A 248,986-nucleotide genomic window follows, 5' to 3' on the forward strand; every position below is an offset into this window, starting at 1 on the left:
CAATGTTCACATTAATTTTCTTCTGAGTCTTACAAAAGTACTTCTAAACCTGGAGGAACGTGCCTGTCATCAGAAATCCCCAGGAATGTCTCACCAAAGCCACCAGGACTTTATATCTTTACATGTCAAACTAACATGGAACTTGATAGCAAATGCGAGTGAAACAATTTGTCATTTTCCCAGCACAGTAACATAAGCCAGGTTTCTTCTGTCTCTGCGTTTTGGTCATTTAGGTTGCACAGCAATCCCTGCTAGCCCAAAGAAAGCTGATGGTGTCTTCTTGCCTAGTGTATATAGCAAGCAATGCCTTGCCAGTTCTCTGGGCTTTGAGATCAGATGGAAGAGGAAAAGTCCTGTTAAGTTATAAAAATAGTACTTTATTAGATACCGACTACTGACTAACCGTGATTCCATCAGGGCTGAACTACTCAAGTTTACTCAGCAGCTAAACAAATTTTAAGGCCTGAATCATCAGCAGTTCCCCCCATACCAGTACAGAGCTAAAGATCCCATTCAGCCTCAGTTGTGGGAGATGGCATACACAACTTTCCATGCCCTCCTTTTGGGACTTGTCTACAGTGTCTCTGGCATCTCCAAAAATGGGAGCCCTTAAGTGGCCATTCTCCATTGACTTCATTTCTGGCAGACAACTCTGAAACAGAACTGTCACAAAGAAAGAGTCCAGACTCTGTAAGCACAAGTGAGATGTTAAGTAAGAATGAGAAGCTAAGACAGCTAATATTTCTGTAGTGCCTCAATGATCTCTTTAACAAAAAAAAAAAAAAAAAAAAAAAGAGAGTAAAAAGAGAAAAAAGGACCCTTACTGGGTTTCACTGGAAGGATAAAAATGTCTCCCTATTATCATTTAAATTGTAATCCATATGGTTTGCTGGTCTTCTGAATTGTCCAAGCACACCAGTATAACTAATGCACAATGTACATGCAAACATTTCTCACCTACAGAACCAGGTTCCCAGATTTTGATTCTGTTTTCCCAAAGGCCTTACTGAGTCCTGAAAATATAATACAGGATTCACATCGTGATTCATTATGAATTTACCAGAACAAAACTGAATGGTGGAGAGAAGAAACCTTATCACTTTCCACTGATTATTTCTTTGTTGTATTTATAAATTTTAGGTACATGAGAAGAGACTTCTCAGAAGCGTTTAAGTACTGTGGAGTCTAACAAAGCCAGGAAAGTCTGGAGCTATCTATCTGAAGCTTTCAAGGAATACTGTCTACGTATGTACCTACCACATCTTCAATTAATTACTTGGTACTTCCTCATCCTATGACAGAAAAAGCCAGTGGAAGACTGACCTATGAGAAAATTAGATTTCCTAGTTTTTGTTACATGACGCCTGTGCAATAACAATAAATATATTTTAGATTTACAATAATATGTCTTTGCTACTTCTAAGCAATTAAAATTGTGCTTAAAATACATTCACATGCTACACTTTTTTTGTTGTTGTTTCCAACTTTTCACTTGCAGCCAATATAATAAATATAATTGCCGCTGTGATCCAGTATAATACTACTGTTTGTTTCTTCTCTGAAACTGCCTGGCCTTTACACGAACATAGCCACCAAAATGGAACAAAACAGACTGTTAGGCATTAACTCTAAGTTAAGTAGTAACATGATCTATTTAGTGGTACACTTATCAAGTCAGTTCTGTTGCTGTTTATTTAAATAGAAATTGAAATATTGGCTGCTCAATAAACCCCAGGCATTCTGTGCAGGAAATTGAAAGGATTCTAGACCCTCCTATAATGAGAGAACTTTGACAGGTCCTCCCAGAACAGTTTGCTGTTCTGAAGTAACATTTCTAATTAATAGTCAAGAAAAGAGATAGTGAAGCTGCAATACAAAAAATGCTGCCAGGATAGACACAGGGCAGATATACTGGTAAGTATCATTACCTGGATTTAACAGCATCCTTAGGCTCTGTGATTACAGGCTAAATGAAAGGATACTCTGTCCAAAATAGTAAAATACTCAAACGCATTCTAGATAGTACACATGGCTGACTAAAATTTTTTTCTAAAACAGTTATACCTGGCACTTTTTTAAATATGAAAGAAAGGAAAAAAAATCTACTTGTAATCAGTCTCACACTCTTGAGGGCATTAGAGCTATTGGCCACAAACGATGCAGTAGATACAGTAGCTAACCAGATCTTGTCATACACCTTTGTAACCACTTAAACAATTCTCTGCCACACCCAGCTGTATTACCCACATTCTTCTTTCTTTGTATATACTTCAAATGTTCGGATCTGAAACTATAGAGCTAAGGGATAATTATGTATTCCACAGTTCCCACCAGACAGTGAGATTTCCCAAGGGTAGTGCCACTATTGCCAGAATTTCACACATCTGGATAAAGGGATGGGCTTTTATTCTACACTGGCTGCCTCTGACTGTTCGGTCATAAAGATTCTCGTTTGCCAGTAAGCGTGTGGCAATGCAGGAAAACCAAAGAAGTCGAGCAATGCTATCCAAAAAGTAAAATCATTATGCCTGATCAAAGTTAACATACAGCTAGTTTTTGGTCAATTAGCATAATATAAATAGCAAGTTTTACTGCAATATAAACTTCAAAATTGATCCTACAAGCTTTTAGTCAACAGAGCAGCCTCAAAACAATCAAATGATCTGTTTGATCGTTGCCTGAGCAAGGACTTCAGAATTGCTCCTCTTATTTCTGGCTACATCCAGACAAAAAAAAAAAACATCTCAAAGAAAGAGGTATTATTCTGTATGCAATTTCTCTCATGACTGAAAGTAAGTATTACACATACAGACGATTATTTGACATATGCATTTTAAGGTCTAATTTGCACAGAAGTGTAACTTCTTGGCTTCTTACTAAAAAAAAAAATCCACTACATGTGGTACAGATGTTAGTAATCTCATTCTTAATCTCAATAAGCAAAATTATGCCGGTCCCTTGTTTATAACTAAACAGCATTATTCAACTTTTTACTAGCTTTTTTTGCTGGAAAAGTATTACTCTATTGTATACATTTTCATTTTTAATAGATGATTCACTTGCTTGATACTAAATGGAACAAATGCCTTAGTAATCAAAAATATGCAGACATGTTTCCAAAATTAATTTTGATATTTCCTGTCACTGAACTTGTCTCATCAGAGCATAATAGTAATTTCATAGCTGTAGCAACGCTGATTTCACCACACAAGAATCTACAGGAACATTTGAAGTCACACACATTCAAGAAATATTTTTGTCCAGAACAGTTACACAGTTAGTTTGCTTCAAATCCCTATCATCTTCCCTTTAAGCCAGCCAGAAGCTGGATTCAGAACTTCCAAAGAACACTAGCATAAATTGCAATCTATACATTTTTACAGTTTCTCTCTTACAAAAAGATGCAAGTCTCAGAAATCACTATTATGCTCCTGCATGGCACTCAAAGGTCTTTCTTACTATTTAAATTTTGTATCTTGATCCTTTTAAGTAATTAGACAATCAGTTAAAAAAAAAAAAAAAGGGCTATTACAATTATTGTTGAAGGCTTGATTTATACATGCACTGCAAGGTCTATACTGAACACTTATTTTATGAAAGTCCTTTTCCTTCTGTTCACACAACATTTTTCAGAAAATAATCAGTTGCACAAAAATGCTAACATATGGCAGCATTTTTGGAAGTGTTGTAGAAATTAAAGGCAATAAAAATTGCCTTGGACAAGAAAGGACAAATAGGCCAAACCAAACAATTATTCTTGCAGCTTTCTTTAACCACTAACTCCACTTTATATGCAGTTTCCGATCTCTCATATTAACTCTGATCATATATATTTAATTCCATTCTTAAAAATTTCAGTAGACAACTTCAGTGCTAACCTACAACTGCCCTGTCAGAAAATCTTTGATGTCACAGCATAATAGCTCCTGAAAGAACAGCACTAATACTTAATGTAACATGAAACCAGGGCCCTGCAGTGGGGCTGTCTGCTGTCAGGAACAAACAGTTTCATTGCTGTTCCCCAGAAGTGACAAGATTGAGAACTAACAGGGCAGCACCTCCTCAGTACTACAGGAGACCTGTGCACCAGAGCCCGTGGCAAATCCAATTTCATCACTTTAAATGTATCACCATTACTTAAAAACCAAATAAAAATGCCCAGCACTACAGTCATTGTTCATCTGAGATGTTCTTTTCATCTGTTGTAAATTCAAACGTTCTGACACAAAAACCAATTATTCCTATGTTGCAAATGACAAAACAGGAATCTGCATTTATGTGGAATTTCTTTAAATTTCACACTTGTAAATAACAATGCCCATGTTGCCTGATGCATCCAAAATTCTTTTCCAGAATTTATATTTTTCCTTGCTGTAACCTTTGGATCTCTTGTATTTTGAGTCGAAATTTTAAGATTTCAAGTATTACTAGATGGTCTTCAGCAGAAAACATGCATCTTTCCCGGTGCTAACACAGGTGATTATGGGCCCACGTTTTAACTTAATAACAGATTTTAACTAATGAAAAACATTGTGTCTGACAGAAAGCATTAGAAAGATCAGTTTCTAAAACCTTACGTGTCCCCTGTCCTGAATGGCACCGAATGTCACCTGCCGAGTGCCCCTTTCAGTGGAACTAAAGGCTCTCACAGGAAGTATAAGATCCTTATAGGATCTGACCCCATATGTCTCTGTTTTGTGCTCCATTTCTTGACCTCTTTCAAAACATTTTTAAGATGCATGTGTAACATTGCTTTAGGTCAAAATATATTATTATACATGAGGGCACTAAGCTCCCATAGAAATCAGCTCAATTGCTGGATTTATCTTCTCTCTTGGAAAGCTGACTGGTATTTTATAAACTAGCAATAGCTGTATTTTTAAAGTTTATAAAACCTGGCCTCTGGCTAACTTGTAAACATAGGATATATTATCCTTTTGTTTGTAAAGCTTAATCCTACAACTGTCAAGCTGAATAAACTTTTAGAATAATAGTAAAAATACAAAAAAAAAAGTCGTCATTAACAGAAAATTGAACTCTGATTGAGATAAAAACATCAGTGGCACAATTTTTATATATTTTGCAAGTACATATATAACTGTGACCATTTGTATCATTCCAAATTTCTCAAAAGCACTGTTGGGCCATCTAATTTTAAAAGTCATGAAGTGATAAATGCTTTTTAGAAGTATCTGTGCAACACCATTCTCTCTCAATGAATCTCTGGTAGTTGGCAAAAATAACCTGTAATGCTTTAATCATGTTGGACCTTACTGACACTGCACCAGAAATGTGATTCTTCTTGTGGATTCTTCTTGTGGATTCCAAGCATATATCCATACAACGGAATTAAAAACAACATGCTCATAGATTTGCAACTCGTAGTATTTGTTCCTAGAACATATTTGAATACAACACTCATGGCGTAAACACTGAGTTAGAGACAGCCCTTACCTTATAGCCTAAGTAGCTTACACAAGAGAGCAAAGAAGGGGACTGGGAGTAAAGGAACGTGTCTGTAATCAGTCCATGGCAGCATCACAACAACAGTTAGTGCCAAGTTTTCCTCTCTTCCAGTTCGGCGCCATGAGCAATCGCACCCACTGCTCCCTGAGGGGCTTATTTTGTTCCTCCTCTTATGAATTTCGCTGGAATTGCTCAAGAAGTCACCACTCTCCCTGTTAGAACCTACTGCCCCTCTGCTAAGATGCTGTATGGTTTGAGGTATGGTTTCTGCTAACTCCCTTTGCTACACAGTGACATTGGAAGCATTCACAGTCATTTACTGCACCTCCACTGAGAGGCAGGAAAGACCTAAATGTATGATTTCCTCTGTCCCTCCAGCTAAACGTGCAACAACATGCCTGTCTACATTCTAACCTATGCTAATATATATATACACACACACACACACACACACACATACTTTACCTCAGCTATTTTAAAGATGGAGCACAAAAAGAAAGACAAACAATCAAGATTTAAGATAGCACTTAACCATACCCCTATTCTGTCTTGATGGGAGCAAGCAAAAACTTTTACAGACACAATGAAATTCTCTTTCCTCAGTGACCTGAAAAAAAAAAAAAAAGTTTGTTCCTACTGTGGAAAAACTGCATCCATTACCCTTGCCTGAAACATCTAAGATTTTCCTGATTTTTTTTTAATTCCATTTGTTCGATTGGTGCTTTATAATGCTTGCTCATAAATGTAGAAAGAACAATAGCCACATATGTAGGTGAAATTTTAAAAGGATAATTGGGAATAAGTAGACCATAACAGAAAAAGATCCCCTGGCTTCTTTAATTCCAGCAACGTTAAGGTAGTGCCAAGATGATGCTTTGTAGCAGAATAGGTGGGGGGGGAAGAAGACAATTAGAATCATTACCCTACGTGGCCAAGGCATTTTGAGAGAAGACCAAATATCTGACAGAACTGCTTGGAGAACTCAGTTCCAATAAAGCCCACTGCTAATTATTGCCTGAAAAGTATTCTTTCAGAATGAGAAAAAAGCTGGTAGAAAGCAATGAGAACTTGGAAACAGAAAAAGTCATTATAAATAAAATATAACTTCAGCATTCGATGTACTAATTGTAGACAGGCATTATTAATTTCTGCAGATAAACAACATAGTTCTAAACAAAGGAAGAAATAAAATGTGGGTCAAAGACCAGTCTCTTGATCAAAAATCTTAGCAATTTCTATTAAACATAAGTTGATTATAAAGAACATATTTATTTAGCATCAGTAATTATGTAAAATGAGCCATTCCCTCTGGAGATTATCCATAGCCTTCTAGACAAAACAAGCCCCAGAAGTTTTTAATCCTGACCATGTTGAAGGCTGACCATTAAACAAAGGACCAGGTCAGTGAGGAAATTCATAAGCCAAAAAAATACATAAACCACTACTAGTGAATAAGGATTCAGTCCTCCAAAGTGCTAAGCATGTTGGCTCCAATCCAGAAATGTACTTAACTACATGCTGAATTTTAAGCACATACATAGTCTCATTCCCACTGAGATTATTCACGGGCTTTAAAGCTCAGCATGTGCTTATATAGTGTGTTGAACTGGGACCAGAGCACTTGGTATCTTGTGGACTTAAACTCTGAGTTTTATCAGCTGGACCTGAAACAACTCAAGCAAATGAATTTCCTACCTGTCTTAGTCAATAACTCCGAACCTTCTTTCCCAAGGTTCGAACCATTCAGAGATTACGAGCTCCAACTACCCTTCTTCCACAACCACAGGTATGAGAATGAGGGCTCACCATCCCTTCCAGTGTTCCACTGCAGCATTTTCTTTTGGTTTGGGGGACAGGGGATGTCAACAACAATAAAACATCCAAATGATTTTACCTTAGGCCTAAAAAAAGGACCAAAACTCATGAACCAAAGCCCATCAGCTTGTCCGGCTGAGAAAAAACATAATACTGAACACATGCTGCTGAATTTAATGGCAAGAATCATCACTGCCTCAATTATTGGGAATAAATGACAACTATTCAATTCATCATTGGCATTTATTTTAATACAAAAATTGTAATAAGCGGCAAAGTGCTTGTCACATATCTGATGTTATTCATATGTCTCCAGCACCAGAGAACTGGCAGCCCATGGCTGTCAGTGCCTTCTGGCATACAAGAGTCTCTTTCCCAGTGATTGCCTTTGCCACAGCTCTGGAATTCACTATGAGGGGACTGAGGCCCAAGAGTGACCTATGAAAACTGGCTTTGACACATAGCATGCTTTCAAACAAGCAAAACAGCAGAAGAGCAAAATGCAAATTAATTTCTCACATCAAACAAGTAATGACTAATGTTAAAACAGCATTTTATCTATGTGCAAACAGGGTTGGTTTTGTTCTGCCTTTTGTTTTTTAATTTCAGAACCATATTCATTTAAAAAAAAAAAGATACACCAAACATTTTAAACACAAGTAAAGGCATTTTATTAGAATACAAATTTTCAACCAGCTTAGTAAGATATTGACACATTAGTCAAGTGAGAATTTGCACAGAGAAACTTAAAGGAAATAGAATCACTTGCACCTTCAGGTCTGAAACAAGATTTGAAACAAGCTGTGGAAGAGTATTTAATGTAGTGGCCGCTGTACCTCATTTAGACATCTATATTACATTGTGGTGTAGAAACGAATAAAGTCATCAGACAGTCAACTGATATGATCTAGCAGTTCTACCTAGACTGAAGATTACTACAGGGAACCCTGGTATACGGCATTTACCAAGAAAAAAAGCTGCCATGCATCACAGCATATTTTTACTTATTTTTTCAAGAATTTTTTTCCATTTTCAAGATTTTTTTACATATTTTTTCAAGAATTCCAATCGAGCCACAATGACAGGTGATCCCACTAAACATGGATACTCTTAGGAGAGACATGGATGATCTATGGGTCCTTCCCTGGAAGTTTTAGTAGCTCAGTGCCCTTCATGATGAAGCTTCATAGTTCTTGTATTTATAGACCGGTTTCCTATTTGTTACCTCTCCAACATGGCTAGCTGGCCAGTCTGCATCTATTATTTAAACATGGTGCCGTGGGTCCAGCTGAGCCTACATGCACAGCTGGGAGACTGCAGGCCATGGACTAGATCTAAACAAATTGTCTGTCACAGGAAGTGCAAAAAATTCCCCTCACTGAAAATGGTATTATAGATGAAGGGACTGCACAATCTTCCAGAAAGCTAAGAAAATAGAAAAGCAATTTTCCCTTCAAATTAAAAATATATTCCCAGTTCTGGAGCTTACACATCCCAGTTATCAACAACTGTTCAGTCATTACTCACACTCTAAGCTCAACTAATACCCCATTTGATTGTGAGTGTCAGAAACAATGCTGTTCGTATATTCTCAGTTTCTTGGAAAGTGGAAGAGCATAGGTGAAGAAGAAAATGAAGTCATTAAAGATCCCTTGAAAGGCTGTATCCACTAATGCTCATCTGCTCCTAAATATCCTAGTTTTCCTATCTCTTTGCTTCTTACCTCATCCCCTTTCTTCCATTTTCCCCCTCTTCTTTCCTCTCATTCAAATATTTTCCCTCCCTTCCTATCCACAGAAACTGCCTACTTTGGGTTCCAAAGCACCTATTTCATTTCTGTTTTGCTTTTAGCTACTCTCAAACCTTCCTCGCAAACACGATCAAAAAGCTACCACTCTTCCACTCACAACTATTCTAAAAACAAAAAATACAATTTAATTTCAAATTCAACATTCAGACCACAACTCGGTATATAAGTGTACCAGATTACTAATTTATACTGATCATTTAGAATTTGTAAAGCCTTTCAAAAATATTTGCTATCAATCAGTTATTAGAAGGATCAGTAAAACACAAAAGTGCTCATTATCCACAGGCTTTTCATACATACAATATAATATTTATGTGTACATCCAAGACTGACTAAAACATACAAGAATGACCAAACTGATCCACTCGAACCTTCCCCAGAAGTCTACCTTTTCTCAGATAGCAAGGACATGTAACGCGTGTTTCAAAGTATTTGTTGTGAACAACTTTATGAGCTACAGAAAATGAATATGGGCTTAGTCTTTAGTAAGAACTAAGGAGGACTTCTTTGATAAATGCATGCTATCTTCTTTGAAAGACAGCATTACACCAGATATACAGAAGTTGTAATAATATAAATGTATTAATCTATCACCAAATACTGATTCTAGAAATTCTCTATGCACGCTCAACCGCAATAAGACCATTACAGTTACTATTCAGTTCAACACATTCACTCATCCCTCCCATCTTTGTCCTTTCATATCCCTTCCCCTCCTCTTCCTCTCCCTTTGCTTCTTCATCCCTTCTTTTTCTCCCATACACTCTCAAGAAGGCTCAGTTCAGCACAGTGTGACATCAAGCAGAGACCAGCAACAACTGCTGTTCCAGCCACAACAGTGAGTGGATTTAAAAAATAAAAATAAAAAAAAAAATCAAGGGACAGCTTTAAAGTTAGGGAGAGCTTTTTAAACTGAATATGTAACAACTCTACTGAGGATTTGGACTTTAGCTACACTCAATAGGGGTGCTTCATTACCTACTTGTGGGAATGCCACTTGTCTGTGATGAGGTCACAGCCTCCTGGTGATAACTTCCATATCTGCTGTTTAGCTCGGTCAGTTGAAAACAAACTAGCAGATGCCATGCTGATTTGCATCTAGTTGCTATTGATACTAAAGAGACAATATAAGAAAGACAGGAAGTATCATGTGGGAGCCATGCTTAAACAGTCTGATGGGAAACCAGTATTCACCTTTATCTAATCATCCCATACTGAAAAAATTAAATGGAAAGTCTTCCACAAAAGGAACACAGTAATCAAACACAATTTGGGGTTGGATTTTTCTCTTAATGTTTGTTATCCTAGTCATTTCTGTGTCACTTTCACAAAATAAAGTACATCAGAAGTAGAATCAGAAACAGTTTATGCCTTAACATTTGCACCTGAATTCAGTCTGTCCAAGGCAGGACTCCATAAATTAGAAATTCAGGAATTAAACCTAATCTGCAGGAATTACTCTTCAATTTTCTTTTTTACTTTTCAATTTTTCTTTCATCTACCTTCTCCCTCCTTTTTTTTTCCTCTTTCCCTGGGGAAAAAAAAAAAAAAAAACACTCTGTATAGTGCTCAAAAGAATCAGAGCCTTTCATTTTTAGGGCATCATCTTGACCTAGGGTCTGTAATTTGATCCCATTCCCATCAGCCTGTCCTGTTTTAATATCAACTGTTAGTGGACACACCCACTCACCCCATACAATACATGGCATTATTTCCACTAAAATCACTGATTAGAGTTTTTGTTACATTCTGAAAATAAACATTACAGATTTAATCATTATTGTTTAGAGGCAATGATGAAGATTAAAATAATATGGAGAGTTTTCACTGAGTAAGGAAAAAAAAAGAAAAAAAGAGGAATCGTGAGAAAAGGCTTTGTACACAAGCAAGGAAAGAAAAGACTTCTCCAGGCTTTCTCCAAAGGCTGAGGAAAGATCTCCAAAGCTGGAAAGACAGGCCCATGTAACTGCTTGAATACTCGCTCAGTAGACACTGTGCCTGGAAGTTGAGGGCGAGCACTGTGGGTGAGCATAGAGACGCCCCTGGGATGGCTTGGCCATGCCTGTAGGAGTTTGCATACAGAGGCAGCAAGGGATGAAAAGCCAGACAGACTGTTGCACCTAACAGGGGCTGCTTGAAACTTGCCATCCCCCAGGAGCATTTTGTATAAGGTGAAGATGTCCAAGGGCATTAAAAAGCACAAGCTAATCTACCCCCAAACTGTGTAAGCCATTCTTGAAGAATACAGGGAGTCTGTGATTTATTTACCTGCAGCAACAATATATAACTTGGAATTAGAAGGGCATCTGCTCTCCAAGTCCAAGGTACCCAGATACCAGAATAGCCAGCATTAGCTCAGACTTCTGCCTCGAGGCATCAAAGGGATTCCCCACTGAGTACTCGTGATCTAGGCAGATCCTCCAACATGGGACCGTTCCTTTCCTCTCAGGAGGGTATGCTGACAGTTTTGTAACTTGGGGTACTCTAAGAGCAATCAAAATACATAAAAAAACACCACTAAGAAAAGCACAAAAAAAAAATCTGTTGTCCTACTGTTCAGCAGAAAGGAGAAAGTTTTACCTTACTCCTTTTTCTAGAACATTAGGTGGCAATACATTTCTTTCCTGAAAAGAAACTTTTCACATTTCTTTTCACATTTTTCCATCTCATTACACATCTCTAAACCTACTCCTCGCAGCCTAGGTAGCCCTCATTCCATCCCAACACCAGTTAACTGCCTTACAGCCCATGAAATCACGATGAAAAGCTGATCATATCTAACTTGTTTTGAAATAAATGAAGAGAGTCCACTGTTACTTTCAGAAAGAAATATCAAAAGTACCATAATTTTGATATAGCATAAACAGGCAGCATAAATGGAACTAAAGCCTATGGAATCAGAAAAGCATGACAGAGCTTTCCTAGAATTCATCACTGACATTTTGGGCAAGCTATGAGAATAGATACAGATACCATAACAAAAATACTACTAAAAATATGTTGAAACATGCCTAAACATGGCTACTTGTGTACATTAAAAAACGTCATGTGCACACCTACCATGTACTTGCAGTAAAGGTTGAGTAAAGTACATTCTTAATGTGGTGACCTACGTGAGTCCCTCAGCAGTAGAAAAAAAAATAAAAGGAAGATAGTGTGCCCTCATCAAATCAGCTGTGATGGAAAGAAAAAAAGAAAATGCATTGCCACAGCCTCCACAGTTACGGGAAGTCAACAGTCAGAATGCCCACGCACTGCACATACTATAGCAGAAGTCCTGCTTGGAAAAGTAGATATGGAGAGACAGATGATCTAGTACATGGTTTACATGAGATGAATTCCTGTTAATGTCAGCTGAAAGCTGTAAGCAACATCATGTAGGTGAACCTGACTCCACCCTAACTGAAACCGAAACAAGTTACTTTCTACACTGAATTCAATGCAATGTCTTCAGATGCAACCCCTGCCTCCCAGCACAGTCACAGAATGATCTTTCGATTGAATTCAGGAGGAACTTGATCATGTCCTAAGGCGTGCACTCATGGCTGGAGTAAAACGGAACCCTTCAACTTAAGTAAATGGAGTTACACTGGCTTATGCCTGCTGAGAATGTCTCTGTGTGTCTAAAATATTCCTCTTAAATAACTCAAGATTCAAACACTGTGTGTATTAAATCCTTCAAAATGTTCACTCTAGTAACGATAAGCCAGTCAGGCACATGAAACCCTTCTTATCCAGAAAGCTCCCAAAACATGATTACCTAGTTCCACCTACTACTTCAGTAGCTGGATTTGGTACTTCTGAGGCAAAATGCAGCAATGTCCTTAGCACGCTACTCTACTGCATTTAGGAGAGGAAAAGAGGATTAACTGAGATGGTTAAAACTATAAGAAGAATGTAGATGGGCAAATACATCCTATCTTAGCTGGAATTAGGCCATGACATTGAGGTTAACCCCCCTACTTGTGCAAAAATACCATGGGTTTTTACTAACCACAAATGGTCAGGATCTCAGTTTAACAAGCCCATCCACAACAACAATACAGATGTAAAAAGCATGCGGAACATCATCTGAAAGTGTAGTATTATAGCTCAAAGTACTCACATATTCATACACCAAATGTAATCTAAAACTAGGCAAAATGAAGTGAGATTGCAAGATTACCTTAATGCAATACTTTCACAGTACAAACATCTGTTTAAATATGAAGACTTCCCAAAAGCTTCACCTCAATAGTTCTGGAGCATTAACAGATAGACGCTCTGTAGAACAAGTATCTATGAGTAATGAGGAAATTTGCAGCACTTACTGCCTCCTCCGCACTGGGACACTGACCAATACAGTTTATGAAGTAAACAATTCAACAGCAGCCCTTTCGGAACAGCTCTTCACCAGGACGATCTACTCTGGAATTAAAGTCACATTTACTCCAAAACAGAGTATCCAGATAGGGAGCACCCTGCAATATTTTGGCTGATTCCCCCCCACACTCCATCAGCAGGTCTTTGGAGGAATGTATTAATTCTCTTTATGTTGTGTAACAGTTAGTTGGAATTAGTAAATACATACCGTATCACTAAAAAGATTATGTTCCAGCACATGCATTTAATTTGCCATAAAGTATGGTATGTAGGAAATCATGCTATCTTCAATAAATCTGAAAGATATCATCATTTTTGTTTCCAATAAAAGATATTTCAAGCAAGTAGTAAAATTTCAGTGGTATATGGAAGGGGTCTTAGAGAAGCGCGCGCGCACAAAAAAAAAAAAAAGACGACTATAAACAAGCCATCATTCTGGTAAGAAGAAATACAAACAACCAGAATAAAAATAGTTGATGCACAAAAGCCATAATGAGGGGGTTGCTCAAAAAATAACTTCTACTTTGAATGGTTTGGATGAAATACAAATTATCCACAGAAAAGTGTGGACTGGCATAAATGTTTGTACAAAATTATAAGTATATTTCTAGAAGTATGCAAGAGACAACCGCCTGCATGCTGCACAAGGTCCCAACAACGCTCTGCGTAAGTGCTAGTGCACAGAGTCCAAACCACTGCATTTTAATTACTATGCAGCCTCAGATATATTGCCTTTGATATGGAAATGTTCTTGTTCTCTCATCTTCACATACGGTCTCATGCACAGAAATCTTTATCTGATTCATAAAAAATAAACTAGAATCCAATCTCAACACCTGACCTCAGTGCTTAGAAGTTTTTTACTAAGCATGGTGTCACTATAAAAAGAATGGATAATATTGGTGTAAAGTTAGATATTTCGAGCGATGATATGAAGGATTTACAGTTAGGAATCAAATCAATACTGCACGCACCTCTGAGGTTTTAGAGTTTCCTGTTGCCTCATGTCAGTCTACCAAAGACTGGAGAAACAATTGACTACACCTTTCTGTCTCACTCAAGAAAAAAGACGACAATATTTAAATGACATCCCGTCTTACCACCTATAGACAAGATGCAACTTGGGCATTCACTGTATGAAATAGGCCCTAAAATCTAATAAATCCCTAACATGCAACTTTCCAGCCTTTTTATTTTGTTTTAATTTGGACATAACATTTTTCTGTATATTTTAAAGGCAAGCAACGAGGTTCACATGGAAAGAAGCAAAATGTTTCCCAAGCTTTACTTTATCAAACAGGTAAAATAAACATATAAAGAATATTTAAAATACAAAAGCAGTACTTCTCCATATTTCATATTAATATGCTGTCTGCAAGAAGGTTGAAAATTTTTGCTTTGACAAATTCTACCAGTCGCTCAGAAAACATTAAATATTCAGACCTATTTAGATAATTCTCCTAGCTCTACAGAATTACATTCTCTTTTTATAAAGAATATGATCTGTGTAACCTCTGTATAGAAGATAATGACCCATCTGTAAATCATTTTGTTGCAAGTTATCTGTTTTTTATCACTTCTAGTACCTGTCTGTGCCTGATATGATACCCTTAAACACATTAACTTGATGGAATGTTTCACCCGACTTCAAAAAAAAAAAAATCAATTGATTGATATTTATTCTCCACTACAAATGAATGACTCCGATTAACCTAGTTTACCAATGCATCTAATTTTATATTACTCTTACCAATTCACAAAGCTCAAGAAATATTTGATTAAAATAATTTCCAAGCAATGATTTTCAAACTCATGCTACTGTTTTCTTTCTTCTTAATTTAAGGAGACAAAACAGTAAACATAAAACTGATATGAGGATTTTAAAATATACAAGAGGAGGAAAGAAATGTCTATGTACCGATTCTTGTTTCTTTAAGAGAAAATCCATTTTTCAGGTTCCTGTTGTACTAATTGAAAGAGAATTATTTAAAACTTCACTGAATACTTGAATATATGATGGGTATGTGCAGCAGTTTCACCAGTGCCAAAGAACTCCAGACTTTCTGAAAGACAGTAAACTAAAAATTGGCAGGAAATCTCTTACAATGATGTCACAAATATTTGTTGTTGCCACAGAATAATGTTTTAAAAGAACACCTATTTCTGTGCTGAATAGGCTTTGGGAACGTGTAATTATCCAGTTTTATCACTGTAGAAATCGGCCACTTTCCAGTAAATCCGTCTATCAGATCTCTCCCTTCTGCACAGGACTACATCAAAATAAATATACACGTATTTCACATAGACATCACACCAGCCTAGTACACAGACTTACTAGTGATAAGATTTTACCGTATTTTGTTGTTTTTAAAATATGGTATCACAGCTTGTAATGATACATCAACAAATACTGCTACAGAATTGTGCGTCTAAAAATTTTTGAATAGCTTATATAAAATAAAAGGAAATTCAGTTTCTATGTTTTGGTAAGAAGTCCCCTAAAGTTCCCATCCTTGCTGTTCTACCTAAGGGAAAAAAATGAAAAAAATTAAAAAAAAAATTTAAAAAGGCATATATAAAAAAATACACAGAAAGACAGTGAAAACAGACAAATAGAAATCAGCTTACTATGGTAAAAACGTGAAACATGCACCTTTGTGTTTTGCTGCTACTTGACGAATAAGCTATACGTGAACTACAGAACACATCATACAGCGGTACTTCTCTCGCAGGTTCATCCTGTAGAAATGTTTCAAAGCCCTGTCTCCTTGATTTACTATATTAACTGAAATGTTTTAAAAATATGTCGCTGTATCACTTCAGTTGACATAGCTTATATATACACAAACACCCCTATTTACATAACTTTTAAAACGTTAGTCATTACACACAACCTCTGCCAAACAAGCCCACTGATCTTTCAAGTCACACTATGGAAAGAAATATTCATCACCCCATTGTATGGGGTATGAAGAAAAGAGCATCACTGCTTCTCTTTCTTTAGTAATTTTTGTTTCATTAAATAAATAAATAAATAGACTGAAGCCTTTTAAGTATGATCCATACACTTTTAAGGGGGAAATCAAACCAAGTGTAAAAGATTAATGGATATGCTTCCTGAAGTGATATCTCCCAAGGTGATTACAGTGTTTAGCAGATATAAGGTCGTGACTAAAGAAACTTTTTAATGCCCACTGAGAACAAAATATTTGTTTTTGCTATCATCATGCAAAGCTCTGGCCTCTATTACCACGAGATATTTCAAGGCCTTTAAGAACAGCAGACATACACGGACACTTTCGACTAAAAATATGATCAAAGATGCAAAAACATGTCTGAAGGGATTTTTTCCCCACTGTGCAAAAGAAGTTCAGCTGGAAGTGACCACTAGCAATTGTTGGCCACGTATTAAAAACCACTGGCTAGGGAACAAGCACTGGCAGTGCCCACTTGGGAACAAAATCAACGTGCATGCGAGGCAACTAACTTTGGACATCAGTTATTATTTTCTACAGGTCAGGCACTGATGACCTAACGAAGGAAACAGACAGGCTCCACTTTGTTCCTCTTCCCGCTTTCATCAGCGTGTAAACGTTATGAAGGAAAAAATGAAGCGAAGCGTTACATAAGTTCAGCAGAGAACCAGTAAGGAGGAGGGGGAGGCAGCCGTCCATCTCGCTCCCCTCACGCTACGTGCAGTAGACATGCCACTAGTTTGCACCCTACGATACAGCAAGGAATGAAGCGAGCTTCGAGGCAGCCCAGCTAAGTCTCGCAGCAGTACCGAAGCGGAGTGGAACTGTAAGGAGGAGACAGAAAATAATGCGTTTAGCAGAGGATGCGAGGTTGCGGAGCAAAGGGCCTCTCGCGCTCCCATCGCGGAATGAATTAAAGTTCTGGGGGAGGAGGCCGGAGCGATCGGAGGGAGCGAAGCGAGAGGCATGACAGGAGCGAAGGGGCCAGGCGCAGCACAGCCGGGGGCAGCGCGGGGAGCCGCCAGCAGCCGCAGTCCGGCGGCCCTGGGAGGCGCGGGGTGCCGCGGGCCCCCTCTCCCCCCGCCCCGCGGGGCTCCGGGAGCCCCTGAGGCCGCCGCCACGGCCCCCCCCGGGAGGGCGCCGCCGGGGGCCGGGGCGCTGCGGCGGGGCAGCCGGGCCCCTCCCGCCGGCCGGGGCAGGGCCGAGTGCCCCCGGGGCCCGGCGGCGGCGGCCGGGGCTCCCCTTCCCCTTCCCCTTCCCTTTCCCTTCCCCTCCCCCCCGGCGGAGCGCGCCTGGGAGCGGGCTGCAGGCGAGGCTGCCCGGCTGCGCTTGGCGCGGCGGGACCGGGCGCTGTGTGTGCCTGCTTCGGTTTCCGTATATTCTTTGGCTTTTAATAGCTAGCCGAGGAAAAAAGAAAGCATTATTGTTTTCCTTCTTTCCTTCTCTCATTGCCTATTCTAAATTTGACTCCGAAGTTGAAGCGGTTGAATTGGCTAATTCTGAATACAGTCTATTGAGAGACCAGACACAGCAGTATATCCCTGTATAGCAATAGATACAATGTGCTGAATTGGCAGTCTAATTATAAATGTGGCATTTGGACCTCCTTTCAGACCCAGTGCCACCTTACCTTATGAGGGAACTTCAACTACAGCAACTGTTCAAAACAAAATGCCATTACAGGATCAGCTTCACCCAACACTGGAACCAGCCAGGGGATTGTTTTACAAACAGCCTTTCTCACTTAACACAAGAATGTATTATAAGGAAAAGTTATGGATAGTGCAGAGTCTGAAGAAAACGCGTATGTGGTTTGTGCCAGGTGTCGAGCTACTTCAAACTGCAGCATACTCCAAATGACCTCATGATTTTCCTTTAAATGTACTCACTATAAATAGATTATTTCTTAGTTTTACTAGAATGAGCAGCTAGGTACGCTCGCTGTTTATATTCCGAGTAGAGAGTGCATATAACACTGCGAGAACAGAAACACGCGAAATATCCTGGCTCAAAGCAAAATCTTGCAATGAGATTTTGCCAAAGAGCTCACGGTGTGCTGAAAAAGTTTTTAAAGTGTCTTTTCCAGGGAAATATTTGTATATAATGGCAGACTGCACGCACATATCTCACATTCATTCTTATTATTTACTTTATGGTATAATGGCTTAATTAAATGAGTGGGCACAAGCACGTCAATAAAACAAGTCAAGTCAAGTAGAAGTCTCAAAACAGGTTTCAAAATTACTCCATTACACGAATACAGAAAGGGAAATTCGTTAATTTTTGGACTTGGAATCTTATCTGAGGACTGGATGAAACTCTTCTGCCCTCACGATCAGCAGCAGTGCTGAAGATGGAAACACCGAAAGTGTTAAAATGAGGGAAAAAGAAAACAGCAGGAACAAAGTGCCGCTCATGTGCCGCAGGCTATTTAAATTAGCTTAATAAACATATACCTTATCTCCAAACAGCAGGCGAAGATATATTACTTTATCACAGAAAGTTTCGCCGTCTGTGTTTTTGGGAAACACCCCTAGGACAGAAGTAATCTGTCGTCCCCAGGCTCCCAAAACGCTGGCTTTCCCCGCAACCTCCCGACCCTCAGACACAACGCTAATTGTCTCCTCACGTTGCCACTTTCCCTCCTTCCCGTCATTAAAAAAAAAGAAAAAAAAAAAAAGAAAGAAGAAGAAGAAAAAAAAACGCGCTGCGAAACGGCCTGCCGAGAGCAAAGCCAGCAATCAAATCGATACGATCAGTGCCTCCGAGTGACCTCAAGGCCCTGCTCTGCGGCTGCACACAGCCCCTGCTGCAAAGCGGGTTAACTGCGCGCTGCTGGGGAGCACCGGGAGGCAGCGGAGCGGGAGCTGGGGGCAGAGGGGCAGCCGGTGCTGAGCGGCCGCCGGGAGGTACCTGCTCCCTGCTCGCATCGCGCCTCTGCCTTCCCCGGCCGGCTGCCGCCGCCGGTCCCCGCGTGCATGCATTACACGAGCGGTGCCCGCTCCTCCCGCGCCAGGGCGAGCCGCGGAGGCACACTCATTAGCTCCCACTGATGAGTCCTTTCAGGATCGTGAATGGAACAATTGTCAAAAACTGCGGGAAAAAACAACAAGCCCTGAGACTATTATATACAGACACAGCTTGTGTGCGCGCATGTGACATTTGCAGGCAACCCAGATCTGTTCGTAAACTCTGGAGCGTTATTCGAGATAAAACATTACATCGCTTATACGGTTAAAGAGGCTGCTTATCCCCGATCAAAAAACAAACAGCTTCGGAGGCAGGGAAAGCCAGGAAACGAGCAAGCTCTCCGCCAGACACACCTTGCCTTCCTCGGATCCTACAGCACTGTCTACAAACAGCTGCGCTGTGCTCTTGCAACTGTCACTGCTTCATTTTAAAAGAAGAAGAAGAGTAATAATAAGAAGTGAAATACTTCCTGAAAACTTACTTCGCATTTAGTTTAGGCACTAGTCTTTTTTTCAGCTCGCAAAGGAAGCCGTTTTGTCCAGGTTAGGTATTGTCTACTTATGGATCAGCCTCTGGCTAAGGGTTTATTTTAATTTATGGCTTATGCATTCTTTTAAGGTCGATTTGCATGACCTCCGGCAAAGAGCTACGGCAGCAAGAAATCCCAAGCCGAACCTTGCCACAAAACGGCACACATCGCCCCTTCTCCTGGTGTAAACAGAGCTCGCAGATGATGGACTGCTCCCCCCCCCTCCCCCGTGTATCACGAATTAGGGTGCGATATCAATTTTAAAGTTTTCCGTATAACTTTATCCAAGCCCCCTGCTTGGAGAGATAAGGCGCCGCCGCAGAAGTGCAGCTCCCCGGGACAGTGCCCCGCTGTGGCCGAACCCGGCATCGCCGCCGGTGGGTCCTGTAGCTTTGTAGGGTTCCCCGCTCCGCGCACAGCACTCATTTGTGGCCAACTTCAAAGCAGTCACCCACCTCGAACTTAACGGAGAATTTAAAAGCACCACTAAGCTCCTTTCGCCTTGCTCCAGCCCGCGTCTTTCGGGGTGAGCCGTGAAGAGAAGCCCACGCCAACACTTGGGAGCAGTGACAGCAGCGCTCTGCTCTCAAAGATTTATTTCGGATTTTATTTTTCCTCTCTCTCTCTTTCTCCCTCTCGTGTTAGTTCCTTACGTACAGTATCTTCCCAGCACCATGTGTTCGCCTGCCGTGGGTGATCTTAAAATACAGCGCTGATCTGTCACTACATTTTAAAATAAACTCTACTCGGGGAGGATGAGAAAGTGTTGTGATTTCGAGGCACTGAGGTCCCTTAATGTCTCTGAAACCTCGGGATTCAAACAGCCCCGGAAACTCGCCCGGGGACGAGACTATAACTACTTTTTCCTAAGGGGGAAAGAGAAAAGATAAAGGGAAAAAAAAAAAAAAACTCGTGGTACAAAAGTAAATAATCGTGCAGGGGGAGGCGGGGGGAAGGGGTGAATTCAGCAACGTTAAAAGCTAAACAACACATCTACCTCCGGACGCTGCTCCTTTACTCAATTGCAACTAACAACCCATTAAAGACAGCGCAGGGGGAACCGGATTCTCTCCTGCAAAGCGACATAAATCCAGCGAAAACCCATTAAACCACCACCGCCGCCACCAAGCAACGCAGCACTACACACCACAGCAAACAACAGGTATACAACACAATAGGGCTTTTTTTTCCTGGTTACCTCCTCGGGATCCAGTGTGGCACAAAGCACTGGGAGAGCCTCCTTTTTTTTTTGCAACGCGCTTCGGTAATTTTCATTTAAAAAAAAAAAAAAAAAGAGCAGGAGGTGAAAGGGGGGAGGGAAGGGGGAATAAATGGGTAGTAATTCGGTAAAATAAAAGAAAAGAAAAGAACTAGAGTCTGCTGGTGTTTCTCCGGGCCATGGATGTGCAGGATCCCGATCGTTAGAAGTTTGCGGATGGGTTGCCTGGAGATTTGGTTACAATCAGGTTCATTATTATTTTTTTTTTCCTCCTGAAACAAGTGAAGGCGATGGTTACTGCTGTCAATCTTGGCAATCAATGTGAGCGGCCATGTCGTAAGTATTCAAAGCATTTCCCGTCGTGCAACATCAGAAAGTGAGTGGCCAGGGCATTGATCTGAGGAAGGCAAAAGGAGGCAGGGCTCCCCCGCCCAGACAGCACAGGCAAGATGAGACAACACAGAGAGAGAGAGAGAGGGAGAGAGAGAGAGAGAGAGAGGGAAAGGCAGAGAGGGAGAGGGAGGCTCAGAGCGAGTGAGCGGGGAAAGCAACAACTGCAGAGAAAGTGAGCACAAAACAGAAAGTGAAATCACCCCAGGCTGCCAGCCGCATCCCCGAGAAGCTATCACCACTCACATTGCTATTAGACAAATGAAACCTAAAACCTCTCTCCTCTAATGACCACTGATTGCCCGGAGTGGTGAGGAAAGGTACCAGAAAGTTACCGGGCGGGGGGGCGAGGGCGGGGAGGGGGAGGGAGGCCGGGGGCCGGAAGAGGGGGAGGGCGGCCGGGGGGGGCCGGGAGAGCCGCTGCGGGGCCGGGGCTGCGCGGGGCGAGCGGCGCGGCACTCCCGGCGCGGCCCCCCCGGCGCCCCCCGCCCGGCGCGGCGCTGCCCGGGCAGGGAGGCGGGCACACGCCGCCGAGCCCCGGCCGGCTCCTGCTCCCGGAGGAGGAGAGGACGGACAGACGGACGGACAGAAAAAAAAAAAGGAGAAGGGGGCGGGGGGGAGCCGGTCCGCAGGACACGGGATGGGCCGGCGGGGACGCAGGAGGAAGGCACTCGAGGAGCGCTGACTGACAGCTGATAAGTGGGGCTCCGAGGAGCCTGCTCGGGGGGAAAAGCAGATGAAACAAAGTGTAAATGCCACCCGGGGTGGGAGCCTGGCTCCGGGAGCACGCGGGACAGGAGGAGGGAGAAGGCGCCCGGAGCCGCCGGCCCGCTCCGCGGGGGCGGCCCGGGGCAGGGGAAGCCGGGCACGGGCACGGGCACCCGCGCAGGGCGGGCTGGAGCCGCAGCTGCTCTCCTCGCGGCGGGGAGAGCTTTTAGCAGCGGCAACGCGCACATCTCGCTCCCTCTCCCTTATCAAAAGGCAACAGACAGGGACTTGAATGCCAATTTAGGAACTCACGCTCCCTTGGAAGTGCTAATTGGGGGGGGGGGGGGGGGGGCGGAATCCGGGAGAAAGAAGGGGAAAACTCTGAGGAGAGAATCAACCAAAGGCACAGAGTAATGCAAAACCCAGCAAGTCTCTCCCCTGTATTTTTACATGCCAAAGGTAAACATAAAAGGTCCTTTCAAACTGGCAGGGGCCCGCAGATCAGGTGGGCAAACAGCGCTGCAAAACCAGCGTCTCCCTCTTTTGATATTATTCACACCTAGGCTAAACTGTTGTTAAGATGGGAGTGCGGAAAGCAACCTCAAGCCCACAAAATGAGAGAGAGAGAGAGAAGTTGTTGATTCATCTCTGTATTTTTGGCACTTTCTCCCCATTTTCCAGAAGGCGCCTGGAACAGTTAGTAACAGAGAAACTTTTTAATTTTAAAATAGCTTCCTAACTTATAGAGGCCAAAAAGACGAGCAGAAAGCCTCATTTCGCTTTCCTCCTCTCTCAAGTAGAAATTTGCAGAATAGGTTAGAACCAGAGGTATACTCAGCCTTCCCACAAATGAACCTTGCTTTCTAAGGACGTGCTGAAAATCGAGCAGCAATGTGATGGCACAGAACTGATCTGCTCTGGCTCCATTTCATTTTGTTAACAAGCTGTAAAACTCAAAGCACGACGAGAGTCGGGCACACTGTAGCCTCTACCTTGCTACCCGAGGTACCATCGTCCCTCTCTAGTCCAGTCCAGGGAAAATAAGTTTTAAGTCAGAACCTCGTGGAATAACGGACCTAGTTCATAAAGTATTTGTGGCAATTCCACTACGATAACAGGAGCAATCGAGTCTTATTCGGCAAGCAACAAACACCTTGCAACAGAACTTGAAATTTATCTAGTAAGGCTTTACCGTCAAATTAGCTGGCTGAGGGCATAGCAGCTAATTTCCATGCATTCTTTCAATTTTAATGAAAGATTAAAAAAAAAATTGTAGTTCGGAGACGGGGTAAATTGTTAGACTGCAGCTGCTGGGTGTGTATTCACCTGCATTCAGCTAATTCAAACTATTCATCTTGCTGCAGTTATCTAAGGTATGGATTTAACAACAGGAAGCAGCTTCCCTTCCAGATATTGCTACGTCCTTTTTAATCTTTAATTGTAAGAATTCCTGCGATAGGTCAGTAACACTTTCCTTGTAATACATTTAGACCTGCTGCAAGTAAAGGAAACAACCTGAATTTACGCATAACTAGTGGCTTTGGCTCACAAAAAATGAGTTCTGCAAGAAAGCAGATGTAAGCAGAACACAAGGACGACCCGTCCTATCCGAGTTCACTACCCCACCAATTTATTGCTGGAAGTGTTTTTCTTTCAAGAAGAACAGAAGAAAAAAACACCTACATCCTCAAATGCAGCATCCTCCTTCGAACAACTTATAAAGTACAAGGCGGTAATGGGACAAGAGATAATTAAGGCATCAGAAAAAAATAACCGTCCACCTAGGTCCAAATCAGAGGAGCATCCCTCTGCACTCCGGAAAATCCCGTGCAGGGAATGACACTCAGCTGGGGCAGGACAGCGCAGGGATGCATCCGCATTCCCAAGCGGAGCGCGAGTAATACTCTCTAGCTTGTTGCTTCCCCTGTGTGATCAATTAAGTTCCATATGCAGCGCACACTGCCAGAGCGCTTCAACTTCTCCGCGGTATAAAAAGGATGACTCCGTGGGCATTGTATGCAAATATGCGTGTATGTGCGCTGCACAGGAATAATTGCGTTTCCCTCTTTGTTTGCATAAGTGAACATCCGCCGTGCAGATACGTACACACGTGCAGAGAAACAAGAAAACGCTTTTACTTCTAGCGTTGCCATGCGTTTAGAGACTAGACTGCATTTTAAGTTACTTCTCTAGCTTTTTCTTCATGAAGGGTAAAACAGCCACAGCAGCCAGCGCGGGCAGATGTTGGGGGCTGCTGGGCTGCTGTGGGTCCCCGCAGCGGGAAGGAATCGGAGCCTCTCAGCTCACGTCGGGGCACTTACCTGTTCGCAGCTGTCAGCGCATTTTGCGCCATCTCTCTCATTAAATACACAAAAGTAAAGCGATGTTCAACAAGCAAAGCAACCTGCCTGTGCGTTAAGTTTTACATACCCCGTCTTTAAACAGATGAACAAACCTACAACTCCTGTAGAGTTGGTGGAACAGTCTCTGAAGTTTTGATTCAAAGAGCAAGAAATTCCGCCTTAAAAGTCATTCACACAATTCTAAACTCCCCTCTCTCCCCAGTTAATGCCGGACAATTAACAGGAACGTTTCAAAATCCCCTTTCCTGACACTCTCCGACAATGAAGACTTTTCACAGGCATGTTAAAGATGTTCAGAGAAACTTGCAAAATAATCAACAGCATCTGAGAGAAAGCTAAAGGAAAAGAGTTAAAGCCTGATCATCCGATTGGGAGAAAGTTTTGCTAGACAAGATAAAAGCATATCACTGCACGTTTTTTCACAAGCAGCCCCATCAGCTGATGCGAGTTCCCCTAGAACCAGAACCTCTGGCGATCTCCTCAAAATTTAGGGGATGTTTGCATTTTGTAACGCCCAAAGCTAAAGATCTAACTGAAAACAAAAACCTCTGAATTCCTTAGAGCGTCATCTGCCAATACAGTGTATTGTCCTGGCAGAAACAGGATCAAGGAGACTTTAATTTCATTTGAAACTGTGCATCATCTTGACAGTAAAGCAAAAAGCCGCAGCAACAACCTCCCCACTCCACCCCCCATTCCAAAAAATTAAAAAAAAAAAAAAAAGAGAAAAATGGAAAAAACACATAAACTTTTACAAAGAAAATAAAAGCAAGTTTAATATGAAAACCCCTTCCTGTCTCGGAAAGTTCATTTTAAAGGTCCCCTCTGTAAATCTAAAGTGCAAACACCAGGCTAAGGTAGTGAGTGGCTGGAATTTGCATGCTGATAAGAGAAGGCTGTTGTACTTACAGTGACAGAGGGCAGGCTGCGGAAGAAAAGCTGTTTGTGTTAGCCTGAGAGTCACCCAGGGCTGCAATGAGAGGAGAAGAGAGGAGTGGGAGTGCCAAGCTGGATACACCTTCACCGCATCTCATCACATCTGCCAGCCTCTCTCTCCCTCTCTCTTTCATTTCCACATTCCCTTTGTTCCTGAAAAAAAAAAAAAATCTACACGTCACATCAGTCCCCAGATGCAGTCTACACCAAAGAAAAAAAAATGAATAATTCAATCAAACTGTGCATAGTCTCTAAGGCAATAAATCTATTGCACTTAAAGAAACGAAGGGTAATTACCGCTATAGAATTAGAATAAGGCCAGAGCGCGCAGGGATCCCAGGGTCTGTAAACTCCACGGTCAAATAAAGTTTCATTTATTTAATCCTTTGACAACCCCAATGTAAACTAAAGGGGAGGATCAGAACTTATTCCGGTTGGGTTTGAGAATGCTTGAAGTGAATGTTATAAAAGCACAGCGCCCGTGATCTGTAACAAACACAATGCAAGGAAGTAGAAGTGTTTCACCGCATCACCTCCAGGGTCCGTTCCCCCCTCCCTAATGAAGAGCAGACCACACTCCCACTTCCACCGGCTTCTGCTGCTCTCTGCAAGTGCAGCGGGAATCGCTGGCAGCCGGCAGCCGCCTTACCTGCTCCTAGATTGCCAATAAAGCCTGACAAAAACTCAGGCTAACCGGCAATTCTGTTCCACGCTCTGGCGGAGAGAAGCCACGGGGGATTTGCACCAGCGAGGATCGACTCGAAACGCTGCCCCCAACTTCGGGATTTGCGCTGGGCTGAGTTTGGGGACTGCCTGCCGGGGGGCGGGGGGAGCACGCTGGGGAGCGGATCCCAGCCGGGCAGGCGGCAGCGCTGCCGGAGCCCTGCCACAGAGCGGCCGGGCTGGGACGGCGGAGAGCCGCGCTCTTCCCTCTCCTACCTCTAACGCTGCGCTCCCGGCTCGGAGGTAAGATGACTCTACATTGGGTTTATTCTCGCCGGGTAACTCGGGTCCCAGGGGCATGCTTCGGGATTAATGAGGGCGGCGGCTCAGGGCTGCGTCTCCTCAGATCGTTACACTCAAATCAAGCTGGAGTTTAACGTCGGCATCTGCTGCTTTGCACTTTCAATCACATTCTTTGTAAACTTCTCCTGGGGGGCTAGGGGAGGAGAGAGAGAAGGGAAGAAAAACAGCCCCAGGTGAGACCGCGCCGGCAGGACGAGGCGGGCTCTCGCTCTACCTCAGCGCGGCTCCGCGGCGGCCGGGAAGATGCGAGCACCTTCCACCGACGCCGGGCAGCGCATCTCCCGTGCCTGAACCGCTTTAATAGGCAGGTTTGATTTATCCAAAACATTAACGGAACTGTTATTCTAATAAAGGTAAACTAGAACACACGCTTGCCTCTCCGCTCGCTCGGGCTTTGTTTATGTGCTTAAAACGCCACCGTGAGGCCAGCGCACATACAGCAGCGAGAGCAACCGGCTGCCAAGGAGCTCTCGGATTAGCACTTCGCGAAGCAAAACAAACAGCGGCAGCGCGAAAGGCAGCGCAGAACCCGCTGCCGGCGGGCGCGGGGCCGGGCGGCTCCGCGGGGGGAGCGCCGCCGGGCCCTGCAACGCGCGGGGCCGCGGGCGGGAGGAAGAGGGGCGGAATGCGAGGCTCGGAGCGGGGAACGCACAGGGAGAAGGAGAAGGCGTTCTCCCGACCCGGCCGCCCCGCGTCCCCCTCCGCTGCCACCCGCCACCCCCTGCTCCCGGCGCCGGGGAGCGCTGCGGGGCTTCGCCCGGGGCCGGGGCTTCGCCAGCTCTCCGGGTGCTCGCAGGTCAGAGCCTAAATTTATAATCTGCGTTTGATTCATTTTTTCAACAGAAGGGGAATTTAAAAAAAAAAAAGGGGGGGGGGGGGCTGCTGTGACCCACGGACAGCGCGTGCAGTGGCACCGCCTCCCGCCGTGGCAAGGCTCAGCGCAGGGGGGGTTTAGGCACGCTCTAGGCACACAGGAGCCATCGCAGAGGCTCAGCGGCAGGACACGATGGTGCCGTCCTCAGTGACAAGAAAAAGGCTGAGGGCCGGCAGGGAGCCTCCCGGGGCACTGCCAGCAGGGGGACGCTGCTGCCCCCCCAGTGCCGAAGAGCGCCCAGCGCGGCGGGGGGCCCTGCACCAGCCCAGCCACCGAACTCTTGGTCACAAGTTGCACTGGCAAACCAAGTTCTGCTATGAATCGTGAGAACACTAAGAAGTTTGAAAAAAAAAAAAAAAAAAGGCAGTTACATTCAGATGTGATTAGAAATGATAGTAGGACTGCATACCTGGTCCTGTGCAGGTATGGAGTAAAACAAGAGAAGCAGTGGTGCAAGTAACTGTGTGTGGAAGGTGCTTCTTCCACTGAAAAGCATTTGCTCTTCCCCGTCTGGGTATTTCAGCTAACAGCAGGATTTGTCTAGCTGTCACCTTGATAATTTTTCTACTGTCACGCCGGTATACCAGGATGACCACAAAACACTGTTATCATATAAAAAAGCACTTCAAGATGAACGATCACTTCAAAAGTATCTTTCAGAAGCACGTAAGGGCCACACAGATGACACGAGCAGCAAGCATGGCAGTCACACTAAGGCACCTCTTCCCCGAGCACGCACCTGGGGGGCGTCTGCTGGACCAGTGTCCCCAGCCTCAAGGCTCACGGGCTGTGCCTTGCGAAGGAGGAAGGACAGCCAGACAAATACTGGCACCCTCCATGCCCCCCACATTTGAGGAGTTGGGAGGGCACGCATGCTACAAGACCCCTTACAGCCCACGCTGCTCCTATTTTGTATTACAGCCCCGAGCAAATTGTAGGTCACAATACAATGTGCAGACTGCTGAATATTTTTCCCTAGAATCTCATTCACAGAAAAGCCTTGGCTCACCGTGATTATTGCAGTCCCTGCGGGCTACTGTAAGGGGTTATCAGCCGACCATGGGGCTTTTCTTCTCCTTACCACGTCCCATCCTGACAGTGCCTGCTGGAATTCAGCTGGAGAGGTATAGATTCTATAGTATAGCACTGTACCTATCAGTTTATTTTTGTTTGGTATATCAAAAAAAAATCCCAACAACAAAGCACAATTTTTAAATTTCCTGACCTAACTAACATGTTACAAACAAGATACTATGTAAAAAACAAAAAACCCCGAAGGCCAGAATAAATACACAAAGCTGTCTTTGACCTGGGGACTGGCCCACATGACAAACAAATACATTGCCACTAAGCCACATACATACGCTGCATGAACAGAAATAAAAGTACTCAGGGTAGGCCAATGATTTTGTATTTTATATCACTACTGCCGTGCACTTCTAAACTGCATCAGTTTTAAGATGTTCCTGTGATTTTGTGATAACCCAGCCTAAACTTGTAGGCCTGTGTCACTGTCAATTGTTTCACCCACAAGCCCAAATGCTGTGCCTGTAAAGTGCGTGCTTCTTGTCATGAGGATCAAGGTGACCATGCCAAAATGGATAAATGGTTTAGAAAATATCAAGAAAAAAGGTGAAAATGCCTACAAAGAAATTTGGGGGTACAAAGTTGTTTTGGATGGTCCCATTTTGCACGAAGCTTACGAAGCTGATGGCATACTGAATGGGCACTATGGCCGTCTCCTCTCTTTGATCACCCCTAAGAACACCTCACATTTTCTAACCAAAATAGGCAGTAGTAACTTCTTGCACTAAAGTTGACTAAGAAGCAAAGCACTGTATAAATCTTTCAAAACATGTTTAAATATAGCTTACTGAACTGGGACCACTGGGCAGAAACTGCTGAAACTATTCAGACTGTTAAAAACTAAAATGCGACATGATCTCAACATATGCGAACATTCAATTATATGATTTTTTTTTTCCAACATAATATCAAATTTAAGACTGAAGTAAAGTAAATGTGACTTGACTGCTTTGGAATCTTCCTAAGACAAATGACTGGAAGAGAAAGGTGTTTTATTTCCTATTTGAATCAATGATCAATAAGTCTTCTACACGAGAATCATGAATTTGGAATATAAAACACACTTTTTTAATACGTGTAAGTTAAACTGAATAAAATAACTATGTTTTTAGAGCAAAACTCACTATTTTTTAAGTCACTGCAGTCCGTAATTATGAAGTAACTTGAATAAGGCATCTTACATTGGTCCTAAATTTTTTACTCAAGTAAAACACTCATTGATTCCAATGTGAGTGTTGCCTGAGTAATAGAGTTCCCTGTCAAACTGTTAAAATCAGCTAACTTCTAAAAGCCTGCAGATTGATGGAATAGCATGATTATACTGAAGGTATGTATTTAATACGGAAAAAATAATTCAAGCTACCAGGCAAAAGCTTTTTAAAATTTACAATAAAATGAAGCGGTAATCTACGCAGATATTTTAAGGCGGTTTATAATTCTGTGCCTGGTCATACAGACTCTTATGCTTGTGATTTTATTTATGAAAGTGAATCAGTACTCTCATGTCACAAACATTTGAGGTTTAGCATCTAGGACAAAAGAAATAGGAATAAATGGGCTTTAAATAATCCACTAGCAAAACAAGGCTATTTGTAACTCAATTAAGGTGGATTACAGTGTAGGAGTTGTTTTGGAATGTCGTATTTAAGTTTGTGACTGATGATATACATTTTCTTTGTCTGATTGCATAAGCTCTTCATCAGCATTGCATATAGTACAGTTAGATTTTTTTTAAATGTTCTTATAAAAATTAGAACTCCTTTACAAAAACACCAACATCGAGCAAACGAAAAATGCCAAAATACACTTTGTTCTCTCTTTTTTTTAACGAAGTATTGAAATCTTAATTCTAACAAGAATACTAAGTAAATAAATGTTAACTCTGCTCAGTATTAGCATAGTTGAAATCGCAGTTTATAAATTTTTGAGAGCATCGACATCATGATATGGTTGTCATAGAAACTGCAACAATATGTCATTTCAATTATTTTTACATGCAGTGATGCTGAGGTCTGTGTAACATTTTTTTTAAGAAGTTATTGAAGTAAATATTGAAAAGCAGGAATAAAAATATGAATTATTATGAGGTAACAGTTCCCTTCAACTATTATTTAATTAAGAAAACAGGGAGAAATCTAAATATTGTTAAAACTGTAATTCAGCACATAGTTAAAAAACTAGTTAAGAAACTAGTTATGTAGACTAGTAGACTTTCACTTCAAAACCAGTGAAGTTAAAAGAGGAAAGACAGAAACATTCAAACTCTAATTGAAAATAGTATCATTTCCCAATGAAGCAGATTTGACAAAATACGTAAAAAAAAAAAAAAAAAAAAGATTTATTCCTCTAAGAAATATAAAATATTAAATAGTTTTAAACCATGAATGGTCCCTTTATGTGTGTAAGAAGCAAAAAGTCAAATGTTACAAATCCAGAACCAAATACAATAATAATAAAAAAAAGCTTTAAAGGTAGGAAATGTAACATGAGTAGATTTATTTTTCCTGTATAATGCAGCTACTGTGTGTTATGAATGCTACCTTAAGTAAATTATTGCCAGACACACTCAACTGACATTAATGACTTGATTATTAGAACAGAAAAGCTAACCAAAATAAAGGCAGTGGGTTTTTGTTGTTGTTGTTGTTTTGCTTTTTTAAAAATAATTGTGTTTTAGTGGTATAATTTTTTTTTTTTCTGTTACAGGACAGCATCAGCATATAGTCTTGTTTTTGTATTGCATATATATATGATACAATAATAATCCAATAGTTTATACATGAAAGAAAATACTGAGCAGATCCTAGTGAGAAAGAATGTAGGTTTTCAACACATTTTACACAGTAATCAATAATTACACAGTATATTTTGTTTAAACTTACGGAGTTGCTCCATAGAGTAGAATATGCAAGACCTTTCAAACTGAGACATGAAACAAGCTGTTTGTAAGTAAATGGAAACTACCAATATTGAAAACAAAACCAAAGAAAGGAAAAAAAGGAAAGCAAAAAAAAAAAATGCAGCAGCCTAAAGAAGCTATCTGAAGTGAGAAAGGAGAAGCATCTAGAGCTATCCTTTCTGATAGGATTAAGGAATGCTACAAAAGCATTTAAATCTCTAGTTTTCCCTGACAATTAACAATGAAAAGCAGATGTTTACAAAGCTATTTTACATGCTGGTTTATAAGATGCTAAAAGATGGTTTGTGGATGGTAAGAAGGAAGAGCTGGATAACTGCTTGTCTGGTGTATATTTAAAAGCATTTTCATTGGCTCAGTTATTGTTAATAATGAAAGAAACACTTTGTGCTGTATGGCTGTGACTATAGAAAACTGCCGTCATAAAGTCCTCAGCAAACTCTTAAGATGCAATTTACAAAGATAATAATAACACAGAATTATTTCACTTCTCTGAATGCTACACATTTGCATACCAGGACTGTGTACAATATACTCATAATGCACATTCATAACAACAAGGACTTCTTAACACTGCAACAGCACAAGATCTGTGCATTAAAAATCTACAGTTCCAAGTTTTTCTTTTTGGTGGCAAACCATTTGTCTGTATCAGCCAGATGCTCTGCATCTACACAGGATAAGCCCACATTCAATTCTACACCTTCACTGAATGTCATCATAGCAAGAAAATTATGAAACACTGGACGGTAGCAATAATACGAACCAGTTCACTCTGCTATTGAAATATGGCAAATTAACTTTTCACACAAATTAAAGAAGAAGTCTGGTCTACAACTGTGAGTCAGGAGATGTGGGTTCTATTCCTGGCTGTGCTACAAACCTACAGAGTGTTTTTGAACAAGTCACTTACACCAAGTCACTTGAGCAAAAAAAAAATTCAAAGAATGCATGCCTCAAGCTCGATTTAGACAGATCCCTATCTGCTTATATCGGATGCATGCAAATGTAGGCATATGTTTCTGAAAAGCCGGGGCCTATCCTTTCTGGACTTTTCATCTTCTTATCCTATTCCTTTGTTGGGAAATGTAATTCATAAAAGACTGCTCACATCAATTATATTTATGTGTAACGAGAGCACCATTAAAAGTCCCAGCCCTGCAAAGACTCACATGCACATTTCACTTCACACATTTGTGGTAGTCCAATTTACTCTAATAGAATTATTCACTGTGTATAATTCTAGGCATATAAACTTCTGCAGTATCAGGAACTAGGTTAATGAAATAGGTAACGTGTAAAAATACTCATACAAGTTAGTAATGAGGCTCAGACTTCACATCCTTGAAGTCCTACATCACATTCTATAGAAGGATTCTTTAGATATTGCTATTATCATGGCCTAATAGAAGCAAGAGGATGCACAGCCAACTTGACATTAAAAATGTTGGCTATCTTATCACATCTACCTTTTCAAAACAAACAAATACCTCCTTGTGCCATATAAAATAATTCAAAAAAAAACTTTAGTTCTAATCATAAGAGATACTCATAAATCACCTGTGTGTTACCACCATCCAAGCTGGTTTTGATTTTACCTCAGACACTGAATAAATTCAAATTCCTGTTAATGCTTATGTTCTTCCTACTATTTACTCTGTTAGGAATGAATATATTGCACTGAAGTACAAAAATATTTAATTCATATTAGTTGGCCAGATTTAATTTCTTTGATGGACTCTTAAACAACTCAGAATTCCCATCTATAGGCTACTTTCTTGGAGTAAAATTATGCTACATATATAATGATATGCAAAGTAGGTCAAGTTCCCAATTTGCAGATACAGCCATACTTAACTTCACCCAAATGGGGACTGCTTATGGTTTAAACTAAACATGAATATCAATGTTTACAGAATTGGGGCAGAAAGTAGCAAACAGTCTTCCTGATTTAGATGGATTTTTACACAAATTATAAATAACACAAATTATTTACACAGAAATCTAACAGCAAGGCATTATTGAAAATATTTTGTATACCTTTTAAAGAACACCATGGGGAAAATACTTTCTCAGCAGCAGTTATTGGTAGGGGAGATGGGGACAAAAGGAGGAAACTTCTCCCTCAGTCTGTAAGAGCCTGCACTAATGCCAAGTCCTGTAACAGGCAGCACAATGCATCGTGTAACTGCCTGTTTTTAGTACTGCCAGCTTCCTCAGCCCTGAGATACAGAAGGTATCGTCCCTTCTCCCTCCCCTGCTTCCCCCAGAAATTATACTCCTGGTTGCCTCCTTGACTTCTGGCCTGCCACAGCCCAGGGCAAGGGGGCCACGATTTGCCTCTGTCTCAGGATTTTGCCATTATTTTAATTTGATGGCATTTTAATAATATGGACTGGTTAGATTTCTCAGACATCTAAAATGTCTGTGACTAAGGCTTCTTCTTTTTTTTTTTTCTTTCCCCTTTCCTTTTTGGTTTTTAACATGTTTTTCAATTAGCGTTCTAGTTTATGCAATAGAAAGGCATGCCCAAGGTGAACATTTAGTTTGAAAAAAATAAATAGGAAATGTTCACAGTCTTCAGCAAAGGAGCTCATGCTCGTGGAAGTTGGATTTTTAAACAAAATTATGGTGAGCAAAAGGAGAGCACTTTACAATCAATATGGTCAGCACCACCACCCTCAAATCCCCAGCTCTTATGATCAGAAATTATAAAGTATTATTAGTGTGGTAATTTTCCATTTAAGCATTGAAACCCAGAGTGGATTGTAAAGATATTTTCAAGGGGTCACAGCTTCTGCTTTTGCTTTTCCTGTCCTTTCTAGATCTCACAGCTGCAAGGAAAAATTGTCATGTTATGGTTTTTAATGTACAAAACTAGGGAGAGTTCAGCATGGAATTAACAACGTATTAGACTTGAATGCACACATCTATTGTGGCCACAAATTATGAAAATTCTGTAATATATCCTGCATAATCGTTGTGTTTGGCACAGGTAGCAATTCCTAAAAAATGCAGACATGCTTTCTAAGGTTCTGCATCACATAAGGATTTGTTAAGGCCAATTCAATGAAAAAGTGAGATAGGAAAAGACTAAAATTGCTGCTTTAAATGTAGTATCCCATACTGAATATTTTTTTCAATTCTTGAATTTCAGATTCTGAAATGTTCGGTCCTCTCCTACAGTGCATTTGGCACACTTGTTTTCTAAGAGTGGGATTCAAACTTTTCAAAGTCTTTACATGAGGAACTTGTTTCTTTTTGCTCAAGAAATTAATGAAAGATAGGAATCCTTTGATTTAGAGAGAACTTTTATTTTGTGGAGAATATTAAGGGATTTTACTGTTGATATTTTCACATTAATATACATTATTTATCTCCACAGGGTGGCGAAAAAGAGAAAATTGCAAAGACTTACTGGGTGGCAGGAAGTGGGATTCACTATAATCAACAGCAGCAGGGGACTCTTTGAGGTTGTGTTGCAAGATATATTCAAGATTTTAGCAGAAAGAAAATAATTGCATTTAATATTGTGCTGGTGGGAAATAACATATGTTCAATCTTTTCCAGCTTTTATACTTACATTCAGATTTAGACTCTTGCCCTACTACTCCTTAAGATTTGAAGAGTTTTGGTGTTTTTTTGTTTGTTTTTGTTTTTTGTTTTTTACTACAGTTATGCAGAGCATGTTATATTATTAGCCAGGTAAAGCTTTATGCTACTTGCAAATTTGCTATTTGACTTCAAAAATTTACCAAAATTTCATGAACATACTGACTGGACAAAATAAACAGCCCTGTGTTCAATAACCAACTTATTTCTGACCTATAATGAAGTTTCCAGCATTATGTTCAGATTTTTGAATGAAAAATTCAGAAATAATGTGATTTCTCAGATGTTTGCTTAAAAAATCTTTCTGGGTTGAATCACTACACTTCATACAAATTCAGAGCTTCTTTAAAGTGGATGTAATTCTGTCTATATAAAGAGTAGCTGATAAGTTGATGAAATAATTTAAGTTTCTTAATACAAAAAAGCTGCTGGTCTTACAAAGGTTTTCTGCACTTAAGGGTGGAAAAAAATTGTGCATATGATAAACTAACATTGAGACTCAATTATAACTCGTATAACTTCAGGAAATTAAAAGTAGCTGTCTAGTCTAAGCTAATTGTGTAGAATTCCTTTATAATCAAATACATACATGCAGAGAGGTATCTCCATGACATGTTTCGGAATTGCCCTGCTTTGCCCATAAGAAACTGAAGTAGAAAAGGAAAAACTGGCCACTGGAGGATTTTGCCCCTTTCTCCTGAAGAAGGACTTCGAAACAATTAATTTAAGCTAAAGCTATCTTTTAGTGACTACAGCAGATGAGATGAATTCTATCTTGCAAGACTACTGCAGCCCTTGTCTAGTCTCACCATTTACGAAAATTTCAATGAAAATTGATTAAATCACTCCTTCTCTTAACCCTATTGTTTTCTGTATTTTCTGCATAAAAACACATCATAAACTTCTGGAATATGAGAGATGCCAGAGCTGGGCTGTACATTGACATAGACCTACAAGTGTCTGCAAAAAGACTTGAACTGGGAGCTGTGTGTTGAAGGAGAAGGTGGGGGGAACTATCTTCTGTTCAAGAAAAGCCTTCTTGAAAGTAATATCAAGGCTAAGCAGATTGGTGTCATTTGTAAAATGTAATCTCTGTATTTCACGAGCTGCAGTTCCACGGTTACTTCCGTGGCTTAATGGCTGGCATCAGAGAGATTACCTTCATTGCTCCAATCCCACTACCACATTAAGTCAGCTGAAGAAACAGAACTGGGCTAGGGGAGAGGGGCTGTTGTGATGAGGAAGCAGCTACACAAAAAATAGTGCTGGCACAATGGGAGACAGAGCTGAGTGTGTGGGTGCTGGTGCAGAGATCATACCACTGCTTTGAGCTTAAAGGAAGAGTGGAACCACAGCCTGAGGACGTGATCCTGTGGCCCATTAAACAGACAAACAGTCAGTTGACACAGTCCTGCCTCCCATCCTTTCTGTACCAACTAAGCATTTCTATTCTTTCCCTTGCATCAGCACTAACACCCACGCAAGTGTGCAGGAGCCAATTCAGGGAGGTGACTTGTCTGGAAGCTAACCCCACAGCAGTGAAGAAAAAAAGAAAAAAAAAGAGACCAAACAAAAAAACTTTTCAACCAGATCTGCTCCAAGGAGCAATTCACAAAATGATCACACTAGGGCTAGTGCCAGCACAATGGAGAAGGTAGAAACACAGAGCCAGAGGCAATAGAGGAGAGGACAAAGCAGCCCAAACTTAGATCAACTCCAGCTGTGATGGACCCGAAGCCAGAGCCAGCCTGACCACTTACAAGCTTCCTCTAAAACCTCTGCACTTTTTTTGAAAACACTGTGATAGAATGAGTAAGTATATGGAGTCTGAATCACCAAGATGCCAAAGAAAAACAAGAAATAAAATCAGGAAGCTTACTTATACACCGAATGAGACAAGAAACAAGAAAAAACACCATGGTCTTAAAGTTGTCTAGCATAGTTTCTGTAGAATGTAATAAGCAAGGACAAATCATTCCTGACTCAAGTACTGGAGCTATACAGACCACACTTTTGAGTGAGTTTCCACTTTCTAAGCCTTCATTGTGTAGTTTTCGGCTGACAGGAAGACATTAGCAGTGACTTCAGAAAGTATTACTTATAGTTTGCAGGACTCCGTAACACCATCATTATAGAACATACTATTCCACATACTGTTTTTTAGATAACTAAAATAAACAAATGTTTGCAATGCAGTCATCACTGAGATGAGAAGATAAGGCAGAGACAGCTTCAGAAAGACTGGAAAAACCTGAGACTGAGAAAACCAAGAGCCTGCATTTGGAAAATTAATGGTGCTCAAGACAGGACTTCTTTTCTCTATGCAGGCATCTTAACTCTGCCTTCCCACAAAAACAAAAATGTGAATCTTTTGTTATTTGAGGATGTACAGCCTTTCAGTACAAACAAATTTACCCTAACTTAAGTTTGCAAGGGCCACTATGTAAGATGTGATCAAGTGTTGGAAAAATGAATTTAAAAGAAGGGAGAAAAATCTTTATTTACGGGGAAGTAACAACAAACAGATTTCTAGTATTGCATTCACACTGTAAATAAAAAAGCAACATCTCCTATGGTGGCTACATTAGCAATACTAAGAAAAATATCAACATCTCTGTAAGAGATAAATTTTCTTAAAGCATGGGAAATTCCAAGTAGACAAAAGCTGAAGGGAAGCTATAAAGGATTGGCATGTTAATTCCTGAAAGAGAACAAGCTCTTTGAAAGTAACTTTGATTAGATCAGTAAGCCAGTTACATGGAGACTGGCTCAGACCATTGAAGTATTTCATTAGTTTATGTATGCAAGGTATGTAAATAAATAGGTATTAGTTAGTAGGTTTAGTTTTTCTATCTGCAGCCTGTACTAGTTGGAAGGAAGCTAAAACCTATCACCGATTTAGAGGGAAACACATGAAAAGATTAAAAAAAAAAAATGATATTGACCACTTGACTCGCCACAAAGGCCCAGAATGAAGGACTGTAATAGACACCAAAGTGATGCTTAGCATCGTGAAACCTCTGGTCCCAAGAATACATATCGACTAGCAGACAGGTCTCTACATCTAAGTAGGTTAAAGCTGCATTTACATATACATTTGTGCTCTCACTGTTGTAGTATTTTCCTGTACTGAATTACAAATGCTCTAGGTCCTCCCCTGAAAACTAAGGAATTAGTAACCCTGTATAAATTATATGACAGCATAAAAAGATGTCGGAAAGTTCATTACAAGGGTCAAGGTACATTAAAGGTTAACACAAAGATTTGAACGCAAGATCAGATAAAAATGCCTGCTTCTGGAGAATGGCAGTAGAATACCAAGGAAAGAGTATAAAGGATACTTCAAGGGGAAATGATGGAAAAGAGCTGTCAAATGAATTCAGAGGAGAGAAAAGGGATCAGAAGTAATTCACGTGCAATCAGTCTGTTTTCAGATTTGGAGAATTCTAGGATTACAGTTTTCTAGAAATGAAAGTTTCTCTGAAGCCTTTTCATATGTGACTTTCCTTGGACCTATGTACAGATGTTGAGGAGAGGAGAGGAAAGGAAGTAGCCTTATGAAGCTTTGATTACTGGCCTGTCCTGGAGGAGGCCATAAAAACAAGTTTAGTTGACTTAATCCGATTTTTATTTTTTTTATTTATTTTGGTTAGCAAGCAGAAAGCATCCTGGGAAGGGAAAATATATAGCCACCAGGAGAATAGGACAGCATCTCTGAATGTGGGAAAAGGAAACATGGGCTTTGATGATATGAATGCAAAACCACCTGCAATTCCCATGCCTTTCCAGTCTGTTTTCTTTATGCAGATTGGGTAGCAGTCCTCAAAACGGAGTTCTCATTTGTCAAGCAGATCAAGTCAGTTGAGCTTAAACTGCCTGTCAGAGCACAGCTTGAGGATTCAACCACACTTAGTGGCTAGACTTAATTAGATTCAGCATCTGAACATTTTTCCTAAAGGACTTTGTCACAGAGATAGGGCACTATTTTTTTTTTTTAAAAAAAAAAAAAGGCACAGTTTCATCTTAGTGGAAAGATAGTAAAAGATATGTATAAGAATATAAAAACCACCGAATGTCTTTCCTATCTACAGTATTTTAATGTACAAACTACATCTCTTGTCTAAGCCATCACAGAGTCCAGAGATTGCAGCTGATTGTACCTTTCCAGCCAGTGTGTCGGTATGCAGCTGTCTACCTTTGAGGAAGGCCTGGAACTTCTGCCTTCACATCGGATGCTTCAGGCAAGGTTTTGCAACTCCCCATCCTGTGTACCACAGGATTACCCACTCCAACATACCTCCTCACAGTCCTACCATCACACTGAATTACGGTATGCATGCAGAAAACATTGCAATAACACAATTAGGAAGTACCCACCCTAAATTACTAGATCTCATAAAGTATTCCAAAACCAAAACACATTTCCCACCTAACATTTTTAAACAATGTTACTACTGAGGGGAGATCACTGGTCTCCTTTCAGAATCTTGATATCGAAAGGCCTCTTTATCAAATGGCAGCCATTAGGAGAATTCATGGGTGAATCAGTGATCTTTTAAAGTCTGATGGATTGTCACTCACCTCCTCTAATACACTAAATATGATGTTTCTTGATTAGACATTTTGGTACACACACACAAAAAAGGCAAGCCTTAAAAAAATAATAAATAAATAAAAATTTAAAAAGTGAATTGAAGGTCTGCAAATGCTTATTAGTGCAGCAGGTATAAATTGCCTTATAAAAACTGTGAAGTAGATAATCAGTATGATAGATAATAGATAATAGATAGATAATCAGTATGCCAAGACATCAGATACCAAGGTTGTATTTAATTTTATTGTTTTTAAACAAACTGAAGCTATGTTCAACTCACTCTCAAAATTTAGATACTCCCATGGAAAGACATAAAAAGGCTAAATCCCTAGACAACAAAGAAAAACCAAAGTCCTCCATCCTAAACTGTCACCAGGATGTACAAATCAATTAATTACAATGCAAGAATATGAGCTAGGTTGCTTATTGGTAACGTAACGTGTAAACTTAAAACTATACCACACTGAAGGTTCACTTTTCAGGCATGCTGTCCTGTACTAGGCTTAAGTATCTTTAAGTATCTTAAGTGCTTTCAAGTATGTGTACGCAGCGTACATTTCTCAAGAATTATAAGTTTGAACATTTGAAGTTCAGATTTCTTAACTAAATTACTTGTAGTTACAGATTGCCTCTTGGTCTCTCACAATTTTAAAGTGATTTTAAAAATACAGTAGTTGCATATTTACATGTTAAAATGGAAATGGTTATGGTTCCAATCTGCTTCTCATAACATACAAAAATATCAGTTATGCATAATTCTGGTGGGCACTGCACTTTATTATATTAGCATTTACAAAAAAAAAAAAAAAGGCAATTTTTCTTGACCAGAGGTTTATGAACTAGTTGGAAAGTTGGTCTATAAATCAAGTAAAGCATTTCCCTATCAATGACTTTCTCTCTTGCTTCAAAGTATCTATTGCACAGAGACTACATTGAACTGGACTGCAAAAATAAGTTACACAATAATATTCACCTTACTTGTTGCAGTTTTAGTTTTCTTCAGTGTATTATCACATACTCCAAAATCAGTAATCAGTAACCTTATATTTGAAATTCCTTACCTATTTTTCACCAACAAAAACAAAGTATTTCAAAAACAATTGTTCCTTTAATAACATTGCAAATACTAGCTTCATTACAAATAAAATGAAATTAATTATATTGCTATCCAAGAACAATGTAAGTTTCAAACAACAAAACCACCAAAAATAAAAATGGACTTTGCCTCCATGTTAATTTCATTAGATATGTAAGACTGTTATCTCTGTTCAATTGCTCAATAGTTCAACATTGGCAACCCATCTGAACGTCCCCTACATAAAAAAATTAATTCATTTTTAACTGTATTACAAAATTACTGTAATTTTGAAATACTGAAACCCCCAACTGCATCCCATTATACCAGGCACTATTTATATAGACAGGAGATATACAGTAAAAGGTAGATTCTGTCCTGAACAGTGACAGAAAAGAGAAGAAAGAATGTAGCACATAAATAAAAATATAGATTGTAGAGTTGAAAGGAAGTAAGCAAGCATTTCCTACTCACACAGGAAGACCATGGCACAGCTAAATATTACAGCAGATCTCATGCTGCCTTCTAATACAGAAGAATTCCTTCCTTGGTATCTGCATACATATGGCTTTCCCTGCCTTTCAGCAGAACTTACGAATTATTAAAGCTCAGAGCAAGACAAACAAGATATTTAGGACCTCTATGCTCTTCTTCAAATTAAAATCTTAACATTAAAATTAACAAGCTAAACAGCAAGTTTCAAGCATCACCTGTCAAGACCACAATGTGAGCTTGTCCCTTACTTGCTGCTAACGGCTTCCTTTCACTCAAGGCACACGGAAGAATGCTTGAACTAACAAGTTTTCATCTAGTGAGTAAAGGAAGAAACTATCACCTGAATCTTTCCTTTGCCATCTTAGAATATAATCACACAAGTATGACTGGGGAAATTAATTGCTAGCATTATCCCCATCTCCTCATGACATTCCTAATTCTTAGTTCATCCATTCACCTAACAAGAAATACATAAGCTAGAATGTACATCATTCCATTACAGTATAATAATCACATGAGAGTATACATGCATTCACATTCTTAACCGTTCATATGTGTGTATGTATATATATTTATATGCATGGAGACACAGGAAGACCAGTACATTTACACTATACAGACAGACATATATATGTGTACTTCCGGATGAAATCAAAATATTTGAAAGAAGAAAATTTTGACCACACTCATTACCTGTCAATGAGCCATTTGTTCAGGCTTTTCTTAGGAAAATACACAGTCATGACCCTTACTATAGATATTAAAAAAAATAAAAAAATAAAAAAACTTGTTCAGCAAATTTGTAATGTAATCCAATAATATGAACTAAAAATGCCCCTTCTATCTGAAGGAATAGCACCTGCATAAGTAAAATCAATGCTCAGCATTCTAGCACCGAGGAGTGAAATCAGTGCCTGTTACAAAAAGAGTTGAGAGGGGCCAGACAGCTGGGTTCTTTATGGCCTTTCTGACACACCTCTTCCTATGCCAGGCTATGTGGTGTTCCTTCCTCTGCCATTTCTCTAATACTAATCCTCATCTCTATGACAGAAGCTACAAGTCCTGTGAAAGTCAAAGCAAAACCGTTAGTAGTACAGTATTCCCATAGGTCAAAACAAATGTGGGAATGAAAGCCCACCTCCATCTCAAGCACCATGCCTTAACATGACTTCAGGCAAAACTTCCCTTCTGGCCTCCGGAGTCTTTGACCAACACCTTTGTTCTGATTCCACCACGCATGGGTATCACCACTGCAGTCATCAAACTGCTGTTGAGGCCAGGTATTCACAAAATAACAGATTAAAATAATGGGAATACTGTTTAGCAGAGAATTTATTCTGTGGAGCTCTGTATAGTACTAGAGGCACCAATGCCCTAGAAGAATTCACAGTGCCATACTTGCTTTCCCAGACTGGAAATTCAGAACCACCTTTCAACCAAAGGTAAGATTTCATTTTCGATTTAACCTGTCCTTATTCTTAAGCTGTATTTCTGCAGGCATATTTATCCAGTGTTGCAATTTGTCTATCACCAAATTATTGCATGTTTTATTCTTTGTTTTATCCTGCAGAGATTTTGTTGGTTTTGTTGCCTAAAGCAACAAGCAGAACAACAAACAGTTCCAAGTAAGCTCCTCTTACACAGCTGTGGACATGCTAAAAATTTACCTCCTAAAGCCTGATCACAAGTGAAAGGTGCTTGAATTTTATCAGTCCTCAAAACGTTTTTATTTGTTCTGACATAAACTTGATGAAATTTGGATTAAAAAAAAAAAGCCTCATCACTGTAAAACAGAACTAAATGTCCTATTTCTCAGTAGCACTCAAGAAGAATACTCTGGATGTTCATTTAAATACAGAAAGCAAGCTTATGAAAAAAAGTGCATAGACTTGTCAAACAAAAGCAGATCTTCGGCTCTTCACTTTCACTTGTCCACAATTCTCCTGATTTATATTAACTAGATTGCTGCCATTGACAGTCTTTTTGCTACTGTATGTCACATGAATACAAATATAAAACTAATTTTAGGAATAATGTAAGCATCATGGTAGAAGTACCCCCCCACAGTTGTTTTTTTTTTTTTTCCCAATAAACAACAACATTTTCCTCATAAACATCAAGGAGGTAATTGATACTGATTATCTAATTCATTTTTAAAAGTCCAGCCCCCTCATTTCTCCACATTTAAAGAGAGCTGGGCATCAGTATGGAGCAACAGGTTGAAACACTTAAAATAACTGACAGGACAATGTGCAGACTCCAAAAAGCTTTCTTGTATGGGTATCTTCTAAATCTAATATTAAGCTTTTCCCTGAGTTTATAATGTGTGAGATACAGTCCAATGACTTGTTCATTACAGTCTTTTTCCCTCCCTTCTGTTTTCATGTTTGGGGGTTTGTTTTTTGTTTGTTTTTGTCTCTAGTACGCATTTGGGTCTATTGCCTTCCTTAAATCCCTGAATATGTAGTAAGAACTTATCTAATAAACGTTTTTCTAAATGTCCTAAGGTATGTTACATAACTCACAACTCCCCCTCAGATAAATAGCTGTTGCGCTGTTCAGCATCTTCACAGCAAAACAAGCTTGTTTAAACAGTTTAAGATGGAGAGATCAGCCTATATTGGTAGATCTAAATTACGACTGCTTAAGCAAAGTGCCCTCAAAGTGGTTTTCAGACTCACCAAGCAGAGATTACTGAAAGATATAACTACTTGTTTTTCCAAGACTACTTTTTTGGAAGAGTGGCTTTGCGTGCTATGAAATATTTTTCAAATCCCAACACCCAAAACTGCTATATTGTACCTTTAAAAGTAAATGTGTGCACTTTTCAACAATAATAAAGTAAGTAATACCCCATCACACACTGTAAGTACCATCTCCACTGTACCTATAGAGAAACAGAGTTATAGAATGAGGATTTAATTGAGCCCATTCACAAAGAATGTCTGTAGCATAACTGCAAGGAAAACCCTGACTTCTTGAATCCTTATGCCTTAACCACTCCACCAACATAAACACCGCACTGCTCCTTAATAATTATTTCCTAAGAAATAAGCATAGCATACTTGAAAACTGCAGCATAGATAAGACTGAAACAGCTGTTCAGCTGCTTATACTTACAGATACAAACAGTACACAGTGCATAATCCACCTGGAGTTTTCAGAAGGTTTTGATGTCAATGCTATTCAAACACATCTTCTAAAATGTTGAGTCTATAATCCCTCAGTATGTGACAGATAAAGGATTCCTTATTGATTTGAGGCCAGGATTTCAGCATAGTGTAACTCATGCAAACTTAAGGCTTTTTATGTTGTTTCTTTTCCTTTGTCTGGCTACTCCTTTTTCACTTTTAAACACGCAATCTGTGATCCATAAGACTTAAGAAAAAATCCAGAACTGTTTTCCTTGTAATTCAGTACACCCAGATAAAATCATGCTAGAAGGTTATTACTGATGTTTTGTTTGCTCTTCCTATACACACTATCTATTATATGTAATCCTTGGACGTTCTGAAAAATCATTGCTAAAATTAAAGACCTTTTGTTTGAACTTGAAGTTTTGGTGACTGAAAGGCATGTGCCATTAGAAGAAAAGACTAGCAAAAAAAAAACTGCAGAAGACTATGCCTCCTTACTCCTACCACTTTTTGCAAACAAGCCATTAAAAAAGTGTGCTATGGTAACATCAACAAATTGGTTCAGGTGCCTAAGATTAAGATTCACAGGGCTTTCCTGGGACATATCTTGCCCTCCTTAGCACTGCCAGAGTTGCATCATTATCTCATTAAGTTTATTTAAAAACTTTTCACCCTATTTGTGTGAGAGGCTGCAACTAACAGGCTGTTTTGTAAACCGTGCAAGTCTATTTGTGTTCATGCAATGCTTGAGATTTGTCTACATACAAACGTTATGCTTAACCACGCTGATTTAACTTAATCAGCTAAGGCCCTGTACTGTGATAAGACCTAAGACTGTTTTCTATGTGTGAAGTTCTTCGTGTTATGGAAGAAGGACGTGGCCCTTTCCTGCTATTGTAGCTGCATCCCCATCCAGGTTACACCTGCACAGCTATTTCAGTAAACCTAATATGTAGCCAAAGCACTTACACTTCTCTAGAACCTGTGTTTAGGACAAAACATAAACCTGAAAGAGCAGATGCTCCTCAGAGGTTTTAGTAAGAGATTTCCTTAGGAAGTAAGACACTATTATTTTTGATGTGTACCATTATAGTGCTGAAAGAAAGTTCCAGATATTCTAGTCTCTAGTGGAAGAGAAAATGGAATGAGTACCGGCAGAACCAGTTCCCTCAGTTTCTGTGTCATCCCAACGGCTGAGATGGTGTTTCCATTTACGTGGCAAACAATCACCAACTTTGAATGCTTTTAAGTAGCATTCAGGATGTATTTATATTTGTTGCCTAGGAAATGAAAGGCTGAAGATGCCAGGTTATCTAACAAATCCTAGTAAATATTTGAAATTTCATAAAGTGTTGAAAATGTCCCAGAATTTCTTTAAATTTAGGATGAGATTTCAGCATTTTGCAGAATATAATGCCTCTTCGTTTTTATAGTTCAGAGCCAGTGCTACCATGTAGCAATGTGAAATATTAAATAATTTGAAATTTTCTTAATGGAAATATCTGATAAGAAATTTTAATTGTTGATGGCATTACTGTTTTTATAAATGAGCAGGAACCTCCATTCTAGGGCACTAAGCATGAGGGGAGGGGGGGAACAACAAATATTTAGGTATTACAAGGCTCCTATAAAATGCAGTTTCATTAATAGAATTTCAACAGATGTGAACAGTTTTAATGAACAAATTGCTCTGTAAGCAATGGAAAGGTTCATAGAGGGGCTACCAGATCTACGCTCTATCACGCTCACATGGGTCCGACCACAATAATTTCCATTTTCTGCTTGTATCTCCTGTGACCTCTCCCTCCACTTTCCCCTGATCGCGGTAATACCAGGAGCTCTGGTTCCTTTCAGCCCTTCACCAGGGAATGCAGCTGGCTACTCAGCAGGGCAACACGCAACACGCAGTTCGGACAGAAACGATGACAAGCTGCCTGGTTGGCTGCAAGTCCTGCTGCATGCCTGCTTCAGTCTCACCAGTACAGAGGAACACTTTGGATCACTCTCTTTTCCTAGCTAGTCACCAATTTTTCTGAAGCTTGCAAAAACTTGGAAAGTTTAGGATTCTGCCCAACTGTCAAATTCTATTGAAATCAGCTAACATTTTCTGAAATACAGACTGGCATAGACATTGCAGATGTGTTCCTTCCAGAAACAAGGTGAAAATACACTCAGATAATGAATGTAAACATACAGAATTTTTCTGGAGGTAAGTGCTTGTCATGCTTTTCTGCTTCCAGATTCCTAAACTTTGTCCCTCTATGTCAGATTTGTACATAAGGTCTCATGTTACGTAGCCTCAACATTTGGTATTAGAATGCCATATCCACAGATTTGTTAAATTCCACCATCACCAATAGTGCTAAGCAATTTGCTACTTCAGTAGCATAAAAATGTTATCAGCTATATGGATATAATGACAGAAACACTTGAAATGCTATCAGACTGTAAAAGCAGCATGCTATGGAAGCCCAGAATATTGGGAAACAGGATATGGAATATCCTAGATGAGTTTTCAATTATGGATAGATAACATTGTTTATATATGGAAACTTTTAGGTACTATATTGTTTCCTCACAAAATGCCTGTAGATTCAGAGAGGCAAAAACACACAGAAGCGTAAGAGTTAGATATATATGTGAATGACATGGTGGATGCAAAAGGTTGTGTGCTGTTACTCATATTTTTGTTATTTGTACGTTATTTATAATGGATATCATATGAGCATTATACACCTTATATATGCATATTCATGTATGAATTGAAGCTCTTATGAAAATTAGCATAAGGTAACAAAAATGTAGAAACACTTACAGATAAGCATTTAGGCTTCTCACTCTAATTTCTGATGTCCACTGTAAAGCAAAAGCTGTCTGAAATGGTCAAACTTGTCTTCAACAAACATACGTTTTTTTACTAGGTATATAGATGTGATACACGGTCTAAGAACTTTCATGTCTCAAATCCCTTCTGAAATAACAATGGATTTATAACTCCTTCTCAATAACAGAAACAACTTCAAGACCAGAAAGGTTGCATGATATACCCTCATTCAGTATTGTTTAGATCCAAGAGCTCTCAAAGTTATTAGCATGGCATAAGGCTTTTGGAACTGCGGTATATTTACCATTGTTCATATTCAAAATCTCAATTTAAATATTTTGAAACTTTCTGAAGTTTTATTAAGGAACATTTATTGGTTATTAAATCACTTTCCACTCTGTTGCTCTACAGGACAACACTGCGTGCTCATTCATCCTCTTCAAGGCTTGGGTGGCCTAACAGAGTCTGTGGCTGGTCTCAAACTCCACTTGCTAGATATATTTACCTTACTTCTGCCATTTCATATGGAATTATTTGTCAGTTTCAGTGCCATTCCTTCCTCTGAGCCAGAGCTTTCATTTTGCTTAATTTTTATCTTTTAGTTTGATTTTGTCTCTTCAAGGGATAAAGAAAGGCAGGAACTAACTGCAAATGTAACTTCATGTGTCTCCCATCTCTTTGTGATAGCTCTCTAGGTAAGTAGGGGCAGTATTAAAAGTACAATGATACACTCCTTTGTATGCTAATCTTTCTCCAGATCCCACAAATAAGCACCAAAAAAAATTTTATAATACAGAATTTCAGCTTAGATGGTCACAAATTAACCAGAGAGGGCTATAGGTTAGTTTAAACAAATTACTCACATTTTCCATTTTTGCACTATACCATAAGAAATTAGATAGTTAATTTTAAATGCAAAACTTTGTACAGCGTGCAAATCATGTCTGTATGTCAAAGTAAAATAACAAACCTAATGAGGAATGTTAAAAAAGCAAGACCCATTAGTTTAAAGATACATGGAAGCAGCCAAAGATGACAAACATGCATAAAATTCAAAACATGATGGAAAAGGGAACAGGCACTGAACCACATAAATCAGTGTTTTGAATTCTATTTCTCTGTGGGTATAATTGTACCTTAGTTTCTTATAATGATTTATTGAGGTAAATAGTCTGTATGGTTTAACAGCTACAGCTTCAAAGTGTCAGGCACAGACTCTCCTTTATTCATGAGGCAGCTGAGTATTGGGATGTGAATTAGCTTCTGTATTCTGGGACTTGGCAAAGTTTGTTTTTAAGGTCCTTATAAAGGATTCATGTTGATGCAGCTATTCAAATGTGAAAAACACTGTGCTGTAATGGATGAAATAGAAAAGCTTTACAGTAATTCTGGAGAAAAAAAAAAAAAAGTAAAAACATTGAAATAAACCATTCAGAATTACCTTCGGCAAAAGAAAGGAATGCCCTAGAGTTAATTTTAATACATTATATCATTTTGGGGAACACAGGAAAAAATTATTGATGAAGTACAAAAGTGTGAGGGGATTCCATAATTTACTTTTAAGTTAAAATAAAAGATATTATGAAAAAGAAATGGTAGAAGTTTAAGCTGTGATATTCTCACTTAGGGTTGATTGCCAAACCACACTTTCTATTGCTCTCAGACCAGGATAAACCAACCATTAACTAATCAAAAGAATCAGCATCCATGAAAGCTATGATGGCATTTTAACAGTTCTTAATCTATTAATAAGAAAGAATAATTTGCAAGAGATATTCCCTCTTCTGTTTATATTCATAGGGCCATTCTTAGCAGAAATTATATGTAGGCTCCCATGGTGTAGAAACCCCATGAAAGCCATGAAAATTCACTAAGCTTCCTTACGTACAGTGCCAAGATATTCAGCAGGAACTTTGGTCCTTGCCAAGAAACACGTGTGCCTCAGATACAGAAGCTCTGCATGTACCGGTATTTCAACATTCCTGGAGAGAAATGTGACCCCTTGATGCATACACTGGTTTGCTGGCATGCTTGCATTCCTCCCCATCTGTCAGAGTGGCATTCTGCCTTCTCACAAGGTGGGATGCCAGTTTTGGAGCACAGGTGCCAACCAAATATAGGTTCAGGCTAATACTCTGCAAAATGCGGCAAATGACATTTCACCTGCAAGAAGATCGTCCTACCTCTGACCCATGCCAAATAGGATTGCATGCCTCATTAACAAAGGGGGTCATCTTCTGAAAATCATAGGCAGCACCAGAAATGCTGGTTCCCCCTGTAATATCTCCTAGCTGTGAGTCTTCAGCTTCTGAGGCTTAATTTATAGTACACCAGATTTTCCTAACATTGCGGACGTACAGCCCTTTTGAGAAAGCTGCAATAGACCATGGGCAGAGAGAAGTTGAATTCATCCCCCAAAACTCAATTCTGACAAATTCCAGGATTCTTAAAAAGGGAAGGTGAATTAACAGTGAGGGAAAAGCATAAGTAAAGACTTGTGTTATCTTTAAGGGGGTCTGCTGGCAACACAAAGAAAACTACCTTTATTATGACTGGCAAAAAACAAAAACAAAACAACAACACTTGTTATCAACCACCAAAGTACTCACATAATTTTAAAATTCTTAAGAGAGAATCAGATGTTTCTATAAGAAAATTTGACATAAAATACAAAAAAAATCCTAAATTAGCTTTTAGTTTGAGAAATTACATAGATGTGAAAGCACACTAATAATGAACAGCCATTGAATGAAAACTATTCAATATACAATGAAAATACTGGTTAATATTAAATGGTATCTCAATATCCTCAGAATAAAGTATGTTTCAAACCCCTTCTTTAATGAAAACATTCCACACTCTCTAATCTAAAAAGAAAAATTAAATATCCACTTGATCAATAAACAGAATAACCCAAAAATAGTATTGGTTTTGCTTTCAAATTAGCTTAGCTCACTTGATATATAAATGTACACAACAAAACCAAAGCACTGTCAGTCTAAAAAAAAATACCGCCATTCCGGAAACAACTCATTTTCCCTTCTTTGGCAATTTATTATGATTTCTGTAATTTATTTATCCCAGGATGCACCTGATATATTAGCAGCTTTAGGTGATTTTGTTAAACTGATTATCCACAAATGAGAGTCGTTATGCACAATTCTGCATTATTTAGACTATGCTGAGAATATGCCACTGCTATTCCCCAATGGCAAACTCAAAGCTATTAGTTCTCACTAGCACAAAATTATAATCCAATACATTGAATTCTATAATTTTAATTCAATACATTAAGATGCAGAGCCCTGCATCTGAGATAGAATAACCCCATGCAACAGGAGAGGCTGGGGGCCAAGTGGCTAGAAAGCCTATTTGCAAGAAAAAAAAACTAGAGGTTCCTGTGGACGACGAGCTCATCGTGAACCAGCAGTGCGCCCTGGCAGCAAGGAAGGCCAACAGCATCCTGGGCTGTTTTAACAGAAGCACTGCTGGCAGACTGAGGGACCTGATAACTCCCCTCTTTCTGGCACTTGTCAGACTGCATCGGGAGCAGCGTCTCCAGCTCTGGTCTCCCCAGTTCAAGAAAGATATTGAAAGAGTGGAGCACGTCAGTGGAAGCACCGAGGCAATCGGCAAGACATACAAGGAGGAGCTGAGATAGCTGGGTCTGCACTGCCTGGGGAACCGCGGATGAAAGGGAAAGCTTATTGCTGCCTGCAACTGCTGAATGAGAGAGACTAGGGAAGATGAAACACGGATCCTCACAGAGGTGCACCGTGAAATGACAAGAGGCAATGGGATGCAAGGGTAATTATGGGAAATTCCAATTCAATATAAAGAAAAAAAAATACCATGAGGGTGGTCAAACATTGGGCCAGGTTGCCAAGAAACAATGTGGCATCGCCATCCTTGGAGATACGCCAAACCTGGCAGGACGTGGCCCTAGGCAACCTGCTCAAATGGGACCTGCATTGGGCAGGAGGCAGGACAAGACGAGCCCTGGCCATCCCTTCCAGCCTACATGATTCTATGCTTCTGTGATACACATGGGTTTGTAAGATACACCTACCAGTTTTGGCAGTGCCATATACAGAGGTATTTCTTAGTACCACACTCGAGGCATTCACTAAGCTATTTAGGGACAGCATACAGCCTTACATTTGCTTTTTTCAGCCTTCCATTCAAACAAACAAAACATCAGTCTTCTGTACCAAACATACTTCTAGTAAATTAACAGCATTATATGGGGCATTTTTACAAAGCCTTCCCAAATGTTTTAGAACTAATGGATTATATAAAATAGGAAAAGGCACCTGGTATGCCCCCAGAGACATGGGGGCAACAACAAGGACGATGGCCTCAAGTCAGTAGAAAAGCGTATTTTTCTTCCTGGCACATTGTGCCTGTGTCCTGATGTAAAGCTGCTTTCTAGGCAGGATACCGTTACAGTCTCATACCAATCATAAACATCGTGACATAAAGAAGGACATAATCTTTCATGCCTAGGTTAATATAAGATTTATTATTTCAAACACTTAAAAATACCCTGATCCCTGGGCTACAAATTCCTACGCTCAAAGTCAAAATGTACATAAATTGCTGCAGTCCTGCACCTGCAACTTAATGTTGTTTATTATAAGAGAATACATTCCAAAATGTTAAAGTCAGCTGCAGTGTAAGGCAGAATGCACAGTAGATTCTTGGCAAAGTTGACAGATAGTTTATAGTTTATTAATACTGTGTATAGCTTGAAAAGTTCACTACATTAATTTTAAAGACCTGATGGAAGAAATAAGATGTTGGTGTTAAGCAGGTAAAAGAGGGTAATGAATTTCACTTTTATTTTTGTATTTATTACAGTCACTCAAAACCAACAGGCCGTGACTGATACCCAATTAATAATCCATGGGCCCAGTACACGAACAAAGTGAAAGAGCAATTATCTATTTGTATGTCTTTTCATACAGTGAAAATCTTACAGTAGCAAAACTCAGCACTGCCAAGGAGACAGGCTGTCTACATGTGAAGTAGCACAAGTCACCAAAATATGGACAAACTGGCTGCAATCAACCTGATTCAACTTACAGGCTCCTGTAAATAAGAGAGGTAGTGAATGATCACATATGTGGAACTAACACAATTGGGACACAAATTAATGAAAAGATTTTTGCAGGAGGAAAAAAAAAAATGTGATGCAGTGGCCACAGACAGTACTGTGGTAAAGCTCTGCCATGGAGAAGCAGATTATTGTCAATCTTCAAAGTTTATTTGGACGTTGGGTGCACATGAAAAGCCTGTGTGTTCCACTGAGCATGAAAGTCAAACAGAAGCATTTATTTTCAAAAAGGACTCTGCCTTGGGAGCTATGCAAATATATCAGGGTTTTAACACACCCCTTTTTTCAAACCTTTAGAATCTTTTCCAAGTCATTTTGGATTGAATTAAAATTATACATATAAAGATAGCTGGTGTTATTTCTTGTACCCTTCTACTGACTCGTCCACAAATGTTACTGACCCTAAGGAGGAGCAACTACTACAGTCATACAGGGCGAGGAAGGAGAGCATGCAGAGCCTGCAGAGCCACGGTTTCTCCCCTACCAATTACATTTCTTTGTAGTTTCTCTTTGCCCATACAGTAAAAGATTCAAAGGTATTAGGAACAGGAATAATTATATGAAAAGACAAATTCTGTATGCAGACAACTTTCAACTGACTTCAGAGACTTTGGCTTTCACAGTGCTACATGACTCAAAAAAGTACAATGTGGATTTTGTTCAACCTTTTCCAGAGGAGAATTTTCACTGAAGTATGTAAAGGAGTGGTTTGTCCATGCCATTTTCAAATTACCCAATAATTTAAATTCCCTAATAGAAACAGATGGAAATGTTAGATTCCCACAAGGTTTTTTGATTTTCCTTGAAATATTCTGCTTTGCTACAGATGGATGAAACAGAAGATATACCAAACGGAGGAACTACTAAGTTTTCACTCTAAACAAAAACAATTCATTTTGATAATGCTGAAGATTTTGTCTCATCATTCAGACTCACGGTAGAATAACTAAATTTGGCAGATACTTTCTGCAAAATGCCTTGTCTTTATTAGTGCTTTTATGTGTTATCAAACACAAAAGAAAATGAAGAAAAAGAAGTGAGATATATAAAGCTATATCTTCATTGCAATTAAAAAAAAAAAAAAAGATTTTTACTCGGGTACATTATTCTAGCACTATGCCAGGTACAGTGGTAAACAGTGAAGCCCAGTCAGTCTAATACGATGTAAAATCTTAGTGGAAGCAAAGCACTATGTTTTCTTATTTTGATGTAGCTTGTTCAAATCAGCTCCAAGTAAGAGATATATGCCTGGCCTTGACTGGCTACACAGATATAAAAACTACCTGGGTCCTGTCTCCACCAGGACTGTACCCAGAGAAAGCTGGACTAACTTACCTTTTATCATGTTAAAAATGAGGATTTTTAAATCTTTGTACTGAGAACAAAGCCTAATACATATAATAGCAGTGGAAGCCTGCACAGTGCTAGGTTCAAGGACATAATTTCTTCATTCTTTGTTTTCGTCATTTGTTAAACTGGGGCAACAATTCTTTTTGCTGTGGTATTGAATAATGGCCTGCTCTGCTAGAGTAGAAATAAAAGTAAGTGAAGATAGTCTTTGTATTGATGTGCTGCCTGTCTTGTTTACGACAGAAACTATTTTGTTTTTAGAAAGGAAGTGTTCTAAGAAAAGCTTTTATAACAGGTTCAGAAATATAAAAGCCATTTCAGGATGAGGACATCTCTATCCTTTATTTCGTTAGGCCTTGAAAGGGCTTTTTAAATGTTAACAGCTATGACTGCCTTCCCTCAACTGATGCTCCCTTCTCAGCAATCCTTTTGTTGACATCTCTTTTTTTGCTCTTAGCTTGTCTCTCCTTCTTCCCAACTCCTTAAAACAAAACTTAGCAAGAGCTTGGAATTGAACTTTTGGCAGACATCATGACACTAAAACATACTGAATAAGTATGTTGCATAAGTCAGATTTCAATTAAAAAAAAATCTTTCCACACCTCCAGTGATATACAGAATATTTTCCACTCTTCTCAGGGGTAACCTCTATATATTGCACTGACAACTACTAAGCAAAGCTGGTTAGAAATCAAGAAGCATTTTAATCTTAAAATATGCTGAAAGAGATGAAACATTTTTGAAACGCGAGGGCAATGCCCTGTTTCCATTTAAAAAGAAATAGAGCTTTCTGTTAAAAGGAAACGTAATTTAAACTGTGCACTTAATGTAGGTGTGTGTGTGTACATATGATATGTACTTTTTTTTTTTATTTCAAGCTTAAAAAAAAAATCAGTAGTTGCCTTGCTAAGCTTTCCTACAGTCAAATCCTGGCAGCATTCCCTGTCTCACAGGGATAGGTACTTTGAATATCAGAAGTTCATTAGTAACAATTAAAAATTCTACAGCACTTGAGAAGAGGTTGATCCTATTTTATATGCCAAAGTCATTTAGCACATTATAAATTACAGTAGTCCAATTACACTGTAGCTAATATTTAGCAAGTATACATTGCTTTGAACATACTGTGCAACCATTAATTAAGTCTAAAGGCTGGAAAGGAGATACATTGTCCGCATTTTGTAGATAAAGCAGAAAGGTGAGATATGCCGAAGGCCACTTGTTCTTGGGCAGAGCCAGGACCATTACAGGAGAAGATTAAGCTCTGCAACCAAGGCAGGTCTGTCCTGTCTCATTACTGCAGCTCAGTCAATGACTGCACGGCAAAGACATCCTTATCACATCACACAATGAAAAAAGCTTTCTGGCTGTCAGACCTAGCTGTGCTTTAATCTACCCTACCTCGACAAAGACATCTCAAATATATATATATATTATTTTTTTTTTCAAAGATTGTACATCAGATTCTTCAAAGATAAAACTACTTCTGCCAGACTTAGTTAAGCTTCTGTTTTCCCATACCTACCTATCCTAAGTTGTTGTCTGCCTGGAAGTTTTTATTGCTGAGGTTCAAAACTTGGAATTGGACTGGTGCAGAAAATCTTCATTAAGGTAGTTTTTTTTCCTGTAACAGGGTTGGTTTCCCTCCACCCCCAAAGATGGTTCCCATCCAGAGACTGGAGCTCACCACCAAAGCAGAGTTATACAGAAAAGCCTGAGATGGTAACTGTACATAACAGTGCATAACTGTGTCATCTTATTGGTCATTACACCACATCACAGTCTCACTGTATCGTCTGCCTCTCTCTGTTTACCATTCCAACCAGAAGCCTTTTCGCTCCTCCCTACTGTTCCTTAGCTATACCGATGGACAGATACTTAATCCAAGTCTGATTTCTGCGTCACAGCCAGTTTCTACTCCATCACAAAACCTGAGCTCCTGTGACTGGAATGCTAATTTCCGGATAGTCTCTTCTGAAGGACTATGCACAGAACTGTGGAAAATTCACACAAATGTTGCCCCGCATCCTTACCCACTGTTTCGTTTATATACTCAGTCTCACAGACACTCAAGAAGACATGCTTCTTCTTAAAAGCCAATCTGTCTTGTTATCCTGTGAATCATTATATTTTTCAGTTGTTCAAAGACTACAGTAAATACAACACTGGATCTTAGCATGACAGGATTTTCTTAACTTTGCCCTTTCTTACCATTTTCTATTTATTACTGGAATTAAATCTAGCTCCTTAGTCTCACTTCCTCAGAATTATCTGTAATATCTCCATAAAGATAAATAAAACATTTGCATAATCAGTCTTCTACTGAGACAATCCACATTTTTGCTAGCAGCCTGATTACTCCATTTTAAGTTCCCCCATATGTAGACGGATGCCATATAATGCTAGGGATATATCTGTTTTGTTTGTGTTTTTTTTTTTTTTTTTTAATTAAGGTAACACTTTTCTGCAAAACCAGAGCATTTTTATCCCAAACGAGCAATAAAATAAGAAAGACAAATATTTATAAAATCCCCTTACTAAAATGTCATTAGCACATCTTATTCAAAATGTAAACAAAACACCAAACCATTGCAGCCATATAAACAATCATATATTTCAGTCATCCTGAAAAGAACTTGAAGTTAACTGTAACCCACAACTTAGACCCAATTAAAAAAACTCATTTCAACTTCAGCAAAGTCTGATATTCTTGCACCTTTTTTTCCAATGGCAATCCTTCTCCATTTGTCCCGTAAGGAAACCACAACCATTAAGTTCAAATTTTGCACTTGTTTTTCTTAAGGAACAGGTCTTTTAAACATAGTAGTACACAAACTGTAATAAAAGCTTAACTAAAAAAATAGAAAAGATACAATTTCACTAGTATTAGATTACCACAATTCCTATTAACAGACTAAAAATGCTGCTAGATACTACAAAAAAAAAAAATACTGATAGTGATGTTATTTTTTACATTTTGTACCCCTTCCATGAGAAATTGTTTATTAAAGTACCAGAATTTCAATTAAGCCACAATTACAATCATTATATAATTATATATTGAGATACATTAAAATGACATTAAAGTTGTAAATGCAATATTCTCTCATATTAATGCTCCCTTCTGCTCTTTATCATTGTCAAACAACAATTATGGAAGTTTTAGAAAACAGGCGTAACAGCTGTGCCTTTCTATTTGATTTTGCACACTCGGGTAGTACAATATACGTGAACATGAATTTTAAATATTATTATCCTAGTGTTGTTTTGTATAAAAAATAATTGAAAATAATGACAATCTACAAATATCTGTAACTAAATCTACCTACCCAGGAGTGGCAGGGCTCTATCAGCACATCTCTACATTACTAGATCTGCTGAGCTTTTGTGCTCCGTCTTCCAGAATATGTTCTTATTAACTCTTCTTTCACTGTACTTCAGTCCTACAAAGGAATGATGGGTGACATCTGAGTAACAAGGCTCAGGAAAAGTGTTAAAAAATATCCAAATGACCAAATATTTTAAATGCCATACTCAAACAAAGAAACAAAAAGTGCATCGTAATGACATGTTCTTAACCTCCTCTATTTTTCCTCCTCTGTAAAGAAGATATTCATAAAGACCAACTTAACTGAGAGCAGGTCATCCTTTAAGCACAGAGATTCCTCTCACAGAGTCAGAGCAGAAGCCTAAATGTAGAAGCCCTCTAGACTTCTACAGGAACTTTTCATCCACTTGCAAGGAACTGAGCACCCTTTATGAGATAAGTTGTCCATCAGCATCTTTACACCGTGTGCAGACCCCTGTGTTATGGGCTCTTCACCTTTAGTCAGTCCCTGCAGTGTGGTCTTCTGCCTTGCAGGTGACTACACGTGGTGTTTGCAGTCATAACCTACTTCATCCTGCCTTGCCTCTAACCTTCAAAACCCCAAAATTTCCTTGATCTAGCACAGAGATAGAGGGGTGAGGGGGCAGACTTACTGCCTCAAGCCTGAAATGTTTCACTGTTGTAGTGACAAAGAAAAACAATAAAAGTGCAAATAACAGTTTGGGAATAGAAGAAACCAAGCCAAAACAAACTACTAAAGACAAGTGGATGCAATGAAACGCAGCTTAGATCTCTGCAAGTCAAAAAGAAGTTCAGACTCACCCCAACTACTGAGAAGAACAGCAGATTTGGGGCACGTTCTGACTATCTATACTGTACGTGCACACGTGAGAAGATTTGGGGGTACAGCTATAGATGAAAAGTTTGTGGCTGAAATGACTGCACAAAGACAATGTGAACACACAGACTGAAAAACATTCAAAAAAGACCTAATTAAGACTTTACCTGTTTAGCTCTTTCACTAAACAAGAAAATTGCAATCACTTGTTTTGAACCAGGTGTTAAGGAGGTTTCAACAGGACTGAGTACATTCACATGTATTCACTGCTTCTTTCATCCGGAGCGGTTTATTTCAGTTCTGTTTTGAAAACCTGTAACCAAACAACTTTAACCCTAAGCTGCAACGTGACCTGGCACACGGCGCTCACACATTTCCATATGCACACTTGGACCTCCTGGCGTTGGCTAGTCTGTTATAGCTCTGCCGTGTGGGCAAGTCACTACGGGACGAGGATATTAAAACAGAAGGGGGTTCTTAACGGCAAGTGCGAGAGCCGCTGAGGGGCCGGGCGGCTGCTGAAGTGACCCGAGAGCTGGAGGAGCGACCCCGCCCCTCAGTCCTCGCCCCTCAGAGCCGGGAAAAAACGGCCCGCCCAACGGCCCGCCTCGTGCCCGCCCAACGGCCCGCCTCGTGCCCGCCGAACGGCCCGCCTCGCGCTCCTCTAACGGCCCTCCTCGCGCTAGCGCTCGCGAGCACACCCCATCTCCCCCGCCCCCCGCCAATCAGCGCGCAGGGCCGTCCCCGCCGCCGCGGAGGCTTCTGGGCCTTGTAGTCCTCGCCAGCGCGCTCCGCGCCGCGCAGGCCGCGGGGAGAACTACACGTTCCGGCTCCCCCCGCGGCCGCCCCGCCCCGGGGCCGCGACCCGGCGCTGTGGGAGGGAGCGGCTCCGGCGGCAGGAAGGCGGCGGAGGGGCCCGGACAGCAGCCGCGGCCATGAGCTCGGCGCGGGACTCGCAGCCTCAGCACGGCCTCAAGCGAGCGGCCTCGCCCGACGTAATGGGCGCGGGGGCGGCGGGGGGCCGGGGGCCGGGGGCCGGGGGCCGGGGGCCGGGGGCCGGGGGCCGGGGGCCGGGGCCGGGGCCGGGGGCCGGGGCCGGGGCCGGGCGCAGCGATCGTGTGCTCCCCGCAGGGCTCCAGCAGCTGGGAGGCGGCGGACCTGGGCAACGAGGAGCGCAAGCAGAAGTTCCTGAGGCTGATGGGCGCCGCCAAGGTGAGGCCGCGCCGCTGCGTTAAAGCACCACGGTGTTAAAACGTGCCGCCGCCACTAACCGTGACGCCTGCTTAAATGCTCAAAGCACCCTGCCGTCTAACGCCACTTCGTGCCTCTAGGGAGACACTTGCTAATGAGTGACTGCTTAGCCACTGTATTGATGAGCACCAGTCCCAAAGTGGGACTGCGATAGGATGCGAAGGCTGAGCATAATGTCAGAGACTCAAAGGGTGAACTGTTGGAACCTGGATTCGCACTCCTCTGGTGTTGCTATCGTGTAGTTTTCGTATCAGATGGTCACCATCTTTCCTTATCTAGCATAGTAGCATGGCTTGTCTTTGGAGTGGCAAAAAACAGGGAAGAAAAGAGACAGCTTTGGGGTGTGGGAAGAGGAAAGAATATCTAGTTGTGGGGGCTTTTTTCCAGAAAAATTCAGTGAACCATAAAAATGAAATGAGCTTCATCAATGGATAGCAGTAGCTAGCTAGCAAATCGTACAGTCTTAGAGTTGGTTGTCAAGATTTGATTGGAAATGTTTCCCACTAGAGATTTCCAGAATGTTGGCAGAGCTGTCAGTGCCTAAAGCTCCAAAACAAACTGCATTTTCTTTTAGAAAGAACATACTGGCCGCCTTGTTATCGGAGACCACAGATCAACCTCTCACTTCAGGACAGGTCAGTTTATCCAACAGCTGCTACAAAGTTGGAAATCAAATGCTCACTTAAGAACATCCCAGAACTTTGAGCACGGTCAATGTCGCAGGGAGGGATTTCAGGTTTTGTGGCTGAAAGTGAAGACAGATCCGTTTGCGAAGTTGGTAATTTCTCGTTAGAGTACTGACAGTTTCTCTGACCGCGCGCATTCACCTTCTGAAGCCCAGGGTCAGAAAAGTACTTGATGGTCAGTTAAACTTGTGTACGAATGCCTTGTAAACCAGGGTCTGCAGGTCCTTGTCGTATTTTCTTATCAAAATAAGAAAGTAAAGTGTTATTGCTTTTAGTACCTAGCAGTATTACGCTGCTTCTGTGTTGCCGGGTATGGATATCCACACCTCTAACTCAGTGTGTGTGTTGGGGGGGAAGAGAACAACAAAAAACCAAGATCGATTTCTCCTCCAACCTGATTACCTATTGAATGGAAATATCTCTACCTTAAAGCAGCGAGATAGAAGAGGGGAAGATATGCAAGGTCATCTTGGAATTAGCACTAATTTGATGTTATATAACATACAACTCCTTATCAGACTTGCTCAGTCAAAGTACACCAAAATGAAGCTGGGCTGGACTGTCTGACAGAAGCTGTAATAAAACTGTATAGAAGAGCAACTGTCAAGAGGTTCAGAAAACTTATTTCCCTGTTATGCCCCACAAGTCATTTTTCAATTGATGAAAAATGGTGGGCAGGCCAAAACACCAAGGGAAGCCTGGGGATTGTTTCCAGGCTCTGCTATTAGCCTGCAGAGTGACTGTGAATCACCTCCTTGGACCTGAATTTCCTAGGGTGCTGCTTCTTAAGGAATCATAAATACTCAGAACTGCATTGTTATTAGCAAGAAGTGCTGCTTTTTCACAAAAAATCAGGACAGCTATTTTCTTAACACTTTACTTCCTTTTCCAACATAAGGTTTTCCTCCTCCTAGAGTAACAGATGGCTCTACCTTCTAAATGAGGAAAAGTTTGTAATATGCTTTTGGTTTACAGTGATATAGGTTAAAAACTAATGTTGTAGAGCTTTTTGCGGGGAAGATTTAGAGGTTTCTACTTTTCACAAGAACAGAGGATACTCAACTATTTTGGATCATATTTTTCCCCCCAGTAGAAATGCTCCTTTATTTACTTACACAAACAAGTAGTACTAAAGGGCATGTAGAAGTAGTAGCTCGTGTTCTGTTAACTAGATAAGAAAATTAGTTTTCCTGTTAATTCCTAAAGGTGGGCAAGAGTAAAGAGTAACTGTTCCTGATAATTCAGGCTGCATGAAATAATTTCAGGTGCAGCTCTATAAACAAGAGTGGTAGTATTGTTCTAACTGCTAATGCAATATATTAATTACAGTTTAATTATGGTAATCGTGTGCTATACAGTGAAGGTCAGAAACTTTGTCCTGGCTGTGACATGTTGCAGTACTGGGGGGAAGCACAGAAAAGTCATACTGGTTGCACCTACCTTGTTGAGTAGAACATGCACTGTGCATGGTACATCTCTGTCTGAAGGCGTCAGGTCTTAGGAACATACTGTCCCATCAGACAGATGTATCACAGCAGTTTTGCTTGCACACTTGATAACACTGCTTTTAAATCTGAATGGTTTGTATACAATAATACCCAATCCAGTAGTTTCTAAGGAAGGTGGCTACATTTAAACTTTTTCACCTATATTGTGATAAACTTTGAAAATCTGGTGACTTTGTGTAATTTGATGTCTTTGTTAATTTGAATGAACCATAACCAAAGTACACTGGACATGCAGGGGAAGAAGACAAGAAAATGAATGAAGAACTGGAGTCTCAGTACCAACAAAGCATGGACAGCACCATGTCTGGACGAAACCGGCGCCATTGTGGACTTGGTTTCAGTGAGGTAGTAAGTTAATTATTTCTCTCATGATTTGGCTGCCACTTCAGTGAGACAAGATGATACATGGTTTAAAAATCTAATAACCATGCATTGTGGTGAACTTGCACGGTTTCAGTTAAATGAGAAACTCACTGGAGTCGCTTGACCCTTATTTGTGTGCGCTGTTGTGGCCACGTAGGTGCCTGGAGATGATGGATGCTTTCCTTTGTTCTGAAAAGTGCTATGACATACTCCATAGTAGTCAAGACTGATTAGGACAAAGTTGCAAATATATTAAATGAGTGTTGTCACGGAATACATAAAGGGGGGGGGAGTAACCATCTGCATTGTCACAGAGAGCTAATTAATCTGTTTTGGCTTCTTGCTGCTGTGAGGTGCATACCTCCCTATGGCCCTGAAAACTAAGCAGAAATAGAGGGGTCAGAGGAGGGAAACTAGTGCTTCAGTGGGTTGACACCCACCTGGTCTTGTACTTGCAAGGAATTACATAGGGATGAGCAGAAAGAGAAGTGTGACCAAAAAAAAAAAAAAAAACCACCAAATTGGGTTATTAGGAAGCTGTCCTTATTTGCCAGTTGACGTCTCTCTGTTTTTTTTTTTCCTCCCGCTGGCACCTATTATGGCATGAAAACATGGATAATGTTTCCAGAGAGAGTAAAACAACTCGTGCTTAGAGTTCTTAATATTAAAACATGGACGCATTGCTCCTTAGGTGCATGAACAAAATTCAATTTTTGGATCCTTCTTTTTAGCAGTAGCATTGGATTACTTCAGCACTCCTAACGCTGATTTGTAATGCTGTGCTAAATTTATTTTCAAAGATTAGTCATGACTAATCTTTGAAGAATTCTTGATGATCTATCAGTTAGTGTCAGCGTGTCTCATTCCCTGACAAGCATTTAAGTGTCATTGTGTACCCGGTACGCAAAAGTAAAGAATTACAGAAGTGATGGAAACTGAAACTTTTCAAACTCATTTAATGCAGTCTTTAGGGTTTCTGCTGTAACGAAATAGGAAAGTGGCCGAAGAATCTTTGGCTGTTACAGTCAGTATTGTTAACCAGTCGAGTGGGGTTCCTTTCTGTCTAATAATTTGTGTATCAAAGACCTGTGTTTAGCAAGCTAGCCCACTTTAGAACTAATACGAAAGGAGCCATTTAGCACAGCCTTCTCTCTGGGCACATCTAAGAGCCACAATGGAGTTGCCAGGAAATAAGGGTTTATCTGTCTCATAATCTGAACTTCCAGTTTCAGGAAGGTGAAGAAGAGGCAGCTGGACACTCCTCTGAACACGAGAGTTCAGAGGACTCCGAAAGCGGCTCTGAGTCAGAGCAAGACGAGTCTGCAGAGGAGCTGCAAGCTGCTGAAAAGCATGATGAAGCTGAGGTTCCAGAAAACAAAAAAGAAGCGAAAAACAATTATAAGATGATGTTTGTTAAAGCTAGTGGTTCATAACTGCAGATGTAACAGCTTTGTATTTAAAGTACAGTAAGCCTTATTGTTACAGTGCAAAGTGGAGGACTGCTACAGCACAAATCTTTGTATTATGATTTTAAAAAGACCCTGTTAGATGACAAAAAGTAGTACTTGCTTTCAGTTGCCATGGATAATGTTTTTATGGGCACAGTGAGACTCCTGGTTTTTGTAAAGTGTATAAAATACTGGATGAAGAAATAAATTCCTTTTGTTCCTGCCCAATCTGTACTATATGTTATCTAAACTACCCTTCCCTTTATTTCATGCCAGAAAAGGAAAATTCCTGTTAGTGGCTTCTTCAGTTAGCACCCTAGTCTTGAATTTTTAACTATAAGATTACATGTGAATTATTGGATGTTGCAGTAGTTGTAAAATACCAATATCAGCACTATTTTGTGATGTGCTAGAGCTTTAAACAATGATTTTGTCTATAGATGCTAGTGTTGACAGGGCTAAGAACAGAAATCGCTCACTTTTGTGACAGCATTAATCACTGTATCTATCTGAAGTCCTACAACAGCTGTTGGGAAAAGATGGTTTAGAAATGCTTTATACAGTAGGAGATGAGTTGCTTCTTTTTTTCAGTTTATAATAATGATGGGGAAAAGAAACTGCAGGGAGGGTGATTTGTAGTCCTTTATACCTTTCACTAGAAAAAAAGTGATTTTGTATGATTGGCACCTGGTTATAACACTAAGCTGTTATTTTTAATAACACCGCCTGAGGAAATCATTTTACTTTGAAAGAGAAAATATACTTTAATAATGAAAAGGATATAAAAATCATTTAGCTCTTTAATATAGAGAGTACAGAGTTTCATGCGAGCCTTTCTTCCTTTCCTCGCCATACACACATCACTTGGATGTCTATGTAAATTACCACAAAAAGGTTGTACCTTTCAAGTAAAGCTGATATGCTTAAAGAGTCAGGACTTCTAGTAACTCCTTCCAACAAGACTCAACCGTATCCATTCCTTTGCAAATTTATAGCTTGTCATACTAAAGTAATCAGTAAAATAACAGAACTTTTTAGACTTAATTTCCTCATGAATGAATGAGCTGCCTCTTTGCTGGGAGGACAGAACAGCAGACCTGTATGTGTAGTGCAGCTTCATTCTCGTACAACAGTGTTTCAAGAAACACTCCAGATGGTTGTGGGGAATTTTCCATTTCTGTGTGCTATTTATTACGTGCAGATAAAATTTGCAAGCCATGTGGCTTACATGAAAGCAACAGTATGTGCTATCGTATAGGTTTATTGAATAAACATAAACAGTGCAGCATCAATTGTTGGGGGAGGACTTGGAATAAGATACACTATGGAAAAAAATAAAAGCAATATGACTGTAAATAAAAAGTTTAAGGTAGCTATTTCGTTATAGTTGTGCTTAATCCCAATTTATTAAGTCATTAACTTTTAAGAACTTTGAACAGCAGCCACTCTCAAGTTCAGCAATTTGTACTTGACTTGTATGGATTTTTTTTTTGTTTTTCCAATATTCCAAGATTCTAATATGTAGGTAGAAATTAAAGTTGCTTGTACATGGTTAAGAAAAACCTCTCCATGACTTAATTTTCCTAAAGACGGAGCAGCTACTGTCTAAGACACTTAAAGTGTCTAAGACACTTGAAAGCACACAAGTTGATGAACTGTTATTCCTATTTGAAAGCAGGCTTTGAACTCACACTATATAGACAACTTTGCAGACAACATATTTTCATAGAAGCCTTTCATATCTTCATCAAGATGTGGCTTTGGCCAAGGCCTAAATTAATGGAGGTAGGAAATTTGAGAAAGATGCTCGGGAATAAAAGTATAGGCATACCTGTGTTGTTACCAGATCTTTGGGATTTTTTTTCCTCAATTTTGGATTTTATTTTTTTCCACTGAGCAACCTCATTGCAGAAGAGGCTGTATCAAAAGTGCCAGCCCAGACATGTCCCATTTCTGTGAGATCCTCAAGACAGAAATCAGACCAACGAGGCAGTCTCTGCCTAGGTCACGCTCTCCCCTCCATCCCCCAGTCAAGCTGATTGATTAACTCTCCTTATCAGACTGAGATCAGTTTCCTCCTATTTGGACACTCTGGCTACATTTAAACCAACATTTCACTTTTAAAGTCTTTTAGATTTGGCTGCTGCCTACTATTTATTGCCTCAAGCGGTGTGCAATCACAAAAGTGCAGGCTGCAACATGGTGCATATACACCAACCTGCCTTCTCTGTCCCAGCATTGAAGCCAGCGCTGCTCATGCAACTGTTTCTTCTGCAGCTGCTCAGCATCCACAGGGCTCTTGTGACTTAACGCCACCATGCATCTAGACAGGGGCTCAGAAAGCGATGGAATCCACCCCTGCAGGCCCTGCTGCTTTCCCACTAGCCTTGAAGGAAGGGCGTATTAAACCCTCACCTGTGGGGTTTTCTCCACAGTGCAACCAACCTGGGAAGACCCAGGAAAAGCAGATCCCACTGGTAGTCCCCACATGGGCCTCTGCCTACAGAACAGGCTGCCACAATGAGCACTGCCAGGGGCCTCTTCTGCCCAGCTCTGCCCTGAACTGACTGCAGCCTCCTGCCTCATAGAACAGATTTAGGCATCAGTCCCAAATACAAATAAATAGTTCACATAAGAATAAAAAGTAAACTGAAATTAGGCATTTCTGATAAAAGCTGTTACCAGGAAGAGTCAGCACAGTGTAGCTTCCATTCCCGAAGTGCACAGCCAGTAATATAGTGAACATCTGATGAGGTTTGGTGCAACGCATTTCTAATGCTGAACTAAGACTAACCTGCTCAGAACACAGTCATACCCATTTCTGTGTAACACATATTATGTCAGCACCTGCACTTCCATCTACGAATCAGCACCGCTAAGAAATTTCTTCTATGCTGAGAAAAGCTGATTTAGTTCAGTGTAAATTCTGCAATTTTTAATTCAACAGTCAGCTTTAGCAATATTTGTTATAAAAGCACCAGGATTAGTGACTTACAGCAGCAGCAGAGCACTTTCAGCTCTCAGCAGAGAGAGAACTGAGACGAAAATCAAGATTGTGTTTTGGTTGCTTCTGTAGTTAGTTCTCTGCCTTTTCAGGCTGATGTGGAAATTGCTCCCAGAGATGACAGCAGAACACACACACACACAGATCCTGAATCAAAGAGGCCAACTGCATTTGTCTTTTCAAACACGATTTGGCCACTGAAATTCCTCAACTCAAAGACCATCTCAGTAGAAAGGCAGAAGTCTGCCCATACTTGTACATGCCTTTGGAAACAACTGAAGAAAGATCTGTCACAGAGCAACCACCACATCTGGTAGAGGCTCTAAACCACACTGACACTTCACCTACACAAAGGTTAATGCAGGCGCAGTACCAGCATTTGGCTTTCGAGGACCGAGAACACCTGAGCAGGTGGGAAGAACTGGTGCGCCTGTCCCCCCTCCACCTGCCCTGGAGCAGGGAACCCCTCATGAGTACCATCACAGCCCCGCTGCCCACAAGGCCCTGCACTCACAGAAGAGGATGCTTCTAAGCCAAGTAAAAAGGGATCTCTATTCTCACCATCGTACAGGAATTCTTCAAGGCCAAGAAAACCTGATCTGTAAGGTGCCCTGTACCTTTATGCAACTGCTTTACAGTTTACTCTCCTTTTTTTTTCCTGAAGAGGAGGCTGACAACTTGATTCCTGAAAGCACAATTTATAGGCCAGCTTCAAAGCTATAGGTCCTTCTGAGGCACTGGTTGGGGAATTCACATCAAAGATGATGTGCACATGTTGTTCTGATGTCAGAGAGGACGGCTGGCAGAAATCTCTGTGGATTTACTACAGTCCCCAGAACAGGGATTAAATTATGCACTGAAGCTGCCTCTGTAAACTGCAGGAGACAAAGAGAATAAGTGGCAGTGCAATATCTCATAATCAAAGCCTGGCACAGTTATTTGCATTGGTCTCTTGCAAACTGTCAGGGGATTAAGAGAAGGGACATGTGTCAAGGTACACTCACTGAAGGGACAAAGTGGAAGTTGGTTTTGTTTGGTTTTAAGACTGCCACCTCAAGTACACTTTTTCCTGAGAAAAATGTCTAAGTAGTATACAGGTGTTCAGTATCATGATGGATAAATAAAAGTTTCCTCAGTTTTTGCACAGCATTAAAGAAGCAAAATGCTTAGTGATTTAATCTAATTTGACATGGGTTTGAAGTGCAGGTGCAGAATGAGCTCACACCAACAATTTGTGCTATTATCTGTCTAAATCCAGTACCATTTATGGTGTCCATAGCTCAGGAAGATCTAGCACAGGGAAAAAAAAAAAAAAACACCTACCAGAAGAATGGAAACTAACATGTAATAGAAGAGAGGTTTTTTATATCATCAGTCAAGCAATACAAGAGCTCATATAAAAACCACTTCCTCACTTTGAACTTTTACGCAACTGCCCACCTTGACCTGCAGGGAAATTTTCTTAAACCACTGAAGTATGTGTGCTCATCACAGGTGTATCAAGCCATATTAAAGACTGCAGAAAAAAGTTTGACAATCTGAACTGGTTTCTTTCCACCCACAGATTTATTGCTAAATAAATTGCACCAAATGCAGGTGAAGCTTTGATCCTTAAATGTTTGGGGCCAAGTCCCCTTCTTCTCAGCCACTAAAATCTAGTGATTGTGAACTGTTTGTAAGTATGCCATCAGCACCTCTCTTTCCAAAGAATATTTTTTTGTTAAAAAAGTGACAATCTTAACATAAGAAGTCAATACCTGACAGAGAAAAGAAAAAAAGACCCAATTTACTCAGTAGTGAACTGAAGAAGCCATGCTACTCAAAGCCCAAATAAGATCTGCACATAAAATCATTTGCCAAGTCACTTTTAAACTGCATCCAGACAAGTGAAGAATTCTCAGGCACGTGGAAGGATTTGAGGCAAGCAGGGAACACGGCCATACCCGTGCACTGCTCCTCTGTTCCTTCAGGGTCTCGGACAGGTGAGGACTTGCAGAGCGAGCAGAGCAGTTCTGGCACTCGTCCGATGGTCTCTCGGCTTCTGCTGATTCTGCCTCTTAGCACCAAATGAACAGAGAACGGGATCAACACGTGTACACGTGTGCACAAAGCCACCGCAAACCTCTGCTGGGCAGAAGACAAAACCCTGCTCCGGGGGAAGGTGGGGGGGGGGTTGGAGAAGAGGATCCTCCAAGGCCCAGTATGGAAGAAGCAGAGCAAGGACACAGACGAACTGCTCAGCATGAAAACGTGGCCAGAAAAAACAGTAACAGAGACAATATAAGAGACAAACAGAATTTGAAGTGACGTTTCTGCTGTCGGCTAGCTTTTCCCCCCAGCACGGTACAGCTCAGTGCAACTAAAAAGCCAACTGCTGCATTCCATCCGGGTTCCACCTTGCACAACCCATCAGCCAGCGTTTCAGAAAAGCCTCTCATGTATCAAGAGATGAACCAGAAAACAACGTTAAGGCTTTTCTCAATTCTGGCTCTGGAGATAAAAACAAGGCAGCCCAGCCCAAGACCACCGCAGGCCCCGCAGCACCGCACCTTGCAACAGCAGAGCACAGTGGCTGAGAGAGAAACGCTCGCTGGGGCCAGGCTCTGGGCCAGGGGAGATCAGCCTTTTCTACCCCTGGCTCTGGGACAAGCTGTTGCCATGGGGAAGAGGAGGGTTTCACCAATATTAGCCATTCTTAACTGGAATTTGGCCGAAAAGAACAAAGCAAAGCAGCTAGCAACAGCAAAGAACCTTCCTATAACCAAAACACTACCTTATGCCATCGGTGATCGTCTCCATCCACTGCCACCTTCAACACTACTCTTATTTATCCCCTTCACAAAGGTGTTTTTTTGTTTGGTTGGTTTGTTTTGTTTTTACTAGCACAATGGACTTACGTACTTGCCAGGTATTCTTACCTCCCCCTCTACAATTTAGCCCAACGCCCTTTATCAAAGCGTTTTGTTTCTGCCAGAGCCAATGTATTTCAGCTCCTTCAAGCTTTTTACAGGTATCTCACTTCAAACCACTAGGCTGTTCCCCTCTCTCACCTCCAGCCTCTTACTGAGTCTTGTCTGCAGATACATCTCTGCCATTATTTCCTACAACTCACTACTCACCCTCGTTTTCTTAATTTCTTTCATCCTTCAGTGCCTTCTTATGCTTAGCTCCTGGTAAAAGGTTTCTTTTAGTGGGAAGAAGAAAAAAAAAACAAAACACATTATTCTTTAAGCTTACATCTTATAACTGTTTCATCAATAACTGCTGGCCGGAAAAAAAAAAAAAAAAAGCTAATTCATAATTTCATAATGTTTTGTCTGGAGGCTGTTTTACGCTCTCTGTAAAGCAACCAGGAACACTTACAAGTAAATAACAGGTAAACAGGGCACAAATGTGTGCATATGCAATGCCTTCTGGTTTTATTTTCTTTTATAATTAGCACTCCGAGTTATTCTGTCACCTCCCCGTAATTTCATGGTAAGCTTTATAATTTTACCTTCCTCTTAGGTATACCTGTAGCTTAACATTCAAAGTATGGTTGTTGCACAGAATACCTCAACAGACTTGTATTAAAAATGCTCTTTAAAATTCCAAAGCTTTGAACTAAAGAAATATCTCAAGAAGTTTTCATGGAAAGTTCATCTCAGTTGGTTCAATTCAGCCACAGTTAGATGCACCTTTTCAAATAATGGAAAAAAAATGTAAAGGGGTCAGACCCAATCAATACACTTGTTCAAACAGAATTTCAGGCACTGTGATGTGTGTACTTTTTGTGCTCTTTCTTTGTACTGCTCCACTATGAAGAAAGGTTGCTTTTGCTAGTAGAGCAATAAAAGTCTTAGCCTTTTGAATACAGCCAAATAACCAATGGGAATGTTTACTAGGTGTGGAAAATATAGCTATTTTTCATGTCTTTCCTGTGCTCATCTTTGTTCTTTTTATAACTACGCAATACATACACACACACACCACAAGCAAACACTTTAAAATACCCGAAGACAGACATAAATCAGAGGAGTAACATCAGATCATGCCTTCTATATCTTCTAAGTTTTGACACTAAGTAAATCCAGTCTTTCCTTCATACAACATCCAGAAGTTAATTGCTAAGACACATGGGAAACGTGCGGTTTTACAGAGAGCAAAACCCAACAATATAAAATAAATACACATATTTAAAGGACTGGAAATCGGATGGGCAAGTGAGGCTGGTGCAAAAACGATGCTGTGAACATGCTGGGTGTGCTCTGCCTGTGCCCAGCACCAACCTCCCCTCCAAAAGGGGTGCCTCAGGCCACCTCACTTGACCTTTGGCAATTTTTTTGAAATAGCAACACACAAGTTCAGTGGCATCTTTCAGTAGCTTTTAGTTACAGACATATGCAACTTTCCAGAATAGCATCCCTCAATACAATTGTTTCCTGAAAAATCTCTCTAGCGAAAGTGTGCTTGTTTTGTTTTGTTTTGTTTTTCCTCCAACTGTTCCAAAACAGTCTGGATGCCTCCGAGTACAGTCATTACCCAGTCCTTCAAAACACACAGCTTTATATGCTCATACAAAGTCAGGCAACAGCTCAACAGGATTTCGTAACAGCCTATCCATACGTACAATAGTGAAAAATGGGGGGGCCGAGGGGGTGTTACACAAGTTCAGAAAGGTGAAAGCTGTGCTAGTTATAACTATTAGGCTGCAGTTTTACAAATTCAGCTGTGTAATAAATGAAACACTAATAATGTTAGTACAAGAAATTGACAACGCTGAAGAGGAAAGAATGCCCTCTACATAATTTTTGCTTAGTCTAACATTACAAAACACTACAGTGAAAACAATACCTTCAAAAGAACTGCTTTCTAATTACATTTCTGTTTAATTATAATTACACTTAAGCTTCTTAATAGGCAGTGGAAAAGTGTTGACTTCTGACTGAAATGATATTGAACAGTAGTCTGCAAGTAGTCATCATTTTTTCTAGTCTTGATATCAGAAGTAAGACCTATAAAATAACATTTTGATGGAAACAGAACTGAAAAAGGAAATCGTCCCAAAGCAAACACTAGATACAAATGAAACTTAGCTGTAATTATTTAAAGACTACACCCATCCCTGTAAAAGGATAGTCACTGAAGAATAGCATTTCACATATTTAATAAAAAGTTTTAGAAGAAAATCAATCGACTTTTTTTTTCCCGAAGTACGGAATTAACTGCGGACATGGAGCAAAATCATTAGAGAGGCTCATCTCACTGAAAACATTCATGGTATAACCATTTAGGGCAAAATCCTCCTCTTTCATGCAAGCTTGAGTGAGCAGATTTTGTGTGCACGACTGAAGGAAAGAAAATGAACATCTCCTGCAACCTGCAGAGCAAAACTGCCCGCAGCCCTTCCCCTTCACTGCTAGAGCAGCAGAGGACTGCGCTCCTCACCCACCAGCTATGGCCACATACTCTTCCAGCCTGCGTAACAAAGCTTCTGGAGAAAGAATGCAGCTTCACTGAACCACAAAACACGTGGTCAAAGGCTCCTTTGTGTTTCCAGCCCGAGTGTCTGAGAAACAGGAGGAGCACGTCCTAAGCAGCTCAACCCTGAGTTCCTGCTTCATGCGTCTGGAGCTCAGCTGCTCCCATTGTTAAATGCTTGCTCTCGAGGTCGCAGAGTCAATGCTAAGCCACAGAAATACTTCTAACCGCTTCTCTACATTTTGTTCTAGATATCAAGTTCCAGAAGAAGCAAACATTTCCAGTGGCCTCCGTCAAACTCCTGTCAATTGAGTTACAGCAGAAATCAGTATTGGTCAGTAGCTAAGTGCAATCTGCACGGCCAGTTGACCACCAGCCAGCTCTTTGGCCAATGCCACTTTCACCTCCACGTTTAGGTGATGAGTGAGTGACTGTGAGTTACTTTTGATACTTCATTTCACCAGAAACTAAAGGACCAAGAAAGTGTCAGACAAACACACATCTGCAAAATAGAAAGGACAGCATCGTAGTTGGTTGTATTTAAGGCAGTACCCTGAACAATCTTTCTATTCAAGAATAAACAGATTTAATCAGATGGTAAGAAACATTTCTAAAAAAAAATGAAGCTTTTATGTAGGGGGGAACTTGATTCACATCCTAACAATACAAGTGCAAACTTTGGAAGCTTCAATGGGATTTGAACCCATTGAACCCATTGAACCAAAGAAGGGCAAAACGTGGTAGCAACACAAGCAACTCTGGATTTCCAACTGGATGGATGCTGGTAAGAGAGCAGATAAAACAGAGGCGAAAGGAGGCAGTTATGTTAATATTTTAATCTGTACATATACCATTTTCCAAACTGTTACATTTTATTTAAATTAATGTTTTCTTGCAAAATAGTCATTTATGCTTTCAAAACTTTTTATAAAGGCAAAAATAAATCATTATTTTGGCAAAAGGCTTTGAAGTTGATACTGGCAGTATTGAGGTAAAATAGATTACATTAGCTAAATATATATTTTTAAGAGTATTTCTGAGTACAGTGTTAATATAATATGATTTCTGTCAAAATCTGAAACTTGAAGGTCAGTCAGTTTCCAGGGGACTATATCTATCACTTGGATATAGCAAACAAGTTAGTGGTTTCACAAAATACTGCAGAAGTATTTGTCAGCCATTTCTCATCTAGAGCTGAACTCAACTAACCATTACATAGTATTGGGCAATTTTTGCGTATCTTGCACTCAGTTCTGTTTTGTCTTCTTCAAGTAAAGCAGTTGCAGCCATTCATTTAATCTTATTTTCTCCTTATGTAACCACCTCACCCTTTGCCCTATAAGTAAGTAAAACACTGAATTTCAAAGTTTGGCAAAGTAAAGCACCAGGAGAGCTTACGTACAAAATTAACAGGTGCCACGTTACGTTAGTTTTACCGTTTCCAGGATAAATACTAGTCAATACATCATATTATACTGTTTATTGAAAAAAAATCAAAAGAAAAAAATATATTTTCTAGTAAAATGGCATGCCCTATTTTTTATTGCTTACTTCACATATTGTAATTTAAAGTTTTCTTCTTCCGCATCTCAACTTTAAAAAATATATATAATTTGTTAACTGTTTGTTACTACTGTCAAGAGCAACCTAACAGACTGTATATCGATACCATCAAGTTAATCATACACAATCAAGAAAGGAGACAGGAGTTAAAACTGGTTATCATTATGGCTTTCATGGAAAATTTCATCTATACAGTGGTTATTAATATTTAGAAAATCAAACTAAAAGTTCCTTGCAAAATATCATTTCATGGGCAAAAGGGTGGGTGATTAACTCTACAAAAATATTCGATCCAAAACACCCTTGCATTAAACCTCTCACTTGAGTTAGCTCTACCCATACCCTATGAATGTGCATCTAAGATTGTTCAATTTACATTTTTTTCATGAAACTTTACATTGTGCATCTGAGCCTGAGGGGGAAGTAACAGCATCCTGTAACAACTACCTAAGTAGTTCCTCTTAAAATGAATGCAGCCCTTGATTTAAACAAATTCTAAAATACATTCTGTTCTAAAAATACATTGTCAGTATTTTACAGAGTTTATTAAAAGTGCCATTTATTCATATAAAAAGTCTGAACTAAGCTGAATTCAGAATAAAATGTTTTGCAATTCTCTTCATTTTCACAGAAAATCCCCCCATTATTCTCTGAACGTATTTCCAAAAGAACGTGTGATCAGCCGATGAGCATCTCCACAGAAAGCAGGTAATGAATCTCCTCTTTCTTCTCTGCAGTGTCACTAGGTGGGATTTGCTTTGAGTCTTACGTCAGTGCTCGCTTACTGCTTTGGCTGGCGTGAAGTAAAACGAAACACGGTTAAACATGAAAGCAAGCAAACCGACGCCAAGCAGCAAGCACTTTCAGGAAATGCACTTTTGTGTCAAAGCCTCCTGCAGTTTGACAGAATGAACGATTAATATAGACACATTAAGCAAACAGCTATCACATGGCATCACCGAGCTCAAGCTCAAACTCTTGGGTCCCCTGCATATTGCTGGTTATTGCAGTTATTTGCTTAGCAATTTTCCAGGCACACATACATACACATGTATGCATGTATTTTTATACAGACATACAATACATTTTAAGCCTGCCTGGAATCACAGAATGGTTGAGGCTGAAAGAGACCTCTGGTTGGAAAGTCACCCTGTCCAACCCCTGCTCAAGTCAAACAATATCCTGGCACCACACTATGTTTTTGGGTTCTCGAGGCCAAACATGGGTACCCCCTATTCACATGTGAAGATGTCATGTCACAAGCAGTGATAACCAACTGGTGTTTTCACTAGTTGTCAAGTGTTACTCAGATATAGCAAAGGTAGTAGAATTTAGTTCTCAGAAAGATAAACTGCACCAGAACAAAACCAGCTATTTCTGTCAAGCTCAGTATATGTGCTCCAAATGCCTGCATACGTTCTCTCTTGCTCTGTGTGTAGCATTTATCCCAGGCCTTTCTGAAGACAGGTCACTGAGAACATTCATGAAAGGCCCAAAGGGGCTCTTTTATTTACATTTTTATATTTTGCACAGGTATTTGACTCTTACTTTAAATACCTTTGTTTTCAGATTCACTAAAGATAAACACCATTTGAGGAGTTCACTCAATCAATCCTCTTTACTGCTTCATCTGTGTTTTGTGGCTTTGTCCAGCGTCAGGCAATAAAATTTGGCCGAAGGAAATCAGAAAGATGAAAATAATTTCAAAGGGAACTAGGGACACATGGTGAGTGCTATAACTAGGGCACTTCTAGCAGGCAAGTATCATATTTGCATTTCCCTATTTCAAATAGAGAAAACACCATAAATACTACGGGGAAGAGATGATCCACGCTTCTTTATAAGGGCAACAAAATTAACTGAATACTTGAAATGTCAAAATTACCTAATCAGAGGCAAAAATTAATTATTCTGTTAGCACAATTCAGTGAAAAACACACCCAAGGCACAAAACAGTCAAACACTATTGCAGAATTAGTTACGTAGGGCCAAATTTTCAGCTCACCTCAATTAAGACTCAAATTTTAGTCCATGTGCTTTTAGACATCAGCCCCAAAAATGAACCCCCCTGCTTACAGAACTCTGTTTGCACGTTGGATTCTCTCAGGAAGCAAACGTACATGCCACGTGCAGGCAAACAGCCCTACACGCCCCAGCTGTAGCCACAGCAGGACACAACACTAGCCATGGGAGGGCAAGCTGCGGCTGAAAATCTGGCCCCATGCTGCCACGAGCAGAGATGTCTCTTTCCTTCACCACAGTAAGATTATGGAAGGTCCTTATCTGTAAAGCTCCAGCAGTTATTTGAAGACTTTATTAGCCCACATGTTAGCTTATTAGTAGCAATATTTGTTACACAGGAATGAAAGGTTTCTGAAAAATGGATGCATGCGTTCATTTGGATCCGATTTTAGTAAAACTTGTTAAAATTCAGCAAGCCACAGCAAAGATACAATGGCAAATCAGACATGCCAAGAGCAGTTAGTTCTTACTTTTAAGGTGTTTAAACAAATGTGTAGTGAAATCCATTGCTTAAGGGGGAGTGAGATGGCTGTGGTACAGAAGGTGAGGGTGCTTTAGGTGGAAAGGTCAACTGCTGAGCTAGAAGGGATCACATACACGAATTAGGCTGCACAATCAAACATTCGTATCAAAACAGAGCCACCTCAATTTTCTACCATGTGGATAGGAAACCTGATTAGTACCGCAATGAGGTGTTACATTATTTTAGTTACATGGAACACAATTTAAACAACATTTCTACTTGCTATTTTTTTCTATTAGTTGCCTTAAGTTATGCAAATAAACATTCCTGTTTTGATGAGAATATGGACAATTATCTTAAGGTGAAGTTTCACTGGAACATATTAAGGCACACAATACTGACATATCTTAATCAAATTCTCCTTTTAAAATCACAGTTCTGGAATAGCACCAAATTTACTTGGTTTCAAGATTTTACTGCAGTTGTACAGGCTCTCAACATTTCATTTGTTACATGCCAAAAAACAGATATAAAGGTGCTATATAGAAAATCACACACACAAATATTATAGATGCATAGAAATATTTTGCTTAATATAGTGCATGATAAATACATTTTCAGATCTCAGCTTGAAACATCAGAATAAAAAAATGCAACAATATAAGTATACTTGTTTATAAAGTAGAGCAATGGTGTAGTATTAGAGGACAATCTTAAAACTACAGAGACTGAAACTCAATCTTAAATTCTGCTTTTTCATTTTGGAAGGCCAAAGGTAGACCTGTTTCCAAAAAAACAGGGAGATATTGGGAACTGACTTCTTGAGACATGTACATTTGACTTTAATCTTTTGGACTCTTGGCATGATTTCTGTTTACAAGGTAGATTTTCAACATGCTGCACTACAGGAGTTAGATAAATGCACAATTTATATTAAAAATGATTTATAGTATCACAGCATCCTAACACAAGTTATCTGCTTTACAAAAATAAAATAGGAAAAATTAAGCTTTAGTTCTTTCAAAGCAAATCTTTTTTACTATATCTGGACATTTAGGTTTGGATTTTCAGATATGGTCTGCTTCATCAGCAAGAAACAACTTTGGCAATACATATTTTAAGTTCAAACTACAAAAATAACAATGTGAAGGAATTTGTAAAATTAAATCAGAATGTGCAATCAGAAGCTCAACATCTTACATAATTTTCTTTTTTAACCACTTTAGATCATCTTATAATTTCCTATAACCCCAAGCTCTTTTTATGGTTTGTATATTTTCAATCAAAAACAAACTAATATGGCTTGCTTTTTTTTTTTTAAGAATTATCCACATTTTTGTTCTTCTTTGTTTTTAAAGGAGAAAGTAATAATTGCAATCGTTGTATAAGAAATGAATATTTGAGGTAGAAATGTGGTAAAGAAAACTGGGCACAGGTGTAAACATACGGACTTCCTTAAACAATCAATTCCGTGACTATTACCTATTTTTTTTTTGGTTTTGTTTGTTTGCTAAGTGTCTGAAAGAAAAATAAGCCGGGTGCTATGCTTCACAAAGGTATTAAGCTAATATTAAAACAAGCATCTCACAACTGACTGCAAATGTATTTTTCAAGCAGCACTTAAACATTTCAGGGAAGACACATTTTAATTCTCTTCAGGGAGAAGTAAAGAATTAAGTGGATTTCTGTGGTGACATATACCCCAGAATATGTGTTAATCTCACTTTGAAATAATTATAATAAAAACTTTAAAATGTAAAAGCAAAAATTGTACTGCATAGCTATTACTAGCTACCTCACAACTACTACATTAACTATAAAATACAGACAGATCAAACGTATTTCAGTGCCGTGCAACTACTGCACCTTCACACACACCAAGAAGTGTGTTAGCTGTCCACATGAAGACTGTTTACTATGGCATACTCTTGCTGTACTGACACAGGAATAATGTCAAGAAAGGACTGTGCTTGCTGGTCTTAGTTTTGGTGCCATCTTTTCCCAGAAGAAGCTAAAACTCATGTGGCAAAATGCTGTGTTGGTTCATACCTCCCAAACACAAAGTCCCGCTCCATAACCAAAGCGTGCAAGTCAGTGTTACAGTACTGAGGACCTGCTTACTAGAACTGGGACCAGACTGCCTGAGGAGAAGCTGTTTCTATGCAGAGATGCCTGAAGTTCCAGAAGGTTTTCCCTGAAATGCTCCCAACACCTTACAATTCTGTTTATTTATAATATCTAGCCTCCTCAGTGAATCCTTATTATTCCTTCAAGTCTGTTAATTTCCCACAGAACCCCTCCAAAATCTCAAGTCTGATAACCTGAAAATGCATCCCTTCCCCTGAAAAATCACATTACCCTTAGATTTAGCTGCCACCACATCTGAGTATGCAGCCACATTCAATCCACAGTCTGTTACTACAGATGTGTGTTACGCATCTGAGTATTGGAATAATCTGTCTTTAATGGAAAGGCCTTGAAAGCTTCTGTGGCAAGTACCAAGTGTTTAAACTGACAACTTCAGATGAGAAACGTGCATATTTTTTCTCCATCATAGTTAAAGCTTCCATTATTTCCATTCTCCACTGGAACAGTGAACTGTGCAAGTTATAAATGGCTAGTCAAGTACTTGCTAGAATAGCTGCTGCATGTATTAATATGCCATAAAAATCCGTTAACTTTTTTTTTTTTTTTTTTTTTTACTTATTTCAACTATAAAGCAATCAAGAGTGAAATTATCTTTAATAACATATTACAAAGGGTCTACTGATTTCCAGGCATCAAGCAGAATTCATGCATGGTTGTCTTGCTCTGATCTCTAATCTTGGTCACCAGACAGAAACATACCAATACCCATTTTACAATGTCTTTTTCAGTCTGTTTTTACATAGCTCAAGCTGCAAATGATTATACTATAGTTTCAATCATCAGCCCAGTGAATCTTTCTGTTAAAAATAAATATTTTCCCTTCATTTTATACATCATTAACCATTTTACTTTTAAAAGTGATTACAGATACAGCTTACTTCAGATATAGTTCACATTCACAGAAAATGTTCTTTGTGCTATTAGTAACAGCGAGTTTCCAAGTTCTGAACTTTCTGATCACACTATTTTCTCCCATTCACCCTGTTCACTGAATACCAGATACTACTCCATGTAAACCTTTAGCTTCTCTGAATTTGTTACCTATACACACTTCTCACTATTTTGAATGTGAATGGCTAAAATTCTCTCTTTTGCCAGAAGTTCAGCAACAACCACACACAACTTTAGAAGCAAGTAAGAAACAGCTGTTATGTTGTAAATAACTAAGTATTACCTGCTACCTCCTTGCTCCTCTGAGAGGCTTCAGAAGCCAAAGCGTATGATATGGTAATGATGCGTTCCTGCTCTTGCAGCTGTGAATCTAAATCAACTGAGTTGTGCTTGTCCTGGGCAATAGTAGGCTGTAGATTGTGCATACTAGTAGGAAAGTGCAAAACAACATTAACATTTACAAAGATAAAGAAAAATCCACTCTGCAGATGAGAACAAGCTTCAATACATACAGCAAGTTTTGGATCTCACACATCAAACTCCGTATTTCATTGAGGTTCTTTGAAGTAATGTTAGATATTGTATGTAAATGACCATAGCAAACAAAGACAAATGATGCAGCCATTACACATTTGGTCACAATATCTGCATACCCTTAAGTACATCTGAAAGTCCTTTGTAGTAAACGGGTTGTTTACATGAAAGCACTATAAAAATGTTATTTATTTGAAGTTGTTAATAAAATTTCTTGTTAGGGCTCGGAGGAAGAGATGTAACCTGGTGGTCCTCAGATGCAGACTCTTCTACAGTCTTACAAAGAAACTATATTTGCAGGCATTTGAGGTAACCAAATTATTGAAACTGAATGTTTCAGCTGACTCTACATTAGCTCTAAGTATCCAGAAGAGTTCTTTTAGAACTCCACCTCTCTGCAGACAACAGAAGCTTGCTCTCACATTGACTTATATTCTGCTCTGTGCCTTTCCTTCCTCCTCACCCTCATCTACAAGCTGTTTGGTAAAGACTCACTCCTATTTTAGGATGCTCTGAACAAGAAAATGGACATATACAAAACCTGTCATTATTAATATCTCTCCTGTATCCTGTTCTATAAAGGAGCTTTAAGTGTACTAAGTATACTAAACTGTATGCATTTTCCACCACGCTTAGATAAAAAAAAAAGCCACCACACTCAGGCAATTAAATTGAACAGGAAATAGACTGTTATATAATGTCAGATTCCAATGTTTAACACCAAACTACAGATACGATCTGAAAAATAACTGACCTTGATTTAGTAAGAATACTCTTTATCTTCTCTGCTTTACGCTGCCTTGCTGCCAGTTCTTCTGTAGAAAGAGGTTCTTCTGGCTCCATCTCAACATAGCGTTCTGGAATTGCAACCTTCTCAGGTTTTGAAAGCTGTGGAAAGAAAGCAAGCATCAAGTTTTAATAACAAGGACTTAAACCTTGAGATATACTCTCCTCAATGTGAGAACACAATGGAAACAATAAAGCAGAGGTCTTCACGGTCAGTACTTGTAGCCAGTGCTAAACATTCCCTTTGGACATAAGCTGATGCCCTTTTAACAGTGTCTTTTTCCTTCTTTCAGAAGATAGATCAAACAAATATTAAAGGGGATTACAAAAGAAATTAGAATCAATAGGTAACCTTTTCTTCAGCTCAGTTTAGAGCCCAAAGTAGGGCACTACCTCAAGTTGCTGCAGTAGAAAGAAGAAACCGTATACAAGAGTGAATGGACAGAGTTTTTAAAAGAACACTGGAAAATATTTATGTCGTGCCAGTGAGGATTTCCTATAACTGAAAGGAGATATCACCTGAAGTTTTAATCCAGGGTACCACTCTTTTGAGACCACATTTTCTTTCTCTGTGAGCAGCAGAAAAGAAAAAAAAAATCCCCAAACCAACACTTTATAATCATTGCTGGAAATTCCTTGACTCTAGATTCTGAAACCTTAGGTGTTCAAAAGTTGTCTAGGGAACTGACCCAGAAATACGCTTACATTGGGCATTTAACAACATGTCGAATACACACGGTGATGTAGACTGAAAATTTTAATAACTGAACCGATTGCACAAAAGCTAGCAACAAGTTTTTGTCAGGATCAGTTTCTTTGCGGAAAAATTTTGCTTCTAAACCACCTAATGAAAATTCAGTTTACAAATGGACTTTGAAAATGAATGCTTAGAACATGAAATGGACTTAGAAAATGAATGCTTAGTAGAACAGACTACTTTCAAAATGCACAAACAGCAAATGCATGAATAAACAAAAGTGATAAAAGGAGAACTATCCCTCCCATCCCCATTGGATTTCTGTAAAATACTCATAAGGCCATGAGTTTCCAAAATTCAAAGTTTTAAAAGTTGGCCATAAAGACACAACTGAGTACCTTGCCTTATGAGGTACAGAAGTGGCCAGGTGAAGAGGACGGGTAAATGAAATGGAAAAGGACAGCATGGGTAACCTGAGAAAGAAGCTTTAAATCCAGATCTTCAGGCCCATTTCAGTCACTCTGAGGTATGACAGAAATGCCTACACACAAACGTTTCCTATCTTAGGCTGGAGGTGCTAGTTTGGATGTAACAAGTGATTCAAGAAGCCCTGGAGGCCTTCTGGAAAATATTTTAATAGAGTGCAACTAGGAAAGGCAATGCAGTAATAGCATTTTTTCTATTTCTGAAGTTTATAAGAGCACTGCATTTTCTGTAGAACATATTGAAAGATTAATGAACGACGCATTTGTACAGAGCGATCAACAGATAATGGCTCACGTTCATCGTCTTAAAAATGTCTCTCTAAAATGGTACACTGGCAGCTGCTTTAAGCAGAGTAGAGGTGCTTACTAGCCTAAGTATCATTAACAATTTCATTGACTTTCCATTTAGCATGGCATTTTACACAATGCATACTTCTATCTTTCCACTTGTTTTACTCTTTCCTTTCCACCAGATGGCTCAATCGCATTTCAAACAAATACTGAACTCAGTGGAGTGGAAACAAACCTCGTGTCCAGAACACAAAATCACTTGGAAAGCCAGCAAAAAAGCTTTTTCTGTTCTGACCAGTATAAAGCAGCGCTCCCTCTTCTCTAATATGTTTTGCCAGATCAAATGAAGAGTAATGCAGTTCTGTGGAATGCACTTTTACTTCCTAGCAGTTTCTTATTTTAAATACTCTTCATGTTGCCATCTCATCTTTTTTTCCCCCCTATTTTTACATAACATTGCCTAACTTAATAACTTTTTCTCTATAAAGCATGACATATATTTCACACAGTAAAGCCAACCTTTCAGTTTGTTCTCTCCACTAGAATACCATATGAACACAAACCTTACAGAAACTCTAGGAGCCAGGCCATAAATGTGCTTCCTTTTTAATACCCAAATGACTCCTTTTCGTTGGGACTTGCGGCTCACTTTTGAAACAAAAGACAGAATTCACTACCTAGAACTTAGAGAAAGGTTAATACTTTGGGGGATAGAAAGGAAGCAAATAATTATGAGTGTTACCTCTCTGCTGATATCTAAATCATAGTCTTGAGGCTCCAGGTCTGTCTCTGTTACTGCTACTGCTATTGGCTGAACTTTTAGCCATTCATTTTCATCCTTGTCTTCTCCACGAATGGCCCTCTCAAGTAACTGCAAATCAAATTCTTGCTCTCGTTTCCACTGGTAATAGATACAAAACAATTAATAGCATTCAACCATACTGACAAATTCAACATTTAGCAATGTACATAACTATGGCTGCAAATGCTATATTGCTGAAAGAATCCACAGAGCAAACTCCTTAACTGACCGGAAAAAGAATACGCTACTCTATTTCCTGGAACATTTGGCTGTGAGATTTGATCTCTAGCTGTGCTGCATGGATTTCAGAGTAGTGTTTAATTCTACAGTCAATGTTCAGCTGTATTAAATTCTAACAAATATATTAACCACAATTCACATATGCTGATTAACATGGCACTAGCACCAACATCCATGGAAGCATAGATGTCAGTACAAGTGAGTCTGTGGAGTGACAGCCTTGCCCTAGGCATTACAACCAGGCAGTGCTGTGTGAGCTTGAATGGCCCCACACAAAGGACATTTATACTGCAGATTGATAATTGCAATTCGTAAATTGTATGCTAGAAAAAGACTTGGTGATTAAAGTTGATATTTTATGTACTAGCATTAACTTGTCTTGAATTCATAGTAATTTTCATAACTTCTAAGCTCTTATGACTTTGCTGAAAGCCATTCTGTTCAACTAGCTACCTGCAAAGATTAAAAATCTTTCATATTGCCTTTACAAGAGAAAGACTGAGCAATAATAAATTCAGAGCATATTTAAATTAAACAGCATCTTTTGGAGTTCCCAAATTATTGCACAGTAGCCCCTTCACAGCTACAATACAGCTGCATATAAACTCATGCTTAAAAACCCTACCAACACATTTTTGTTCATAAATATCAAAAAATTAAGTTCTGCTGCAACACCATTCCATCCAGCAAATCTCAGCAACTTTACCATACAGACCTGAAACAGTGTATTAAAAGCAGTGAGAAAGAAAAGGGACAAAATCAACAACCAAATCATCTCCTCAAGTATTTGAGGCTATCAACAGGAGAATGCGCCATTAGGTTTATTAAAAGCATGTCTAAAATTTCTATTACAAATCTCTAGCTTGTTTTGGTTGAATTTTGAACTCTATATGAAGTCCTTAGCCTCCGTTACACTACCTGCATTATTAAATCTACTTGAAACCTATTCATGCACAAGCTCTCAATCTTCACTCAAAAGATATGTCTTCCATATGTATTAAAAAAGTTAAATAGCTAAAAGGCAATTACATCTCAAAAATTAAGATTTTTTTTCCAGAATTCAAAAGAGAAAAAATGTTTTCTCATTCTAATACTCCAAACTTCTTATTCTACTCATATTCGAACCAGGCCTGATTGACATAGTATATTTCAAATACACATTATCATTTTCAATTTATTAAATATAATTAAGAAAAACATCAAACCATTATTACAAAGCAGAGTTTTTATTGGCTTTGATGTTGCAACTTTTACATTAAAAAGGCATTTTAAATAACAAATGAATTCATGTACTGTGATCAATACTTAAAATGTCATTCTACATTTGCGAGCTGACCAATTAAAAATTCAAGTTACATATACAATGTATGTTTAAAGCAAATGTTACATACTGAGCAGCATTTCAATTATACATTTAACTGTTTGCCATTTTGGCTGCTAAATAATTGCAATGCTGTAAGTAACTGTGCTATCAAACATGCTTTTTGCGTGTTGAAGCCCTGTAGGTACAAGAGATGACCTCTACAAAACACTGCTAGGGCTGAATTCAATTTTAATTCTTCACAGCAAGAAAAAGACCAAGATGGCACCCAAATTTATAGACAAAGTATTTGCCACAAATGTTAATAAGGAGTGTCACAAAAATGTTTAAATTCAGCTCGTGTATGTTACGTTAGACTCAGGAAACATTAGAAGCTCAGATTTAGTTCTAATTAAAATATGAAAGTAACAGTTATCCTATAGTTCTACAATTCCCAAATATTATGCACTATCTTTAATAAATTTGTGATTGCAAAACAGAAGACAAAATAGATGAATGTCTCCAAGTAGTGCACTCATTTACTGGGAAAGTAAATACAAATAACTAGCTGTAAAAATGTGTTACTGAGCGGTGGGAATGAAAGGCTGAATATTATAGAGTTTTTTAAACACTAGTAATTGACACACACATACTAAATGCAATTAAGCCTGGTAAAAATTGAGTAGTCCAGTTAGAAATTGTAAAATAACTACAAAATTTTGCAAATTAAAAACAAGCAAACAAAAGAAAAAAAAAGAGGCATTAGGTATGATGAGTGACAAATCTAAAAGCAAGAGATCTTGTGCAATGAATTAGGTAAAATAAGGTGATCATTCTAAAGCTCTAGTGGACCAAATGAAAAATAAATTAAAAGACTACAGCGTAAGTGCAATTACAGTACAATCTTGGTTTAGCACCAAGTGAGAAACTGGGTAGCTTCACCAATTAGAATTGCTTTGGTTAGTATCCAAACCATATAACTACAAACTTATATTCTGTACATCATTTAATCTCAGAATGCAAGAGAAGTCCTTTTTTTTCAGCAGCTTAAATTTGAGCCTTATTAGAATATTCTACATTTTGAGCTTTAAAGGAGAATTTGTGCCAACTGAAAGACATTAGCTCTTAGAAAATTTTCTAATAAGTGTTATTAGGTTTCAAAACTGATTATCCATTTCACTTTTTAAAAAACAAACAAACAAAACAACACAACAACCAAAACTAAACACACACACACACAAAAACCAACCAAACAAATATACAAACTGCATGGCCTGATATTAACATTACTATCTTGCAGCCTAATTTATGAATTTAAAAGAAAAAATAACCTTGGAGAATAAGAACATTCTAAAAGGCCCATTCCATTATGAAGCAGTTTAAAAACCATACAAGCTTCTTACACTTTCTAAATACAATTCCAATAAAAAACAAAACCACGTCTCCGAAATCACTCCAATATACTCTCATCTCCAGTCAGCGCACTAACCTCTGACCAACTTACCTGCTGAACCTGCTACATATACTGTTAACTACTAGTAAAAAATGATCATCTGTTACTCACGCTCTCTGACCTCATTTTATACTGTATAACACTAATTTAATTAGACTAGAAGCATCACACACGCTCAAGTGAAAGTGCTTGCTAGGAAAAAAAAAATCCAAAGATATTTTTAGTTTAGTCCTTTTAAGGCATATCTAACATACTGAGCCTATGTCTGCAGAAATGGGCCTGACGAAAGACCGAGATGAAACAGACTGCCTTTCTCCTTGGCTAAGAGTTCTCTTGCGTTCCCGAACTAACGCCTTCTGATGTCGTTTCATTCTTTCTAGTTGCTCCTCTGCACTCATCTTGCCTCTTTGGTGGTCTCCAGAGTATAAACGTTCCAAGGCACTCTTTGGTCTCTCCTGAAGAAGTCACAAGGCACACAAAACATGTGTGGGAATCAATAGTTCATAAGTAGTATACAAAAAAAACACTTTCTCCTATCTTATTACTAAATTAAGATGATTTTGCTCTATTACTTTGTATTAATTTGCATATTTAAACTCTAAAGTTTCTATTAGTACTGGTGATTTTTGGTTCTAAACCTTGCTTTATAAATCTATTACAAATGCAATACATTGTCTGTCTACTTCCTGATTCATTTAAGAAAGTGAGAAAAATTTGATTAGATCACAGGTGTTGGGTTCTCTCCCATGCTATTAGAAACCTATCTCCTGCTAGGCAAAATATACTCTGGGCTTAAGAATATTTTGAACAATCCAGACATTTGCTTTCAGATGTTCAATTAAAACTTACCTTGGACCTATCCCTTCGAAGCGTTGCATATGATGAAATGGTAGATGATTGGTGCAATCTGGAAGTTGATCCAGATAAACCTTCATAAAGAAAAAGAGAATGCTTTAAAACTAAATGACAGATAGAAGGAAGATATCTGTGAAGGAAGTCAAATCTTAACAACATTCGCAGTTAGAGGGGTAAGAAAAAAGAAGAAAATAAAAAATGAACCCCTTTTTCCCAAATATCCTCTCTATCCTCATTTGTTAAACAATTACAGAACTGTAGCGCAGTGGAACATAGTGGCAAGTCATGTGTAGTGTTTGATGGCATTATGTTCTTATTCTTTAGCGCTTTCATTTAATTGACTTCCGCAGGCAATTAAAGTGTTTTAAAAAATATTTGACTTTGTAAATACAATACAGAAATTATGAGGAAGAATAATTCTGAATACAGGAGACATTCTAACACCTAACTTCATGTTTTGCTAATTTTTAAAGCATTATAGATGAAGTTGCTTTGCAAAAGGCTGGTTATCTATAATGGCACCATCAAAAAACACAACATTTCTAGAATTCCATAGCATTACACAGTTAACCTAAAAATAATGATCTTAAAATAAAGACCACTTCCAGAAAATCCTAGGAGAGTAAAGCTCCTATACAGAAAGTACCGTTACAAATCAGCCGTGTAAAATCCTGGCTTACCACGGGTAGGTAATGTCTGGTATCCACTATCAGAGCTTATTAAACCGCTGGAAGGTTGGCTGAGGTCACCACCTATCGTTGCTAGTTCTGGTTCACTCACATATGAACGCAGCTCTACCTGTGTGGAAAAATACTTACTGGCTCAAATGAAATCACAGACAGCAAGTCTTAATAGTCTTAAAACAAATCCCAGTAGTTTTGTTTATGGCTTACTGAATCTCTCTCTGCCCTTACTATACAGCATAGATCCATTCTCTGTCTCTTTGTTACAAAACAGTATCTTGCATTATAGGTTCACACGGTCTTAAAGCGCAGGTGTATAAGTCTGTGAGTGCTCACCCTATAATCTCCATTTACGTACTGTCCTAGTTCTCTGTCTCTCTTTCTTTCATCTGACTGACGTTTCAGGCCCCGCACTGACGTGTGCCTGATGACAGTGGCTTCTCTTGGGAGAGGTGGAACGGCTGGTGGCTGATCTTCAGGACTGTATAACTGAGGGAGAGGAGGTCTGGGTGGTGCTTCATCTTCCTGGTAACAGGAAAACACAGGTATTTGGCAAATAGTCTGCAAACTGTCTGGCATGAACTGTCTGAAATTTCATTACATTACATGAGTTATTTATGACTGCTTTAGCATGCTCTTCACTGTCCTCCAGGGCTTGAGGTGTTAAAAGCAAACACGACCCAAGAAAGCTAACAACCAATCAGCCAAAAAGCATTTCCAAAGAAGAGCAAGGAAGGCTCTGCCTTGGTATGCTGTAAAGCGGTATACAGCCCCTGTGCATAAACCTCCCAGTTAGAGACATACATTCTCCTGTGTTTGTTATAGCTCAGTTTCATTACAAACACCTTAAGTGTCTCCTTGTTGTGCCTCCACACTGCGTGCACTTAGTAACCATGAAAGCTTTCAGTGTTTCTGCCAGAAGCAAATGGAAACAGTGGTGAAGGAGTCTCACAACAGCAGTACTTACAACCTTTGGCTTTAGCCTAACTGGCGACTGAAGAGGAGGCTCGATTTTTTTCAGCTGCGGTGCTTGGTGCTGCGTTCTGGCCTGGAAATAAGGCTGTGGATACAGCCTGACCTCCAAAGAAGGTTTGACCGGGCTGGGTGGAGGGCTCTGCGGAATGGAGGGTTTGCTCTCCACGGTTGCGAGAGAAGCTGGTAAGGAAGGCACTGTAGACTGAGAAAATGAAGGCACTATTTTTCTCTCTAGGGGAGAAATATGTTAGACACTGTTATATATGTGTTTCTTATATCTATCAGCTATGTTCATAAGAATAGAAATTAACATCCTTAGGCTTTAAAAAACAGCCTTAACACTGCATGTTATTTTCAACACAAATGGTTTGTTTGCTTTTTTTTTGAATATAAAAATCTATGATTGGTAGATTATAGGAAGGATGGGCAACATTTTCTTGATGAGGATCAGACATGCCCTTCAGGCTAAAAATAAAAACCTACACTTTAATATCAGCCAGTGAAATCCCCTGGCAATGGAGAGAGGGTGAGAAGGAAGGAAAAGCCCATGAGTCATATGCAAGCAGTTCACCAGCTGGATATGGCCCCACTCAACAGATTCCTTAAGATGCCTATAGATCTAGACATGGCTAAGCACAATAGCCATACCATAAATAAAATAAAATCTCACCATCTGAGAACAATTTTATCTCTGTGCATACAAGGTAAGCAAAGATACTTTAAGTATGAAGTGAGTTTACAGGAGGCATTAACAGCCTCTTGCTATCCCAATGTGTCAGGTCTTTTCTTTGAAACATAATAAAGCAATTGAAATGCAGACCACACACACTTTCCCTTCCTCTTTTCCATAGCTGATGTTGTTGCTCTGCCCACCAAACACCTGCCTGAAGAGGGAGGGGGAAGGCAACTATGGCAAGGGCAGCTGGGTAGCATCCAAGGGAAAAACAGCAGACGAGTGCAGAGAGGAGCTCCAGGACGGAATGCAGCGTAGATACTGCTATGGTATCAGCTTGTTATGTGAGAGAAGTTCTTCCTGCATCTTGCACAGCTTACCCCACTATTATTATTATTGTTGCCTTTTCTATGGCTTGTTACATTTTAGTATGTCAAAACAAATGAAAAACATTTTAAGACCTCAACCAAAGAAACACCAAGATAATGTGCTCAAGCTACAGAGATTTCTGCTACAGTGCAGAATTACCTGCATTTTCTGCATTAGAACATACTTCTAGACAATTCCCACAGACCCAAAGATTCACCTGCATTTGTATATTTTTAATGTTTTAATTATGTTCTCCTTACCTGGATTCTTGATAGAGTCTACTATGGTTTTGTAATTTGCTTTATTTGCACTCAAGCCAGCTGTTACATCTTCAATCCTCCACAAGTCTTTTTGTATTTGTGCTTTCTCCTGATTGTTTATAATAAAAGAGAAGATATATATATATATATACATATATATATATAAATAACCCATTTTAATTTATAATGGGCTTATCCTGTTTTTGATACCAGAACCAAACTAATTTTCCAGAACTTACACGAGAACTTAGGAGTCTAGAAATGGGTTAAATGTTTATTTTAAAATTTAAACAAACAAACAAACAAACCACCCCCAACCAACATATCTTGCACGTAGGCCCATAAGATTTAGAGCATTTTCTGAGTCATGGAAGACTTTCTAGAGAAGAGATGGGGAATGAGACATCGCTATATTGTTCTCTACATTATTATTCAGACTACAAAAACCTAGTTTAATATTCTACATAAAGTGCGCTTACAAAACCTTTTAATTTGACCCCAAATTAAATTCTCACATCTTTCTAACACACTTCAGGCTGATAAGGCAGTGTTACAAAACTTCATACATTTAGGGGATATGTTTTATATTAAAAAGAAAAAGAAAAAAAAAAAGTATAGTCTGCCTGACTAGTGCTGTGAACTACGTAACGGCTTTTAATGGATGAAATATAAAATTAACTAAGAAAGGATGATAAATTTAATTTCACTTTATACTTGGGTGGTTAGACCTACTGGACATGATGTATTACAGGTTGAAACAATATACCTCTGTTCTTCCAGGATTCAGTCTCATCTTGTACCATATTTGCTCTACTGATCCTTTCCAACAGACAAGAACGGGAAGCTTTGTCTACAGTCTGGATCCTGCCTCTGACTGTATCTTGTGGCTAGAAGCCCTGGCTGCTGAAGCCACCACTTCAGCCATGCAGTTATTGCAATCATCATAAAGAGCGGTTTTCCCCTCTGTTTGTGGATTCCTATTTTTATTTTCCCCAGGTTGGGAGTAATCTTGATACTTTATGGTAAGCCATTATTATTTTCTAAGGAATTAATGCCTGATCATTCTTCCTTCAAAAATCGGCATTAAGAATAAACTTAATGATATTGTTTTCCTTGTGGTTTTATAACGAAAGCTGAAGGCACTGCAACACTTCAGTTAGGAATTGCTTACAAACTCCTTAAGAACCCTAGAAATCCATCACTTGCCAGGAGCTGCAAAATAACCACTAATTAATCCTATAAACCTGAAAGAGAAAAACTTTAGTAAAAGCTCTTAAACCTCGTAGAACTAGGGAAAACATATCAATTGCTTTCTACTTTCTGTCTTAGATCAGAAAATATGTCCAGCAAAGTAACAGATCAGGAAACAGGGTGCCAAGAACACAAACATTTAAATGATGGAGAACGTTATTTGCCTGTAGTAAACTCACTCGATAGATGGGACATATCTTGAAAGATTGTCAGGATGAAAACTATAAATTTACAACTTTAATTTCATTTTTCTGAGATTAATCATCCTACAAGGAACAAAATGATGGATTTACAATAATCAAGCCTCAAGATTGGTCACAAAAAACAACACACACATACAAAAATTCTTTTTCTGAAACAACTTGGAAAAGTGTTTGATCAGTAATATACAAAAAACAGGAGATCTTTTAATATTATTTCTTCCCGTTACTTAAATCTTTATGTGAAGACAATATTTTAAACCAAAAATGGAATAGATCCAAAAGATAAACAGATGAATTTATTTTTAAATTATGAAAACCGGGACTGCTGTTTACCAGAGGGTATAAATATATTTTATGGGCAAGCATGAAAAGTTAGCTTGGAGAGATAAATTAATTTCTCTAACTTCCTTCACATAGAAACATAATTTAGCATGATTTATAAAACCAGAGCAGAAACACTTAACAACTGAGAAGTCATCACTGACAAAATATAACTTCAAAGTTAATTTCAGCATGACCAGATCCCAACCCTTAAGCAAAAGACAACGAAGCTACAATCTTGAAAGCAAGATTTACTTCAACCAAGCTGGTCGAACTACTTAGTTTTTAACCTCTTAATTAATGACATATAAAAACAATATTAGCCATTTCCTATGGCAGCTTGAGCCTGCAATTTTATTGATTTTTCAGTAATATTCCATGAAGACTGCAGGCTTTTTTGTGTGTGTGGTGTTGTGTTTTTTTCATTTGTTTGTTTTGATTTGGCTTGGTTTGTTGGTTTTGTGTGTGTGTGTTTTTGTTTGCTTTTTGTTGTTGTTGTTGTTTTTAAATACAACATGTATTTAATGCTACTGTAAAATGCTAGTTAAATAGTCTTGAGCCTATGCACTCTTGGACAGACACCTAAAGACCCTAATGATTATGGGCACTTAAAAATCAGTCTTCTTTGAAAGACTGTGATTTTAAGAATATTCAGTACTTTCTGGAAAAATCAGCTCCCCTTAATATCTCCAAAATGGATATTCAGAAACATTTTTAAAAGTCTTAGCCAAAGACAAACTTAGCTATGCATTAAATGTGCATGTACATATTTAGGTATACACACATAAAACACATCCCATGTGTAGGTCTGTGTGCATGCATATGTATGCATGTATGTACATGATATGAGATGCTAAACTAAGTTCACATTTTTTTCAGTGCAAAACATCTTGTGTACTGCTAAGTCACATGCCATACAGCCAGTATTTTAAGCATGTTCAATGCAAAACTGAAAACTGTTTGTTAAAGTACTTTTTAAAAGTATATTCCATGTAAACCTGTAATTTCCCTTTGTTAATCAAAATAACTTCATACAGGGATGATCTTATTCTACTCCTGGGATTTTCTGGAGGGATGTATTCTACAGCTGATCTCAAATGAGTAACACTCTGGCTCCAGAAACTAAACACAAACACACCCGAAAATGAAAAGTGGCTGAAAATGGAATTTTAAGATTGATGAAATCTAAAAAGGTTTTACACCTCTTTTGTTCTGATACAAGTTTATACATTAATGGCAAAAACAAATAAGACTAACTCACATCTGATCGGATGTTTGTTGCAAATATATACATTTAAAAACTCAACTAGTGAGCTGTTTTGTTCCAGGATATTTGGAAAAGTAGACTAAGAGTTAAGCAAATTATATACATTAAGCTTGTTCCTTGTGTTTTGTTGTTTAAAATAAAACTATTCTGCTTTGACACAGGAAAAGCAATCTGGACTGTATTCTATTCCTTGTTCTATGAAAAAAATAATCAGTCGTTAGCAGGCATGTAGAAATAACCTCATACACCACATCCAGTTCAGCAAGCAGAATAGCTTAGCTTCAAACAAAGCTTCTTTGTAAGATTCAAAACAGAATAACTGATTTAAAACCAAGATGCCTTTCAATTACTGATGGCTGTTAAACACTTATTCCACTTCACAAAACAAGCCGCAGAGGTAACTCTCCCATAAATAGAAGAACATGACAAAGAACAAGTAACTACAATAACAAGCTAGAGGCTGATGTTCTTAAAAATGGATAAAGAAGCCAACGTCAGGTCAAATAAATGGAAGACTAAGAAGTCCTGCACAGTCTTATAAATTAAATACGTTATCAATGTCAAGATGTCAGCATGTAATAAATCATAATAAAATAATGACAAATTTGCAGAGACAACTCATGAGAAACTGTTAGGCTGGAAGACAGCTAGTTACTGTGCAACTATGCTGTTACAATTTCTGAACTTTGCAAACTAAGATGTGACAGATGAATACAGTGCAAAAATTGCAGAGGTTCTCTCTTACAAGATGATAGCTTTCAAGTTCAGATAAAATTTTCTCACAAGTAAGCCAGTGTCGGGAAACAGACTCACCTGAGATACCAAAGAACTATTCATCTGTTCCTGTAAGGCTTTTTTCAGATGGCTCACATCTTTTTCTAGTTTCAGATACTCATTCCAGGCATTTTCCATTTCCTAATAACAAATGAAATATTCTAATGCAATGTTATGATAAACCTGGATATCACTCTATCCATTCTCTAATTGAGCAATTATATGTTTTTAAGACAGTGTTGTTCCTTTACAAAAAGAAGAAAAAAAAAAAGTATGTTTTGGGGCCCACATTTTCACTCTTATTTGAAGGTAGGCTTCAAAATGCCTTACAGCTTTGCAAGACCAAGTCAGCAATACCTAGTTAAGAAATTCTGGCCAGCTTTCTGACACAAAGCTATTTCTTAAGCATAAAACTGGCGTTTAACACTTGAACTGACTCTACCGTGCTATGAAGGAAGAAAGTCTACTCCAGTTCTATTTCCTTGAACCTTCCCCCTCTATTTAAATAAATTTGTAATTAGAATTCAAACAGTCACCTAAACCAGAATTCGTATTGTGAAACACACAGTAGGATATTCTTTAAAAGCTCTACTGACTGTACTGCAATGTCATTATAAGCAAATAAACAAGCAGACACCTGGAAAATAAAGCTATCCTAATCATCCCTACGTTACTTAGACTACTTCCAGCACCCCTGGCACCACAGCCTGCCTTCTGACCAAGATGTGCAAAAAATCTAAAGTCTGGAGCAGTCTCTATGTAAGGAGTGATGGAGTAGGGTTTGTTTTTGTTTTTTGGTTTGTTTGTTTTTCTCTGAAGTTTGGCAAAGACATAACTTGGGAGTTGAGGGGAAGAAATAATGGAGGTTTACAAAACCCTGAGTTGCACAGAGAAATTGGCTGTTCCCCATCCTTTCTCATACAAGAATATGGGTCTACCACATCAAACAAGTGTGAGTCAGGCTCTAAACAAATAAAGTGGCTGTCCACACAGTCGGGAACTGTTCTGTGCAATACTTTGCCAAATGATGTTTTGGATACAAAAGGTTCACAGAATTTAATAGGAGTCTTGGACAGATACTCTGATATAAGATATACTGAGGATTACTGAATAGATAAAAAATAACAGTCTGAGGAATTCTCTGATCAGCAAATAGTTAGAAGCTGGACTGATCATCACAGGAAATACCACACACACCTCCCACCCTTACTCTTCCCTAAACATGTGCTTATGCCCACTGCTAAAGCTAGAACCCTGGACCAGAAGGAACCTAGGACTGGACCAGCGCAACCATTCTCATGATTACTTGCTACTTATGCCCCCAGTCAGATTTTAAAGGCTGTCTGTGAAAGTTACTAATTTTTCTACAGGCACAAAACACTGTACATATACATTTAAATACTACTGGCATCTTAACATTCAGATCTTACTATAGAAAAGGCGTTCTAGAAACAATCTTACAAAGAGATGATCCCATATTCATTAAGAGGTAAGAATAATACAGTGAGTGCACGACACCTGGGCTTAAAATGTTCTCTTTCACAGCCAATTCTTACAAATATTTTTGTTTTAAAAATTTTCGATTAAGTCATAATATTAACAGTAAATTTTGACTGAAATATAAACAGACATTCCCAAGCCCTTTTCCCCTGGAAAAATACCATGGAATAATGCTTGTATTTCCACTGCAAAAAGGGCTACCTGAAAGATTTGCAGTTTAAGCCCCATACATGAATGACAGAACTATAAAAAAAACTTCAAGCACTTTTTGGGGGTGGGGAGGGCAGAACGAGAAGGGTGCATTGAAGAGGAAAGCTGGAGAAGTAGTTTGTTTAAATTGTTTGTTCTGATTTAGTGTCCTGTACCTTAACAAAATCAGTTCACGATAGGACTTAATTTCCCCACCCAAAGGGAAAAATACAGTTTAACTGGCATTTTAGTTACTGTTTCCTTGAAACAACCAAAACCACATACCGTCGAAACTTTGGATATTTCAGCCCGAATATGTATGAGATCCTCTTGCAAAAGTCTCTGCTGGTAGGAAATTTTTTCTGCATGCTGTGGTTGGTCTTTGTACTGTTCCATCTGCCTGTGTAAAACCTCCAAAACTGACTCCAGCTGATCCTAACAGAGAAGCAGGCAGCAGTAAGCTTCCAGCATTTACAGCAAACTTCACTAAATTACCTGTGTGAATATAAAAGCTGTTTTTCGTGCCCCCAGTATTTCCTCTAAGCTACTAGGTTAGCATTGACCTCCTATTGTGGAGACTAGGATGTAAATGAAAACCTGCAAGAGCTTTAATTAATCACGATAACCAAAATTCTCTGATATTTTCCACTATATCTGCTTCAATAGCCAAACCTGTACAAAAAAAAACCAAAGCAGTGAGATTTTTTCTATTTACAGTCTGTGCAAAACAGTAATTCACAGTTTCAGAAAATCCCCTCATGTACTACAGAATTGTGATAGCCACAGCACAGCATTAACTGTTTATTTATATATAGCTTCTCATTCACTGCTATAGCTCATAGGCAGGGAAGCAGATAAAGGTGCACACATGCAAGGGAAGTCAAGGAAACCCTTTTGTTACTGTTCACAACTCAAATTGTGACCGAATGGGCATGGAGGAAAGGAGGAGGGTTCCAACTAAACTTGTCACAGAAAATATTCCAGCATTTCAGTCAAAAACCTCAGAAGAAGGCTCACCATACTACCAATAAACAAGCATAAGTCTCAAATCACTACAGATCAGTATCGCGTTTTGTTTTTTTTTTTCTTTAAATAACGACCACAGAAGTTACAGAGAGTGTTCAATATGGATCTTGCTAGCACACAGAAGCACACTGCTGTTTATGCAAACAATGTTTGCGCAGGTGGGAAGAAGTGCAAATGAAACATGACTCTGCCTCCCACCACATGCTTATTGAGGCATTAAGCAGAAGTATACAGAAATGTGTATGCACCCCAATTTTTGAAAAATGCCAGAAAAGTAAATATATGTAGTTTTAAAACATTTACTTTCAAAACCTCATTTTCTGAAAGTACATAACTCAATCCTAACATTATATAACATTGTATTTTTCCTTATATGTTTATATATACATTCAAAAAAAAATTGCAATGTAAACAGCATCCAGTAATTTGATTTTTTTGTTTGCAATTCTGTAGTTTATAAGTATTTATTTTATAAAAATATTTTTAATCTACTCACTTTATTTTCCTTAAGAGCTCTTATTTTGTCCTCCAAGTCCTGCAGAATTCTGTCCTGCTCACAGAAAATGCTCAGCTTGACCTGAAAATAAAATCATTTAAATATTACATATAATAATTAAATTAACGTAATAATATTAAATTTCTAAAAAGAAGAAGAATAGTGTCCACTAACAATAACTTACCCCAACGAGCATAATAAATATGAACAATTAACAGTACAAATAGCCGAAACAATGTAAGAGGTTCCAAAGTGGTATTTGATACTTACATCAATATCACTTTCTGCAATCTTGACAGGTTTTGTACTTCGTTCTTTTAATGTGTCACGCCCTGTCACCTAAGAGGAAAAGTTTTTAAAGATCTGAGATATTTGTTTCAAACTAAAATGTAACTATGCTTCAGCAATGAAAAAAAAAAGTTTTGTTAAATATTCAAATTTATCAACAAATATAGACAAAATTTTGGATACAAGCCTTTTCAAAAATGCCACTATTTTTTCAGGGAGGTAATCAGAAAGGATTATTAGTTATATTAGGCTATTTAATTACTCTTAGCGTAGCTTAAAATTCTGTACAAAATAGCATAATCCCATCTGTCTATGATTACAACGGTCCTGTTCCTGAAAAAACTAACAGTTTTAACTGTTCACCTTTAATACCTTTCTTGAACCCAAAGGACCTGAATAGTTCCTTTAAATGTGTGATTGCAAGAATAACAGCATTAACTAATGACTAAAAATATATACCTTTCTGGCAACTATTTCATTCTACAAAGGACAGTCTCTTCCATAGTACAAGGTGAATTTTATTAAAGATAGACTGCTAAAAGAGTGCTAGGGTGGAATTTAAATGTAATTAATCTATTTTGACATGTTTATAATATACCAAATCTCTCATTCCATAAATCACTGCTTCCATATGCCATTTCTGGTGAGATTATCATCTTCTCACATAACGCAGTTTTTACATCAGTACAGAAACTATACTATATTATACTTCCAGCAATCTTAAAAGGAAGGTATGTCTATCCCCGTAGAAAAGTTTATTACTTCCACTGTTTCTATTCGACCCTTTTGGCAAATAAATAAGGCTAAGAGAATTGTCATATAGTATAGCTCACAAGTCACATAGGTTTTGTAAGCTTTAAAATCAAAAGACTAAATGTTACTCAATTAGAACACTTTTATATTTCATTAAAGCAAATACTATCTTACGAAAGAAATAGCTGGCATTCAGTATAGCACTCATATATATTGTATTCTTTCATACAGGCAAGGATTTATGAATAAATGTTCGCCTAATTATTGTATTCAATAATATAGAATCAAAAGGTTTTTTGTTGTTGTTGTTTGTGGTGGGTTTGTTTGGTTTTTCTTTTTTTTTTTAGTGGGAGAGAAGGGGCAGTTTGCTATTTGCTGACTCTGGTACAGATTTCAAACGACACGGTTTACTTATCAACCTACCCAGGTTCTACAGGATCACACTACCTTTCTTTAAAGTAATTGAATTTTACTGCAAATGTAAATAAACCTTTGATACAATCTCAGTTTCTCCTTTAATATGGTGCACGAAGTTTGACAGCTACAGATAATATTTGCAAAAAACCTACATTTAAGACAGAAGATTATGCTCATTTATGTTCAACGTCTCCTCTCCTCCAACTCTGGTCTCCATTCACATACTTATCATGGGATTTCACGTGGGGAAAGTTACACATTTGCTACTTCCCCACCACCAAAATCAAAAGCATTTACTACCTCTCAAAAGAAACATTTCCATTTTCAAATATTTTCATCTTCAATAGTGTTATGCTTTATCTAAGAAAAACCCGTCTTTTAAAGACATTAATGAAATTATTTAAATACTAACTCCTATGTATAACAGTAAGAAATAATTGCATATAAACAGAACTTTAGCATGTCCAAATATTAATTTTGCATATTTAATTACCTGCAAATTAACAGGATGCAAAAGCCTTTTTCAAAGCAATGAAATTAACACAAAGATACAGCCTACAGATTTGGGGGTTATTTAAAATTACATAATCACAACTGTAAAGATTTTGTTAATTTTCAAGCCGTGAACATGAGGACATAATGAAGATTCAGCATGCTTTCACATTTTCAGAACTACACATCGGAGTCACTACTTGACACAATCGTTTTCAAAACATGATAAAATGAAACCAAACACTGAGGTCAGCCATAACTTTGCATACAGACTCCAAAGTGCGGAGGTGGGAAGGAACCAAAAAGAAAAAAAAAAAAAAAAAAGGAAAAAAGGAAGAAAATCTTACAGAAAGCTCTACTGTTTACTCCAAGACACCTGTAAAAGCCAGAATATGTAAACATCGACTGCTAAGTGAAAAAGCAATGGGATGAGCGCATTTCAGATGCAAGCAGTCTTACATGTATACTGGAAAGTAACCCCTGTGCTGAGTTCTTCAGCACTTTGTAAATCATGTTGATCAGAGGTCCGTTATTTTCTATCTGTTTCAAACAAAAGTTTAGTAATAGCTTGTTATAGATCGAAAAAACAAAACCTTAGCACACAAAACTCCATGAGCAGCAGCAATCTCATGCTCTTCTTTCACACACATCCTCGAGGTTTAGAATCTATATAATCTCCCATTACAGAAGCTGTAACTGGCTACCTATCTATCTTGTTATATTTTGGATAGGTTGTCTTGAACTCTAAGACTTCTTTCCTTTCACAAAGCGCACACATAAACACACAACACAACCCAGGATTTATTCAGAGTTGTCCAGCTGCAGTTTAAGAAGTGCCAGGAATCACAGCAAGACATTTTCTGTTGTGTAATATACCATTAACACTCGCACCATGAGCTCTGTGCTGCTAACTTGAGCAGCCCAGTCAAGACCTTAGTGACCCAAGTCACTCCAATCACACTTACCACTACTCCCATAATAAATATTACCTGTGTGGCACAACCTAGCACTAGCAACCTCTTTCAACTGCAGCAGAAACAGAACAGCTTCAGATATTAGAGCGTGACTGCAGAAGAACGAAGCAGGACCACTGCTAAACCACTGAGAGGGCCCCAGATTTGCTTAAATTGGTTGCACGATTTATACCTAGCAGCACAAACTTTACTCTACTCCAGCAGGCCTTATTCATGAGTAGCATAAGCCCCTTGGGAATGTTTGGAAACTATTCTGAAGTGAGACCACCCGTCCCCATCCCTCCTGTAGGCTGCTTGCATTTGGTTTCATAGTCGTGAAAAGGGAAACTTCCTTCCCCGTTTCTGTTTCACCTAGAAGCTTGTAGGAAAATGTATTTTTCTACCCCTTACTATTCCTTACTGCTTTTCTAATACAGGATCGCACTTTTTCACCTCCATTTTTGGGATAAAAAAAGCTGTAACACATAACTGTGGAAATCCATTTGCAGAAAAGGCATAGTTATGCTATAGCATAGAGATACAACATTTCTTTCACGCCCTATATACCTCTGTTTAATGAGTGAAAAGGAATAGAGTCATTGGTTTATTCGTTTTCCTTTTTTAAATGTCAGAAGTATCTTGCTTGCAGGAGAAAAATACTGAAATTGATTAATATCTGTAAAGTACATCTATTTCATTCATACAACTGTCACGACAACGCACTATAATACTGAACAATACCACAATACCACTGTGGTATCAACATCAAAATATTTCTTAGATAATACTTTAAAGCTTTTAAATAATACTCAAAAATAGACTGATAAAGTAAGGATAAGAACAATGTTTCTCTGAAGACAAAACATCCGAGTTATGACAAATTACTAAATGCCATGTAACCAGTTACTGCAATCTGTTTTAATACTGTGGCATGAATTATGCAGTTAATTAAATGTTTAATCACTATTCCATGTTGAAGAGTTATATTTCAAAACCTCTAGGAAGAAATATCTTCAGAGATAATGGATGAAGTAAAAAAATGTTTAGCTTCAGTTCTAAAGTCTTTAATCCTATTTGAAATTGTTTAATCGGAGTGGAGCTAACTCAAAGCCCACTGAACTCAAAAGACAGACTTGAAATAAGAGGCATTATATCTAAGCCTTCAGTGTCTTAAATGCAAGATACCATGTATATTAACTGTGAATTTGCCATATTCCACCGTTACCAAATCAATATGTAATTTTCTTTGTTTCATCGAGCACTCTATTTTCCTCAAGCTGCTAAACAAAGTCTCTCTTCAGTAATTTATATTAAGCAGCAAAACACAAATTCAAGCAAAACAAAGATACCTACTCAATTTTCACATGGTCTCTTTAATCTCTCAGCACCCTGACCTGAATTTTACATTTTTGGACCACAACTGAAAGAGGGTTATTCTTCCAAGCTTGAGGATATTTAAGTGAGAAAGACATGACCACCTTGAAAAACCAGATCACTCTTACAGAACCACACTTGACACTTTGGCTGTCAAGATTTTTCATGAGGGAGTTCAAACTAACATTATCTTTTCACAGAAAGAGCAGGTTGCCCCCATACATTTTTCTTCCTGGCTACTTTTGGTAGGTGCTACGCAGGCTGCACCTGGGATACAGTTAATTTGGCACAGCCATGAACAAGGCCTGAAGGGAAACATGTCCAACTGATTTTAAATCTGTATATTTGTGATTATAACAGCTTATATATGCAATCATTTTCACTACGTATACCCCATATAGCATGTGATTCATAAAACGTCTAACATATTGCTCATATTTCCACTGATATATTTGGTTGTATATTCAGCCACTCAAACATCAAATGAAATTGAAATTCACGCAATAGTGGTCCAGGTAGCTTACTAGTGGCACATACACAATGCTCCCTTGGCATCAGGGAGAACCACAGGCATACAAACAGTAAGGATAATAAGGTGTCCCGTTTCACTCCACCTTGATTTGCAGAAACACCATATGATTTATATATGGTGAGACATGCTAAACAGCATGGAAAGCGGTAGACTGCTTCACTAAGCAAAATGATTATGCAGTTTGTTTGTTGTTTTTTTTCCTTCAAAACCTGGTATTAGTAAATCTAGATTTGCTTTTGAATTGCCAACTATCAGGTGTACCAGATACGGAAGGAATTTAGTTTAGATGGATGTTTTGATGCTCAGTACCGTATTTTGTTATTATTAGGAAATATTACATAATATTACACAAACATATTTGTGCATGGGTAAATAGATAGATTTTGTATCTCTTAGCCATAATAACATGAAAATAAATGAAAGGTGCCAATTAATCACCACATTTTCACCAAAAAAGAAGTAAGAGATTATAAATACAGGATATTTTAAAAACAAGGAAAAAGCTCAAGTAGATTTAAAGGGAAAAGCTGAACTGAAAGAACATCTTATTTTAACTTAGAGGAGTTGACTTCATATTGGTTCTAATGCTACAGCAAAAAAGCATTTTGAATCTATTTTTTAATCTGGTTTCTCTAAACCAACAAAATACCATTCATCTGGAGTACCAATAATACAAGTTCTACCTACAAACTGAAGCACCTGTATTTTCTGAGTTTGCACATTAGTTCTAAAGCCACTAATATGAACTCACTCAATATTTTAAGCACAAAAGTGATGGCAAAAGACACAGAGTTTCTGTCCCTGGACCCAAAGTGATTTGAAAACCTGAAGGAACAAAGACGATACATAAAAGATTGCTGAGTTAAAGATGATGGAAGTAGACTCTTATAAAGTCTTACCTTCAGATCCAAATACTCCAAGTCCTTTTTCAGCTGGATGTAAGTGTCATCAGCCTTGAGGTAATTACATGGAAAAAAAAAAAAAAACACATTATATTTGAAGGTTTGAAAAATAATTCAGAATACTTGGATTGGCTATGTATACAAAAATGATGAAAGAGGAACGAAAATAACAGAGTAGAAAGTACATGAAAAGCACATTTGCTCCACCAGCATATTGCTATTTACAGCTGAAAGATGGGCAAAATATTTCCTGAGTACATTACTACCTCATGCCCACCCTCTGAAGATATGGATTTGAATCCTCCAGATCTAATGAGGCACGTAACTACCTTAAACAATAGATTTTCAAAAGTTATTTTTTCAAGACCTTTTTCTGCTGACTATCCCTTCTTCAAAAAACTTACGGGGTTGTCCTCCAACACAATATGTCCCTTCGGGAGAAGACTTTACCTAACTGAATGTCAGATATAAATAGAAGCCTCTATGTATTGAATCATTAGAATACTTCTGAGCGGATTTCATATGCATGTTAAGATATGCATCCCTTTATTTAAGGAATATAAGAAATAAGCTTAATTAATAAAATACTGAATAAGATCTCACTTATGCGATTGGAGAATCCACTTCACTTGTTAAGTGATAGCATTCAACTTGGTCCCTGTTTCTCAGTGGCTAACTCCTAGCTGCTGTCAGCTTAATGTTATGGTTACATTCATCTAGCAACATCTTCATTAGAGTTACTTAATGAAAAGCGTGCACACAAGTCATAACAGAGTTATTTCTTCTTTTTTATTTTTTTGATATAAGAGGTATTTGCAATACGTAACAAAGTAAAACTTAACTGTTGCAAATTGATTTTGAATTAGCCAAAATTCCTACATTTTTTGCTGAAATTGTTATAATTTTATATCCTCCGTTCATTAAACTTCAGAATAAAAGAAATATACAACTATACCTTATTCAAGTTTTGAACCAATCAGAATGTGTATTTAAAGAAGAAAACGTTTTTTTGCCATAAAATCAATACATCACATTTGCATTTGTTCAGAGGTGTTCACTTACAATTATGTCCAATATCCCTGTAAATCTGGCTGAGGACTTGACTAGAAAGTATGCCCATTTTTAAGGAGAAATCCCTGTTATTATAGCCCACTTTAGTGAAATTGTTCTGTAGGTGAGGTTAAGTACAGAAAATAAACTTTTCCAAATTTAAAAATAAAAAGCCTTTAAGTTTAGGCCAATACAAAGCCTCCACCAATTACAAATGTTTTATCCCTATTTTTGCAGCTCTAATACAGGCCAAAGAGCTCAACAAGTACATTTGTTTCATCTCACATTAATGTTTCAAACATCAGTGCAATCAAGAGCACTGTTTGTTTTGTTTATGACTCAAGATGCCCACAAACTTTTATGAGCTAATGTTCACCTGCAGAACTGACACAGTTACAAGCTCGTATGAATGTACAAACTGGCTGATGCATTTCAACTTGCAGGTGACACAGCATGTAGAACAAGGAGCCAATCCCATCATGAAAGCAGCACAAAGAAATGGTTTTGCCTCAGAGTGAGCATAATCTTTTAACCCACATTTCTGAAGATGCAGCATTTTCAGAAATAATATAAACAGGAAGGACATGTAACACTTTGTAGCGTATGCACTGGCACCCTATAGCTTAAAATGCTTATCTCTTAGAGCGAGTACAGCGGCAAAGAAAAACTGCAAACAACCTGGGAATTGTAGAACTCCGAAGAATGGGCAAGAAAGCACAGACTTGAGCATGCCACTGACGAAGCATTTGCAGAGTCACAAAATGTCATACAGCACAGAAGAGCCAAGCAGCAGCTGACCTGATAGGTGGAATTAGTTGGCAAGTGCTGCAGCAATTGTGCGATTGTATAATTTCGTATACTAGCCAACTTAGCCTGATGTCTCCTTAATCGAATGAGAAGCAATGTTAGCTCTTCAGGCTGCAGGTATTTAGACACATTGTAAAGAGGAAATTAGCAGTCTTCAGGGAGAGTAACTGTAATTACATTTTTCACCTCAGTGCCCAGAAAACAGTTACTTGACATGATTAAGCAATTATTTCATTAACTCCACATTTGGTCAAATAAACATAATAAAAGCTGAATCCTGTAATAACAGACAGCTCACTCCCATTCACATTGCAAGTAACAGCAAAATTCCTACAGGCTTTATTATTCCTATAGGTTGGCTAAGATCAAGTTTCAGATTCAGGTTATGTTTAAACTAATAAAAATAACTGCAATGGAATAAGCAGAACTTTAAAAATTTACGATATTATGATGACAAAAAAGGAAAAGAAATTGTTCTTTCAACTTACCGACTTGCCATGCAAACTGGGTGCGCTCACAGTATGGGTCATGTAGCCCATAGCTGGCATGGAGCGTCGATCAATGTGAGCTGAGCTCTGTAAGAAGCCACAGGCAGAATTGTAAGGATTGTCTCAGGTGAGAGGTATGCTATACTTGAGGGGAAATTCAGAAGATATGCACCTCTGCCAGAAATTTTCTATTTGAATTCAAGCCATGCTTAGATCAGGGAACATTCATGGGCCAGCCAGATCCTTGAGGATTAAGAACTTATAAAAGAACAAACGCAACCAGCTTAGAACCTGTGATGCTGGACAGAGCAGTGGATTCTGGCAGCGCAAGATACTTCAGAAGCTTGTGCATAGTGCTTTTCAGCAAGTTAAAAAAAATATATTCATAAAATGTCTGTCTCGCACACAAACACACACACACACGTAATGTCTCCCAGAGAAAGGCTACTTGGCCGATGCCCTTAAATAGCAGGCTTGTACTCCAGACAGCAACAACTGTGAATGCCCTCCTTTAGCCATGGAACAGTTCTCCACCGCTAAGCTCCTGACATGAGTGACACCTTGTGGTAATGGGTCCCATTAATACCAGGTTTTATTAAATAATCATATTTGATACGCCTCTTTCTGCTTATAATATAAAAACCTACTTCACATCCATTCTTCCATCTTTTCCTCAATGCCAAACTCTTCGGCTTTCTTCAACACAGACTAAATGTCTGATGATTTATTTTTGTTCCTCTGAATTTTACTGTATGCTGTTTTGTTCTGCCCCCCCCTCCCCCCCCCTTAAGTGTAATCGAATAGAATTAAGTAAAGCATTCCAGGGAGGGAGAAGTATCACAGATTTCTGTAGACACATGCATTTAAATATAAAATGATGCTGTGGACTTACATGAACATGAATGTTTTTCTCCAGAAACGTCTATGAAAAAGTTTTACAGACAACGAAAATTTTGTTTTCATATATTGGTAAAACCAATAAGACATAAAAAAGTTTTATTCTGTGAGTAAAATTTATGCAGCTACATTACACAGGAAGGGAAGAGACTTCTGCACATTCCTTCATAAGGGATGTAATGCTGCTTCAACTTACACGTGGAGAAACCAATGCCTGGTATAACATAATCAGAAGTTAAAAAAATAGTAATAATTTTCAGTGCTGCACATCACCAGACTACTTCATTCTCTGACAGAATATTATAAATCTAGAGATGCCGAAAGACATCTGACAGTTACACAGCACATACTAGGAAAAATCTCAGCTGTGCATGAAGCTGGCATGCAAACTCAGTTCATGGTCCTGAACAGCCATGCTGTATGTGCATGTGCAAGACTCTGCAAATACTTTCCCCATCTGAGCCCACGGATGAAGTTAAAGAATTGGCTGAATACAGAGGCTTTCATTTCCACTTATTACGGTGTAAAAGCTACCAAGGCAAGTTCTACATTGATTCAATCCTGAATTTCCCTAATTTCCTCAGGCAAGGAGAGCCACATGGAGTACTGAGTTAGAAAACCTCTGCATAAGAGTTTAAAACAGTGACTACAATCAACTGCTCTGCAATTCTGCAGAAGGTTAAAGTTTCAGACCAAAACAATTTGACTTTGGTTAGCCCAGTGCTATCAACTCCACATAGGGCATAAACTATCAAGTGCATGAAACAGTACGATGCTTTTAGCCATAACTAAAAACTCAATCAGCTCCAAGACTAACTATACTAGCAAAAGGTTAAGAGAAAGTAGATATGGCAAACACTTAAGACCATGGCCATAAATATACAATCAAGGAAGAGTTCATCATGCTGTCTTTTATATTCTTGCCTACGTACTCTATAAATTAAAATTCTACAATTTGTATGTTTTATATACACACATGTAAACCTCCAGCTTTTGAACAAAAATATTCCAAATCCATGTGATGTGCCACAAATATTTTTTGTTTGGAAAGGCAAATTAATAAATCCGAAATGATCCCAAAGATATGAATTTTAGGAGAAAACTGCTCATTGTATTAACTTTTACAACTTGCATGATCTTTCATACACAAAGCAGGATGCAACGTAAATTACTAAATGAAATAATATATGATGCTACATGTAAAGTAGTTTGAAATTATTGTTATACTGCATACAAACCTTTACAGCATGACTTTGTATCTTCCTGGGTGATCCAGTGAAAGGGCTGTCTGCAGTCTGTCTCTCGTCAGATGGTTTAACTGTAAGCCTTTCTGCAGGGGTGTGTGGTCTCCTCGGGGGAAAGCTTTTCGGTGGCCCAGGTGGAGGAATATCAGATGGAGAGGGTGGAACGGATATTGATCGTGGAACATCCAATGAACTCTTTGACTTACCCCGATCCATAAAGTCCGAAGAGCCTACATACAGCGGGGCAGTGGGGCTGCCATGCTTAAATTGCTGTCTCTGCTGCCACTCATAGAGCTGCCAAACAGTTCCGTCCTTATTTGCTTTCCTCTCCTCCTGGGACATCTTCAAGTGGCTAACACGGTCTTGTGCATACTTGTAGTCACTCGGCAAATTGCGGTTTGGTGGTGGTGGTGAGCTCCCTGAAGGCTGCCTGGTATTCTTTGGCAAAGTGTGATAGTTTTCAGGAAAAGGTGGATTGGGGCCCTGACGTGTAAGAGTCTGATCAGAAGCAAGGCTGAAAAGGGACAGGGGGAAGGGTAAAAATTAAGCATATATTGATGAGTAAGAGTGGGTGATTAAAATAAAATAAAATAAAATATTCTAATAACATTAGCTACAGGAAACAACACACGGGAGTCCTTTAAAAAGAATTTACAGCAACATTAACAAAGTAATATTGATGAAACGTACCCTGCACAAAAATATTACATTGTATCCATGGTCTGATAATAGTACCATAAATAGAGGCTATTAATTTAGTGTCTGCCCTAGAATGGCCTACTAGAAATAATCTTAAGGGACAGCTGATTATCAGTACTTAGACCAAAAAGAGTGTGAAGAACACGAAGAAAGGCATCTTTGTTAGATTTAAAGAGCAATCCGTAAATTAATATGCATTTTTTCTGAAAGCTCGTTCACCACCAGGTGGTGCAGTTTGCGAAGAACAAATACACGCTCATTGCAAACAAATACCTTCAAGAAAGGGAGAAATCTCACCCACTGCAGAAGGAGTATCTTACACATTTTTTGCTTTGTTTACATGAACATAAAAATTACATCACACAGGGAAAGCCATGAAACTTTGATGCAATTGCCTAGGTACAAGTAGGTTGTAATTCCTCCGTGTATGAAGTAGGGAGAAACCTCCAGCTAAGACAACAGGCTTGAATCAAGTGGCACCTCCTACCACACTAGGTTTCAGACCCTTAGAAGTAATTTGTGTTATGTAAAAACAACCACTATGACAACATACCAATATCTAGAACAGGAAAGGAACAGCATCCCGAACGACTCAAATTAGTCCCTTATGAACTGTGGACACTTGCTTTTCTCAGAAATCAGGAGTAAAATGAACAGAAGTAGATGTCCTTGAGACTCTCCCTCTCTTAAATGATGAGGTATAATGAATATAAAAAGGAAAGCAGACAGTGAAGAGTGAAAAACAACAGCCTATGCCATATGATTATTTACCACAAAAGTCATTCAGGATCTGCAATGGTAAGCAACTATACAGAAGGTATTGTAGAGAGAGCACTTAATTGTTCAAAAGAAAACAAATACGATTATTGGAAACATGATGTCCATTCATGGCAACACACAGAAGCTAACAAAGACAAGTAAAGTCTCTTCCTATCCAACTCAGGAAGATTTCTACATGGTAGGAAAATAAGTATGTTTAACACTTTATTTGCAAGAAAGGAAATTCCTCAACGTGACATTATTTAGTTGGGAAAATATTAGGCTTACTTTCATCAGACTGATTTTTTTGTTAGTGTGAATAAACTGTGCAATCACTGTGTCTATCCAGGCTCTGAAATCAGCTCAAAGACAAATAATTTCTGGGCAGCTGCTGGCTGATGGTCCCAACCTTTAAATACTTAAAATTCCTTTCAAGCTGCCTTCCAAGCTCTAGATTTCTCTCAAAGGCTGAGATGAACCTTACTGAAGTAGCTACTCCCCTCTGCTGAGAGCAGAGAGGGTTTAAATGACTCCCCTGGACTGCAGTGCATCTAACAGTTAGTTGTTTAGGAGAGATGAATCTCCCAAGTGACTGACAGCTAACATTTACCAGTTAGCAAACAGTGCTGAGTGCTTTACAAAAAGACAAAGTAAAATACTTATTTGAAAGATCTAAATACCTATAAAAAGGGTGTAATGTCTGCAAATAATTATACAAACTACCGCTGTATTTGTGTGAGGCATCTAACTGAAAGAGCTCTTTCTTGTCATAATCAACTTGCTGGCAAGCACCGCGTCTTTATACACCTGAGCCAGGAGAAAAACTGTACTCATACTGTGTTCCAAATTTTAAAGGCTTCTACATCCTAAGAGGTTCTTTATTTGTAACATTTCAGGTGGAATAACCATGGAGCAACAAGAAATTGAGTGCTCCACTCATACTAACCAAAATCAAAAGGGAAAGCCTTTTGATCAAATGATCGTCTCTATTTTAAATGTCTATATCCTGAAATCAATAGCACAGCTGACAACTATCATATCACTTTTCTCTACCAGTTAAGTGCACTGCAACAACCTCAGCAGGTTGTGAGAAGGTGCCATTTAAAAGACTGAGCCATTTATCCTTGGAAAGGTAGCATGCAATTCATTCCAAATGCAAAGAATGCAACAGCATTTGTCAGGGGAAGACAAGAAAAACAAGGTCACCTGAGCTAGAACAGAACATAAAGAAAGTTCTTAAGGTAAGAAGAAAATAACTAAAATACATGTTAGGTTAGATTTTGGTTACAGCACTGCAGTTAACCCTTGAGAAGTTTCACTGCATACTTGGCAGCTGAGGGAGCTGCTTCTACCTGGAGCAAAGGCTGGCACCTGCAACAGAACTATCTTAACGCTACGCCTGATACATGTCTGAAGCTCGTTTACTGGCAAGAGTAATCAGGAAGAAAACAGCACTTCTTTAGGGATCAGTCAAGCCTGGTCACTGCCTCTATTTGTGATGTGAATAAACTCAACACAGGTTTTCTTAAACTCCAGGTATTCAGTTAGATAGTTTTCAATATTATTTTAGACTGATACTTCCATGCATGTAAAGAACTAACGTGCTAAGTATTTTTTTTCATTAAAGTTATATTCTTACAGGAAGCACGGACTGATATCCAAGGAAAAAATACAAATGTAAACTGTCTCTAGTATTCTAGAATATTAAATACTGAAAAGTATTAGAGCTTCATTAACAGTAATTCCAAAGGTAAGAAAGTAGAAGGGGCTTCCAAACAGAATTAGCAAGCCTTCAATTTCTCACTGTATCCGCGGTGACAAATGTTAGCTTCAATAACCATTAAAAAAAACAACTCCAAAATGTTTTTTTCCTCCTAAAAACCACGTTAGTGTCTCCCATTGTTCTACATTACAATAAGATTTTAGCAAATATGTAAGGTACTAACTCAGACAGTTACCCACATCTGAAAAACCCTCACACTCAGCAGAGAGCGCAGCTGCCTTTCCTGCCGCTTGACCCAAGGTGACACCAGACGCACATACCCATCCCTTCATTCTCTCAAACTGGTTCATAATCTGGTTGCACATTTTGAAAGTAAGGCAATTATGAGATTTTCAAATTACAAAAGCATCCCAGCATGCATTCCAGCTCCTGGTAAGATTTATGTAATTTTCAGGGACTGAAAAGGGAAAAGAGAATCCTGGAGACCCTGGGAACATCCTAGGACCTCTTAATTAATTAAATGAATATCCAGAGACCTTTCAATATGCAATGCACACATTGTGACTTCAAATGCAGTCATGGTATGTATAGAAGTGAATGGATGTTGGGAAGAGGAGCAGAAGAAAAAAAAACAGCATTCTTTATTTTTTTACTTTTAGGAGAAATGATTATGTTTACATTGTCTAGTTGTTTTTGAATAAGAGGTAACTGAGGGCTCCACTTCACTTTCTCTCTCCCTTGTGTTAGCAAATTTTAAAAGGTTTTAAGCATCTACAGTGATTAAAAACATTTTTTAAAAAAGTAGCACTTTAATCTCACCTTTTCTATTTGCAATGTAGTGACAACACTAAAGGAATTTGATTAGCCAATCCCATATTGACTTTCTCATGAGATAAACACCTGAAAAATACCATTCTGTACTGGGGAAGGAGAAAGCAAGTTTTGTAATATATTGTCTCTGTAAAATATTGTTCTAATTTGCACAAAGCATATTCCAAATGCATATTCCTTTAATTTATGAACATTCTGTTTGGCAGTCTATTTAAAGACGGGCCTGTTACTAACCTTTTTGTATCTCCTTTTTGGACTTTTACCCAGTGCTCCACTTGAGCCATATTACTTTTTCTTTGAATCTGTTTATCTGGATTTGTTCTGGGAACAAACCCTCTTTTATATGAGCTGGTACCATTCTGCTCCACTAGGCCAGCACTCATACTTAATGAACTAGGAAGCGTTCCATTCTTCTCAACAGGCAGAGGCTGAACTGCTTGAGACCGTGGTGCATTTGTTAAATCGGGAAATAATGAATCAACTTCTGTTAACGCATGCTTAGCCTTTCCCTTCTTAGTGTCCAGAGCTTCTTTTCTGAGGATATAACGCTCCTCCTCCTCTTTTTCTCTTCTTGTTTCTTCACGCTTATCATAACCAAGCATTTCAGCAGATTTTTGATAACTTTCTTTTGTATCTGTACTCTCTGACTTCACACACACTTTACAGGCATCCACATGATTGACTTGGGGAACAGCCTGCTGATCCAGTTTTTCATTTTCCCTGAAAAAAAAAAAGTGTTGGTAATGAACACTGCTTAATTGTCAGAAGTTGATGTGGTCTTGTTAATATTTTAGAAAAGATAGCTACAAAAGCACCTTCTCCAGGCTGTGATGAATCCAACTGAAGTATGCTAAGACAGATATGCTCACCAAAACTCGAGCTGTTATCACAGTCAGACAAAAGTTACCTTTACAGTGCTATCAAGTAAGCACAAATCATTTATATGCATCTGTAAAAATGACTGAAAATATTAAGACTGTATGAAAAGTGTTGAACTTTCATAATATTGTGTACATACAACTGTAAAAAAAAAAAAGTCATCTTCCAATCCTCGGAAGCACTGGAAGCCAAAAACCAGAAAATGAACTGCCAAGTGCACATTTCAAAGTCAAAAAAGTATTTCATATCTTCATAGATGTCCTAAGGACTAGTTATTTCTGGCCAAGAAAACAGAACAGCATCTACACTTGAGTCAATACAATCACTGTCTAGGGAATCTCTAACTTTGTAATTTTGCTATTCCTAAAAAACAAAATGAAAAAAGTTAAACCTACATTGCTCCTAACACATGCCATACACACTAGTTTACTAATTTGCCTTATCATCTAAATATTTGAAAAATTCCATATCAGAATTCTTGATATCAAACTTATCACGGTCCTAAGAGCTTTATGTTGCTTTTGACACATAACACACTTCATTTGCAATTTTGTTCATCTACTTATAGTCATAAGCTTCCGCACAAGACTTTTCTCTAACAATTTAATAGAATCATTGATCTGTGGGTAGTGCTTCATTTTCTCTGAAACTAAGTTCAGTTTCTTTAAAGTTTTATAGGAGGTGGATTCCAAGCAAGCACCACAAAAGAGTTATTTTATCTTCAGTCTATTTAGTGTCTCAAAGTGAATAGTCTACTAGGACCAAGGACACTATATCAATACATCTAACTTGCCAGGCTTCCTCGACTTTTTTTTTTCCAATTACTCCTATCCTTATAAAGAAGATAAAGAAGAACAAGTAACAGATTACATATTATTTGAAGTTAAAATTAAATCCAGAAAACCCTAACACAAAATCATACAGAATGCAAAAGTCTGGAAGAGATACAGAATCTCTGCTTGTATTAGATTAAATTCACCAGAAGCAAGCACTACAGCAAGACATTCTGAGAAATTGCACCATGACATTTTAATTCACAGAGCCCCAAGGGTTAAAAGCTGGGCTACCTCACAGTACAGAGACTTCTTTCACAAAGGGTTTTAGGGAAAGAATCACATTCCCAAAGTCAAACCGTCGAGAAGGCTACATCCAGTTTAATAAATAGGAATAACTGGAAGCACACGAAGGCACAGCTGAATTTGTTTGCTTCAAGCACTGGTTAAGAACAATGGACCAAAAGGACATCCTCCTTTTTTAACAGTGCTTTTTTCTACACCAAGGAAACGTAAAACTCCTACAAGTACTAAAGGCCACCAAAGTAAGCCAAAAATAAGCAGTTAATACATGTATAAATTAGTTGATATCTTTAACCATGCATTTGCAGTTTATCCAACGTTAACATTCTTCTCCTGCATAACAGCATTTGATCCTTGTTCTAAACATTCGTTTGAAACAACTCTTTACTCTTTTGTCATTTCCCTTATATTTACTTTCCTTAAGGCTGCCATTTGGCTGTTGCAGGTGCATGAATTTGCTCACAAAATTCGTAACCCTTTAACTGAATTTCCCTAAATATACACATATATATATAAATAAATCCGTGTCATTCAATGTGGGCATATAGTTTGTATGTGAAAACAAATACTGAACGCCAGCCTTTATTAATTGTTAACTAACTGATTTGCAACAGGAAGAAACCATTGCAGAAAGTAAATTAAACAGAACTATTTCTTTAAAACTGGAAAAAGTTTCATAGCACATGTTTACAAATATTGCTTTCAGAAATCATCATCATTCTGATTTTTAGCAGTATTTGTTTGTTTTTAAGCGAGGAATTGGTGTATTGAACTTGCCTCTTCAGTGAAGAGCGTGTTTGCATAAGAGCAGCTTGGTTCATAGCCCGGATCCAGCCATTCATATCCTCCTGGGTATCTGCACTGAAGTAGTATGTCCGCATCCCTGAATGCTCTGCCTGAGAGCCAATAACAGAATTCTTATTATAAATATATGCCCGCATTCCTGTATGAACAGCCTGTCACCAAAATAAAAAAACAGAAATAAAAGAAATAGTAATCAGACATCACTTCCATTTTCTTCCCAGAAAGCTTATTGCAACTTTTCCTGATATCTTAAAAATAAATCAATGAATAAAATTTTCAAGATTCTTTGACTGTTTCTTGAATTCAGGGTAAAATTATTATCCTGCCACATCTGGCAGTTGTGCAGCCAACTTCAACAGCACTCTAATTGTTACTGAAATTCTTCTACCTCTTTCTCTCACTTCTAAACTACAAATGCAGCGCTTCTGTTTTTCAGAGTAGGAATTTTCAGCTTTTCGTTTTCTCTTAGCTGATATGTTTCATTTACCATAAATACCACACAAAACAAATTAAAGTAATTCTCACTGAGACATGCGTAAGTGAGCGAATTTTCCCAGCTCGTTTCATAAAGCAATTTAGTCAGACAAAACACAGACAAAAACCTTACAATTCAAGCAATTAAAATGCTTACTTAAGAACTGATTATAATGCATGTTAAGATCTTTCAGTTAAAGCGTGCACTTGAGCATCTATATATTAGCTGCAAAATCACAAGTCTTACTGAGAGTTAGTAATACTGATGGAATTATCAAAGTGTCTAAAATACTGACAACTACCTCCTCATACCAAAATACCCCATGAAATTCCACTGAAAACTAGAGGCATTCAAAAATCCCTCTATAAACATAATAAATGACTAAATATTAATGTCATGCTCAAAACAATATTCAAGATGAAACGTCTTTATAACTCCAGGCCAGTTGAATTTAATCAAATCTTACCCACCTTTGTATAAGTGATAGTACAGATATTACTAAATCCTACAGTGAAGTGCTTCAGGACTAATATTTCCTCCATCTTACTTTACAGATTCAGCTGCTGCCTAGCACTTCAGGTGCTTTTCACTACTGTTAACACAATTAGTAGGAAAAGACTCGTTTCCTTACTTCTTTTCAAAAAACTGAAGCTCGCATATTCAACATGAAAGCTCTTGTAACAATATTAAAACTAAATTAATAATTTAAACTGCTTTCAGTAAAACTAAGACTGCTGTCACATGTGAAAGCCAGTGGCATAAAACACTGCTGAGACAGGCGTTTGGTTTATTTTTAAAAGGAAAAAGTTCTCTCAGCTTTTTCATTACGCTACATCTTCTTTTGAAGGTTAAACATATTTCATGAGTTTTCCCTAAAAGACTGGTCCTTTTATTTTGATGAAATCTTCTCCCTTTCCTTATTGCAAAATAAAAACTGCTCTACAATCACAGGTGGATTTGGAAACAGCAATAGTTTTGACAAAGCCCAGGCTATTTAATTTGTTGAAGCCTTCCCTAAAAGACGTATTTTCAGCTGTTTACACTGATATTGTAATCTTAGAGATTCATATCAACAATTCTGACAAGCAAAATATTTGCTTGTTCTTACAGCTTTAACTTTTGCGGAAAATTTACTCCCGTTCTACTGCATCCCGTTCTTACAAATGTGCGCGATGTGGCCTTTCTGCTGCAGGTCTTAAGCAAGGAAATTTCTTTCGAAAACTCTGGCAGTACAGTTTTTGTAGTGGTCAGCCCCTGGACTGCCACTGTGCCCATAGAGGCAAGGCTGAGACTGCCGCACACGAGCCAGCCACAAAGAGGAGGAGGAAGAGGAAGGGCTGATACAATTCCAAGACTCTCCTGCACAGACTTTTCTCTGCTTCCTAACAGCACTGGCTGACAACCCAATACGAGGTGGTGTTTTCCTTCCCACTATCGCCTACCTTAACACAGTAAAGCAGGATTTACATATGTGAAATAATAGCTCTGATCAGTTGCATATTTAGGAATCAAAGGGTTTGTATTTGTGTTCGACCGGTTGAGTTTTTTGGGTTTGGGTTCTCTTTGCTGTTGGGGGTCTGTCTTTTTTTTTTTTAATTGACCTTCTTGAAACTACTACAGATATATTCAAAACAAATATGGTTTAGAAGAATTTAATTCACTGTGATTTATGAGTAGAGTCCAGTGCAAGAACAGACCAAGAAAAGGAGCTCCAGATGTAAAAGAAATCAGTAACTTTAAAACCAGATCTTATGACTACAGTGTGCCCATACACACCATGTTGAGTCTATAGAAGAAGATGCTAGAATATGGAAGTGAATCAACTTCTGCAAAAAGCAGACTGCGTATGCCCCACTGTGGATAATGCAGTAGGACCTTAGCCTTCCATTGGTTATTCACTCGCTGTATTAAAAAAAATGCAGCACAACCTTGGATAACTAACTGTGCAGACTGCATACCGCATCAATAAACGGATTTAATTCACCTGTACGTCCTGATCAACACAGTCAGTTTGCCTTTCACGTTCTCTTTCAGTGGTGAATGATGAACACAGCTGAAAGCATTGCCTAAGAGGCTACAGGTAAAACGGAATAAAAACACAAAGCATGTTGCACCATTCCCAAGAGACTGAAGCTATCACAACTATAAACATTCATAGCTTCAGAAGGGGTAATGGAGATGGTCTTTTATTATCAACAAACCTGACATTCTTAAGTTTCTAATGTATGAAACCAGTTAAAGGAAAATTCATATACCTTATAGTTATTTATTAGCAGCATATCTAATATGCAAGAAAGCCGCTTTGTGCTAATGTCCTGTAGCTGTCACTGCTAGCAGACACAGAAGCTAGCGGTTTTTTGTTTGTTTGTTTTTAAAGCAAAAGCTATTAGGATGACTACAGCATACAAAAAAAAGCCAAAAACACAGCACATGCGCACACATACACTATACACAACAGGGAAAAAAATAATATTGGTACCTATTCATGCATTCAGATGCCTTAATGTGGATAGATTGAGAAGAGAAGCAGTCTCTCTCCCATAATGCACAGAAGGAGAAATGGAGAGTAAACCCCAAGAGCATATTGATAGAACAAGACAAGGACAAAAAGTTAAACAAGTTTAAATTGTGTAAAGATTCACGTATCCAAAGAAAATATTTAACAAAAGACTGTAGTAATAAAAGTATGCAGTAGCTAAAGTCTACAGCTGTTATGTTCACTCCCATTAATTTAAAATTCCTACGAGAGAAAAAGGCAGAGTTTACTGAACAGAGGGAAAGGAACAATTTTATAATAATTGCAACCTTCAAGTTTAGTGCTCCCAATAAGCTATAAAATACCAGAAACCCATCCTTCTTCTAAAGTTTGATATTTATGAAGCATTTATGAACAAAAATTAGAACAATACTCTGCCCCTTTACTATAAACACAACAACACACTACAATCTAACTTGTCTTTCCCCATCAAGTAATACTGAGCTTTTTCAAAACTTCTAGATGCTGGTACCTTCCCTCCTCTCTTTCAAATTCTTAAATGACACCCCAGACCCAGTGAAGCTTTATAAGTAACATGGGAGCCTAAGGAACCAAAAATTGTTGTGAGAACACGAAGGAACAAAACATAAGATTTTTTTTTTTAAGAAAACCAGTGAGATCACAGGCAAAGAAATAAGTCTGTCCTGGTGCCATCAGGTCTAAGCAATGAACAGACACTCGCATCATTATGTCTTCAGTATCAATAATGGAAAGATGTTTAAAAAAAAAAAAAGAGGCACAGTAGCATCTTCTGGAAATAATGTTTTGGCCTGGCTTCCTTGGCTCTGAGTGTCCTCACACTGACTCTGTAGATCTCTGACAAAATGCCATGGGTAGTATCAAAAGGAGTTTTGTTTTCTTCACTTCTAACTCCAGTGGTACTTCCTGTCTCTTAGACAAGCGTCAGAGCATACTTCATTGATTCTATTTGCATTTAGATATGTACCTAAATGCAGACATATATTTGCATACAATGGCTTTGCTTGTTTTCTTGCTTTTTCAAGCAAGTTTTTCTTGCTTTTTCAGGCAAGTTTTCTTGCTTTTCTTACAGCAGACACAAGGACGCCTTCCAATTTTCTCAATTTATATCAAAGTCAAATTTGTATAATGAATTTACTTTGAGTATTCTCTCATATTTTTAACACACAAGATCAATTAAAATAATCTTAACTGAGGACAGTGAGGCTTCTGAAGAGACTGCAATGACTTTAACTTTCATAAATTGCTAATAATATTTACAACTGTAACACTAAGAAGTACAGTAAATTCTCTGTCACAGGGAGTATTTTCAGTTATATATTAATGTTGTGCACACTTTTTCACAGTAAAGTCCAGACAAAGGATTCGTGATACCTCACATCTGCATCAGCACAAAATTACTATATGAAGAAATAGAGCAGTTAATTAAATACCTGTGTTAGCTGCGGAAGTAAATGTGCAGCCAAGATCTTACAGTCTGAAGGCACAGCTTAAGGTGAGTAGCTTGTAGCTAATCACAGGACTTTGCTTGGGACAAATGAACAATGTGAAAAGTTTGTCAAGGACAAAGCAGCAAAGTTTCTAAACAAAACAATTTAATATGCAAATTCCTACGCTTCAAAGTAGGTCTTGATGGGATTTGAACAGCCCATACACTATTCTACAGGCCTGTCACTGTCAAGCATTTAAAAAAATCTGAAACTGGACTTCAGGAGGTGATGGAAGGAACACAAGTTTGAGAATGTCAACAGGGTACATTTTATCTGCTACAGGGCTTAGCATATATCCTACTAAGCATGTATTTTGCAAACAGTCTTCTAATTGAATCATACAAAAAGCATCCATGTATTTGCTAAGTAAATTTCCTTCTTTTAGTTTTACAAAATAAAATTTTCAGAGATTGACCGCTTACCTGGCTTAAAAAACTCACTGCTACTTAAAAAAGTCATTGAAAATGGAGGCCTCTATTGTACCAAACAGCTTACAACAACTGGAGTAAATGACAGGCCAAATGCAAGAAGCGATGTGGCGCATTCTCCTCCTCATTCAGGACTTAAATGTGAAAAAGTCCAATCTTTATTTTGGGCTTAATCTTCTTGTGTTTTCTATTTCTGGCTGTGCTACGTTGTTAGACAGAATGTCCACCCATGCTCTAGCTATCGAAGCAGATTAGATAAAGGTAATGGCTGGTGAGTGATGGAATGCCAGCACGGCCGGGCTCCTGCCACGCTGCACCCACAGCCGATGCCGCCAGCGTTGGATTGGGTCTTTGTGACAGGAATCACACAAAATCCTCCTACTGCCCTAGGAGTTGGTTCTAAAAGCATGAAACTGCAACGTCAAGCCTGCAGTCAATTATCAAACACCTCAAGCAGAGTCAAGACTGGCCCAATGAAATTCAAAACCTGAAATGTATGATGTGGATTTTCTCTATCAGTTTTCTAGCATAGAGTTTGTTTTACCAACAACTCCTTATCTCTCTATCAACTTTTTACTAACAACCTTACACTGAAAATTCCAGGTTACTGGCTCATGCTAATTTTCAGAGAAGACTCAGATTAAAGACTTAGTAGAGCTCGTATGGGTATAATATTCAGAACTGAGAAAGCTTGCAACTGGTTCTGAAATGTTTAACCATGATCACAACCATGGGTTCTGTTCTGCAGGAAGAGAGAGGCAGCAGTGACTGAGACCTTGCCTACAGAACAGCTCACATAGGAACTACATGTGCATGTATGTTCATATACATAAAAATATATGTGTGTGTGCGTGTATATATGTGTGTGTGTACATACATACGCATTCATGCACCAGGGTTCTTTTCCCTTTATCACTGATGTCTTAAACTGGTTAACAATCCTAATGTGCACTTGAACATTTGCAAACATCCTTCCATGAAATTAAAAAGATATTTTTAAAACACCAAAGCAACATGGTTTAAGTAGATACTATTGCTAGTTTCTTCATCTCCTTCCCCAGCCTACACTAAGACATGTAGAAGCCTAAATATACATTGGGCCCTCTTTTTTTTAGTATCTGCTTCTGCCTAAGAAAAGGCTTGAGAAACGAACTTCATGAATCACACTTAATAAATATTAGAGTGAACTCACTTTTTTAACAAAGGTTCTTTTGTAGCTTGTCCTGCTATCTCACATTCAATGTATTTGAAAAAGTATAACAAATATTTCCATAAAGAGCACCAGGTCTTTTTTAAAAACATCTCCCAGGTTAATATTTGTTTAATACATTTCAAACCACTACCCACTTGAAAATAAATCCTAATGCAACAAAGGACACTCTGTGATTTTAAAACACCCCAAGAATCAAAACACAAGAGAAGCCTAGAGAAGCGTAAACTGAGAAGACATTCTTTGTAATTTCAGCAAAGATTTAAACAGTTTTCTTCTATATCTCAAGCTATACCCGACTGAAAACTGAGTTTTCGTTTGTTTCTTTTTTACTAGTAGTAGTTTTTTGCTTGATATAAAACCAGGTTCTGCTCCAAGTATCAGTATAATTTAAATTTGCAAACAAACGCAGACATTTCTAAACTTTGTCTTAGTACTGCAGCTCAAACAATCAGTAGGAGAGGCAGGTTTTTCCACTGTCATGAAGGAATGCATGTTTTATTAGACTTTCCTAGTTTTTTGTAACAATGAATAGAACTGTAAATGATACAATTACAAGGGGGGAAAAACAAAACAAAACCCACAAATGTGAGCTGATTCAAACAAGAGTATTTGTACCTTATAAATTCAGAAAATTGCTCCTTGTCACTTAGGACAATTATTGCTCCCAAACAAAAAAGGAGAATAAATTGGTTACTCTTTCTTTCCTTGAAAGGAGGAAATTATATGTCAAAAGCCAAGGTATTGTCATTTTCTCACTGTGAAAACTGAGCTGGTTATTTTATTATCAAAAAAAAGGCCATCAGTCTGCTACAAGGTTAAGTATTCTATAAAGAAAAAAAAAAGTCAACTTTTCTTTCAATATGAAAAAGAGTACTGGAACAACTTATCAGCATTAATTTCTAATTTTAGAAACAGTATCCTTACTCACAGACTCATAATTAAGCTCTGAAGACACTTACATAGTAACAGATATATGAAAATCAATTTATAAATAATAAAACTGCTTTGTGACATCTGAATAGCCCATCAATAAGCCTGTCTGCTTTTCAAAAATAAATTAAAAAATATAGAAAAGCAGATGTTTATGCTTACGACAGTATCTTTTTTAATGCAACTGAGTATTTCAAAATATGAAGAGGTAATAAGTTTTTTTTAACTGTACCTTGAAGGAAAATTTGCGATTTATGCGATCTTCAGGTCCAACTGGAGATATTACATAACTAGGCAATGGTATGCTACCCAACACAGATTCTTCTCTGCTGTCTGTAAAATAAAAAGAAAAAAAAATCTAATTAATTGCACTTTTCAATAGGGTAATAAATACATTCTCCCTTATGGACACACAGTGGTGTATTACAGAGGGACAACAGACAGCAGGCATGAAGGTGAAAGAAAAGCAGTTTAGACTGCATATAAGGAGAAGAAATTTCTCTGTGAGGACAGAGCAGCAATGGAACAGGCTGACCAGGGAGGCTTTGCCATCTCCATCCTTGGAGGTTTTCAGTGTGCGACAGGGTTAACCCCTGAGCAAATTGGTCTGTCCTCGTTTTTCGGACCCAGATTTGACCAGGAGGTTGGACAGGGCTCTTCCTGAAGTCTGAATTTTCTTACAACTCAACGCCAGTAATTCAGAAAAATGTTTTATTTTTAAGGAAGTAATATTGACATTTTGGAAAAAAATATATTTTTTTTCTTTGTTTTGTTTTCTGTTGGTTCACACAAAAGAACACACTTCCTGAATAATGCTTATTTTGACAAATGAACTCTGATAGGTTGTGTAACACAATAGACCTTCCATTTAGCATTCTACGTGTAGGCTAATTACTATAATTAAGAAACCTCTATTACCACTGGCTCTAAAGCAATCAGCAGAAGTGCTGTGCCTACAAACATGAATTTGAGCTCCACATTCTACAATGCTTTCCAAAAATTGTAACATGCTATATACAACATTCAAAACTTACAAATAACCTTATGTAACCATTATGCCGTTATTCCTATTCAGAGGAAAACTACACCCAGCCTTTTTTGGTAGAAAAGCTAGCTTCAGGATTTCTCACTCTTATATTATCACTTGGATTAAAGCTGCCCTGATAGGGCCAAAGTGCATTCCTAAAATCAAGTATGCAATCACAATTAAGGAGGTACACAGAACAGGGATAAGAAAAAGTCTTAAACAGGAATTGCTGCCAAATATTTTGTAATGTAAATCTTGGCATGTACCAAAGACGAGGTACATGACAAAAGATCATACAGCACCCACTTAGTCCCCAACGCTGGCTTGAAATTTGTCACACATTAAAGACGGATAGGCAAGTCATTGTTTCATGATGCATCTCAGAACACCTAAATGTATCTGAAAAATTCAATTGCAGTGTGATTTGAACGGGTAAACTGTTAACAGACTAACTTAAAAGAGCTATTATTATCTACTCACCTTTGTAGTAAAACAAACAATAATCAGCAAGCACAAACCATCGTCTTTTCCATAATCGCATACCAGAGCTATCCTGAAATGCACAAAAGGTGATAGACTTTTCATCTAATGAGAATAACAGTTTATCATACAATGTTGTATCAATGAGTAGCTTACCAGACGTCTGCATATGGTATTAACTGCAAAAATATGCATTTTATATTTTAGTGAAATATTACATACATAAGAGGCACAGAATAAGAGCCAACACATCCAACTATAAAATAATCAGGTTAGAATATTCAAACTGCTGATTTTCATTAAGTAATTAAACTCACCTCCACACAGCATTCAGATTAACCTTATACACAATCAATGAATATTTTTACTAGACAGCTTTGTCCCACAATAAAGAAACAAATGTATGCATCCTGATGGCACAAACTCCAACAAAGATTGCCTGTGCACCGAGATGAAAGTCACTACACAGCTGTGAAGTATGACCTCACATTTCAGACAATGATCTCTTGTAATTCTACAGTCAATTTCCCATATGTTACCCTTGCTCAAAATGTAATTTAATCAAATGTTCCTTATGAAATAATACAGGGTGCATAATGTGAAAACTTTAATGAAGTATAATTCAATATGCCTGTAGAGATATATCTCTCTCCATATAATATACATCACCTTGTCAAAATGAGTAATATTTACATTGAAATTAATTTTAGAAGCCTGTAAAATTGCCAAACTGTAACGTCAGCAAGTACAACTCATTAAACTGAAGTAGGCTTTGATGAGACCAACAGTACAGAAAGCATCTTTGGTGTTTAAGTGCTTGCAAGTAGAGGTAGGCAGACAGAAGGAAATAGCTAGAGGAGTATGGTACATACAATTTATTTTCCTTCCTTTTGCAGTCATATTAAGTACGCAATGACTTTATTTCCTTTCTTTTTTCATGCTACAATGCTGCCAACACATATAGTGTCTGACCTCCGTTTCTGTCCTTAAAACTAATGGACTCAGATAGTGGATGTCAACAGAACTGATCATGGAAGACAGAGCTCCACACAGGAGGAAGTGAATGGCTGTCAGCAATTTAAATTTCCTTTGTATGTAGAATCATAACTTTAAGCCTTAGATTTCAGCTTTCTCCTACTCATTCCTTAATTTAGCTGCTAAATCTCTGATAATAATCTGGTGGACACTGATTGCCAAATTAAAAGCAGGGAAATACTTTCACAGAACACCTGGCTTTATTTACTTTTTGCACTCAAGGACGTGCTTTTGCTAGCTTAAGAGTTCAAGATGCAGCAGCTTTAAAATTCTGTTTGTTGAAAGAAATTCTATAATCCACTCATTGCTTGGACACTGGCCTTGGTGACAGAATGTGTGGTGAATGGGTCCCTGTCTCTCCCTTCATCTTCTCCCTCCTGCTTCTGGAGAACAAAATGCAAATGAGTTGGAATTAAGCCTTTGATCTAGGGCCTAAGGGTGTAAGCAAACTGATGAACTTCGTAGCCAACCTCAGGGTAGCGGTGTGTTCTGAGGGAGACTGAAATCAGCATGGCAACAAGCAGTTGGGATAAAACAGGCAAAATAACCGGAATTGGACAACAAAGTTATAGCCTCAGCATTTAACCAGGATAACTGTGTCCATTTATCATTGTTTCCTCTTCTGTATCAAACCTGTATGTAAATCTTAGTTCTGGTACTTGCTGAGCACAAGCCCCTCATTACAGAAGCCCATGGGTGTTCCCACCACCACCGCCATTCCAGCTTCGGCTTTTTCAGTGATCTAAAAGGCGCTAGCTTTTACTTGATGGTTGCATATGGACGGAAACAGAGGATTACATACTTACCTGTTTGTGTAGCCAGCCTCTTACTATAACAGGAACATTGGGGTTCCTTCTGATAGCTTGCTCCCTCTTTCCAAAGCTATGAACTTTGTTTCCAGTCTTCACTACCTGTAAGGAAGTATAACAAAGCAGTGTTTTTTAAACTGCGCTGACACACGCTTCATGTTTTAAATAACTTCACTGCAGTAATTCATTACACAGTAACAAAGCATTTATAGCATTCTCAAGGGCAAGTAAATAGACAATAATATTTACAACTTAGCAAAGCCAATTTCCAATTTTTCTCTCATCAACATATCAGTGCTAGGCTGGTGTGGCTCCAGTCTGAAAGGCAGAACTGCTGAAGTTCTATCGGCAAGTATTTTTGAGGGCACTACATGCAAGTCTCTCTCTACAACATGGCACAAGTCTTATACACACGCAGAAGTTTGTATGCATGAATCCTAATCTTGCTCTTTGTTGCTTGTTTTCTGTTCGTTTGTTTTTCCTGTTTAAATTCAAATAACATTGACAGTTTAATAAAATGCTTGGACTTTGACCCTGCAAACAAAAGGAGTAGATGCAGCGTGACTGCTAAGGAAGAGACCTAGATGGCAGTAAGTGGAAAACACGAGGGCTACATAATGGTTTGCTTTACTGCAACCTTGGTTTTGACTCACACTGGCAAAATGAGTTCAAAAACAAGAAGGGAAAGCCTACCAGTCTGTGAAAAAAAACAGCAAGAACCTCATAAATGGTCTGCCTATTCTTTTCCAGCCTCAGCACAGTTTGCTACTGCAATTGCTTTAGGAACCTGAGGGGCACAAACCACCCTTACAGTTGCACCCGATCTCTGCAAGGGAAGAGCTGTCCAGGTTCACGCCCTGTCTCCTTCCCACCATGTCCCTGCAATGTCTCATTTGTTCGAATCTCTCAATTGGTCAGGGAATCGACCAGTTCTGATGTTCCCTCAGCTGCAGACAAACAGCAGCTCTGGAAAATGAACACATCTGTCATACGCAAGGGATGATATCATAAAGATACCTGAGTGTACTGCTTCTGCCTGTCAGGCAACATCTGGAGTAGAAGACAGCACATATCATCATAAAATACTCCAGCGGTATACAGAACAGAATATTTCAGTTGGAAGGGGAACACAAAGTACAGGAAAACACAGTAACATTTGCAAGCTTCCATTCACACTGTTAGATGCTTTAAAAAAAACTGAATTCCAAATTATTCTCAAACTGAACTAGACCTTTATTTCTCCATATCCTTTATTCATAATCAGTATGAATGGCTTTTAACATGGTTCATAATGGGTGAAAATCCTCATCTGTAATGACTGCAGTGGTCTAAATGCAGTCTTGAGATGACTTATTCAGACAGTGCCAGCATGTAAATGGTGAGGCCCACCCCAAGAATCTATGCACATTTCTGCAACTGCCCATCTTATGTGTCTTGGAAAATGAGGAATTATGTATTTATATGTATATCAATAAAACAGAATGAGAGGTTGATAAGTATAAGCCTTAGTTTTAGTTGGTAGCGGTTTTGCTTGTTTTGTTTCCAGCACTCTCCTTTCCTTGTGCAGCGTGCAACTGACATTGTTGGAGAGTGCATGTGAAATCCTCTTTCCAAACAATTACTTCTTATTTCAGAAGTTTTATTCAATCCAAGTTCAGACTTGAATACTGCAGCAAGCAAGCCAGTAGGCTTTGTTTCTTTCATCTTGAACCGAGAATGACAAATCTATCATGCAGCTGGCAGCTTACCTTCCCTCTCCACCCCAAACATAGCAATTGTTAGCTGTCAGCTTTTTGCAGAAGAATCAAGCTGAAAGCCCTGTACCTGCTTCTACACTTTCTGATTTGGTACAATTCCAGTGCACATAGCTCTCTATAAAAATCAGTTTGAATTTGGCCAGGATTCCAACCCTACACCTACACAGTGTCAGTTTTGTGATAGCATTTGCAGGACAAAATAGTGAAAGCATTTCATGAAAGGTAATAACTAGCTATGGGTAGCTACGGAAACTTGCCATGATAAACAGAATGTACCTCTGGCTTCATGACAGTCTCCCAGTTTTGTGTCTGGGAACTCACTCTTCAGAAAGAATGATTATAGAATTCATGGAGGAAAATGTTTAGAAAATAGAGGAAAGGTTCTTAAAATCTACTCTTGGAATGCTACAAAACGACCTCAAAATGGAGGACACCGGTTATTCACTTTACAGCCTTTGTTCTTGGTGCTGGTTAACTTGAATTAATTCTGATATGGTAGTTTGTGAAGGAATTTAACAGATCTCCTTCTGACTCTGCAGAACATGGGGAGTGTTTTCAAGCTTGGAAACACATGCAATGCTGAACCAAAGTGTATATGAGAAAGACTATGGTTCTCTGTCCTAATTAAAACTCAATTAAAGTATTTATCAAGGGTCCACAGCTGGATGGATCTCATATAAACAAATTTGGTGGAGAAGGAAAGTACAAGCAAGTCCTCTATAAGATGTCTATTTGAATTCTAAAGCTGTAGGGTATTTAAAAGAATGTCACATCTAGCAGCCTGGCAGAAGCATACACTGGCACACTTCTACTGGACAGCAAACAAAATAACAGCAGAGACCAGAAACAGATCAGCTGAAGATTTGGGAGGAGATTCTGGATATTCTCCAAGTTGTGATGGAAAGAGCATTACTATCACATTTAGCTGTGCAGTTCTCATGTTTCCTGTGAATTAGTTCTTTCTCGTGGGTGGGCCTCTAAGTTGTATCCAGTCATCATTATCGTTCTCTATGTTTTGCAAAGCCTGATTAGATGAGTGCAATTACATGACAAAGGAAAGCAGCAGGAGCAGGTGACAAGGGTGCACACTTACTGGCAAAAGTGTGATCAAAAATAACTTAAAGCCAACTGCATCACTGGAAAAATTCCTCATCTCAAAGCAGAGTACCAGGTCCCCATTAAGTTAATTGATTTTTAAGAGTGAAAAACTGAACCTTTTCTCTCTAATGCTGGCATTAAAAAAATGACAATGAGCATAAAAACAGTAAACTCAAATGCATAAGTACCTTGTTAAGTCCTAGTCTTCTAGTTTAATTCATGGACCGATTAAAATCAACACTAAAATAGCATTGGCCTTAAGGCAAGCGAAGTTCTAATCATCAAGTTCAAACAACAGTCTGTTTCCTTTACCTTAGAACCAGGCTTTGTATCAACAGCAGACATAGTTACTGCAGTGGATGATTCGCTGACCATGCTTGAAGGTCTTTGGTTTATTTGTTGCTTGGACATAGGTGAATTTAGTCTAGAAAACAAAAACAAACAGATACTATAAAGCACATTGGTTTTTGAACACTTAGCTTTGCCTTTTTATATTTAAGACTCCCAGTGAGCAAATGAATGACAGGCGAGTCAAACACAAGGCAAACATTTCCCATTTCCCACTTCCATTGCACTACCCCTATTATTTTGATTTCCGGTATTTCTCAAGCAGATTCTGTCAGTGACATCTAATAATTAGTATTTGCCAATGTATCAGGAGGCAGAAACCTCCCAAACTGCAAACCCAACAGAGAATCGAGATGTAACAAAGAGCACTCAGAGAAGATAATGCTCATGCACAGAAACTGAACTATGCCCAATCTAGAGGCTTGGCCACAAACGTGTGGAAGAGACAGTAGAGGGAAGGGAGGGGTAGGAGTCAGCACACTTTGCAATTACAGATTTATTGTTTAAACTAAAAGTGTGGACACCCTAATGTTTGATCTTTCATTCTACCCAAAATACAAGCCACACTACAATAGAAATTGTTAAAATAAGAACATCTTTTAAGTGAAATGATTAAACTCATGGCAGATATTGTTAGAAATAGCCTCCGAGTCATACTAGGATACAAGAAATCTAGATAACTAGCTCAGATAGAGATACCCATTTAAATCATAGTGAGATGAATCCTACTGTAAGAACCTGTTCGACAAGTAAGAACTCAGTACAGCTGCCCAGATGAAGAAGCGGGAGGACAAATGCAAGTACAGACTCTGGTGGAATTCCACATGCGGATTGTTAGCATAAGCCTCAGCAGCCAAGCTTGTGAATTAAATCAACAGGTGGTATTTCCAAAAATCATTAAGAGCAGTTTAGTGAATTATATTTTAGAAACATCAAATCATTAGGAGGTATCACTACAATCACACCAAAAAATACTGTTAACAAATAAACTCCTTTTTGCCTTTCAGTAAGTTACTGAAGCATTCATTTAAAATAAAACAAACAAACAAAACTAAACCAAAACAAAACATAATACAAACCACACCAAGCATTCTTGCTGCTGCCACTAAAATTCAACCAAATTCTCAATGTGGCAGAGACCAGTAATTGTGAGTGGTCTCACTCACAAGACCAGAGAGGTTGCTGGCTGCAGCAGACCAATACATGGCTTAACTGAGGAGGACAAGGTGCTTGCCACCACTGCTCTATCTCAGTTAAAACCTGAACAGTTACCTCTCCAAAAGCATTTATAGTTGATGTCAGAGGAAGCACATTTTTCCATTTGTGACCACAGTTTAAATTAAGCTTGCCAGGAAGTAATACCACAACTTTAATCCAATTTCCCTTACGCATCACTTATCTGGCCTAAGTTCTCTCTTTCTAGCTTTTGTACGTAAATTCAGGTCCCATATATGAGAACAAACTACAGCAAGTCCCAAAAATGCCAGACCAGCCCCCAGTGTGTGAGAGCTGCATCAGCTCAGTTTGAGCCAATCTGTCTTACCTCCTAGGCACCCTATTTTTAGCATTTTTAGCATATTTAATAGGGCACCCTATTTTAGCATTTCACCAGCTTTAGGAATCCCCAGTCTCAGCAAGGAGTAGATTAAGACACTTCCTGCATATAACACAGCCTGACCATGCTTTCTGTTGATCAGCCAGTCTTATTACCATCTGCTTTTGCCTCAACTTTCACCAGTTACGGTTCCACTCTATAAACTTTCAGAACAGGTAGTAAACACGAAGCTACACTGTCTGCATTCTTCTTGCAAAAACAAGGTACTTGCCTTTTCCTAATATTTCCTTTAGATTCTCTACAATTTCCAGACCACAAGCTATTGGGTAGGAGAGTCACTTACTGCATGTTACTGATTGTCCAGGTACTCACTGGGGCAAGGAGGGAAGATGGAGGAGGTGAAGGGCAGAGAAAGGAACACTTAACATACATATTCAGAAAATCTGTAGGCTGGGAAGCCTGTGGACAATATGCCTAGATTATGTCTCTTCATTTTATGGAGTACCTATTTCATATATAGAGAGAGCACACTAATTGTCTCAGGAAAGAGAAAAATGAAGAATAAAAACTAAAGTTTTAACATATTAGAAATTAATTTTTGCAATAAAAACATTAATATGGAAAAATAAATTACCCCAGAGGAATGCCTTTAATTACAAATCAGAGTAGATAAACTCAAATTGAAGCATATCCGCTGTTCAACAAGATACTGTTTTACAGTAGGTCAAGCTTTGTGCAGTTAAAAAAAAAAAAAAAGGAGTAACAGAACAAGGTTCAGAACTACAAAGATAAAAAGATAAGCTTTATACATTTAACAAGATCTAACAGAAAATCACTAGCACTACCAGAAAACTGCAATGCAATACAGAACAACAAGTGCACAGTTTTAAAGAACTGATAATTTTGCCATTTGGTGATTTCTCTTCCACTTCTTACTGAAAACAATCACTGTCAATAAACAAAGCTTTCATTTATTTGCAGTACCAAGATTAATGATGAACTTCAACTGGAAAAAGAACAGAATTAAAAAATATATAAAAAATAAAAGAGCAAGGTTGTTGCCATGGAAGAACTCACATAGCCAGCACAAGGAACAGTAAGTCTACTGAAACAGAAAAAAAAAAACACACAACAAAACATTATTATTCCCCTAAAACAATGCCTTTGGTAGCAAACACTGGTGATCCGACCTTTTTGTACCTGAGATGTAACAGAAAACACAAAACAGCATTGACAATGAATTTAAAATATTCAAATGTAGCATTTCAATTATAAAATACTGTAACAGATTTGCATTAAACCAAACTCAAGCTCAAGTCTCTTAATAGCTAATTAATATTCTCAGTCTGTTTTAAATTGAAAAGAAAAATATGGAGAATGTACGGAATTACCTGCAACAGCCCAACATGCTTAATGGAGTTAAGACTGTCTTAACAGTGTTTACAGATTTATCTTCATAAATAAGTGAATAAAGCATTAACCCTGTGCATTCAGAAGCATTAGGTCAGAATCACTATTACCAAACGTTTCATAATGTTTGTTATTCAAGATACCGCATTTTGTCTTCACAGTGCTGGGTTTTGTCTGTGTTCTGGAGAGTTTTCTTGCTGCTTCCCCCAGGGGTGTGCATACACACACAAAATGGCAGTGCGTGCATTCGGTGCTCCAGTCCCTTGTAAATCTTTATGAAATACTTGAAAATAACTCTCTACATAATATATCTCCTGTCTAGCAACTCCCTGCTCTACTTAAGCCATGCTGGGATGTCTATAAAGAAATCACATTTTACTACCTAAAAGAATCACATGGCCAGTATTTAGTTTATTTTTTAAAAAAAAATGAACAAAAGGGGATTTTACACCAGTAGTCCATATCGAAAAATGCGATACTCATGAGAGAAGCAACTCCTTTTCTCTAAAGGATCGTAAAGATTAGTCGACTAAAAAGATCCACGTTCATACCAGTGACTTAAAAAGTTTATTTTGTTGGAACAAAATAACATTATGTTAATCTAGTTCTCATACTAATAAATCTCCTATTCGGTTAGATAAAAATTAACTGTCTTTGTATTTCTATACACGTAAACATGCCAGATGTTTATTTTGGGGCTGCTTAGGTTTCCTCCTGTCTATCCACCTGATATTTTTGCTGCTATAGTAACCATATGCAATAGAAAAAATAGGATGTCTCTCTCTCCAAAGATAATCCACAGGATTTATCAGTTGCACAAAAAAACAGGCAAAAAAGGATAACAGTAATTGCATTAAACGCATAATGTATTTTGTGTATTTCTACATTTATGTTGAAGTTTTATCCTTTTTAACTTTAACGTACTGTTTTCTCATTTGCAAGCATAATTCTATCACAAATATACTGTAACATTTCTAATACACAACTACTAGTGTTTAGCAACAGATGCAATTATATATGTCCCTATAAGTGCCTGCTTATTCCATCCTGTATAAAGTTAAGAACTGCTATTTATAGAAAAATAATAGAGAAGAAAACTAAACATTGCATGCACACATCTATGCTAAGCAATTCTATCATAGGTTTTTCAAAGAAATGCATATATAATGATCATAGAATTATGGTTTGGGTTCGAAGGGACCTTAAGGACCATCTAATTCCAACCCCCTGCCACGGGCAGGGTCACCTCCAACCAGCCCAGGCTGCCCAAAGCCCCATCCAGCCTGGCCTTGAGCACCTCCAGGGATGGGGCATCCACAGCTTCTCTGGGCAGCCTGGGCCAGGGCCTCACCACCCTCAGAGTAAAGAATTTTTTCCCAATATCTAATGCAAACCTACCCTCTTTTAGTTTAAAACCATTCCCCCTTGTCCTATCAATACACTCCTGATAAAAAGTGCCTCCCCAGCTTTCCTGTAGGCCCCCTATAAGGTCTGCCGAGCCTTCTCTTCTCCAGGCTGAACAACCCCAACTCCCTCAGGCTGTCTTCACAGGAGAAGCGCTTCATCTTTGTGGCCTTCCTCTGGACTCATTCTAATACTTCCACATCCTTCTTGTGCTGGGGACCCCAGAGCTGAATGCAGGGCTCCAGGTGGGGTCCCATGGGAGCAGAGCAGAGGAGCAGAATCCCCTCCCTCGCCCTGCTGGCCACAATGCTTTTGGAGCAGCCCAGGGTACGGGTGGCTTTCTGGGCTGCAAGCGCACATTGCCAGCTCATGCCAAGCATCTCCTCAACCAACACCCCCAGGTCCTTCTCCTCAGGGCTGCTCTCAATCCATTCTCCTCCCAGCCTGTATTTGTGCTAAACACATAATGATGGGTTTAAGCTAGATCTGATGCCTGTCCAGCAGCCTGAGAATGAGAGGTGGTGATTTGACAGTGGTCTTAGCTAAGAAAGGGTTAGGAAATAAGGAATCATTAATCACTACTTTTAATAATAATAAAAATCTAAATATCTTCAGGAAGCAGGAATAGCATAAGGATCAAAAGATAGCATAACTTAAAAGTTACAGGTTCCAAGCAATACTCTTTGTGTTTGTCTTCCAATTACAATGGATGTGAGAAAACTGGAGTTTGGCTTAAGCATCGAGACTGATGTGATATTGCTTAAAAGGCGAAATGCCTTGGAAAACACTACTGAGGCACAGTATCAACCTTCTACTGAAAGCATTCCTGTTCTCATTTGATCAAGTGAGACAAGGGCTTCTGGTTCATAACCGATCGTAAGTACATTAGGATGAAATCATTCACCATTTCCCAAAACTCTTCTTTTCAAATCTTTTTTCCAGTACATTGCTTCCCGGATAAGAAATGGCCTGAACAGTCCATACATTCATCATCTCTAGATTACTGTAAATTACTTTCTTGATGTTAAATGTGTCCTCTGAACAGATATGTTTGTTGCAACTTGAACAAGTTTGTGCCTAGGTCTCCCCACTAGTCCTAGTTGACTCCTGACTTTGGCCCTAATCTGAAATTAAAATCAACCTTTAAGTAATAAATCATGTCACAACAGCACTGAAGAAGAAACTGATGTATAAGAAACCCTTAAGAGAGCTGCTACTTCAGTCAGAATGCTTGAGCTACAGAATAAAAAAGAAACTTGTACGTAGAAGAGAAAGTACTCTTGGTCAAAAGGATCTTACAATGGAAACAGTTTCCACAGATCATGCAAACCCAGGGACTACCTTTTCGACTGCGTCCTGTCTGTGAAATTAATTTCATTACAGGATACGATCTACCACACTGATTCCAAACTAATATACAACCTACAACACTGATTCCGTACAAATCCTGGATGCCTGACAGAAAAGAACCGAAAGTGTCACCCAGCCCCATTACAATTCCTACATCGAAAGACAGAGAGGTGCTGACAGCTCCCTTGATTTCAGCAGAGACATCCACGTATGTCAACAGTGTCATCTGCCAGAAACTCAGACGTGATGGTGAGGAACAGCGTCTGTATAAAACCTACACTGCTGCAAGCAGAAGTACAAAACTAAGGAAATCAGAGCATCTCAGGCACTTAATGTCATCCTTTGAGCAATTTTAACTGGTATGTTAAAAATATCCAATGTTAAAAACACTCTGCTTGTACTTCAGACCAATAACAAAGCTCAGAAAAACGTTCTTGCAAAGACCGTTTCCTGAGTAGTTACTACAAACACATACCCCTCTCTATATCCCTCCGGTCATTCCCTCTTCACTTGGAATAAAAACCACTTGTCTCTATTAATTCTACTGCATTGCAAGTTTTTTTTTCTGCTTTTGATATCATCTCAGTATGAGTAATTGAAGTCTGCAGATGACAAGTTATGCCTGCTCATCTGTTTGCCCTCCAAATAAACACCTCAATTTCTCTTCTAAAAATGCTTCTGATATATACAGAAGATCAATAAAACCACATGCCATCAGCCAGTTAGTCTTTCAATTCTTATAGCATTTTTTCTGCTACCGCAATTACAAAACCAGAAACAACCCAAGGAAGCGTGTGTAACCGAGGGAAGCGCTCCAAGGAGTTCTGTCCAAACACCTACTCTCCTTGACACGTGTATGAATTTTCTCCATCCTAAATTTGATTGAAACTGTCCAGCAGATTAAATATCTATTAATGGCTGGAAGCCAGATCACAGATGGACAGTGGCTGTTGTCTACATTGCCTTGGAGATTTGCTCATTGCAAGATACCTGTTCTCCTCGCTAAATGACTGGGAACAGCTCGTTTGCATGCCTGTAACAAGCCACCCCCCTCCTGAGCAGCAAGCCACACACATACCTCTGAACACTTGGGGTGGCCTCCGGCCCAGCAGCATTTCCACACTCTTTACACCTAATCACAGCAAAATGTGGCCGCCATTCTACTTTGTGCTGGTTCTTAGCATGGGCCTTAACATAGGATTGGCCCTTGGATTTGCTTTGGGCTTTTGGGTGAGAAGCTTGTATAGTGCTTGGCTTTTTTTAAAACCATTAAACCAGGCACTTCTCAGGGCTGTATCAGAAGCCCTGAGCAGAAAGCTGTATCGTCATGCTCTACCTCTTCTTTCCCCTCCTGGTCCGCAGCAGAAGGCATTGCCACAAAAGCCTCAATCTCCTGGGAGCCTCATGAGGCCCTTCTCTAGGCCTGTGAATTCAATACCACCTCACCACCCTTAATGCAATACTGCTTTAAATTAAATGTAAAGCGGATTAAAATGCCACATAATTTGAAATATAAAGTGCTCAAAATCGTGAGGGCAACCTTACAAACCACCACGTGCGGGGTGTTGCAACACGGTGTCTGGGCTCTGTCATGTGTGAAGAGGGGCACCTGAGGGCTGGAGGCTGCTGAAACAGTGTTGTAAGACGAGGCTGGAACGGGGAAAGATATCTGGTGTTGTCCTCTGCCTCTTGCTCTTTGGGGTAGTTTTAGAAGTGACGTAGCACTGAAGGGATACCCAGCCATCCAGCTACAGAAGGGATTTCAGGATCTCCTACCTATTCCAACCTAATATGCAGCATGGATGACAGGAGTAGGAAATACATTGAAAATATATGTGATTTTATTTCTCTAGAATAAATTGAAGAATGAATGGACAAAAATTTTTGAACAAAAAACAGTCCAAAGACACAATCAACGTAGAAAAACTAAAACGTAAGAAAAGCAATGAATTACAACATAAAATAGTAATATTTCTGTGTATTTCAGTTTCAGTACAAACCTTTCAGTTTCCTGCAAAGATGTGAAAGCTTTGTTATGTATGTGTGACACATAAACAATGACAATTTATGTAAATATTCTATTTAAATGCTTCTTTTTTCTTTTTCCTTAAATAAAGAACTGGTGGAGTTTTCCTCTCCAGCCCTGATGTGGAACAGTGCTAGACTCAAAAACATGTTATCTCAATGAGAATTACATTTTTAAGCATCAAGCTTTATGACATTTTTGCTACAGTACCAGAAGAATTGTCAAACTACTAAACCACTGTAATTAAATGTGTTATTATTTTAGATCTCTTGCCATAGGTATAGAACTACTTACTCTTCATGCAAAATAAATTCAATATTTTCTGGAGAAACCTGTCCTGTCACAGGATGTCTAAATGACGTGGTCTGCTGATTATGGCTGAAAGGAAAACAAAAAGAAAAAAAAGAAAAAAAAATTAATATTGAAGTGCTAAACTCAGTAAAATATACCAATGATACCTAAAAACACAGAACGTTTTATATTGACACTTGGCTTCTGCTACTCTAGCGTATCTCTTAGGTACTTTTCAAGCTTCTTGCTGCATTCTTGTTGACTGCCAATGGCATACTGTATCTTTTAATTATTAAGGAGGTTAATGTTTTAAAAGTAAACTAGTTACAAAGCTTAGTTAGGGAGACGCACTTGCATTTATGAATATTTATACCTGACTATTACTTTATTATTTAAACACTAACATATAATCTACACAACATAAATTATTGATTCATATTTCTGTAAATTTCACCCAGCAAACTAGTCAAATAAGTTAAAATGCCGCTGGACAGTTCACAGTCCCACACAATTTGTAATATTTAATGAGATCACTGAGAGATGTTTTGCGGAAGCCATTTATTAGATGTTTTTTTCCTCCCTAGTATATCTTCAGTGCTTTTTCTTTGTACCTCTACACACAAGATTATTTTTAACCTTAACTGTTTAGGTGCATAGCCTACATAAAGCAACATAACTTAGTATTTCAGCTGAGTTGAATTTAAATTGTGTTTTTTTTTTTTAATCAATCTTCCCCCCTCAGAGTACTATCTACGTGTTTTACCACCCTTTATAAATTATTACTGTCCATTAAAGGCAATTACTTTATCTACCTGGATAACTGTACTCATATAATGCAAGAATGTGGAGTGAAGAAAGTTTATTTCAAGATAAACTGGTTGTCTTTCTACCTCCCAGTGGGAGACATATACAAATTACAAATCTTAAAGAAATATGATATTTAAGATCTTATTTCCTAATTACAAAGACTGTCACTGACTCACTGCTAGAGAGCCTTAGAATGAACAAGTAATGAACCAGTTCACTTATTTAATGTTCTGAATTTCTATGCTAGTTGTTAACAACGTTTAGGTAAACAATATCAACAATATCCCAAAGCAGAATTCCCATCAAATGCAGCAAAATGTTAACAAAAAACAATAAAACAAAACTATAAAAAAGTAAGGCTGTTAAATGATTTATACCTCAAAGATTCAAAAACAAATACTTCTCCATTCTTCTGTTTTAAAGTGTGTTTTTTTTCCTCTCCTGTAATGACCAGCCATTTCAGGTCTTACAGATTTGACCTAGTAGTCTAGCATAGCAGGATGTCCACCCAGAAACAGAATAGGGTATAAGGAAGTATTCTCGGGTTTCAGAATAAACAAATTCCAAAAAGGTTACAGCCTTTCTACAGCATACAAGACAGCTGAAAATCAAACAGCTCACGCAAATATAACTTTCAAATGTCAATAGCTCAGGATGTGCCTGGATTAAAAAAATATGCAGTTGAGTCTCCTCTCAGTTCTTACTGATACCTGCTCCCACAAAGTCTCACTTAAACCATGAGCGGCAGAGGATGCTGTCTGTACTGTAAACCTTTCACCCCTCTTCCAATCTGCCTTGCTACAGAATACCATAAATAAGGGACTAATATAATAAACATCAGTGATAAAACGAGAGCAGTGACAACTTATATTGCACCAAAAGGACTTTTCCAAGCCCCAGCTCTAACAAAAATTCTAGCCTTAGAGCCAGTACAAGCTGCGACCAACATATCAGGCCACACGCCACCCAGCACAGCAGCGACAGCGTTCATTGCCCAGGCTGGCGAGAGCCAACCTCTGCTGTAGAGGTGGCTGTGTGACAGAAGTTGTCAGTTTCTACCTCCTCAGCTTGCTCCTGAAACCAGAGGTGGGGAGAAAGCAGTTACAGTAACCCTGCAGTGCAAATATCTACAAAGAAGCCATGGTCTTTTTCTCCTAAGAGGATTGAGAAGCATCGTTTTCTGAAGAGGCAGCACTTTAACCTCAGTTTGTATTCTAGGTCTGGGTATACGCCCCAAGAAAGGAATATGAACTTGCAGATGTCTTCAAAGAAATTAATAAATAAACTATAACAGTAACAATTAAGTTCCGTTTTCATCACACAGTCCAAACAGTTTTACGCTGAGAGCATTTCCTTTCAAATCAGGACCGAAGCAGTCCGCTTAACCTTTGATACGTAGGCTAGGAGTACAACCAGAAACGCAATTACATTGTCAGCCGTAAGAACGAAAGTACATTGTCAGCTTTATTCTCTAGAGGCTGACAAACTGTCAACAAGTTTTCATCTGCAGGCTTTTAGTCATTAATAACTCTATAATTAAGACTAAGAAAAAGGACTCTATTCCAGAAGTGCTCCAGGGTAATTTGGGAAATGAAGTTATCCATTATACCATACTTGCACTTTTACACAACTTCTATTATTTCCCCTGAAATAAATTCTCCAGGCCTTTGGAATAGGAATTGGTTCTGTTGCTGTAATTATAGAGCAAGTTCATTAGTAATAGACTAAATACTACTTGCTAAAGATAAAAGTTTCAGCTGCAAAGCAAACACCTCTTCAGTATTTGAGCAACTGCATTTTGGAATAGTTTTCCATTTTGAACGAGAAGAGCAGAGAAACAGAAGCACAGCTATGTTCTTAGAGAAAGCGGTTAGTAATTTCACAGACAAAGACACAAACCAGGCCAAAACTTTCTGCAAATCTGCAAGTTCAATACTCAGCACTTGACTAGGAGGAGAGAAACAGCACCACAGGCAGTTCTGCGGAACACAGTGCTTTATTTGAATTTGAAAAGTAAGAATTTAAATGTTTTGCCTCATAGGTCCCATTAAGAATAAGCAATACCGTTCAAAACAATCTATACAACAGATGGCTAATGCCTTGCAACAAGGAATTAGAGAGCAAGGAGATTTTTGCCCACAATGAGAGCAGTCAGACACTGGAAGAGGTTGCCTAGCAAGGCTGTGGAATCTCCGTCCTTGGAAATACTCAAAACGTGGCCAGAGAAGGCCCCGAGCAATCTCATCAAACTTCTAGGTTGGTTCCATCTTTGAAGCTGCTTTGCACAGGAGGGGCCGGATCTGAAGGGGTCCTGAAGTTCCTTTCCCACCCAAGTTATTCCGTTCTGTCACTCTCTGCTGCTCCCTCCTCTGCAAATATCATCCAGTTCTTACAGTCCCTGTGAACCTTTTCCCAGTGTTTAAATAGATGCGGCCCAGGCATATTAGCAGTACCTCTCTCATTAGAATGAAATAAAACCCGAACTGGTATTAGATTTTCAGACTTAGATCACAGTATTTCTCGTGTTCATGTTTTTCAGCCATTCGCTTAACAGTGACTTCTCTGCTTACGTGCCAGTGAGAACAGTAACATCGCTGGGGACAGTGACCTAGTGACTCCGCACAGTGAAAACTGTTCCTTGTTCCCAAGCACACGTGAAGAAAAGCCCTGGCACAGCTGCTCTTCAGACACACAGGCTAACCAAGCCTCCCGGCAGTTCACCACCTGCATCTCCTCCAGATAGCAATTGCTAAGTTTCTGTTGTCCAGAAATCTACCGTGTGTAACAGGCACAACAAGCGAGCCTTAATAAAAGGACACATGATATGCTGCTGTCACTCTTCATGCCCCTTTTTTCCCTTTTTCTCCAGAGGAAGACCTGATACCCCTGACAAAACGGGGGAAAGCTTCTGACACTTTGCCGTGGGAGCTCTGAAGGCCCCGTGATCTGCATTAGCACACTGCCGCACATTCAAAATGCTAAACTTTCAGGCTGCGTGATTCAGTCGTGGTATTTTTGTTAGCCATCGTCCTTTAACATTTTAGTTTACACAACATTTACACACGTAAGAACCGATAGCAACCCACTACATTTCTTAAGACCGATGTACTATAGCAGTTCAGAAAGACTCGAGGCCTTCAAGCTATATCTACCACTCACTCATCTGGCTAATATTAGCCACATTTGCAAGTTGGCTGCTTGAACGCACAACATAACCTCCAAGCTGGCCCTGGGCTAAGGGCTGGAACCAGCAAACCTCCTGCAACCTGAATGCCATTTATCATCCTCCTGGGGGGTGGGAGCGTGACAGCCCGATAGCCTTTGCTGACACCTTGCTGCTTGCCATCAGAGTACAGCCTACGAGATTTCTCAAGTATTACTGATTAAATAAGTCTGCAAATTTAGCATTGCCTACTATTTGTTTGCACTAACGTAACCTATAGTATTCTGAAATTTAACCAATTTAAATACTGAAAAACCTCACAACTGCAATAGTTTCCAGTCCTGCAATGTAATTCACAAGGGCAGGCCCTTTTCCCAGCTCAGTGATAATCAACACAACTTCACCTATTTTTATCTTTCAGTTCATTTTGTATTTGAAGTGAAGCCAGATTTTAATAATTAACTTTTGGCCATGACTTATGTTGATGACCTTGCATTTGAAGTCAAGCAAGTTTATATATTGCCTCTAGAGTAATTTAAATGCCCAGACAGATGAATCTTGAAATGTGTGAATCAACTACTGATCGAGTCTACCTCATCACCTTAACAACAAATGCACAGATTGCAAAAGTAATTCATGCTGTCATTGAATGGACTACCCTATAAATTATTACAAGCCATTTCTGTGATATTTACTTCTCCTGCTGGCCGACTCCGTTATGCTTATCTTCAAGACCACACAAGCACCAACAACTTTACGCTGAAAGTCCCAAATGGCAGTGAGAGTTAGGGGTGAGCACCTGCGCTTCTAAGGGAGACCCTGCTGTGGGGGCAGCTGACAGAAGAACTTGAGTGGTGAAGAGCTGCTGGTCTGCAGTGAGAGTGAGTTCTCCAAAAGGATCAAGTGCTTGTATCTAACCAGGCAACCACTCAGGTATGGGTTGCTTTATTTCATAACGTATTGCTGAAATACACAAATAATTTCAAAACAGCTTAAGCACTGCTGAGGGGTTTTTATTTTCATTTCAGCTTTGAGAATTGGTTGGAAAGAAAATCTAAGACATTCCAAGAAAATCGGTGCCACAGAAGTTCTGTGAAGAATATTCTTCTAAGAAAAATGCAGTGTAATACTGACATAATTTAGAAGAATTTTAATCAATACCAATAGTACCCACTACTACAAGCTAGACGCACACCACAAACATCTTTTCAGGATTTTAGTTTAAAATAGCTAGGTGCCTCTTCAGAGTAGCAGTAAAATCCTTGGTCCACTGAAATCAATGTCCAGTAGATTTAATAAGGTCAAAACCATCACCCTCTCCTATAGAATCATAGGATAGTTTAACTAACATCTTAGACCATTAACTTTTAGGGAAGAATCACAGAGTAAACGCGATTCTCTCAAATCTCATATCCTCCTTAGAACATCACAAGCTTTTAGCTGTTAGTCAGAACACAGTTCTGTAACTAGCCTGAGCAGCTCTGTCTGCGACTACAACGAACACAAAAGCCCAAAGACAGGTAAGGGGATCACTTGCATGACATCAGATTGTATCACTTATTCCCACTTTTCTTTGTATTTGAAAAAAAAGTATGCTAGCTAAAGTTTTTAAGAGAAGAAAATCCTCAGAAAAGGGGGCATTCCTGAAAAGTCAAATCTGATTTTATTTCTTTACTTTCCCAGTTTTAGAAAAACTACACTCCTTGCCTTCAAAATTTCAGCGAAAAAAAAAACACTCTCTGATCATACCAAAATAAAATTAGAAAAGCAAAAGACCGCCTTATTATATCACATCATCTTAATAATTCAGGCTTGTAACTCACTTAGGACTGTTCCTTTCTTTCTTTCCCACTCAAGTATTTGAAGTTAGTCAGGTGATGTCTCCACAAACAAAATGTAGTACCTTCAAAAATATCTAAATGAATTCGGAACCTTGTGACCTAAACAGAAGAGTTTTGACAATGAGTGACAAAGAGTGACAATGAAATGTCAGCAATATCACGATGAGAGCAGCAGACCTAATTGATTGTACAGTACTTTACAGAGACCATGTGAACATCTACGGCAAATTTTGAAAGTCTGAAATGGAAACAGGAGTAGGTTCAACAGTTAAATACATGTATCAATGATATATGCATATATATATTTGAATGCATACACGTACACAAACATATGTGCATATAAATGTGTATCTATGAGATGAATATTGATCTATAAAAATGTATATAAATGTATTTCTTCCAGTCATCATCTCCAATGCTGGCACAGCTGTTTCTTCAATGATGTAGATAACTGGCTCCTCTGGGTTTAATTTTCATCCCTCCTTCCTACAAATGGTCCCAATTGTCCAATTAGATTCAGAAACTCTGAAAATGGATGCTCATCCTAGGAGGCAAGTATTCTTTTAGTCAAATATTTTTGGGAAGCATGGATTTGTTTTGTTGTTGTTGTTGGTTGGTTGTTTTGTACTGGGGTCATTGATGTGACAGGGAAGCAGCACCTTTTATCACTAGTAAATTCTATACCATACATGAAGCAGTACTTGTCCGATAGGCTGTCATACATAAGAAAACTATACAGACATGACACAACCGTATTTCAGTAGTCAAGCTGCAGAATAGTTATACACAAAATGCTGCTATAAACCAGTCCTTCCACAATAAAAGAAACACGTAGAGAGAAACACAGGTTGCTCATTGCCAGCTTTTTATGTTGAACAGAGATTTCAACTTAAGTCTTGCCCACTTCTGATATATTGATTTTAATGCATAATGTGACTAAGCAACCGTCAGAGGACAACACTGCAGATTAAGAGGCCTTGCTTGGCTGCTGTGTGTGACCTCAGACAGACTGCAGAAAGACATTGCCCTTCTCCTCCCTCCATAGCATGGAAACGCTTTATCCATAACCTGTATCAGAAGAACGAAGCTTTACTCAAATACTGTTTTCTTACACAATCACAAGAGTTCAGAACAGGATTAAAGAATTATAGCTGTTATCAATGAACTTCTCTCAAAGATACAGCCTAGGGTACTGCATTCAATTTCAGACCCCACTACAGGAAAGACATCAACAAACCGAAGCAGATTTAGCAGAGGGGCAGCAAGATGTTCAGGAGCACCTGACCTGCGAGGAGAGGCTGAGGGAGCCAGGCTTGTTCGGCCTGGAGAAAGACAGCTTCAAGGGGACCTACCAGCGGCCTTCTGCAAGGAGACGGTGGGAAGGCTCTTCACAGCAGTGCCTGACAGGAGAGCAGGAGAAAACAGGCATACATTGAACCAAAAGAAGTTCAGGCTACACGTAGGAGAAACTTTTTCACCTCAAGGATACAAAGATGGATGGAGCAGATGGCAGGGCACTGGCATGGGTTGCCCACATGGGCTGCGCAGTCTCTGCCCTTGGAAGTTCTCAACCAAGCCCAGAATGCAGGAAGAGCTGAGCAAGCTGGTCTGACCTCACAGCTGACACCGATTTGAGTCCATTTAATTTCTTCCAATACAAATTCCATGAAAGATGAAAATTTATTCAGCCTGGGTTCCTGTGGCTACGTGCTTTTTATCTAGTAGGGCACATGTCCCTGCCGAAGTTTTCCCTGTAGTTAAGGACATACAAAATGCTCATGGCTTTGTCTCACTCCCTTCTCCATCCCCACCCCTGTTCTCTGCCACTTGACAGCCGTCTTGAGGCATGAAAGGCAATCCTACAAACTCCATCTCCTTCAGACATCAGGCTGAAGAATAAACAAGGATATGAGCGTCACATTCCCCGAAGTACAGTTTAATAGGAACAAACCACAGTTCTCACAGCACACACCTATTCTTGTGGGTTGGCTTGTGGTGTTCACTGGCACATATACTTCAGAAAGTGCCTTCATTAGCAACAAGCTGTTCTAGCGTGTCTGGCGGTTAATTCTGAAATGCTTCGATCTCTATACATATACTCTAAGGACAAGCTTAAGCCACAACGTAAAAAATGACAGCAATGAAGTTGCTTCCTTTGGTTTGTTTAACTCTTGACTGTTTAAAAGGAATTCCTCCATCCCCACCCTCATTCATCTCACAGGTGGATTAAACATGTTGCATCTCCTCCAGATGTAAATGCATTTGGAGAAGAAAAGAATTTTTCCCCTATCAAATCTTAAGTATAAAGGGGACCGCAGTACTCCTGCAAGGCACATCAAGCTTTTGCTTGGGAGAAGACTGGTAATAAAAGAACATCTTGCCTCAGGTAACAAGGGCACACTGAGGAATCCTGTCAGGCCCACTCTCCAGAGCTGAGTTGGACAGACACTGGTTATTTACCCTCCTGTCTCCAGAGGCCTGGCACACACAGAACTGAAATACTCTGACATACGAAAGCCATGACTCTAGTATCAGTTCATAGGCCCCTGGCACAAGTCATACGTGATCCTGTATGAACCCAGAGCCGAATTTCTCTGGATTTATACCGACAGAAGGCTCATGAGCCGGGGCAGTGAGGGCCGAAGCCTGGCCTGCAGCAGACCCGTGTGGGGCACGCACGAGCGGTGGGCAGGGGTCCCGCTGGTCAGAAGAGAAAAGCACTTCAGAGCTGCCACGCTGTGCAATGTGGCTTCAAGCATGACAAAAAGGGGTGCACTGTCAAAGAGTAATACCGCTTTAGAAAAAAAAAACACATAAATTTCAGTCAATCGGTACAGTATGACAAGTTACTGTGTATTAATCGTGGTCTTTCATGCCTCATAGAAAACGGTTCTGAAGCCAAGGCTATAAAGCTGATAAAACTGTACTAAAATGTTATTTACCCAAATGTTTCCATCATACCGTTACTCAAATATATCCCCACTGCGTAGCGAGAGACACATTATGTTTCATAGCCTAAAACTAATCCCAGATTAATATTTTAGGAATTAAAACTGTAAAACAGATGTGGAAGATTTTCTTTTTAGATTATACAGAGTTTATAAAATTATCCAGAAATGTATTTTTAATTCAACAAAAAGCTCTTTGGCATTAAAAAGAGATTTATAGCCCTACGAGTTTACAGGACTTCAGTAAAACCAAGTCAAAAATATAACCTAGACCAAACTCACCCTTACAGAGATGTTGAAATGCTCAGTGGCTCCCAGTCAGACAAGCAGAGAAATTCTGAGACACTTCCAAGCAATCACAGACATATTGCCATGGAATTAAATTCTAGCAGTCTTTATGGCATCTATACAATGGAAAATATGCTAAGATATACACACTAATGCTAGATAAAACTTTATACAACCAGCAAACCAATAAAATAGCATTAGCAAAAGGAATTATAACAACATACTAAACAGTTCTGAACTCTGTAAAACTTTTCTGTTTTTAATACTCACCACTTTATTTGATGCAGAAACCCAAGTAAATTGTTTTGAAAATGAACTATTTTGGTGTATGCAATGCCAGAATTTCCTTTACTAAACATAAACCAACAAAATAAACCCAAAGAAAGAGAATGAATTATTTTTGGTCAAGCATTGTTTCCTCCCCAACCCTCAAACCCACTGCTATGTAATCAAAGCACGTTGAGTCACAATATAACCTATAACAAATTAATAACAATTTATACTGTTGGCATAATGTATTGGTGCTGAATTTAGTATATTTTATGTCTATGTATGTGAATCAAATGTAAATCAAATATGAAAGCTCTTGTATAATGACATTGTGTTTAATTTTTTGAATCAACACTGACATTGCACTATCAGAAGGTGAAAATTTGAGAATAAAACATTACAATAAAATACAAAAAAGACAGCTGTGAGAAGAGTGGCACTGAAAACAAGGCAACAAGGCACCAGTGGAAGACACATTTGGATTTTCTTAACGCCTCTATGTAGACACACCAATGGTGCCCAAACAGCCAGTTCTGAGTAAGTCCCCAGAAGACAAAGGTGATGCCAATACGAAGAGCTAGTGGCTAAGAAAAACAGCACAATGAATGTAGAAAGAAACATTTGTGCTCCTTCAGTCTCAAACAAAGCTTTAGCTAGCAAAGACATTTTAAAAACTACTTCGTTGTTTTTCTATGCAGTGGTAAGGAGCTTACATTTATATCAACCAATGTCGACACACTTTGTTGGTAGCAATGTCATTTGGGGACAGCATGCATCTTTAAAATCAGCTCTGAATTAGACTCTGTGTGAAACCACATTATCCCATTGGGAAAGATGAAAAATTCTTCCTTAAATACATGAAAAGTGCTATTATTTTTCAAATTAACTGGAAGGATGAAGCAACTACAACCTTTCACAATAAGCCTGGAAATCAACAGCCAAATGTAACAGCCAAAAGGAAAACTGGCAGAGGAGACATAAAATCAAGCTCCTTGACTTTGGTTCGGGGAGCAAGACCGCAGCAAAACCCAACAGCTCTTAGCACATCACTAAATATAGCGGAGCTATCAGCTACATTCCTCCTGCACCACTTGAGCAGCACGTTACGGTCTCTTGTCTGGTTCTTGTCCTACAGCTCTACCATGCCGAACCCGCAGCCGAGCCCTCCCTCGCCACCAAGACAAAGCTGGTGCGGATAACGCCTCTGGGAGTACAACTCCTGCAGCCTTATCCCCGGGACCTTCACAGCCCCTATGGCTCCACAAGAGAGCTTGCACAGCTGAATATCAAAGAAACATGCCCTGACATAAGACCGTGGTCAAAAGACCTACAGCATTGCCATCGGTGAGGATGGAACAGCTTCTCACCTTCACAAGGCAAGGACAAGTTCCCCGCCACTTCCCCAAACCAGCCCACAGCAGGAGCAACGCTGAGGCAAGGGAATCTGGCAGCGAGCAAGCTCTCACGCTGCTGACAAGGCCTGGGGTGAGGACAGGGAGAGCTGGGCAGGATTAGAGATCGAAAGAAATTCCAAAAACTTTTTCAGATCCTGCGTTAACTCCACTCGATGCCAAGTAAGCCTCTATCAAGCATGTGACTGAAACTTGGCAGCTAGGAAGGTGAAGTAACTCAACATGAAATGTTTGTTCTTTAGGTAATTATTTAACGACACTTACAATGACTGAATGACTTAGAAAACTGTACATCTTCCACTTAGAGAAAACTTTGTTATCTCTCAAAATACAGTTATTAAATAATCCTTCACTATTTGGGGAATTAAAAAGGCTTTATCCCCGTTAAAATGCATTAAGATTAAAGTGCTCCAAAGCACCTGATTGAGCCGTGCCAGAACTGAGCACTCCACACTCCAGATAAGTCCAGGCCAGCACTACAGCAAAAATGGTTTTACTCAATGCTAAGCTTTAAAAAGAAGAAAAAAAAAGGCAACACAATGAACATTATATATATTATATGCATATACATTTGATCAGGAGGATTGGAAGCAGCACAGTACCTTTTCAAGCTTTCAGTGTTTCAGTTGCATTTTAACTTACTAACTATAGCAAATACGCATTATAAAAATTGCTGAAGTATATAATTTAGCACTTCAATTATTTTCAAAAGAAGATTTACTGTATACGTTACATAATGAAACGTGTACAACTAAAGCACCTCCAGACACTAACATTGCAACAATTTTCTCAGTAACTCTTAGGATCTTCCCCTCTTCTTTAAAACTATATTGGACACTACTGCAATGGAAACCAAAGCTATTTCCACCTTCTTGGAAGGTGTGCCACACTGTAATAATTTTTTTTAGCTTTAACTCCATAAGACGTACTTAAGTTTCTCTGCTTTTCACTTTAGACACTTCAGTAACACTAATAAAACAAAAATTAAAAAATCAATCTGCAAGAAGCACGGAAAAGAGTGGCAGTTCAGAGTGGCAGTTTTTGAGTCATCACTGACTCACAGAGTGATTCTGCTTAATGGTTAAATTCATTTTGCATTAGAAAGTTGAAACAATTGGAATTCATTGAGTGATGGCATTTCAGTTATTTTGGACACTGGAGCAGGACTTCGGAGTCTGTCCTTACACAGAAGTGTGCTTCTGCCACAAGAAAAGAGAAAGAAGTATCTATGTTTGTAAAATCTCTAGTGCAGTAAGTTTTTCTGTACCCGTAACAGAAAAAAGAAGTTAATGGTTTGGGCAGTACCACATCAGGATTTGGAAGATTGGGATTCAGATCTTAGCTCTGAAGCAGATTTCTTGTGTGAAAGGTCCTAATAGGAGTAATCCTATTTTTGTAAAATCACTGTTTTATTCACATTTAAGACCCTGAAAAGACAGACAAGTGCCTACCAATTTAGAGTCTTAACCTCGTTTGCAGCTTTCTGGGCACAGTACATAAATGCAAAATAATTCATTGTTTTCAACAGCAAAAAGGACTACCTCGGCCTTCCCAAAGAATTCCAGCAAACCTCAGAGGTCAGTCAGACTGGAAATGCTGAATCGAGCTGAACATGCCACATTGCTCTCTTCCAAGTTAAACTGTTCAAAGATCGACAGAAAATCTTTTCCAGTGCATGGAATTTTCTTCCTTATAATATTTGTAGCCATCACAAAACCTTCCTTATTATGAAGGCAGGATTTTGGCTATCTATTGATATTCATTTTATTTCGAGTACTAGGTGTATGGATGCAGGAAGAAGATTATTGCTTTTTTTTTTTACTAATGTACGTTTCACAGCTGTGAGGTAAAACCGTACAATAGAATACAATTCTGTACAAATACAATAAAGCCTAATGCATTACAATAACCATAAAGTAAATTTAATAAAGTTATTTGTCATGATTAAATTGCCAGAGAGGTTCTACAAAACTCAAGCAACAATGCCATCTGAAACTTGCACCTTTGTATGCAAGTCTCCAAAATTAAACCCACGAAGATTACCCTTCCAGTACTACTTAAGCAAAATCTTTTTGCTCCATTACTTACTTCCCAGTCACTATTAACTTAATTCACCCGCATATGACTTAAAAATAACTGCACCAAAACATCAAGTTCAGCCTAAGATGCCTCTGAATGTTTGCTTTTGTGGTATCACATACTGTCTTCTTGGTGCTGTCAACTTCTTTAAAACAATCTAAGAATCTAAATTAGCCATGTTAATACAGTAAATTAAATTCCAAAAGCAATGAGTGGCAATATTCATTCATCTCAAAGTACAGCACTGTAAAGACAACTACATTCTAATGCAAACTAATGTCAAGTCAGAATAAAAGGACAGAAAATGCCCTGCTTCTGAATAACAAGACTCTCTCTAGGAAAAATAAGACAATGAATTCTTCTCATCTTGTGTGATGCAGACAACATCTCTGTTTTATGCCCAGCATTCTGGGACTTGCATGTTATACATATTATACACCATTACTTTAAGTTTTAATACCTCTGAACTGAACTGTTTTCAGACAGCTTACCAATTCTGCAAATACCATGTGCATATTTTACATTCCTTTGACATGAACAGGTTGCAGAGTAAGCTGCTGTGTTCTCAGGACATTAAGAAAAAGCAACTCAACCTTTCTGACATCTTGGAATTTCTGGTCCTACATACCTTCCTGTCTTCACTCTCACATATTTATATTGACATGATATGCATGACATGCAAATTTTATCTGCCTGAGAACTAGAAAATAGACATGAAAGCTATTTTGTTGATACTTTAGAAAATGACAGTTGAGAATTACTGTGAGAAAAAATAAAAAGAAAAAACCCCTACCACCAAAGTTCCGTAGTTCTGCTTGGAAGTAGTCAATCACATTTTAGGGACAGAAACGAGCGGCTTTAAATATTTTTCTTTTAAATAATATGGTTTAAAGAAAATTAGCAATATAATTGATTGAAGTTTGAACAGTAATGTTCCTGATTAGTCAGCGTGCCCTACAATGAAGGACAAGAAATATTAGAAAGAGGGGGAAGAAAAGCCTCACAATCTCACCTTCTGAGATGAAACTGAAAGGGATCCGCCTTCATCCATCCAGACTCCAGCACACACTCCTACTTCCATTAGGAAACCGCAGATAACTTACTCTTTAGCAGACATTGTAAAGAGCTGTTTTACTGAAACTGGATTCCCATGACTTAGATACAAATATTTTACTTTTAGCTGTTATCAGTAATAGCCTTCGAGTACTCCCCATCAGCTGAGGGAAGCCCGAATTCCCCCATGGGCAGAGGACCCCAACCGCCCAGCTGCACCAAGTGAGCTGCGGCGCAGCGGAGAGCAGTCCGACACGCTGCTGTGGATTGTGAGACCAGCTCCTGCATTGTACAGTGAACAGTCATGGGGGGGGGAACCAAAAATAGCCTTGACAGCAGGACCAAGAATCACGTTATGTTTGTTAACAGTCTTCCCTGGAAGTTTATCTGAAGGAAGAAGAAAAGAAAGAAAAGAGGCGCAGCATTTTAACCAAGTGACGTTACCCAACCCACAGAATCATGAACCTAAGGATCATAGTTCCATTTTAAGGTTATTTCTTGCTACAGTTCAGAGCAGATTCTTAAGTGGAGAGGAAAATTCACATAGATGATATGCAACACCAACTATTTCTGGAAGCACAGAACCTTCATCTAATGCCAAGTGGAACGTATCAAAGATATGTGCCAGAAGCCAGTCTTCCAACTGCTTACCAACAGAAGAGGGAAAAACTTCAGGAAATCCTTTCATGAAATCATTAATAAGCCAACCAATAAGTAAATACAAGGGAATGACCAACTTTTTTAAGGGCTGTTTTTCCATTAAGTTGCATTGACAGTTTATACAACTCAACCCCACTACATGCCTGTAGAACTGACATGTCCATGTATTTGGTAGAAATATAAAAAAAGGGTGCTGGAAATACCTGAAATATACATTATTTCTACTGTCATCTTACATACTTTTTTAAAAGTACTTGCAGATCACAAACTACCTCAATCCATAAGATAATTACAGCATTACACTGCTCTAGCACCACAAGCAGCTTATTGATAAGGTGGAGGCCACACGTTTCACTTCTATCCATCACATTCAGTTTGCATTCAGTCAAAAATAATGGGGCAGACTGGACTGGCAAGAAACTGCATGTCCTTCAATAGGCAAGTGACAACGTAATACACAGCACAACTCATGGGCCTTTTCCTAAGGCAAACCATAAGCAACCAAATTCCAGCAAGTAAAAAAGTTATGTAAGCGCTATGGGGATTTTCCTTGTGTCCTAATCCTCCACCAGTGAGATGTTATCTTCTGCTCCGAGCTGTTCCCTGGGGCTGGAGTACAGGTTATTCCAGCTCACCAAAGAAATATCCTGTCCTCTTCACACAATAACTAGCATTATAACTGCATTATAATCGTATTAGAATCATGTATATTATATGCATGTATAATTACACAACTTTAATAATCATGATCAGTATACATTCCTAAATTCAAGAATCAAAAATTAACTGACCTGTGAGATTCCAAATGGAGAATGCTTTCTAAAATGAAGACGTTCAGAACTCCGAATGTGGGGCATTAGCAGCAGTTTTTTCTACAAATTAAATCTCAGTGGTATCAATTAGCAGATTTCTCAGGAAATAATTAAAATGGGATTCTCAATTCAGTCTTTACAATGCTGTTTCTATTGCAACCTCCATAACACAAAAGACTTTTAGAAAACTTTTCCTGTTACATTTTCTGAGAGCCTGCATTTGCAGTATTATTTTGTAAATGAGAAGCTTCAGACACTCGTATCTCCAAATATTATAACAATGCTGCGCACGTATTGCTCCAGGCTCTCCCACCCCCATTCTCTGTAAACTATTCACCTCCAAGCAGGATTTTCCCTTTGCACTACTTTTAGTTCAACTAGTCTGCCATACCACTGTGATCACTATAGAAATCCTGAATTAGGATCAGACAGACTGCACAGATGTATTTTATCTCCCAAAAACCAGCTGAAGTTCAAGATGCATCCATATCCAGCTTTCTAAAGAATATTTTACACTACCTTTCCCCAGTCTTCATTCACAGGAAGCTATCAGGCATCTGTAACAAGCTGGCACCAAAACACACAAAGATAAAGAGAATGCAGTCCCTTGAGTGACAGAATAACATTGCTCTTGCACAGTTTCCCTTCCCTTGTCTGTTTCCTTCACCTTTGTCAGAAAGGCCTTTTTTTTTTTACCTTGTTGCCGAAGGGTCATAATGACCACAGAAGTAAAACCACATTAAAGCATCTCAGGACTTCCATTGTAGAATTTCTCATCTACAGCAAACTTCAACAGCCAGTACTTCTAAAAAGCATGAATAAAAGGTATTACAGCTGAACCCATCTAAGTTACTTACACATCCTCAAACACATGAATTAGAGTAGATAAGACTTCCAGATCATAGATTAAGAATTACTGCAACCCAAGTAGCAAACTACGGACTATGGCAGAACTTGGAAGGTGCCAACTTTTCTTGGCTTGTGTATGCTTTTGTCCATCGAGTATTTTGCATTTATTTTAACTGGCAAAAAGCGTGTTTTCCTACAGAGGACTGATGAAGGAAGTGGGGTAATAGCACTATCCGATGGGAAATATGGGTGTTTTATGTAAAAAACAAAGATTGCATCACCTGCTGATTGGATCAAAAAACAGGTGTGCTTCATCCTGCATATATTCCCCATGTTAAAAGGAGCTTTGTTTTGAAATCTTTCCTTCTGTTTGTTTCTTTAAATGACAAAGTTCTGCACACATTTTTTTTCTCTTTCTCCAAGACACGAAGACTAACATCACACATTATTTTTTCTGAACCAGTGCACCATACATTATTTCAATTAAAAAGTTTAGAAATGACCCCTCACACTAGAAAAACTCAACACTTATTTTAACACCTAGTATGTCTGTAGTTTGAGTTACCTCTCCTTTTGTCTGTATGTAAAGGATTTTTGCAAAAAGACATCTTAAAAAATCAATACTTAAATATTCTCCCAGGATGATCAAAACAGAGAGATAACCTTATAAAATGAAAGTCTCCTTATAAAACACATAGGAAACAATGACATTTACAGTTAGCAATGAAGGGAAAAAATACTTCAGCGCTCTTAATGTATTGGGCCTCATTTTTAAACACCACTTTTCATGTAAGAATTTACTCTAAATCGCTGAGCTCATGAAGCTACGTACCAGACACAAACAGAAGAGTACTTTGAACACCCTTACTTCACTTATTCCTTGGCAAACAGAACAGAAATCTGGCAGGGCTTACCGGGGGTAGAATGACAGCTCAGATCTAAGATGCTTCACAATCACTAAGAAAAGTCTGACCAAATTTGACTGAATTCATAGTTATGAAGAAAATTCCATAGCATACTCTTAGAGACCTCTCCTCTACAAACACGGCAGTCCTTTAGCTCTCCAGTTGTTCCAGTTAATAGCCTGCTTAAAGTATGGCTAACTAGGTTTCCTGAACTTACACGGTCAAAAAAGAAGATTAAAATTACTCCCTTTTCCTGCTGCTTTTTACTAACAATAAAAATAAACAAAATATTTACATAAACATTTAATAAATAATTAATAAATATTTACTTGTAATAATTATTTAATAAATATTTACTTGTACTGTTATATAAATATAGACATACACACAGTTTTAAAGAGTGAGCACAGGGGCATGCATGTGTATGCACAAGTGCACATACTTGAGGTTTTCACTTTGAGACCAGACACAGGAGGTACACACATGAATCCAAGCAGCACTAGCAAGACAGAATGAAGGAGTTAAAATCCAGCAGACCTGAAATTCATCTTATTATCAATAAGCTACTGAGATATCAGAAACTCCTGTGAACTAATTTGTGCTTGCCAGTGTTCAGAAGACCACAAAGTCATGCAGCCAGGCACCACAATGCACCGCAATGATCATGTGTAATTCTTATTTCAAGGGATCTTGAACTAACCTGATGTCACTAAATTCTATACATTTGAAACGAAAGCTATATTTAAAATATTTTTCCTGAAACAACTCCCAGAATTTAAGAAAATAATCCCAATTTGAAGTTGGAAATACAGATAAATGGGGTGCATGTAACCAGGTTCCTGCTCCATGTGTGAGACCAACGCACTTGTTAGCGCAGTAATACCTAAGACAAAGCACAGTTTACAAGCACCCTTACAACTTGCACATTTTACTTCCTTGCCATTCTTAAAATCATGGAATTAATAGAGGTAAAAAGTCATGCAGAGACTGCAAAATCAAGAATACAGCTTTTCTCACTAAATGCATAACGTCCACTACTCAGAAATGGGATTCGCAGGAACTCTTCAGCTTCAAAAAGCAAGTATAACTCTAAGGCAACTTTTCCAGCAAAATCCTACAAAAATGAATTTATAAAACATTTGTACACGCAATGAAGTTTTTATAATCCAACACTACTCTATGACAAAGGATCCATTAAAACTTGCCACCTGAAACACATGACAAATCACTAAAATGCAGTAACATTATATATACAGACTGTACATGCAGGCATAGGACGTGCATCTTCTAGGATAAAATGCTTCCATACCCATGCTGTGAAAGGAAAGCGTGCTAGAGAGGAAAAAAAAGCAATATAAAGGACTTGTGGGACACTGAAAATTCTAACAGTACCAGGTAGCACTTCCAGGGAATTTGGTGCTTCTGATGAAAGCAGGCCAAGAAACAGCCACTAGCAATGATACTTCACATGGTTATTAAAAAGAAGCTTCTGAATCAAAGTCATCTAGACAGTACTTCCTTATACAAAAACATTAGGTTCAAGAAAGATGCTCTGAAAGCCCAGAACCGAAATTCCATTTTGTCCTGCAATCCCCTCTGTAAGATCACAAACGTCAAAGCCAGAACTCTCAGCAGCAATTGCTCGCTTCGGAGCTGTCGCTCAGCTGTCCCTGTGACGACAACAAACCCCTCTGCTCCCCTGGAGAAGATAACGGGAATTTTAATTACTGCCATTCATTCTGCTGACACCTCGAGTAAGACAAAGTTCTCCTCTAAAGAAGTACAGATACCGATTTAAGATTTCAAGAAGAAGACGAGTTTTCCCTCAAACATCTTTATATTTTTTTTCCACATTTATATTTAACGCTTGCTATTTACCAACTACATTTGTGAATATGGGTTATAAGATGGCCATTGGAACTCTCTCCACGTAAGTGCAGAGCGAGTTTTGCAAGTCACCTCAGTGGGGAATCTCAGATATTTGTCAGGGACTAACTTAGCCAAGTATCATCCCGGAGAGTTTACTGCAAAAACCTGTAGGCAAAGCTGCAGAAGTGGTTTCTCATCTCTTTCCCAGCTGCTCCCAACAGCATACAAGATTTTAGTCTTGGAGAAAAATAAAGACAATGTTCTTTTAAGTGACTGGGTTTTGGTTTTGTTTAAATACTATTCTGCATGCTGTTTTGAGAAAAATAATCATGTTTCTGATCCCGTAGATTCTTAAACATTGCAAGGCCATTCATTAGTCACAGTATGCAGAAACGAGCCTGGGGATCAGAAAATATTTTCAGTTCCCTGATAAAAATGCATGAGGGGATAAAAAGAGGAGCACTTGGTGGTAATTCTTCCTGATGCTACTACAATACACAGACCACAGGAGTTATTTAGTTTAACCACACAGCAATGTTTTTCTCCAGCGAGCTGGCAAATGGATACAGCTTGATAATCTCATAGTTTGCCCTTAGTTATAGCACATTTGGAACATCAGGTTGGATCACTGAGCAAAGAGATCATTCCTCTTTTGATACTCATCCACCATCAAATGTCATATGGGAAAATGTGAAAAAAGAAACTCATGCAATAGAAGAATATATACATTAAAATCCAAAATGGCAGAAAAATTGTATTTGGATAGATTTCAGAGTAATCTCTTTGCTTAGAAATTTTATCGTAGACAAATAAGGGATATGAATCAATTGGAAATGCAGTTAGATTTCCCAGCCACAACAACAAAAACTTCTTCCCTTTAATATTAAGGATGCTGGCTTATGGCACAAGAAAAAAATGGACCACTAGGCATGGAAGTTTAGGTAATGCAAATAAATTCATACAGAATGTACGTATCAATAATACAATTGGATTCTTTACAGAATATGTGAATAGATGACACCTTAAATCCCATGCTTGAACAAATAAAATACAAAAGTAAGTTCAGAGAAGAATAAGGCACAATGAATGAGAATGATCTCAAATGTCCCAGGACATGAAGCTTAAATGAAAACTTTGAGTGTGGATTACCGCCATCATGATGAACTGCAACACACACACACACACACACACACACACACTGAAGGAAAGTACTTCAGAAGTATTTCAGAAGCCTCAGATCTCTCTAGAGCTAGCATCTCAACAACTTCTGTGCAGGAAGTGATCTAAACCACTAAAAGAAGAGGCACAGGTGGAAAAAAGCACAGTGCATGCTGAATGGTCTACTGCTGCTACATGTAGTACTTAATAATTTCCAGTCTCGGCATTTAATTTCTACAAATTGGATTTCTACTCACCTGAAATTCTTGATCAAGGACATCATGTCTACTGTCATCCAGTATTCTCCAAGGATACTTAATGAAGTAGAAAGGACTCAATCCAGTAGAAAGGACAAAGAGTAGACTTGACTACTCTCAGAAAACACAAACCTATTTTTCTGCTAAAATTGTCCTTCTATGTAGAGTTAGTGTTTAATTACTTATTATTATTAGGCCAAGAAATGGTAGTGAGTCAAAGCCCTTTATTTCTGCATATATTTCCAAATCATGACCAAACAATCCTGAGCGCTGACTGCCTTCCTGAAATGCACATTTAACAAAGGCAAGTTGTGACACAAGTTTATCCATGCAATTTAAAGGCTTCTACAGGAAGAATGTTCTAAATCAGTACACATACACAAACTCTGCCATGTATGCTGGTTAAAAAGAAAATCATATAAATAAAAATCTATAGCACTAACAACCTGTATTTACTCTGTTTAAACCACCATGCTATAGAAATTAATGGTCAAAAGCTGTAGAGTCTTTATCACAAACATTGATTTAAATCAAATTCCCTACAGAGACCAAATGACTCTGGGGTACTAATGGGATTATTTAATTCAGTATCTTGAATCCAGACTGGGCTGGTAAGGACAGTAAATCACTAGCATATAGCACCTGGATAGAGGGTTTTATGAAATATTAATGTAATCAATCCTTACCACAAAAGCCTCCAGTGATACAAGTTGCCAGCATCACTTGAGAAATCCAAGCCTTTTTAAGAAGTGTCAGAATTTGCTATTTATCTAACAGCTGATCACTCATAGCACGCCCTATTAGGAAGAAATACATGGATGCACAAGTTACTTGTGTTATGCGAAACCAAATCTGCTAGATGTAGGACATTTCACTTCAACAACGGGTAAGATTTTCTAGCCTAACAGATAAACAAAGATCAGAATTCAAGATGAAAAATCCACATTGTGATACTGGCATTAGAGCTATCTGTAGCCATTAGAGTGGTAATAAAAGCAATGAGATTTATGCACATATGTATCATAGCTGTATTTTCCTGTTGATACTACAATTTGTTCCTGTTTAAGGCTTAACCAGCAGCATCACAAGCCAGGTGAGAAACTGGTGCTCTTAGTTCCAGTGAGATTTACTATACCTTTAACTAACTGAAAATGAAGCATTCCCGAAAGCCACATCTGAAATAGAGGAGTAACTATTCCATCCTGCCAACTCTTCCATCCTACCAACTCTTAATTATTAGCTTAAATCATTCTAAACATTTTGCTGGCTATCTTCAGCACCTGGGCTTCCATTTTAATCATATATTGGCTACATAACACACAGATGGTGTAAGAAGAACGATTTTGTTACTGCAACCTTCAGCTCTCCTGTGCACCAGGAAACAGAGCTCATCTGTTAGCAACAGTAAATTCTCTTTGTGCTCTGCCTCACTTTTATGTCAGATTCTTTGAATTTTAAAGTTTACTTTTTTTTTGGATAAAAGTACAAAGTGATGGAAGCTAGTATCAACTACCAATACGTATTCATAATATTAAACTAAAAACATAAGCCAGCAAGGGATTTTAATTCAAAAGCCCTTATGTTTGGCAATCCATCCAATCGTATAAATGCTGCAATTTGTACTAAGTACAGAAGACGAAACTTCTGTGGTGTCAGAAAGCAAAACACTAGTTTTACTACTGAAAAGGTGCAATGTCTTAAAAACAACAGCTTCCAGATACCAGTGATATTAATATTAACCAGGCTACCTACTACTAGCCCAAGGGTTACGGAAACTATTTCAATGATTACCTGGTATTCCAGAAAGATCTTAATAAGAACTTCCAAATTCACAAACATCGGGATCGGTTATACAAGGCAAAGAGTATATTTGAGCAAATTACAAATACTCGATTTAAAAGGGTGCAAAATTTCAGCATGAGTTACAATTTTGGTTAAAGTAAGTTCCAAGTTAAAATTATAACCAGGTCTTTCAAAGTAGCAAACAGAAAAGTGCCACATTTTTAAGGTGAGTTCTATACTTAGTATATCTCATATTTACAGGAAGAATTATTCACTTATTTACACCACAAAATTATTTGCCTCAAACATTTATTCAGACATACTATTTGTTTCCCTTTTTTTCCTGTAGAAGTCCTTTTTGCCTATACATTCGCAATAAACTGTAGTTAAAAAAAATCCTTTTCTTGTTACTAATCGAATAAAACAAACAAACAAACAAAAAGAAATCCTCAGGGAGTTAACCTGAAGATCCTCTCAGTAAGAGAGCTCCTAGTGATTGACCGGATGACCACATGGACATTTACTGTCAGATTAAACTTCCATGTATTTTCATATACTAGCACTGCAACTTAGAGATCCTTACGGGCAGTAAACAAGACTACACAATCTTTGAAACATACTTTAACTTTGCAAAGCACCAGTGCCCTGCACGTACGTTACATGGGATATTTTCTGAAAATATTAATTCAAGGCCATGCTGCAGCTTTACAGACATCTGATACAAGGACTGCAAAGACACCCAGTCTTAAAGGTGTCTCCTATTTCACTTTCTGCCCTTTCTTTATAAAAGAAAACTTCCTCAGATCCTGCATACGTGAGAATTACCCATACAAGAACACAGCAAGATGTGCAAATGATGAACCTGAGCCCTATCATGATGACTTTGAATTCAGAATAAATCAACAGCAGAAAGGAAGCAACAGATGCTATTTGGAAGCAAATGATGATGTTTCAAAAACAACGGCCTTAGTACTAAGGGCATAGCTTGGACATCCAGCTTTTAAAGATGGATACTGTCAGGTGCAGAATTCAGAGCATCAGATCTTAACAGCATGGTCCCAGGTACATTTTTTTTTTTAAGGAAAGGCTGGGCAGTAGTATATTAATAGCTTTACACTGTCCAGAAGGGGAAGCTTGCTTTGAAAACTAACTCAACCTTCTGAGCTGTGTTTCTGAACTCGAATCACAAACCCCTGCACAATACACAGTGACGCCAGCTGGGCTCCAGTCAAAGCTGCCAATATTTCGTCAGGTTGTTAATGAAGTACATCAACATGTATGGCCGGGATCCAAGGCATGTCCTAACACTTACAGATCTCCACTTCCATATTAAACTGGGCTTAACACGCTCTGTGTGATGCAATGAGAAGCTGAATAAACTGTCAAGAAAAACAAACAACACGTGGGTATGCACAACTGGAAAAACAACCAGTAAGATGCAATAGTTTAAAAATAACACAGCAGAGAATGAATTCATGTATTAGAACTATACTTCCTTGGTTTAAAAAAAAAAAAAAAGAAGAGAAAAATAGCAGCACTTAACAGGACTAACTAGCAGGGCAATAGCATTACTTCAAACACTTGGCAGTTCCTGGCCCATCCAGGACTGATGTAGCAAAGAAAAGCTGCCACTTATGACATATCTGTAAGGCTTCTAACTTCTGGAAATTCCCAGTCATAATACAAAAAACAGAGGTTATGGGGGTATGCTTGTGAACTTGGAGAAACCGCGCTCAACCTAGGTTTAAGGTGAATACAGAAGGATGCCATACCAAGAATAATTTAATGGATGCTAATATTGGTAAACTACATACTGCAATGATTTGAAAGAAACTTCCTATGTAAACTACCCAAACTTACTACCTGCAAACATCCAACAGCTTAGGCTTCAGGAAAATTTGGGTTTAAAACTTGGAAAATTATGACATTTAAGCAACTGAGGTTTTGTGAACAGCTTGTGCTTAAAAAGAAGGGGCTTGTCTCTAGGAGCTTTTAGCATCTGAAATACAGCAAACCATGACCCAGCGGGGTGAGAGTGGGCAGAAAAAACAGAGAGAGAAAGCACAATGGAGTGAAATTAAGGGCCATGGTGCATAGCAATAGAAAAGTTTACATTAGCAAATCCACTGCAGATTTGTCTAATGTTTTCAGCACATGGAAATAAGGCAGACCTGACAGACAGACGCAATAAATCCATAAAAGAAAAACATTCTGCCAGTGAAGGAAAACAAAAGACTCTCAGTAGGTATTAATAGATCAGGACTGCTTTTCGTCAATTTGAACAATTCTTAATTGTGAACCAAGATTTTAGGATTACAAGTTGACACAGGCCACATACTGAATATTCTGCATTTTACAAGATTTATTATTCACCTATGGTAACACAATGAAGGGAGAAAATAAATCTGCTTGTAAGCTTTCCACATGATTTTCTTTGTGGTCGGAATCTGAACAACAACTTGACTACATCTTTCCTCAACCAAAAGCAACACCAAAATCGTTACCACTCTTCAGACATCACACAGCAACTCACACCAGCCAGAGATAAAGCAGAGGGGTACCTAGCCAACACAACTGAACATCATTCTCATTAAAGTCCAGTTGACCTGCAAAATAATATACATTCATTTCTCTAATCCATGTACACCCACGGACTCTTTTCAATAGTGTGAGCAACTTGCCATGGAGAAACCCTTGAGAAAAAATGTTTCTAGATCTCTGACATCACCTGGAGCCCATCTTTCCTTGCATCATGCCAACAGAAATCAGAGGCAGAATTAAAAGACTTCGCAATTACAGGCAATGCTCTAACATTGTCTTCTATTTTCCTTCAGGCATCTTTTCAAGCAATGGAACAGACAGGCTGTAAGAAAATGAAGGGAAACACTCTAGCTTTTACCTGTAAGGGGAGAGGAGGAGGGAAAGGAAATCAGTAAAAAAACAAATCTGGCTGAGAAAGACAAAAGATAATTAACTTTTCAGAACAGTAATAAGTGAATAATTACTCTTACACACCGAGAATTACAAGTACCATAAACTATGGCATATTTCAAGTCTAGAAGTCTTACCTACCCAACAGCAGACAAATGTAAAAATCATTTTTACTACAGCCCCATTTGAATAGACTTAAACAGAGGGAGTAACCTGGCAAGAAACCAGAGTAGGGACAGAGCTAATGACATGTCTTTAAAGCAAGGAAGACAAGCTTGAACTTGATGCAGTATAACAGGAGAGCCAAGAAACGGATTTTCTAAAATGGGTGATGCAGTTAAAGCAGTAGGTAAAATGTGGATTACTTACATGGGAATAAGGAGAAGAGGGTAGGGAGGAAGTGCTGTAGAGCACTGAGAAGCTACAATCACCCAGCAGTGATCAGGCGTCTACCAGGAGGCTCTGTAAATCCTTCGGAAACAGGGACACAACTTCAGGAAAGGAAGGGGCAGCAATGTGTGGGCAAGGTTGGAATTTGGGGCGTAAAAGAGAACAGGAGGGATGATTTACCCCATCAAAAGGCAGTGATAGACACAGGGAATACACAACTAACATCACGAATGTCACAGCAAGCAAAACATAATAGTAAAGCACCCAAGAGTTTCCAAGGAAAGAGGACTAATGCAGAGAGCTGTCTGTAAATGACGGGTCTTAATTTCTGACAGAAGTCTGTTTTTTCACTTGGGGCAAGTCATATCTCAGACAGACGTACTGGGGAAGCAGGAACAACCTTGGGCACGATTATGTACTGCCTGGCACCTCCCCACATGAGGTCACACTCTCAGCCATCACAATCCTCCCCACTACCATGGCGCGTCTTCAGCAGATTATTATTCCTTACCTAAAGTTATGAATAAATGAAACCACTGAGAGCTGAAAAACCTGATGTAAATTTTAAAAACGTTAGCGGCATCGGTATTATCTGCATTGCAGTCCTCTGTTCGGTGTACTGAGGCATTTGCACATTTGCATGTCAACAGGACTGACCGTCTGTTTCAAGTGTCTTTAATTTAAGATGGCTCTCCTCAGCGCACGAGAAAGCGGTAGGCTATTTTTGAAAAAAAATCTAAAAACGGAATGCGTAAGTATCCATTTATTGAGTGCTCAAATTTACACTTATTTTCTGCAGGAAAATGTCCTCCAAATGAATTGCAGGACTCACAAAACTGGATTAACAATGTCATATATCATATACCTGTCAAAATAACAGCATAGAAAGTGAGACTAAATATAAGCTACACCTTATTTGAATAGATACTATCTGTATTTAACAATTTGTTATAATTCAAATATTAGCTGGCACTTATTAAAATTTAAACACAAATCACTACATTGGTTAAAATGTTCCTATGGTTAATTACTTTAAAAATAACACATTTAAGCTACTGCAATGTCCTCGTTTCTGATTTAATAAGAAGCTTTGAATTTGCACAAAGAAGAAACTTGCAAATTTATGCCTTAGAAATTTTCTACCAGTGCTTCAACTCCAAACCAAATTGCAACCAAATCCTACACTTCACATTTCACTAACAACCAACTGGAGTGCTGCACGAACCAGGACTTTTCAAGGACCGTCTTTTAAATTGTATGCTTATTACAAGTCAACGTCTCCTTTATTTGTACTGGAAAGAAGGGTCATTTCTCTCCGGATTCAGTTTCTAAAACACACTCAATGTTAGTTTCAATATTTATGTTCAAAAACAATGTATTAAGAGCATAAACTCTCAGCTTTGTAGGATGGCTCTTTGATGTTCATTTTGTTGCATAAGGACCTCTGAACACATCACGTAAATCTCAGAAAAGCTCATGGCACATCCCTGTAAGGTTTTCTAAGGGATCCAAGAGGTATCCAGGCAGTTTCACCTCTAAGAGAAGTAATCACAGTGTAACTCCTGGGAAGCGTGCTATTGAAGTGAGAACTGTAATTCCTTAGCTCAGTTCTGTAAGTAGATTAGTCAACTGCTGAGATACAAATGTTAATGGAAAGAAGAGAAGAACTGGACAGAATTCGGAACAACCAGTATTGTTCAGAAGAACAAGGTGGTGTATGTTTGCACCGACAGAGAAATTTTCAATTTTTTTTTCAAGAAAGAAACTGCCTTTTCACGCTGAAATCCCCAGAATAATGAAAATACAAAATATTACATCAGAATCTCAAGACATTTTTTTTACACTAGATTTTTTTTTTATACTGAAGGATATGCTAGAAGATAGCTGTTAGAAGAAAAAGTAACACAGAACTTGTTGTAACTGGTTCTGCTGGCCAAATATCAATGTCATTAGAAGAATTACCATTACAGTTCTGTGCACAAGAGCCTGAAATACCAGATATCACAAAATAAATACAAAGAAATATTCAAAGTTTCAGTAAGAATTAATTCAGAGAGTAAGAATTAAAATCAGAGCTATTACGTTGAATCATATGCAGTTTACACTCTTGCCTTCTTCTGAGGAGGCTAACAGATAGCATTATTATAATGCTCCCATTTTTCTTCAGAGTTCCTCTTTTCTGACAGAATGATTTATAATGAATTGTTGCAATCTGCAACCGCATTCATCTGATTACACCCTTACCACCAAGTGTAACCGGAGCCGTGCTAGGAATGTGGAAAGAGACTTGAGGAGCCAGAAAGTAACGTGGGTTAAGCAAGTGACATGCATGTCTACAGAAGGCAGTATCCAGTACATTTCAAGAGAGGTGAAACCAGCAGCCTTCCACTGCAAACAGTCTTGCAAGTGCCCAGTTCAACACTGTTACAGCATCGAGACCCTTGCAGTTTCCAAATCTGTCCTGTAGATCACAAGGGAGCCACATTTGGGATCACTGACCTACCGGCCACTTGCAAGGAGCTGGGGGTTTTCATTTCCCATTGAGATCTGACAGCAGAGGGGAGATTAAAAGAAGTGAATAAAATACACTAGGGGGAAAAAACGGGGAGCAGGAGATGAAGAAGAGAGAAGAGACTTCCCATAACAAAGACATTTTATACGAAAAACATTCTTACCTAGCAGTACTTTTCAAAGGAAGCACTTGAAAGTCGTACAGAAACTGCAGCCCGTACCTTAATCAACATCTCCTACTCCCAGTTTTGTGCTTGTATCTCCTGGACAAAAGTTAGAGGTGGTGATCTTGCAACCTGCCACGTCTTTAACAGTTTTCCTACTATTTTGTCTTCTCAGAGAGCAGCCTGTACTTAAGATTTATTCCCTGCAAGCAAAACTCTTTTTCAAGTTCAATCTTGCTTAATGAGTTACTTTTTATTACGTGAAGCTTTTTAATGTGTTGTTTGTTCTGTCAAGCCCAAGTAACTGCTGACATTCTAATCATGGGGCTCCTTGGAATTTTTTTTTGGTTTGGTTTGGTGTGATTTGTTTAAAAGCAATCTTTATATTTGCCTGCAAAGCAACTATATAATATTAAAACCATTTTAATATAGAAATAGCCTGCCTGCATTTTAAATATTGTAGAGGGTAAAATATATAAAACTTTCTTCTTCATAGTTTATTAGCTCTCAAATATGAATTTAACCTATTCTTTTTTGACATAAATGAGATAGCTAGTGTGAGCAGCACCAGCTTTCTTCATCAGTTCTTTCCAAGTCCCGACAAAGGATTATCTATCTAAAAAGCAGACACCCATCTCCCTCTCTCCAGTATGAAAGCTACTGTTACTGCAGGCATATATAAAATCAAATTCTATGGGGAAACAGCTTCTACTGCCAGCTAGAATGTAGCACACCATGTTCTTGCATTTATTTTGTCAATAACTTTGCCCTCCCCTTTCAACTCCTGTTCCTCCTACAGGGAAAGGGAATGGCTCTGCACAAACAAAGAACAAAAAATACAGGAAGTTTTGCTTAACTGATTTAATTATTCCAAGAAAATGCAACTGTAAATTCTGGTCATATGCATGTATACTTCCAAATATTCAGAACAGTTGCATTAAATAGTTACCCAGGAGCTTGGTTCATGCTACCAAGCAAGCAAATATTTTAATATAATTTTTGTCCTCCACTTTATTCTTGATTGCTCTTTGCCTGACCTCATTATTTCTTAGAGATTTTAGTTCCACTAAGCTTGTCAGATTATGCTATAAAGGAAGCTCAGTAATTGCTTTGTTTCTTTAAAAGCAATGGCTTTCTCCTAAGACTCAGCAACACAGAGGAATAAATCTTGATCACCTCCATCTAACATAGAGCAGTAAGAAATATCTTCTGTTAAATTTAAGGACTTGATGCTAATTAAATACCAACATTTGAAATGGACAGTGGCTTCTTCCTCAAAGAAAAAGCAGCAGATTCATGCAGCAACATCTCTTTCCCTTTCCACAGTTGAGCGCTGTCAGGTTGTTGCTTAGTTTCAATTACAACTGCTTACCTAGGACATCGCTATGACTGGCTGGGACCTGCAACACTGCATTTTGAATCGACTGCACGGATGCAATTGACTCATCTTCAAGTCACAAAATTTCAAGTTTTCCTTCTCCTCACTGAACAGCCATCTTATACTGATTTATTTATTCAGTATAACAGCACGTTTGACTCAAGGAAGTCTTGACAGGAACAGCACCCTGTTCCTGTGAATAGGGTTTCCAGCACGTTCCCTAGAAGACAAAATTCCAGCATTACAAAGGGCTGCAGAAGGCTCTGATATTAGTTAGGCCAAAGGACTATGCCAGACCTAACAAACCGTCAAAAATGTTTTGCTGCTTTGCATGTAGCTACTGAAAACAGTAAGCTCTCCATGTGATGCAGAACAAACATGTCTTGTCCTCTATGCGTTTGTGTCAGAAACAAGCAGATTCTGTCTGAAGAGGAACTTTGCTAAGAGCATCAGTCCTCCAGCCCAGCTCCAGTTACCTTCCAGCAACAGCAGCGTTTGCTCCACCGCTGAGACAGGGTTGCGTTTGCATTAGCTCACTTCTCCACATGAGGACAGCTATGTAACTCCTCCTACTCAAAAAAACACCTTCTCTACTCAAAATTATTTTTGAACGCGTCTTTTTTTGAGGCCAACACAAAAATCATGATCATTTTGCAGGGGATTCTCTTGGCAAACATGGCTAGGACACTAGATCTCTTCCTTTTCTCTTTGCCTAAGGAAAACCTCATAAGGCTACCACCAAGGATATCTTCTGGCAGCTTAGAGCAATGAGAAATAGCAAATGTTCTTACAGCAAATGCCTCTTGCCTTGCCCGGGTAACTGGGAGAAAGACACGAGCGTAGTCTTTGCAAGTCCTGCCAGAGAGAACTTTGTTCTTAATCTCTACCGATTAAGCTTCATGTAAAATCGAAGAGCGATAACCATATTTTCAAAGACTATTTTTTGAATAGGCTCAGTGCTGTCCTATATGAAATATGACACAAAACTAGCATTACAACAGCAAGCAGCTGCAAAAATGCAAGCTGCCTGTCCGGTGCCACCCCGGCTGCCACAAGCAGGCCGTATGCTGCACCGCCCATGTTTAGCGCTGTGCCCTGGGGAACGTTTAAAGTTTAACCACCAATACTAACATTGCACTTGCTGCTACTTTTCTTAAGCTACAGGAATCGTAGATGGTAATATTTTCTTTGTAATATTTCTATATTAAACAGCAAATCTATAAAGAAAGATCAGTTACTTGCGGAAGTTTTTCAGTCACACAGAACGTTTTCTATAGCTACTGTCCAGATCAGCTCTCTTATGTTGTGCTATGAAAGAATCAAGAAGAAATTTGTTAAACTCAACATAAATGCTATTCTTTTTTTTTTCTTCCTAAACACGGAAATGTTCTTCAGAAATCCCAGTTCTGTACTGCACGGGTATCAAAGGCAAGTTACGATATGGCTCAGGAACGCAGTCACCTGGACGAGCGCCTCAGTTACGCGGTTCCATAACTGAGAGCCAGCCCACAGACCCAGCCACGCCGAGTGACCTCGGGGGCCGACTGCACCTTGGTCACCTCCAAGATGGAGTATGAACAATGCTACACGCAAACGTTACAAAAGCACACATTAACAAAATGCTGATTGCACGCTTCTCCAAAATAGGCTGGCATCAATACTTCAGACCACATCCACGTAAGTATCATACCAATACTGTTACTCCGTATGTGCAACAGAAAACGTAATTCCAAACACCTCTAGAAAACGAAGCTTGTCTACACAAAAGACAAAGTTTCATGAAGACAGAGCTTCTCCAGACCTCTGCTGAAGACTTTGGAACCACCAATTTCCCGCAATCCCAGATGCAAGCCACATCCGATTAACACGACTCCGCCAACGTACAAACTTCACATAACGTATACTAATCAACCCCGCTCCAGACTGATCATAAAGCATTGACGGTAAACAGTAGCCTAGCCGCTGATTAATTTTACTGGAAAAACTTCACTCACCAGAATATAACCACTAGCAGAGAATACAAATCCTAATTCAGCCCTCTCTCCGCAAAGCATATTGTGCCCCAGTCGGAAAGGGCCATGTGTTACTGTGCTGAAGGAATATTCTGCACCTGAGCACAAGCTCTAAAATGACTGCAGAAACACTAATTTGACATAGCTGGAGCTGTCAAGTTAGCCATGGTTGTATGATATGTAAAGAAACTGTCTTTGTAGGTACCAGAACAAAAGTAAACTTGCAAGGTTGGAATAACCTAGCGATGAAAACAAATAAATCCATGCAATTCTACATACATAAAACAGGATTTAATCATCTATGTTGCATATCACAGAAATTATCTGAACATTATTAAATGCAAGCTTCATTGAAATGCAGAACAACTATTTAAAAACCACGTAAGAAAGAGGGAGGAGTGAATTAAAAAGCAAAAATGCAGGTAAACAACAGGGAGCCAAAAGTTCAGTAGCTTCAATTTCTGTCTTTTCGCGACGGAGAGGTGAGGAGTCGGAACTCACTTCCAAGCCCCTCCTTCTGTCCTGAAGGTAACTGTGGAAACCAAGGAGCTGGGTGGTAGGCTACGCTCATTTTGATCCTATGGAGCAGGAATGAAAATGCAAGTACTTGACTGAGCATCTAACGTATTTCTGGGAAAAGCAGGCTTTTACAGCAGCTGCCATTTACTGAATGCCTGTTTCTAGCTTATTCATGCCTATTAACATAAAAAGGAAAAGACAAAAAAAAACAAAAAGGAAGAAAAAGGCTAGACTTCAGCATCCTCCATAGTTAGGCCAAAGAACAGCAGCCACGAGCAATCATTGTAGTTGACCTTAAATGGCTAACTCTGGTTTCAATAAAACCCTACTGGTACCTTTGACCAGACAACCTAGTAGTGCTACAAGGAAATAAATAAGCAAGTGAGCGCAGGACTTTATTTCAAGAAACGCACAGAAAGGTGGTTAAATGAACAATATGCAGAACTACTATTGTTTCTACTCACAAATGACTCTTTATCATTCCAGCCTCACAAAACTAACCCACACATATTCTACAGTTTACAAAGATTATTTGCCAGGTACAGTCTCTGCATATGAACATGTTAATAATTAACTTATTCTCTTACCCTACTCTTCAAATGCATTACAGAAAGATGAGTAATAGAACAAAACTCCTGTTCCGACTCAGATTTTCCCCTCCCTCTGTTATTGTTGCAGCATGAGAGGCAGGACTTCAGATTTAGACACAATAAACAGAGACCACATTCCATTATTAAGGTGTGCCAGAAACCCGAGACCTCCCAGCCAAAGAAGTATTGTAACACATTCCCTCTAATTATTATGCAACATTACAGTCTTCCACGGCAGGCACGGCAATTTCACGGTTAGAATCCAGCCCGTTCTCTCGAAGGCTGTTCTCTAGCACTCTTGGCAGGAAAGGTTTTTCATAAAACAGGACTGCTGAATCAAAAAGATAAAGCAGCAAGAACCCTGCATGGTTAAGCTTTATCGTAACACTGGCATTTAGCACCTTTCCACACGTGCATATATTTTGTGAATTGCCGTCTTAAAAGCACAATGACAGCTAAGTACTCTGTTTATTCACTTTACACAATTCTTCATGAAAATACTTAAAATGATTCGTGTTTTCTAGAAATCTGCGTAATTTCTGATTCTCAGCAATGTAGATACCCAGTTCCTAGCAAATGACTGAGAAATCAGAATACATAAGTCACTTTCAAAATCTCCAAGGTTACAACTTAATTCTCCCAGTCAGAAAAACTCACAAAACATTTAGTACATTTAGAAATAAAAAATATTGGCTTTAAATAAATGCCATCCTAGTTAAAAAGTCCAGCACAAAGCACTTAAAAATGCATTTATATTTTTCATCATCTTATTTGTCTGTTTTCTTTTTTTCAGACAGCAAACAAATGGAAGCACAAATCTCTTGATAATCTGCTACAGCTCCATATGCCAGAGCATTAAAAAATGAAATGTAACACGCGACATACCTGCATGACACCTGGTAGAATGGATATCCTGGTGGAGGAAGAGAGTTTGAAAACCCAGACTGACTCGACATTGCCTTCGGGTATTGTATCCACTTAATTTGCTTCTGTATTCCACATGTTAATGCCTTACCAAAAAACCACACGTGCTCGTATCCATCTGTACATTTGTCCAAAGCTAACTAAAGAGAAACCAAACGCACGTTCGAAGGTTTGAGAATTCTGCCTGCATATCAAACTGCTTCCTCAGTAGTGCAATTCCTCCGAGCCAACACCCTCATGACATCACGTACTACCAAACCACACACACGCAACTGCCTCAGCGCAGCGAGGGCAGCCGCTCTTCTGCCTTGGCTGGGCGCAGGACCCCGCACCGCATTCCCCCGGCACGCGCGGTGCCTCGCCGGCTGGAGCCAGGCAGCAACCTGGCGGCTCAGGCAGCAGCCCTGCACTGGCAGGCGGCCAGCAGGCAGCACAACTTAGTGCCACTGCCGCAAATCCCTCTATCAGCTAATGAGGATCGGGACTGCAGGTGAAGCACGACTGTAGCCCGGACAAGAATTTCCTTGAAAATGCAGGAGATCTGTGACCTTCAGCTCGGTGACAAGGATTTCCTTCACGATTTTCAGTTAAATGTACAATGCATCCTATTGTTTTCTAAGTGACATCAGCCTGCATTTCTGCACTTCACAGGAGTCAGGAAAATCACATTGAGCTTCCCCCTGCTAATAAAGGACAATACCATGAGCCCCTCGACCACGGGAAGGCAGGAGGGAAGGCAGGGAGCTGGGATGTTAAACCACATTACTTAAGCTACTGAATACAGAAATAAAATTCTGTGCCTGCATTCCTCTAGTGTTTTACCACAGTTCAAATCAAAAAAATATCAAAAGCAAGATTTCTTTTGATATACAGTACAACGCTAAGTGACATGAAAGTTTATTTTGCGCATGACTTCCTCAGGAAGGGAAAAGACAATTAACAAGCAGGAAGACGTGAGGAGCCACGGCAGCCTAGTGCACGGCTAATGTCAAATAGAATTAAATGATTACTTACCTGCACAACTCTCGGAGCAAAGAAGGCATACAGTGCCCTCACATGAAGACTTGCTTACTTTTGGCAAAACATTATATAGGACGGATTTAAAATGTGTTTTGTTATCTGTACTAAGCACACTGGAGAACATTAAAAAGGGGAATTTAATACATCCACACCATGACACATTATTTACATTCTGTCTCTCAGTCTTGGAAAACAACCGAACCAGTTTCACTTGGTTTATTACCAGTTTCCAATAAATATCTCAGTCGTTAGGAAAATGGTGCAAAAATTTGTCACCATTCTAGGTAACTTCTAAAGTCTGACACAGAGGAATGGGAACTTGTTCTCCTACCCTAAATGTACCTGAAAATTTAAAGTAAATCTGATCTCAGTGAAACATTCAGTTTCTTGTTGATGTAACTCCACTATTTTCACAGGGTTTGAACAGCACTGTGACGTTTTCATTGCTAACCAGTACTTGTCAAGGTGTAAAAAAGGGGGCTTTACTTTTGCAACATGGTATCCGCGTTTCACATAGCAGTAAAACAGTAGGGGAAAGACACCAACAACAATCAAAGACTGCAGAACAAGGACTTGGGCCTCAAGAAGTTGGGAGTGCTGATTAATAAGCCCTGCACACTCACACACACAGCTCAATCAAGTGACTGACCCGACACCAGCCACCACACAGGAACGACAAGCCATTCTGCACAATAAACGCAACACGCGCTTGCACACGGGTGAATGTTCAGACACCACAGGTCACTGCGTAAGGCAGCAATTCCTCAAGTCCAATCAAAACGCCAGAATGACACAAACGGAGCAAGGTTTGCCCGGAGAAGTAACTTTTTATTAGCCTACCCGATACGTTTGGAAAAACAAACAGGCTGCTGGGCACATCATTTTGCAGAAGTTTTTATGCCTCTCCTGACTCTAAAGAAAAAGCTAGAAAAAGCAAGTCGAGCACAAACAACGGCATGATATCAGCTGAGCTTTTACAAATAGGTTAGAAAACCAGCTATTATAAATATAATCTCTCCCTTGTACAGCACGGAGCAGCAATTCCAAAAACCACCACTCTCAAAAACCACACAAGAACAAAAAATTGTACATGAGTGCAAGAGGAAAACTTCCTTCTGAAAACTGGCCCAGCCACGCTTCCCTGGGAGGACGAGTATGGCCCGCTGCCACCAAGACACCTTGCTGCCACCAAGACACCCTGCTGCACCGCTGTGCAGGGGCACCACCAGCTGCCCCGTCCTGAAGTGCTTCATTTTCTCTCTTCTCCATTCATTCGGCGCCTGCTTAGCAGCAGTAATGCCAGCATTAACACATTCATCCAATAATTCTCATCTCAGAATAGCTTTTGGTAGCGCCAAGCAGGATTTGGGGGGAACCATTTCCTTTGCCAGCTGACAAGCACGGTAACATCAAGCCAGCACATCCCAGGCTCCTGAACAAGGATCTGCCTCCGACTTGCTACGCCATTTTGCAGAAGTCACTCAGCCACTTAATGCCTGGCTTATCCACATAATAAGGAAAATACTCGCTGACAGCAGAGGAATGATGGGAGGCTACATTTTTTTGTAATTAAGTATTGAAATCCCTTGATTAAAGTTTTATGAAGGGATAATACAGCTGTTGTATTTGAGGGAAAAGATGCGTGGGAATATTCGGAATAGAGGTTTCTTTTTGTCTCCTCCTCCTAGCTCTAACACAACAGAAGCGTTATAGGGCTGAGATTTCCGTTTAAATATAAAAGCCATTTAAATTTTAAAATGTGGTAGAACCTACTGAGATTTTAAACAGCTGGACAGCATTAAGCAGCATTTAAACATGGGAATATTTGAGATCACAATAGACAGGCAAAAACTGAATTGAAGGTGATCTTTACAGGAGCAGAATCCTGCATTTGTAAGCATCACACAGTGGCTGGTGATTCCCCAGCGATCGGCGACTGGGAAACAGGAAGGGAATGTGTGGCACAAGAGGGAGAAGGGAGGGGGGATGAGAAAAACTGGTAAAGACCACAGGGAAAACCTCCAGACAGTGATACCCACAATTACCAAGTGCCCCTTTCGCTTCTTGGCACGTGCAGCTGGATTACGGCTGGAACCCATCTCCACTTGCCAGCCACCAGCAGCACTAAGGCGGCAAATGGGTTCCCTTCCAAACACAGGCCTCTTCAGCTGCATTTTGCTTCCAGGTTTCAGTGCCAGCAAACGAACTCTTTAAAAACCCAACACATTAGGATTGTTTGGTAGAACGTGCCATGTAGTACATAGGACTTTGCTGGAACAAAATTAAACAAGGAAACTGAGTTTGAGGTGCCAGCTTTGTGTGCTCCCGAATTTACAATGACCTTAGCAGTGAACAGGAACTGACCCGTTACAGCATTTAATGCTGCTAGGTGAAAATGTATGCAATGCAAGAACTGAGGTGTAACTGCACTTTAAAAAGCAGGGACAGTCTGAAAGACAGGAGGAGAACAAGTACTCAATTTAAAAAAAAAGAAAAACACATTAAAAAGGTCGTGACTGGTTTCTGGTACTTCAGACAAATGACATTCTTGGTAAGCTGACAAAATTATTGTAATTTGAAAAGGCAGATTGAAGGAGAAACTGAAGCTAACCTCATTACTGGAATCTAAATTAACTTCATAAAATCTAGATCAGAAGCTTCATCAAATCTCGACACATTGCACACAGTTATGTGGCGATATATCAAAATGCATATAAAATGGTAGTATTTGTAAAAAAGCTGAATGAAGTGCCATGCAGAAATTATTGTAATGTCAATACCATAAATCAGTAATTTACCCCCATACAAAATGTTTTATTCAATATTTTCCCCATCTGATAAGAAATATATTGCAGACACTAAAACAGAAGAAAAAATTTAAAGGAAATGTAGGAAAATCCCTTACACAGAGTTTGAAAATACAAAAACCCTTACAAAGAAAATATTACAAAGATATCTGATATAATGAATGGTACTTAAAAGACATAATGGATTTTTTTTCCCTTTCTATACAAAGCACAGTGATAGGGAAACATTCAACAACACTGCAGAATAGCAAATTCAAAACTGATGAAGGACACTATGGCCAAAAACTCCAAACTCATCCAGAAACAGACTAATTGGGTATTTACATAGAAAAGAAAACTAGCCAGAAGTGGTAACAGAAAAACCACTGGAAGGAAGGAAAGAGGACTTGAACACCACCAGAACTTGAGAGAAAATGTCAACCTCAAAGCACTACCTGATCTAGTTGCTGACAGATGACTTTCTCTCTTCCCTGAGGCAGACCAGTGGGTTCAGTGATAATGCAGCTCTGGACTCCTAACTTCTTGTTGAAATAACTCAACTAAAGGTATTTTCAGCCCAGTTTCCTAAGAACACTGAAGGGATCCTTGCCGCACGAGGAGGTGCAGAATAGGCAGGCTTCTTGCTGCTTTCAGGTAGGTCACCCCATGAAAAATAAAGAAAAGCGAGCAACCTCTGTAAGACAACAGGCAGCATACAAAGTGTTCATATTCAGGCTTCAATTAAACCGGGTTCTTCGAAGCAAAAGACACATCCACCGTCCTCCACCTCTCCTCCCTGCCTTCCAGTCTCTCAGGTGCCCTGTTTAGTTGCCCTCCCACCACCTCACACCTCCGTTTACCTTTCGGTAGCTTTCCATTCCTCCAGCCCCCATGGACTATTTCCATCATGCCGTCTCCTGTTAGGGCAGCTTTCTGACCATACATGTGGTTCTGCCCCGGAAGCCTATTTACAAGCTTCTTCAGCTCGGCAGTCCCTTTGTCCAGCCTGGAGACGGATGCCTGCTGTCTGTCCTCAGCCTCCAGCAGCTTTGCATCACTCCCAGCAAAATTTTTATGTCAACATCCAGACGTCAAAGAGCAAGCAACAGCTGACTGAACAACTACGTGGTCTTCACAAAGAAACGGGAGCTTTCCCCTTGATTTCTCCATATACTCCCTGTCCATATACTGCCATTCTCTGAAGTATGTCTAGCGATCATGACACAGAACTGACTCAGTAGGCAAAATTCGTAAGAAAAACAAAAATCTCCTCTTAGTTTCTCAAGCTTGTCTGTTTCTCGTTGGTATTTAGAAGGAAGCACTGAGTGGAAAGCCGCTTTCTCAAACTGGAACACAACCTTGGCATCTCTCATGACATAAAAATAAGTGAAATCTCCTTTAGAAGGAGCCTTAGATTTGCAGCCGACCCCATGTTAGCCATTGAAAGGCTAGAGAGATCAAATGAAAAAGTACTGAAGAAAATGAGAGATTTACTCTCTCCTTGGCACGAGATGAACACTCCACTGCCTGCGCCCAAATACTAGCACAGAAACAACACACAAGTTTGAAGAGTCCCCAAACACCATGCAGTCCTCCGTCACCTATCCCCATAAGCCCATCTTCGCTCGCCCCAGCCAGCAGCAGAGGAGCCCAGCCCAGCACCAGCCACAGCACACAGCTGAGCTGATGGAAGGAAGGGATGCTCACACTTTTTTTTCCTTACGTACACTTTAAAGAGGGAAAAATGTGTTCCCAAACATTTTCTAGATGTGAGAGCCTGGAGCAGTTACGCAGGGCTCAGCTTTCAGCTGCCTCTGCACCACTCACATTGCTGAGAATCACAGAACCACAGAATCATTAAGGTTGGAAAAGACCTCCAAGATCATCTGGTCCAACCATCACCATACTACTAATGTCACTAAAACCATGTCCCTAAGGACAAGGCAGGCTGCCAACGCACTCCTCTCTGCGACCACGCCGCCTGGTGTAAGAGGTGGAATTCCATAAAGCAGGACTAAAGAGGACCTTGAAGCATAGTGTCCGAAATGTAAGGAATTCATTTCCATCAAGGCTTTGTCCTGTCAGCCATGAATTCCCAATCGCTCTCAATTGCTACCCCTGACAGCAAATACAGGAAGAAAGCACGCACTAGAGCTGAGAGGTATAAACTGCAATCTTGATCTAGATTTCAGAAAACCAACACGTGTTTCTTTACTGCTAAGCAAGAGCTCAGGAGGAAGCTAAACAACTCTTCACTGTGGCCAAAGGTTCCCAATTGATTCACGAGCGACTACGCACAGCTGGCACCGTGCCTGTCAGAGACAGAGCCCTGACCTGCAGAACTACCGCGGCGAATCCCCGGCTGCACACCCACAACCACCGGCAGGTTGCTGCATCGCCAGGTCCCGTGTCCTCAACCAGACCATCCTGCCCTGCAGCTGGCTCGATGAGTCCACAGCAGCTCGCAGAACGAGCGAGGAAAATGCCTCTTGCTGACAATAAAACATCTGGATGTCTTCTGGGGCAGAAGGGGAGTATCTGGGCTGGAAGTGAACCTAGTGCAATTCATGAAACCTCACAGACACAAATCCATTGACGGTGACGGAGACAGGAGAGGGTACGTACCCTCCTTATGACCCTGCCTTCCTCTCCAACAGCAGCTCCAGCTGAACCAACAGCCACAAGTAACCTGCAACTGGAAACTAATTTCCAAGTTTAACCTGATTGTTACCAACAGACGGAGGTGCGCAGACCTCACGCTGTACCTGTGCACATGAACAGCTCCTACTGCGTGTCTCGGAAGTCTGACCTACCTCCTGGTGACTCATTAAGCTCTGGGAGGATGCTCTCATCCCCACTGCCAGCAGGAAGGGCTGTCCTCCATCACCGGGATCACCCCTTATCCTCCCCGCGACCTTTACTCCGGGTACAGAGCAAACACCGTCTGGCCACACAGCCTTGCTGGTTACCAGCCATCCATCACCTGCCAGCAGAGCAGAACAGACAGACTGCTGTTGCTGGAAAGCAAGGGGTTCAGGGCCAAGGCACAGCTGCAGCAGCAGGCACCAGTGACACAGCATTTCATCAGTCGAGTCTGTTCAGCCTGGCTTTGGAAGGAGGTGGCTGAAGGACTCGGCACCGCTTCCCCCAGCACTGCAGCGCACACAGAGCCCAAGGGCTGCCGCCTGCAATGCGCCGCGGGAGCGCAGGTCGGGTATAGCAGCCTGGCACAGAAAGGCTGCAGCACTCGCGCGCCTGAAAGCCAGGGCTATCTGCACTGCAAGGCTGAGAATCCGTGCCAGCACTGTGGCTGGCCAGAAAAAGGGGAGAGAATTCCAAAACAAATCAAGCAAAAATGAACAAAAACCCCTAAAGCAGCCCAAACCAAACCAGAACCCCACCCCGTTCCTTGCAGAACTTCACCAAAACTGACTGATCTGTGCAAGACTTCCAAACAGCTCTGGGTGGCAACGATTTGTAAGACATGTACCAGGTACTGACCATCTTCAAATACCATTTGGGAGTGAGCATTCCATTTTCTGGGTACTGCACTTAAAAAAGAAGAGTATAAATCCTGCGTGCTGTAGATTCAGCAGGTATTCCACATTTCTGTTCAAAGAGAGTTACAGAATCAAATTCCATTCTCTTGCTGCATGAAGTAATTCCTGATTCTTTCATCACAAATAACTCTTCTAAATAACAACAACATTAAAACAAACCCATTTCTGAAGGCATTATTATATACACATATACATAAATAAATAAATAAACAAACCAGCACCTGAAATGGGATTCTTACATAAAAATAAGTTATACTGGATCGAGATGAAAACTTACCTCCAGGTGACATTAAAATATTGAACAGAAAACAAGGAAAATAATTGAATAAAAAAATGAGTCAGAAAGAAACTTTAAAGGAATAATTTTCTAATAAAAGCTAATATTTATATGTAATATTTAACTGAGTATGGATGCATGCAAATTGCATTGAAGTGATTAAATAAATACAGTCACCAGGAACATATGTAGAAGCCAGAACGCTGATATTACAGCAGCTTTTAAAATAACTTGTCATTTAGAAGACAGCCCTTGGTTTCTCTCTCCCATGACCCAAATGAATTTTAATTTATTTGAGCTACCAGAATGTAGTAAGTTTGTCTCTCCAACAGCTACAACTCTCATTAATACAAACTAAACAGACGCCTACTTAATGGCATCCAAACGTTGCTTTGCTACCCCTGCACGAAGCTGCAGAGTATCTGCTGGACCTCTCCCAGGACTGCAAATAAGGCAGGCCGAGTCTATCTTTGGGCGTCAGGGTAAATCAGACAAAGTCCTGTAAACCAGAGAACTGTCACACAGCATCCTTTTTATCTGCAAGGAATTTTATGGTAACAGCCCAGGTAAATTCATATCTATACGGATGACCTATTCATAATTCTTACCAACAAATCAACTGTGGCTAATGCCTTGACAATTGTTCAAATGAAATAGCAGCTTATTGAAAAGTCTTACAGAGACAAATGAAACACTGGTGTTTCACTTCAAAGTCTGCAGTTTCTTTAATTTGGCATGGCTCAAAAGTGTAAGAGTAAAAAGAAACCGTAGGGTGTACAAACTCCTGAGGTCAGGGTGATAAATGAAAGCACTTCCAAAATAAGCTCTCCTAATTAAGGCGTCTAAGCCAGAGCTGGCTTGCATTCAGTTAATATCACTGTTACAAGTAATCTGAAATATTCTTGATAAACTATTTTTAGTATTGACTCCAGCATATTAAAATCAGTTCAAGGTCGTTATGGAATGAAAAAAAAATAAAGTTCAGACATGGGATGGATAGCAAATTCATCACTAAACCCGCAAAAAAAAATTTGAGAACTCTATATTTAAATCAGTTCAAGGTTAAATGTTTGTTTGTAACCATTGTCTTAATGCATTATAATCTGAGCAGTAAAAAAGAAAGAAACCAAGCATATCGTTCGGTTCTTGCACTACATCCACGGAGTTCTACTTATTTGTCCCTACAGGCACACCTGGACTGCTAAAGGCAGGGTGGGTGCCTTTTGGTTATACGACAGAAATGCTGTATAAGAAGTTTTAATAAAGCTTTTGTCACCCCAGCTTCCTTGAAGAAATATTTCATTTGCTTAATTAGACAGATGGTGCTTTTTACTGTACTTATATTTATTCAATACGCTCAAGAATTTTAATTTGCTTAGCCTAACTTTTTTATTTGCTAGGTCAATTCATGTGCCTCTAAATGGCAATTGGGCACTACAGACTGAACAAGATAAATCTATTCCATTCTCTGAAATTCAAATATTCATACTAGTCTTTTTAAACATTCAGCTGTTTAAACGCCCCATTCTGTATTGGTGTAAAAACTTATTTCATTTATTTAACTTTGGCATACGTCACTTTGATATCAGGAAAAAAATAATGCTAAGGAATCCTTTTAATTCAGTTATGCTATTTTTGTTTCCATTATTATACACTACCTTGAAACGGAAGAAATTAAGCTTAAGCATGAAATCATACAACGTACAATACACATTTTAATCACAGTCAGGCTGTTAAGGACCGAATGGGCTGCACAGAACTCTGCAAGAACTGGGATTTACGGAAAGCCAAACAATGAAATACCTCCAGGCACCCTAACTTCCAAACTTGGATGGCAGTGTGCAAAAGAAGAAAGGCACATGCTTTCCGAGGACACAAAATGCAGTTCTATGCAAAATAAAGCACACAGCCAGGATGTCCCTTAAACCATACGCTGACATACATACACAAATAAAATAATTGATTATATTTTGATCATCTTCTCAAGCCTGTGAAATTATTCATGCTTACAATACCTCGGTAACCTCAGATGCTTCACCAAAAAAGCTTTATTTTCCTTCTTAAAAACTACAAGGATAAAAATGCAAAAGTAGACTCAAACCTGGATAATAACATCTCTGACCTACCACCGTAAGAAATAGCTAGATATTTTCTGAGATAGGGCATGATTTCATTCATAACTCAGCTTCTGATTTCTAGAGCAACCTAATTACTTCAGAAGGCATTACAAATACTTCCAATCTTCATCCCTCCTAATAAAATCTATTTAAACACTTTTGAAATAATGACAATATTTATTCACTTTGATAAGAATTAATCATCGATTTGAAGGCAAAGTCCACAATAACGAAGAAACGATCCTACCCTTCGCATCGGGGTCCTTCACAAACGTGGAATGTAAGCACAGGGAGAGACTGGATGCTAACAGTATGTGCCAGGAGTGTCCAGCACTCATCGCCATAATTATTTCAGATAACAGCACTCAACTTCCAGGCAGGTATTCTAATCACAAAACAAACTTTGAAAAACGTGGCACTAAATCAACACCGTGCTTTTAAAGTTACAGCATGGAAAAGCCCAAAGAGTTAGCTAGAGATCAGTACAAACCCCATACATTATCTGAGGCATTCGGTACACAAAACGCAGGAAAAAATAGAGGGTTTCAAACAAAGCATTACAATCTATTTGCAAGGGCTGAACACCAATACATACCTGAGATAATATTTTTGCATAGCAGTGTTTACAGACCATCAGCTTCAGTCAGCCATTAACCATTCTCATGATTAAGCCCGAAGCATTCAAAAGTATTCAAAAGTGAAGCACGGTCATTAAAAAGGACCATGCTTCCTCTCTCCCCATTTGCTGAAAAATTCATTAACGCCACCACTGCCCTCCCTCTGCCTAGGGAAGAAAGAAAGGGGAGGGACGAAGCCCAGAGCAGAGACTGCCCAACTCACTGCAGTCGCTATTTCCCCCCAACAGGCCAGCTGCACGCAGACAGAGGACTAAAGGTGCTTTGGTTCTGTAGGTTAAGAGAAACGAAAGGTAATCAGCTCACATGATGTAACCGACATAAATTTGTACATTTCATGTTAGCTGATTTTGCACTGACGGTAGAACCACTCACTGCTGGAGATCCACTTTCTGTTTGAAGATAAAGGAAATTAATTTCAATACCAAAGAAACTATAATCAAGATGTTATGTCCCAGATAGTTCCCAACCCCAGGAAACGGATGTTTTAATAGAGTTTCATTATTTGGATTTGTTACGTTAGGCCTTGTTCACACTTTTCTCGCGGTGATGACAGCAGCTTTGCAAAATTACATTTGCGAACGATCGCTTTCTGGGTTTCATCCCATCTAGAACGAGTTAATCATCTTGTTATGCAAAGCCAAATTAAATATCATCTTTGAAGAAAATATCCCTCCTCGGATCAATTCCTCTAAGCAGAGCAGAAACAGTTATTGCAGGCATGATTTTAATGCGTGTTCTTCTGAAACTGGAGCACTTGGGGATGGGTGGGTTGAATCCATAAATTTCTCCTCAGACATGAATTCAAAATCGCTTCAATTTTGCAAGATATTCAATTTGTTGAAAGAGCCTTGACATGTCCCATTGACTCCTACTTTAAAGTAACTAAATTATCAGGAGTTGTTACGCTTTGTTTCAAAACTGCCTTCAGGACTGGTCCGATCACTTCAACCTGCTCCTAAGTTTTCTGGAACAAACTTCCTCACAGACCAAACCAAAAAACTCACCCTAACTGCTCTTGGTAGCCAAGTCTCAACAACACCTGGCATTAAGATAATTATCTAGCGTTTCGTGCTAATTGAAGTAGGCCACGCTGCTTCTATTAAATTTGCCTTAAAGCTCTTCCTACTACAGCCAGCTGCAAGAAAAGTTGTGCCTTTTTTCTCCAAAAAGTTGTTCGTGTAATATTATACATTATGCAGCCCACTTTCTCTGAGAGACTCAACACGCACTCTGCCAGTTCCAACACAGTGCGGAAGATGTGTTTAGGATGAATTCAGCTATGCTGCAGGTGCGGAGCGCAGCCTCTGTGCAAGTGCCGCTGTTCCTGGCAGCACAAGCGCCGTACTTACCGTGTGCGGGAGGTGAAGCGGGCAGGGGCCCGCACGGTATAAATTTTTTCAGTATAAAATTGAAAGACGTCTGTCTTTATAGCATAAGCATATATTTGCTACAGTTACATACAGTTTATTTTTTTAAATAAAAGTGTTTTGACTGCAATAAAATGTGATGTAAAAAATAAAAGGCGAAACTACCATGCTCTTTTTCTTAAGGGAAACGATAAAAAATCTGGAGAACTGCAAGGCTTCTGTTTCCCTTCCAGGTCACCAAATATACATGGTGAGAAATTAAACTTTTCTCTAAGCTTTTATTTTACTCCTCACTGCAGGATCAAAAACTTCAAAGTTTGGAAATACTCCCATTACTTCTTATTTACCTAATAAACGAGATATGCAAATCCATGCAAAGAAGCAGTTCCAGGAGTAAACGCTACACAAGTGGCTCCATTAACACCGACCAGACGACGGGATCTAGGAAAGCTACAGTCCATCATAGCTCAACACTTGTTTTTAATTACTTTACATTTCATTGCAAGTGCTCATGAAGTTTACAAACTAATACCGATCTCTGCTTAGTATGAACTATTTTAAGCTGGAATCATCATGTTAATTAGTCAACAGTACCTTATCTTTGCTTTGAAATAAAATTTACATAATGTTACATCAGCAAACATGTCCCAGACAGTCCTTCCTAGGGGTGCATTAAAAATAGAAACAAGCACACAAAGGGCTTAGAGCAACATCAGAAAGAAGCTGCTCTATCTTGGCTGCACGGTGCTGACAAACTCTCACTCTTCTGCTTTATACAAAAGTCTCACTGATTACCTGCATGACCTGACACCAGTTCCCACATTGTTTTTTCCCACAAACTGCACGAGGTGGAAGAGGACGAATTTTTTCCTGTGGTGCCCCAGCTACATGTGACTGCTGAAATCCTGGTTTCCCATCCTTCCAGCCACTTTTCAGAACCTGCCGTAGATGCTTTCTCCACACTGAGCTATCAGAAAAATTAATTCCCACAAGCCCTGACTACAAGGAATTCTTTTTTTTTTCCTATAGGAATTTTTCATCAATACACCTGCCAAGAGATGTTTTTTAGATTGCCCTATCCAATTATTTTAGATATTCAAGCAACCACTTCCCATCCTTGAGGCTCCCAGCTCTCCCTGTCACAACCTTCCCACCCTGGTCAATCACTCATTTTTGTTCTGCTCCCTTTTCAGACATTCCTTGTCATCTCCACGATAATTTCTTTGCTGCTGCTTCTGTCCCTGACACCTTCAGAATTTGGGATCCATTTACCACACGAAGTCTGCTCATCATATTCAGGCATTTGCAAAAAAACAAAGTTGTTTTGCTGTGTGTTTGTTTGTTTAATATGTAAGACTAAGAAATCCTGGCCCTGCCTAATGGAAGCATTTCTTCTCAACTGGCCTAGAAGTTTGTATTTTTACCATTCTTCAAAAATCATAATCATCTCATTACCTAGAAGTACACATTGTTTTAATGTCAATTTTTAATTCTAAAAGGGAATGGTTGATAAATATACTACCAAAATCACACAGAGCAGGACCACCTCCGCCTCAAACAAGTGAGCACTCTTTTCCCCCCGCATTTAAATTCAACAAATTAAAGATCTCAAACTTACTTCAAGGCTCCTCTATTACACTTCAGTGGTTTTCTCACTTAAAAAGGGGGAAAGGGAGATAGATTAGTCTTCAAACTAGGACGATGAAAAAAGCAATACAACTGCATCAGCTTTTATGCTTTATAAGTTAATAGAAGGGAACATTAAACTATGGCATCTGTGATACTGATGTCCCCTAAAAAGAAAGGAACAAGATCATATATAAGATGCATGTGATGATTTGTGGACCTGTCTTCCAATTTGGCTGTGTCATCCAGAAAAGAATGTACAAAAAGAAGGAAGCACCAACAAGCTAAACTGCTTTTCTGCATAGAGAAAAACCTTGAAGCCACATGAAGCCTCGTGAAAAGCTTGCATAAGTTTTATGCTTTTGGCAAAGGAAGAAAAATTATGCAAGAAACTCAAAATTATAATGGCTCTAGAAGTACTTAAAAACAAACAAAAAACCTCCAGAGGACTTCTCTAGACCCAAGGTAACGTTTCCCACACACATGGTAAACATTTGGTGCTATAGAGAAATTACAGATGGAATACCAGAGACCCTGTAATCTATTACTCTCTAAGATCCTACAAAAGACTTGAAATTTTGATTTATTCCCGAGTCAGTTTTGTGAAAAACATCCTAAAGACAAAATCATTCCCAGTTTATTTTTGTTCCAACAAACAAATTTTGCCATCTAACATAGAGAGAACCACTGTAATCCCATTAAAGGAGCTTCCAAGTGGTTGTTCAGATTAAACATACGTCATAAACTTCACATCATAAATGATGGGTTATTTTATATGATTTTTCCTTCTGCATTGCAGGCTAAAAGCAGCATAATGGATCCAGAATGCTACAGAAGGTGTCCTATGCTTTTTTCTTCTAAATTTCAGACGAAAAGTATACTGCAGGCTTCACTGGATATCTTTAAAAAAAAAAATCACCAAAAGTGCAGAAATCCAAACACCAGAGCTGCCCAGATTCACTTTTACATTTTACCTTGTATTTTCCAAATGCTGGTGCTTGAAATATTTTTAAAGATTTTTTTTTAATTAATTTAATTATCCAAGATATGCTCTTAATTCTGTAGGCATACTCAAAGAAACTTAAAAGGAGCTTCACCAGTCTTGTCTTAAAACTGCTTAAATAATGAATGAGAACCGCATGGTAGAAGCAGCTACTTGTAATACATTTCCTCATGATGGCAGCACAAACCATTCTGATCAAGTGTTAAGTGACAATACGCATTGCTATTCGTACAAAACAGTGAGATCCCAGCTGCTCTGGAGCGAGCCATCGCTGCTGTTCATTTTTCCCCCCTTCACATTAGCATTCCTACACTACTTCACAGTCTTCTTATTTGGTTCCCAGAGTTTCATAGGAGAACTATACTACTTCACACGTATAATTTTTCAAGAAGTACCACACTAATGAGTATTTAGACAAGTGATATATAATTTTATATATAATAATAATTTTATATATAATAATAAAATAATAATTATGCACCTACCCCATACGCTCAGATTGTGTATCATTTCCATACTCCATACATTTTGAAAAGATGATGACAACTGCAGAATCTACGCGGTGGCCTGAGTCCCTGAGTTGAGGCTTCACTCAAGATCTATGAAATTCTTGCAAAGAACAATTTTCCAAGAAGTTTTGTTTGTTCTTAGTGTTCTTCTCATCCCCTTTACAAAGACGACAATACCATGGCTTCAAAGACTCCACAGTTTTCTTAGAAGGAACAGTAATTTTAAAACTGCCAGGACAGCTGTAAGGATTGTGAAAGTCTTACTTCGTATATTTCTGGCCTTTCACAGTGTATAAATGACAAAAATCTACAACAAAGCCAGTTGTACTATTTTATAAGCTATGAAATCAACAAGTTCAAAATCTGCATAGATTTCAGTTTATAAGTAAGTTGTATCAATTAAGTCTATACTGATTAACAGCAGGTTTGAGATTAAAAGGATCACCATGCTTGGAAAAACTTGGTTTAAAGGCTCCTACGAGTGCATTCACACTTTTCAGACTGTGCTGCAATTGAGGCATTGCTGCAGCCAGCACCTCCAAACGCTCATTGCCTCACTCCTGGAAAGGCCAACGTCCCCCTCCGAACAGCCACTGCAACTGCCCACGTACCTGTTCTTTGGTCCAGTCCCATCAAAATCATCTTAGTTTTTGAAAACTATGCTGGAGAGCATAAGGTAGGCCAGCCCACTGACAGACCAGGTTAGGAAGAGACCACATAATGCCTCTATGCTGGCAGACCCACAGGGACAGTTAACTCTCAGCGGAGAGCAGACAGGCGAGCAAGGAGTGCCAAAAGTCCGAGTGCAATGCCGTCACAACCTCCTGCTCAACTGCAAGAGTTTTGTCCCTGTACATGGCCTTTAAAAACGCACTAAGCCCTTCACTCTTTTCTCTTCGAGAACACCTACACAGAATTGAAACATCAGAAGTGCATCTTTATTTATTTCTTATTCACTTCATGTTCCCTGCTTCAATTTACCTAAGAACCTTATCGATTTGCAGTTTTACACCATCTCCTATTAGTCACCCGCTGCTTAAAGGAAGAAATCTTGAGATTCCATCAAAGTGAAGATAAACTGCCACTTGCCCTTTTCCTAGATGTTAGCGAAGACTGAAAGAACAAACATCCAGAAGGAAAGGGGAAAAAGAAAACAACAACAACAACACTGTTTTTGATAAAACAGAAGCTGCAAGAAACATAAATGAAGGTTTTTAACCCATAAAATGCAGAACAGATATGCTAGAAGGTTAACGTGCAGTATGTTTTGGCATACTGCATGCACTCTGCGTGCCTTGGCAGTCCCAGTGACACGGTGCTTCTGGACAGAGCAAAGAAACGTGCATGCACACCAACACCAGCCAAAAGCAGCAGCAAAGGTTTTCTGGATGTAGTTAAACTTTTCTTAACCACGTCTTGGCAATTCTACCTCCGCTAAGGTAAGAAGGATGGTTAACAACAATTTTCTCAAATCTTCTCAAATCAGACTCAGATTACACTGAATGGAAAGACTGACCCTATCTTAATTTGAGGGTTTACAATAAGAAGATTAAAACAAACCAGCAGCATCCTTGTTTTTAAGCAATATACTCGCTGCATAGCAAACAGACACTTACCACATCAAAGACAAAGTAGCTGCAAAGTCAAAGCCCATCTCCTGAACGTTTATGGTTTCTAACAGAATTATTATTCCTCCAGAAACCTCACGTTTTCTTCCTCCCCGTACACCTAGCCTGGCCAAGACAGAAACAGGGCTTTACCACATTTCCTCTGCTAGCAGGGTTTTTCAATGAGCAGCACAGGCTAGGAACAGCTGGAGCTCCGGAGAAGGATTGCCTCATTACAAGCAGCCAGAATCAGAACAGGGTAGAGGAAAAAATCAAGCTCTTCATCTAAAAGAAAATTTACTAGGTTTAAAACTGTTACATACATTTGTGTGTATTACTATGTAACAATGACAATGTAATAGCAAGAGTCCTGCAGTTTGTTGTTCTTTTAAGTACTGTTTGGTTTAAGAAACATGATGAGGTCAGCTGAGGTTATATAAAATAATTACCCAGAAGCTATTAGAAACCATGACTTCCACCATTTTCAACAAGTCAATTCTTCAAACATATAATGAAATAGTCATGGCCATGTTGAGATAGAAAAGCCTAAAATCAACTTAAAAGAAGCGGGAGTAACTGCACGACGGCTTGTCTATTCGGGGCAAGGAGGGGGGTGGGGTGAATCTGATAAAAAGGCAAACTGGGCAAGACAAACTTTCATTCCCAAGTTATTTTTCACTCCAGTCTTGTATCCCGCTGTTACAGATTAGCAGATTTTTTTTATTTTTTTTTAATAGAGGTGGAAGTGTGTAATTAATATAGCACAAAGAAATTTTGTTACTTATCGAACAAAGAGTTCCGTATGAAGGACGTAATTCAACCGCAACTTTAAGTAAAAGAAATGTGCAGGCTTAAAAAGCAAGGGAAATACAACATTCAAAATTAGATCCAAAGCATGAGCTAACAACTGAACTAGATAAATGCAGAGACGATACCTAATGTACATCCAACAATACGCTGCTCTGTAAGCAGCAGGCACCCTAGCATTGGACATAGAAGTGAAAAAGACAAAACTCAATGCCAGTGTACATCATGACAGGTACTTCCAGAAAAGACAAGGAAATATTTTAAAGAGTCTTCAAGTCTTGCTGAAACACAGTTGATCGGGTATATCATGTGCCATTCTTGATCATCCAGATTTAGAAAATGTCAAACAGGAGCACGTAAAAAGAAGGACTTGGCGTATCTGGTGTGACCCCGAGTGGCTGACGGGGAATACGGCCAGGCACCGCATCGCCCCGACGTCCCCACGCAGACGTGGCCACGCTGCCGGGGCCGAGAACCGCTGCCTCCGGCCGGTGCTGCGCTACACCAGCTGGGCCTTGGTCGACCCACTGCACGCGGAAGACAAGCGTTAACACGCACCTCGTTCAGCCCCTTATTTTGTAGGGTGTAGGGCTGCTCTGTTTGAAAACAAACCGACCAACACAAATACCAGAGGAGGGAAAGTTGCCTACATCACACAGCAGGGATGGCAGGAGACCAACAGATGCTAGATTGCCACGAGTCGGTACAAGCCAGCACTTAGAAATGAAGAAATTTTGGGAATGCTGTTCTAACACAATCCGGTAGGTACAGGAAAATAGAAACAAACAAACACTCTCACCCTTCCAAGGGAAAACAAAACAAGACAGATGCCAGTTAATCAGTCCGCGAGGGAGTTTAAATGATGTGGTGAAAATCAGAGAGCTCGACTGAGTCAGTAGGTGCTTGCAGACACCAGCCTCTTGTCTGCAAATACTAGAAACAAAAGCTAACTCATGTAGTTACTCGTATTTCATAACACCACTCATGCAAAGAATTCATGACTGTTCATTAAGAATATAAATATTTTGGATCCTCTTATATCTCTGAAGCCACAAAACTTCTCAAAATGCGCAAACACCTACTTGCGGACCTGCGAGCGCGCGCTTCAGCAAGTGAAATCCACGCAGCTGCAGTATTATGGGACTGGTAAGTGCAGAGAGAGAAACCCAGCTGCAATTTTAGCGGTTTTGAACCAACAGCCATCAGATAAGCCAGACAGTCGGTCGTGGCTTTGCTTCCAGCACAACGAGCCAGCACTGCTGTCTTGCTGCATAACCAGTAGTAGAAACTAGTCCATCCGAAGGCAGAGGGCACAGTGCTTAAGTAACATTTTGCTGAATAAATATCAGCATAAGAAGTGAGGAGAAATAAAAGAAATGCGCGATGCACGGTACCTATGCTGAGTGTAAGTAGGTTAGATACTGCATAAATTCGCAACACCAGAAATGCAGACAGGCAAAAATCAGCAAGCAGAATGAAGAAAAACTCTGAATTTCTCTCATTTGCAAAGACGGAACCAAAGCTTTAGCATTGTCATATACTAAGATTACAGATTAACCCAGTTTGCATTACATGCCACTATTACAATCACAGAACAGAAACACTAAAAATGTCCCAGTATTCAGGTGGGGGCAGCCTAGACTACTCCCCCAGAAGTTAGTCTCAGTATAAGATCTTGTTTATTTTCCACTCCCCTGACCTTTCTGCGTGAGCACCACCATCCCACGTACCCGCCACGGTCAGCAGAGAATGACAGAAGTCCCGTAAGCGCCTTCCCAGCTGTTAGACCTCAGGCAGCCAGCACCGTAACAAAATGAACAGACAACCCATGAGAAGAAGTGACTGGATCCAACTTTTACTGGAAAAGTGATAATGTTCATTTACTTCAGGCACCTCAGTTAAAATAGCTTTAGCAGAAATAGATCAAAACTAGGATATTTTTTTTCCTGAGTTCTGGTTATATTAATCAAAACTACTCAAAGCAGGAACACCACGTAACCGCACTGCAACCTTAGATGCAGCAGCAGCAGCATCCTATTTAACCAGCGTACACAAGCAAGCTCAGGCAGGATAAAAGCTTAAGTGAAAGGGGGAAATATTTTTATTTTAAAAGTCTTTCATTAGTACATAACCATACTTCATTCTGCAAAATCTGTATCCTTTTGTTGAAAAGTTGCCTTCTGTACAAGTTTAAATACACTGCTGTGCCTGTACCCTGGTTAAAAAGAATGCCGACCTGTCGGAACACAGGAATCTTAAAGAATCACATGCAGGAGCGTGAACCTATTTCACTTCATGCAGAAACCCAGCTAGAGCCATTCCTCCACTTGGTAGAGGAGCCAAGGGATGACAAAAAAAGTTCAATGTCCTTTCTAACTTTTCCATTGCAGCTTATCTCGTGTCTGTCTTTGCATTGTCTAAGTGAGCCAGTACAATCCCTATCCGTGATCTGAAAAGGCTCAAGAAATGGCATAATCGTTTCTGAAATGAAGTCAATTCCAAGATTTGAATTAAACCCTAAGAGACAGAGCAAAAAGCTTAGCTTTTCGCACAGTAATATCACCTAGCCACCCACTTATAGGCTACTGAAGGCCACTGGTAACCCCAAGTGCACAGCAAGCACCCTGACAACTGATTTCCCAAGAACTGTTTCATAAAAGAATGAGATTTTTTTCCTTTCTTACAGCACAACAGTCTAAAATTCCAGTTCTCAGCTTTTCAAAATAATTTAGTAGCTTGCTGCAGGTTCATTTTAACAGAGATCTCTTTTGCAGACAATTGGTTGGTAATAACCTCTCTTTCCTGTGAAATACAAGAGCGGTGTATAAGATCAACACCTATCTGGACGTCCAAATCTTTATGAGTAAGACACATCCATTTTGTTCATATTGTGCTCATGAACACAGGCAACAACTGACAATACAAACTGAAAAGTAATTAGCATACTTACCAACCACTCTCTGCTCCAACTATGTCTAATTGGATTTTTTTAATTGTTATTTCAAGTTGCAATCAACCTGCAAATATTTCAAACATTTCTAACTGTCAGATCTTACAAATAACATCTAAAATAATCTTTAAAAGGCAAAAATTTTCCATTGAAACAAACAGTTTAAGAAAAGAGGAAGATTTTTCTCTCGGGATAACATGAAACAGATTAATCAATAAGAAAAACTATATACCACTGTCCCTAACAAAGAAACCTTTTACTTGTGTTTGCTCAATGTAGCAGAGACAGGATAAATTTTAGAAAGGACTGGCAACTGCTGGTTTGTTTTAAAGATGAATAAACAGGCTCTTCTCTCTATAGAGCTAAAGGACAACATATCTAGGACCAAGTTTCTATGGCAAAATTTATTACTTGGACTTATCCATGGACTACAGTCAGCCTTTCAGGTATCAGGTTGGTTATTGGCCTTTATCAATGAAAGCCAGCTATTACTGTAGACATCTGTATTATAAATCAAAGAATGAAGAGTGATAATTCTCAAGCCCAAACCCTTTAAAAGTATTTACTGTTGATTGAAGATTGGTGAGTAACATGTTCGTGAAATTCCATCTTCTCTGCCAAATAGCTCTTCTGCAACGTTTATGAAATAGCAAAGCAATATTGAATCGAAGTCTGAAAGCTGTCACTGACATGGTTTGGAGAAATAATATAAATGCAATTTACATGAGTATCCAATCAATTTGGTGAAGCTCAGCTGCATAAATTTAGTACTGCACACTCACTATTTTCACTACAGACAAGATTATGAGAAAGAACCATGTAATCTCACAGCACACCTTGCAAGGAGTAAACAGTCCTTTTGTCATGAAGCTGCTCCTTGACTTCGTTTCTCACTCAAATTACCAACAAATGCCATTGGTAGTCATCACTTAAAACAAGCAATCAGAATATTAATTATTGAGTCAAGAAGAAAGCAGTGACGGAACCACGGTATTTTTATTTGCTTTTGTCTTCTACGGTGCTGCAGAAAAACCACGAGCTCACGTTCAGAAAAAATTTTCAAGTGGAAGCAAAGAGGTTATTACAATCAATAAGCTGATAGAAAGCAGAGTTACCAACAGCATATTTGACATGTGCCTGCATTAGTATCAACATGAATAAGGATTCAAACAATTATCTTTTGATAATGTAGTCAAGAAGCCTCAATAGTATCAAGGACTTAAAGGTTTAAAGGACTTAAAAGTTTAAGCCAGGTATAACTAATTACAATAGTTTCATATTAACTTTTTGCATTCTAAATTAAAATGTAGTTTCAGAGCTTTTTAAAATTATTATTGTTATTTTCCTGGAAAACTTTTTAGATAGCTACGAGCACAACATGCAGACACCAGTGTCCCTGCCAAGCCTCCTGCACAATGATTCCAGGTAGCTTTAGTTCTCTAGGTAAAATATTTAGCAATGCAGTTATATTTGCAGTCTCATAGCTCTTCTACTGGCTCCAGAGTCTTACAGTCCTCTGCTAACCACCATCTCACTAGGACTATTCCCTACTCCACAGCTCAGAGAACATAACTGGGTACAGGAATGAGGGGATGTCAAATGAAACTAAGAATCAAAATAATTTTCGGGGGCAGGAGGGGTCCAACAGACAGGCTTCTTCATTCCATACACAATTAAACTTCAAAACTCTTAAAGGATCTTGTTGATGACACAGTTTGTTTTAATCACAGAAGGAAAACCCACCGAAGCTGAATACACAGCCTCTGTCTTAAACTCTCCTACCCTCCAGCAACTTGCGTTTCAAATTGTAGTGGAAGAATTTTCCCCATCTGTTTGTCCTGTTCTTGCATCCTTTTCCAAGCACCTGGGCCACAGGGAACAGCAGTGTTACACCACAGAACCCTGTCTTTGGCACGACCTGGCACGGCTGTCCTCGTGTGCCTCTTCATGATCCACACCCCAACAGCTGCCCTGCTTGCACCCACTCCTAATTCCCTGCACTCCCTTTTCACGTGAATCCTTCTTCAGGCTAATGCTTCTAGCTCTGCCTGACCCCACAAGAGGAAAAACACTGCCAGGACTTCTCGTGTAGCCTGGGAGAGGAGTGTCTGCCCACCTGCCTTCTGCGCTGGGGCTGGCAGGCAGAAGTGGTAACACCTTATACCGAAGGAGTGCGGAGTTCACTGCTTGTTCCCTGCTCCTGCTTGCCGGCTGGAGAAGAGACAGCTGCTACCTGCCAAGCCACAGGAGCACAGGAAGCTTACCAGCAGGATGTGGGCTCACCTGTACACGCTGTGCTGCTTTCTCATCAGCTTTCCTGGAGGGAGGAGGTTACCAGCTAAAAGCTGGCAGGCCTGAATGCCAAGCATTGAAATGGGTCACAAAACCGTCATTCCTGTGCATAAACGTACGAGACCAGAGATGAGACAGGGACTGCCACCCCCAAACAAAATACTTCAAATAAAGTAAGACACATGAAAAACAGAGCGCGTTTATAAGCAGTGGTACTTCTTCTGAAATGAAATATTCTCAAGGACACTGGATACCAATTAACTGCTACATCAGAGAAAGTCACCTGCTAGTTACTGGTAAATGGATTATTTTTTTCCATATGTAACATTGATATAACTACACTTCCATACATTACAGCAGCAAAGAACTGCCACATAAACAAGACTGCAACATACTCTGTTAATATAAGAAAGTTAAAGGAATGCTTAATTTAGCTACCTCCATCTTTTCTTCAGATGCTATTATTACTACTTCGCAATTTTAAGTACCTCTCTACAAGAATCTTACAATGTATCTGTTTCCATAGAAATGTAACTCAGTGAAGAAAAGAAAAAAAAAAGGACTATTTCAAAACGGCATGCCACTAATTCCTGTATCAGTAGACCCTGAGAAATTAAGCTTTTCCAGCTCCAGAACATTTGGCAATCCTTTAAAAATCCAGAGAACCTATTTTCTTCTGAATCAAGAACATGCAAAAGAAAACTTTGTCAGAAGCATATTAGAAGATAATCTGTTACAAGCTCGCTATGCTAAGGTACTATGTGGGCTAAGATGTAACTTTTTTTTTTTTAATTGCCCTTTAAATGAGCGGTAAGCGTGAGATAATGAGCGTTACTGTAGAGCAGAGGGCAGCAAAGCCTTAAAAGTTCAGGTCATGTTTTAGTTTGCTGGAAAAAGAATATGGTTTTCCCACATCGTGAAGGCATTACAGTGTGTAATGTACAATGTGTTAAAAACTGCTTAGATTCTGAAAATAATTTCTTTAAGTCCACAGTAGTCTTCTTACAGGTAGGTTTTTGTTCTGCTGCTTCAAACTGCTAACAAAGCTCTGGTTGAGCAATGCCTATTTCTTGGCTTAAGAGAGTTTCACAGATGTCCAGTTGGATGTCTCAAACAAGCAATGACATTTTCCTCAGCTAGGAAATACTCCTCAGAAACCCCTCTCCTCCCCCACCACTTTTTTTTTATTCTCTAAATTCTTCATTTCTAATTCTACTCTAACTTGACTGAAGTTCTGCTATAGCATCGCTGACAGTAATGGAGTTCAGTAATAGTAGCTTGACTTAAAAAAACAGCAGGTTTTTGAAAGCTTAAATATTTACTTACAAATATTTTAGCTCCTACACAGGAAAGCACCAAAGAATGTAGATTCCGACAAACACCTCTTACAGAGCTCTCTACCATTCTTCAAACACACACAAAAATCTCTTACACAAAAGCATTCATCTTCCACGTTTGTCAAATATGCAAAGTCCCTTACTTGTGCTATGTTATATAAGCAAACTGAGACAGAACGGCTCAGCACTCCGTGCTCCAGCGCAGTAAGATGCTAAAATTCCTACATCTTGAAGGTTGCTGATTTACCATACTTTTTTATAGCCATTCTTCACAATGCAGAACTAAAGAGGAACCCAAAGCAAGAGCTGACCAAAAGCCAAGCCTACTAAGCCTTCAAAAATTGCTACAAGACACGGTTTTCAACAATACTAGACCAGAGGACAGAGTTGCCATTTAGAGGGCTTCTGACAGGCTGGAAAATATGCTGACGGAAACCTACCACATGCAGCAACAACAAATGCAGGCTCCTGCATCTGGGGTGGGAAAAGTCCACGCTGCAGCAAAGGCTGGAGGCTGCCTGGCTAGAAAGCAGCTTCATACAGGTGGTCCTAGGGGTCCTGGTGAAGAACTTGAACGCTATTTATTTATTGTGTAATTTTCATTCTAGATCTTGACTTCTCCACTACGACAGGGAAAAGTAGAAAAAATACAAACAAAAAAATATGACAGAGTCTACACACCTGATGTTTTATAGAACAAGCGGTATCAAGAAAGCAGGGGGAAAGGGACAGATAACCTTCTGCTCAGAAACACGAAACGCCAAAATAAACTGGTTCGCTGATGAGGACTGACAGGCTCGTGGAAAAAAGCACAGGCTGACAAAAACAATTACAGAAGCCTCAACATGCTTTGCAGACTAGAAGTTCCTTGTCCCCATCTTCCCTGGAAACAGATCTGTCAAAACTAAGTTCCAACAAGGTTCAGCTTCTGTGGTTTCCGAAAGGTCCTTCCTCACGCGCTGAGCTCCTTCGGCGCGCCAGCTGCACTCCCCAGAGCACTAACACACTTGCACTGCTTTCAAGGAGCTCAATGTTCCCATTTGCAACAAAGATGAAGCTTGAGCAGAGAGAAATGCAAAAGTCAAATTACACTATTAATGCTCGTGACCTATCTGAAAGAGGTACAAACAGTGAGCTCTTTGGTGGATGAAGATTTTTAAGTTATTTCTACTTGTAAAATATGATGTCTCTCTAAAACAGGCTCGGATAAGAATTTTTATTACACTTTATTTCAGTACTGCTGTTCTCTCAGTGTCTCAAGAATACTTGAGACCATATATAACCATATACCATTCTAATTCACAGAGTCATCAAGAAATTTTCTTGGCTTAAACACATTCTGTAAAACACATCCAGAAACATCTATTTTTATACTCTGCTTCACTGCCAAATCTGTAAGTATATTTTTGTCTAAATTTGAGTGTCTAATTTGCTTCTGTAATTTTATTCTTTCTGAACTATTTTTTGTAATATTGAAAATCCTAGCCCCTCGTCAAAAAGGGGCTAACCGAACATCATTTTGGTCTTGCCTCAATTAAAATCTGATTCCAGTGAGGAAGAAATGCTGAGAATGGAGTGCATGATAGACACATCTTTAGTCAATCTGTTTGTTTCATTAAAAAAAAAAAATTACATTAAACAGTATTCTGTTATTTACAGATCCTCACAACTGACACCATGGAACTTAAGTTTGTAATCTCTCAATGATCACAGTCCACAATCAGCGCCTCATTCTACCCAAGTGGTTTCTTTCTGGAGATAAACTTACTGTTACCAACTCTCCCTCCCCAAACAGGAAAATAGACAGGCTTTGTCAAATACAACTCTTTACCAAGTGTTTTGGTAAGATTTGTTCTGCAACAACAAAAAGTGACAAAACCTATGCTCTTTGTTGGATTTCACTGAGTTACAGAAGTAAAACATCCAAATTCACCACCTTACGTTAGACACCTGAGTTTGTTTTGCCATCTGTGAAAACTATTTTGCAGCTCGTGGATACCCCAAAGATCGATAAACACAACAACAGGCTTCCCTCTAACACCCCTGCAAACAAAACCGTCTTAGCATAAGAAGCAGACTGCAGCAGACTGCAAATTACCTGCAATTTTCCACGTGACTACAGAAATATTTAACAAAACCAAAAACCAATCCTTGTTACATATGCAGAGAAATCACTTCAGTTTGCTCACCAGGAACCACACACGGCCGGGTAATCCTGCTTTCTGGGATACCTAGAAGCACACCCCTGTAATTCGGTTTAGGCTGCGAATTTGTGGAGAGCACTCAGCAGCAGCACAATCTCATTTTCTACCTTAGCATAAATGTCTTCTCTCGAGCTGTAGGGAAGACGTGCCATCTTGCAGGACGGGCATCCTTGGAAATAAGCTGGTCTTGTCTGAAACTGTTAGGCGCCCTGTTTTGTGAAATGTCACACCAAGTACATTCCACGAGAAGGAATGTACGTGGTGTCCCTGCAGAAACCACAAACACCCACCATGGCTGGATATTTCAGCGTTTCTTTGTATTTCTTGTTTGGAAGAAAGGACCAAAACATCCAACTTTTACAGAAGTAACTCTCTCCACACCAAAACAATGGTTTGGCATTTTCTGAAGTTCTAGAAAAAGAAACAAACTCAGTTTCCCAATCTCAAAGGGAGCAAAAAATCAAACGCCAAGCACTCCCACATCTCTCTACAGGGAAGCCTATAAGCCATAACTATGTATCCGAACCTTCGGTGACCTAGCCTGAGTGTCTGTGCATCCTTATATAACAATCACACTCTGTAAATGGTACTTTAAAGCCTAAACTATTTTGAAACCATGCATATCTGTATTCAAAACTGCACAAGGAATCCATTAACTAAAAGCATTTGTAAAGTGCCCATTTATTTAAAAAAAAAAAAAAAACACTCAAGAGCTTAAAACTCTTCTCATAAACCTAAACATCATTAAAAAAACTGTTAATTTTTCCTATCTCCATCCGAGGATTTTTGGCACACTAAATTCATTTCAAAGCTCACATGAAAACCAAGGTAAGCTTTCATAAGTAAACTATTTTTTTTCTTATATATTGTTTTTATTTACTTAAAACTATTTCAGTTTGGCTCAGTGATGTGACAGGTGTAAAAAGCTATGGTTAGGCAAGAGATATTTCGGAAAACGAGTGTAAAAAGATAATCAAATTAATTACTTCAAATGGGAAGTGTATAAAGCAGCTGTTCAAGGGGCAACTGCCAAATCTCAATGAACGCCTAGTCTCTTGGGTGTTCTAAATCTCTGCTACTTAATTCTCACCTCCCATGCAGTCCCAGTAAATGGTCATTTTGTGAAGGGCTTAAGTCCAACAAAGGTCCCATCGCTACTGGAAAGAACAGTCCCACCTCCTGTGCTCCCAGTGCTTGCTCAGCACCACCACTGGTGCTTGTGCAGCCATCCAGTGAGGTGAGGAGCAAATGATTCAGCTGAAACTAATCTCTCATAGGATTTATTTTTCACATAGATCAGAGAAGTGAGCTGAAGCATCAGGCTGCTAAACAAGCGTTCCAGGACCGGTTGGGAATGGGCTGCAAAGGAAACGTTAGTGTCCCTTTCACTGACAGCTCAGCTTTAAACCAGTTTTAGTCCCTCATGAAACTTACTAGCTAGCTAATTTGCGTTCTTCTCATCCACAGCAGCCAGGATGGGACTTCACACCTTTCTCTTCTAATGATAGTGAAGAAGTTGAATTAATTGGCTTCCATAACACAGTCATACAGTACTCCAAAGCCCACCAAAATCAGCAAGCTTGAGATTGTACCTTTAATGACCTGGAGCGGTAAAAGCACATAATTTACTATTTTTGTCCTTTGCTTCTATAGAAATGCTCAGAACCTGGAGCATATTAATTCCTTTGACACTTCCACGTGCTGGATATAAATAGCCCACTGCCTGGTGGCCCAAGCACATAGTACCCCCCTAATAAAAACAGCACCACAAGAAAGAAATTCCTGCCAAGTTTTTAAAAGCAACAAGATTTTTTTCAGAGCACCATTTAAAGCTTCTCATAAAATACCATGCACATGCTTCTAACGGGATGAGGAGAGCAGGCTTAGCAAGTGGTACACAAGAGAAAACAAAAGTACAAAACAACTCAAGGTCAGTTGTTTTCAAAAGCCTTGTTTCTTCTCCCCATACGCTTTACAATCTGAAGAAGAGTTTTACCATCATCTTGCTTTCAAAATAGGTACTGTATTACCCCCAGTGCTTTCTTCATGGATTTTCTGACCACAGTCAATCTTGTTCTTCATCTTTCACTTGGATATGCTGACAGTATTTTGCCACTGCTTTGGAATTTGAAAGCTCACAACTGCTATTGTCATAAATGAGAAGCAAAAATGGGGACTTCATTGAACAGCCTAATTGTATGCAGGCAAAATGCATTTTAGAGCCAAACCAAGCGCTGAAAAACAGCAATATATCTGAATCTGTTTAGAATCAAAACTTTGATTAATCCCAGCGAGTATCTTAACTAAATAAGAAAAGAATAGGAAATGTTACAACACAGAAGCAAATATTCACTTTGAAAGAATAACATGAATTTTAAAAGGCCAACACTACTATTTTCTTTCACACTCATTCCTCCATCAGTCCCATACTAAAGGGAAGCTGAAAGCACTGGCTAACAAGGAGAAAGTTCTCCCCTCTGGACCCAAATCAACAAGCCCCAGAATTGACAAGTGGGTACTAATTTTAGGAGGTTCATTGAAAGCACTGAGGAAAGAAAAGCTGTTTACCCAGAACAGTTAGAGAAGTACGTGACTTTTCTAGTCCTGTACCTGTACTGGCTGCCTAAGTTGGCAGAAAGCAGCGGAACATTCAGTTTGCACCTAAGACAGAGCATGGGATTTACCTGTACATCTCTGAACGTCAGTAGCTGAGCTAGTCATGCACTGCACTTCACAGAGGAAAGAAAGGGAATTGGGAAGAACAATTTATCTGATATATAATTTATCTGATATATCTGATATATAGTAGGCACTTTAAGATGGATGAACCTGCCCTAGAAATGCCTTTCTTCTGCTGCCTACAAATGAACCCGAAAGCAACCATCTCAGGTGCCATCTGTGTTACAAACGTCTACAGTTGGACAAAAAGAAAAAAAGTGCATGATTTCTAGCTAATGGCTTCAAGACTGGATCAAATTTATCTTTAATCTTCTCCATTTACATTTTTAATCTAACTGTATTAACAGGCTTTATATACATACACATGTATGCAAACCTGTCCTTAAATGCATAAATAAATATAAATATTCTACCAAAGTTATTCTCAGACTGCAATGAAGAGATTTATAAGCTAAAATATTAAATACCAAAATAATTTATTTAATCAACAGCTCAATGTTCTTCAGCCAAGATCAGCATACTGTTGAATCCCCTCAGATCGCACAGTATTTATTCTGACAGATACAACCACACAACATTCACTCAACACCTGGAAGTTTCTCTCTTCTAAAACTTGCACGTTTTTAATTATTTATTTAAATTTAATGATTTATTAAATCAACAGCTATATATATATGGTATAAAAATTCGAAAATAAATATATGTGCATATCTATATATTAAATGCTTCTGAGGAAACGCTGCAGCAGCATATTTTGCCAACCAAATTATGCTGTTGAGGAGGTTTATAGAGATAGGAATACAGAGATACTGAAGAGCGTAACTAAGATCGGTCGGTTACTGAGAGCCTTCAGGATCCGATTACGTTAGGAATAGCCAGCAACATAAAGGAAGGAAGGAGACACTGAACACTAATCTCTGCCGAATCTGAAAGCTCATTTAAAAGGTTAAATTAATATCACATGAAAGCCTAGCAAAGAAGCATTTAACCATTTTCTAAGGCAGGACTGCAGCTTGTGCTAGATTAGATTTAGAAATAATTGAAAAAAGGAAGGCATTACACAGTATACAACTCCCACACATATACATGGGGAAAATACACTGAATTGTAATTTGACTACTTGATTCTATCTGTAACAAAATCACCTAGAACATTTAAAGTAGTTGGTCGTACTCGTACTCCAAAGTTGAAAAAAAATTACTTAGTCACCACATTAAGGGAAAGCATCACTAACCATAACTAGCTCTTCGGAGTGACAATTTTAAAACATTACTAATCAAAATACTGGAGAGGAACAAGAGAAATCTGCAGGCTGTGACAGGGGGACGCAACACACAGAGTAACAAATACTCTATCTGATAAATAAACATTACCTTACAAACTGCTTTTCACTTTAGGTTCCCATTTTCAGAGATGCATAAAAACATTGTAACAAGCACAAATAAAATTTTTTCAAAGCTTAGTTAAAACTGGACAGAAAGGTATATGGAAAACTGTCTTAAAAACAACATTTGTCACTTATTCCATTCATTAAGGACTTTTACAGAAGTCCAAGCTGTACACTGGCATTCAAAGGACTTGCTGCAACTTCCACATAGCCTAAAAACATAACTCTTTTACAAAATGTTTGGCTATGTTAAAGTAAGATATTTTCTGAATAGGCAGAAATGATGTTTCCTTCATAAAAACATTCAGTTTTAAAATACAGAACTCTGAGAGTCAAGTTTTCCCAGTTTTAATATATTCCTTCGCACACCTCAAGCGTTAAACTGCAGTAAAAATGCATGTCAAGAGTGTGACAACATACAGAAATGAATCTGCAACATGCAATTATAAATACATTAATTTTCAAGAAATCTAGTTTTTTCATTTCAACAGAACATTATTTGGCCTTCCTCATTCTCCATTGCTTAAAACTTCACTTAAGAATTCTCACAACCATCAGCACACTCAGCTTACCTTGAAGACTGTAACTAAAAGCTCGTTAAAAGGAAAAGGGAGAGACAGATTGTGGGCTTACCTCAGAGAATGGAAACAGTTTCTAGAAAAAGTCATGGGATATAAAATAACAGAATAAAACCTTTAATTTTTATTCAGCATTTCATTCAAGTATGCTAATCTCTACTGTGCAAGTAAACAAACATACACTTTTTAAAAGTTTTGCTCTATTTCCCACGCAATTTTCTCCTCCTTTCTGTACATATAGTCACTAATACTCACTACTGACGGGTACCGTGGTAGAAATCTCATCAGAAAGGATGACACGCACATTCTGGATAAATGGTGTAGGCATGGAGAACTCACTAGCTTTACAACACTGGTGAGAAGGGTGGTGGGATCTGAAAAGCGTAGTTTCAAGATCAGTACCTTACTTACAGGCAACATACAAAGCTCCTGAACTGCCAACTTTGACTTCTGGTTCAAGAGAGGACTGTTTCAGCGATCACCGTAAGAGCAATGGACACATCTCTATCTACAGAATTAATACAAAAAAATGCAGTACATTCAGTTCCTCTACTGTGAAGCATTTCCCTATGCGTTTCCTTCTACATGTAGTCATGGTCAATACTCTTGTAGCTTACCGACACCTTTTTCTTCTTTGCAGGACTCTCGGCTTCCTTGTCCTGGAGGCTGCCGTGCTGCCTGCCGAGCTCCAGCACTGCCCAACACAAATCAGAGCACTGTTTACACATTCCTACATTTCTTCTGCGTGGCTGCAGAACACAACAGTATCTCCACTACTTTTTCAGATGATTACGACTCAGATAACTGAATGGAACTTACGAGGCACGCATAATGAGAGTTAATTATATTGACGTGATGCAACTGAAGTTGTGGTCACACAAAATCTCAGCTACAGTAACAGCTACGCAGACCTAGCAAATCCTCGTGCACAAAGCAACAAGTATGCTACAATCATGTTAAACACCGCAAGACGTGACAAACATGTACATCAGCACTACTGTAAGCTGTACTAACCTAATACATGACAAGATTTACCCAAGTCTTCTGCACAAGATTAAATGTGCATATAGAAAACCAACCTACCATCTTCCTACGAAACGTTAGACTAACTATATATGAAACCTCTCCGGTTGTGATATTCTTCCAAAATAAGCAGCAGTAACTACTTTCTCAAAAGTGAGTTGTTTAGCTATATACATTTGATAATTTAAGTATTCACATAAGCTCAACTCCAACAAGATTCAAAACTGTGAACACACAGTCTATCATCCAATTTCGTTATTTAGCTTAAAAACAAAAGGCCTAACGAAATGCCACAAAACACATGACAAGTTTGAACATTAACTGCTAAAGAAATTACATTTTCTAAAAAGGCACCATTGAGGTCGTCTCGCCAGCTGAATCATCACCAAAAAACGTTTATGTTCATTAACGAACCAGGACATCATCCATTATAGTCGAAGATACAACATACCCCACAGCAACCATCAAGGAAATAGGCCAGCAAATGCAACTGCCCTTATCTATAACAGTATATACACTTAGTGTATAGACAATACAGACACCTTATTTTGTGCCAAATATCATAAATAATATGGTGTTAAACTTTTCCTTATTCTGTTTATTAAATATTTGTAGAAGAGACTTTGTAAACAAGCGAAGCTTTGATATATATGCTGCTATTAATTGTTCAGCTACTTTAAGTGCAGGAATTGGAAGCCACTGATATATTTTAAGGAACACATGAAAAGACGTAGTTCAAGTCAAAAGGTTATTTTTGTCCAGGGTAAATAAAATTATTTTCCCCTGCTTCCTCCTCCTCAAAACCCTGGAACGTCACATATAGAGGATTTTATTAAAGTACAATGCCTTCGGTGAGGCACTCTACTCTGTACACAAAACAATTTTGTCTGCAATAAAAGAGCAGCACATGATACATTGAAAAGCACCGCAGGTAGTAACACGTACATCATGGCCAAATGAACGTTCCCAGGATTTGGCCCTGGCTTTAAACCACAAAGCAGACATGCTTGTTATATCCTGTAATGCCATACCGTTTATTTTGGTAACTACTATATTTTATTTCCCGCAAAAAGTGATACAGTAATCCCAGAAGTAAAGTGAGAACTACTATTTACTCATTTATAGACCAGGATACAGCTGATGAGTCTCCTCACAACATCGCAGAAAGGCTTGTGTTCAAATGTGGGGTGTTCGGGAACAGTCGCTCACACTCTGCCCCTCCACTAATTCCTTCCCTCTCCTGTGCTATAAATTGTGAAATGTAAAATTTGTTTGGCACCATACAAACACACCATCCATTGTTTTAACAGTGAAAAAGTGTAAAAAGCACGTATGACTTGGAACATATCAAGAGCTTTTCTAAAGAAGTTATAGTGTTAAATTAGAAAACTCTTATGAAAAATACTCTGTCTATAAAGCACAGTCTATTCAATAATGAATCATCTTAGCTGAAGATACTGTTTTCCAAACCCATTTGGAAGGCATCAGAAGCTAAACACGGTTACTACTTGAGCAGTGCCATTCACAGTACACATATGAACAAAAGGAATCATTGTCTGGTCTGCCTAAGGCTGACTGCAAATACACTACAACGGGCCGTTATTGTACTACCCAACAGCTTCAGCAATTGGCAGTAATGAAGCTTTAACAGAACTTCCCTGCAATCCACTGCTCGGTTGCTGGCCAGGTCTCCACTGGAGATAACACAGCAGCATCTCCGTAAGACCGTGCTGTTCAGAACGTGACTTGTGACAAGACATTTAATGTGCCTTACTTTCTACAAATCCCATGTGGTTTTTCCTCACGTGTATGGATACAAATTCTGTAGTTCTACGCTGATGCTAATGGTAAGTCCTGTCATTTCCACACGTGTGTGCGTGGGAAGAGGGAAGGTATGTTTGTTTTTAAATACAGCTAGCACAACTTGTCATCGTTCCCAGACTCTCGATTGAGACCAGAAGGGTTTCTGACAGAGCGCTTCATTGGCAGCATGAGATCCGAGCCACGCGTGTATCTGTAGGCACGTACATCTGTTGCAGAGGTCTCTGGACCGCTACCAACTTCCCCTGCAGTTTAGCACCAATTTATAGCAGAATTTATAGAGGAGGACAACACAGATTCCATGAGTAATCCAAGCAAAGCCTCAATTAACACTGTCAAAATGATAATTACTTGGTGCCAATTATGACAGTACTTCTTCCATGGACACGCTTTAAGAATCCAGGAAGCCAAAGACTGGTTAGCCTTTACTCACTTTTGTTCAGTCACACTTTCTTTAAAAGCACATGGCAAACCCTAATCTCCAGTAGCTTTCTACGTTTTTCATCGTTGCCCCTAACACTGTGAAAAGAACCCAGCTTTAGTTTGGAACCACTTCTTTTTGCACTTCTGTGCAGAAACAAGTTAAAAAGATCTAAAACTGGGAAAGTAGGAATACATCAAATGTTTGTAATTACCACCCTAGCATTAATAAATTCTTCCTAATGACTAAAACATTGTTCCCAAGGAGTAAACACTGCGAGTCACCAGCACACGCACTTGCTCATTCCAACAAGATTAAAATTCCGCAACAGCCTCCAAGTGAAATTGTTAGAAGACACAGGAGCCACTGCACAACCCAGATGAACAATCTGCTCAGGACAGTCTTTCTCTCAGCATGTATTCAGTTTGCTATTTCTTTTTGCAAAGCACGTACATTACAACAGTGTTTTCACATACTTTTTTTTTTAAGCCAATAAAGTAGGTTTTCTTCTAAAAGAATAAAACAAGCGAAGAAATAATCTCGTTATAGGCAAGCGAGCTACAAAACCAGGCACGCCAAGTGCAAAAGCACATAAATTTCAGGAAAAATATACAGCACAATAAAATAAAATCCCAAGAGAGAACCACATCAGCAGGAGAATGAATGCTTTTCATAATGAACCATGGCAAATCTTACAGAATAGCATTATTAAAAGTTAGCATCCATGTTATTCAGCTGATGTAAGAAAATTATTAGTGCCAGTGTACCCCTCCACAAGAAGTATTCAGAAGGCTTCAACCACCCTTCAAAAAACCATGCAGACGTGCTGCAGAACAGAACAACAAAACCACATTTGTCTGTTTTCCTGATGCAGAGCGAACTAGAATCACAGAATATCCCGAGTTGGAAGGGACCCATAAGGATCATCGAGTCCAACTCCTGGCACCACACAGGTCTACCCAAAATTTCAGACCATATGACTAAGAGCACAGTCCAAACGCTTCTTAAACTCCGACAGGCTTGGTGCAGTGACTACTTCCTACTTCCCTGGGGAGCCAGTTCCAGTGTGTGACCACCCTCTCTGTGAAGAACCTCTTCCTGATGTCTGGCCTAAACCTCCCCTGCCGCAGCTTGACACCATTCCCTTGGGTCCTATCACTGGTGATTAAGGAGAATAGGTCAGCGCCTGCCCCTCCACTCCCCCTCGTGAGGAAGCTGTAGGCCGCGATGAGGTCTCCCCTCAGCCTCCTCTTCTCCAGGCTGAACAGGCCCAGTGACCTCAGCCACTCCTTGTACGTCTTCCCCTCTAGGCCCTTCACCATCTTTGTAGCCCTCCTCTGGACACTCTCCAGCAGTTTCACATCCTTCTTGTACTGCGGTGCCCAGAACTGCACACAGTGCTCGAGGTGAGGCCGCACCAGCGCAGAGCAGAGAGGGACAGTCCCTTCCCTCGACCGACTAGCGATGCTGTGCCTGATGCACCCCAGGGTACGGTTGGCCCTCCTGGCTGCCAGGGCACACTGCTGGCTCATGTTCAGCTTGCTGTCAACCACAGCCCCCAGATCCCTCTCTGTGGGGCTGCTCCCCGGCATCTCGTCCCCCAGTCTGTACGTATAGCCAGGGTTGCCCCGTCCCAGGTGCAGGTCCCAGCACTTGCTCTTGTTAAACTTCATGCGGTTGGTGATTGCCCAGCTCTCCAGTCTGTCCAGATTGACTACTGACTTTTAAAGACACAACTTCAGTATGAATTTGATTTATGAACCTGTGTATTTTAGAATGCTAGTTCAAGGGCAAAAAATGCCAGTGACTGAAGTAAATAAAGCTAAAGGTCTTCCCGTAACTTAACTTTTCGTGGACATAGATATGATATTTATTTTCAATCTGTAGAATACTTTAATGCTTTGAGACTAATAATGCATGGGTTGATTATAAGAGTCATAGGAGGGGTGTTGTTTGTTTGTTTCACTTCCATTGTGAAATTGGTTGAGCAAAAGCTATGTTAAACAACCTATCTGTGTTTTGCTGCAGACAGAATTGTTGCTTCACATTTCCACTGTTGTTTTTGTAGTATTTGTAAATGCCTTCCCACCAACCCGAGAGCATGAGCAATGGTTTGCAAGGCTTAAATCAACACATTTAAAAAAAACAAACAAACTAAATCCTACCACAATTATGCTCAGTGTTCAGTGAGATCGGAAAGCCCCTGCAGATTAGTTGAGCTCGCATAACAAATCCAACCCGCCAGAACAATTCATCTGGCTTATGTGCTCTTCCTCACTGCCATGTTTCCTAAGGAATGCACAAAACATGAGGGATTTCATGTGGAATAAGCTCTCCCAGCATTCTGCTCCTACAACTCCTTTTTACGAGCAGAGAGCCCCGTTCCCCCATGACAATGGGACGTGGGGATGAGGACGAGCCACCGCAGTGCCTCAGCATGCCCTCTCAGCAGAGGAGAGCCAGGTGGGAGAGGCCTGTGCATTGGTAAGAGGACAGATGCTCACATGGACCTGGCACAGCACGCATCCCACCACACGCTAAGCAACGGCGCACAGCATCCACCCGTGGTGAAGACGCAACAAGCATCGGGCTCTGGGGTCACTGGAAGAACCTGGCTTGTCCGACTGCAACGGGTGGGCATCTCTGAAGGACACAGCACGTCATACTTACCGCATGCAGTATGTGAGTCCAATTATATCTCCCGTTTACGATATTGCTGACTGACAGCGATAGAATGTGAACTCTATAAAAGGTTAGCATGATGGTATCTTGCATTTGTTGCAGTACACTGCAGTACTTACAATACTTCTAGTTACATTTCCTCTGCTTTTATTATTCCTGTATTCTATATAACTAGAACAAAAGGATACACTGCTCTTATGCGTACAATCTTCCATGCTGAATCACCTTACTAAAGTTACTTGTTCCAGAAAGAACTACAGCATCATATTTTCTCCATATCCCATTTAATTCTTTGTAATCACTACCAGGCAGACCATTTATTTAATCATTTATATATTAACCTTTATTTTATTTTATTTTTAATTTATTTTATTTTATTTTAATTATTTTATTAACTTTATTTATTAAAGGCACAGAAGACAGAATCTAAAAGAATCTACTCTGAATACTTAGGCTTTGTGTAACTACAAAAAGCACTGAACAATTCAATGCTAACTAGGAATACAAAGATGTCAAACTATTGCTTTTTCGTTATGAAACTAAGGAGCTTGGAGAAAAGAAGCATCATGTCAATTCTATTTTTCAACAATACACCCAAAGTGAGACATTTAAAAGCACATTTATTCCTTAGTAGCAGCACAGTTGGCACCAAAACCGCCCTCTTGTGGCACAGCAGAAGCCTGCAGAGCCTGTACTCAATTCTTGCAAAGAACAATTTAAAACAAGCATGTATTTCTCAGGTCTTGTTTTGAAGCTAAAATGAAATAGGAAAGCATGTAATAAACTGAACTTAAACTGCAGACATTGTCCAGAATCTGAAGAAATGTTTGAACTTGGTTTCTCTACATGGTGCTTTTGAGTGTTACTGTAAGTAGCGGGAGCATCTGGTCCCTCCTGTAAATCTAAGGATAATCAAACTCCTTGGGAAAGCTGTTCTGGGAACTGAGCACTGGTCCTTTGATGGATTCCTGAAAGGGGAATTATCATGCCATTTCAAGTCTTTTATTAAAGATTGTGTGTAAAAACAGCTTTGCTGGGAAAGTACTGGTGCATTTCAACGTCGCCAACTTGCAACAACTTGCGGGCCTGCCTCCCTCCCATCCCACAGACTGCCGATCCCCAGGGCCGTACTGCAGGCAGAGCAACAAGCGACAAGCAGCATCACTGCACGTTGTCCCCCAGGGAGCACAGCTAACGCACTGCTTATTTCTCTGCAAGACAGGAGTGACCGGGCAGGCCCCAGGTCCGTTATCTGAGGAGGGGTCTCCCCGTGCACGGACAATCCAGCACAGCTCCCAGCTCACTCTCAGATCACCCCGGGCTGCATTTGCCCACCGCTGGGGACGCGGGCCAGATTATTGCTGAGGAGAGTCACCGGCAGCCCGTTTCCACAGTCTCGCTCCTATGGAGGCAGTCAGAGGCGAAAGGTGCTGCTCCGTTCTTCCAAATGCAGCCGAAGTAGGAAACAACTGCTTGTAAGCGCAGGAACACCAGATTTCAGCTGCCAGGGAATTTGTGACAACCCAGACCATGGTCGTATTTCCCTAGAACACGCTCGAAATGCCACACGCAGCACTGCTCAGCAGAACAGAGGAGTGAACAGGCAAGCCTGAGAGCCGAAAACCCCTTTTGTTCAAAAAGGAAGCTAGCTATTCGGTCAGTATTTTTACCTCAGTGTGATGATTAACAACAACCAAAAAAAAAATACACAGCTCCTTCTCAGCCTATTATAATCCCTCAACCAAAACCCAAAATTTCAGCTGGAATATTCATACAACCTTAGAAAAATAACAAAACATTTTAATGATTTGAGTATCTGAAACTATCTCTTTTCAGACAAAAAAACATCTATGTTTGGTTTATAAAAAGGCATTTTCAAAGTTCTCAATTGAGGTTCCAAATTACGAGATAAATTTGTTAAAAATATTTATTAAAAATATTTTTAATAAAGTTTTTACTTAAACATCAGCAAAATTACTTTGTCACTTCGGAAGAGCACAGATAAAAAAAAATGGACAAGCATCACTAAGCATTTTCTTTAAACTGGTTTGTACGGAGCTGTGGTGCAAGTCTTCCTGCAAAGAGTCGGATGCGTGCACTGTTCAGCAGACTGCCTTGTGTCCTGCAGCAGCCTGGGACCGCCTCCCAGCCCCAAATCGCAGATCCGCTTATGCAGTGGTCATGGAAACGCACAAACGCACACGGCTGACACTGAGCATACAAGCAGGTTCCCCGGGACAAAGCCCGCTAACCACACTGCAGAGCTCCTCGGAGAGTTCAGGAACTACGCAGGAGAATCGTGAGACCATTTACCAACCCAGCATGCCAACACCGGAGATCTGAAGGTTTTGGGGTGGTTTTGATCACTGTGCTCATGCCGCATTTTCAGTAAAGATTCTCAAAGAGACGAGAATCAAGAATCATTAAGCTGTACTCTTCTAGGCGTACAAGTTCAACAGCTCTTTTGTTTCCAAGATTAATCAATTTTTCCACCCTTTTGAAATCAATAAATCAATATTCTCTTTCACAGTTATCGTAGTTCGTGTCTGTTTTCTACATCACAACCCTGCTACCTAAAAGGAAATGTTAACAACCAGACACTGAGTAAAACTATCCCATAGGAAAAAAACTGTTATCTGGTCAAAACCCCAAGCTATCAAAGCCAAAGTCTTTCATATAGTTTTAGCTAGCTCTCCTTCCTTGCTTGCAGAATATAAGGAACTCATACACACATATACACGCCCATATAAAAGGAGTGGTATGGGTCAGGAAAGAAGGGAAAAAGAAATCACCAGGTTTCCTTATTGCCTCAAAACAGCTGTGAAGCCACACCTCAGACTCCGATCAGTGGTGCTGCAGCTTTGCACAGCTTCCTCTTCAAGCAGCTTTCCTGGTACATACGGTAACAGTAACTCAGCCCAGACCGCCGACCTGCGCGCTGTCCCCAGATGTCGGCAGCTCTCTTAGCCTTCTGCTCCTGGAAGGAAGCCCTCAGCCTCCGTACCCACCCATCTCGACCCAGCAAGGCGCCGCTTTCCCCGCGCAGGCAGAGAAGGCCTTTTCCCAAGCCCTACAGGAAATACCTCCTCACAACCCTCGAGCAGTTGAGTGCTAAGGTCTGCCATTTGCAGCTTCGCTTCAGTGTGCGCATGCTGAAACAAGCTGTGTTGACTACGCAGGCCACAAGCATCTGCCTCTGACCTCCTAACAAAACAGGAACACTTCCCCAGCAGCAGCAGCACCTACGCCATGGCCAGTACCAACTCTGTACAGAAGGCGAGAATTTAGCTGCCCACTGTCGATCCCTGACTTGTTTGCAGCTACTCCGAACAATTAAGACCACATATGATATAAGACACCATTACACAAGCCACCTTTAAAAAGGCAGCTGTGCTATTTAAGATAAGCCTCCTTAGCAGCCAACCTAAGGAGAAGCCTACGCTTATAAGAAATGTTGATTTTTTTCTCTACGTACATACTAAGCAGTGGCTCATTTGAGTGGGTTGGTCTGCCTTTTTTCCCCAAGCACTCAAATACTTGCTTTCCACAACAGAAAATCTCCAAAGGCTGTTTTTATTTCTACAAGTTTTTCTTTATTTCCAGAGAAGCATTACCTAAGTATAAACCTGTTTTTCATGCCCTGCAGAAACTGTTCTTAACACCTTTGGGGAAGGCAGGGCGGAGGGACAATCGAGAGCTAGAAAACTTGAAAGGCCATTCCTCTGCTGTGGAATTTCAGATTAGGCGTAAACTCCTTCCTCTAACTTTTAGATCTGTTGAGAAGCAAGTATCCATCCTCTTGACTAACCGGCTTAAATAAATGCTTCACCGTAAGAGTTGCCCAGGTCTATATGAACATAAAAGGTCCACACTTCAAACAACAATGGAAAATTAACAGGACAACTCTACAAGCTAGAAGTTTACTGACCTTTTAACAGCTGAAACAGGAAAAAAAAAATCAAGAAAGACAGACAGAATTCTTCCCACTGTTTTCCAAAGCTTTGGGATCATTTTTTTCCCTCAGCATCAAGCAAAATACCCGAAACATTTCCTTAAACCCATTTGTCTCAATAAGCAGAGTTTTTTGATGATCTTGTTCTACAAAGATGGCAAGTGCTCACTTCTCGGAAGATTTTCCTAGTATGAGATACAAAAAAAGCTTCCACTACACAAACCCTTAGAGTCTTTGACCTGCTGGAGCTTTCTGAAGAATACTTCCTTTAAAGGACGAGGAGGAGGTTAGCTACATCGCCATAAATGTATTTTAACATAAACACATTTAAACACCAACTGATTAGGTAGTGAAAATAATTTCACTGTTCAAATCTTCCAAGATGAGAGCTCTGCACCTTCCTTAAAGAATGGAAGCCATTATAAATGCATTTGCTATCTTAGATGGAATGACATGAAGAAAAAAAAAAGTCACATGATTTTTAGTTTTCATACATACAATTTAAAATTCTGGGGTTTGTGTTTGGTTGTTGTTGTGTTGTTGTTGTTTTCCCCCTAATAGCAAACGAAGCACAAAGGCTTGTTTTTAAGAGCTTGATGTGATCAGGAGCTATTCAAAATGTATGCACTTATGATTCTTTAAACACGACAATACTGCACAAATCTTTCCTACACTATCAGAAACTTCACATTTTAATGAGTTAATTTAACTTGCCCACAACACATGGTGATAAAATAATTCTTGTACCTCTGAGCTACTTTGCAAAGTTTGTTTAATGCTTTAGTTTCCTGGCAGGCACAGAGAAAATATTTCCTCTTCTTATTCAGCTAATTTAGTCTACAGCTATGTCAGAAGCTGAGAAAAACTACAGGAAAACACTTACACTCATGTTCATTTTGCAATTTATTACCAGGTAGGAACAGAAGAACAAATTCACAGACTGAGATTAAAAGCAGTCTGAAATTAGAACATGACATCAAGATCTACTGTTTACAGTGATCTGAGGCATTCATAAAGAGTCTATCAAGAAATTCACAAATCTATTTCTATAACGTATCCATAAGAAACGATTTATGTCAGCTCAACTCAGAAATGAAATTCAAGTGGGACCCACATATTTGTTTGCCACGACTTAAGCTGTTTTGGGACCTCTACTCCAGATCACCAAACATTCATTTCTGGAAACACGGGTGCAGCATGAAATAACCTCTGAAAGAATTCTTATACCATATTCAGAAAAATCCAAAACATGACACACAAACAGCTACAAATAAAGAAAGCTACTTCAATTGTTAAGAAAGGTAAGGTTAACAGATAGAAGTAATTTCACTTATGAAGTCAGAAGTTCCAACTAATGCTAAATTCCACAGACTCCACTTTGCACAAAAAAGAAGTTTCTTTGCTTATTAGACAGAAACTGTTTTTGTCTACCTCACAAGTAGTTAAAAGCTTCCAGGAAGGTTGTTTGCTTGTACACAAATCCGTTCCTACATGGCAGGTCCAGATGTTTCCTAACCATTTATTTCATACCTTTTGAACAGGGCTCGACCCCAAAACTTTAGAAGAACAGGTTAACTACCTTCAAACCAGCTGAAAACACAAGGGCTTTCTTAACACTCTTATTCTACTCTAAGTCTTCACGTGGGCACTCTTCACAGACTGTAGCACTCAGAATTCGTACCTTCTTCAAAATTCTAGTCACCTCCCTGGTAGACAAGCCTTATACACCAATTTAGCATTTTCACTGCAAACTTCAGCAGCCAAAATAAATGGAATGTCAAGTTAATTGGCATGGAAGCTGCTGAGCTAAGTGAATAAAACAAAAATAAGTAATACAATAGAAGTGTAAGTTTTCATATATTTGCAGAGGCCAGCAGATTTCTACATATCTCTAGAACCAAGAAACCTTGTGGCAGAATACTTAAGAACTTGGTTAAATTAATCAAGCATAAAATTGTGCTTAATTTATTTTATCTTTTCACCTATGCATTTTACAAAATGCTGAAATTCACTAAGAACGGCATTCTCAGCATGTTTCTTTAAATCGGTTTCACCCAAAACCATTAAGCAGACCTGATAACACGGGGAAAACACGTTCATTATCAGTACCAGAACTCCTAAAGGTGAGATGAAATGACAAAAGGTTAATTTAGCATTAACTTTAAAAAAAAAAAAAAAACTGTCCATATTGAACTTTATTCCTAATCTGACTGTCTGCATTGCCCAGGTTTGGAATCATCACAGTTTATTCAGCTCATTAATAGAACTTCCTATTGTGCTTCTAATCACGTAAATCTTAAAAATTCATCAAGAATAAACCATCTGAAACTTTCTCTCTACAGGAAACGAACATAATACTCACTAACAGGCCATTAACAGTAAAAAATGTATTTTTTGCTACACCCACATAAAAAAATGTAATAGGCTTATTTACAACGTACCTCATCATAGTTACAGAAACCACTCTGGAAAGAGCTGTATGACAGCCTAAACAAATCTCCAAGCCTTCTCATCTCCCTACACAAACAAAATTCTCTTCTGTACATTAATAATTCAAAAAGTCTTGTTGCTTTATTCCTTACATCACTTAAAAACACAATCTGCATCTGCTTTTTTAAAAAAAAAAGATTTCAGGCAGTGCTTCATTCAACTTCTACATCACCTTTTCCTTGAACTTCTGTTGTCTTCCTACCACACTGACACAGGAAGAGCACGCTGGTAATCAGAGACACCCCTTAAAGTGCTAACTGTAGTTCCTTAATTAGGTCTGTCAAGGAAGACGAACTGTAAAAATTGAACTCCTGTTGGCATCTGTAGATCGTTTCCCTGCGACTGCTGCTTTTGTGGTGAGGGAATAGAAAAGTCACGTTATTCTCATAAAGAAACTTCAACTTCCCCCTTGGTTTCTCTCTTCAGCCCTCTTTATTTATCAATACCATAAAACCGGTTATTTGCAACTAATTCAAAGCAAAGCTTTCCAACCCTCTCACATCATTAAATTTTACATCCTGTCCACCGGTCAAGAATTTGTTCTCCTCAGAGGTGGCAGATACATACATACATATATGTATTTATATATATATATACATACACACACACATATATACACACACACACACATCGTTCACACCTTCATCCGTGCCTGCTCATCTTCTCCTGCAGCTTCCAGACCTTCTCATTACCCGGGTATCCATCCCCAAGCTACCAGAACCACAGATTTGACCAGTGAAACGACGAGCATGTCAAGCACAAGAGCTGCCTGTTACATCTACAGAAACAGTAAAAGACTGAGATTCCTTACAAGCAATACTGATGCAGCAAAAGTTGCAGAAAGTTGCTTAGGTGTTGGCTGTTTTTTCCTTTTTTCCAAGGCCCTTTAAATCCCCCAGAAACTCTCTTTGAAACAGTCTACAGTATGCAACACAAACATGGCTTCTGAATTTCACACCAACCAACCACATACTGAAGAACATGCCACAAACGTGATGGTCAAAAACATGAGTACTGGTTTACTTCTTCATCATATGGCATTGCCAGACAGCTCAGTAATTCACTTTTCTTTCCCCCACTCCGTTGTTTCAATATTTCCTTAGACAACCCAATACTCTCTGAGAGTATGGAAATGCGACTCGCAAGAAAGCCTTTGTCCGAGAGGCAGATGCCCAGCTTCTCAACCCAGTTAGCTTTAAGAGCAAAACAAACAGGCAGTGACCCTAAAGAACGTCACACTGATATTAACACTTGGTAAGTAAAGATGCATCACTTCGCATTTTAACTAAGAACTCTAAGTACGCTGTCAAACAAATACATCAAAGCCTGATTTGATGCCTGTAATGTATTGATTAAAATAGTTTCATATGATGATTTCACACGAGACAAGTAAAAATAAGCCACCGGTCTTTTTAAAAAACGTTTTTTTATAAGTGAGCTTGAACTGAGACTCACTCCATGACTAACTGGACCAGCAAAAGGAAGGGGATCAGGCTACTCAAAATTGAATACTGAGACTACACACACAGTGTTGAAGAAATAAGTCTCATTGCTCTCTGAAAAAATTTCAGATATTCTCCCAATCTCCAGAAAAATATGAAGAAAATATTAATGCTGCTTTCCCAATCGATGAAAATGACATATAGTGAATCACACTCATTAGTACAGTTCTGTCTGCAGATGTGCAGACACTGATAAAATAGAAAATTTATTACTCTAAGTATTTGGATAAGTCCCATTTTCTTTCCCTTTGATCCAAAGTAGGCATTGAACTTGAGCATCAAGAAATTAACCCTCAGAGCCCACATCTAAAACACCTAAAAAAACAGCTTTTAAGGACACATTAAAAAAAAAAAAAAAAAAGACAATGGCCTTTTGACTTCTGATCTACACAGGCTGATAAACAAACGCAGTCCCTCCAGCTTTTCTGTGCTCTCCATGATGTTAACACCAACATCTTTCGTTCACCAAAATGAGTCAGCCTTCCACCCAGAGAAAGGGTTGAGATACGCTGCAGTTAAAAGCAAGTTCCTGCTCAAGCACTTGGCCAGTTTGAAGACTACTGTGAAACTATGACATTTTGAAACAAATATGTGGCTTGCAAAAAGCCAGTAGCCCTACATTTTTTTTGGATAAAATAAAGTAGAAACTTATGAGCAGCTATGCTGCTTAGTCATATTTGACAGTCCCGGTCTAAACAGAGCTGCCGGTAAATCACCTGCATGTTGCAACACCAATGCACATTTATAGAGTGCTCAGTACTCTCTTCTTAGGTCAGGATATTTGGCCTCTAGGAAGTAAATAAAGAGTAGTAATAAATGTCTTGGCTTGACACAGCACTGTAAATATGATTTAGTATCACTCAAATTCTTCATTTCAGCAGTGTATCCAGAACTCATTCAAAACTTTCTGGCATTTGTGGTTGTATTTTTTTAAGCTAAAGATAAATCCATCAGAGATACAGATAGGCAACAAGGAAAACAAAGGCTTAAAGGAAGAAACCTTCAGGAAGAAAAGCACATACCTACTACCTACTGGCAACAAGCTTTTGTACCTGTCTAGACAAGTCAGTGATGTTCTTGCCAAGTACTACGTGGCAGACACCCAAAAAAAAGAAGGGTTGGGAGCTTAACCAGATTCTTTTTGGTTTTTAACTTCTTTAATTAGAAATTTGCTTCTAAGGACAATATCTCAAAGCAGAAGTTTTAGAACTGTCTAATAATGCTGCAGGAAAAGACAATTAAGCTACAAATAAAATGAGGTTTTAGCCCCATCTTTTATCATTATGCAAACCAAGGTCATAAAAGAAATTAAAAAGCACATCTAGAAGGCAAAGTCAAAACAAATTAGATTTAACAGTAAATTTGAATGTACAGTCATATTGGATAGCATCAGACGTGATGTTAAGTACATGTGACACTACATCATTCCAGCTGGTCCTTGCAGGGATGCAGCATAACAATACTAAAGCAGTATACTTAGTCTGTACCAACGAAATGTAAATGTTCGAGATGATGGCATACTTTGATCAATAGTGAGATAAAAACCTCACTTTAGTGTAACCCATCTGCAGCGAATGGAAGGATTCGAAAATGCAGGGCACAGAACCAGGGAGAAAAACCTGCACCTATGTATTCAAAGCACACACACACTTCTCCCTTCACCAAAGCACTTGCTAAGACTGTTTAGTATCACCAGACTCATCTGTAAAATGTACTTTTTTATTATCCATTATAAAATGCAAAGATATCTTGTATGATATATTTGTCCACAAATCAGTAAAGTTCTTTTAACTAGGTCTACTTGCTATAGAGTTCAATGGTTACTGATAGGTTGATGAAGCAAACTTCTTCAACAAAAGATGTACTGTTAATATCAAAATTCTGCTGTTCCATATATGTTAAATTATCTTTTTTTGATAGATGAGTAATAAACTAAACAAAATTAGAAGCATTGAATAGATTATCTATTTCCTCACCCGATGCAGTAGACATACTACACACTTCTAACATCAGTCTAAAATGTAACACAAGATGACAAAAACATTTTTTAAGGCTAAATCTAAACCTGTATGTTACAATTGTGTTTATTTTTAGTCTTTACAATCCAGTGAGACTTTCAGAAGCACTGAAACCCTCACTGCAACATACCTCAAACACATGCACATGTTCAGGTGCCCACAGACTCAGCAAGTGCAGAAGTGGATCCTGCTTCAGGAATCAGGCTGAATGACTCAAGTGTGGTTTTGACAGATTCATGTTAAAGGAGCTGAACGTGTGCCAAAATAGGTGGGGATTTTGGAAGAATGATTTCACAGGCAAAGAGGATGCCAGCAGCTCTGGAGAACCAAATCTTACCCTGCTTTCTGAGCTACAACACATCAGTCAAATAACCCCAACCACGACAAAAGAAAATTCCTCTGTTTCCCAGACAAACTTTACCTGTCAGAAGCACTCAACGCCCAAACGACACCTCAACTAAGTGGGAATTATGCTGGAAATGTCATGTAAAGGAGGTCTTGTTGGTGTCCTCAGGTAGCCAAAATTCAGTTTTCCCAACAATTAAGCGTGTCTTTTGGAAGGATGGCAAATGGGGACAGACAAACCCAGCTAAGTAGTTCTGGTGCAGCCTTGTTTAGAAACAAACAAAACCTGGGGCCTCCCCCGTACACTCCTTGCCCCCCCAGGCACGCACACAATGTTCCTCTTGGTACACGCCGCTGAATCGAACCACACACGGTGTTTGCCTTCTGCAGAGCTCCAACCCTGCTCTTCCAAAGGGCGCCCTGCAATTCAGGCTGTACCCGCGTCCCCTCTTCCCTTTGGCTGGGAGCTAAGGACAGAGTGCTTCTCAATACAGTGCAAGCAATACAATTTCCTTTTTTATACAGATCTTTTTTCCTCACTGTCCAAACAGATCACTTTTCCAATCATAAATTTAAAACAAAAAAAAAAATCCAAAAAGCCACCATGGGTTCACCCAGCAGCTTTTCCCTTGCTGCCCCATTTCCTGCCAGTGAACCAGCAGAGGCCGCTGAAGACCGTCTCTGCTCCTGCAGAGCTGCAGGATGGGACAGCTTTCTCTACCCTTACATTCCACAGCAAAACCCAGTTCTAGCATTTTTCTTCCACCTGTAAATTTATGATCTGTTTCTCCACCCATCTACAAATTACTCTGATGAAGTCCAGTCCCCTCAAGAGCAACTCTGAGCTCTAGGAGCCGCTCATGACCTACAGACTGCTGCATACACTCCCTACCAAGCTTTATCCAAACCAGAGCCTCAGCTGGCGCTATGGAACCAGACGTTTCTTTCCACAAAAGTTTCTCCACGACACTTTAGAACACGCACAGCCCCTGCACTTTGCCAAAGACTACCCTCCAATGCTCTAATGGTGGTGACAGCTTGTGCTTTGGTCGGGTAAGTGGGCACGTGGTCCCAGCTACAGCATTTCTTTCCACTTGAGGAGCTCCACGCAACTCAAAGTGGCAATGCAGAGCAAGGACAGAGCGAAGTACTTCACTCTGGCCAGCTCCTTGCAGGTGGATTTCACACCACTTTGTACTTACTTACACGCTAATTGAAACCTTTTATGTAAGCACGGGTCCAAAAACCACAAAGAACATCTTTTGTTTCAAAGATCTCATCATGAGGGATGTCACTGCTCCTCATTCACAGGACTTACGTGCCCCAATACCTTCTGCTTCTATAGCAATAGTCACCACAGGAAACACCATAAGAAAAAACAAACAAACAAACGCATTTAGAGCAGGCCATGGCATCCATGCAGTAAGTAGTGCTTTAGCCCACCTAGACAGCCACTAAAATGCAGCAGCCTTTGACATTCTACTAGGAACTGAGAAGACATCAATTTCTGTAGGGCAAAAGAAACATGGTGATTACACTTATTAATGAGATTATAAAACAATCTTCTCAGATAATCACAATGGCTGAACTCAATCCAGATGGTCTCTTCCCCTTCCGCCTCCTACGATTAAATAATCATTACCTGGGTATCATCTACAGCCCACACGAAGCGAATCCAAGCTCCGGTATAGTTTCCAGTGACAAGGTACCTGAATGGATGCGTTTGGAGAACAGAACCACAGCTACGAACACAGGCTTCAATTGGGTGCTCACTAATTCCCCTTTTTAATATTTCCAAATGCTTGAAACCACATACTGTCTACCTTTCTATACACAATAAAAGCTTTAAAAAAAGAAAAAAAAGGCTCATTATGCAAACAGTTACAGACTTTTGCTACGAACAATGGCCCTTAAAAATGTCTCTTGTACATCCGCTGCTACCTGATGAAGATCCCAGATTGCATATGGTTCACCTCAAAACTGATTTCAGGAATCAGTCAAAGGGCTAACTTTGGCTATTTAAGTGCCGATTTCCACGTGCTTGTGCCTAACTTCAAGCTACACTTTGAATGCAGTATTACCCTTGTGACACGCAGTATTATTTCGGCATTCTAAAACAACCTCCACAGCTTGCAGTATGCTTTTTAAATATATTTTAATACAAGTCTGCCAGGTATTAACAGTGGAAGAACAGATCCTTTTACATACATAGACATCTCAATCTTTCAAAGCTGTAAGAAGGTAACAAAAAAGGATTCTAGATTTTCACTGCCTTTCAACTTCCCAAAGTCTTTTGGATGATCAGAAAAAGACAACAAGCAAATTGAAAGAAAAGCTTGAACTATAATGCATACATGTACTGTTTTTGCATCACCTATATTTTTCCTTGCATGTCACAACTCCTTCCCCCGAAAGCATCTGCTAGCCGTGCTTCGTATCAGCAACCCAGCTACCTGAAACAACCCTAGCAAGTGTTGCAAATCGTCAAGTCAGGAAATCGTGAAGTCAGGAAAGGTGCCTGTCATACTGTTAGACAAAGCAACACCCGGTCCTAGGAGCACTCCTAAATCAATATTCCTCTTCAAGTGGATCAAAGGCTGGCATGCTAAGCAAATTGAATACTCCATTTCTGGGGTTAAAAAAAAAAAAAATGTTAAATTGCTGTTTTTCGCACATTCTTGTCATCCAAAGAAAAGAGGAAATAAGTCATACAGACAAAAAAAAAGTCTCACAGTTCAGGCAAAGGTGACGAAATTGCAACCTTTCATAATAGGTATCTATACTGAGTAGAGCTGAGCATGCCATGACTCTATTTGATTAAGAAAAGATGTTGAGGTTATGTATACAGAAAGACATAAAGCTGCATATAAAGTTATCCCATTTTCTCCTTACGGCAAGCTGTTTAAGTTGCAAATAAGCTGCAAAAGTGTGATTTTACTGAAACTACCAAATGGAGATCCAGAAAGATAAGTGTACATGTCATTTATTCAATGATTTAGTGATTTCAGTGTAAAAGGCAGGACTACCCCAACAGGGTTTGCCATTATCAAGAAAACCTGAAAAACCATCAGTACAGTCATTCAGGAAGACCTGGATGTGCAGCACTGGGAAGAACTAGAATGAAGCTTCATAGATGACTTCCCAACAGAAATTACAGTCCTAAAAGTAAACACAGCAAAGGAAAGGAAGGCTCTAGATGTATCAGTCAGTTGGCAGCATTCACATGTGCTGTCAGTGTGGGTGTCTGCCCCAAAAAGGCAAACAAGCTCAAACACAGAAAGCTGAGAAATTTGTAAAGCCAAGAAAGCACTTTTGTTGTTTGAGACTCACAAAAGCTCATTCCAGTATACAACTCAGCTCGCTCACATGCAGCAAGGATGACTTCATACTGCAAGAGGTGCAGAGAAGGACTACGGATAATTCACCAGATGGAGAGCCCTTTTTAGGGGACTGGACAAAGAACCTCGCTTACTTAGTTGAGCAAAACAAGACTAAGAAGGCATGCAATTTCATACAAACATCTTATATAAATAACCAAAGGGAAAATAGCCCCCTTTTGCCCACCCTAATGTACAGGACAGCTGCTAAACTATCAAACAGCACTGGCACAAAACAAACCAAAAAACAGATTATAAACCAGAGCACATCAATTCAGGAAGCTCCTACCCATCCTACCCCCTGGGAATTTCAGAGCTCCCAGCAACAGGGAAAGGGGAGAAGCAGCTTAACTGGTTTCATTAAGCTTGACCACCTTATAAGCCTTTGTTTTACTACATGATGTTTTGAGACTGTCCATAGTACTGAAGGAAAGAATAAATACATGGAGGTAAATGGACACAGAAATCGTTGATTTTTAAAATGAAAGACAGCTCACATCTAATATTTCATTTAGCATTTTGATTACTAATGCACTAGAAATTAGTTATATAAGTGAAGTTAGTCTACGTATATTTAAATGTTTGATAACATGTCCCAGGGGAAATTATTTAAAATAGGAATAAGACTTAAAAGATACATAAAGAAATTGATCAACGAGGAAGTTACAACAGGTTGCACCGAAGTGGAAATTGTCACAGGAGACAGTGGTTACTTGTAGCATTCCTCCTAGCCCCATTCAATAAATTAGTAATCAAGGAGTGAGAATTAAGTACGTGGTCACGAAATTTCTGTGGATGACACCAAACTGGAAACTATCACAGGTACAGAGAACTGGATAGTTAAAGAAGAGCCCATGAGTTTTGTGGACAGGAATGCTAGTAAATGGTATTTAATAGTACGACGTGAAATCACGCATTTAGGGACCAGTAACCTTTTCTGTAAGCTGAGAACTCATCACGTGGAAGCAACATAGGAGGAACGCACAGAGCAATGAACTGTGGAAATCCTTATGTAAGGATGCTGATGCTTACACGAGCAAAAGAGGAGCTCAACACATCCACGTAAAAAAACTCCAGAGAAATTCCACCCTGAGATGGAAACAGAGAGGCTGGAGCTGTCTTGGGGGAATTATCACTGCTGACGAGGGTACTGCATCAGGTGAATCGGTGGTCTGAAATAGTACAGATGAACTGAGTTCTGTCAAAAATTGCTGTTGCCCCTCGCAAAACATTTTCTTGACTGAAGAGGACCAACTTTAACTTTTATTTATCTCTGTAAAATACATGCTCCTTTCCGAATTTCATTTCCTGCAGCAATTCCAACTCAAGCTAAAGAATGCTATTAGCGCAAGTTATGACAATGCACTGCACACAAGTGTAATTTAATGGATCTGAAATTAAAAGTTTTGTAATTGCCTGACAATCAAGATACAAGAACACTCTTCCAAATAGAGCAGCTGGGAAAAGGAACCGTAAGCTGATCTAAAAATTGCCTCAGTAAACTTTTGGACAGGACAGAGGAACAAATGGGTGTATTCCTGAGAAGCAGTAGTTTGTGTTTCTGTATTTGTGTAAAGGATCTGTTTACACTACACTGACAGCCTGGATAAGTACCATATTTTAGGGTTCCACTAGCCACCTGTGGAACCAGGAGGACTTTCATTCCTTTCTTTCAAGGCACTAGACACTGGCTGCAGTTTAAGAGTGGCTGCCATACGCAGTATCCAGCCGTGCCCCAGTGCCGTGCTGCTATCTCGTGTTCACAAGCTGAAGGCAAACCTAACCGCCCAGCACCCTGAGGGCTCCCTGGGTCAGCACTGCCTGGCTTTTCCCTGCTTTGTAGAGTGGGGCCCGATGCATGTTTTCGGATCACCTGGACTTGTGTTTAACAAACATCCTACTACTGGAGGTATTCCAGATGCTTTCGGTCAGTCAATCCCTCCTTCTCCTAGCACAGGGCGGTTTCGAAGTTTGACCTTTACTGTAAAGCTCAGGTTTGTCAAAGGTTTTGGGGCACGCTCCGGCTTATCAAAACTGAACGTCTGTCACATGGGTGCCAGCAGCGGCCTGGGTTACTGTAACAGCCCCGTACTGAAGCAGCAAGGTACTCTGAGCGTTTTCCAGCCCGTTACGGTTAGTTTCCTGGAACTCATCTTACTTTTAGACTTCCCAAGGAAAACGCAAAGGCACCGCAGGTGACACACAACCACCTACCCGCAGCGCCTCCGCGTTTTACCGACCTGACCGAACCCCGACCTTCACCGCAGCGCTCACGCGTGCGAGTTCGCGCTCACATTTCCGAAGGAGGCTCCCCGGAGCACCCTGTTTCGCTGCAGCATCCCTGCGGCTCGCACCAGCGGCGGCCCCGGGGCCCGGCTCCGCACCCTCCCGCACCGGATCTCCGCGGGGCCACGCGCCTTAACCCCCCGGAGGTCGGGGCGAGGAGCGAACAAAGCCCCGAGCGGGCAACCGCGGGGGGGCAACCTGTTGCCGGGAGCGGCGAGGCCGCCGCTGGGTGCCGGGCCCGGGCCGCTCCCTGGGGGCTGCCCGCCGGGCTGAGGCGCCCCCCCGGGTCCGGTCGGGTCCGGTGGGGTCCGTCCCGCCCCGCGCCCCCCGCCGCCCCACTCACTCACTCGATGAAGTAGCTGGCGCCCTCCTCCGAGAAGCCCTCCTCCCAGCCACGGGGCAGGTCTGCGGGAGACACAGAGAGAAAGGGGGAAGGGGGTGAGGGCTCGGCCCCTCGGAGGGGAGCAGGGGAGGGGCGCAGACGCACGCACGACCCCGAAGGGCCCCACCTGAGCGGATCATGTGGCCGGAGTTGACGGGCTCCCCGGTGCGCGGGTGCAGCCAGGTGGTGCTGCGGGTCAGGTCGCTGCGGGGGGAGAAGCGGACAACATGCACCTGTTAGCGGCGGGCGGGCGGGCAGCGAGCGGCCCCTCCCCGCCGCCCCCCCGTCCCCGTCCCTCCCGCCGCCCCCCCCTTACTCGATGAAGAAGACGCGGCCGTCCCTGCAGACGCCGTAGGACCAGTGCTCAGGTAGCGCGTCCCGCCCCACCGCCGCCGCCATGTTCGCCGTGCGCGCAGCCAGGCGGCCGGCCGGCCGGGGAGGGGGTGCGGGCCGCCGGCCGCCGCTCGGCGCCCAGTGCCCGACCCTGCTCGGCAGCGCCCCCGCGGCCGCCGGAGGCGCGGCGGCTCGGCCCGGCCCGGGCGAGGGGCGACGCCTCCCGCCCGTCAGCAGGAGGAGGAGGAGGAGGAGGGCGCCCGCCCCGGGGGGCTGAGGGGTCGCCGGGGCTTTGTCCGCCGCCGCCCGCGCTGAGGGGAGCGCTTGGAAGGCGTGAGGTGGATGGGGAGCGCGGGCGGGAGCGTGAGGTGCCCGGCGGCCTCCCGGCGGCAGGGAGAGGCCGGAGGGAGCGAGATCCTCAGGTAGGAGGGAAGGTGGCCGCGGGGCTGAGAGGGCGCAGTCAGGTAGCGGGTGTCAGCACTGCGCTCGGCTACAGCAGCGAGTGAAGGAAAACGGAGAAAACTGAGGGCACAGCTGTGAGGGAGAACGCGGTAATATGGAAGGGAACGAGGGGAAACTACTGCTTTACGGGGAAAAAACAACGCACGTGTACTTTTTCTTCTTCTACGTAGCCAAAAGATGTTATCAGAAGGAAATAGGAGGTATGAAAAGTGGCAGCAATGCACAGAGGGGGGACTTTGCCCTGCTTCACGGGACCTTCAGCCAACACGCAGGTATGTGCATCTAGATGGCATCGTGTGGAGCTGTGGCACACGCAGCCCCTACCAGCTGCTCCTGGCTGCAGTCGGGATGGTTCAGGGCGATACGAGTGTCAGCCCTCCAGCATGGGGAGAGCACGTCGGGCTCCTGGAGGGGCTGCAGCCCGTACGCAGAGCACCAAGAAGTGACTGGGTTGGTCCTTCACCCTTTTTGGCCACCGGGCATTACCGTGAGACACATTATGGGAGAAATGTTGCAAAGTGGTTTGACTTGAGTTACACATGAGGAAACATGGGTTTAAAGTCCAGTTTGGTGGGGATTTTGTGAAAATCTAGCAAGAGTTTTACAGCTGCAGAACTATTTCTAACTTCTACAGACTGATTTCCTTGACATTACACTATCATATAGCTCTTTCTCAGTTTTTCCATCTTCCAGTAATTCACAGAATTTTCACTTATCCTGCTTGATTAAAAAGCAGAAGAGAATGACTTCTAGCCCTTTATCCTGTCAAAGTTTTGATCAGAGCTTCCAAAACCAAAAGTTCTGTGCTGCTTTTCTTTGAAACCCTATCAATTTGGGGACATGCTGGTAATATGATTAGAAGTGAATTAACACACAAAGTACCTGCGGTAAGTTCAGTTCTCATGCAATTATACAGTAAATCAAATACTAGTTGCTTAGCGTCATTACATGTGAAATCCGCACAGAAGAGATAAGAATCTCATGCTCTAGAGAGGTTAATGTACCTCAATGCCATGGAGCAAATATTTCATTCTGTCAGCTGTGTGAACTCATTAAAGTTAGCAGGTAACTCCACCACACTTTGGCCAAATGGATCTCTTCTGTGAATGTGTCCAGACTACCTTAGAGCCTACATCCAAAACAGCCAGTGGTGAGCTCTTCCTGATGCTCATCTTACCTGAAGTGTGTATGAAGAATCGCCTCCTTTTGGTTGCTTTGAACCCAGCTCCGATTTAATTGATTCCCCTCACTGCTGGCAATGGAAGAGTCCAACTTCTGCAGGGCCAACGTTAAATTTAGAAGATTCTTTCTTTGCATCAAGTTCGAAGCTCCCTTTTTTTCAATTTGTGACCCTTGTCATATTACCAAATCTTGAGCTGATCTATCATAGTGCCTGTAGCATTAGAATACATACATCAGTTAATTTCAGATAAATGCAGTATTTAAAAGCCATGTTCTATTGTAGTAACATGCAGAGCTCTATTCTAAAATTAAGATCAAGATAAAAACAATCTAAATTCATTAAAGTTCGCAAGCTGACTTGTGTTGGGTTCATCATCAGGAGGCAGGTTTATGACTTAGAGCAGTGGAGAAAGAATGCCTCCAGGTATCATTCATTTATAAGTTTACCAAATTCTTCTGATTTTTTTTTTTGACTATTTTTCCTGCTTATAGCTGGTGCTAAAGCTCTAGTTTCAGTTGTCCCTGGCTGACCTCAGCCACTTTTATTTTCTTTTACATATCATTTATTGCTCTTGTAGGGAACTGTCTGGAGTAAGTCATTCGGAGTTAAATCAGGAGTTTCAGGCCACAGTATCAGGAATTCAGCTAATGGGAATGAAATGTGCTATTCAACAAGATTAAGAGTCTAATAAAAGCTAAGAGTTTCCAGGCTCCCTTTGTCGATAACTGGATAACCAAAGGAGATATGCTGAGGTCCCCAAATACTATGGGTTTGAACCCACATTTGGCAGCTCTATCTGAATGCATTACTAGGGTTATTTGTTCTGTCTGCATCCTAAGAAGCACTTTCTCAGATAATTTTTGTTAAGTTTCTTTTGCCTAGGGAGGACAGTAATATATTTAAAAAGGTACACCAAAATCTTTATCTACACTTTGCAACTTCAAGAATAAAATCAAACAACCAAATATGAGCACCCTTTTACTTTCTTTTCAGCCTTTTGCTTTACAGTCCACTTTTATTGATCACCAATATCTCACTCATTTCTGTTTTTTTTTCTTTTTTTTTTTCTCCCCAATTCTGTATTATTTCCCCTGCCTCATTGAGGTCAGCTTATTTCCCTGCACTTTTTCAACCCTTCATATAACTTTTCAACAAAATATACAGAGAAATCTAGAAATAACACTGGAAATGCTTTGTAAGAATCTCCAACCAAAAAAGTCTTCAAGTATGATTTCCATCAGTCACAATTAGATCCAGTGTCTAGGAGGTTACAGAATCACAGCTGGATTTCACACAGTTGGCTGTGTACTCTAATGATCTATTTTCTATTTTTTCTGAGAATTGAGTATAATTGAATTTGGTGGTCTTAGAGGTCAAGAGCTGCTGCTGTTGCGGGAAAACTTAACTGAAGTGAGCTACAATACATAGAAAAACCTGCTAGTTATGGCTTTTTCATACTTTTTCATGGTCTGAACGTTTTTTAAAGGACAAAGACAACCTATGAAAGGTGAGAGGCCAGTCAGAGGCAGAGCATTTGAGAAACAATGAATTCAAATTAATGAATTCTGAATAGGAAGGCTCATAAGCCATGTTGTAAAATGTATAATATGCCTTTTAGCGTGATTTGCCAGCTCTGCTCAGAACAGCTGAGAATTAAAATGATAATAAGTTATGTAGTGATAGAGATTAATTTGGAAGACCATTTTGGAGCAGTTTGCCCAATTCTTTTTCTCATTACACTCAAACATAGGCTGTGCAACTGAATTGTTCTTCAAGACTGTGCAGTGAGATTTCCATCCAGAAGTGACAATTGCTTAAGAGACCAGAAATCAAAACCTAAATTCTTACAGGCAGAAGAATATGTTAATCAGACAATAGGGAAAACATGAAAGATCTTGGAGAAATTCGGCTAACCTGTACTCCAGGAACATTTCCGATACTGTTTTGCCAACATTGCAACACTGTTTCAGGTGATGGAGGAACTTCACTAAGGAACAGGTAGGGTTTATTCATTCAAATTAAGGAAAACAACTTCACTGTTAAACTCTCAAACAGCATGGGAAAGTCATCTCAGATAACAGCATTAATGATTCCAAAAATAGCACAATAAGAATAACAGGTTTGCCTATCTCTAGGCAACTCAAGGAAACATGCTGAGGTCCCTGATTGCTATAAGTCTGAACCCACAGAAATGGTAGACTTCAAACACTTAAAGACACTTCCTGGTAGGGTCTCTTCAAAAAGAATTATAAAGAAAAAAGGAGACCATTTGCTGTTGATTACCTAATGTCAGTATCTCAGTGCAGAATAAAAATATTAGTGGCATCAACAGGGCTCTTCAATAACCTGAAAAATCAAAAAAGGCCATGCAAAGCTAGAACCCATGCCGTGCCGTATGATTACAGCACACCATAAAGAAAAAGATCAAACATGCTGACAGTTTTTTGTTTTTTTAAATCCGAGATACAAAAATTGCTTTCATCAAGAAGATGGCCAATAAAAAATATTTAACACAGACAAAATACTACCTTATTAGGTATGAGAAGCAAATAAGAAAGCAAAAATATCTTTTTTCCAAAATAAAAATATAGTATTTTTTTAAATACATATCAATCAATTGTATTCCCTGTTCACCCATTTTAGGGTGAATATTAATTATCTTGATTTATACGAGGATAAATTTGAAGATAGATACTGCATAGAAAATTTCCCAAATGTAATTTTCAATAAAATAGATTAAGTAGGAATATGTCATGATATTCTCTTTATCATCAGTTTTTAAAGGCTGGTCCAGACAAAATTTCTGTCAGAGAGATTCTAAGTATTATTTGTTGTTGTTGTTGTTTTCCAGATCAGGAGCTGTGAGCAGATGATCTTACAAGATCCCTTTTAGCCTACCTTTCCAGGAAAACAGAAGCTGATTCAAAATTATAAGTTTTTTTAGAAATAAGAGGACATAAAAATTTTCATCACCTGCTGCCTACTGAAGAGCACCATTATCAAGTGGCTACCTAGCTCACAGAAAGAACGTGTGGTAACCACATGATCCACAGAAGACAAAAGAGCTAGACACAAGGAAGAGGTGGCAAGAGTCAGGAGGTATGTACAAAAGTCAGGCAAAACATCTGCAAGATGTTGCCTGTTTCCAGCCTAAGTACTTTTCAGGACAGGATTAACGTATATCCAAAACCACTATCCAAAGCAAAGTGACAATGGTGGCCTTTTCATGAAGGATATTAGAAAGCATTCAGTTTCAAAAAGATATTAATAACAGATTGCTTGCAATTCCAAATAAATGTTGAAGAGAACCAGAAAGGTATTGTCACTGATGGATTGTGTTTCATCTTTTTGTAATCATTGATATTAAATGAAACAGATCTTTTGCATTTTGTGGACAGTGCAATTTATGCCATGGGGAAAGTGATGGCAAATATTAGCAAAAGTAAGATTTTTAGAGCCTGCTTCCGTTGCAATAGATTAAGAGGTTACCCTAAATTTCCATGGGACTAGTGTCAGGCAAGAGTGCCAGAAGATAAATAGAGCTCATAAAGCAAGGAAGATTAAATAATGTAAAATCTATTATTGAGGGAATTCTAAATACGGAAAAAGGAATTATTCATTTTCCTGACCACTGGAAAGAATATAAACAAGCTCAAATTGTAACCGCGTTTCCTTTGAGAACATTATGGAGCATGGCAGACATTGCACAAGGGTATTATTCAGGCTTACTGTATCACTATGCAGTATGATCTGACTGATGACTGCACACATGGATCAGCTGAGTCTGTAACACTGCTGAGCAAGACAGATGGGAAAATGACATTGAGAAGGCAACACTCGTGCTGCATAACAAATCCAAACTTCTCCTTCCAAAACATGCTGAACTCTCCTAGGAGTAAAACAAAACAAAAAAGGTAACTATTTTTAGTCAAATGGTTTTCTATTCCAAAGCACTGTCAGTGTTTAGAATTGTATTCATGCTAAAAGCACCTTTGTGGAATCCAGAAGATAACTTCAAAAGAATTTTACTTGTTTGTGTTTTCCATACAAATCTTCATTTTTTATCCAGCTGATTTACCTTTTAGATGCTAATATCTGAATATATGTCCAATTCCTTTACTCACCTGAATACCCTGTTGCCTAGAAATTTTTTATTTCAGGAACCAAGTTAAGCTTGTCCCCTAAAATGCACAAAAAAGCATGTGAAAGCAAAAATGAACGAAAACATTGCCTAATGACTATGTCAATTTACAATTTTCTGTCACATGAACTTTTATAGTTACTATATTTAACACAGTCCTATCAGTTCTCTTCAATTTTTTCTTTTTCAATTCCCAAATTCCCAATAATTTACATATCTCATGCCTAGAATCCTTGAACTAAGTTATATTTCATAATCAATAATTAAACTAATAACAGTCATAATTTTGTCTACGTATCATTCCAAAATAACACAAGTGTCTATAGTTATCAGGCTGCACAGTGTTCGAGTTATTTGTAGAAGGGAGAAATACATTAAAAATGCAAAAGAACAATTACATGTCAAAGTACAGGATCATTTCCAGAGATTTAAACAAGATTTATAATGAACAGTTAAGGGTCTTTTTCTTACTTTCTTTGGCAAAGGTTGCTGTAGGCCTGACAACACTGAGAAGCACTGAGTTCAACATTTACACATCTGTGGCTGTCAACATATGTTTTTTTTTCAAAGCAGAGACCTGAAGCCAGTTTCACGTGTGTCATCCCACAGCCATGTGCACATGGGCATGAAGAGGAGATCCTTTTGTAAGAAAAGGCATGAAATAGAAGATGGACATCTCTAACTGACCATCTAAGACTAAAAGCTGAAAATTTGAAATCCAGCTATTGAATTTTCTCAAGTTTCCTCACTGACTATGCACTTTCCTCCTGCTCCTTTTCCCAGAATTAGAGACCTCACTTTTCTCTCCTCAGTCAAAGCTTTTTTCCCAGCTTCAAGCCCACCATCCTGTGTAATAGCTCCTGGCTGGCATTACCCTTTTCCAGGACCTCTGGCAGCTGTCATGACTATATTTGCCTTTTTGCAACTGCATACCACACCCAGGGCAAGGAGAATGTCACATATTCCCAGTAATCTTCATTATGACCTGTTTTCTAGAGAAACTAAACGTCACTGAATTCAATATCCAGGCTCCTCCTGAAGTTTGTTCCTCATCTGCACTGTAAGACTCGAGACACCTCCCTGGAGTCCCCTCAATAACAAACCCCACACAAATCTCCAGACAAAATTCAGTTTTAGTGTCTTCTGCCCAGTCTTCCCAGAGATGTTATTTTCTCAGCAGGCTCATAACTCGCCGAGGTCTCAGCCCTCTTTCTAAATGAGTTTTGCCTGGCAGAGCAATCTCTTCTCACAGAGGTCTCCCAGTTCCTTTTTCAAAGACTCCTTTGCAGGAGAATCTAAATTTTGGCTACCTGCTTGTCTCCAGGAGCAGGAGATAATGCAGGGCTAACCAAGCTCTTTGATTTTTCTCACACTGTAAATACTTCATCACAGGTTTCCCAATACCCTACTTCTTTTCTGTTTCTTCCATCTTTCTGTTACAAGCCTAGCAGCCATGACTTTTTGCCAATCCTCTGCACCCATTTTTTTTCTCTTCCTATGCTGGACTCTGGTCCTTCCATGGTTTTCCAGTCACCTGCTACACAGCTATATCCCCTTCACCCCAGGCTTTGATGGTTTGGAACAGCAATCAGTCAGTTTCTAAAGGCAATGTGATAAAGCATCTCTGTGTGAGCATGACAGAGCCAGTAGCTATAGTAACAGAAAAGCATACTTTAAACAAAAATGAAACAAAAATAAAATCCAAGAGAGGTCTCCCATCTTCCCTCTACCCCCAAATATTGCAGGGTTCCCTAAATATACTCCTACGTATCTTTACTTAACTGTATCTCCTCCCTAGCCCAAAACAGGGTGAGACAGAAATAAAACTCCCCCCCCCACCCCTAGTTTAAGGGCAATGGCCTCACCAGGGAGTCCCAGGAGGAGGCTGGGAGGTTAGCCAGGGTTTGGGAGAGGACGTTTTCCACAGCACAGTGGTGCTGCGCTGCCTGAAGACATCTATCTGTTTGCGTCCCAAAGCAGGAAGGCTGCCTGCCGATGCTGGTGACACAGCTCGCTGTTGCGCAAACCTGGACTGCAGTTTCTGAGAATTCAAAATTTTAAAATAGAAATCGTTTAAAACAGTAACTTTTAAACCAGAAGAGCTTTCTGTGAGTTTTGAGAAGAGCTCCTGAACCTCACTGCACCGATAAAGGTATTAAAGAAAAGGTGCTTTTTTCAGCACTCATATATTCTTCACTCCTCTAGAACCTGTGTAGGTGGCCTTCCGCAGAAAGGACCAAAATAGACCTGGTGCCTCAGATTACTTTACAGGTCAGCAGGCTGCAAAACGCTGTTCAGTAATTTAGTGCATTTATACATGTCACACCTTTCCATTCTCTCTTTTTAAAATATGAGCGTGGAAAGAGATAAGCAATGCAGGCTCAATTTGCACAAAAAAAGATGTTTAGTGAACTCCATATTTTACACAAATTACAAGAAATGATTTTTTTTTTATTTACTGCAGTATCACCTTTCAACAAATTATTCTTTTTAATTTGATATTCCCTTTCTGAGGGACTAAGACTGTTCCATATGTCTATTAAATACACATAGATGTGTTCATATTTTCAATAAAACCCACCCGAAATAGATTTCCTTTTAATCATTGAAGTAAGTTACCATGCAATTAAGGAGAAAGAATTACGTGTTTCAGCAAGTTACATCCTAACAACTGGAATATTGTTATACCTCAATCAGTTTTATACTTTGACGTCTTTCCATTGTTATCATATAATAGTTAAAAATCTCTATGGTTGTTATAAGACATTGTTATAAATAACCTCTATTATTTAGATATCTGACGGATGTAATCTCTACAAATGATGAATTATATCCCACTTCTTAATTACACAGTCCTCTGAAATCTAATTTAAATAGTAGCTAAGCAGAATAAATACAAAAAAAAAAAAAAAACAGTTCGCAAAATGATAAATTTAGGTTTTTGGCTCAGCACTGTAATTTTTCCACAGATGATTTTGCAAAGTATCATCTTTCGCAGTATCTTCTTAGGTCAGCGTAATCTGGATTTACATATTGATTCATTCAGTTTCTATGTCAATCATAACACAAAAATTTAATAAAAAGAACAACTCTAAGTGTTCTTCAGAGACTTGGCAATAATTACTCCCCTGTCATCTCAGTCAAGCAGATGTCTTTCACATGTTCTGTTTTTCAGGCATAACGACTGTATGTTTCTTTTGGGCACTGCATACTTTGCAAATCAGTGTTTCATTCACTGAGATGTTGATGGCTGCCTTAACAACATGCCACACAGGGGTTACACTTGATAAAATTGGAACTGTATTCTGTCAACAATAATTATGTGGGTGTTTTGCTCGTTTCCTGCCATAGCTGTCCCATGGCAACAGTGTAAAAGCAGCACTCTTCTTAAATACATAAACGAATCCTTACATGATACATTTCTGGCTCAGGTTTGGCAAAGGCATGGTGAAAACAAAGACTTTTTTGAGAAAACATCACAACTACTCTTCCACTGTATGCAAATCTGTCAGGGACGTGCTAATTCCCAAGTGGAGGGTACAGCTTTGCTGCAGTAACTGCAGCAGCAGGCTGAGGTATTTCCAGAGACAAAACAAGCTAACATTTTCACTTCAGGCCATTCTCTCCACTTTCAGACTAATTTCCAAAGAAATGCCTCAACTGAAGGTCATTATTACAATTAACCCTGCTTTTGAGGCTGTTGTTGCTGCTAAAGCAAATCAGATAAAAACGTTAAAAATTCTACTTTCTATCAGCATTACCTCCATCAGGACTGTGAAAAACAGCTGCTGTTAATGAAGCTACTGCCCTATAAACTCTTGAAAATAATCAAAGTTTGGTGCATGGGAAATCAGCTTTATCATTTCCAGTTGTAGTTATTTTGAGAATGTTTTTCTAAGATTGTTTGGTCTGATTGTAAATCAAGCTTAAGAACAAAAGGTATCCTACCGTACATAAAGCGGTCACGAGAAGAGTTAGGATGTTGCAGGCTTTTACCCTGGGCTCAGCGAGCATCTGAGTGCCAGGCTGAAAGGGCCTGGTGGCAGCATCAAGCGCAGCTCCAGCTCCACTCCTTCAAACATCAGCTTCAGTGACAAGACTAGCAAAAAAGGGCATGAGCACCCTGACTAAACTTTTTTCATTCAAGTCGATGCTAATGTAATGGGAAACACCTGGCGACTAACAAAGTGGGTCAGATTCGGGGTGGATATGCAGGAGAAACTGTTTAATAGCCCACCATATGTCCCTGGAAGCATCCTTTCTTTGGGTTTTAACATTCTGGAAAGATGTTAAGAATAAACTGTAGCACTTGCCAAGTGTAAGACTACTTGCAGAATTTAAGATGTATCTGTAAGAGCATTCAGTACACAATTGTTTCACACTAGGGGAAAGAAATGCAGCTCAAAATAAGGAGACGTGTAATGACAAGCTGTGTATTGGTATATTGACAAAACCCAGTTTGCCTGGAATGTCAAGAGTTAGTCTCATGTTAGCCACATATCAATTGTCTTTTGTATCGTCACGTGGATGTAAAGGAAGCCCTGAGTGTTTGCTGTCAGCATCTGATTAACCACTGAATTCTAACCATGGTTATGGAACAAAGAGCAATTTTATTTGATGCCAACCATTGTCTGCAGCAGTGCAACAGCACGGCTTCCATTAGAGGAGGATGAATTTGAATTCTGGTAAGATGTGGGGATGAAATGTTAACTTAGGCCAAATGAATATTCATATAGGAAAGTGAAAATAGGTGTCAAGGACTTGCTGCACTTAAGTCCTTGGTTACATGAAAACTGTACACCATTTGACAAAACAACACTGGTTTCTAATGATTCCTTTCCCCATATAATTTATTCATCTATTCCAGAGCAGTGTTTCAGGGCTTAACAACTATTTGTAAAGCTCTGGCTGAAATGCACTCTCTAAATGCAAAACATTACACCATTTACAATGAATGAAGTAGTGTAGATTACTGGTTCAGAAAAGCCACCAAAGCTCATCAGCATGTGCATTTGAAGGGTGTATTACTTCACAGGCTAGGAAAGCCCTCTGGTACCATCCCATCCAGCTGAAAGGCTAAGTGTGTTTCCTTCCAACCGAGTCCTCTCTGAAGTGCACAGAGAAAGGAGAAGTTGGGTAATGTGGTCTCTTTTCTTATTTTCATCCCATTTCACCCTTGTTTTTCCCCATCGGGGGCAATGCCATATCATGTCTTAAAGAACATCTGAGAGAATTACTAACGAGGTTAAATAGCTATATCACTGCCTTTGGAAACAGCTTTCCTTCATTTCTAAAAGACAATAACTGTCTTACTGATATGGCCTGAAGCTCTTCTCAATGCTTTGTGAATTCAAGCACTTTTATCACTATCAATAACATTAAGAGAAGAGCAATGGAATACCAGGAGAGCTGAGCTCTTTCGGCCCATCTCTACCACCACTAATGACGTCAACTGCCGATTCTCACACGGCCGTGTTTCTCCTTAGGAGACCAGCTTTCTGAAATAGACATTTCTGAAAGTAGATAACATGCCACTCACTTCCGTCAGCAGAAATGGCAAACAAGATGATCTCGTTTCTAGGCAGGATCTGCACGATGATGCAATTCTCTTGTCCATTGTTGCAGTACCACTGCGTCTGCTAAAGATGCTCTGTGCAATTTTAACCAGTTATATGTCTATTGGAGAAACTAAGATTTCTGAAATAGTAATTCTCTTAAACTTTTTTTTTTTAACGTTATCCGTACACTGTGATAATTACATATTATTCCCAGTGATAAAAATTGACATAATGGTAATTATGATGATGAATAGTTCCATTAATTGTAGAGGCACAGTAAGACTTTGTAAGAGCAGGTTTTAGTACAAAAAGAGATACATCAGGTACAATAAACAGTGTGGAATTAAGTAGTCTTTCTTCCCATATTAACTGTCTGTTTCCCAAGCATTTTTTTTCTACATTATGGGAATTTGTGCTCTGGACTGAGAACTCAGGAAAGGCAAAACTTTGGCTTTTAATTGTACTTTTCTGAACATTAATTTGTTTTTCTTACAATTGCTCTTACTTTCCTCATACATAGTTCCTACTATATCTCAGGACACAAGAGAAGATACAGTTTAGATTTTATGCATCTATGCCAATGTAACAACAACAAAAAAAAAACTTTTCAATAGCTCATGCTAGCCTCATGGGCAAATAGAAATATAAAACTTTTTTTTTTTTTTAATAGCCAACTTTAAAGTCAAATACCATTTTTTGTCATTAGCCAAGCATGGTAAGTAGTTTGGCTAAAATATAATCTGAGTACTAGGGGTCACTGTGAAGAAGAAAGATGACCAGAATTCTAGATTATACCAACTTCTTTGGCAGTACTGTATATGCAAATAGGATTTATAGAAACCACCATCCATCTGAAAGAGGCATTAATTAAAATGTATGGTAGCCTAAGATTACATTTTATTAATTCCAGTTTGCAGGAAGATTATGTCTAATGATTTTCTTTTGGAGTCACTGTTTTTTGCACGTGGACCACTGAAGATTTTGATTCTACTGGCAGAGTTACTCACATTGTTGCAAACTCAAGTGCCAATACCTTGATCTTTCAGTGTTCGTTATAAGTTTTTGCCCCAGTGTGATTCTCATATTCTAAAGGGATAACAACTACACATAGGGCATCAGGAGTTGTAATTAATTTTGCATCAGTCCAGAATAAAGCCAGGCGTGCAGACAACCAGTACACTCCAGCATTCCAAATACCCAGGGTAAATTACTGTAAACAGCCCAACACAGTTCTCAATTGCATCATTGCTGCTTTACCCCAGCTGTGACAAATATACAATTTCTTGTAAATACTTACGGTTGAATTACACTGTATATGGATATTAAAGTATGTATGGCATTTTCAGAGACTCATGTATTCAAAGTATTCTAGATGAAGGAGACACGAATTAAAAAATAATCACCACCTTCATTTTAATTCCTTGAGGGGTGGGAACATCCTGACCACCGTGAAGAAAGTATGTTAATATTCCATCCTTTAAAATATTTTGGAAACATGCAGAAACTGTGAAGAACATCAGTGTGATTAAATGGATAGGCAGAGAGACAAAGATAAGATCAATTTAGCTGCTTAAATAAAAGGCAATGATTTGGCACAAGTCTCCAGAATGTGCCTGTGTCCAATACTACTAGTAGCAGGAGCATGTAGCACACAGCACATTCCAACAGTAAATCTCAAACTCTTCTAAATAATAGTAATTAATCACATTAGTGACCCAAGTACATGGAGAGATTGACCAAAGGGAGTTAACTGTCGTCTGAACACCCAGCATGACCAGTCCTTCTAAATTTACTGTCAGGACAACTAAAACTACAGCCAGTCCTGCAGACATTTAAGTGCATCTTGAACTTACGTACATTCAGCCACTGAAGTCAATGAGTCACCCTGCTAGCGTAAGGACCTATAGGTGCCTACAGCACCCACGTCTTGCTCTCAGTTGTCTCCCTATAAGGACTTATAAAAGGGCACTAGGACTTCCCATTCTCCCGCAAGAAGGTCTGTGTTGTACATCTTCCAAAACATTTGGCCGTGGCTGGCAGAGGTGTTGGATGCACAGGGAAGGAGACTTTGGAACCTCACACCTGTTTTGTGCGTCTTAAGGACTCGGTTAAATTGCTCTGGTTTTGGGGCACCACTAGAGCCTGTGGTGACTGAAGGGTCTTGGGGCACCACTGCAGGCTGGGGTTCTGTGCCCAGGTTGCATTCTGGTGGGTGCTTTTAATGATGCAGCATCCTCGAATTCATACCCAAGCTTAGCTGTCTGAAGCGATCAATGCAATATATGTCAGTATACAACGAGTGCAAATATTTGTAATCATGTCTCACCACGGGTGCCTCATGACCCGAGAGCAAAGAGCAGGTACATAGTGAAAAATGAGGAAAGCTCTTTCAGACAGGCATGGGGGAGCAGAACAAGAAAGGTAGCTCCTGCCTAACACGCAGGGATTCAGGCAGGTTTTTGGTGTTCTTTGATTTTTGCTGGTTTTACATGTCATGAATGTGTTTTGCAATTTGAAAATCCTCTTGTCTCGTTATTTGCCTAAGTAGAAATGTCATTCCCAGAACCTAATTTTGAGCTCCTGCAGGAAAGTCTCTCAGTGAAAGCTGCTGTCATCTAAAGAGGCAGCAAATCACTGTCGGAAAGCTGCTGTTGATCAGCTTCCTGCTTTCCCATTCCCTGAAGCAATGAGCATTGAAAGGCTTCTTCAAGGAACAAGAAAAATCAGATGCATACCAAACCAAAGGTCACAGTCATTTTTTTTTATTTTTTAAACTTAAAATGTTACTAAGGCTTCTGTTCACATGAACTATCAATGCAACTAAATGCGCTTAGCAACTTCTTTGGTGAAGCGTTACCCTCCTCTTGTGGGAGCATGTCAGATTATTTAAGACAGCCAGAAAAAACAGATGTATTGTTTTGACCAAGAGCAAAGGCAAATGACTGAGCAGGATCCGGTTATGACAGCAAAGCAATCACAAAGCTGCACACAGCTACAGCCTGCTGCCAGTCCCGTTTGGTCAACGTGCCCATGCCAGCAGCGTAGCAATGGGGACAAGATATGGAGGGTTAAGCATAACCTCCACCTTACCTGCAAGGGAAAAAACTGCTGTCCTTCACCCAGGCTCCTCGTGTGGCATTTTCCTATCCTTGCAGGTGATATCCTTGCCCCCCTTATCCCCTTCCTTCCCACAACTGACCTGAACCAAATCCTGCATTCAGACTTGACCCATACCTTAAAGCATCTTCTAAAAACAATGCAGTTGCAATGGTACAATTGTTACCTGCAGATAAGGCTTGGTCTATTTTATAAAACTGGAAAAATTACAGAATATTTTGTTTTACTGTGTCACTTTCACGAAAGCAGGGAAATAAGTCCAGCAGGAAAACTTCCCTCCGTCACACAGTGTATCTTCAAGTATGGGACTGCTATCCTGGGTGCACAAGCACAGACTCAGGTAATACTTACAAGTGTGAGAGATGCAGGTTTTAAAACAGCCTTCCAGTGGGAATAATTGTAACTGTTTTTAAGACAGAGCTTGTCAGATTTCAGAAAGGGACTGAATGCTGTTCTACCTGTGATAGCAGTAGGCTGGATCCAATGATCCAAGAAGTCCAATATTTCTAAGCAAAGAAGAAAATGAAAGCACTGAAGTGCTGGCAGGAGCAAAAAAAAAAAAAAAAAAAAAAAAGAGTCTTGGAAAGAGCAGCAATAAAAAGAAGCTAGTTACACATTAGCTAACATACGTGCTTCTATGTGGCTTCCATTGCTGGGTTGCTGAGCCTCCCAGAGAGGAGCGCGTGACCCAGCAGGGCTGGCACAGTCCCTGCCATCTAACAGCTCCTTCGCCTTGGAAGATAAGCAAACATCACAAAGCAAGAAAGAAACTGTGGTGGCACTAGAGACCTTAACCATAATCAAGGTGCCTCTACACCATGCCATGCAAATGTGTGCTAAGGGAGCCTTCCTACTCAGGAGAGTAATGCCTTTAAAAAGACAAGATAGAAGACAAAAAGCAAGGAAAGAGAAGACATGGAAAAACTTAGCCAAAGTCACAGACTTTAAGAGGCAAGCAGTCTCCTGAGTGTAAGGCCAGTGCCCCATCTACTCAACAACTCTCATCTCACTTGCCTTCCTTCTACCTCCAGATCTTCAGACCAAAACCCATCCGGTGGAAGTCCACTTCAACTGAATTTGGTGGGTATCAGGACCCAGAGGTAGACATGGAACAATGAAGAATTTTTAAATCAAGTACACAGATTGTTTTGCAGAGGGTATAACAGCATCCCAGCCGTTGTAGCTAGTGGGATCTGGCAGATTCCCAGCAAAGAGTTACGCGTTTGCTGAGCTATAACTATATTCTGCAGGCCTGGAGGTGGAAGAGGGAAGAGAATAACGCGTTCATTCTAAGCAGCAAAAGTTTCCCACATCCTAAAAACCTGCTTGGAGATTTGGGATATTCTGCGAACTGGGGAGAAGTTTCCCACTGTGGAACAAGCGATGTTTCTGCCGTTTCCAGTGGAAAGGGATCCATCTCCTTGGTGGCCTCCTGCAGCTTGCTGTATCATTTCTGCTGAACGGTATTAGAAATCCCAAGTTGAGAAGAACTGGATGCAATTCTTACAGCTGCAGTAAGGCCACCTACAATGGCTAGCATCTCTGAAGTGGGATAACACTATTCCTGCGTGGGCACGAGGGAAATTTAGCTATAAGAATGGTTGCACTGTGGATTATTTATCACGTCTGCCTGTGGTTTACTAAGCATGCCTCACAAAACATTTTGATTTACATTTGGTGGCATTTTTAACCTAACAGTTTCATTGACATAAATATTTAGTATACCCCCGCCAAAAAAACACCCCAGAAAATTAACATACAAGGCAAACGGCAAAGGACTAATTCAAATCCCCTTGGAATTTCCTCAGGAATCAAAAGCCACTTAGAATAAACATTTGCCAGCTCAACAATTTGAAATGTCTTATACACATCTCTCTAATGGCCTCTGTAATAACTGACAGAACACAATACGTAGAAGAGATGCCAGCACATCACAAATAGGAGGCTGTTGAGAGGATTAGGCATAATCCTGTCTCACCAATGAACAAAGAAAATAGGAAAATGGAACTGCGTTATGTTGAATAGCACTGAGTCAAAGATACACTTATGACAAGCTTATTGTGGTTGTTTTGTTTTGTGTCCCTCCCCCCCGCCCCCCCCAACAGAGCTTCACTGAGAAGGTCATGCATGAATTCTGGAAAAAAAAAATGGCATTATTACTGAGGAATGCCAGGCAAAGCAGGAAATAATCTTTAATTAATTTGTGAGGAACTTTCATTTGGCAGACACAGTCCTCCAAATCAAGACAGAACAGTAGCTTTTTTATTAAGCTGGTAAAAATCGACCAAAAGTGAAGAAATCCCATAGTTAAAAAGCATTTCAACAATGGATTTTTTACTAGGAGACGTCATAGAAATCCACAGGGAATCCTGGCAACGCTCACGAGGGTTTTTGTGCTGAAATCAAAGGTATTTCTGACAAATGTAAAGGAAGAATCTTAACATTTTCTGCTCTCCTAGACTTTGATTCAGGATTTGATTTCAGACACTGCAAAAATGCAAGTAGCTTCGAACTTATTAATTCTAAGAATTCAAAGTACGATACTTTGTTGTTTTTTCTCTTGTTAATATTATCACTGTTATTCCATTTCCAATTGCCACCTCCATCTCCCAGCAGCTTGTACAGGTATTAAGAGATATTTTTGTCATTGGTAAAATGCTGCAAGAACTTGAGATAATAGGCACTTCATAAATGTGATGTGTTATTTTAGTGAAACTGGGACAAACCGCTCATTTCAGACATAATTGGCTACCATTGTAAAACTGGAGCATCCATAAAAAACTGGGACACGGTATGTGTGAGTGCTAATATTTATCTTAATGTGGCAGGTTTGTCTCGGGACAAATCTGGCGTTCACTCCTATATTAAGGGGTGTAAGAAAAAAAAAATCAGAAGAATCTCATCTTTACTTTTTGGAAATGTTCTCTGGGAATGGGAAGCAATTCAGCAAATCAATGCATTTGTTATTCACATCCAGAAGCCAAAATTTAAATCTAGCCTAAGCCTAAATGGAAACAAGTTGGGCAATTTCAACATAATCCCTTCAGAAATGTATTCTCCTCAAACGAGCATGGCTCAGCACAGTAGCAGCTTTGTACAGGAGAAGCCGCACACTGAACATAAGAAGTGCTACAGTTTAGGCTAAGAAGGAGGGTCTTTTGTTGGCAGCCTTTGTAATAATATCCTATATAAATTCATAAATAATCTTAACATATTGACATCCTGTAAAGGAAATGTGGAAAACTTGCCTACGACCTGCCTGCATTAATCTTCATTCTATCCTGTGCTGGCATGTTTCCCAGTTTCCTATGCCCTAAGTTCACAATATCTGTTTTTAAAGGAACACACTGATCCTCACAGAGCAGAGTCCAGAGAGCCTGATCCGCTCCTAGTTTTAGTTTTTATATCCTCTTTGCCTAAACAAGTAGGTTTTGAAGTACAGTTTCTAACAAGTCAATGGAAAGTGCTTTTACGTGAAAAAACTTGGCGTCCAGATGAGATGACTTAACTGTGTGGATTTATTGCACCATCAGGCCTCATGGACAGAGCTAATATAAAGGGGGGATGCAGCGAAGCCCAAGCTTATGGTCCAGCCGTGCTAACACGCATCAACACCGGCCAACAGCTTTTTATCACGGTCTTTAAGCAAGTGCCAAGGAACGAAAGTCCTAGTTAAAGTCACAAGGCTGTTTCCAGCCATACTCTGCAAACTCCTTGCCATGCCAAACAAATTATGCCTTCATGAAGTGGATTTGGTGTGGCTGTGGGGACTCCTAGTGCCTTCCACTGGCTGAGACAGCAAGAGGTGAGACAAGAGCCAGCAGCTCATAGTCGCTGTGCTGGCACACTCAGAATGATCCCAGAACAACAAAGTGTTGCATATTGTGGGACAAGGAGGTTCAAGGCTTTCTGTGCTACAGAACTGCTTCACCAGCCCAGGAAACTGTCACAGCAAAACGCTCCTGGTGTATACCCAGGATCTCCTGGCAAAACAGAGCTCATGGTGGGGCCAGAAATCCACCCTCCCTCTCAGTAGAACAAACTGGCTAGGCAATAACTCAGCTTGCCAGAGTACCTGCTTCATGCATGGACCTCTACCGTCACTTCAGGAGCCCAGCAGAGTTCATCCCTCTTCACAGCCCACCACAAAGATGCCTTCAAGGCTCGTTTTGTAGGTCAGACTTGCCCTCACCTGCAAGAAGTCAAGGAGTGAGGGCTGGCACCTGGGTTTTGGGAGGAGACTGCCCCGGGGTAGCTGTCATGGTGCCACTGAGTACAAAGCCCCCAGGTCTCCCTCTGCTGAAGTCTTCCCCCTGTGCAGCACTCAGTTTTCTACCAGCACAGTCACCTCTGGCAAGGCCTAGAGCATCCCAACTACAGAGACAGCAAGATCAGAGCATCACTGGCTCCTTCAGTGAATGCTGGGGAGGGGAGAGCACAAAATCTCTCCTCGAAACCCTGGGGAAAGGAGCAGGGCTTGCTGTTGTCCTGGTTAGGAGATGTCATTGTCACGTTCACGCTAACTGAATGACCGCACCACCAAGTTAGAGGAAGAGCTAATATGGAGTTTTTTGGTGCATGTACATAAAACCGGAGGGACAACTGATAGCGTGTCTGAGTAGTCCTACCTGTGACTATCCCAGAATGTCTCTTCAAGATCTTACTTTCTACTTAATGGCGCTGGCATGACTTCTTTTGGGGTTATCAGGCACCTTCTGAGATGAATACATAGCTTCCATATTCATCAGCTCCAAGGTTAGCAAAGGATACTGCCTGCTGCTGTTGCTTATCGAAGCCAATTTATTGAAATTAAGCTGGTTTACCTGCTGGCATACGTGACATGAATTCACTGTACTCTCTAACAATCCACGATAATAGCCCCAGGGAAAGTTTGGAGCAGCAGGAAAAAAAAAAAGACTAGTACTATTTAAAACTTTTCTATGCAAAGTTCTCCTGTTGCAAGGCTGTTACCCCATAGCTCCTGTCGTATACAGCATTCAGATTATGGATCGTGCTAATGAAGACACGATGCTAGCAGGTATTCTAGGTCAAGTTCCATACACATTCAGCACAGCTACTGTGAGTTTACTCTGGTCTATTTGAAAGAAGAGTTTATCCCTCACTGAGGCTGGGAGGATGTGAGGGCAATGCGAGATGACCACTTAAAGGAAATACAATGCATCTTTTATGTACTGGAGATCACGAACATCTCTGTTTCTAGCATTTTGAAGTTTTCCCTCTGATGCGCAAACATAATTCCCACTGATATCTGCAGCGTGATCCATGCCCCAATTCCCACAGCCCTGGCACGCTGCTCTCAGTGACAAGGGATGCAGAGGACAAAGACAACAATGAAAGAGCCATATCAAAGCAGGTAAAACTTCCCAAAAGTGTATGTCTTAAAATGTGTGTGTTAGACGAATGGGAACAGAAACGATGTGCCTGAAGTTGCCTTTCTTACTCCACTAAAAGGACATGTAAGAAAAAACATAATTCCACTGCCTTAGCAAGACATGTAGCTGGTATTTGCTCCCTGATCACACTCAGTCACAGCTTTCCCTCATTTTTATACAAACAGTACGTCCGGTCAAGACAAAAGTTCCACCCCTAAGGCTGATTTAATTTGCAGTTTGGCTTTATCGGCTGGGCACAGGAGAGGCAGTTACCACAGCGGGGCTGCCCCCTTCTCCCACCTGACTCAGGCTTGCTGTGAAGGACGAGCTGCCGCAGGAGGTTCAGCGCCCTGCAGTGGAGCACTTTGTGTCAAGGGCGGCTGCCAGCAAAGCAGCATTTTTTTGATTAAATAATATTAATAAAGATGACTGTATTTGCTTTCTGTTTTCTAAGCCCCAGGTTCACACTCTTGAGGTCCCACCCACCCCAGTAAGAACTGGAAGCATTACATCTTCAAATAACATGACTGAAGGCCTCAAAAAAAAAAAAAGCTATGAAGTACATAATAAAGCATGAAAATTAGTGATACTCGATTCAGGATTATATTTGATAAAGCTAACAGCCAGAATTATTCTACTGCTAAGAGCTGCTCTAACGCAGCAGAACACAAAGTTTAATAAAAGCTCACAGGTTTACACTTTACTTACGGACAAAAACGATGAATTCTGGCAGGGTGAAAGGCCAGACAGAGACCTGCGCTTTGTCATTTTTCAGAATGTCTTTATTATTGGAGCACTGAAATTTTGCTGCAGCGAAATTTCAACGTATGGGAACAGGGACTAAGGGCAAAGAAAAACACGTACAGAAGGAAGCTCAAGAAAGTGCTGCCAAAACTCCCAAGTAGCTTCCAAGAGTTTATTTCACTCTATTCTCATCCCAACCATGCGACAACCACGAAAAACAGAGGAAGGATGTCTTATGTTGGAACACTGACCTGGGGACATCTGAGCTCAGTTCCCAAACATTTCATAGACTTTCAGAGGGACCCTGTGACTCAGTTGTCATCTTACAAATATACAAAGGAAAATAATGTTTCCTCTCCTGCGTGCTGGTTCTGTCCTTTTCTTCATCTCGTGAACCTGTCTCTTATAAACCATTCAGCGAAAGGAAGTCCTGATCTCACCAGGAGCCCTCAGGCACTGTAAGAGCAAATAAAGACTGGGGAGAAACCTGAACTGAAGCCGATCTCAAAGCTTTGCAGAAGTTCAGATCCGGATCTGCCTTTAGGAACAGGAACATTTCTATTGTAAATGGACTCCTCCCTTTGAGCCAGTTGTGAGCAGGCATCCCACAGTCCTTCTTCCACCAACCTTCAGCTTTTTGACTAAAATGCTTAAAGCAATCTAAAAATACAGCAGGAATAAACCGTGCTGCCTGAAATTCCACCTTCCCTCCCCTTGTATCCTATGCCTTTTATTCTGAAATGGACAAATGGCAAAAGCAACAAAAGGGTGATTATTAATCTTTGATCCTGAGTCACTTTCTCTTACAGAGACCTATTCTTAATCTCAGGAAGTGAGATACACGAGCACTCCCACAGGCTGATTAAAGGTCCAGGTATGGGGTCACACAATGCACAAAGAGAGCTGCAGAGTTTCAGAGCGTGATATGTATTTAATGTCTGACTAAACATAACCACGATAAAGAATGAAAAAATGAACATTCCCAATGATTGCTCTAACTGTGAAACTGCCACAGAACTGTTTGAGGTAGTTATGTTAAGAAACTGAGTTGCTTTTTAAGAAAGAAATGACTAAGTCTGTTTTCCAGACAGTTACCCTGGATGATTACAAAAGAGAGCCCTGCAAGAATGCCAAATCGTTGAAAAGTGGCACTGTGCCCTTCTCAACAGAAAACAGCAGTGTGGACCTAGGTTTTACTGGCTTACCCCAAAAGCTAAGGGACAAGAATTGAACACAACTTGAGTGAGGAAGCCAGCAGCTGAGATTTCAGGTTTGTCAATGAAGAGACGCTTAGCAGAAGGGTCAGAGGTGATGTCTGGAGGTGTAGAAGATAATGACAGAGCTCAGATACACATCAAACTGATCTGGTCCGGCAGAAAGCAAATCATCATTAAATCCATTTTTGATGAGAACAATTTGGCTTTAGACAAAATTTGCACTGCTTCTGAGGGAGGACGCACAAATCCGTCTCTCTCTTTATTTCTTCTGAAATATAAGAAGAAACATTTTAAAAATAACATCAAATTCTGAATTCTAAAAAGAATACACAAACAAACCAGCTGCGGTGGGAGCCCCATTCAATCCCTGCAAACTAAAATAGCAACACGCCTGCAAGCTCTTACGGCCGTTCCCTGTAAAAGTGACTTAGGACAACTCTTCTATCAAGGGATTTGCAGCGCTCTGAAAAGCGCTGAAATTGTGGATGACAACAAAACTGTATCTCTCTGGGAGCAGGCAGCGCAGGGAGAAGGGTGGCCTCGCAGCCAGCCTGCTTTGGGAATGGAATCTGAGCCCCGCGGCCCCGCATTGGGCAGGAGCCGCTCTTTTCAGCCACACAAAGGAGGACGCGTGAGCATGAAATCCACTTTGAGCACTGCTCACCCTGCATAGCTGCGTCTAAAGACCGCTTTGGCTTGGCCACCGTGAGGAGCTGCATTCTGATGTTCAAAATGTCAGAAAGTAAGGTTTTTTCTTCTTTCTCCCATCATCCATAGGATTTTTGTGTTCTACCAATGTCACCTTAAGAATCCAGCCAAAGAACTTGATTCCTGCTGTCACTGGAGTTTACAGAGTTTGCAAAGGAAAACAGATGTAAAGATTACAGAGAAGCACTTTTCTGTTAATCTACAAGTCCCTTGAGATTTCTGCATCCTTTGTCAGGAATGAAAAAGCAGATTTGTTCTATAAATTCACACTTCACATAACACTAACATTTTTTTTAGCTGGTAATCAGAAAAGAACTAGCAAAACCTTACAACAAAATCAACATTTACTGGACCTAACAGCAATTCAGAATGTATCAAGAACTGTGCTCATTTTATCAGCAGAATGGCAACCTTCTAATCAAGCATAAAGGCTTACTCACGTGCTCTGGCAACAGATTGTTTAGCCTCTGAGAGACATTTTGATTAGACAAAAGACAAAAGAGAAGTTTACAAGCATTTTACAACAGAAACCTATAAAGTAGTACGTGCCCTTAATTTAAGCCTGGACTTAGTCAAAGGTATTCTGGGAAGTCCTAAAATATGAAAATATATCAGCTCTTAGATATTATAGGGGCTATTGTCCTGACGACTCTGTATGAGTAGAAGAAAAAAGATTATGTCCTTACTCCTGCATGTACTGGTGAAAAAAATACCTCTGCTTCTGAGGGTCATAAAATGCCATAAATTGATAAAGCTCTAGAAACCCCTGGTCTCATCTCACTGCGTATTAGATATGTATTTCACATTCAAATCTAAGTTGCAGCAACAAACAGCATCATAGCCTGACCTCTTCTGCGGCGGTACAGTTAGCCAGCACAATTTGTGTCCTGTATGACTTCGCTTGCTATAGCTGATGTTTTACAGAAGGGCTGTCAAGGACGCTCCTAAGTACGCTAGGAAAAAAAAAAAAAAAAAGAAAAAGAAAAAACAGAAGGACCACTAACAATCAAGACACAGCAAAATCCCTACCTATTCTATATAGCCATTACTTAATATAAGGGCTGAAGTAAAGCCAGTAACAGCTACTGAAGGTTAAGTAGAGGCATTTCAGTTTAGCAGCACTGCATTATGTTACTCTTACCTTATTTTTATTTTTTATTTTCTAAAAAAAGCTGCTGTTCTGCATCCATGTGCTGTAGTGGAAAATTCAGTAGGATGAATGGTTCTAAATTTAGGATGCAGGACACTGCAGCTGTGATAACGTTTCGGAAGTGGAAGGCATAGTAGATACATGACATTCAGATAAGGAAAGATAACTATTTTTAGTCAAAACGATGCTCAGTTTTGGCTACTTTAGGAAATGCACTAATTCATCTAATCAGTTCAGATACACTTTATGCCAGCTCTCATCCTTGCTGACAAGATAGCACATACTGTGACTACTTCTGCATATTACTCTTCTGAAAACTAACCGGTAAAGCAAGACAAAAGTAACCAAATTTGCCATTTTCCTTTCCTAAACATCCAACAGGAGGTATTTCAAGATATGCTGACAGCCTGCTAGTCTACTGTACCCTGCCATACTACAGCCATGGTCTCCCATACTTTTCTCTTCTCTCAGCCAGATGCTTTTGTTGGTCTCCTCCATAGGGATCAAATTAGCTGTTGATGTATTTCTGCTAAGTTCAGCCTTTTATTTTATCAAAAGATATTGCAGTCTCTCTCTTCCACTATTTCAAGCTCAAAATGCTGATCCATGACCAGATCACTCTTTAACTTTTTTTTTTTTCTCATAGCAACTTCCTCCCCATTTATATCTATCCCTCCATTAGACACATCTCATCCTCAGGTAATCCTTCCTGCTTTCTTAGCCCACCTTCAGTTCTATCTCATTTTGACACGTACTTTCCTTGTCATTTTTAGACAGCAACTTTTCTGTCACATGGACTAGACCGTTGACAGCTCCAAGTCAAGTCACAGTGGTAGTTTTAAAATCAGACTCCGGGCTTTCAACTCAGAAACTACAGTATCCACACTTCCAAAAATTTGCATCGAGTTCTGTTGATAGAAAGCTATCTTTGCACAATTCGGTGAAAATGAGTCATTTTGATTAACACCCAAATGTACTTATATTTTGTGAAACTGAAACAAAATATCATTAAGAAACTGCACACGGATCAAGGTTCATTCCTTCCAAACAAATCTGCCCTCTCTCCAAATAAGAATTTAACTTTTTTTTTCTTTTTCCTGAGTGTGGGGGGGGGGGAATTCTGAAAAGAGGGAGGGTTGACAGTAATGTTTCAGTTAATGCTGCAGCTCTGGTCCCCAGCCAGAAAGGGGCAGGGAGCAGCGAGTCTACTGGCACAGCTGTAATGGTTTGTGTATGTGGCGCCTGGGCACCTGCAGAGGAGCGGTAGTTTCGCATTTCCCCAACAGCACGCAGTTCAGCAGATTAATTTCCGTGTTTGTAGATGAGGCAAAGTCTGGGTGCTGATGAGCCCAGTTCAGCGTTAGACGTATCCACAGAGAGCTCCTGTTCTGCAGTTCCACAGAGGAGGAATCTCACCTCGCAGTGCACTCAGCAAAAGCAGATCTGCAGGTCTGAAGAACTGGCTATTCAATGCACAAACTTGCGTGCATCAGCAATTGTACTCTTAGCTATACCAGAAACAGCACTGATGTCACTGACCTGCACCAGTGAATGCAGGAGCAAACATCTTTAGATTATCAGCACAGTGCGACAAAAACGTATATAAATTCCTCGAAATTCCACAAAGATCCCACAGTCATTTCAATTAAGTCTCTAAAAAACTCAATACCTCAAATTAAGCACCAGACATCATTTTTATCCCTTAACCCTGCTGAACTCCCAGGAGATTTGTCGTACTGTATGTGAACTTCTCTTGCAGTACTTCCATGCACATTTTGATGGAAGAATTAGGCTGCCAGAAGCTCACACTCCCCTAGCATATCACACCAACACTGCTCTCTTGTGGCAAACACTTAAAGTGAAATATCGGTGCTCTACATACCACAATTTAGCTATAACACAATCCTGTTGGCAAAGGGTATATACAATAACAAATCGCCAATAAAAATGAATGCTCGGATTTTTGATAGATAAGAGATGAAAAGCAATGACAGATCATTAGACGTTGCCTTCTCAGATGCAAAATATTCAGCTGTTCATCCCCATGCCTATATCAATGCCAAGATTTTGTGCAGAAAGCACTGCTACTGCAATTCCCTTCTCCAACATGTTCTGAGATGCATTTTTATCAGACCAAAGCTTACAGTCTTTCTGTGAGTTTTCAAATGCCTTCCAGAAATTCAGATTTTGCTCCTCAAAATGAAAGACTATCTTTAGTTCTATCTGTCAGGCCTCAGTTATCTCATCACTTGAATTAACACTTCATTTGTAAATCAGCCACTTCTTCCTTTTCTTCCTTAAAATCAGTACAAATGATTATATCCTGGGCATGATTCATATTAGCAAGCTAGTGAAGATAATCTAGTAAACTGCTTCAAGCATTCATTTTCTTGATTTGGAGAGTGCCAATGAGGGGACAAACACATTTAAGCAGGAAGACTCTACCTAATGACTAAAAAGTATGTGCCTACAAATGAGAGATTCCCAATTTACAATTCACAGTTGGGTACCTAACATGTCTAAATCACCACCAGTGTCTGTGGAGTATCATTTTCATGGGCTTTGAAAACACCACTGATTCCCTGCTAGAAAAGCTACTGGATAAACTCTTCCCTGGATAAACACCTGCCAGCAGGTTTTCTACTTTTTCTCTTTGCGTGTTACAAATGCCAAAATAAATCATGTTTTTGCTTCATCGTGGTAGAATCAATTGTGCGTAGCATACACAATAACCATTAAAAGGGCAAATATCCTTCAAACAGGTGCGTACAAGCATACACTGTGCTTTGATAGCTGGGTGGATCATTATCAAGGGACTTTGGGACATCATTCAATCCATTCATGTACCGATCAGTGCAAAGTAGGTGAGATCACTAGTGAAAGCAGGTTTTTACAAAGGAGTGACTTGCGCTTCCCATCCGCTGCCTTTTCCTTCCTTGAGGCATAATTTGACTTGCAGAAGTCAGAGCTGCTTTACATTTGTTACTGAAAAACAGACGGCTGCATGCAAATCTCCCACTCTAGCCAGTAGGTGTTTTGTGACTTCTTTTTCATTTTAATTCCTACTGTAAAATTTTTGGTAAGCCAAAAGAAGCTGAGCTATTCCCATTAAAAACTGATAAAAATGCCCTTGAGATTCCTAGGTCTTGATTTAATATTTAGAATTCTTTTCAGAAAATGAAGGTTCCAAACGGGTCTCATCCTCCTCATTTTAGCAAATGAAATCCCACAAATTATTGATATTCCACAGATTTTTCATGTCGATTCAGATTTCTAAAAGTCAGTTTACGATCATGAAGTTGGGCCCGGTGGCCCACGTTAACAAAGCAGAGCCTGCTTTTATAAACAATAATCCCATTTTGTGACACTTCTTTAAAAAGCGTAACTCTACTGCAGCAATCCCCTAGTTTCTTACCTGAAAAGACCACCTAAAGTGACTCTTCGGGCAATCAGGAGAGGAAGCTTTGCCTCCAAAACCAAGTATCAGTTCCCCCAGCACAGGAGCTGAAGCAAGCTCTGTGGGACAGCACCCAAGCTGGCGACAGCCGACCTCCCATGGCCCAAGTTGCCTGCTCAAACTGCTGCAGCACAGGCCGAGGTGACGCATCTTGGAGCACCCTGGAAGTGGTTTGCAGGAGGTGAGAGGAGATCTGGAGCATCTCCCTGTGTCACAGTCAGATGGGACCAGGCCACGCAAGTGGCCA

General features: G+C 39.5%; 4 protein-coding genes and 2 long non-coding RNA genes across 49 annotated transcripts in view; 4 read left to right on the forward strand and 2 right to left on the reverse strand.

The window, feature by feature from the left end:
- Positions 1-26,482, reverse strand: part of SOX6 (SRY-box transcription factor 6) — a 484,589-nt gene extending 458,107 nt beyond the window's left edge. For 3 of the 21 annotated variants that reach the window (XM_080595815.1, XM_080595817.1, XM_080595808.1), the window contains exons 1-2: positions 26,193-26,481; positions 25,517-25,696 (exon numbers count right to left, since the gene is read on the reverse strand). The gene's annotated coding sequence lies outside the window, so the exon portion shown is untranslated. The other 18 variants (XM_080595798.1, XM_080595814.1, XM_080595825.1 and 15 more) reach the window with 11 other exon arrangements.
- Positions 20,953-25,393, forward strand: LOC308196642. Its single transcript, XR_013952317.1, has 3 exons — positions 20,953-21,089; positions 21,429-21,856; positions 23,735-25,393. It is a non-coding gene; the product is annotated as an uncharacterized lncRNA (long non-coding RNA).
- A 472-nt stretch (positions 26,483-26,954) lies between the features above and the next one.
- Positions 26,955-34,982, forward strand: LOC308196637 (uncharacterized protein). Its single transcript, XM_080595901.1, has 2 exons — positions 26,955-27,365; positions 34,832-34,982. The coding sequence occupies exons 1-2, from the start codon at positions 26,970-26,972 to the stop codon at positions 34,916-34,918; spliced, it is 483 nt and encodes a 160-aa protein (XP_080452027.1). The 5' UTR covers positions 26,955-26,969; the 3' UTR covers positions 34,919-34,982.
- Positions 34,983-58,651: 23,669 nt separating this feature from the next.
- LOC308196636 (small acidic protein) lies at positions 58,652-64,443 on the forward strand. The gene is made up of 5 exons (XM_080595900.1): positions 58,652-58,810; positions 58,947-59,027; positions 59,641-59,701; positions 61,496-61,605; positions 62,850-64,443. The coding sequence occupies exons 1-5, from the start codon at positions 58,751-58,753 to the stop codon at positions 63,054-63,056; spliced, it is 519 nt and encodes a 172-aa protein (XP_080452026.1). The 5' UTR covers positions 58,652-58,750; the 3' UTR covers positions 63,057-64,443.
- A 7,908-nt stretch (positions 64,444-72,351) lies between these two features.
- PLEKHA7 (pleckstrin homology domain containing A7) lies at positions 72,352-221,773 on the reverse strand. 20 transcript variants are annotated; one of them, XM_080595771.1, is made up of 29 exons: positions 221,593-221,759; positions 221,404-221,480; positions 221,242-221,299; positions 141,825-141,872; positions 134,665-134,748; positions 126,590-126,701; positions 123,420-123,524; positions 121,579-121,651; positions 120,304-120,404; positions 112,994-113,172; positions 110,496-110,981; positions 106,244-106,763; positions 104,109-104,195; positions 101,761-101,814; positions 96,323-96,391; positions 96,053-96,133; positions 94,816-94,965; positions 92,881-92,982; positions 89,026-89,134; positions 87,719-87,954; positions 87,085-87,273; positions 86,746-86,863; positions 86,060-86,139; positions 85,465-85,665; positions 82,158-82,316; positions 79,911-80,044; positions 78,906-79,048; positions 75,591-75,699; positions 72,352-73,891 (listed from the first exon to the last, which is right to left on the reverse strand). In XM_080595771.1, the coding sequence occupies exons 1-28, from the start codon at positions 221,673-221,675 to the stop codon at positions 75,602-75,604; spliced, it is 3,936 nt and encodes a 1,311-aa protein (XP_080451897.1). In that variant the 5' UTR covers positions 221,676-221,759; the 3' UTR covers positions 72,352-73,891; positions 75,591-75,601. The 20 variants fall into 20 exon arrangements, with proteins under 20 accessions (XP_080451897.1, XP_080451901.1, XP_080451886.1 ...); XM_080595775.1 differs by having other exon boundaries at positions 87,716-87,954; positions 112,994-113,112; positions 221,593-221,758; XM_080595760.1 differs by having other exon boundaries at positions 87,716-87,954; positions 221,593-221,758.
- LOC308196641 lies at positions 221,475-230,490 on the forward strand. 5 transcript variants are annotated; one of them, XR_013952316.1, is made up of 5 exons: positions 221,836-222,031; positions 222,242-222,343; positions 226,106-226,353; positions 226,999-227,168; positions 227,966-230,490. It is a non-coding gene; the product is annotated as an uncharacterized lncRNA (long non-coding RNA). The 5 variants fall into 5 exon arrangements; XR_013952312.1 differs by lacking the exon at positions 221,836-222,031 and adding an exon at positions 221,475-221,644 and having other exon boundaries at positions 226,106-227,168; XR_013952313.1 differs by having other exon boundaries at positions 221,819-222,031; positions 226,106-227,168; positions 227,881-230,490.
- Positions 230,491-248,986: the final 18,496 nt, after the last annotated feature.

This window comes from Anser brachyrhynchus, assembly GCF_964034855.1.
Source record: "Anser brachyrhynchus genome assembly, chromosome: 5".
Taxonomy (NCBI): domain Eukaryota; kingdom Metazoa; phylum Chordata; class Aves; order Anseriformes; family Anatidae; genus Anser; species Anser brachyrhynchus.

Excerpts from the sequence above, each read along its gene's own strand:
- LOC308196637 (XM_080595901.1), top strand. The coding sequence starts at position 26,970 with ATGTGCTTAAAACGCCACCGTGAGGCCAGCGCACATACAGCAGCGAGA. Across the intron at positions 27,366-34,831 it reads AGCTCTCCGGGTGCTCGCAG|GGTGGCGAAAAAGAGAAAAT; the intron begins GTCAGAGCCTAA and ends TTATCTCCACAG.
- PLEKHA7 (XM_080595760.1), bottom strand. The coding sequence starts at position 221,675 with ATGGCGGCGGCGGTGGGGCGGGACGCGCTACCTGAGCACTGGTCCTAC. Across the intron at positions 87,955-89,025 it reads AGACTCTATCAAGAATCCAG|AGAGAAAAATAGTGCCTTCA; the intron begins GTAAGGAGAACA and ends TTTCTCCCCTAG. Across the intron at positions 80,045-82,157 it reads ATTTAGATATCAGCAGAGAG|CTTTCAAAACCTGAGAAGGT; the intron begins GTAACACTCATA and ends TTCTTTCCACAG.
- LOC308196636 (XM_080595900.1), top strand. The coding sequence starts at position 58,751 with ATGAGCTCGGCGCGGGACTCGCAGCCTCAGCACGGCCTCAAGCGAGCG. Across the intron at positions 58,811-58,946 it reads AGCGAGCGGCCTCGCCCGAC|GGCTCCAGCAGCTGGGAGGC; the intron begins GTAATGGGCGCG and ends TGCTCCCCGCAG. Across the intron at positions 61,606-62,849 it reads GTGGACTTGGTTTCAGTGAG|TTTCAGGAAGGTGAAGAAGA; the intron begins GTAGTAAGTTAA and ends CTGAACTTCCAG.